The sequence below is a fragment of the Lepidochelys kempii genome, chromosome 3 (assembly GCF_965140265.1).
Source record: "Lepidochelys kempii isolate rLepKem1 chromosome 3, rLepKem1.hap2, whole genome shotgun sequence".
NCBI classification, from domain to species: Eukaryota; Metazoa; Chordata; order Testudines; family Cheloniidae; genus Lepidochelys; species Lepidochelys kempii.
This window is the reverse complement of record NC_133258.1, coordinates 110,358,025-110,568,688: the sequence shown is the minus strand read 5'-3', so window position 1 is coordinate 110,568,688 and position 210,664 is coordinate 110,358,025. Positions and strand designations below refer to the sequence as shown.

The 210,664-nt window shown below is 42.0% G+C and overlaps 1 protein-coding gene and 1 non-coding gene across 13 annotated transcripts; one reads left to right on the top strand and one right to left on the bottom strand.

Moving 5' to 3' along the window:
• Nucleotides 1-18,656: 18,656 nt before the first annotated feature.
• SHPRH (SNF2 histone linker PHD RING helicase) lies at nucleotides 18,657-159,658 on the top strand. 12 transcript variants are annotated; one of them, XM_073337549.1, is made up of 31 exons: nucleotides 18,659-18,909; nucleotides 21,614-21,804; nucleotides 27,611-28,276; nucleotides 28,712-28,841; nucleotides 46,246-46,464; nucleotides 54,925-55,003; nucleotides 55,729-55,879; nucleotides 65,290-65,395; nucleotides 65,976-66,232; nucleotides 67,119-67,799; nucleotides 76,094-76,345; nucleotides 78,077-78,155; nucleotides 78,753-78,916; nucleotides 79,002-79,258; nucleotides 84,784-84,905; nucleotides 89,649-89,737; nucleotides 91,710-91,802; nucleotides 103,721-103,828; nucleotides 104,731-104,873; nucleotides 108,024-108,197; nucleotides 108,542-108,604; nucleotides 110,322-110,547; nucleotides 116,610-116,753; nucleotides 117,795-117,896; nucleotides 123,422-123,493; nucleotides 131,754-131,942; nucleotides 143,230-143,322; nucleotides 144,082-144,168; nucleotides 145,756-145,934; nucleotides 150,893-150,973; nucleotides 151,801-152,706. In XM_073337549.1, the coding sequence occupies exons 3-31, from the start codon at nucleotides 27,641-27,643 to the stop codon at nucleotides 151,889-151,891; spliced, it is 5,067 nt and encodes a 1,688-aa protein (XP_073193650.1). In that variant the 5' UTR covers nucleotides 18,659-18,909; nucleotides 21,614-21,804; nucleotides 27,611-27,640; the 3' UTR covers nucleotides 151,892-152,706. The 12 variants fall into 12 exon arrangements, with proteins under 12 accessions (XP_073193652.1, XP_073193650.1, XP_073193651.1 ...); XM_073337547.1 differs by lacking the exon at nucleotides 151,801-152,706 and adding an exon at nucleotides 158,709-159,658 and having other exon boundaries at nucleotides 18,662-18,909; nucleotides 21,697-21,804; XM_073337541.1 differs by lacking the exon at nucleotides 151,801-152,706 and adding an exon at nucleotides 158,709-159,658 and having other exon boundaries at nucleotides 18,662-18,909.
• Nucleotides 134,514-134,617, bottom strand: LOC140909827 (U6 spliceosomal RNA). Its single transcript, XR_012158365.1, has one exon. It is a non-coding gene; the product is annotated as a U6 spliceosomal RNA (small nuclear RNA).
• Nucleotides 159,659-210,664: the final 51,006 nt, after the last annotated feature.

The window sequence follows — 210,664 nt, the reverse complement described above, 5'->3', positions numbered from 1 at the left end:
GCCTGAGAGCAAGGACTGTAGTAGATAGAAGCTGGTAAATAAGAATATTAATCAAAGTCATATTATTTCCTTTGTTGTTTCCTTTTGCGGTTGGAGTATGTAATGCGCATGAGTGGAGGAAGAATAAAAGAGAGGGTGGAAAGCCGACACGGCAGACCTTCCCGCTTGCTTGCTAAAAGCTTTGTTTGTCTTGCATTTGAACCGCAACATTGTTTCCCCCTCTTTATTTAGCTAGTCTCTCTACAACTGCACCATCCTAGAAAAAAAGATGATTGTTATGGGCTGGTCCTTTAAGGGAGTTGGGCTTAGCACACCTTCTATGACTGATCAGCTGCCTCCCAGATGATGCTGGGAGGCTTGGGATCAAGTGATAGCTTGAAGATCACCTGCCCCCAAATCCACAAAGTGACTTAGGCAATGCAATACTTAACTTTTAGATGACACCTAGTGGAATCCACAAAACCAGGGTTAGACACCTAGCTCTTCCTATACAATGAATGGAGAGAGAGAGGCACATAAGAATGGGATCCACAAAAGCCATCACATTGAGTGGGGAGCTGACTAAGCTAGCAAATAGACCTCTTAAGCCCTCTCAGGGTCATAGGCACCTACTTCTGGGCTGGAGGGAGTTATGAATATAAATAATTAAATATGCATGGGGGCAGGAACCTGGGTCTCCCATTTCTCAGGTGAGAGACCTAACCACTGGGGTATAGAGATATTCTCATGCTCTCTCTCTGGCCCAATGACCAATTATTTCTGCAAAGTAGGACAGATTGAGAGAACTCTATGTCGGACTATCTCACAGCCTAGTGGCTGTTGGGAGTAGGAGTTGGGAGATCCCTGTTAAAATCCCTTCTCCACATCAGACGGAAGGAAGAATTGAACCTGGGTTTCCCTACATGCTGCCTGAGTGTTCTGACCACTCATTTTAAGATTATAAAGGAGGCAGCATTACCTCCTCCTCTGCATTTGCCTGGGCCTTGGTCTATTAGGCATGCTTTAAGAACACCTACTGTATCAGGCCCTGCAGATGAGACAGGCATGAGACAGAGATGCTTAGATTCACCTCGTTTCAAGATCCTGCTGGGGCTTAGGTGGGAGAGAGGCACTTGAGTATCTAGACTGAGATGCTGTACACATACCCAGGAGCAGAAATTTAGGTGCTCAGGGGTCATTTATAACAAAAATGTAGGCACCGAGGCATTTCAGGCACCTCCAGAGTTTGGTGGCAGCTGAACAGGGACTTTGAGGAGCTCCATGGTGCTTACATTTTGGAGTTAGGCATATAAATCTTTTTGTGGATTTGAGTCCTGATCCTATAAAAACCAGCAAGTAGCTCTGTTGAGTTGTCTGTGCTTCAGGGAAAAGAGCACAGTTCCTGTTCAACTCTCTGATAGAAGGCCTATAGAGTGTAATCCTCCAAGAAGCAGGATGGAGAGCTGTAGGGAGTAGGAACGTTCTTGCAGGAGCCTCCTGCTGAAGGAAAAGAACTCCTTTTATATATGATGCTCAGTTAGATGGCCTGCAGATTGTAAACCTGCAGGGACTAGGCAAGGAAGAAGCAGAGAGGCTCACTTTGACACCCAGACAGAAGACCTGTGCTGTGTAATTATTCCGGAAGTAGCAGAAGGCCCAGGGTCATGTGGAAAAGGACATTTCATATATTGAACTTGTGTTATTTTGTAGAAAAAAACTGAAGTCCTGAAGAAAAGAAGACTGGAATCTTGTGGCTGGAGAATGTTCTTTGGGGCATTAGCTGGTGAGTTAGCTCACTGGCTTACAATGACTGCTGGTAGCACTTAAAATTATATGGCGACTTTTCTTTCACCACACTCCTGAAATGTATGGATTTTTCCCACTTTGATCTGAAGTAGTGTTATGTTACCTATTGTAGATGAAAGAATTATAAGATAAACGCTGCAGGAGGCCTTCTATGCTAGCTAAAATATTTTGGAATTCAAATCCAGCAATTTAAGGAGTGGTGAGGAATAAAGTTTCTAAAGGTAATTTCCTCTTTGGGCTATGCATGTCAATGACGATTCCACTGATCTGGAAGAGAGCATAGCTGTATCATGCTTGAATAACTCCCCTGTTCATTATAATACAACTTTTCATTTATACCGTATAGTGCTTTTCATATGCGGAACTCAAAAAAGATTTACAAACAATAATTAAGTAATCTTCACAACCCCTTTGTGAGGCATAGTAAGTAGAGTTACACCTATTTTGCTGAGATGTGGGCTCCGAGTCCCAGAGCTTGGGCTCCAGCCTGAACCTGAACATCTACACTGCACTTTTACATCCCTGTAGCCTGAGCACCAGAAGCCTGAGTCAGCGGACACGGGCCAACTACACATGTTTAATTGCAGTGCAGACCTACCCATAAATGTCAAGTGACTTCACCAACACGACACACTGAATCATGGTAGAACAGGGAATGTAAAGCAGCTGCTCTGAATCTTGCTTCTGTGTCTAACCACTGCCTCTGGCTTCCCCCTCGAGCTGGTCAAGAAACAAGTCAACATTTTCATAGATGTTTATGTGAAAATGTTGTTTTTTAAATGAAAATACAAAGTTTCAGTGGAAAATGTCATTGAAATGTCATGTTTTTACCTTATTTTAGCCATCTCTATGAACCATGCACCTGCTTTCTATCTTGTTGGTTATTGGCATATTCTTTTTCGAGTTCTCTATCGAAATAACTGCCAAATTGCTTAACCTTCCCAGCCCCATGGACATTCTTAGATGTGTTGATGAATTTTAGTTTGCTGAAACTCCTTTCTTAGCAGCCACGGTTACAGGAAGGCAGCAAAAAATACACAGAACTGTTTCTGTGTTAGGGAAACTCGCATCTAAAGACCTTTGTGACTGTAGCTAAGGAGATCAATGGGTGCCTTCATTTACAAGTCATCCTTAAAGATTCACCAGCGAAGAGCTCAATCTCATTCTCAAAACTCTTGAGTTTAAATCCTCAAGGTGGGTGCTTGCTAAGTTTCAAGTGAGCCTTTTTAGGTCTTTGCTGCTGAGACTTTTCAGTTTCTCACCTGTCATAAAAGCAAACCTTTCTTTGACTCCATTGTACCTACACATCCCATTGTCCAATTGTGTTAATAATGTGTCTAAGATGGGGTTGAAAACCTCTCATTCAAAAGCTTTCTCAGGATCTGGTGGCCTTTCGTCCTTTGCTGGTTTGCCTGGCATTACTTTCTTCCTTTGAGATCATTTCTCTTTGAACTTCCTGGATATTGCTAATGTTACAGCCTGTGAAGCAACAGCTTCCTTACATACAGCAAACCCAGAAAACCACAATTCTGATAGAGCATCTCAAAGGCCACTAAATAAACCATGAGCCATTTGAATGTCAAGATCCAGACTCTGCAATTTTTGCTCACAACGCTATTTTTGCTTATGTAGTACACCATATTTCAGCCAAAACAAGAAATGAAAACTGTGAAATGTTCATTTGCAAGCTCTTGGCTTCTGACTTAAGTTCTGGCATAAGATTGTGTGTAGCCTTCATCCCATCTAAAGCATCTAGAATACCGTCACCCTGATTTTATAGTGGATGGATTGCTTCTACCTTTGCTGACCATCTTATTGTGCTTTGGCACTTTAATGTAATTGCGAATATGCTTTTTCAACATATCCCAACTAGTAAAAGGGGGGGGGGGAATCTTTGAACAATTCCAAAAATAGAACAACTTGGGGAATAACCATTGCAGCAGCTTCTCCAACAAGATCCAGTGAGTGGGCAACACATGGGATGAAAGTGTATTGATTTACCTGCTAAATTTGATTTTTGAGTACCTCTGTATGCTGCAGCCACATTAGCACCTTTGTCATAGCTTAGTCCCCTGCAATCAGCCATATATAAACCATCTTCTTTCAGCTTCTCTAAAATAACCTCTGTAATATCCACATGAAACAGGGGAGGATATCAATAAACTCTACAACTCCCTCAACAACCTTTGCTCCATCTTTCAAAATCTCAACATGCCTTAACATGTGAGACATTTGTTTCATTTGGGAGAGGTCTGGAGTGCAGTCAAACACAACAGAGAAGTTTTAGCTTTTCTAACTTTGTGGAAAATAGTCTGCTATACTTTTCTTGTGATCCTACTGATAGCAGCGGAGTGGGGGCTATCCTGTTTATTGCTCTCAGTGTAGCATGTATGATTACCTGCCCTGTGGGTGGGTGGCATATGTGTGCATTCGGTGCAAGGAGCTCCTGGCCCTCGGAGACTGTGTACGGGCTTTGGAGGCCAAGGTGGAGGAACTGGAGGAGCTAAGGGAGGCAGAGAGGTATGTTGATGAGGCTTTCCGGGACACTGTAGATTTGTCCCACCTCCAGTCAGTCAGACAGCCCCTATGCCATTAAGGAGGATGAAAGGCCCAGAGAAGGAGAGCAGTCAATGGGAACAGAGGGAAACCTTCCCATAGTTGGGACCCTCTTTCCAGATGATGCTGGGGTATCCTCTCGCACTGAGGTTACCGCTCTGGGGGAGGGAACTCCAGTTATTAGGAAAAGGCAGGTGTTAGCAATGGGAGATTTGATCATTAGAAACATAGATAGCTGGGTTTGTGATGACCGAGAGAACGTATGGTGACTTGCCTGCCTGGTGCGAAGGTTGTGGATCTCTCGAGGCATCTAGATAGACTTATGTGTAGTGCTGGGGAGGAGCCGGTAGTCATGTTACATGTAGGTACCAATGACATAGGGAAGGGTAGGAGAGACGTCCTGGAGGCCAAATTTAGGCTGCTAGGAAAGGGGCTGAAATCCAGGACCCCTATGGTGGCATTCTCAGAAATGCATCCAGTTCCATACACAGGGCCAGGTAGGCAGGCAGAGCTTCAGAGTCTCAATGCTTGGATTGGACGATGGTGTAAAGAGGAGGGGTTTCGATTTATTAGGAAGTGGGGAAACTTTTGGGATGGGGGAGCCTATACAGGAAGGATGGGCTCCACCTAAACCAAAGTGGATCCTGACTGCTGGCACTTAATATTGAAAAGGTTACAGAGCAATTTTTAAACTAAGAGATGGGGGAAAACCGATTGCTGCAAAGACGCACGTGGATCGGACAGAGACTTCTCTTAGAGGAGAGTCTATTGATAGAGATTCTCTAGGTTTTAGTCAGGAGGAGGGGATGAAAGAGGACAAAGTATGGACCAGATCAGATGAGAAACATTCACATAAAGAATCTGACACATCAGAAAAGGGCAGACAAATAAACAATGACAAGTTTTTAAAGTGCTTGTACACAAATGCTAGAGGTCTAAATAATAAGATGGGTGAACTAGAGTGCCTCATGTTAAAGGAGGATATTGATATAATAGGCATCACAGAAACCTGGTGGAGTGAGGACAATCAATGGGACACAATCATTCCGGGGTACAAGATATATTGGAAGGACAGAACAGGTCATGCGGGGGGCGAGGAAGGTGGAAGAGGAGTGAAAGAAAATGTAGAATCAAATGAAATAAAAATCTTAAATGAATCTGCATGTTTCATAGAATCTCTATGGATAGTAATTTCATGCTCTAATAAGAATATAACAGTAGGGATCTATTATTGACCATCTGACCAGGACAGTGATAGTGAAAATGAAATGCTAAGGGAGATTAGAGAGGCTAACAAAATAAAAAACTCAATAATAGTGGGGGATTTCAATTATCCCCATATTGACTGGGTACATGTCACCTCAGGACGGAATGCAGAGACAAAATTTCTCTTTAAATGACTGCTTCTTGGAGCAACTGGTACAGGAACCCACAAGGGGAGAGGCAACTCTTGATCTAGTCCTGAGTGGAGCGCAGGATCTTGTCCAAGAAGTAACTATAACAGGACCGCTTGGAAATCGTGACCATAATATAATAACATTTAACATTCCTGTGGTGGTAAAAACACCTCAACAGCCCAACACTATGGCATTTAATTTCAGAAAGGGGAACTATGCAAAAATGAGGAGGTTAGTTAAACTGAAATTAAAAGGTACAGTGACTAGAGTGAAATCCCTGCAAGCTGCATGGACACTTTTCAAAGACACCATAATAGAGGCTCAACTTAAATGTATACCCCAAAGTAAAAGAACTAAAAAAGAGCCACCGTGGCTTAACAACCGTGTAAAAGAAGCAGTGAGAGATAAAAAGGCATCTTTTAAAAAGTGTAAGTCAAATCCTAGTGAGGTAAATAGAAAGGAGCATAAACACTGCCAAATTAAGTGTAAAAATGTAATAAGAAAAGCCAAAAAGGAGTTTGAAGAACAGCTAGCCAAAAACTCAAAAGGTTATAACAAAATGTTTTTTTAAGTACATCAGAAGCAGGAAGCCTGTTAAACAACCAGTGGGGCCCCTGGACAATCGAGTTACAAAAGGAGCACTTAAAGACGATAAAGTCATCGCAGAGAAACTAAATGAATTCTTTGGTTCAGTCTTCATGGCTGAGGATGTTAGGGAGATTCCCAGACTTGAGCCATCTTTTGTAGGTGACAAATCTGAGGAATTGTCACAGATTGAAATGTCACTGGAGGAGGTTTTGGAATTAATTGAGAAACTTAACAGTAACAAGTCACCGGGATCAGATGGCATTCACTCAAGAGTTCTGAAGGAACTCAAATGTGAAATTGCGGAACTATTAACTATAGTTTGTAACCTATCTTTTAAATCACCCAATGACTGGAAGATAGCTAATGTAATGCCAATATTTAAGAAGGGCTCTAGAGGTGATCCTGGCAATTACAGACCGGTAAGTCTAACGTCAGTACCGGGCAAATTAGTTGAAACAATAGTAAAGAATAAAATTGTCAGACACACAGAAGAACATAAATTGTTGCGCAAAAGTCTACATGGTTTCTGTAAAGGGAGATCGTGTCTTACTAATCTATTAGAATTCTTTGAGGGGGTCAACAAATATGTGGACAAGGGGGATCCAGTGGACATAGTGTACTTAGATTTCCAGAAAACCTTTGACAAGGTCCCTCACCAAAGGCTCTTATGTAAATTAAGTTGTCATGGGATAAGAGGGAAGATCCTTTCATGGCCTGAGAACTGGTTAAAAGACAGGGAACAAAGGGTAGGAAAAATGGTAAATTTTCAGAATGGAGAGGGGTAACTAGTGGTGTTCCCCAAGGGTCAGTCCTAGGACCAATCCTATTCATAAATGATCGGGAGAAAGGGGTAAACAGTGAGGTGGCAAAGTTTGCAGACGATACTAAACTGCTCAAGATAGTTAAGACCAAAGCAGACTGTGAAGAACTTCAAAAAGATCTCACAAAACTAAGTGATTGGGTGACAAAATGGCAAATGAAATTTAATGTAGATAAATGTAAAGTAATGCACATTGGAAAAAATAACCCCAACTATACATACAATATGATGAGGGCTAATTTAGCTACAACTAATCAGGAGAAAGATCTTGGAGTCATCGTGGATAGTTCTCTAAAGACGTCCATGCAGTGTGCAGCGGCAGTCAAAAAGCAAACGAGATGTTAGGAATCATTAAAAAAGGGATAGAGAATAAGACGGAGAATATCTTATCACCCTTATATAAATCCATGGTATGCCCACATCTTGAATACTGTGTACAGACATGGTCCCCTCATCTCAAAAAAGTATACTGGCATTAGAAAAGGTTCAGAAAAGGGCAACTAAAATATTAGGGGTTTGGAATGGGTCCCATATGAGGAGAGATTAAAGAGGCTAGGACTTTTCAGCTTGGAAAAGAGGAGACTAAGGGGGGATATGATAGAGGCATATAAAATCATGAGTGGTGTGAAGAAAGTGAATAAGGAAAAGTTATTTACTTGTTCCCATAATATAAGAACTAGGGGGCCACCAAGTGAAATTAATGGGAAGCAGGTTTAAAACAAATAAAAGGAAGTTCGTCTTCACTCAGCGCACAGTCAACCTGTGGAACTCCTTGCCTGAGGAGGCTGTGAAGGCTAGGATTATAACAGGGTTTAAAAGAGAACTGTATAAATTCATGGAGGTTAAGTCCATTAATGGTTATTAGCCAGGATGGGTAAGGAATGGTGTCCCTAGCCTCTGTTTGTCAGAGGGTGGAGATGGATGGCAGGAGAGAGATCTTTTGATCATTACCTGTTAGGTTCACTCCCTCTGAGGCACCTGGCACTGGCCACTGTCAGTAGACAGGATACTGGGCTGGATGGACCTTTGGTCTGATCCAGTATGGTCGTTCTTATGAACTGTACATCAACCAAGAATGCTGGCATAACTCCCCATAAAGAGTTTTGACAAAGAACCACAATTTTAATACTTGCCTTCCTTTGTGTTTACTAGGTGAAAAGTCTTGTTTTAAAATTAACCGACTTTTCTACCAAAAAACCTATGAACAGAATCCATCACTTGTGGCCAAGTAGCCAAATCTGCCTTGTCAAAGTCAAAATTCTGCTCCTGCTTTCAATAATTGAACTACTTTCAGCATCCATATTCATAACAGTTGCATTCGCAACCAACGGGCAATTTCAGTTCCAGAATCAGAGACGCTGGCACTCAATAAGTCTGACAAACCCAAATTGACATCCTCACTAGCTAAGGAAGCCTCAGAAGTGCGAGTAACCGAACTGTCCACAGATAGCTCACCAGGAACGTGGTTGAACTTTGAATGTTTAAAGAAACTTTGTAGACCACTCACACTTTTCTGATCTTTTTCATGGTGCTGCTGCATCTTGTGCTTTTGAACAGCACTCATCTGCTTATAGGTAATGGCATGGAAGGAATCATAATTAAACAAGTTGCACGATTAAACAATAATAGAATACCATTTATTTAAATATTTTTGGATGTTTTCTACATTTTCAAATATATTCATTTCAATTACAACACAGAATACAAAGTGTACAGTGCTCACTTTATATTTATTTTTATTACAAGTATTTGCACGGTAAAAAAACAAAATAAATATTATTTTTCAATTCACCTCATACAAGTATTGTGGCTCAATCTCTTTATCATAAAAGTTGAACTTACAAATGTAGAATTATGTACCAAAAAACTGCATTCAAAACCAAAACAACGTAAAATTTTAGAGCCTGCAAGTCCACTCAGTTCTACTTCTTGTTCAGCCAATCGTTCAGACAAACAAGTTTGGTTACAATTTCCAGGAGATAATGCTGCCTGCTTCTTGTTTACAATGTCATCTGAAAGTGAGAACAGGCATTTGCATGGCACTATTGTAGCCGGCATTGCAAGATATTTACGTGCCAGATGTGATAAAGATTCATATGTCACTTCAAGCTTCAACCACCATTCCAGGGGACATGCATCCATGCTGATGATGGGTTCTGCTTGATAATAATACAAAGCAGTGCGGACCGACACATGTTCATTTTAATTACCTGAGTCAGATGCCACCAGCAGAAGGTTGATTTTCTTTTTTGGTGGTTTGGGTTCTGTAGTTTCTGCATCTGAGTGTTGCTCTTTTAAGACTTCTGAAAGCATGCTCCACACCTCATCCCTCCCAGATTTTGTAAGGCACTTCAGATTCTTGGGTTGAGTGCTGTAGCTATCTTTATAAATCTCACATTGGTACATTCTTTGCTTTTTGTCAAATCTGTAGTGAAAGTGTTCTTAAAATGAACAACATGTGCTGGGTCATCATCTCAGAGTGCTATAACATGAACTATATGACAGAATGCGGGAAAACAGAGCAGGGGATATACATTTCTCCCTCAAGGAGTTCGGTCACAAATTTAATTAATTCATTATCTTTTTAACAAGCGTCATCAGCCTGGAAGCATGTCCTCTGGAATGGTGGCTGAAGCATGAAGCGGCATACAAATGTTTAACATATCTGGCATGTAAATACGTTGCAATGCCAGCTACAAAAGTGCCATGCAAATGGCTGTTCTCGCTTTCTGGTGACATTGTAAATAAGAAGAGGGCAGCATTATCTCCTGTCAGTGTAAACAAACTTGTTTGTTTTAGCGACTGGCTGAACAAGAAGTAGGACTGAGTGGACTTGTAGGCACTGAAGTTTTACGTTGTTTTGTTTTTGAGTGAAGTTATGTAACAAAAAAAATCTACATTTGTAAATTGCACTTTCACGACAAAGAGATTGCACTACAGAACTTGTATGAGGTGAACTGAAAAATACTATTTTTTTTGTTTTTCATTTTTACAGTGCAAATATTTATAATCAAAAATAATATACACTTTGGTTTCAATTACAACACAGAATGCAATATATATGAAAATGTAGAAAAACATCCAAATATTTAATTTCAATTGGTATTCTATTGTTTAACAGTGGGATTAATCGCAATATTTTTAATCAGCGATTATTTTTTTTTAGTTAACCGCGTGAGTCAACTGTGATTAATCAATCGCCCTAATCATAATAGACCATAAGAATTCACCCACCAAGATCTTTACAAATGAATTGCTAAGTCTGGAATAACTGCAGTCGTGGGTGAAAGATTTAATGAATATCTGTGTGAAACTGAGAGGTCATCATATCTCTGTGAAACTCAGGGCTATATCAGGTGAGAGGAATGAGACAGAACTCAGGAATAAGGTCAAATGAAGGGGAGCAGCTACAGAGAAGGCTAGGGCCCCATGACACAAGAAAAGACTGATAAATGTCGGGAGGGGGGTAGGGGAGGAAGGCATTACAGGCCCCTGATGGGCCCGGTTCCAGTTCCACTGGAATCATACGAAACTCCCTTCACATAGCCCTGCTACTCTCATTATCTGATATAAAGTTCTCCTAATTTTTCTCCCTGTTTCATTAAATTAAATTGCAATTACCTTTATTCAAACAAACCTAATTTATAGCACTAGGGAAATCACTAGATACCAAAGATAGGGACAATTAATCATTAGGTGCTGAGTAGAGATGTGCATTCTTCCACCACACTCTATCGCAGAGCTTGATTTTCACAGAGTACCAACAAAGATGGTTTTACAGGATTAGCATGCCACAGGGGAAATAGGTTTCAGAGTAACAGCCGTGATAGTCTGTATTCGCAAAAAGAAAAGGAGTACTTGTGGCACCTTAGAGACTAACCAATTTATTTGAGCATAAGCTTTCGTGAGCTACAGCTCACTTCATCGGATGCATACCGTGGAAACTGCAGCAGACTTTATATATACACAGAAAGGAAGATGATGTCTGTCTGTATCTGTACAAGTTTTTTCATGCAGTTGATAGATTTCCACTCCATACGGCTAAATGCAGTGCCTTGCATAATGACAGGTTTCAGAGTAACAGCCGTGTTAGTCTGTATTTGCAAAAAGAAAAGGAGTACTTGTGGCACCTTAGAGACTAACCAATTTATTTGAGCATAAGCTTTCGTGAGCTACAGCTCACTTCATCGGATGCATACCGTGGAAACTGCAGCAGACTTTATATATACACAGAAAGGAAGATGATGTCTGTCTGTATCTGTACAAGTTTTTTCATGCAGTTGATAGATTTCCACTCCATACGGCTAAATGCAGTGCCTTGCATAATGACAGGTTTCAGAGTAACAGCCGTGTTAGAGCTGGCACTCCATGGTGCCTTACGCTCTGTTTTCCATAAGCAGAGGAGAGCACTTCATTTTTAGTAATTTTGTTGATGATATGCCAACCAGAAAAGAAACCAGCTTACTCTCCTATAATTGTATTGGCTCTGAATACTCACAGGAGTAAAGTAGGAAAAATATAGACCCTTAAGATCCACTTCTGTGATGCCTATGAGAAATCAACCAGCTGAAGATGGCTAGGTTGGAAATAATATATAGATTTATTTCCATCCAGCTGGGCTCTACACTGGCTTATATAAACGCATGAATTCAGCACTGTTGCTTTCACCCTCCTTTCCAGCTTCCCTTCTATCATTTGTTGCTCACTCAGCATATCCTGCCGTAAATATGCTCCTGTGGGCAGGGACCATGTCTTCCTCTTTGTTTACCTACCACAGTGAGGCCCTGAACCTAAGTCGAGTCTTTGCGATTGTGCCCAAACTGAATAAGATGATGATGAGTTATTAGATACACAGCTATGGCTGTGATTACATACAGATAATAGATCTGTTGAGTATTAGGCTGCCAGTTTAACACTCACTTTTTGAGTATAATCAAACTATAAATAAAAGTTTAAAAACTCGTAATGTTTTTTTCCAAAGTTGAATTCCAAAGATAAAACTCATGAAAAGTATATGAGTTCTGAAATAGTTTACTATATACTATCTATCATGGTACCAAGCAACTTGTATAATGGACCATGAGAAGTACATTAGTTCTTTTAGGAAAGAAAATAAGTGCACAGTAGATAGGTAAGTATTAAATTATCCTAAGCAGCAAGGCTTTTATTAAGATATGTAAATTTTTTGCAGATAAGCTTTGAACAGGGAGGAGTTAAACACAGGAAAATTTAGGACATGACCTAAACCTTTTACAAGTATTATAATAATAATTAATAGTTTTTTCATATATGAAACTTTATATTTTCAAAACACATCCTCACACCACATCATCATGAGGGAAACTGCCCAGCCCTTTCAGCCCCGGGTGGCTATGATTTCAATTGTCAATAGACAGTGTACATAGAGATGTCATCCTATCCTTTTGAAGTTTTTGCTGTTTAGTAACTGAGAGCTTTCCTTTTATTCACAGTTTCACTCATGTTTACAGTGATTTTTTTACTTTCATTTTTGTATCAGAATGTCATAAGAACAGCCATACTGGATCAGACCAATGGTCTATCTAGCCCAGTATCCCATCTCTGACAGTGCCCAGATGCTTCTGGCAGTTGGAGGTGAAGGAACAACTGGAGTATGGCGTCGCAACCCTGATCATCTTGATTAATAGCCATTGATGAACTATCCTCCATGAAGTTATCTAATTCTTTTTTGAACCCAGTTATACTTTTGGTCTTCATAACATCCCATGGCAACCAGTTCCACAGGCTGACTGCTTTGAGTGAAGAAGTACTTCCTTATGTTTGTTTTCAACCTGCTGCAAGTTAATTTCATTGGGTAACCTCTGGTTCTTGTGTTTTGTGAAGGGGTAAATAACACTTCCCTATCCACTTTCTCCATACCAGTCACGTTTTTATAGACCTCTATCACATCCACACTTAATCATCCCTTCTCTAGGCTGAACGGTCCCAGTCTTATTAATCTCTCCTCATATAGAAGCTATTCCATCCCCCTAATCAATTCTGTTGCACCTTTCTCTGCACCTTTTCAAATTTTAATACATCCTTTTTGAGATGAGGCAAACAGAACTGCCTGCAGTATTTAAGGTGTGAGCATAAAATGAATATATATATAAAGAGAGAGAGAGAGAGAGAGAGAGAGAGAGAGAGAGAGAGAGAGAGAGAGAGAGAGGGAGAGGCATTATGATTCTTTCTGTCTTATCTATCCACTTCTGAATGGTTCCTAACATTCTGTAACCTTTTTTGGCTGACACTGCACATTGAGCAGATGTTTTCAGAGAACTATCCACTATGACTCCAAGATTTTCTTGAATGGTTATAGCATTGCTTTATATAATGCAATGATATAAAGCATTGCATTATATCTATGGGATGGGATTACGTTTTTCGATGTGCATTGCTTTGCACTTAAAATCTCATCTGATGTTTTGTTGCCCAGTCACCCAGTTTAGTGAGATCCCTTTGAAACTCTTTGCAATCAGCTTTTGGATTTAACTATCATGAGTAAATTAGTATCCTCTGAAAACTTTGCCACCTCACTGTTCACTCCCTTTTCCAGATCATTTATTAATATGTTCAATAGCCCTGGTCCCAGTACAGATCCTTGGGAGACCCTGCTATTTACCTCTCTCCACTGTGAAAACTGACCATTTATTCCTACCCTTTGTTTCCTATCTTTTAACCAGTTGCTGATCCATGAGAGACCCTTCCCTATTATCCCATGAGTGCTTACTTGCTTAAGAGCCTTTGGAAAGGTACCTTGTCAAAGGCTCTCTGAAAATCCAAGTATATCGACTGGATCACCCTTGTCCACATGGCTTGTTGACTCCCGCAAAGAATTCTGATGGATTAGTGAGGCATGATTTCCCTTTACTGAAGTCATGTTTACTCTTCCCCAACAGATTGTGTTAATCTATATGTCTGATAATTCTGTTCTTTATTATAGTTTTAACCAATTTTTCTGGTACTGAAGTTAGGTTTACCATCCTGTAAACGGCAGGATCACCTTTGGAACCTTGTTTGAAAATCAGCATTACAATAACTACCCTCCAGTCATTTGCTACATAGGCTGATTTAAGTGATAGGTTACATACTACAGTTCTGCAATTTCATATTTGAGTTCCTTCAGAACACTTGGGTGAATACCATCTGGTGCTGGTGATTTATTATTGTTTAATTTATCAATTTGTTCCAAAGCCTTCTCTACTGACACATCAATCTGGGACAGTTCCTCAGATTTGTCACCTGAAAAGAATGGCTTCACATCCTCTGCAGTCAAGACTAATGCAAAGAAATCATTTACATTCTCCTCAGCTACTTTGTTTTCCTTGAGTGCTCCTTTAGCACCTCAGTTGTCCAGGACCACCACTTACTGTTTGGCAGACTACTTCTGATATACTTTAAAACATTTTCCTGTTAGTTTTTGTGTCCTTAGTTAGTTGCTTTTCAAATTCTTTCTTGGCCTACCTTATTATATTTTTACACGTGACTTGCCCAAGTTTATGCTCCTTTCTATTTTCCTCACTAGGATTTGACTTCCAATTTTTAAAGGATTTTTTTTTTTTTTGCCTCTAACTGCCTCTTTCACTGTGCTTTGTAGCCATGGTGGCATTTTTTGGTCATCTTACTGTTTTTTCTTTATTTGGGGTATTCATTTAGTTTCTATTATGGTGTTTTTAAATTGTCTCCATGAAATTTCTAGGCATTACAGCTTTGTGACTGTTCCTCTTAATTTCCATTTAATTAGAACCTTCACTTTTGTTTAGTTTCCCTCTTTGAAGTTAAATGCTACTGTAGTAAGATTCTTTGGCATTTTTTTCCTTATAAGGATGTTAAATTTAATTACATTATGGTCATTATTACCAAGTGGTTCAGCTATATTCACCTCCTGAATCAGATCCTGTGCTCCACTTAGGACTAGATCAAGAATTTCTTCTCTCCTTGTGGTTTCCAGGACAAGCTGCTCCAAGGAGTCGCTTATGGTGTCTAGAAATTTTATCTCTGCATCTTTTCCTGAGGTGCCATATACTCAGTCAAAATGAGGTGTGACAGAGTGATAGCTGTAGCACTCTGGTCACTAAGGTAATTGTATAACAGAGCAGATCACAGAGTTAATTGGAAGATATTAACTTGGTCTGAAAATTGTTGACACTTGGGGGGGGGGGGGTAATGGTTGGACTAATCAGGTAATAAGCTCCATAAGGGGAAGATATATAATTGGCAGGAATAAGAAGAGGAGAGCTCAGATTGCGAGCTGGGTATGGTACAGAAAGCGGGTGGAAGGATCTTCTTTACACTTACCTGTACTGTGTTCTGTAATGCCTGGAATCTAAAGAAAAATGATACCACTGGGGAAAAGAAATGGACTGTGTGTGTATATTGTTAGAGGCCAGGCAGCCTGGCACACCAGGTAGCTGAGGGAGCACCGTGTGATGAGAGGATAGTTGTAATTCTCCATTATTCCTGCATTTTTTTGTGTTCTCTTATCCCTTGGGCATTTCACAATCCCTGTCACCATCCTGGTTAGGTAATTGGCAGTATATTCTTACTGCTATATCACAAGCACTGTGCTGGTATGAAACTCAGACCATCACAGAAATACAGCTAGAACCCAGAGGGCCTGATTCTCTACTGTTACATTAATTTTATTAGCAAAAACAACAAGGAGTCCTTGTGGCACCTTAGAGACTAACAAATGCATTTGGGCATAAGCTTTCGTTGACTATAACCCACACCGTGCAAGGCACTTAATTTTATTAGTTTACATTAGCTCTGTTGAAGTCAATGGAGTTTCACTGCTATAAACTAGCCAAAAATGGCAGAGAACCAGGCCCAGCAAGTTAATGGCTTCAGTTATTGTTCGGAAACATAGTTTGAACACTAACAAATGTATCAACATAGTGTATGTTCTTCTCACCTCACATTTATATAATCTTGGATTCATTAAAAGGCCATACTGTGTAAAGTTAGTGTCCTTCCTCATGGGTTCAAACTCAGGGCCAGATATTGCTCCCCTTACTCATGTGGACTACTCAGTAGTCCCACTGAAGTCAATGGGATTACTCGTGTTTAAAGGTTTTGTTAGATCAGTGCCTATTGGTCGAGTAAGGTGCTACTCGACATGAGTAAAGGTAGCAGAATCTGGCCCACAATGGTTTCTGTGAAGGGGGGGAAAAGCCCTTTCTTTCTCAATAGCTTCTCTCTATTGTTCCTTGATTCATGTCTGCTTACTTACATTGCAAAACAAATACCCCTACTAATAAGCACCTCAGAAGTTGCCTACAATACCATCAGACCACACACCACTGCTGGCAGTTCTGTCAGATCCAGAAAGTTACCAGGATGACAAATCATTTGCCCTATTCAGTTCTCTGATTGAATATCAGTCTATTTTACAGCAAGATCTGGCTCTTGCTTTTCAGAATTTGCATCTTTTAAAGTGAGCTATTTGCAGTGAACAATTTATTAGATCAATTTAATCCTTTTACCTCTGAAATTATCCTTGAGCATATTTGACACGAATTTATTTTAATGTGATTTTGAAAACATATTTTAGCTCATGGATTGCCTGACATTGTCCACCATTACTACTGCTTTGAGAATTTGCTATTAATAATTTACTATTTCTTAGTCTCAGCTCCCTGACTGGATGATTTCTAGTCCTAGAAGAGCTTTCAAGAACTTGATGCAAACACTTCTGGTGTGAATGTTCATGCAAATACATGTTTTCATGAGTATGCCTGAAAATTTCTCTTTCTATAATGTTCTTGTTAACCAAAAACTTGCACATAGAAATGTTTAGGGAAGCAAATAAAAGAGGTCATAAATAGTAACAAATGTGTGAATTTATTCTAAGGAATGTTCACAGATACTTTTTTGCAGCATTTACTCAACTGTTGTCATCTCTGACTTACTTATGATTTGGGGAATGGGGGGGAAGTGCAGCTATGACTTTTCTGATATCTTTATATTACTTTCTTATCTTGTTGTATGAATCTGCCAATTCTATAACCCTAGGCAGGAAACACAATAAGGATGCTACTCAGGTATGCAACATCCAAATTCTGCAGGCTCAGAACCAACTCATTACTGATCTGGTGAATCAGTCTAATCATAAAAGGAGACAAGTGATTTGCTTTGAACTATTCTTAAAAAAAAAAAATCCTACTGTGGGACAGCCTATGATAAGCTGAAGGATCCTAAAAATGTCACTATCGAGTCTGTCAAATAAAAGTGTAAATGCACTTTAGTTAAGGTGACCAGATAGCAAGTGTGAAAAATCAGGATTTTTTTCCAGTGTAGGGAAGTGGCATATATAAGACAAAGCCCCTAATACCCTGACAGTCCCAACAATATCTGAACATCAGATCAGTTCTAACTTTAGTGCACCCATCCCCATAGTAGTAGGGCACTATTTGACACTTAAGGGATCCATCAATTCCCTCTACGGGTGCCCCAATTTCCCTTCCCTCCTGCAGCTGGAGTGGGACACAGAGGGGGAGTTTGCGGTGTGCCTTGCCCCCTCTCCTCTCTGAGAATGGGGGAGGATTGCACTGCACATGTCAGTCAAGGGGGCACTGTGTGTCACCGCTGAGGTGCGCGCTGTCAGAAATTGTTCCCGGCTGGCAAGGAAGCGCTGTGTGTGTGGAATGCAGCCAGATTTCTCCCTGCTTTTTCCCAGTAGACAAACGTGGTGGGGGGAGTGGTGCTCGCCCCCACCCGCCCATGGTCCTCTGTGCCCCCCTAGGGGGCTGTGACGGGGGAGCGAGAAGCAACACCAAGTGCTCCATATATCCAGGTCACTGTCCTGCTGTGCTGTGAGGTGAGCGTCAGGAGCTGCTGCTTTCCTGCCCTGGCTTTACACAGCCCAGGTGGGGAAAGTGTCCTGGATGCTAGGGGCCCTGGCGCTGGTCCTGGCTCTCGCCTCACAACCCCTAGGGGTGCACGGAGGAAAAGCAGCGGGGGGCGGAGAGCTGCCAGTTGCGCCATGCATCTAGGTCAGTTTCCCCACTTGAGCGCAGGAGGGGGTAGAGGGGCTAGAGGTACAGGGCTCGGAGCAAAGCGGCACAGTGTAGGAGTTAGGAGGGAAAGGGGAGGTGGGGAGCCTGGGGAACTTAGGGACACTGAGGGGCATCCAAGGGGTCCAGGGGCACCAAAATACAAGTTCACCCAAGGAGGGCACCATTTCCCCCAAGGGCAGCCCTGCGTGTCACACGTTTCCCCGGCACTACCCCTGTGAGGACGGGGGAATTTGCTGCGGGCATTTCAAGGCTGTTGCTGCTTCTCATCCCAGGGGCACCCCTGGGCCCGGCTGTCCGGGATCAGCCCGGCCAGCCGCGGCTGCGTCTCTTCCCTGCCCCCGGCCACTCTCCCCCGTCCCCGCTGCGGCTGGGAGGAACCCACAGGAGCCGTCGAGGCCCCGCCCACCTCTCTCCCCAGCTGCTGGGCATGGCCCTTGCGCATGCGCCAGCTCTGGGCCCGCACGCTCCTTTCCGCCGGGGCAGCCTCTGCCGGCTGGGAGGCTCCTTCCCACACCGAACGGGCGCGCCCTGGTGCTGTCGGGAGCGCGCGCGGCTGGAAGGCCGTTGTTGGCTGTGGCCCCTCGTCAGCCGCCGAGCAGCGCTGCGGGGTCTCGTACGCGCGCAACTGCTCGGGAGCTGTATCCCCTTCCTCTCCCCTCCCCCCCCCCCGCCAGAGGCGCCCCGAGGGGCTGGAAGGAGCCGACGCAGGAGCGGACTTATCCCCTAGGTAGGTTCAGGGCGGGAGCGGGGGCCTGCCAGGCTGTGGGTCCCGACCCCGCAGGGCGCCCCCTGTGTCACGGTGCAGCAGCCCCGCCCTGGGGCTCCCCTCTGCTGGGGGGGGGGGGGGGGCTGGGGTACCCCGCGTGTGCTGCCCGCTGCCTGCGCCCGGCTCCCCTTTCGCCCGCCGGCGTGCCCGGTTGTGCTGTGAAAGGGCAAAGTCTCTTCGCCTCCCCCTGCGGCCCCTTCCCACGGGGACGTTCCGGTGGCGAGGCCAGGCCAGGCCCGAAGTGGGGCTGAGCCGGGCGCTCAAATCAACCAGTGTCTCTGGGAAGAGGCGAGCGCTCCTGATACAGCCAAGCGGCGATAATGCCCCCCCCCCCCCCCCTTGCGTACATTGCCACCTCGCTTGGGTGTGCTGCGTTTGTCCGGGTTAGCCTGGCAGCTCTTCGGGACGAGGGCCCCTTGCCTCTGTGGCAATGCAAGAGTACGCGGTGCTTTAGACAAGGGTAAGTATAGCTTTGCACGTAAGTGTCCCTGCCCCAAAGGGCTTGCAGTCTGAGGGGTGAATGGGTACATTGCAATACAGTAGCACCCCATTTACCCGTTGTCTGGCTCTCCGGATTAACCAAACCACCCGGGCGCCAGACAGGAACAGAGTAAGGGAAATTGACGCTGTCCGTCGCGGGTGGCGGGGCTCAGGCCGACAGCCCCGAAATCCCCCCCCCCCATTCTTCTGTTTATCTGAATTTTTGTTTATCTGATGTGGCCCCAATCCCAATTAGATCGGATAAATCGGCTTCCATTGTGTAATATTATACAGGAGAGTGAGGGCTGTGAGCTTCACAGCTGGAATGCTTCAGAGAACAGCTGGGTTTTCAGAAGTTCTTTCAGGGCAAGGAGTGTGCTTTGTTTAGGTTTGCAAATGGATCTGTACATGTACATTACTTTATAAATATTAACTTTGCTCTGTATTCACGTAATGAGTGTGTAATAAGGAAAAATAAAGATGGAAGGCTGGTGAGTGTAGTTATAATGTCAAAAAGAAGAGGAGTACTTGTGGCACCTTAGAGACTAACCAATTTATTTGAGCATAAGCACAAAAGCTTATGCTCAAATAAATTGGTTAGTCTCTAAGGTGCCACAAGTACTCCTCTTCTTTTTGCGAATACAGACTAACACAGCTGTTACTCTGAAACCTGTCGTTATAATGTCAGTAATCTTGGTGCTGCCCAAATTTCATCAGCTTCTGAAATGCAGTGTTTTGGAGGTATCAAAATATCATACATTTCCTTCCACATTAATAGCTTTATTTGGAGTAGTCCACTGAGGAGAGAGTTTATTATTCAAAAGGTACTCTTAACTTCTGCTTTCATATTCGTTTGATGTTTCAAGTAGCTCCCCAGCAGTTACAGGAAAAATCGGGAAAAAAGAGCTGTTAGAATGTATAACATTGGAGCATGCAATAATAATGTAAAAACATAGTGTAGGACAGTGGTTCTCAACCATTTTTCATTTGAAATGGAGGTGCAGCAGACCCCTTTAGAATTCTTAGACATAGTCTGCGGACCCCCAGGTGTCCATGGGCCATAGGTTCAGAACCACTGGTCTAGGAAATCTGAGCTCTCCTAAAGAATGACATAAGGCCAAAAAACAGAACAAAAACCCCACATGCCCAATACAATAAGAAATAATGTGAGATATCACAGTTTTAAAGATCATTGCAAATTCAGAAGGTATTTTAGAAATCCTTTAGTTTGGCAAAGATTACATAAAAAAACCTAAATTCCCGATCTGTCAAACACTTAGCCGCATGCTTTTCTTTGCAGGATTGGGGCCTCATATTGTGGACATGATTGCATCATAGTTAAAGGGACACTTAAAATCATGTATGAAACAAACAGATTTCTTTAACTATGTTTGTAATTATGACCTGTATTCAGCTGGTTCATGCAGGGAGAACTCCATGGATTTGATTGAAGGATACTGGCCTTTGTTGTTCACATTAAGTGCAAGAATTCTAAAACTCCAGTTAGCTTGTCTTTGTTTTTTCTATTCTTAAAGCTCGCACTTTTCTTAGTATCGATACTGAGAAATCAGACAGTTTCACTTTCATATTCTTAGGGGTATAATGTTTGGAATTCAAACAATATAGGTTTTAGTCTAAAAACATTTCATTAGACTCATCTTAATGATGAAAAATCATTTCTGTTGGTTGATGTGTATAGGCTTTATACAATCTTGTTTGTATGAAATGTAAATTGTGGGTTAAATTTAAGTTGGCCGTGTCCATTTACATTGAAGAAGCATATTTAATGTCAAGTTAACAGGACACTAGATTCCAAATATATACATAATATTACATATACTATATTAGCCTAAAAATGTTTGTCAGACTCTTGTTGATTTTACTTTATTTTAATATACGGGCGAGAGTCTTCAGTCAGACAGAAGATGAGGTTGCTGAACAGGAGCCTTGGAAATAGCCTTGATTATTGGGGTTGGTTGAAGGGTGTCAGATTTTCTAAGCCTGCATTTACAATAGTGTGTGTACATTTGCATGTTGTCTTTATTTAATTAGCCACGTGCACATACCTCTTTTTTTATATATACATTGGTCATTTGCTTGCCTAAAGTGCATGTGCAAAAGTGTGCATGCAATTGTGTATCTAATTTGAAATCCAGTCATTGTTTCCTCAACTGTTGGAGCTCAGGTGTTCTTGGATTTATGTTAAAGAGGATGACAACTTCTATTTTTATGAGTACCTAATGCTAACCATTTTGTGGCATATCAAAGCATTACTTGGAAGAGGCTGCTATCACCCACCCTTCAGCTGGGGATGAATGCAACAAGGGCAGCTGCCTATTAGCAAGCATGGGGAAATTGTTGGCTTTATAATGAAAGGTATGTGATGTCTTAGAATGATGATTAAATTTGATCCTGAGACCATGTACAATGGGAGAGTCCAATTCATGTGCCAGTGATTTTAAAAGGATACTACTGATATCTGTTTATATTAGGGCTATCAATTAATCACAGTTAACTCACATGATTTAACTCAAAGAAATTAATTGCAATTAAAAAAATTAATTGTGATCAATTGTGGTTTTAATCACACTGTTAAACAATAGAATACCAATTGAAATGTATTAAATATTTTGGATGTTTTTCTACATTTTCAAATATATTGATTTCTATTGCAGCACAGAATACCAAGTGTACAGTGCTCACTTTATATTATTAATTTTTTATTACAAATATATGCACTTTAAAAATGATAAACAAAAGAAATAGTATTTTTAGTTCACCTCATACAAGTACTGTAGTGCAGTCTCTTTATCATGAAAGTGCAACTTACAAATGTAGATTATTTTTGTTATATAACTGCACTCAAAAACAAAACAATTTAAAACTTCAGAGCCTACAGGTCCACTCAGTTCTACTTCTTATTCATCCAATCGCTAAGGGAAACAAGTTTGTTTATATTTACGGGAGATAATGCTGCCGGCTTTTTATTTACAATTTCACCTGAAAGTGAAAACAGGCACTTTCAGAGCCAGCATTGCAAGGTATTTATGTGCCATGTATGCTAAACATTCATAAGCCCCTTCATGCTTCGGCTGCCATTCCAGAGGAGATGCTTCTATGCTGATGACACTCGTTAAAAAAATAATACGTCAATTAACTTTTGACTGAATGCCTTGAGGGAGAATAGTATGTCTCTTTGTTTTACCCGCATTCTGCCATTATTTCATGTTATAACAGTCTTGGATGATGGCCCAGCACATGTTGTTTGTTTTAAGAACACTTTCACTACAGATCTGACAAAACGCAAAGACTATACCAATGTGAGATTTCTAAGGATAGCTACAGCACTCAACCCAAGGTTTAAGAAACTGAAGTGCCTTCCAAAATCTGAGCGGGACGAGGTGTGGAGCATGCTTTCAGAAGTCTTAAAAAAGCAACACTCCATTGCAGAAACTACAGCACCTGAACCATCAAAAGGGAAAATCAACCTTCTGCTGGTGGCATCTGACTCAGATGGTGAACGTGAACATATGTTGGTCTGTACTGCTTTGGATTGTTATTGAGCAGAACCCATCATCAGGATGGATGCATGTCCTCTAGCATGGTGGTTGAAGATGAAGGGACATATGAATCTTTAGCGCATCTGGCACCTAAATATCTTGCAACGCCGGCTACAACAGTGCCATGCAAACGTCAGTTCTCACTTTCAGGTGACATTGTGAACAAGAAGCAGGCAGCATTATCTACTGCAAATGTACACAAACTTGTTTATCTGAGCGATTGGCCGAACAAGAAGTAGGACTGAGTGCACTTATAGGCTCTAAAGTTTTACTTTGTTTTATTTTTGAATGCAGTTATTTTTTGTACATAATTCTATATTTGTAAGTTCAACTTTCTTGATAAAGAGATTGCAGCACAGTACTTGTATTAGGTGACTTGAAAAATACTGTTTCTTTGGTTTTTTTACAGCACAAATATTTGTAATCAAAAATAAATATAAAGTGAGCACTGTACACTTTGTATTCTGTGTTGTAATAGAAATGAATATATTTGAAAATGTAGAAAACATCAAAACCTATTTAAATAAATGGTATTCTATTATTGTTTAACAGTGCGATTAATTTTTTTAATTGCTTGACATTCCTAGTTTATATTTTTAGAAAATATTTGTGGATCACAGGTCCCAAAGAATTGTTTTGAAGATGTGGGACAGTGTTGAAAGGAATGTGGAGCGTTTGTCGGAACTGCTGGTTTTATAGGAAAAACAAATACAAAACAGAAAACAGTAAAACATTTAAGTGTATGTAAGACTGGAAGGGACCTAGTTAAGTTATCAAGTCAAGTTTCCTGCACTGTTGCAGGATTACATATTCTCTAGACCATTCTTGACAGGAGTTTTTCTAACCTGTTCTTAAAAACCTCCAGTGATGGAGATTTCACAGCCTCCCTTAGTAATTTGTTCCAGTGCTTAATTACCCTTACAGTTAGGAAGTTTTTCCTTCTGTCTAACCTAAATCTCTGTTCCTGCAATTTTAAGTCCATTTCTTCTTGGCCTGTTCGTGGTGGTTAAGGAGAACAATTTATCACCCGTCTCTTTATAACAGCCTTTTACGTACTTGAAGACTGTTATCATGTCCCCGCTCAGTCTTCTTTTCTCCAGACTAAACAAACCCATTTTTTCAGTCTTTCCTCGTAGGTCATGTTTTAATTATTTCATCTAGTTTCCAAAATTCGTCATGATTTCTTTGCAGATATGCTTGCATATCCTTCCCTGGGGACTACACCTTGATGTGGTGAATGCCTGTGACCTACGTTCCCTGTAAGCTGCGCAGCAGCCTATTTAGCGCTGCATAGGCACTCAGGGAAACCACCTGGGGACCTGTTGGGCGAGGGACACCCCAACCTAGCCCGGCCTCCAACCTGCCACGGCTGGGACGGCCCCTTGGCCCCAACTATGCCGTGGCCTGGACCTGCTGTGGGCGGGGTGCCTCAACCCTTAATCTGGGCGGCTCCAGCCCCGAACCCGGACGACCCCAGCCTGGACCTGCTAGGGCCGGGGGGAGGGATGCCTATCCTGCGGCCCCAGCCCCGGAGCTGCCACAGTGGGGAGGGGCGCCTCTGTCCCCCAGCCGAGGTGCTGCTGCGGGGGGAGAGAGCTGGGGGGAGTCCCTCAGCTGGAACCTTCACACCCCTGCATCCCAACCCTCTGCTCCAGTCCTGAGTCCCCTCCCATACTCCGAACCTCTTGGCCCCACCCCCGCCACATGAATTTTGTTATGTGCACCAATATGACATCACCTCCCTATTGGTGCGCATAACAAAAGTCATTCCTCACATGGGTGCGGAAAAATTAAGAGGGAACACTGCCTGTGACCTTGAGAGCTGTGCCATCAGGATTAACTCTTTTGGCAGGGCTACCGAAGTTGGACAGGTCAGAGGATCGGGACCAGACAAAAAGCAGTCCATTGGTCCTCCAGTTTGGGGGTTGAGTGATAGACCAATAATCTATTCTCGTAAAAAAGAAAAAAAAAGTTGTAGGAACAGAACAAGGTAGCCATTGTGGTCAGGGACGGCAGAGCCATGCTTGTGCCTTAGGAAAAGTTTGATGGTATGAGAAGGGTTAAGATGTAGTTGCATATAGTATTCTCATAGAATCATAGAACTGGAAGGGACCTCGAGAGGTCATCTAGTCCAGTCCCCTGCACTCAAGGCAGGACTAAGTATTATCTAGACCGTCCCTGACAGGTGTTTGTCCAACATGATCTTAAAAATCCCCGATGATGGAGATTCCACAACCTCCATAGGCAATTAATTCCAGTGCTTAACCACTCTGACAGGAAGTTTTTCCTAATGTCCAACTAAAACCGCCCTTGCTACAATTTAAGCCCATTGCTTCTTGTCCTATCCACAGAAGTTAAGAAGAAAAAATTTTCTCCTTCCTTCTTGTAACAACCTTTTATGTACTTGAAAACTGTTACCAGTTTTCTCTCTTCCTCCATTGTGAGATGTCCAGTTGAAGAGCAATACCATGTAATTATAACTTGAAAAGAGGTACTGCTTTGTGAAAGATAAATTGTCTCTTTTTGTTACCCTCGAGTGCTTGTTTTTTCACTTGCTCCTTTCATACAACTCAATTATGAAAAAGTTGAATGTCCAGACTCTAAATGGCAGTATGTTTTTGCAGTTCCTTGTGCTGCTGTTGTGGATGTTGAATGATCAGGAGCTGCAATGAGAATCTCTTTAACAGAGGAACATAAAATGTGGGCCATGTGATCAGAGGGAGCAGGTCTACAAATAGCTTACTGCTAGCTTCCGTTAGGGAAAATAGTTTCTGTAGAGTTTGATTATTTAATTAAGACAAAAATTTGGGAAATTGTACATCAGGCCTGTGAGTCTCTGTGTCAAATTCAAGAAAAGAAAGGTCTTCAAGAATTTCTAGAAATTTCCTGTCTTATTCCAGAGCTAACCCCTCCTTAGCCTTGGGACCTGTGACTATATAATGAGTAGTTTAGCATATCTGCTTCTTTGCTATTGTATTTCAGTAACAATTTTGATACAGGAGGTATAGGTCTGTTAATTTGGCCCATCATTCCTGGCAAATGAAATTGAAATTATACAAGGTCATTATTTTGAACCTTTTTCTGAGCTAATCTGAGTCTCTGTAATTCTTTTTTTGAAAATCCAATATTTTGACAACTACCTTTTTGAATATATAGTTATTAACTTCTGAGAACTGATAGCATTTATTGTGACCATTGATCCTTAATGTTCCCCATGTTCCATGTGCTGTATTTACCATATGTGTGTTATTGACCAATAGGATTATGTGTAAAATAACTTCTGTGCTTCAAAGTCTAGATTCAGCAAAGTACATGTATATCTTTTAAGTACCTGGGTAGTTCCTATGACTTCAGTGGAACTACAGGTGTTCTTAAAGCTATGCATATACCTAAATTCTTTGCTGAATCTGGGCCTAGTTGCAACAACAAACTGTTAAGGACTGCTGTGCAAGCTTCTTCAAGAGAAGAGTATTTCCAGGCCTTGAAAAAAATGCGTCAATTGCTTATTAACTGGGGAGGGAGATTGGGGTGTGGTGCTAAAGCTGCTAGCCAGTAGTAGGTATTAAGACTCAGATGGACATCACCAGAGATGTACCTGGACAACAGCCTACTGAGAAGCTCCAATCCATCTTTTATATCCTGTCATCCTCCAGCTAGTATGTGCTGGATACATTTGAAACTCCATTCCACTCTTAATGCTTGAAGATATAAGAAATGTTTTGTCTCTTCTCCTTCTCTGGAACCCACAGGCTGTTGTAAGTGGATTGGCGTCTGCTTTCCAGGGATAATTCTAGCACTTTCCTGTGCTGCTGCTCATACTTTTCTTCAGCAGCAGCAGTGTGAAATTAATATGATCCCTGACGTTTTCACAGCTGTCCATAGGATTCTGAATAATGGCAGTGAAACTGGTCAGTCGTCTTAATTTCAATCTGTTGCTGCTTGGCAAAACTAGAAGCAACAGCAGCAGACTCATTGAACTGTTAGTCTTCAGATTCCAGGTGACAGCACTGCATAGGTTTACAATCAATTTGCATTTGGAAAATTGTCTTTGCAATCACAAAGACTATAAAAAAAATTCCGAGTTCTTCAATTGTACTGAAATTGTTGATATGTAGGCTCTAAGGAAAGTTTCCCGCTTACCACAGGAGAATGGATTTTTCAAGCCTTTTGTGTACTCTTCTTCTTTCACTTTGCAGTTTTCATGGTCTTAATTAATGATTAATTATAACTTCCAAGAAACATTTTGTTCAAGAGGAAAAAGTACTCCTGGTGTTAACTTCATTTGAAAAATAAGTGGTGTTGACTAGAAAGTTTTGGATGATGATTGAACTAGGCAGAAGAAACGAGTGAGTTCCTTTCTCTGATTAAAATAAGCAATTGATCTCTTAAAACCACCACAAGACATCTTTTTACATGGCTTTTTACATGGCATTCTTGGGGCAGGAACAAAGGGATGTTTTATAAAACTGAATAGACACTTTAAGCCATCTGCAGAACCCCTAGTGAGCAGAGTTGCAAGTAATGTGACTTCTGCAAACTCTTCAGCTATAGCACAGTAAAAGATCTATCTGGATATCTAATTAGTGTTATCTACTATTGACTAATATTAATCCATTTTACAGAGATTTGGGTACTGCCAGCAAAACAGCAAGATGAGTAGTCGTCGAAAGTGTGCGCCTCCACTGAGGATGGATGAGGAGAAAAAGAAGCAACTCTGTTGGAATATGCATGAAGACCGAAGGAATGAGGTGATAATATTGGATGATAACATTGATGAAGACCACCCTGTTCCAGGTCCAAGCACCTCTTCTGTATCCTTTGTTATAGATGATGATAGCATTGATGAAGGACTGTCTTACAAAGAAAACGGAGGGTCAAAGTCAGTGGGTTTCTCAACAGATGAAGGAGAAGACTCTTGCTCCATCTTGACCTCTATATCTGTACAGCTAAATATTGTAGTCTCGCCTTACCATTCAGACAATTCCTGGAAAGCTTTACTTGGAGAATTTGTTCTTCAGCTTCTTCTTGAGAAAATTCTTATTGAGAAGATCCATAAAAGGAGTTTTACTTTGATGAGAGCAGATTCTGGTGATCAGCTGCAAATTTGTGTTCATGCAAGAAGTGGAGAAGAGGGAGGTGATGAGGAAAAAGAAAGCCTAGGTGATTATGAAGAGGGCATATTGGTGGAATCATCCCTCAGTAGTGAAACGTTAGAAGACTTGAGGTGGTTGCAAAAGAAGAAGGTAATTGGACTTTATCAAAGACCTAGAGAAGACCAAGCTTTAAAGGTATTTGCTCATGCAGTTTATTTTAAGAGGGATTTTAAAATAAAAATAGCTCATTTTGTGTTTGGTACCATAAAATAGAAAGTTAGGTGAACATTTGACAAGCCCAGGTCCCACCACACACTTTTATAATACAGTGCAAAGTATATTCTTCAGCTGTTACCTGCATACATGTTTTCAATGTTTTGGGAATAATTGCCTTTAATCATTACATATTAAGATCACTTAAAATGAATTTAGAAACCATCTGAGTTCCTAAGTGTTCCATACTAAAATCTTGTATGGGGTTAAGAGATTAACTCTATCCATAGCCACCAGTCTTCAAAATTTTCCAAATGTGGCTTCCTAACTTATAAGCATTGTTCTAGTTTGGTTTTTGTCCTCTAAATCTATTTTAATTCCTTAATCATTTTAATTTCTTGCAAATATGTTTCACAGGTTGGGATTTACCTTCTGGAAGCTGGTTTAAGCAAATCAGAGTTTCTCAGTGATGGAGGTGGGAGAATAAAAAAGGCCAACCAGCTGATTCAGAAACTAATGGAAAAGTACTACAACTTTATAATTCCAGGTAACATAATCTGTCCATCATGCAGTTGAATGTTACTGCAGAACTGTTTTACTATTAAAGTTTTTCTTAAGTTCAATGATATTTTTAAGGAAAAGGCAAGAAGTATACAGCATTTTTGTCTGTCATGACAACTGCCTTTGTCAGGAAATAATAGTCTTCACCACCATAAATATCTTACCCTCCTCATGGACAGTAATTTATCTTCATAACACCCTTCTGAAATAAGGAAGGTGGTATAGCATTTTCATTTTACCAATGGGAAACTGAGGCAAAGAGGTTTTGGTCCCAATCCAATGCATTGCAGTCAATGAAAAGACTCAATAAAATTATGTGGGTGCTAGGTTTGTCTGTGATCACACACAAAGTCTCTAGCAGAACCAGGAACTGATCCAGATATCCTTTCAGAGTAGCAGCCGTGTTAGTCTGTATCCGCAAAAAGAAAAGGAGTACTTGTGGCACCTTAGAGACTAACATTTATTTGAGCATAAGCTTTTGTCCTTTGTTCCCAGTCTAGTGCCTTGACCACACCACTCTTCTCTCCTAACCACCAATGGATTTTGGTTACCGGAGACAAAATAATCTAGAGAAATGTGTGAATAGGGGAATTGTATAGGGGAAAGACAAAGATGTTCTGCGTATGGGATAAAACACTAGTTCTAAATCTGGTATGGAAGGTTACTGGTAGATTTCTATCAGAAAGGTTGCTGCTCTAGACAAAGTAATCACCCTCTTACTTTTATGACTAATGTTCACAACATTTAACTAAAATCCTACAACTCAATAAAAACTGGAATGTGATGACTTGGAAATCAGGTAATTTTCACAGTGTCTTTTTGAATGTGCATTTTTGTGGGTTGGGGCTTATTGTGTATCACGCTACAGCTCTTGAAGTTTAAAGTTTAAGTATTAAAGATTAAACTTCCCATTTTTTCCTTAAAGATCCTGCACAGGTACATCTTTATCTACAATTCAGTTTATTTTTTTAATCACATTTCCATTACCCCCTTGGTATCTAGGTGCTGAATTAAAGCACAAGTTCAGAGCACCAAAAGTTTTCTGTGTCCATTTGCCTGGAATACCAGAATATATTAATTTATATTTTAAGGAACTTGATTTTTTTTTTTATAGATGGTGTTCCAGGGGAGTTTTATTTAAAAAGTTTTTTTTTTTTCCTTTGGCTCTGCTGCAAATGCTATGAGGCCCACAGAAACTAAAGTGAGACACATACCTTCTCCCACCCTGCATTTTATGAGAGGAAGACTTAACTTTGATTTTTTTTTAACAACTTCCCCTGCGGGGTTTCAGTGCATTTTGTCTCATTCATGTATTTTAATTGATTTTGAGATCTTGAGGGGTAGGGATTGTCTGTGTCTTTCATAATGGCAAGACAGAATCTGTGCGTAATAAAATAAACAAAACCCCCAGCTCCAGTTATTTAGCAAAACTCACTGAAATCTACCAACTTAAATACTAAGGCAAAATATGTCATTTATAAACCTTTGTGGTGGTCCTAAACAGAGATTGTAGAATTAACTGGGTCCTTCCTGATAACTTACTTGTAGAGATCTTTATTTTGTCTACTTTAACAGCTATCCTTTATAATAGGCTATTCCTGTGTCTGCTATAATGCAAATACTTCAGACTACTACTTTTTGGTTTAGTAGACTCATAGCCCTAGGCTATCCATAAATTGAGCTAGCCTTGTTCAAGGGATGAAAAATAGTTGGTCTGTGCTATAAAATCCAATGAGAATAAAGAATGTAAATGTAAATGCAATGTGCTGTTCATATATTTATTCTGTTTAAGGGTCAGCGCTCTGGGGTTTGTTCTTTCATCAATACATGGGCACATATGTGACATAACTTTTCAGAAATTAAATGACATCTGGATACATTATGTCCCCAGGCTTCTCAGGAAGAATAAGCCCTTTAGTTTTTGCAGGGCATGGTCTGCTTTCGTAACCAAATACGAACATAAATACATTTCCCATTAATCTAGACAAAAGGGGGAGATAGTCTTTATTATTTTTGAGAAGTGATACCAAATTGTAAATGTACACATTTTAATATTCAACCTTAAGAAAAGTTCCTCTGAAAACTGTCCAGTAAGTGACACTGTTTTAGAAACTGAGAGAAACTCCACTGTGGTGGGTAAAATGGCTAAAATACTGAAAACCACAACCTCCAACGTCTGACAGAAGATTAATTTGAAACATAGGGTCTACAGAGAAATAGAACATTTAGAATCCCAGTCTTTCTGAGAATTAAAGGTATTGAGATGTAATGTGTTACACGTTTATTGAATCACATTTTAAAATGGTATAATGGGTAATATTGAATATTCATTTGTGCTTTTAATTAATAGTGTGGAGGAAAGCTTTAACAAAGCTTTTAAAATGATCTATTTATACAGTAAATACAGCTATTTTTCCCTCACTAAAATGTTTGAAAATATGAGTAGCTGTGTGATTACATTATTGAAGAGCACAAATAAGAAATGTGTGGACAGTATATATCCAATTGTACTAAATATTGTTTTATATAAAAACTTAATCTGTTTTTCATCACGTACTAGTCTCATGTTAATAAAATCCCAGATGGTTTCAACAATTTACATGTAAGTCAAAAGTGCCCTGAGCTGAGTATTTGACAATAAGGGTATGTCCACATTGCCGTAAAAGACCTGCGGCTGACCTGGGTCAGCTAACTCAGGCTTGTGAGGCTTGGGCTGTGGTGCTATAAAATGGTAGTATAGACACTGGGACTCGGACCAATGTCTACGCTGCAATTTTATGGCCCCGCTAGCCCAAGTTAGCTAACATGGGCCAGCCGCGACTGTGCTGTGAGTCTTCTATTGCAGTATAGAATGTATCATAAGAGCTCCATAAATCCTTGTCTCTTTTATTTGTTGAACTTTAGCAACCAATGGGCTAATTTATCATTAGCACTGACAACTTGTAGTTTTGCTAATCCACATGCTAACTTTGCCCACATCTACTACATGTCAAAATTTCACTTTCAGAAAGAACCCTAGTCTGTCTTCTCTCCAGGTCCCCTTATTTCTTTCCATTCACATGATGCTGAAGCCATCTCTGCTGCCTTAGATATATATATTTTTAAAATATCTCTTACTCACAGAATCAATATAGAATTTGTGCTTACCAGATGAGAGCATCAGTACATCACATCTGATAACCTCTCTCCAGTGGTGGCTGATCATGGTATAGAAGAAGGCAAAACTACTGCCTCTAATATTAATTATGTGGCCCCACTGTTTGCACCTGTGCTTTATAAAATACATAGTTGGGCAGCCCCAGGAATTTTATAATATAAGGCCCTGATCCTGTAATAATTTCTGTATGAGAAGACCCTTACACCCATGAGGAGACCAGTTGACTTTGTCATTGTAGTATTGGGGCCTAAATTGTTTGTCTAGAATACAAAGTATCAGAAAAACAAACAAACAAAAAAAAGGGGTGAAGGCAGGAACAAAAATAATACCCCAAACAATTTGTGTACTGTGGCGTTGTAAAAGAGTATGCATAAGAAATCTTTTGACTCCAGTATTGATCACTGTGGGCCAGATCCACAAAGGGACTTTGGTGCTGAAGCATTCAGTGTTGCAGGACCTAACTTTTAGGTGCCTATAAAATCACTAGAATGACACTAATCCACAAGATTGAGTTAGGCAGCTAGGCTCCTATACAGTGAATGAGGGAGACAGATGCTTTAGAATGTGATCCACAAAAGCTAGAATGCTAGGCAGAGGACTGCTTAAGCTAGCCAGTGGGAGATCTTGGGAGAGGTGTGACCTAAGCTCCTCCTCACTTTGAGATAGGCACCTAAGTCTAGGATTGCTATCTGTGCTAGCAATCCACTAATGAGATCCTGTGTCTTGGAGTCAGGCAGTGTAAGCACCTATGTAGTTTCTTGGCAGAATGAATTAGGAACCTGCCCGCCGTTACACAAAATGGCCAGAGGAGGAGGTGCCTACCTTACAACTTTTAGCCCAGTGATTAGAGCACTCACCAAGAATATGGGAGACTCAGGTTCATTTCCCCTTGCTTCTCTGCCAGAGGATTTGAACACGGGTTTCCCACCTCTCGGGAGTGCTCTAATCACACTGCTAAGGGATATTCTGATGTGGGGGAGGGCATCTCTATCATGGTCTCCTGTTGAAGTTGTTTCACTATGGATAAATAATAGAAGAGTGATTGGAGTCTTTCTCCTCACATGTTCTGAACCACTGGACTATAGAGTTATTTTCTGTCTGGCCCAAAGCCTGTTCCACTGTGGGGTGGATAAATACTTAAATGGTCTTTGGGCGAAAATGACACTCTAATCCAGCGGTTCTCAGCCTGCGGGCTGTATGCGGTCCAATTAGCACACAGCTGCGGCCCAGCTCAGGTGTGTGCTAAAGGCTGCGGGCTCCCAACTGCCCTGCCACACGGCAGGCTCCGGGCTTTTGTCTGCCTTGCCTTGCGGCGGGCTCCGGGCAGCCACCTGGCCCCGCCCCCCCCCCCCAACGTCTGGGTGTGGACAGCCGGCTGCCTCCCGGCCCCCAACCAGGCCAGGCTCAGGAGCTAGCTGCCGCCCCACCCTGTACAGTGGGAGTCGGGGTCCCTGCCTCCCGCCCCACACTCAGCTCTCTGCTTCTGGCCCCACTCTGTGGAGCGATCCATGGGCGGAGGGCTCTGAGCATGGGGGCGGTTTCGGTGTGGGGCACTGATTTTAAACCTGCAGCCCAGATAACACACTTTGGGCTGCATATGCGGCCCAGAATGATAAATAGGTTGAGAACTACTGCTCTAATCCAATGCTTAGGGCACCCACCTGGGTTGCAGAAGATTCTGGGTCTGGTCCTCCTGCTCAAATCATTTTTTCTTTATTTATCCACAGTAGAACAGCTTCAACAGGAGAGATTGTGGGAGGCATCCTGCTGCAATAAAAATATCCCATAGCTCATAGGTAAGAGCATTCTCCTGAGAGGTGTGAGACCCTTTATGAGAAGGCAGACCCTGCCTGGAGCACCCTCCTGTGATATGCTGCAGCACAGCAGGTGCGCCTATCTCAGTTTCCCCTCTCAGGTAACCCAGATGACTTCACTTCAGACTCTCTGTTTAAACAATACCCCTCGTGAAGAGCAGTTCATTACCAAATATAGTGCAAATAGTCTTTAACAAAAGTTCTAAAGCCTAGTTCATGTCATCCCCAGTGTATATAGTCCTGAAAACTGTACTCTTTGTCGTGGGAACCCCCACAGCCTCTCTGCTGGGAGATCACTGTCTCCCTGGTATGGTGTCTTCTGCCATGCTTAGGCTCCCTATCCATCCTTTTCCAACTCTCTGCCAGGACAGCCACCCTTATCCTTCTAGCTGGAGTGCAATCCCACTTTTCCCAGTGAGAACCCCCACAGCCTTTCTGTTAGGAGTGTCCTTGTCAGGGGAGCATCCCTCAGTCTCTCTGGCCCTCTCACTGTTCCTCTGGGGTCCAGCTCTCCAGCCTTGGAGATGTCAGTGGGTAAGTTCCTCTGCTGCCGCCCCTGCCTTCAGCCACCTCCGGCCCTTGCTCAAGCTCTCAGCCAGCAGGCATCTGCCTCTACTGCTCTTTCTGCTTTCATCCCTCTCTGGCCCCGAGACTCTGGCTTGGGGACACCAGCTAGCAAACCCCTCTTTCTGCTCTGCTGCCTACAGCGCTCTCCCAAAAATACTATCTCCTAGCCAATTCCTTCCTCTTCACAGGGAGGGCCTGCAGAGTACTTTCTGCTCTTTGCATCTTTCCTCAAAAACCTCCTCCATTTTCCTGACTGATTCTCACTCATTTGGTCTCTCCCTGGCCTTTTATAGCCCCTAGGTGGTTCTCTGCCCTCTTAGATGCTCCCAGTTTGGCCAATTATTCTGACACAGGGATGCTGGAACTGCCTCATTTACAGGGGCTAAGCACCCTGTGACATCTCTATTCAATTCTTTTCAACTTCTCTGGCAGAAAGAGGGGAATTTAACCAAGGTCTCCCATATCCCAGGCGAGTGCTCTGACCACTGGGTTAGAACTTATAGGTGGCACCACCACCATCTCCTCTGGTGGCCAGATTTTGAATGGAAGCCAATCCAATAGGTGGCCTCTGAGCAGGCCTACCTGATCAGTCCCCACATGCAACTTGGGCAGTTGATTACCTATCTTCCCTAGGTTCATGAATCACTTTGGGGCTTAGGCAGGAGATAGGCATCTGCACACCTAGGGTGAGGTGGCAGAGTGCATGTCCAGAGGCAGAAACTTAGGTGCAAAGAGAACTTGTAGGTGCTGAGAGAACTTGTACTCTGAAAACTTAGGTGCTGAGTGAGTTTAGGCACTTGTAGGGTTTGGTGGGAGTTTTGTGAAGTCTAAAACTGGACTTAGGTGGCTAAGTCTGGGGTTTAGGTGCCTACGTACCTTTGTGGAGCAGGGCCTTTATCCTCTAAAATGTGAGATTTGATCACCCTTATTTTAGCATGGAAATGTTGATGGTCTTAAAATGATCTTCCAGACCTTTCTTAATTTCTAGCATAGTATTTTATTCTATGATTATATGTTGCATGAAGGAAGCAAATTTTCCCCATTATCTGTCATTGCTCATCTCTTTCGAAAGTTTATATTTTATTTTGTTAAGAGTTTAAATATGTTTTAATTCCACATTTGAACAACCACCAATATTATGGAAGCCCTCTTTGCTTTCTGTTGGAAACATTTTTGGTTGTCAACTTGCACTCATTCCAAAAATAGGTAATTACTAATTAAGTAAGGGTAATTACTTAATTATTCCTCTCCTTGAAGTTCAGGGAGGATGCTGTGAAGAGAGGCATCATGTTAATGAGAAGATAATGCTTAAATGAAATGCAGAAAAAGAGCTTCTCTTCCCTTTCCTATACCAAGTGAAAATTGTGATTTTTAAAAAAAAAAGACATTTAACTCACCAGAAAGAAAGGACAAATGGCAACTCAGATCTTTTATATTGAGACCTGATTCTATGGTGTTCATGTGTCTTGCTTTCGGTGAACTGGTGAAAAATTTAATCACGATACATGCTATGCAAAGGGAGATGAACTTAATTTAGTTGTGCGTGTTTCATAGAACATAGAATCATGGAACCATAAGGTTAGAAAGGAATGCAAGGGTCATCTAGTCTAACTCCCTGTCAAAATGCAGGATTTGTTATGTCTAAACCATCCAAGACAGATGACTATTCAGTCTGTTTTTGAAAACTTCCAGTGAAGGAGCTTCCACGACTTCCCTAGGCAGTTTGTTCCAATGTCTTACTGTTCTTACAGTTAAGAAGTTTTTCCTGAGATTTAATCTAAATCTGCTATACTGTAGTTTGAACTCATTGCCTCTTGTCCTGCCCCGTCCTCTGTGGCAAGAGAAAACAATTTTTCTCCGTCTTTTTTTTATAACAGCCTTTCAAGTATTTGAAGACCACGATCATCTTCCCCCGTTAATCTCCTCTTTTTCCAAACTGAACATACCCAGTTCTTTCAGCCGTTGCTCATATGGCTTGCATTCATCTTTGTCATTCACCTCTGGATCCTTTCTAGTTTTTCTGCATCCTTCCTATACAGCGGTGAACAAAACTGGACATAATACTCCAGCTGAGGCCTAACTAGCACAGAGTAGAGTGGTATTATAACTTCCTGTGACTTGCATGCTGTGCCTCTGTTAATGCAACCCAAAATTGCATTTGATGTTTTTGCAACAGCATCACATTGTTGACTCACGTTGAGGTTGTGATCCACCAGAACTCCCAGATCCCTCTCAGCAAGGCTGCTGCCAAGCCAGTTATCCCCATTCTGTATTTGTGCCTTTGGTTTTTCTTCCCTAAGCATAGCAAGTTACATTTGTCTTTGTAGAATTTCATTTTGTTGTCTATAGCCCATTTTTCCAATTTCTCAAGATCCCTTTGAATTTTAGCTCTGTTCTCCAAAGCGTTTGCAGCCCTACCTAGTTTTGTGTTCTTTGCAAATTTGATAGGTGTGCTTTCTATTCCTACACACAGGTCATTAATAAAGACGTTAAATAACTCTGACCCAGAACAGATAGCTGTGGGACCCTGCTTGAGACCTCTTTCCAATCTGACATCATTCCATTAATAGTTACTCTTTGTGGTTGGTTAACCAATTATGTATCCACTTAACGGTAGTTCCACCAAGCCTGCATTTCTCCAGCTTACTTGTGATAATGTCACGTGGGACTGTGTCAAATGCCTTGCTAAAGTCCAACATATGTTCACCGCATTCCCCTTATCCACCAATCCAAACTTTGTTGCCCTTTATTGTAAAGCTATTCAGTGTGCTAATCCCTTGCTCATCTTTTTTCTCTTCCTTCCAATAATTTCTTCATATCATTCCTAACAGAGCCTTAACACCTCATGCTTTTAGGATGCCAGCTTTAGTCAGTGTCAAATTGTACCTTGGAAAAAATGTGTTGCAAGGTGTGTTATGTCTCCAGTATTAGCTGCAATTGATAACTTCCTGTGAGATGTACTGTTACTCAAATTAGCAAAGGTTCTAACAACTCTTAATCAGTATCTTTTTTGTTTGTTTGTATCTTTCAATATGGGCGATCATGAGACCATTGATAATTTCTGGATTCATTCTGAATCTCCAGTTGTTACATTGTTGAGTATCTGGTCTATGTTTAGTTAATTTGTTCTATAATAGGAATCAGAGATGGGGAAAATTTACTAGACTGGGCTGCATATATATCAGAGTCCAGACCCTACCAGTGCAGAATCATTTTCTACAGTACAATTTCTAATGTTGTGTGTAGTCTGATTTTGTTTTTTAAATGACTCAAGAAATTGACCTTTATCCTCTTCTCTTTGGAGGCTGTTTTGTGTTGTAAACTTGCTATGAATTTCTTCATTAAGTGAAGGTAAAGAGGACTGTCATTAGAATTATTGTGAAAGCTCACTGAAGGGAAGCCAAGTAGTTTCCCAATAATTTTCGTAAACACAAACCTTCCTTCCTACAAGGGCCATAAAGTATGAATCCTTCACAGTCCAGAGTTTGATTTTTTTCCTCTTTCTCTGAGTGTCTATTAACAAACTTAAGATGAGCATTATGTGTAACATAATGTGATTTGGAAATATTCCTGATAAGTTTAAAATAAATTCAGTATGGTTTTCCATTATTTTTATTAAAAAGGAAATTAGGCATGAACTAGAAAAATTAACTATATGACTTGGAAGGGGAACATTATTCTGATATTTTAGAAGTTTCCTGAAAGGAATTCTTCATGGGGAATATGTTCTTTCTCTTGGTGTCAAACTTGGCATTTGGTCTAATCATTCTCTAATTGGAACACATGGCTATGTAACTCAGAAAGAAATGAAAAGAAAAATCTATTACAACAGTGCCGTTGACTTTTCTAGATTTTTAATAAAGGGAAGAATGATAGGTCACTTGACAATTATGTTAGCTAACTATAAGTGGAGGGGAATCACTGAATTTTGCCCTTCCAGAGGGTTAAATCTTCCTCTGTGCGTGTTCTGTGTGAATAGAGAGACTTTGTGAATTAGGGGACAATGTAAAACTACGTTGTGTGTGGTTAGTAATCCATTAATTTAACTGTATGTGTGAAAGCTGTGCTTTTTAGTCTGACTTGATGAACTTAATCATATTAAGGATTAAATTACTTTGAGACATAAATGGTAAGAAGAAATATTCTACAAATACATTAGAAACAAGAGGAAGACCAAAGACAGGGTAGTCCCATACTCAGTGGGGGAGGGGAGACAGTAACAGAAAATGTGGAAATCGTGGAAGTGCTAAATGACAACAAAAAGATTAGTGAACCTACACTATGCAAAACGTAGTGAATGCCAGTGAAAATGAGCGAGGGCCGGATAGTAATTATCTTTGAAAAGTCATGGAAGATGAGAGCGAATCCAGAGGACTGGAAAATGGCACTATATTTGCCCATCTATACAAAGGGAAATAAGGACAACCTTTGAATTTCAGACCAGTCAGCTTAACTTCGGTACCTGGAAAGATAATGGAGCAAATAATCAAGCAATCGGTTTGCAAACACCTAGAAGATGATAAGGTGGTAAGTCATAGCATGGATTTGTAAAGAACAAATTCTGTCAGACCAATCTAATAGCTTTCTTTGTCAGGGTAACAAGCCTTGTGGAGAAGGGGAAGCGATCGATATGGTATATCTTGACTTTAGTAAGACTTCTGATACTGTCTCACAAGACCTTCTCATAAACAAACTAGGGAAATACAACCTAGATGGAGTTCCTATAAGGTGGGTGCATAACTGGTTGGAAAACCATTCCCAGAGAGTAGTTATCAGAGGTTCACAGTCAACCAGGAAGGGCATATCAAGTGGCGTCCCACAAGGATCAGTTCTGGGTCCGGTTCTGTTCAATGACTTCATCAGTTATTTAGATAATAGAGAGTACACTTCTAAAGTTCGCAGACGATACCACACTGGGAGGGGTTGCATGTGCTTTGGAGGATAGGATTAAAATTCAGAATGATCTGGACAAGCTGGAGAAATGGTCTGAAGTAAATAGGATGAAATTCAATAAGGACAAATGCAAAGTACTCCACTTAAGACGGAATAATCAGTTGCACACATACAAAATGGGAAATAATTGGTTAGGAAGGAGTACTACAGAAAGGGATCAGCGGGTCATAGTGGATCACAAGCTAAATATGAGTCAACCGTGAAACACCGTTGCAAAAAAGCAATCATTCTTGGGGGGGGGGTGTATTATCGGGAGTATTGTAAGCAAGACAAAAGAAGTAATTCTTCTGCTCTACTCTGTGCTGATTAGGCCTCAACTGGAGTATTATGTCCAGTTCTGGGCACCACATTTCAAGAAAGATGTGGACAAATTGGAGAAAGTCAAGAGAAGAGCAGCAAATATGATTAACGGTCTAGAAGACATGACCCATGAGGGAACATTAAAAAAAATTGGGTTTGTTTTAGTCTAGAGAAGAGAAGACTGAGAGGGGACATAAGTTTTCAAGTACATAAATGGTTGGGAGGAGGGAGAAAAATTGTTCTTGTTTACCTTTTGAGGACAGGACAAGAAGCAATGGGCTTAAGTTGCAGCAAGAGTGGTTTAGGTTGGATGTTAGGAAGAACCTTCCCATCAAGGTAGTTGAGCGCTGAAATAAATTGTTTAGGGAGGTTGTGGAATCTCCATGATAAGAGCTTTTTAAGAGCTGGTTACACAAACACCTGACAGGTATAGTCTAGATAATACTTAGTCCTGCCGTTAGTGCAGGGGACAGGACTAGATGACCTCTTGAGGTCCCTTCCAGTCCTATGATTCTGTTTTTCAATGAATGTCCTCTCTAAAGAACAACTAAAGTTTTAAACAATATATTATTCTCAGGCTGAGGACAGAATGGGATATGAGAGTTGTACTTTAGTTTTGTTTTAAATGTTTCAGTATTTAGTTCTCTTTTCAGAAAGTTGAAGCTTGTGTTTGGTAATTTTTTTGTGAAGGGGAGGCAGGATAGGTTTGTAAAGCAAAGGACTGGGAATTGGGAGACCTATTCATAGTTTCAGCACAGCGTTGTTGTATGTTTTGGGGTAAGTCACTTAGACCCATGCACTTTTCTAATACTTAGCTACTTCATGTGATGGTTGTGAAGTTAAACTAATATCTGGAAAATGCATTGAGAGTCTGGAATGGAGGGAGCTCTGTAAATGCAAAGTATTTTATTTATAAGTATTATCTTCTTAATGTGATGCTTCTCTTCATGGCATCATATTCTTCTTGGGTACTGAATTAAGTATGATGGAGAGGGTTGACTGTGTAAAGTTTATAATGCGGTGAGGGAAGGTGAAGATGGAAGGCTATTTATTTCTTTGGGCGATTGTTTACACTAAGGGGAAAATGCTGAGAGATGTTGAACACCTATAACTTATCTACCATTGATTTCAATGGCAAGTGTACGCACTTGGAAGATACCTGGCACCTTTTAGTATTTGGCCATGAGATTAAATGAAATTAACCTTATTCTTATTGTTTTCATTGCTTCCCATAGCAATTTCTATTGCAACTGTGTGTTAATTTCACTCCACAGATGCTTAGCAAAGCTATAGGCATCAGCAGAGGCATTGGAACTTTCTGCCTGCAGACTTGGGAGAAAAGTATTTCATCAGTTATTTATATTTTTATTAAAACAATTCTGTCAAAACTGATTAGATTAGATCCCTCTACTCAACCCAGAAAGTTTCCTACTAGACCAAGATAAATGGGCAGTGTGGACTTTTTAAACCATGGAGATAGAAGGGTGACTGTGAAAAGATTTTTGATATACGGAGAACGATTTTTGGATGTTCTCTAAGAGAACCATTATTCTAGGGGAGGTATGGGCTATATCTTCACTGGACCAAAGCATACATATGTAAGATATAAAAATTACTTGTCTGCTCTTTTTTTTCCTTTTTGGATTAGTGATGGGAAGAAGAGTAACTCTGAATCTACCAACCCCCACTCCCCAACCCCATCCCCCCACCCTCCAAAATCCAGCATATATTATATGGGTAATTACATGGATGGGAAAGGTGAAAGAGGAGGTAATTGCAATTTTAAACATTTTGTAATAAATAGGATAAGACGACTTACTGTGCATATTTTGGGAGACTATGACATAACTGGCATTAGAGGTACAATAAAGACAACACAGAGCAGAACAGAGTTGTAGATTTGCGGGCCAGAAGGGATGATTGTGATCCTCTAGTCTAACCTTCTTTGTAACAGAGACCATAGAACATCCCTAAAATAATTCCTAGACCATATCATTTAGAAAAACATCCAATCCTGATTTAAAAATTGTCAGCGATAGAGAATCTACTATGGCCCTTGGTAAATAATTCCAATGGTTACCAATTTATGCCTTATTTCCAATCTGAATTTGTCTAGTTTCAACTTCCAGCCATTGGATCATGTTATGTCTTTCTCTGATAGACTGAAGAGCCCATTATTAAATATTTGTTCACCATATAGGAACTTACTGACTATAAACAGGTCACCCCCTAACCTTCTCTTTGTTAAGATAAATAGTTTGAGATCCTTGAGTCTATCACTATAAGGCATGTTTATAATCCTTTAATCATTCTTGTGGCTCTTCTCTGAACCCTCTCCAATTTATCAACATCTTTCTTGAATTGTGGTCACCAAAACTGGACACACTGTTCCAGCAGCAGTTGCATCAGTGCCAAATAGAGGGGTAAAATAACCCCTCTACTTCTGCTCAAGATTCCTGCTTATGCATCTCAGGATCACATTAGCTCTTTTGGCCACAGGGTCACATTGGGAGCTCATGTTCAGCTGATTATCACCATAATCCCCAAATCTTCCTCAGAGTCACCGCTTCCCAGTAGAGAGTCCCCCATCATGTTAGTATGGCTTACCTTCTTTGTTTCTATATGTATATATTTACATTTAGCCTTATTAAAATGCATATTGTTTGCTTATGCACAGCTATGACCAAGCAATCCAAATTTCTCAGTATCAGTGACCTGTCCTCTTCAATATTATCACTCCCCCCAATTTTCTTCTAATCTGCTAACTTATCAGTGATTTTTCTTCCAAGTCATTAATTAAAATTTTAAATAGCATAGTGCTGAGAACTGATCCCTGCACGACACCACTAGAAACGCAGCCATTTGATGATGATTCCTCATTTACAATTTCATGCTGAGACCTATCAGTTAGCCAACTTTTAATCCTTTTAATGTGTGCCATGTTAATTTTTTATCGTTCCTAGTTCCTTAATTGAAATGTCTGGCAGCACCAACTCAAATGCCTTACAGGAGTCTAAGTATATTACATCAACTCTATTGCCTTTATCAACCAAACTTGCAATCTCTTTAAAAAAAAGGTAGCTTGATAGGATCCATTTTCCATAAACCCATGTTGATTGGAATTAAATTGTTACTTTCCTTTCATTCTTTATTAATTGAATCTGTATCAGCCACTCCATTATCTTGCCCGGATCAATGTCAAGCTGACAGGCCTATACTTACCTGGCTCATTCTATTTATACTTTTAAAATACTGGCACAAAATTAGCTTTCTTCCAGTCTTCTGGAACTTCCCCAGTGTTTCAAGATTTATCAACATTAATGGTCTTCAGCCAACTTCTTAAAAATTCTTGGGATCAGGTTATCTAGACCTGCTGATTTAAAAATGTCTAACTTCAGTAGCTGTTTTCTAACATCTTCCTGAGATACCAGAAATGGAAAGAATGTTATGATATGATATGACTGTATCATCTGTTTTTCCCGAAATACAGAACAGAAATAGTTATTGAACATTTCTGCCTTTTACAGTATTGTTGATAATTCTACCATTTCTGACTATCAATGGACCGATACCATTGTTAGGATTCTTTTTACTCCGAATATACTTTAAAAACTCCTTATTGTCTTTAAATCTGCTGGGCATAGATTTCTCCTTGTGTCCCTTTGCTTCCCTTAACAGTTTTCTACATTTCATAGCTTCTGATTTATATTCATTACTATAAACTTCATCTTTCTCCATTTATTATATATTCTTTTTTATAGCTGCCATCACTTCCCCTCTAAACCAGATCTGTTTTTTGACCAATACAACTTTCTTCCTCAATTGTGATATTGTGATTTTTTGGGGGGGCATCTAGTAAAGTGTTCTTTAAAACAATCGCAATTATTTTACACATTTTTCTGATTAAATTCTTCCTCTCAGCTATTATGGTTCATAATTGTTTTCAGCTTTGTGAAACTGGACCTCTTAAAGCACCAAGTGTGTATATATCAATGGTCTGGACTTTATTCTATTTGCACGTTATAAATGTTATCAAGTCATGATCACTTGTATCCAAGTTACCATCACCTTTTAGTTCTGTGATCAGTTCCTCTTTATCTGTCAAGACAAGGTCTACTATATATCATTCCCCCATGTTGGAGCAACATTTTTTTTTTTGAGTTAAGAAATTGTCATTTGTATTATTTAGAAATTTCAAGGATGTTTTAGTACTGGCAGCATGAGGCTTCCCAGCACCTGTCACTCAGATTGAAGTCCCCATTATCACAGAGCTTTTTTCCTACACAGCATAGATTGTTATTTATTCAGCCGGGTCATCCTTTTCCCTAGTGTGATTTTGGGGCTTGTAGCAGACACCAAGTAATATCCCATTTTGTGCTTTATCTGTTAGTACTGAAGATAATTTTCTTCCAAGTTATCAGTGACTCAGAAACAAGCAATATCATTTATGACACAGTGTCACTCCTCCTTGCCTTTGCTCACTCAATCCTTCCTAATTAGGTTATAACCCTTGATTTTAACATTCCAGTCATGAGAATCTTCCCATCAGGTTTCGGTAATACCAACTAGATCCAATTTTTGCTCTTAAATGAGCAATTCTAATTCCTCTTGTTTGTTATGTGGGCTCCTAGCATTGGTATATAGGCAACTAAAGAATTTCCTCTCGTCATGACCTTTGGTTCCTTGGTTAATAATATGCAGAAAGAACTAGTAATGGTACTCTTCCTGATTTTACAGAAGCTCTTTAGAGAACCAGATGATGGCAAAATGATGCTTTATTTATTATATGCCTTCTGGACAAATAGGACAGGTATATCAGGAAGCATTTTTTTCCCCAGAAAGGTGAGCCTGTAAATCCTGGAACATTTATCATGGTGAATTTTAATTATTTAGCTTGTTTATATGGCTCAGAAACAGCTGAAATACTGACATCATTAATTAGGCCTAGTTCTTAGTAATAAACTGAGAATAAGTTAATTAGAGGGTTAGGGAGTATCTCCAATCTAGTGATGCAAATTATCTTTACATTTGAATATTTCCCAAGGGCACCCACAGAAGTGCTGGGTTCAGAGTGTCGTCATGGGAATATGTTTCATAACTTTAAAAAATGGAGATTTGAATTTGAAATTTTGTATGCTCACTAAAGTTCACATTGCATGGATATATGAGATTCATGAACTTGTATACTCTTGATTGCTAGCATTTTTGTTTTAAAAGTGCGTTTCACTTAGCAAGGCAAAAAATGTAGAAATTAGTACAAGCAAATTTAAAAGACAATCTAGAAAAACATGGTTATTAGAAGGTTTATATCTCTTAAACAAGTTTATTTTTATTCTGCACCATCCTGGCCTTAATTCTGAAGCAAGAATCTCTGAATTTTGTGGTGCATTTATATCAATTTTTTTTGACATGCTGACATTTCAAAGGCAGCATGAAATATCTAGAAAAATATTTATTAAAAACAATTGAAACAAAAGAACCCCCCTGAGCCCACAATTATAAGATAGAAACTAAGGACTAATCCTTCATTGATATTAATCAGTCTAGTTCAGTTGAAATAATAAAGCCATGCTGATTCCCATCAGTTGAACACGTGGTCCTAAATGTTGCATACATTTCTTTGGGGTTCACTTCAGAGTAATTTTGGATACTTCTCCAGTTTTGTGCTTCAGAAAACAGGGTGTTTTGCTATTAAGATTTTCCATTTATTTGGGGGTTTTTTAGGTTTGCCATTAGAACAATGTATGTAATCACATGAAGGAAAGTGTAGTAACCCTTATGTGTGTGAGGGAAGCGTTCCTCTCACTTTCTCTCTATCATATTTGAGCCAGACAGAGCATTTCTCTTCTCTCTTCCCTTCCCTTGCTCATGAAGTTGAGGCAAAGGATCCATCTAATTTTTTTCCCTCCCTCATGGGGCACCACGGAAAGAACATTTCCAAATCTTCTCCCTCACCCTTTTCTCTCCTTCGGCTTCCATGACACATTCTTTCCTGCCTCAGGCTGGGAGAAGGCAGTACAAATTCTTTTTACATGCCCCTCCCTTGAGGGGGGGCCAAGAAATGGTCAGTTTGTCATGTTTTGCTTCTCCTTTCTTAGTTGGAAATGGAGCAGAAAGGTAGTATTTTCTTCCCCGTGTTGTCTTTTACACTTTGATCTGGGGCTGTGACTTCCATTTTACTGAAGCTCTAAAGAGCATAGCATGCTTAAAAAAACCTTGTTTTGCTGTATGCCCTATTGGGACTTCAATAGAGGAGAAACCCTGGAGTATCCGTACTTCAAATGGATAATATTTGGGCCCAGCACCTGCTAAGGAACCACCTCTTCCTGCTTCTAAGCATTTGGTAAGTTTGCAGTCTGAAAAAATGCCAGTGTTAAGATTCAGGAATTTAATTCCCATCTTTGTCTACTACTGTCACCCCCACCAGGAACAATCAACTAAAATAAAATATACTCAGTTCATACTCTTTATGGAAGCAGTGCTTAACTGTTTTCATATATTAACTAAACATGTAGCAATAAAGCTAGGCTTATTTAATTGAGGTGATGTTAGTTGCTGATAAAGATGGGGTAAGATGATATGTTTCTTCATATATGCAGATGTGTTGGAAGAGGATGAGGAAGAATCTGACAGAGAGCTGGAACGACAGAATATTGAAGAGCTGTATGACTTTGTGAGGCACACACATCAGCAGGAAATCCAGTTTTTGTGGGAGGACGTACAGCACTCTGCATTGATTCCTGTATTGAGGCCCTATCAAAGTGAGGCTGTGAACTGGATGTTGCAACGGGAGAATTTCAGAAACAACCCTACCAATGGCAAGTACATGGCTGTGGACAACAAATGCACATCTTGATTATAACACTACTCAAAACAAATTAACAATACAGTATCAAAAAGGATTGAATATGAACTAGCACAATTTTATGAGAATAGTCTCCTTGATAATTTAGTAATTAGAAGCTTTGCTTTTATTATTTTATTAATAAAAATTGTAGTTGTATTTGAGTCAACTAGTTAAGCGTTATTTTTGTGGGTTTTTTTTTTTAATTGTGAGCTGTTTTCATTCTGGTCTAGAACTTAATATAGACATTGTCAATCTGGATACGTTGCATTTTACAATTGTTTCAAAATATAACATTTCACAAAATAAAGTAGTCTTGTAATTAAAGTATTTAAGTTTGAAAAATAGCTATTATCCATGATCAGTTGTCAGCTTCAGAATATTTTGGGCTATACACTGAATTTCCCTACCATTGTTCATTACTTACTTACTATGTCTTTTGGAGCAGCCTTGGCATTGATTCTGCATTGCTGTGGATGTGTTATGATCAACAAGAAGCCAGAGTTTTAGACTAAGGATTATATATTATTACAGTATATAGTTCTGGTGAGCCAGGGAACAATTGATCAAGCTGGTAGACCCTACCGCTCTGAAGATACTTTTTCAAGTGCTGGTCACTATGCATATTGCCTATATGAGTGTACATGTGCGCCATATGGCCGAGTCCAGAAATTCTAACAAACCATGCCCATTGGCTCTCACGTGTGGAGTAGTTCTATTTGTGCTCCAGACTGAAGACATAAGAAGCAATGCAGGCTGACGCCTTTGCAGTTCCTTCTTACTGCTGCATGGCCTGAGTTGGAACCCCATGTCTGCAGATTTCTCCAACTTTTCTCTTTGATAGCTTGTAAATAAGTATTGTAAATAGTTTTATAGTTTTTATATTAGTATAGGTAGTATAGCTTGTTCTTTCCCCCCATACTGGGGACTCCCTCCTTGCAGTCTGGGACTATGCCCAGAGTCCTGGGGATTCAAGAGCTGCATGTCCTGCCCTCACTACTTCTTCATGAGTGATGATCACCAATGCTGTCTCTGCAGCATTATGCTTTGCACCCAAGCAGTAAAGTGCAGCATCTCACTTGTTTCCACCATGAACACATGAAGCTCATGAACTTTGATTAAGGAAACACCTTATGAAGAAGGCTGAGACATCACTATGATCTGGGTCAAGGAGATGCCTGTGTATATCAGTCCCATCAAATGAGTAGTGCCCCTCCAAGCACAAGCTTAGGAATAGAATCTATGGCTGCTAAGCCAAGGAATCTTCTTTCCAGACTTCCCAGGAGAGTAGGGGGCACTCTCATGGTTGCAAGGATATGTTCATAAATGAAGAGATCCCTCCCTAACCCTACCCAAGACGGGAGAGCCTCACACATGGATGCTGTGGTGCCAGGACCACTAAAAACCCTGAGACTGAAAGGTAGCACGCACAAGAAAAAGAATCTGGTTCCATCAGTGGCTCCGGCTCTGAAACACAAGGACCAACAACTGCCAGCTCCATCCAAAAGTGCTGGACCTGACTCTTCATTGGTCCCGAGGGTGAAACTGGAGGATGAAACTGCTTTTATGACACAAGAACCATCCCCTCTCCAGCCGTCAGGCAGGAATCATAGAATATCAGGGTTGGAAGGGACCTCAGGAGGTCATCTAGTCCAACCCCCTGCTCAAAGCAGGACCAATCCCCAACTAAATCATCCCAGACTGGGCTTTGTCAAGCCTGACCTTAAAAACTTCTAAGGAAGGAGATTCTACCACCTCCCTAGGTAACGCATTCCAGTGTTTCACTAGTCTCCTAGTGAAAAAGTTTTTCCTAATATCCAACCTAAACCTCCCCCACTGCAACTTGAGACCATTACTCCTCGTTCTGTCATCTGCTACCACTGAGAACAGTCTAGATCCATCCTCTTTGGAACCCCCTTTCAGGTAGTTGAAAGCAGCTATCAAATCCCCCCTCATTCTTCTCTTCTGCAGACTAAACATTCCCAGTTCCCTCAGCCTCTCCTCATAAGTCATGTGTTCTAGTCCCCTAATCATTTTTGTTGCCCTCCGCTGGACGTTTTCCAGTTTTTCCACATCCTTCTTGTAGTGTGGGGCCCAAAACTGGACACAGTACTCCAGATGAGGCCTCACCAATGTTGAATAGAGGGGAACGATCACATCCCTCGATCTGCTGGCAATGCCCCTATATATACAGCCCAAAATGCCATTGGCCTTCTTGGCAACAAGGGCACACTGTTGACTCATATCCAGTTTCTCGTCCACTGTAACCCCTAGGTCCTTTTCTGCAGAACTGCTGCCCAGCCATTCGGTCCCTAATCTGTAGCGGTGCATGGGATTCTTCAGTCCTAAGTGCAGGACTCTGCACTTATCCTTGTTGAACCTCATCAGATTTCTTTTGGCCCAATCCTTCAATTTGTCTAGGGCCCTCTGTATCCTATCCCTACCCTCCAGTGTATCTACCTCTCCTCCAAGTTTAGTGTCATCTGCAAATTTTCTGAGGGTGCAATCCACACCATCCTCCAGATCATTAATGAAGATATTGAACAAAACCGGCCCTAGGACTGACCCTTGGGGCACTCCGCTTGATACCGGCTGCTAACTAGACATGGAGCTATTGATCATTACCCGTTGAGTCCGACAATCTAGCCAACTTTCTATCCACCTTCTAGTCCATTCATCCAGCCCATACTTCTTTAACTTGCTGGCAAGAATACTGTGGGAGACCGTGTCAAAAGCTTTGCTAAAGTCAAGGAACAACACGTCCACCACTTTCCCCTCATCCACAGAGCCAGTTATTTTGTCATAGAAGGCAATTAGATTAGTCAAGCATGACTTGCCCTTGGTGAATCCATGTTGACTGTTCCTGATCACTTTCCTCTCCTCTAAGTGCTTCAGAATTGATTCCTTGAGGACGTGCTCCATGATTTTTCCGGGGACTGAGGTGAGGCTGACTGACCTGTAGTTCCCAGGATCCTCCTCCTTCCCTTTTTTAAAGATGGGCATTACATTAGCCTTTTTCCAGTCATCCGGGACTTCCCTGGATCGCCATGAGTTTTCAAAGATAGTGGCCCATGGCTCTGCAATCATATCCGCCAACTCCTTTAGCACTCTCGGATGCAGTGCATCCGGCCCCATGGACTTGTGCGTGTCCAGCATTTCTAAATAGTCCCGAACCACTTCTTTCTCCACAGCGGGCTGGTCACCTTCTCCCCATGCTGTGCTGCACAGTGCAGTAGCCTGGGAGCTGACCTTGTTCGTGGAGACAGAGGCAAAAAAAGCATTGAGTACATTAGCTTTTTCCACATCCTCTGTCACTAGGTTGCTTCCCTCATTCAGTAAGGGGCCCACACTTCCCTTGTCTTCCTTCTTGTTGGTAACGTACCTGAAGAAACCCTTCTTGTTGCTCTTAACATCCCTTGCTAGTTGCAACTCCAGGTGTGATTTGGCCTTCCTGATTTCACTCCTGCATGGCCGAGCAATATTTTTATACTCTTCCCTGGTCATGCATGCATGCATCCTCTAATATTGTTGGCCCCATGAATGGAGAAAGAACAGTTCTCAGATGCAGATGAATCAGACACCCTGGATGGTCTCTTTTCTCCTCAGAGAGAGCTGAGCTTTGATAGGCAGTCAAGGAGTTCTGGATGCCGTCCTCCCAGATATGACTTCCCCAAGCACTGCTGGCACCTGATTTAGTGGGGCCCCCACATCCAGTCGATTTCTCCGTTTGTCCTTATTGTGGCCTGTGGGACTCCTAAGGAAAACACCCCAGATCCGTTCATGTCATACCACACTTCTCCTACTTGTCATCCACCAGATCATCAGAGTATGAGGAGAACGACATTGATCCAGATCTGCAGGTGCTGATGGGAATCTCATCCTCATTTCTGGAAGAAACTGTCACTCCATCCTCACTATCTCTGCCAAGTGACCATGGGCAGTACCAGGAGCTACTTCAGAGGTTAGCCAATGACCTCCAAATATCAGGAGGTCCAGGACTTCCAGTACCGACTATTCTGTAGCCTACAGGTCCAAGCAAGGTGGTGCTCCTGATTAATGAGGCCATCATGGAGCCAGCAAGGGTGGTTTGATGCACCCCAGTCTAATGGGCCCCCATGCCTAAGAGGGCTCAGAGATGCTATTTCGTCTCTGCCAAAGTGGTTGAATTTCTTTTCTCTCACCCATCACCCAACTTCCCAGTGGTACAGACAGCCATGGAGAGAGTAAGATCACAGCATTCCAAGACCACCCTGGCTGACAAGGGCTCAAAGAGGTTGATTTCTTGGAAAGAGAGGTCTTTTCCTCTATGAGCATGCCATTCCATATCAGTATCTACCAGGCTTTGTTAGCAAAATATGATTTTAAAAATTATGCCAGGCTGGCTGACTTTAAGGACAAGTTTCCCCCTGAAGACAGAGCCCAATTTCAGTCCTTCATAGAGGAGGGCAAATGAGCGGCAAAGACATCTAGTCAAGCTGCAATGGCTTAGTCACTGGCGTAGTTATAAGGTGTGTGTCTTGGTTTCACCCTTCGGGGCTTCCAGGGCAGTCCAGAATACCATACAGGATTTGCCTTTCAACAAGTTGAACCGTTCAGTAAGAAAAAGGATGAGTTCCTTCACTCATTGAAAGACTAGAGGTTGACTATACACTTCCTGGGAATTGACCCCCTGGGCCCAAGGAGAAAACACCAGAGGCAGGTGTGTAGGTCAAGGCCATATCCTCCACAGACGTTCTGCTATCAGTAGGTGGACTCCTTCCTACAGCAAGGGGCGATAGAACAAGTCTCACTACAGTATCAAGGGAGAGGATTCTATTCCCCTTATTCCTCAGTCTGCCCCGCCCCCCCCAAAAGAAAAAAAAAGGAAGACTGAGACCCATTCTGGATCTTTGATTTGGGCACTCTGTATCAGGACTTGAAGGAACTAGAGTAATATTAAATGGTCAGACATCGTACCAGCCATTGGAGTCCTGGACTGGTGCTGCGTGACTAGTGTTGAATCCCTAATCAAACAGGCACAACTTCCTTGGGCTGATCACCTTGTATGTATGGATGCTATGTGACTCTACGAAGCCATATTTTATGGACAGTGGAAAACAAGAATGTGTGCTAAGAGGCCAGTGAAAATGATGTAAGGACATTCTCAGAACTCACCTACAAGCTGCCAAAGTTGATCCGAACACACATGGGAAGCTGCTGCTGTTGGTTAATCAGGATGGCAGCAGACCTGTTGGTCTGCAGTTAAAGCCATTGAGAATATCAGCACAGAAAAAGCCAAAGAGAAGCCTCAGTGAAGAAAGCAGGCTGTGCCAAAAACATGTGGTCAGACGTGCAGATGGATCTGTGCATCACTCATCAGTTTACATTCGCACAAGGTGCACTGAAACAAACTAAATTTTACCTATGATGGGAAACTCCAGTACGGCCTGCATCCAACCCCTCATAAATGTCAGAGGATTTAGAAGTCTTGGTTTTCAGACCCCTCTGCTACCACGACCTTTATCCATTCCCACTCATCCACTAAAGGCTACTTCTGATGCTTCAGCCGAGACCAACCCACCGCTTACCTCCCCTTATCTTTTGGGCCATCTCTCACTTTTCACCCACAATTGGGACTCCTAATATGACTCACAGTTGGGTCTTAGAAATTATCCACCAAGGATAGTTCATAGAGTTTCTCTTCCCCACAAACTCCCTTCCCAGTCCCCCTTCAAGGACCACTTTCATGAGGTTATTTTTCAACAAAAGGTGGACTCTCTCCTCCTCCGAGGGGCAATAGACCGAGTGTCACCTTGGTGTGAGAGAGAGAGAGACAGTGCTAGTCCCCTTATCTTTTAGTCCTTAAAAGATGGAGCAGGGAGACCCATTCTGGACATTTATAAGTGAACATCTTCAAAAATCAAAATTTAGGATGGTTACACTAGCATGAATAATCCCCTCCCAGGGGATGTGGTTCGTGGCTTTCCACATGGACACTTACTTTCATGCAGATATTAATCTCTCCCACAAAAAGTTCCTTCAGTTTTTAGTGGGTTGGGAACATTTCCAGTTCAGAGCCCTTCCCCTTAGATATTCTATAGCACCCAGAGTATTCACTAAGGTCTTCTCTGTGGTGGTAGCACAAATGAGATGTTGGCGTTAAACAGTTTTCCCATATCTCAATGACTGACTCCTAATAGGTTGCTCCAGCTATGAGGTTAGATTGTTCCTTCTCAAAGTTGCCAATCTTCTAGCAGTACTGGGTGTCTGTGTGAACAAAGAAAAGTCCTTTTTAACACACCCACACAGATAATAAACTTTATGGGAGCAAGAGCATTTCTCCCCGTGGAAAGATTTCGGTTAATGAGCAATCTGATAGGCACATTTTGACCAGAGTCCTCAGTCTGTAAGTAATCTGTGCTTTCTCTTCTAGGCCACATGACCTTGTGAACTTGTGATATCATTTGCCAGGCTTCCTGTACACTGTCTACAGGCCGGACTCCGGTAAATCTACTAACTGGGCGTGGATTACATCAACACCAGAGTGACTGTTCCCACTATCGCTTCTTTTACCTGCTGGTTGAACCTGGATCGAATAAGAGTAGATGTCCCCTTCATCACTCTTGCCCCCTCTGTCACCATCATAACAGATGGCTCCCTTATGGGTTGGGGTGCTCACCTGAACAACCATGCCATACAAGTTATCTGGATCCACAGGAGGCCAGACTGCACATCAGTCTTCTGGAACTGAGGGCAGTCTGCCTGGCATGCAGGTCTGGTCTTCCACTCATTCATTCTTTCCATGCCCAAGTAACGTCAGGCAATGTCACCACACAGCCTTTTACATAACAGGGCAGAGCAAGATATCTTTCCCTTGGGAACATTCTCCATTTCCCACCTGTCCATGAAGGTTGCTATTACCTGAGCCAGAAGTGTGAATAAGATGGAAGCCGTCATGGCAGACCCACCATGTACTGTTTGCACAAGGGAAAGGTCTTCCTTTGCTTCCATCCAAATTCCTCCCCAAAGTTATTTCTGAGTTCCATGACAACCAAACTATCTACTTACTTGTTTTCTTCCTGAAACCCCATTCCGCTGCTGAAGAGAGAAGACTTTATTCCCTCCATGTCAGATGTGCCTTGGTTTTCTAGCTGCAGAGGACCAAATCGATGAGAAAATCATTAAGGTTATTTATTGCAATAGCAGAAAGGTTGCGAGAACAAGTTTTATCCTCCGAGTATCTAAATGGACTTCTGGACACATCACTGTGAGCTATCAGTTAGTACATATACCTCCACCATGAGAGCACAAGGTGCCTCTTCAGCAGTGGTGCCCAAACTTTTTCTGTTACCCCTCCTCTCCACCCGCCCCCGTTACCAGTTATGGAATCTGTCCGCAGCGTGCTCTCTCTTACTGCACAGTTGGCTCAGCAGAGGAGCTTGGGTTGAAAGCAGAGATGGGAAAAGAATTAGGTATGGAGGAAGAGCTGGGACTAGAAGCGGAGCAGGAATGAGGGCAGAGCTGGGCTGCAGTTGAGCAGGTGGCAGAGTGGATCTGTGGTTGGGGTCTGAACAGAGCAGGGCGCAGAGTGGAGCTATGACTGGGGACGGAGCAGGGGATGGAGTGAAGCTGCGGCTGGAGCTGCGCCTGGGGGCAGAGTGGAGCTGCGGCTGGAGCTGGTTGGGGGTGGAGCAGGGCTGGGTGGCACTCCCTCCATACCCCACATGGGGGCTGGCCTGGGCCCCTCCGCACCCCCAGAAGGAAGCATACTCCACAGTTTGGGGCCACTGCTACCCAGCATCCCTGCCAGAAGTACCATTACTGGACATGTGCAGAGTGGCTACCTAGAGTTCCAGGCACACACTCACAAAACATTACATGCTAGTGTAGTCCTCTGCTGCAGATGCAGTGCTGTGGGAACTTCAGTACTTCAAGCATCTTTGCTGCTCTGTCTCCCTCACCCCACTCCAGTCCCAATACAGGTTCTCAGTCACTTGTGTGGAATGCACGTAGGGACGAGTACTTGAAGAAGAAATGGAGGTTACTTGTCTGTAATTGGAAGCTCTTTGAGATGTGTGGTCCCTATCTGAATTCCATTACCCACTGTCTGTCTCCTCTTGTTTGGATCCTACTAGATTTGCAGTAAGAAGAGGAACTAGAGAGGTATCAGCCTGCATTTCCTCTTACACCCTCAGTCTGGAGCATGAGGAGAACTACTGTGCATTTGTAGGGCAACAAACATTGCTTGTTAGAATTTCTGGACATGGGTTTATGGTGTGTGCACACGCTCACGTGTGCAGTACAGATAGGGACCACACATGTCAAAGAACTTCCAGTTATAGGCAACTAATTCCAGTTTTTGGTTCCTGTTTGCCTTTAAATGTCATAATAATGCTGTGCAGTTCTAAGCACTATGAAAAATCTTGTAATATTCATATGGTTTCCTTCTCTATAGAAAACACACTACACTTTCTATGGCGAGAGGTCATCACTCCAGATGGAGTAAAACTCTACTATAATCCATTTACTGGCTGGTGAGTTGATTTTGTTTTGTAGAGGGAACACTGTTGTTCCTGGCAGCACCTAAACATGCCACTTTGTGAAAATTTTGTTAGAAACCTTCACATGAAGAGCATTGGATAAGTAATAACCGTGTCTTTTCAGTTAGTAAATGTAGAATAAGAGGTATAGGATATTTAATATGAAAGAAGAAAATGTGGGGTGTGGCAGGGAGAAGAAAGTTTATAAATTGTAGGTTAATGTCATCAGTATATTCGCTGTAAGAACTTTTTTTCTTAATTCAAGTGTAATGGATTCATTCTTTTTTAATTAATGACTTGAAGGCTACAACCCTTCAATTTGTGTTCCAAGTTTTTAAAGTTTACAGCAAAGAGACAGTATAAACTTTCATTTTTCTATTGATCTTGGACAAGAAAATAGATTAATACAGTAACTAGTATTGCTTTAACAAATTATGAACTTTGTGAGAAGTAAATTTGTTTGTATACTGTAGTGTATAGTTGCTTTATGCAGTTTTTGTTCATCTTAACCTTTTGAAAATTATGTAAGTTATTGTTTTGTAATCTGTTTAAACATAGCCACCAAAGCAGTTTTCTTTAACACAGGTGCATATTTCTCTCTATATATGTAGCTTGCAGAAATTATTCATTATCTCTGCTACTTCGAACACATACTACTCTTCTGGTCACACTAGTTTGTAACTTGTTAAATTTTGTTTGGGTGTGTCTTTAATCTTTAGCATTATCCGTGAACACCCAGTTGCAGGGCCTCCGTGGCCTGGAGGAATCCTGGCAGATGAGATGGGTCTTGGAAAGACAGTAGAGGTACTGGCTCTTATTCTGACACACACCCGACGAGATGTTAAACAAGATGTGCTGACACTACCCGAGGTGAGAGAACTATGGTAGATTTTGGGAACAAACAAGGTACTTCTAATATGTGAGGCATGTTCCTGGTGTTTAGCTATCATTTTTTGTGTGGCAAAGTCTGTAATGAAAAGCTGTGCAAGTGAAAGAAATAGTCTGTCTGTTAGCACATGGTCCTTGGTGATGTGAATAGGAGAACAGTACAAAATATTATGAGGAGCAATTTGTATTGTTTGTCATTGATGTGAATGAAGAACAAAGTCTCAGTTGTAGGCAAGTTACTTTATTAGCTTGCTTTTTAGAAAAAGGGATGGTAAAAGTGCAGAGATTCCAGGCAAAGTATATTTTAACTGCGGCAAAGGGTCTTATGGCACCTTATAGACTAACAGACATATTGGAGCATAAGCTTTCATGGGTGAATACCCACTTCGTCAGATGCATGTAGTGGAAATTTCCAGAGGCAAGTATAAATATGTAAGCAAGAATCAGGCTAGGGATAAAGTGTTGGAGAACTGTAGGAGAACACTTCAATCTCCCTGGACGCACAATAGCAGATTTAAAGGTAGCCATCCGGCAGCAAAAAAACTTCAGAACCAGACTTCAAATAGAAACTGCTGAGCTTCAGTTCACTTGCAAATTTCACACCATCAGCTCAGGATTAAACAAAGACTGTGACTGACTAGCCAACTACAAAAAGCAGTTTCTCCTCCCTTGGCGTTTACACCTCGGCTGCTAGAAGAGAGCCACATCCTCCCTGATTGAACTAACCTCGTTATCCCTAGCCTGATTCTTGCTTACATATTTATACTTGCCTCTGGAAATTTCCACTACATGCATCTGACGAAGTGGGTATTCACCCACGAAAGCTTATGCTCCAATACGTCATTTAGTCTATAGAGTGCCACAGGACTCTGCCACTTTTACAAATCCAGACTAACATGGCTACGCTTCTGATATATTTTAAATGAGACTTATAACATAGAAAACGGATCAAATTTTGGCCTTGTATGCATGCACGCACATTACGTAGTCTTCACTGGGATATCTTCATTGATCTGTGTACAGAATTTGGCACATCATATGTTGGGAATTTACTCCTCCACGTTCCGTTGTGTATTACATTCTAACTAGATCGTTGGTGGGCAACCTGCGGCCCATGGGCCGCACATGGCCCATCAGGGTAATCTGCTGGTGGGCTGCGAGACAGTTTGTTTACGTTGACCGTCTGCAGGCATGGCTGCCTGCAGCTCCCAGTGGCCGCAATTCGCTGTTCCCGGCTAATGGGAGCTGCGGGAGGCGGCGGCCAGAATGTCCCCGCCTACCTTGCGGCCTGCCAGCAGATTAGCTACCTGCTCCTGTAATAGAACCATAAACTCTGGCTGAGTTACTGAAGTCCTCAAATCACAATTTAAAGACTTCAAGTTACAGAGAATCCACTGTTTACTCTAATTTAAACCAGCAAATGACTCAAGTCCCAACCTCCCTTCCCTCGAAGGTCTCTGTCAATATGGCCTGGGAGGAAGTCCCTCCTGACCCCAAATATTGTGCTCAGTTGGACCCTGAGCATGTGGGCAAGAAATACCAGCCAGATACCTGTGAAAGAATTCTATGTTGTAACTCAAAGCCCTCCTCCTCTATTGGGGATATTTGCTACTGGCAGTCAGATTGCCTACAATGGCATGTGGCCCATCTCATTGAACTGTCCATTCAATACACTTATCAAGCTTAGTCTTAAAAAAGTTAGGTTTTTTGCCCCCATTGGTTCCCTTGGGAAGTTGTTGTTCTAGAACTTCACTCCTCTGATTGTTAGAAATCTTCATCTGATTTCAAGTCGCAGCTTGTTGATGCCGACTTATATCCATTTGTTTTTGTGTCAGCATTGGCTCTTAACTTAAATAACTCCTCTCCCTTCCTGGTATTTTTTATCCTCTGATGTATCTATAGAGAGCAGTCATATCTCCCGTCAGCCTTAATTTGATTAAGCTAAACAGTCTCCTCTCATAAGGTAGATTTTCAACGCCTCCGATCATCCTAGTAGCCCTTCCCTGCACCTGTTCCAGTTTGAATTAATCTTTCTTATATATGGGACATCAGAACTGCACACAGTATTCCAGGTGAGGTGTCACCAGCGCCTTGTATAATGGCAGGAATGCTTCCCTATCGCTACTGGAAATACCTTGCCTGATGCATGCTAGAATTGCATTAGCCTTTTTCACAGCCGCATCATATTGCAGTTCATAGCCATCCTCTGATCACCATGGGAGAGTGCTAAAGGAGTTGGTGGATGTGATTGCAGAGCCATTGGCAATTATCTTTGAAAACTCATGGCAATCCGGGGAAGTCCCGGGCGACTGGAAAAAGGCTAATGTAATGCCCATCTTTAAAAAAGGGAAGGAGGAGGATCCTGGGAACTACAGGTCAGTCAGCCTCACCTCAGTCCCCGGAAAAATCATGGAGCAGGTCCTCAAGGAATCAATTCTGAAGCACTTAGAGGAGAGGAAAGTGATCAGGAACAGTCAGCATGGATTCACCAAGGGCAAGTCATGCTTGACTAATCTAATTGCCTTCTATGACGAGATAACTGGCTCTGTGGATGAGGGGAAAGTGGTGGACGTGTTGTTCCTTGACTTTAGCAAAGCTTTTGACACGGTCTCCCACAGTATTCTTGCCAGCAAGTTAAAGAAGTATGGGCTGGATGAATGGACTAGAAGGTGGATAGAAAGCTGGCTAGATTGTCGGACTCAACGGGTAGTGATCAATGGCTCCATGTCTAGTTAGCAGCCGGTATCAAGCGGAGTGCCCCAAGGGTCAGTCCTGGGGCTGGTTTTGTTCAATATCTTCATAAATGATCTGGAGGATGGTGTGGATTGCACCCTCAGCAAGTTTGCAGATGACACTAAACTTGGAGGAGAGGTAGATACACTGGAGGGTAGGGATAGGATACAGAGGGACCTAGACAAATTGTAGGATTAGGCCAAAAGAAAACTGATGAGGTTCAACAAGGATAAGTGCAGAGTCCTGCACTTAGGACTGAAGAACCCCATGCACCGCTACAGACTAGGGACCGAATGGCTAGGCAGCAGTTCTGCAGAAAAGGACCTAGGGGTGACAGTGGACAAGAAGCTGAATATGAGTCAACAGTGTTCCCTTGTTGCCAAGAAGGCCAGTGGCATTGCCATTGCCAGCAGATCGAGGGACGTGATCGTTCCCCTCTATTCAACATTGGTGAGGCCTCATCTGGAGGACTGTGTCCAGTTTTGGGCCCCACACTACAAGAAGGATGTGGAAAAATTGGAAAGAGTCCAGCGGAGGGCAACAAAAATGATTCGGGGACTAGAACACATGACTTATGAGGAGAGGCTGAGGGAACTGGGAATGTTTAGTCTGCGGAAGAGAAGAATGAGGGGGGATTTGATAGCTGCTTTCAACTACCTGAAAGGGGGTTCCAAAGAGGATGGATCTAGACTGTTCTCAGTGGTAGCAGATGACAGAATGAGGAGTAATGGTCTCAAGTTGCAGTGGGGGAGATTTAGGTTGGATATTAGGAAAAACTTTTTCACTAGGAGACTGGTGAAACACTGGGATGCGTTACCTAGGGAGGTGGTGGAATCTCCTTCCTTAGATATTTTTAAGGCCAGGCTTGACAAAGCCCAGTCTGGGATGATTTAGTTGGGGATTGGTCCTGCTTTGAGCAGGGGGTTGGACTAGATGACCTCCTGAGGTCCCTTCCAACCCTGATATTCTATGATTCTGTGATTCAATACACACAGGTCTTTCTCCTCCTCTGTCACTTCCAACTGATAAATTCCCATCTTCTAGCAAAAATTTTTGTTGTTAGTCTCTGTGTGCATGACTTTGCACTATTAAATTTCATCCCATTTCTATTACTCCAGTTTTCAAGTCCTCCATATATTCTTGTATGATATTCCGGTCCTCCTCCATATTGGCAATACCTCCCAACTTTGTGTCATCCACTTTGTGCCAAGGTCTTGAATGAAAATGTTAAATAAGATTGGTCCCAAGACCGATCCCAGAGGAACTCCACTAGTAACCTCTGTCCAGCCTGACCATTCATGTTGCAGTATGACTCGTTGTAATCTCCAGTTTTAACTAGTTCCTTATCCACCGTTCACATCTCGTATTAATCCCTATCTTCTCCAGTTTACCTAATTATTTATTTCCCATGTAGAACTGCTTCAGATTCCTTACTGAAATCCAGGTAGATCCTTATTGCATTTCCTTTGTCTAAAAAATCAGTTGTCTTCTCAAAAAAAGATCAGGTTGGTCTGGCATAATCCACCTTTCATAAAAACCATGTTATATTTTATCCCAATTACCATTTATCTCTATCCTTAACTACTGTCTCTTTCAAAATTTGTGTACAATTGAGGTCAAATTAATGGGCCTGTAGTTTCCTGGGTCACTATTTTCCCCCTTTCTTAAAAATAGGTATTATATTAGCAATTCTCTGGTCACAGAGTACAACCCCTTCATTAAAAATCCTCCCTATTGGGCTTGTCATTTAGTGTGCCAATTCCTTTAATATTCTTGTATGGAGATATCTGGGCCCTCCAATTTGATCCCCTTAAGCTCTTTGGGTGTGACTTCCATCTCAGACATGGTAATTGCTACTTCCATATCCTCATTTCCATTAGCTATCTTACCACTGATCCAAGCTCCTCATTATCCTTATTAAAAACTGAGGCAAAGTATTTGTTTAGGTGTTGAGCCATGCCTAAATTGTCTTTAATTTCCAGCCCATCCTCAATACTTAGCGGTCTCTCTTCTTTCCTTGTTTTCTTTCTGTATATATGGCTATAGAACCTTTTACTATTGGTTTTAATTTCCTTTGTAAGGTCCAATTCTGCTCGGCTTTTGAGAGTTCTCACTTTCCCCCTACATTTTCTGATCTCCAAGAGGTAGCTTTTTTTTCTGATCCTTCTCATCTTCTATTCTTTGTAAGCATTCCGCTTTCTCTTAATAATCTGTTTGAGCTGCTTGCTCATCCAGTTTGCTCTTCAACCCTTTCCTATGAATTTTTTCCCCTTGCTTGGGATTCAGGCTTCAGGTAGCTTCTGCAACTTTGGCTTAATGTAATTCCAACCCTATTCCGCCGTCAGATCCTGGAGTTCTTCAGTCCAGTTCCCTAACTAATCCCCATTATTTTTTTAAAGTTTGCCCTTTTGAAATCAGTGACCCTATTTGCAGACCTATTTTTGTTTCTCCTTCCATTTAGTTTACCCTGGATTATCTCATGGTCACTCAAACTAAGGCTGTCCTCTATAAGCAGCTCTTCTATGAGGTCCTTGCCACTTACCAATACTAAATCTAAAATGGCATCCCATCTAGTTGGTTTGGTGTCTACTTGGTGAAGAAATCTATCAGCCATCACATCCAGGAATATCTGGGCCCTACTATTATTAGTAGCACTTGTCTTGCAATGTATATCTGGAAATTAGTCTCCCATAATCATACAATTCCCAATAGCATGTATTTCAATAAAAATATTAGTGATCTCTATCCATATGTGTTTCTTCATAGAATCTTGCCATCTAAAAGACTTATTGTAGCAACCAATTTTCTTTCAAACATTAACATTTTGTGTATTATACTTGACAGTGTAGAACCCTACAACTTATCCTAAAATCAACAAGACCGACTACAAGTGTTGCATTGGGTCGTAAAACAATCCAACCTCTCAGGCTCAGGTTAGCTCTTCTCCTCCTGCCCATAGGGTTGGCTCTGTACTGCGCTCTTGCTGGCTGCTGCCACCTAGCTGAGCTGTGCGTAGTGAGTGTCCTGAGGAGTCACACTGCTGCCCACTGAATCAGAAAAAGGAAATTGAATGCATAACATTGAGAGAGATCAGAGGCAACAAAATCTAATAAAATGATGATAATGGGGGATTTCAATTACCCAACTGGTCAAGTGGCACTAACAAGACAAAGTCTGGAGAAACAGCTTCTAGACATTTTAAGTGATTGCTTCTTGGGACAGCTAGTTCTGAAGCACACTAGAAGAGGCTATTCTTGACTTTGTCTTAAGTAACACACACAATTAATTCAGTAACAGTAGCTGATCCACTAAGTAATAGTGACCACAATATATAATTAGGTTAAACAGCTAAAGGGCAGGTGATGCTTTAAAAAGTGATGCGAAATTTTAGAAAGAATTTTCAACAAAATGAATAGTTTAGTCAAAAGGTCCTTAAAATTAAAACTAAAGAAAGTAAAATCCATACAGGTGGCTTGGAGGCTACTTAAAAATTAGTCTCACAAGATGTGTGTACTGCTAAACAAAAAGGGAACCATGAAGGTAAGGAGTAAGCCAAGATTGTAATCTCTTCGGAGCAAGGACTGTCCTTTGTTCTGTATTTGTATGGCACCTAGCACAATGGCGTCATTGTCTAAGATTAGGGCTTTTAAGCACTCAAGTAATACAAATAAATAATTTGAACACTAAATGGAAAGTTACAACAGGTTATTCAACCCAAAGAGAAATCTTTCAAATTTTGGAAATCTGACCTTTATGAGGTGAAGCCAATAAACAGGAGCATAAATTACAGCCAGAATGGATTTCAAAGCTCAAATAATTGAGGGTTTTTTTTAAAATATAAATATACCTTAAGAGATTATTTAAGTATATATCAGAGGCAGGAAGCCTGAAAAACATCAATGGATTCACTGGATCACCAGAATTCAAACGAGCAATTAAGAAAGACAGGGACACTTGAAAAGCTAATTTTTTTAATTGGTCTTCACTGCTGAGAATGTTGGGCAATATTTGTTCTAGATCTGCTCTTTTCTGCTAATAAAGATGGTGTAAAGACAGAAAGTCATATTGCCTCTATTTAAATCCATGGTACACCCACACCTTGAATTCTGTGTGCAGATGTGGTCGCCCCATCTCAAAAAAGATCTATTGGAATTGGAAAAGGTTCAGAAAAGAGCAACAAAAATGATTAGGGGTATGGAACAACTGGCGTATGAAAAGAGATTAATAAGACTGGGACTTTTCAGCTTGGAAAAAGAGATGACTAAGGGGGGATGTGATAGAGATCTATAAAATCATGACTGGTGTGGAGAAAGTAAATATGAGAAGGAGTAAATAACACTTCCTTAACACAAGAACTAGGGGCCACCAAATGAAATAGGCAGCAGGTTTAAAACAAAAGGAAGTATTTCTTCACACACCACACAGTCAACCTGTGGAACTCCTTGCCAGAGGATGTCGTGAAGGCCAAGACTATAACAGGGTTCAAAAAAGAACTAGAAAAATTCAGGGAGGATAGGTCCATCAATGGGTATTAGCCAGGATGGACAGGGATCGTGTACCTTGCCTCTGTTTGTCAGAAGCTGGGAATGGGTGACAGGGGATGGATGACTTGATGATTACCTGTTTTGTTCATTCCCTCTGGGGCACCTGGCATTGGCCACTCTGGGAAGACAGGATACTGAGCTAGATGGACCTTTGGTTTAACCCAGTATGGCCATTCTTATGTGTAGTCTTGGAGATAGTGATATCAGAAAAAGAGGTGCTGAAGCAAACTGAAAAAATTAAAAAATTAAAAAGCAGTGTAGTTGTACCGGTGGTGGTCCCAGTATATTAGCGAGACAAGATGGGTGTAGTAATATCTTTTATTGGACCAACTTCTGTTGGTGAGAGAGGCAAGCCTTCGAGCCACACACGGCTCTTTGTGGCTCTCATCTTTCACATTAAAAAGCAGAAAGTCATGAGGCCTTGATAATACATCCAAGAGTTCCGAAGAACTTAAGTATGAAGTGATGGAGATGCCTACAAAAATATGTAATTTCTAATTATAAACAGCAACTGTTCCTAAGAATTGGAGGGTAGAAAATATTGTAGATATATTTACAAAAGGCTCCAAGGATGATCTGGGGAATTATAGACCAGTAAACTTTAAATGTGTACCTAGACAATTGGTTGAAATAAGATAAAATAATATAGAACTTGAAAGACTATGATATGATACAGTCTAACTAATATGGTTTGTGTATAGGAAAACTGTCTCACTAATCTCTTAGAATTCTTTTAGCTGGTCAATATGGTGGTGCCTAAAGAAGAGCCAGTGGATATAATTTTATTTAGACTTCCTAAAGGCTTTTGACAAAGTTCCACACAAGAGGCTACTAATTAGACATGGGCTGAGAGGCAAGATCCCTAGGAGACAGAAAGCAAAGAGTAGGATTAAATGGTCTATTTTTGTCATGACAAAAGGTTAACAGCGGGGTGCCTTAAGGTTATGTACTTAGTCCTATCCGATTTAATATATTTATTAATTCTATGAAAAGGGGGGTGAGTGCAGATTACACAGAATTTTTTAGGTTAGTTTGCACCAAAGAAGATTTTGAGGAACTTCAAAGGGAGCAAAACAAGCTAGGTGATTGGGCAACATGATGACAAATTAAATCCAGTGTCAATTAAAGTACTCATACACTTTCTCAGTTAACTGTAGCAACTCAAGAAAAGGGCTGAGCATCATTATATATAGCTAAATGAAAACTTCAGCTCAATGTGCAGCGGCAGTCAGAAAAGCTAACAAGATATTAGGATGCGTAAAGGATGGGATGATGAATAATTCAAAGACCATTATTATGTCTTTATGTAAATCAGTGATGTGGCCTGGAATACTGCATGCAGTACTGAAATACCCATTTCAAAAAGGATATTACAGAACTAGTATGGTCAGGGACCTGGAAAAAATTATCATATAAAGAAAGATGAAAAAGAATTGGGAGTGTTACCTAAGAAATGAGATGAATAAAAAGGGACATGATAAAGATATATAAAATCATGAATGGTATACAGAAAGTAGATAAGAATTTTCTGTTGTCTCCTATCACAAGAACAAGGACTCATTCAATGAAATTAAAAGGTTGGGAATTTCAAAGCTGATAAAAGGAAATACTTATTTATTCAATGTATAATTAAACCGTGGAACTCATTGTACAGGAAATTGTGGAGGTTAAGAATTTAACAAGAACTGAGAAGAGAATGGATATTTATATGGATATCAAGAATATCCAGAGTTATAATTAATAATAGCAGTCTCAGAAGAGCTATTAAATTCATGCTTCAGAGTTTGTCAGTTTCAACCTATTAAAGATCAGGATGAAACTAAATGTGGAGGGCAGATTATTCCACATCTGCCTACCATGAAGTTCTTACACCTTCCTTTGAAGCATCTGGCGCTGGTCACTGTCAGAGAGAGGATAATGGATTAGATGGACATTGTGTCCGATCCAGCATGACCATTCCTGTGGTCCTGCGAAAGTATTTAATGAGGAACTGATGTCTTAGAAGTAAAAATGCTTTTTGCTAGTCTGCTAAATGAAAATATTAATTTCATAAAACAGTTCAAAATTATGTCACAGATATGTCATCCTACCGTTATTGAATGTTGTCTTTATTAGGGTAAATTGGTGAACTTCTTCGTTCCACCCCAGCCTACTGAAGGAAACAAAAAGAAAAAAGCAAAGAAAGTGGAGCTTAAGTCAAAGGAGAAAGTACAGTATCCCAGTAAGTATTCATGGAGAGACAAAACCTATATAAAACAGTTTGCTTATTGAGGTTGTATTGGCAACTTACTAGGAGCACAAGGGTTGCACCTGATTTGTATGAAGGGAGCAGTTTACTGATGGCTTCATCTCTGATGCAGAGGGATAGTTTTCCTCAAGAATATAGCACTGCACTCTGGGAACTGTAATTGTCCTTACTAGTAGATCCATTTTAAAGGTAAAACCAGTTGTGAGCTGCACTGTAGAACTCCATGCAGCACAGCTTTACCTAGAGTAGAACCATTGTAACAAGATGGTTTATTGGCAGACCAAAATATTGTACTTGCATATCCCTGTTAATAAAAACAAGACTTCTTTGTTTCCACTCTTATATGTACTCCTTAGACAGTATTCAATATCTTGACTAAAAAGTAATGGTCTGCAAAACTAGCTTGAGCAGGACTGCTTACTCTGTTGTCGAGCTTATTTTTTTTTAACCTTTTAATTCACTTGCAGGCAATGCATTTACAGAGCTACATAAATACGTTTTCTCCCATGTAACTTTTCATTTTATCTGAACCCTAGTTTCATTCTGCATGTAGGCTTACGGGTGATGATATTAGCAGCTGTCAAGGAAATGAATGTGAAGAAGGGAGCTTCCATCATTGCAATATTTAAGTATGTCAGTGCCATATATAGATATGACATACAGAGAAACCGACGTCTTCTCAAAAGAACTTTGGAAAAACTAATTGCAGAACAAGTAGTGGAACAGGTTAAAGGTCATGGTCTGGCTGGATCGTTCAAGTTGGGGAAGAATTACAAAGAACAAAAGAGGCATGAGAGAACCAAAAAACAGGTAAAACAAGAGCTGAAAGTATCAGTTGAGGCAGTCAAGTATCAGAGGGGTAGCCGTGTTAGCCTGGATCTGTAAGGCAGTGGTTCTTAACTCCAGGTTAAGAACCATCATCCCCTGGGGGTGCGAGATGCCCTTTCTGAGGGTGCAAGACATGCCATATTTTTTTAGAAGGTAAATCATCGAAAACACAAATTAAGCACAGGCACAGAAGTACAACTACTTTGTTTCATCAAACCTATGTATTTATTAACATTATACATTTTTTAACCATAACTGTAATATACAAACAAAAAATATATCTGGGTTTAAAGAACTGATCTACTTCAATGATTTTGGTTGGGGGTGCGAGAACATAGTTTGAGAACCAAAGGGTGTAGGCTGCAGTAAAGGTTAAGAACCACTGAATTAAGGCAAATGTTGCATGGAGCTGTTTTATTTTTGCCAGTTACATGCTGCCAGAGTGATGCTATTTAAAGGGCTCCCCATTAATGCTTGCTTGATGGTACTGACTTTTAACCAAAAACCAAAAACCTGAAGCGTTTGCTTTGAAAACAGAAATAAAGAATTATAATATGTAGACTGCAAAAAGAAAAACAAAAATAAAACCCAAAGTAGGTCAAATTTTGGGGTTAAAATCTTTCACTATGTCCTTTGTAAAGTTTTGAAGCTCTTGCTGTAAGGGTTGGCAGATGTTACAGTTTTATGACCAGGAGGTTTATGAAACACTTTGAAAAATCCTAAATTAATATTAAGTACTTGGTCCCCAAAACCCAGCCCAAACCAGAAGATATATGTTATGTTAACAGTTTACTCCCGAGATGGCTATACTTTCCTCATCAAAGAGGGGAAAAAAAATTTTAACTGACAATTTAACTTTATTTTTTAGACAACAAGGAGTCCTGGAAGGATTCAGAAGACATCTTTGCCTAATGCTAAAACTCAAACCAAAGAATCAGCAAGTAGGGTCACATCTTCAGAAAAAGTCAAACCACCCCGGCTGGTGGACATTCCCGCAGAAGAGCATGACTACTGTACAACTAGCAAAAATAACAAAAAGTCTGAGACAGGCCAAAGGACCTGCATAAAAGAAGAAAATCTTCAGCCAAGAGTTATGGACTTGGAGTCTGCTGATTTGCAAGGCGATCTCATGTTCAGTGATTCCACCAGTCCTGTCCTCAGTGAATGTAAAAATATAGATGATGTAGAAGTCCTAAAGGACCAGTCCTCAGACTCCCAAGAATGTGCTGGCAGTGTCATACAGCATGCCAGTTCCATTTTTCCATTCAACACCTCTGACTATCGTTTTGAATGCATTTGTGGTGAGCTTGGCTTGGTTGACTGTAAGGCCCGTGTGCAGTGCCTGAAGTGCCACCTATGGCAGCATGCTGAATGTGTAAACTACAAAGAGGAAAACTTGAAGATTAAGCCCTTTTATTGTCCCCATTGCCTAGTAGCAATGAAACCAGTTTCTACAGGCGCCACTCTGATAATCTCTCCAAGTTCCATCTGCCATCAGTGGGTGGATGAGATCAACAGGCATGTGAGATCATCTTCCCTTCAAGTCCTGGTAAGATGATTTCATCTTATCTTCTCATACCTAGATTCACAGATTGGAAGAGGAAAACAAGCTTTCCTGTTTCATCAATTCCCAGTGGGTTTATAGAGTTTAAGTTCAGAAGGGACCACCAGATCATTTAGTCTGACCTCGTGTACCTCCTGTACAGGCCACCAACACCACCTAGCATCTCTCCACTAAACTCAGTAACTGAAATTAGATCAACGTGTTACACAGCCCACAGAAGACTAGGCCATTATGTGTTACAGGGAGAGAATAGGAGTAACTGAGATGCACCAATGCCCAAAGCCCCTGCAGTGGCAGCGAAATGATTACGTGAGATACACCCAGATAAATCCTGGCAGGTGACCCGCACCCACACACTGCAGAGGAAGGCAAAAAACCCCCAGTGTCACTGCCAATCTGACCTGGGGGAAAATTCCTTCCCAGTGTCCCGTATAGTGATCAGTTATATCTTGTGCGTGTGAGGTAAGAACCAACCAGTTAAGCACGTGAATGAGAGAATGCTCAGTGCCTCCTCATCCCATCCCGTGTCTCATGTCCAGCCATGGCCATCTTTGATGTTTCAAAAGAGGGAGACCAAAAATCACCGCAGAATACATTGGGAGGAGAGGGGAAATCCCTTCCTGACCCCTGCAGATGGCTGGCTGAAACCCTAAAGTGTGAGCTTTTAGGAATATAAGACACAAACCAAATTTGGCAGAAGACTGGCCTTTGTGTCAGAGTTTTGTATTTCACCATCCGTCTGAGAATTCTCCCATATTTGGCCAAGTTATAAACTTCTGAAAAATCTCAATTTGCACATGCTTCGTGGAGGTTAGAGTTTGGCAGCTAAATTCTCCTAAGATTTTGTCTGCACTTAGCAATCTATCCCCTCACAGCTGCCACATACCAACCAGATCATATTTGCCCTGTCACCATAGAGTGACTAAACATGTTCTATCCTGGGGCCACAGAGGCTACGCAGGATTTATCTGCAAATGCTTCTGGTTGGCAGAGACTGTTGTGGCACAAGACACAGGAAATAAGATCAAGGAAACTGGAAACTATACATTGTTACAGTATCTGGTTAAATTCTAGGAGTATGGCATGTACAATCTGAAATCTAACAATGTTAATATTTTAAAGTACTCAAAGTATACATAAAAGTTTTAAGTTTACAATATTTATTGCATTTTCCTGCAGATGTAACATTTTAACACTGTGAAATGCATCCGTTACAAGCCTCAATTTATCTTATGAATTTAGGTTTTTTCCCTTTCATCTACTGTATAGTTCACAGAAAGGATCACATTGAAAATGTTGAGGTAAAAGAGACAGATACACACATTCTGTTATAATAAATAATAAAGATACTTTTATTATAAGACTTCTGGTGGAAGGTCACTAAAGGAGATTTATGGACTTTGTTGGTGCTTTTGCCACCATCTTTCATGTTCATTCCATGTGTTGCATTGATTCTGTTTGGAGATTCCTTGGAAGATAGAAATAATAGTCTACTCAAGTTCACACTTTGTTCCTGTTCCTAAAGGTGTTTGGCTGCATGTTTCTGTCTTTGACTATTCTACCATGATATTCTGCTGTAGGAAAAAAGTGCATGTTTTAACAGTTGCTTCCATAATGTTGCTGCATGTTAAATCCATGTTAAAGTAGCTAAGCTCAAATACAGCTGTCATATGAAGTACAAAAATCCTTTTCTTCTCTGGGGGTGAGGAGGCAATCAGTTGGGACACCCTATTTCCTTTCAATTGTATAATTTAATAATAATCTTGAGTGCAAATGTTCTTTGAGTGCTTGCTCATGTCTATTCCATACTTAGGTGTGCACGCACGGGCATGCACAGTCTCCAGAGAATTTTTTTCCCTTAGTGGTATCTGTCGGGTTGGCTGTAGCACCCTCTTGTGCTGTGTGCTGGTAGAAGGGGCCCAGTTAGCTTCACACCCTCTAGTTCCTTCTTCCTGCCTATGATTGTCACTGGAACAGCTCCTCTTCCTTCGGCAAACTCTTACTCAGTCTTCGTTTAGTCCTTTTCTCTTGTTTCCCTATCCCAGCTCTTCAAGTTCACAGTTTGGACTGTTGTAGATTAGTTGTATATAGTTAATTGGCATTTCTCGCTCTGTTAGTGGAATTTTGTCTGCCCCGAGTGCCTGGGCATTCTTTGACCCCCAGATTTCAAGTCCTGGGCCTCCTGCAGCAAGCCTGTGCTTGTGAGTGACCCACACTTCAGTTGTCTGAAGTGCCTCGGAGAGACTCATATCAGGGACCACTGCCAGATCTGTTGGGACTTCAAGCCCCGTATGAAGAAGGACAGGGAGGCCATCTGGAAGTCCCTCCTGATGGAGGCAGCACTCTGTCCCTCTTCGGAGCTAAGCTGGTCCAACTCAGCACCCAGTGCCTCTGTGTCAGTACAGAGTGCTCCTCCTGCCATGAGAGACTCTCGGCACCATTCACCTTTTGAAGAAAAAACTTGAGAAGCAGCTCGAGAGGGGACGTTCCCTGAAGAGGGTCAAGCATGGGGAGCACAGTGGAGACAGTGTCTAGCCCCTCCTCTGCCCCTGTTCTGAGAGGGGCAGTGTCAACTCTGCCTTGTAGGCAGGCTCCGTTGAGTCAAGTCCCAGACTATCCCATTCCTTTGGAAGGGCAATATGGTACCAGCAGGATTGCAGTACCATGTACCCCGGAAGCGTTGCTTGTGGCCAGAGACCTGGCTTTTGGTGCCACTGTCACCATCAGTACAGGAGTCAGCGGCATCAATACCAGGGAGCAGAAGGGAGCATGTGGCCCCAAGTGCCAGTTCGGTAGCAGCCTCCTCAGGTACCTTCTAGAGGGAAACCATCCCTACTTGCCCCAATGCAGGTCTTTTCTCCCTGGCATCAACGTATACCACCCCTCCATGGTCCCCGGAGGAAGGTTTGTCATTGGTCTCAGAATCATAGAATATCAGGGTTGGAAGGGACCTCAGGAGGTCATCTAGTCCAACCCCCTGCTCAAAAGCAGGACCCATACCCAATTAAATCATCCCAGCCAGGGCTTTGTCAAGCCTGACCTTAAAAACTTCTAAGGAAGGAGATTCCACCACCTCCCTAGGCAACTCATTCCAGTGTTTCACCACCCTCCTAGTGAAAAAGTTTTTCCTAATATCCAACCTAAACCTCCCCCACTGCAACTTGAGACCATTGCTCCTTGTCCTGTCCTCTTCCACCACTGAGAATAGTCTAGAACTATCCTCTCTGGAACTACCTCTCAGGTAGTTGAAAGCAGCTATCAAATACCCCCTCATTCTTCTCTTCTGCAGGCTAAACAATCCCAGTTCCCTCAGCCTCTCCTCATAACTCATGTGTTCCAGACCCCTAATAATTTTTGTTGCCCTTCGCTGGACTCTCTCCAATTTATCCACATCCTTCTTGTAGTGTGGGGCCCAAAACTGGACACAGTACTCCAGATGAGGCCTCACCAATGTCGAATAGAGGGGGACGATCACGTCCCTCGATCTGCTCGCTATGCCCCTACTTATACATCCCAAAATGCCATTGGCCTTCGTGGCAACAAGGGCACACTGCTGACTCATATCCAGCTTCTCGTCCACTGTCACCCCTAGGTCCTTTTCCGCAGAACTGCTGCCTAGCCATTCGGTCCCTAGTCTGTAGCTGTGCATTGGGTTCTTCCGTCCTAAGTGCAGGACCCTGCACTTATCCTTATTGAACCTCATCAGATTTCTTTTGGCCCAATCCTCCAATTTGTCTAGGTCCCTCTGTATCCTATCCCTGCCCTCCAGCGTATCTACCACTCCTCCCAGTTTAGTATCATCCGCAAATTTGCTGAGAGTGCAATCCACACCATCCTCCAGATCATTTATGAAGATATTGAACAAAACCGGCCCCAGGACCGGAGTGGAGAAGTGGAGTCATATTTCCACTCGAGGAACCACAGCCAGTTCTCCACCCAGGCAGCCCAACCAGTCAGTGGACCCAGGTACAGGGGTACTGCCAAGCACTTGGGACTGGCCTATGTAGATGCAATGGCCTTTTTGGAACCTGTGGGGGTTTCTTCCTATGCAAGAGCCCTCTTTCAGATGCTCGAAATCCGTAGTCTCGGAATGAAGTGCCCCTATCCATATGACCGGCACCCGACATGGACTCTGGTGCCAAGCATCAGGACCTAGATTTATGGGACCCAATTGTTGCAGAAGGTGAGGAAGAGGACCTCTCGACTGGTGCAGGACTGTTCTTCCTCCTCACCCGGATGAGGCAGTGTTTGGGGCGTGTTTGTCCTCCTGCACAGTGACTTAGTAGTAGCTCACCAGGAGCTATTGAAAAGAGTGGCCTCGAACCTTGGGCTGGAAGTGGAGGTAGAGTCCTTCCATAGCCTGGTTGATATCTTGTCTGATGCAAGCCCATCGAAGGTGACCCTCCCTCTCAATGAGGCCATTATTGGACCGGTTAAAGCCTTGTGGCAAACTCTGTCCTCCTTGTCTCCCACCACAAAAGAGACCTAAAAGAAGTACTTTGTTCCAACCCCAGGCTGCGGGTACTTGTACTCTGATCCCCCCCCCCCCCCCCGGGGTCCCGAGTGGTTTCAGCGGCCAATGAGAGGGAGAGCAAGAAATGACCTCGAAAGCAAAAGATTCAGAGACTAGACCTTTGTGGTAGAAAGAGGGTCTACAGCTCTGCTTCTCCAACCAGCAGGCGTTGCTGGGGAGTTAACGGTTTTAATGTCGGAGTCGATGATGAAGTTCAAGGATTCTCTTCTCCAGGAGTCCAGACAGGAGTTCTCCACTCTGGTGGAGGAAGGGAAGTCTGTGGGCAGAGCCTCCCTGCAGGCTGCCCTGGATGCGGCAGATTCGGTGGCTAGATCCATGGTTTCTGCAGTGGTCATGAGCAGATGCGTGTGGCTTCAGTTCTCGGGTCTACCAGTGGAGGTCCAACAATCCATTCAGGACCTGAAGGTACTTTGCTCTTCCCTGCGCAAATGGATGCGAAGCTTCACAGCCTGAAGGATTCCAGAGCCACCCTCAAGTCTCTAGATCTATATGCACCAGCGCCTTCCAGGAAACTTCAGGCCTCAACAACTGGTCCACTTCCCAACTCCATCGCTGTGCCAGGACCTGTTTTAGAAGTGAAACAGGTTATAAAAACAGACATCCCACCCACTTTGGCCTTGCTGACAGACTCTCACAGACACTCCAGAGGATCCAAGCAGAACTTTTGATGGGGAGTTCAAGTGCATTATGCCGGTTCCTGTACTGGATCCTGCCCCACTTTGGTTTTTGAACCATTGCTCTTGCTTCAGCCAGGCATGTTCCCATATCACCTTGGACTGCTGGGTAAGGAGTATGGTGGAGGAAGGTTATACTGTCCAGTTTATTTCCATTCCTCCCTCCCACACCCCTTTCACATCCCTCTTCAGGAACCCTTCTCATGAGCAACTTTTGGCCTAGGAGGTGCAAGCCCTCCTCTGGGTTTGGGCTGTGGAGGAGGTACCTCAGAGTTTGAGGGGAAAAGATTTTTACACCTGTTGTTTCCTAATCCTGAAGGCCAAAGGGGGTCTCGGATGCACCCTAGACCTGAGTTTCCTCAAGAGTTCTCTGAAGAAACTGAATTTTTGCATGGTATCCCTGGCCTTCATTATCCCCTCCTTGGATCCAAAGGACTGGTATGCTGCCTTCAACTTAAGACGCCTGTTTTCACACCTCCATTTTTCGGGTTCCAGGCAATGTCATCCCTGATATCGTAGGTCAGTGCACGCCCTGTCATGACAGCCAGTTTTTGCCTCAGATTATTGGATCATATGGCTGCATGCACGTACATAGTACCGCTTGTGAGACTGTGCCTCAGACCCCTTCAAGTATGGCTGGACTCGGCGTACTCGCCAAGCCGTCGTCATTTGGACACAGTGCTTACAGTTCCTGCCCAGGTCCTCGCCTCTCTAGATTGGTGGAGGGACTCCTGGTCGGTAGGCTTGGGCAGTCCCTGACCATCAGTATCCCTAACCTTGGATGCGTCCGAGCTAGGTTGGGGTGCTCACCTTAAGCAACTCAGAACTCAAGGTCTGTGGTCCCAGGAGGAACTTTCCTTACATATAAATGTCAGAGAACTGAGTGGTTCACCTAGCATGCCAAGTGTTTATACTCTAGATTGTAGGCAAGGTTGAGTGAGTCCTTACGGGCAATACAACAGCAATGTTTTACATCAACAAGCAGGAAGGGGCATGCTCTTCTCCTCCCCTCCCCGTGTCAAGAGGCCATTCACTTGTGGGAATTCTGTGTGAAGCACTCGATCCACCTCAAAGCTTCTCACCTTCCGGGAGCCTGGAGCAATCTGGCAGATCACCTCAGCAGATCTTTCTCCTCTCACCACGAGTGGTCCCTTCACCCCGGTATAATCAGGACCATCTTCGAGCAGTGGGGGACTCCCCTCAAAGACCTGTTTAAAACCAAGCAAAACAGAAAGTGTCAGCAGTTTTGCTCTCTACGTGGGTGCAGCCTGGGCTCGCTTACAGATGCCTTCCTACTCCATTGGACAAAGCATCTGTTATGTGTGTTTTTGTCCCCCTTCCCCCCCCACCCCCATTCCTCTCATGCACAAAGTCTTACTCAAGGTCAAGCAGGATAGAGCAAAGGTTATTCTTATAGCCCCAGCATGGCCACACCAGCACTGGTTGGGCATCTTATTAGACCTGTCAGTAGCGATCCCAGTGCCGTTTCCTCCCCTCCAGACCTGATCTCACAAGATCACAGCCGATTGCTCCGCCTGAATGTCAAGGTTCTCCACTTGACTGTGTGGAAGCTCCATGGAAGCGGAGCTGGCCTGTTTGGAGTAAGTCCGCCAGGTATTGCTAGACGGTAGGAAATCATCTACTAGAGTGACTTACCTCGCCAAGTGAAAGCGTTTCTCCTTGTGGTCATCCCAACGAGGCATCTCACCTGGTAGGTCACCTCTCCACTCAGTTTTGGAGTATATGCTTCATCTGAAAGAGCAGGGCTAGTTGGAGTGCACCTAGCAGCCATCTTTGTTTTTTTTCACATAAAATGTCCATTCACTTTAAGGGCTTATAGAGATTATAACCACAAATTAATGAACCCATTCCACAGTGGGACCTAAACCTGATCCTGTTAAGACTCTCAGGCCCTTCCTTTGAGCAGCTGGTATTGTGCCCCTTGTCGTACCTCTCCTGGAAGGTCGCCTTCCTATTAGCGATTACCTCAGCCAGGATGGTCTCGGAGATCAGGGGCCTTACTTCAGACGCCCCGTATATGGTGTTCTTTAAGTACAATTTCTCCCCCACTCCTGTGTTCCTCCCAAAGGTGGTTACGTGCATAATAACCACTCTATATTTCTGCTAGTATTCTTCCTGGAATCGCACAAGAATAGGGAGGAGTAGCGCCTTCACACATTGGATGTTAGGCAGGCCCTCGCCTTCTATACACAAAGGACCAAACTGTTTTGTAAGCCCACGCAGCTCTTCCTGGAAATAGCAGACAGGGTGAAAGGCCTACCAATTTCGGCCCAAAGAATTTCATCCTGGATCACTTCCTCCATTCGCATGTACTGTGACCAGGCAGGTGCTCCACTTCTTGCTATCTTGACAGCTTACTCGATGAGAGCTCAAGCTTCCTCAGTCGTGTTTCTGGCCCAGGTCCCAACCCAGGATATTTGTAGAGTGGCGACTTGGTCATTGGTGCATACCTTTTCATCCCGCTTTGCCATCACACAGCAGGCTAGAGGTGATGCTGCGTTTGGTAGAGCAGTCCGCATATATGTGAACTCCAAGCCCACTTCCTAAGGTTCCACTTGAGAGTCACCTAACATGAAATGGACTTGAGGAAGCACTCGAAGAAAAAATGGGTACTAACCTTTCCGTAGCTTCTGTTCCTCTAAATGTGTTGCTCATGTCCATTCTGCGACCCATTCTCCTGCCCCTCTGTCAGAGTTAGCCAGTAAGAAGGAACTGAGAGGGTGCGGAGCCAGCCAGGCCCCTTATATATGCTTATATCTAGCACCAAAGGGTGCTAGAGTTGACCCAACAGATACCATTGAGGGAAAAAATTCCCTGACAACTGTGCGTGTGGTGCATCCATACCTCATGTGGAATGGACATGTGCAACACATCTTGAAGAACAACAGTTACGAAAAGTTTAGTAGCCATTTTTTATGAACTGACACTGCATTATGCAAAGAACATTTTTAAGTGTGTGTTCTGTAAAACTATAAAGAGCTCTTACACTTTATGAAGTATTTCTTATCTTCAGTCTTTGCTCTCATGTTTGTGTATATAAATGTGTGTAGGTGTATCAAGGTGTGAAGAAACATGGCTTCTTGCAGCCTCACATGTTAGCAGAGCAGGAGGTAGTCATCACCACTTATGATGTCCTTCGCACTGAGCTGAACTACGTGGACATCCCACATAGTAACAGTGAAGATGGGCGCCGTTTCAGGAACCAGAAGCGGTATATGGCTATCCCAAGTCCCTTAGTAGCAGTGGAGTGGTGGAGGATCTGTCTAGATGAAGCACAGATGGTTGAATGCACCACTGCAAAGGTGAGGAAGTCTCCTGGGCATGCCTGTATTGAAAAGATTTGATAAGATTATTGTAACTTAAAGAAAAAAAAATAAGATAAAGCTGCTTCTTGACTCTTAATGTGTATTAAACATAAACTTGTCCTTGTAATCTGTTCTTCAGAAGTACTAATGGCTTGCTTCCTCTTGGAGATATTTACTGTTAAATGATTCCCCATTGAAGTTTTGGCATGCTATGATGTGTATCTAGCTCAAAAAGTATTTAACATAATTCATACCAACAGTTTAAAGAACTAGGTCATCATGCTGTATACAGTGTTTGATAGTTTCAAAGAACGCATTAGCCTGTTCAGTGACCTGGTTTAGAGGTATTAATATGTCCTTTAGGTCTAGAAACTATAAAACAGTCAGCAATGACTTGAGAAGCTCTTTAGGCTCATTCTAGCAGTTTGTAGAGAGAGATTATTTTAGTTAGTGTGTGTCCACCCCGTTGCCCAAGGTAGGGAGATAAAAATGCCAGCAGAAAATCCTACTCACATAACAATTTATGCCCAGTTAACTTACCTCCTTGTTGTAAACACTTCATCCAGTTTGAATTAGATCTGTGATAGATCTCATCAGCTGTCAAGTGATCCATTTGTTTTTAAAATAAAAGCATAATGAATCTATATATACATACCAGAGCCCTTCCGTGTGTGTGCGTGCATGTGTGAGGGGGGAAAAAGCACAAGTGTATCAGTTCTGCTTGCATATCTATCAGTTTTCTGTAGTACAGGGGTTCTCACTCTTCCATAGTGTAAATGTCTTAAGTGTGTATCACTTCCACTTTCCCAAATGATTATTTAACATCCATATGGCAAATACATCAATTGCTTACATGTAAAAGTAATGTCAGGGAAGTATTTAATGTAATTTTAGTTGTCTTTTAATGGTAGTTACAGCTAGAAACAGAGGAGAGCCAGGACCATATTTACAGCAAACTCTGTCTGGAACATGCAAGGATTACAGAGGTAGCAATCTGAGACCTGTTGCTCTGGATCAGTTCCTTTCTTTTACATGTAAGCAGATACTGTAGTTACCACACATGTAGGGAAATCTGTGGGTGGAACCAAAGTTCTTACTTCTCTTACTGTACTAATGACCCTGATGTTTCTCTTCATCAGCCGAGGCACAATATCTTCTTTCCCATCCTTTCTTATTATTTAATGAAAAAACTATCTGTCTCTTACCTGTCAACCAAAAATACTGCTCTCCACAGGCAACTTAGGTGAGTAGCACAGTTGCCAACTTTCAGATGGTAAATAAGCATCCTGACTTTCACAGTAAGCCAAAAATCAAGCTAATCCCATTTCAAAACAAGGCTAAAACAAGTCAATCCCTAAGAACCCCAACATTCTGTGTGACTAGATCCCCCCGGCGTGCAGTCTGGGACTGTGGTGGGCCCACTGTGCACCCTGATTCTCTTCCTCCCCTATTTGCCCCCCCTTGCTCCTGCTTGCCGGGAGCCAATCCAAAAAAAAAAAAGCAACAAGCTACAAGCCAAAAGCTAGCCATCAAGCAACTCACAAGCCAATTAAGCAAAAACAAGCCCAATTTCAGCCTTTTTTTCATGGGTTTGGCATGTCTGGTGAATAGTGTTTTGCAAGGCTGACAAATACAATCATGGTTCTTCAGAGTGAGTGAGCTTTTTCTTGGCTCTTGTGGTCTTTTCGTGTTTTTCTACTTATTGCTATTCCTGTCTTCTCTCATTAGGCTGCAGAAATGGCACTCCGTTTGAGTGGAATCAATCGCTGGTGTGTCAGTGGCACTCCTGTGCAGCGAGGATTAGAAGGTAAGCTTTGTGTAGTAGTGTAGTCTGTTTGGGTTTTTTTCCCCAATGAATTGGGGCTCCAGGAAAGACAACTAAACTTGCCAATTTTGATATTCCTATTCTAGATTCCTGCAGTAGATATTTTGTATTCCTAGAGAAGAATGCTTATAGTTTGTAAGTCTTAATTGATTTCCTTTGTCATAATATTAAGACGCTATTGAAGGAGTGAAACTCTACTGAATTACAGCCACTGCTGGGGTGGTAGGCAATAAGCAATTGGTGCATTGCAGGTTGCAAAATAATGATGGAGAGCAGTATTTTTTTTTTTTTTGGTAACAAGATCCTAGGGAAAACTAACTCTTATGGAAAGTGTCATACAATCTTTAAAGTTATACAGAACAGACAGGACCTTAATATTTAAGGTCTCAGCTGAAAGACCACAGCACATAGTAAATTGCATGGAGCTTCATCTGTTTTCTGTAGAAGAGTGATGAACTGAGTCTGCTTCTGCGGTTTAAGCACTTAGGTATTTCAAACTTGGTGACATTACGTTACTGTGTGCTATTTTAGAATGCCACACCAAAAAAAATTTCTACAGTAATCTTCTTCTTTTGTCAGATCTATATGGCCTAGTGCTTTTTCTTGGAGTTGATCCTTACTGGGTCAAACATTGGTGGGATCAGCTTCTGTATCGACCTTACTGTAGGAAAAATCCTCAGCCTCTCTACAACCTAATTGCCAACATAATGTGGAGATCAGCAAAGAAGGACGTGATTGATCAAGTAAATATGGACTTTAAAAAAATTGCATGTAAATAGCACTTTCAACAAAAACATTTTTATGTATTTATTTTATTTTACTTTGCAGATTCAGATTCCCCCTCAGACAGAAGATGTGCACTGGCTTCACTTTTCTCCTGTGGAGAGACACTTTTATCATCGTCAACATGAAGTGTGCTGCCAAGATGCGCTAGCAAAACTCAGGAAGATTTCTGATTGGACTCTTAAACTTAGCAGCTTGGACAGGAGGACGGTCACTTCTATTCTGTACCCTTTGCTGCGGCTGAGGCAGGCCTGCTGTCATCCACAAGCTGTTCGTGGGGAATTCTTGCCATTGCAGAAAAGGTGAATTTTACCACTGCTTAAATTGAGTGCTGAGGGCTTGATCCTACACTCATTGAAATCCATGGCAAAGCTCCCATTGAACTTAATGGTATGGGATCAGGGGCCAATGTTGTTACAGTAAGTCAAAAATTATACCTGCCAGTTGAGCCACTTCGCAGCTATGCTGCATCAGGCATGATCTTACCTGACGTCAGAAGCTGAGAAGGATGCAGTAAGGTTATTGACACGGTCTCCCACAGTATTCTTGTCAGCAAGTTAAGCAAGAAGTATGGGCTGGATGAATGCACTGTAAGGTGGGTAGAAAGTTGGCTAGATTGTCGGGCTCAACGGGTAGTGATCAATGGCTCCACGTCTAGTTGGCAGCCGGTGTCAAGTGGAGTGCCCCAGGTGTCGGTCCTGGGGCCGGTTTTGTTCAGTATCTTCATAAATGATCTGGAGGATGGTGTGGATTGCACTCTCAGCAAATTTGCGGATGATACTAAACTGGGAGGAGTGGTAGATACGCTGGAGGGCAGGGATAGGATACAGAGGGACCTAGACAAATTGGAGGATTGGGCCAAAAGAAATCTGATGAGGTTCAATAAGGATAAGTGCAGGGTCCTGCACTTAGGACGGAAGAACCCAATGCACAGCTACAGACTAGGGACCGAATGGCTAGGCAGCAGTTCTGCGGAAAAGGACCTAGGGGTGACAGTGGACGAGAAGCTGGATATGAGTCAGCAGTGTGCCCTTGTTGCCACGAAGGCCAATGGCATTTTGGGATGTATAAGTAGGGGCATAGCGAGCAGATCGAGGGACGTGATCGTCCCCCTCTATTCGACATTGGTGAGGCCTCATCTGGAGTACTGTGTCCAGTTTTGGGCCCCACACTACAAGAAGGATGTGGATAAATTGGAGAGAGTCCAGCGAAGGGCAACAAAAATGATTGGGGGTCTGGAACACATGAGTTATGAGGAGAGGCTGAGGAAACTGGGATTGTTTAGTCTGCAGAAGAGAAGAATGAGGGGGGATTTGATAGCTGCTTTCAACTACCTGAGAGGTAGTTCCAGAGAGGATAGTTCTAGACTATTCTCAGTGGTGGAAGAGGACAGGACAAGGAGTAATGGTCTCAAGTTGCAGTGGGGGAGGTTTAGGTTGGATATTAGGAAAAACTTTTTCACTAGGAGGGTGGTGAAACACTGGAATGAGTTGCCTAGGGAGGTGGTGGAATCTCCTTCCTTAGAAGTTTTTAAGGTCAGGCTTGACAAAGCCCTGGCTGGGATGATTTAATTGGGTATGGGTCCTGCTTTTGAGCAGGGGGTTGGACTAGATGACCTCCTGAGGTCCCTTCCAACCCTGATATTCTATGATTCTATTATTCCTACTAATTCCTAGGTGCCTGAGAAAGCGATTTTGATTGTTCTGTATTTGGCACTCTTCCAAGGACTGACCTTTTACTATGATGACGAGAGGCACTATACTGATGGAGTTACCATATTTATGATGGGATACAAAACTGAGATCCTAAATTCAGTGGAATTTATTTTGTCTTCAGTGTTTGCTGACAAACATTGCGCTAGAGCATGAGCACTTGAAAAATTAAACTGACTAGGAAAAAACAAGAGAGCCTATTTAGCCTGCAGGATTCACTGTCTAAAAGAAGAGTTATTCACAAGGTGAATAAGCAGTACAATATAGGTTTTTTTAAAACATTGTTTTAAATAAACTGTTAATAAAGAACTTCTGTGTTTTAAAATAAATTTAGGGCTAGACTTTCAAAATCTGTTTGCATACTTTTGTGTGCACACTTGTAAAGATCTTTCTCTCCCCCCACATGCAACCCATAAGGCAGAGGTGGGCAAACTATGGCCCGCGGGCCACATCCGTCCTGCCCAGCCCTTGAGTTCCCCTGCCGGGGAGGCTAGTGCAGCCCCTCCCTTGCTGTCTCCCCTCCCCCGCAGTTATAGTGCTGAGCGAGCAGCGCTCTGGGCTGCGGGGCTGCATGCTCCTGGAGGGCAGCACGGCAGCGTGTCTGGCTCCAGCCGGGTGGTGCAGCTGCCAGACATTCTACTCTGAGCGGAATGGTAAGGGGGCCAGGGCTGGGGGCCAGTCAGGGGATAGGGAGCAGGGGGCGGCTGGATAGGTGTGGGAGTCCTGGGGGGCCTGTCAGAGGGTGGTTGGATGGGGCGGAGGTTCTGGGGGGGTGTTCAGGGGATGGGAAACGGGGGGGTTGGAAAGGTGTGGGAGTCCCGGGGGGCCTGTCAGACAGTGGGGGTGTGGACAGGAGTTGGGACAGTCAGAGGACAGGGAGCAGGGGGGTTGGATAGAGGGTGGGATCCTGGGGGGGGGGCAGTTAGGGGCCAGGGGTCCTGGGAGGGGGCGGTCGGGGACAAGGAGTGGGGGGATTGGATGGGTTGGGGATTCTGAGGGGGGGCAGCCAAGGGGCGGGAAGTGGAGGTGTTGGATAGGGGGCAGGGCCAGGCTGTTTTGGGGGCCCAGCCTTCCCTACTCAGCCCTCCATACAATTTTGCAACCCCAATGTGGCCCTCAGGCCAAAAAGTTTGACCACCCCTGCCATAAGGCCATCACTGCACCAGCCCTGTCTTTAGCCAAAAACGGTTTAATACTGCTCCTTTTGGAGCAAGTGAGTGCTGCTCTTTTGGCTAGCAACAGTGAGTTGCTAGAGAGAAAGGTATGGGTGCATAATCCTATGCCAGGGACTGAGAGCATTGGCTTTTCTGCATTTTTTTTTTTAAGCTCTTGCTGCCACAGGCAGGAAAGAATCAAGCTTGGCCCTTAATGTGAATGTATTTCTGCTGTTTTCAACCACCTTTTCTTTTGTTCCTCTCTGCTCTCTTCACGCATTTCCTGTGTCTCTTTCCCTCTGTCCTTCGTCCCTCCTCTCTCTCCTGACAGGGCACCTTCAGTGTAGAATTATGTCTGTGCTGTTGTGCAATAGCTATAGAAGCAGACAATCTGTTGTAGGATTTTCCTGCCTGATAGTTTTAAAGCTGTGGAAGCATGGGTGGAACATGAGAAATACCAGTACTCCCCCAATCCATAGCAAGTTACTGTTTGAGTACTGCCGAACATTCCAATGATGTACAAGTGCAGCATGCAAGCCATGCTGCTGAATGCACCAGGAATATCCTAGCACTGCACTGATTTCAGTGAAATGTTGATGAGTACAGCAGCATAGCAATTGCAGTGGAAGACAAGCAATAAAAGATGAACCCCCAGTAAACACACTGTAAGAAAAGACAGTTTGGAGATACCATTTATATATTTTCTTGTGAACAAGTGCTGTCTGTAGCAATGGACCATTCCCAGAACATGCAGAAGATTTGGCTTATGGCTTCCTTTATTTGCATGTGAATAAATAAGAATTCAGTGCCAGGTATTGTGGTGAATAGGAGAATTGGACTGAAACAAGGAAACTGACGCCTGGAGTGTGTTCTATGAGAGTGTTAATTTTCTCATATAGTAAAGGCAGTGAGTAAGGCTGTCTAGCCATTCCTAAACAGGATACTTTTTAGGTTTTCCTAGAATTTCAACTGAATCAGGAACTTCTCTTGAAATTGATTATTAGCCTCAGATTGTTCAAAGTAAATGAATTAAGGGCTTGTCTACACTTAAAATGCTACAGCAGCACAGCTGTAGCACTTCAGTAGAGATGCTACCCATCGGTGTAGGTAATCCACCTCCCCGAGAGGTACTAGCTAGGTTGATGGCAGAATTCTTCTGTTGATCTCGTGCTGTCTACATGGGGACTTAGGTTGGCTTAATTACGCAGCTCAGGGGTGTAGATTTTTCAAACCCTGACCAACATAGTTAAACCAACCTAATTTTCTAGTGTAGGCTAGGCCTTACAAATTATGAAACTATGTGCTATTTTTGTTTTGCTTTTAGAAATTTCTTTCACTCTCCATGCTTATGAAAATGAAAGATTAATGGCGCTGGCTAGAGCTAAGCAGAATGAGAGCAGCAGGTGCTGTGCATATTTTCCAATACAACTGAGAAATGTAGATCAGTATAAATTGCAGTTTTAAATCAATAGCACCTCCATCTCCGATGCTGGAATGGCAGCAGGAGCATTGAAACTTTAGATAGCAGGAGCAAAGGTAAGGGGGAAACCTTAGTACAGGCGTAATCAATTACTTTTTGTCAAGGTCCTAATTTCTTGGTCAAGGTATAGTCAAGGTCCAGACTCCAGAGAAGAAAATCATTTAAAAACCCCCCAATAATTATGATAATAAGTAAATAAAAAGATTTCAGGTCTGTTCAAAAGCATCTGGCGGTCTGAATTTGGCCTGTGGTCCCCATATTGACTACCCCTGCCGTAGTAGGTACTGCAGTGTTGCTGGGAGGGGAAATGGGGCCCAGTCAATGCGGCTTCTCCATACCTTCACGTCCTGGATCCAAACTGTGCAGGGGTGACTCCCGCATCCCTCTAGGACACGAGGAACAATTCCAGGGAGGAGCCAGCCCCGGGAACCAGAATCAGGCACAGAAGCAGCCTTAGCAGGGACTGTTGGATACTAATGTGATGGTGCTGATTTCTACCATTTTTACTCTGGTCAGTCTCTTCTCATGCTGATTGCTTGTCTGTTTCAATCCACTCCTGCCCAAACCCTTCATTTCAGCCTGACCCCAGTGGCCCTTTATGGTCCCTTCATTCTTCCTTCCCTCTTTCTTCTCCTACCCTCTCCCTTTCACCTCTCTCCTTCCCTTTTTCTTTCTATTTAGGTAATCTGCTAAACCCCACTCAGAGAATTAAAAAAAATTAAAGGAAGGAAAGCATAGTGTAACTAATGTGACATTTGTCAACCATCGCTCTGTTTACTCGCTTGTATTATCTCCTTTCCCCTGTACTTTGTCTTATCTATTTAGATTTGCTCATGAACTATTGCTTATTCATTTGTACAACCCTAACACAATGGGATCCCTTTTTCATTTGGCTCTTATGTATATCAGCAATACAAATAATAATACTTAAAGGAGAGAGGCCGGTTACAATGTGGAAAGATCGCTTTACAACAATACATACTCTCAGGCCCTGAGAGTCTGGTGGAGCTGTCATGTTGCTGAAGTAATGCATTGGTCCCGGAGGGAAGGTGCTTTTGAAAATAGATTGTATAGCTCTTTCTCTACAAGAATGGCCTGTACTTCCTTGTCTCTGGAGGAATGATGCTGTGTTGTTGCAGTGTAGAGACTTGGACATAGTGGCTCTGAATGAAGTAATGGGAGAAATTCCTGGCACTGGAGTTCTGACAGGTCTACTTTTCCCAAGTCTCCACAGAGTGGGGGAGTTCATTCCTATACTCTTGACGTGCACTCTTGGTTAGATGAGTGATTGGGGCACAGCCCGTAACTAGATGTGTGCAGATGCTGCAGCTGAAAGAGTGACTGCTAAAACTAAGTCATGTCACTATATTGTCCTTGAGAATATTTATCATGTGGCAAACATATGTTTGCATAATATGACCTTTCATGCAAGTGTAGCGTCTGTTTTCTTTCAAATTTGATCCATTAGATCTTTATTTCAGCACAATGACCATGGAGGAGCTACTAACTTCACTGCAGAAGAAATGTCGCACTGAATGTGAGGAAGCCCATCGACAACTGGTGTGTGCTCTCAATGGTTTAGCTGGTATCCATATCATTAAAGGTAAAAGCATACCGCTCACTATGTTAATTTACTCTGTCTGATGGGCGAGTCATGAGGTTAGCTATCATCATGGCAAAATGACAGGTCCATTGATTTCAGGGAAAAGTGCATTATGTGGTCACAGAAAACTGGAACTGCATATAGGCAGCAGCTGAAATCCTAACAAATTTCTCTGAGCTGACAGGGAAGAAAGAGGTGCAGTATATTGGGAACTGCATCACAACACTTTCCATTTTTTAAATTTTGTAACGTTCTTTCTATGTTCACTTTCTAAAGTCTAATCAAGAGAGGATAAAAGCAACAAATCTAGCTTGATTCTGCTTTCACAGTGGTGTAATTCAAGTGTAAATCCATTGACGTCCATTGAGTTGCACTAGTGTAAAACTGGAGCAGATGAGGTGAATTAGCGCCATTATTTTCTCCCTTTTATTAGGGCTATGACAGTGGCTACTGTGACAGATACAATGGACACTTGGAATATCCAAAGATTCTTGTATCAACTTTGTAAAAGTTATGTGCATCTTTCTGGGGTAGGGATTATATTATGGATTCATGGGGGAACTAAAGGGTTTCCTGGAGGAATTAAAATCACTAGATGGTGACCAATGCAAATCCCATGGCAGTTAACCAGTCTGGAGAAGCCTCACCCCTGTGGAAAATTGCATAAACTGGTTTGATCTGGTTCAAAAATATATGGTTTTGGGTTCCTTGTTTGCCAGTACATTGACAACCTTGAAGCAGGGAGAGAGGTCACTCTCCTGATCCAAGAATGGACATGAGACTGTGAGCCAGAGGGACAGGCCCTGTGATAGTACATGCCAAGGTCTCCATGTGGAAGATGGGTGACAAGCTAAGACTTCATATAAGTTGTTTGTTGTTTGAGATGTTTTCTCTATAATGCTTTTGTTGTGAATAAATAATACTTTGCTTTATGAAGGCTGGCTGGTCACAGGTTAACCCTGTCATTGCCCCAGAAAGAATAGGACTGTTAGTGCTGAACTAAAGTCAGACTTGCTGAGGTGATCGGAATGAATTGCAGGGACGATCGTTGCCTAAATACCCAGCCTAGAGAGGGTGTCACAGGACTCTCTCCTGAGAAGGGTGATGGCTAGAGGCTGGAGATCTAAGAGGGGTGAGAAGAGGTCAGAGATGCAGTTACCTCTGGAACTGTGACAGCTACATCAAAGGTTTTGTGTAGGTAATAGAACTTGAAACACATAGCTAGCAAAGAGTGGCACAATGCTGGAAGTATGTGTGGTGCTTAATTTATCAGAAACATTTTTTGTCCTTTGCACATTCATTCCAGTCACTAAACTTTGCTCCTTTGATCTAATGGTCAGTGAAATCTTTGGCCTCTTCCCTAGAATATTATGACATTATACAGTATTTTAAACATTTTAGTAAAATGTGGTATTGAGGCTTTTTGTCTCTCATAAAGTGAAATTGCATTTCAGTTTCAATATCATATAACATATGGATGCTTTTGCAATATTGTTTTTAAGTTGTAATAGATTTTAATGGCATCAATAGCAAGGATTGATACTGCCATTTGAAGTTGAAGGTACAAAAGATAACCAATTTGGTAGCAATGATGACAATACTTTCCGCCCCCATGTCTGGAGCAATTGCTGTGTACACAGAGAATGTAAGAAATACAAGAAGTCATTATGTTGTTGCCATTGCAAACGCTGTTTAGTTGAAGGAATATTAGCATATAAATGGCAGTGTAGATTCCAGTTGAATCAGTGTGGGGGTTTTGTGAGTTCTAATCAGAAATCTGAAAAATGAAGCAAAGAGAAATAATTATGTGAATCTCTTACCAAGCAGCATAATTTACTTGGATGCTTAGTTCTAAATGTTCACAGCAAAAGTACAGCCTGTTTTTTGTTTGTTTTTTGTTTTTTGCCAAGTGATCTTTGTTAAAACTAATGAGTTGCATGGAATTACACCTGCCCTTTGTTTTAAAAATGAGTACTAATACTATAACTATCTTATGAATAAATCTTAGGAATAAGGATAAGAATAAATTTTGTTCCTTTCCTTCCCAATTGCACCTATTAATCGGATGTGGTCCTGGTGATTACCAGTGAACTCTGAAGTGTATAGTGAAGTGTAATACGTTTTGTAGCACCTAGTAGTTCAGATAAATCAAATCACATCATGTCATTTTTAGTTAAGCTGCATTAATTTCAACGGTCTCTTCAGTTTACCTGTTCAGTTCTTCTTTCAATAAAGCTTTTACTAGACCAGTGGCTCTCAAACTTTCCAGACTACTATATCCCTTCAGGAGTCTGATTTGTCTTGTGTACACCCAAGTTTCATCTAATTTAAAAACTACTTGCTTTCAAAATCAGACATAAAAATACAAAGTGTCACACAGCACTGAAAAATTGCTTACTTTCTCATTTTTACCATGTAATTGTAAAATAAATCAACTTGAATATAAATATTCTACTTACATTTCAGTGTATAAAATATAGAGCAGTATAAACAAGTCATTGTCTGTATGAAATTTTAGTTTATACTGATTTCACTAGTGCTTGTTATGTAGCCTCTTGTAAAACTAAGTAAATATCTAGATGAGTTGATGTACCCCCTGGAAGACCTCTGCGTACCCCCAGGGGTATTCTTACCCCTGGTTGAGGACCACTGTACTAGACAACTTCCCCACCCTGTAACTTGCCACCACTTTTTTTCAAGATATTTGGAACTAGAAAAGGGCTTTCACTATTATCTTACTGTCCACCCTTAAATTTTTATGTCCCATGGACCACCACACTCATTCAAAAGTTTTCCCAGACTATTAATTTGGTTACCTATCTTCTGTGTGTTGTTGGAGGAGAAGAAAGTATATGTAATTGTGGTTTTTATGATTTGCAAATGTAGCTTCAAGTTAATATTGGTTAATTTCTTCCTCAGGGTGCATATGGCCACTTAAACTATAGTTCCACTATTAAAAGTGATTGTGAAAATGGCACAAGAGGGGGTGAATAATGGATTTTTTGGTTTAGTGATAATTCTGAAAACTGAAAATGAAATTTTTTGGCAAATCAAAATAATTTAGTGCTTCGAAATAAAACATTGTGACTGTGGGAATTTTGACAAAAGCAGAGGACTAGATTCACAAAAAGGTCAGTGGGGAGAATGGGGTGAGCTTGTAGTAGGAGGTGGCTTCCTTTAAAATCTTTAGCCCAGTGGTTAGGGAACTCATCTGGGATGCAGGAAACATGAGTTCAACTCCTCCCTCTGCGTTATGTGAAGAAGGGATTTGAACATGGGTCTCCTATATTGTAGGAGAATTCTCTAGCCATTGGGCTATGGGACATTGTGGTATGTGTCTTTCTTAATCTCTCCTGTTGAAGCTGCTCCACTTTTTATAAATAATTATTAGCCATTGGAGCAGAGCCATTGAAACTGAGTCTCCCACTTCCTTGGTGAGTGTCCTAATCACCAGGCTATAGAATCATTCTTTCCCTGCCCCAGTGACTATTCATTGATACTGTATTATTGATACTGGTGATTCATAGTCATGAATTGGCAAATTCTGCATTTAGTTGCACCAGTGCAGTGGGTGTTGTAACAGATGGGTTCGTATTAGGGCTGAATTTGAAGTTTGAAAATATGACTTGTAGAATTCTGCTTGACTCTGAAATCATCATGAGTTTTCAGGTTTGACAATTGCGAAAACCATGTTTAACTTGGAAACTGAAACTGTTTGCTCTGGAAGTCACTGAGAAACAACAAATATGGTACCCCACAATGCCATTCTTAGACTTACTTTTCAGAGTAAAACTCCACTATGTTGAGTAAAACATTCTTCTTCAATTGGTGTTTTAAAATAGGCAATTTACAAAACCAAAAAATCAGTAAGTAAATAGTAGATGGTTCCTCTGAAGGCATCTTACATATGTTATAGATCAGGGGTGGGCAAACTTTTTGGCCCAAGGGCCACATCTGGGTATGGAAATTGTATGGCGGACCATGAATGCTCATGAAATTGGTTGTTGGGGTGAGGGCTCCGTCTGGGGGGTGTGGACTCTGGAGTGGGGCCAAAATGAGGAGTTCAGGGGGAGACTCTGGACTGAGGCAGGGGGTTGGGATGCGGGGTGGGGAAGAGGGGAGGGCTCTGGGATGGAGCTGGGGATGAGGGGTTGGGAGTGTAAGAGGATGGGCTGGGACTGAGGGTTTTGGCTGGTGGGAGGGGGATCAGGGCTGGGGCATGGGGGGGCATGGGCAGGGTCAGGGGTGCAGGCTCCTGGCAGCACTTCAAGTAGCTCCCAGAAACAGCAGCATGTCCCCCCTCCAGCTCCTGTGGAGATGCTCCAGCTCCTGCCAGATGGCTCTGTGCACTGCCCTGTCTGCAGGCACCACCCCACAGCTCCCATTGGCTGTGGTTCCTGGCCAATGGGAGCTGTGGGGACAGCGGTTGGGGCGGGGGTACTGTGCGGAGCCCCTTGGCTGCCCCTACACGTAGGAGCTGGAGGGGGGCATGCTGCTGCTTCTGGGAGCAGCGCGGAGTGGGGCAAGCCCCTGACCCCGCTCCCCGGCTGGAGTGCCAGAGTGAGGCAAGCCCCGGACCCTGCTCCCCAGTGGGAGCTCGAGGACTGGATTAAAACATCTGGAGGACCAGATGCGGCCCCCAGGCCATAGTTTGACCACCTCTGTCATAGATGATGGCCATTTGTGGCCATTTGGAGATAGAAATAATGTTGCATTGGTTCTAAGTGGATTTGAATTCTTCAGATGAATATGCATTGGCAGCAGACCTGTACAGGGAGGTGTTGCGTTCCTCTGAAGAGCACAAAGAAAAGCTCAAAACAGATTCGCTGCAAGTGAGTATGAATTTAAGTTCACAGGCATTTTTAAAATAGACATGTCAACGTGTACTTGACTGTTCTTGTATCACAGTTAAATTTCTTATGCAGCTATTTCTCATAGGGGCTTGCCAAAGGGACACTGTTAACTTGTTCTGTCTTCAAATATAACATACTGTAAACCAGTAGTTTTCAAACTGCGGTTCGGGACCCAGTACCGGGTCACAGAATGTAAGGCACTGGGTCACGGTGGCTCTGGTCAGCACAGCTGACCAGGCTGGCTAAGGCAGGCTAGTTCCTACCTGTTCTGACACCACACTGCACTCTGGAAGCAGCCAGCAGCAGGTCTAGCTCCTAGGTGGCAGGGCCACAGGACTCCGTGCACTGCCCCCACACCGAGCACTGGCTCCCCCCCCCCCCCCCCCCCAAAAAAAATTTGAAAACCACTGCTCTAAACATTGTGTTCTATGACAAGTCCATGGAACTACAGATTTCTTGTTTAAAGCCACCATAGTGCAACAAAAAATTTGTATAAGGCCTTGCCTCTAATTTTTAGTGATGCACCAAAAAACAATGTGAGCTTTGCCTGCTGGTCTACAATAGAATTTAACAAGCTGTAATCTTGGAGTCTTGCATATCACTGCTAACATCAGTGGTACTAGAATACAGACAGAGAAATAGACAAAAGGCAGCTGTGATAGTTCCTGGAGAAGTATAAATGGAACCAAGTCAAATTGTTATATCACAAGAAATTATACCTCTAAGAGCATTATAAGACAAGAAAGAATAAAAAAGTATTGACAGTATCCCTTTAGGAAACTGTATTTATATTATGTGAATAACCAGCAACTGCAGATGATATTTTATATTTAAAGAACATGTTCAACAAGGTAAATTTGGACCAACTTTCTTTTGTCTTACAGCAGAAGCATGTTTATGTATTATGTCATGATAATGACAACTCAGAAGTGAGCTACTTGCCTGTTGGTTCTCTTACCACTTACGGCCACAAAGGGAAATGAAATATTATTTCAAGTCATTGTCCTCCATTGAGGTTCTCTAACACAGAACTTTTCACCAATGTGGAGTTGCTTTGGTCATGTTTATTGCACCCAGTGTAATATTTTTGTTTTGTCAATTCAAGCGCGATCTACCTCTCATTAATCATATCTGTACCAGTATATCAAACTGCCTCTGTTGATGTCTGAGTATCTCTCACTAAATAAATTCCCTGACATTGCAGGAACCTTGGGCAGTGGTGCACCTTTGTCCATCTTGTGCCACACAATAGTTTAGTCTCCTGAAGATTGTAATACTTTGGTCTAATTCTGGTTGCTGGGCTTGTTGTGGGGTAATTGGATGGTATTTAGTGGCCTGTGTTACAAAGGAGGTCAGAGTAAATGATCTGATGGTCTCTTGTGGCCTTAAACTCTGACTTTAATATAACAATAATGATGTTAATGAAACTATACTACTGTAACTTAAGAAAAATGGCAGAAGCTGCTCAGAGTTCATAATTTTTTTTCCCACTTTTCTGAAGTTTGTCTATTTTTGGGACATATAAACAACTTCTTTCCATATTTAGTTTTTAAAAATAATTTATAAAAGAATAAATTTTAAGATAAAAGCCTTGCATCTCACGAGGGCTTTAAGGGGAACAGCTGTGATCCAGTATATAGAGTACAAAGCAGAGAATCAAAGACCTGGGTTCTTTTTTAGACTTTCTCACTGATTTGCTGTGAGATCTTGGGGGAGTCAGGTAACCTAGTTCTCCCATTTTTGCTCTCTGTAAGCGGGGATAATAATACGTACCCACCTTCATAAGGTACTTTACGATTCACAGAGGAAAGCCCTACCTTTAAATGAAATATTTATTATTATTCTCATAAGTAGCCTTGTTCTGGGATTCCACTAATGATTTCATTGTTGCTGTACCAGATAATACAGTATATTGTGTTTCATGATAATTGTTGCTTTTCTCTATGTGAAGAGACTTCATTCTACACACAACCTGATGGAACTACTGACAGCAAAGCATCCAGGGATACCACCAACCTTGCGTGATGGCAGACTTGAGGAAGAGGTGATTGTTCGTTTTGGTGTAAATGTATTTTAAAGAACAATGATTTGCAGATTGTACTTTTTTAAAGACTGTAACCATCTTTTTCTATTATTTTATGTCAAAAGAAGGGGAAAAAATCATCAGGCCAAATACTCCAGGATAAGCCTCCAGCCATGTTACTCATTCAATCAGATGCAGTTGTACTGAGAGAAGGGAAAATGTCCAATTGCTGCTATTCTGAATGTGTGCTGATCTTTGCTACATTATGATTATATGTTTTGAGGAAACTTTAAACATTGATCACTAGAATTATGATCTTACAAGTGTTTACGTATGAATAGTCCCATAGTCAATAAGGCTAGTCGTGTAAAATTAAGTACCTCTCATAAGTGTTTTCAGGACTGGGTCAAATAGTGCAGTTTATAAAGAGAGTGTCAGAGGAGAAGGAATAAGTATTAGCCACCTCATGGACCAAACTATGGAAAGTACCTATATTTGAAGTTTACAAAGCGGTCTGTTGAATGTTGTGTGACAAATGATAGTCAACTTCTCAATTCACAGATATCTAGTGATCTCTGAACATGTTTTCACCAAGGGTTTTACTGGATTCTCCATTACTGATCACTTTTAAATTGTATGTTTTTCTAAAAAAAATGCTCTAGGAATTATTTTGGGGAAGTTCTATGGCCTTTGCTATACAGTAGGTCAAACTTGATCACAATCATAGAAATGTACGACTTGAAGGGATCTCAATAGGTCACCCATTCCCCTTCACTGAGGCAGGACCAAGTATTATCTAGGCCATCCCTGTCAGGTGTTTGTTCAACCTGTAGTTAAAAACCTCCACAGATGGAGATTCCATAACCTCCCTAGGCAATTTGTTCCAGAGCTTAACTACCCTTACAGTTACGAAGTTTTTCCTAATCTCTAACCTAAATCTCCCTTGCTGCAATGTAAGCCTATTACTTCTTCTCCTGTCCTCAGAGAATAAGGAACACAATTTATCACCCTTCTCTTTATAACAACCTTTTACATACTTGAAGACTGTTATCATGTCCCCCCACTCATATTTTCTAGACCTTTAATCGTTTTGTTGCTCTCCTCCGGACTTTCTACCTTTTGTCCACATCTTTCCTGAAGTGTGGTGACCAGAACTGGACACAGTACTCCAACTGAAGTCTCTTTGGTGCTGAGTAGAGTGGAAGAATTACTTCTTGTGTCTTTCTACAACACTCCTACTAATACATCCCAGAATGATGTTTGCTTTAGTTGCAACAGTATTACATTGTTGACTCATATTTAGTTTGTGATTCATTATGACCCCCAGATTCCTTTATGCAGTATTCCTTCCTAGGCAGTCATTTCCCAATTTCTATTTGTACAACTGATTATTCCTTGCTAAGTGTAGTTCTTTACATTTGTCCTTATTGAATTTCATCCTATTTACTTCAGACCATGTTTCAAGTTTGTCAAGATCATTTTGAATTCTAATTCTGTCTCCAAAGCACTTGCAGCCCCTCCCAGATTGGTATCATCCACAGACTTTATAAGTGTACTCTCTATACCATTATCCAAATAATTTATGATAATATTGAATAGAACCAGCTCCAGGACAGATCCCTGCGGGACCTCTCTTGATAGGCTTTTGCAGCGTGACTGTGAACCATTGATAACTACTCTGAGTATGGTTTTCCAGTTGTGCATCCACCTTATTGTAGATTCATCTGGGCTATAGTTCTCTAGTTTGCTTATGAGAAGGTCATGTGACATAGTATCAAAAGCTTTACTAAATTGAAATATATCACATCTACTGCTTCTGCCCTATCAAATGGTCCCTTATGGCCTTAGAGTACGTGAATGTCCCTCTGCTAAATTTCATGTATAATAAACACACCTTGCTGCTTTAACCTTTTCTTCTCTGTCTAGTAGCGTAAGCTGGTGGGTGATTTCATCAGTGAGGGAAAGGAAATAAATTTCCAAGCATCAGGGGTTGTCTATACTGTGCATTAGTCCTCACCAAAGGTGTGTAAGTTCTAGTGCACCCATATGTATTGTGCACTAATTGGCTTATGTGAAATAGGACTCCAGAGAACTTTTAGTGCATGCCAGCAGGGTCCACACTTCAGTTAGTGTGCAACATGCTAGTGTGTATTAGAATCTCCATTCCTTTGGTGTGGACTACTACACTGTATAGACAAGCCCTTAGTCTCTTTAATATCCTTTCTGAAGCCCAGTGTCTTCCATGGTTCTGGATGTCTGGGCTACTCTTCTTTCTCTGCAGCTTTATGGAGGTGGATCGATGTTTGGCTCCACACACTCTGGCCATGCCCCCTCCACTCTCACTTGCCAGCAGATTTCCTGCTGCCTCCATGGCAGCAGACTGGAGCAGTTTCTGTTGCTTCCGTCCTTACTTTGCAATTTGAGCTTTTTCTGTCCAGCTTTTGGGCAGTGAGGAGAAGTTACTCCTCCTCCCTAGGTCAGGTAATCCCTCGGGGGTTTAATCCACCTTGAGCCTCTGCTCCCTGCTTGCTCCTCTTTCCCTTCCAGACATGGCAGAGCAGCCAAGAAAGCACAGGACTAAATCCAAGCAGTGTTCTGTCCATGAAGCACCTTCCCGGGCTCCGTAAATGTTGAGTAGTACCCAGCCAACTGACCCTAACTCTGTTAGGTTCTGGGTCTATAAGTCAGATAGGCAGTTGTGGTCCTCAACTCCAGTCTGGGAAAAATGGACCAAGAACCCCAGTGCAGAGCAGGGAGAGGCTCTAAACATGAGGAGGATCCTGACCACCTGACTCCTGGGATAAATCCCAGGGGACCTAGTGCAGAACAATGAGGGGAGCCTTGTGGGTCCTGAGTGCCCTGGGGAAAGAAGCAGGGTCCTCCCTCCCAAGCCAACCAGGAGGACTCGGACAGTGAGTTCCCCACTCCCACCAATAAGGAGACCCAGCGAGAGAGGATTCGGAGTCAAACCTCTGAAGAGGACTCCAGGAAGGTAAGCAACAAAAAGCCTTACAAAGCTGCAACAGTTTCTGTGTTCCCAAAGCCTGCATAAAAAGATTAAAAATCCAAAAAGGAAAAAAAGAAAGAGGAAAAAATACACAAAATCCAGGAGATGAGTTTTCGGACTCCTCTTCCTCCCCCTCCTCCACTTAGGAAGGTGAGCTGTTCAGATCTGAATCCCAACGGAATGCGGGGAGGGGGAATGTAACAAAAGGGTGTGTTTTGGTTTTTTCATGTTGTCACCCCCCCCCCTCGGCGAAATTTCAAGCAACAACATTGTTTCCATGATTCAAATCCAACCTGAGCAGGCTCCTGAGAGTAAGCCTCAGAACAAATTTCTCTCCACAAAATCATCCCCCGAGGTTGCAATACCCCATTATTCCTTCTTCAAGGAAGTGAGTAGGGATGATGAAACAAACCCGATGCAGGCAAGCACATTAATAGGAGCGATCGTAGGCTCTGTAACATTCAAAAACCAAAGGGGTCTATTACTGAGATACCGAGAGTGGATGCCGCTATAGCGTCCCTCCAGTGATATTTGGTTATTCCCTCAGAGGGGGAGTTGTACCAGAAGAACCACTAATAAACATGGATAGAAAGATGGAGGCCACTCTCAAAAAGGATTTTGAAGCTTCAGACACCCTTTGAGCACCCTGGGCAGCTACCTGCTTTGCAAAAGTATTTCTTTCCTGGCTGGAAATCTCAATGCCCGTAAGGACAGAGATCACCCGACTTTGGTTCCTTTTTAAAGCAGGTGTCCCTGGCAACAGCATTTGGTGCTGGTGCCTCAATGGAGGCACTGAGATTCTCAGACTGAGCCATGACTTCCAGCTCAATAGCCTGGCACCACCTATGGCTGTGTCCGTGGAAGGTGGACACTCACTTTAAACAGGTCCTATGCTTGGCTGAGTTTAGAGGCTCCATCCTTTTTGGAGAAAAGCTGGAGAAGGTGGTGGTTGATGCAGCAAAATCCAGACAGTCTCTCCCTGCCCCACTAAGTGCTCCCAGGAGAGAGTACAGACCAGCTTTCAGATAGAGGCACTCCTTTCGCTCACCATTCTCATGGAGGTACTAGCAAAAGTACAACAGATTCTCCAAGGAAAAACTGTGAAATCGAGGTCCCGGCTGGGAAGTCTAGAGGGACTTTAACCCTCCCTCTCTTCCCCAGATTTACTTCATGAAAAAGATCATATCTGCTTTCGCCCAGAACTGCCGCTAGGGGGAAGAATTTCCCATTTCCTAGAGGAATGGCTTCCACTGACCACAGACAAATGGGTCAGGGAGACAGCCACAGATACTCCCTCGAGCTAGAGGCTCTGTCCTATCTTTTCTTCATCCAGTCATGCAGCTCCAATGACCCTATAAACCACAATCTGATCCAGAACCAAGGATCTCATCTTCTGGTTATAAGAATGATAGTGTGTGTAATTTCAGAAGAAAGGATGTCTAGGCTCTACTCCATGTTTTTCATTGTTTTTCATGAGGGTTATCAGAGCCATTCTAAACGTAAAGCAGTTCAACAAGTGGATGAAGAAAACTAAGTTTCAGATGGAGATCCTGACCTCTACGGAGTCATCCCTATCCCAGGGGGACTTCTTGACTTCAGTAGATCCAGTGGATGCATATCCCCATTAGATGGTGCCACTGCAGACTTCTGAGGTTCGCTTACAGCAGGAAACATTATCAGTACTTGAACACTTCCATTTGGCCTGTCCTTGGCCTCCAGAGTTTTTACAATGATATTGGTAATGATAAACAGCCACACTCAGGTTGTAGAGAAGTCAGCTGTATCCTTTCCTGGATGACATTCTGATTAGAGCTCCATCTTGATCACCAGTGCACAGGGCCATGTCTCAGACATTGTGTCTCTCCCAGGCGCACAGCTTCATTATCAATGCCAAGAAAGATTTCCTGGTTCCATCCATATGGGGGCAAAAATACACATCTCGGTAGCAAAGATCTACCAATCATTAGAAAGGTTTCAGAAAATCCAGGAATTTATCATCTTGTTCCAGAGTCACAGGAGACCTGCCATAGCATTATGCTTCCAACTGCTAGGACTCCTGGTTTTGTGCATAAGGATCATTCCATGCATAAGAAGCCTTCAAGCCTTGATTCTCAGGGTGTAGGACCACTCCCCAGAATATGTGAAAGATCAAGTATAGATTCTGACAGAGGTGTTCAGTCCACAAACAGTGTCCACAAAGGCACATCTCCTTCCATATCCTTTAGTATTCACAACTGATGACAATCTGGAGGGCTGGGGAGTTCACTTGAAGACCTAAACAACCCAGGGTATCTGGAGCCAGTAGGAAAAAGCTGAGAGCAGTCAAGTTAGCTTTGCAAAGGTTCCAGCTCACCGTAAGGGGGAACCATGTCCTGGGTCAGTCAGATAATACAACTACAATTGCATATTTAAACAACAAAGGGGAAACAAGGAGACTGATGCTACACATGGTAGCGCTGGAAATAATGAGGTCAGCAGAACAGTTCCTCCTTTCCTTCAGAGTGTTCTATGTCTGGGATCTGATCCAAAAGGCAGGCTGTTCAACAGGCGTAGGGTCAACAACTCCGAGTGGTGCCTGAATCAAAAGGTTTTTGATCTCCTCATTCAAACATTCAGCCTCCTTTTGACCGACTTAGGGATTATAGTGGACGAGAAGCTGGATATGAGTCAACAGTGTGCCCTTGTTGCCAAGAAGGCCAATGGCATTTTGGGATATATAAGTAGGGGCATTGCTGGCAGATCGAGGGACGTGATCGTTCCCTTCTGCTCAACATTGGTGAGGCCTCATCTGTAGTACTGTCTCCAGTTTTGGGCTTCACTCTACAAGAATGTGGAAAAAGTGGAAAGCGTCCAGCAGAGGGCAACAAAAATGATTAGGGGACTGGAACACATGACTTATGAGGTGAGGCTGAGGGAACTGGGATTATTTGGTCTGCAGAAGAGAAGCGTGAGGAGGGATTTGAAAGGATTTTGCTTTCAACTACCTGATAGGGGATTCCAAAGAGGATGGATCTAGACTGTTCTCAATGGTAGCAGATGACAGAACGAGGAGTAATGGTCTCAAGTTGCAGTGGGGGAGGTTTTAGGTTGGATATTAGGAAAAACTTTTTCACTAGGAGGGTGGTGAAGCACTGGAATGCGTTACCTAGGGAGGTGATGGAATCTCTTTCCTTTGAGGTTTTTAAGGTCAGGCTTGATAAAGCCCTGGCTGGGATGATTTATTTGGGGATTGGTCTTGCTTTGAGTAGGGGGTTGGACTAGATTACCTCCTGAGGTCCCTTCCAATGCTGATATTCTATGATTCTATGACTTGTTTGCAAATCACATGAACACAAAGATGCCAAAATATTTCACAAGGGAGGCAAACCCCAGAACCGGGGACAGATGCCTTGTTGTACAGTTGGCTATTGGGGAAGATGGTCTCAAAAATAAGATGAGAACAGATGGTGGTAATTCCTCATTGGCCAACACCTTGGTTTTCAGACCTGATAGACCTAAAACCAGAACCCCCACTCCAGTTCCCATTGAGACCAGATGTCCTCTTTTTTTTTTTCAACTGATAGTTTCAGTTCACAGCCTGGCTGTTGAGACGGAAGTGTGGTCTCAGTCTGTCCTTCAGAGTCATCAAGACATTGTTTTCGTTTAGGAGGAAATCGATAATAAAAGCATACTTCTCTAACTAGTCCAGATTCTACAACTGGTGCCAAGAGCACAATGCAAATCCCAGAGACCTTGGCATTCCAGACATTTTGGGTTTTCTCCAAAAAGGCACAGACAGTACCATTGCTCTTCAGGTGTCTGCTCTTAGTAACATGCTATTCGTGGGGTCTTTGGGTTCCATGGCAGACAATCCACAGATTCCTTTGAGCTGTCCAGCTAGTCAAACCAGTGGTCAGGCCACTCTTTCTAAAATGGGACCTACCACTAGTATGGAAGGCTGTGACAAGCTATGACTTCAGTGTCAGCTGCTTTTATCCATTAAGGCTTGTTTCTTAGTGGCTGTCTTGCCCACAAGGTAAATTTCAGAGCCTTATTTATACAAGAGCCTGACTTCATGTTCTATGAGGACAAGGTGATGCTCAGAACGCTAGAATCCTTTCTTCCTAAGGTGAATTCCTCTTTCAACACTTCCCAAAAGGTTGTGCTTCCTTCCTATTGTCCAAAATCATAACACCAAACTGAAAAGGTGTTTTACATCTTAAGGTGTCTGAAGAGCATTGAAAATCTACAGAATGCATGAGAAGATTGGGCTCCCTATTCATGTCCTTCCAAATGGACATAGAGCTTCCAAATCCTCTATCACTTTGTGGATTAGACTGTGTATTGTGGAAGCTTACAAATCATCAGAGGTTCCTGCCTCAGAAGGGATCAAGGTGTGCTACATGAGATCCTTAGCAATTTCATGGGTGGAACAAGCAAGTGTGTCCACTTCAGAAACTTGCAAAGTGGCCGCTTGGTCTACATTTAATACCTTCATTAATTGCTGTAAGATGGATCTATCTTCTGCAAAGACCTCCTTTGGCAGGAAGGGGCTGCAGGAGGTAGCCCAGAAATAATATTGACCTTTGACTGAGCTCATGAAAAGAGGGGGGCTTCTTATCTATTGAATTCTGTTTTCACAACACTTTCTCTGTCTGATCACTTCTTGCTACTTCCTGGACATCCAGAATTCGTGGGAGATTCTGGGTTGCAGAATGAAAATTTCTTACCAATAATTTCCTCTCTGTAAGTAGCATCTACCACAATTCTATCCACCCTAGATGGCTCAAGAGCCAAGGGTCAAATATCAAGTGGAATTGTTATGATAGAACAGTTTTTTCCCTTGGTCTAATGTACATAGTTGTTACATTGTCTCTGGAATATTTTGTTAGTGAAATTATGCAGGTTTTACAGTTTGGGAATAACTCATCTGGTGGTAAGCAGGAGAAAAGGGAGTATGGCAAGAGTATGCAGAGCCAAAATGCTGATCTGCCTCTGTGAAGCTATAGTGAGAGGAGAGCAGCCCAGATATCCAGAATTATGGGAGTTGCTACTGGCAGAAAGAAAACTCTAAAAGAAATTTTCCATTTGTTTGTGGAGAATACAACAAGCCACAAACTATCATAAAACAAAAACAAATCAACTGAAAAGCATTGGGCAGTAATTCCAGTAGGCTTTCCCTGCTTTAGCCAGCTGAGAAGGGAGTGGACATAATTTTCCCCTTAGATATCCTTTGGTGCAAATTCCCCTTACTTCTGTACTTTGCCCTGACCAAACATGAGAGGCAGGGACCTGTGAACCTTTTACAGACTGCATCCCCTTTACCTTGTCACAATTACCATGGTTTTTGGAATGTTCAATAAGTGCATGCATATGTAATTTTGTATGCATATCTCTTGTGTGTGTTTCTCTAGTATTGCATTGAATGGGGTGCTTTTTTCCACAGCGAGTTAAAGTAGTGATGGAGATTAAAGTAGTTTCAGCATTATTTTAAACTGGAGGACATGTACCATAAGCTTTCAAAGTGGAATTGTTTTTCTCTTTCTCAAAAGTAACTATGCATAAACAGATTTATATGTGCTTCTTAGCAAAATTCATATTTGAAAAAGGGCATACTCTCAAACTGTGATCATACTGTTACACTAATAAAAAAAGTCTTTGATGGCTAGCCCATATCTTTGTTCACCTGTCACCAATTTAGACTCTGCTTTGTTACTTTCTCAGTAGTGCATATTTAGCTTCCCTTTCCTTGCTTCCCTTCTAGAACTAGAGAAAATGCTTTACCGTTCTCTATTCGTCTTTTTCTCTTGTATCACAGCGCAATCATAGTGCTTTATTACCCTTTTTATAAGATATACATGCCAATAATTTGAGCAAATCTACTCAATTTTCTTTTTGAGGGGATTAAAATATACATATTTTGGGCATAAATTGGTCTTAAACTGTTCTTATGGATGCTGCTAAATTCCATGATGTGCTGTCAAAATTTTAACAGGGTGCCCTCAAAATTTCTGCCTCAATCAGAGATGATATATGGGAGGTCGTTTCTATTCCACTTCACCCAAATTCCATCAGTTCCATATTCTGCTCCTCACCCCACTCTGACTAATTTCTATCCATCCATGTACTTTTGTATAGGCTCCTACATGCCTTCCTTACCTGTCCAGCTGTTCCTCATAGCAACAAAAGTAGTGGTAGGTGGGTTGTCTTGTCATCTCTGATTGTGGAGTGATCAGGCCAGAGGCTCTCTGGTGATGGGCTCAGTAGGTGATTGGGACAGAATCCCTTTTTAATATTTTGTGTGGGAAAGTTTCCCTTACTGCTAGTAGTCTCCTAGCTTAGTGGTTTTCAAACTGTGATCCATTACTGGGTCATGGAATGTAAGGCACTGGGTCGCGGTGGCTCTGGTCAGCACCGCCGACCGAGCTGTTAAAAGTCCTGTTGATGGTGCTGCCTGGCTAAGGCAAATCTAGTCCCTACTTGTTCTGACACCGTGCTGCGCCCCAGAAGTGACCAGCAGTAGGTCCGGTTCCTAGGCGGGGGCACCATGGGGCTCTGCATGCTGCCACCACCATGAGCACCGGCTCCACACTCCAATTGGTTGGTTCCAGGGAATTGGGGCGCAGGCTTATCTCAGGTGGTTCCCAGCCAATGGGAGCTGAGGGGGCAGCGTCTATAGGCGAGAGTTGCGTGGAGTCGCCGGACCTGCTGCTGGTCGCTTCCAGAGTGCAGCACAGTCTGCGGTGTCAGGACAGGCAGGAAGCCTGCCTTAGCACCCCCCGCTGTGCCACTGAGTGGGAACTGCCTGAGGTAAGCCCACACCCTAACCCCATGCCCCAGTCTCCTGCCCCAGCCCTGAGCCCCCCACCAAACCAGGAGCCCATTCCTAAACCCCTCATTCCCAGCCCCACCCCAGAACCTGCACATCCAGCCCAGAGCACTGGACCCCTCCTGCACTCCACAGCCCTCACCCCTGCACTCCAATCCTCTGCTTCAGCCCTGAGCCCCTCTCAGACCCCAAACCCCTCATCCCCAGCTCCATTGGGTCGCAGGCATCAACAATTTTCTTCAACTGGGTCGCCAGAAAAAAGTTTGAAAACCACTGTCCTAGCTGGTGTGGGAGGATCAGGATGGCATCAATCTCCCCTAGCTTGTATGAGGAATGCGGGGAGCCAGAAGAACAGGTTTTCTGTGGCTGGTAAGGGGACTTAGCGGAAAGGGGATAGGTATTGGAGATTTGGGGAATAGGACTTCAGAGGCCTGATCCTCCTTCCATTTATACCAGTGTCCCTCCCTTCATTGACCTCACTCTTGATTACCGTAGTGTGAGAGAGCAGAATCAGGTTCCCTCACATTAAGAACTCTTCATACTAAGGTTGGGGCCAGGCAAGCACTGTCAGGGAGGAAGTTGGACTGTAGCAGCCCAGTTGCTTGTTTCTTTCAACCCCTAGCAACTGGTTTACATCATTTTATCTTTTTTGTTATTGTCACAAGGAAAAGGGCTGGAAACGTAGCTCTCATTTTTAAAGAAAAAAATTTAGATTCTTCTTCTTTGTCCTCTTTCAATAAAGTGCTCTTGCCCACCCCCATGAGCCTCTCTCTAGTTTCACAAAAAGAAAAGGAGTACTAGTGGCACCTTAGAGACTAACCAATTTATTTGAGCATAAGCTTTCGTGAGCTACAGCTCACTTCATCGGATGCTTATGCTCAAATAAATTGGTTAGTCTCTAAGGTGCCACTAGTACTCCTTTTCTTTTTGCAAACACAGACTAACATGGCTGCTACTCTGAAACATCTCTAGTTTCAGTGAGTAAGCTCCATCCATACCAATGATGATGATAATTCCATAATAATAGAAAAGTGAAGTGAAACTTAACCAACACCAAAATGCAGAAAATAAAGACAAAAATCTGACGCACCAAAATTGTGCTGTGAGGTACTACAGATTTTGACTATTTATTTGTGAAAACACATGCCAGTAATTTACTTGGTAACCTGACAGTAACATATTGCCAAACTGGTGCCAATACCACAATGAATTTTTGTTCATAGAAGTGCTTTGTATCAAAAATAAGAAGTTCATCATCTGATTTGCCTAAAAATAGCAGAGACAAAAGGTGGGAGAGGTAATATCTTTACTGGACCAACTTCTGTTTCGAGCTTTCGACCCACACAGAGCTCTTCAAATCTGGGAAGGGTACTCCGAGCATCACTGCTAAATGCAAGGTGGAACAGATTTTGTTTGATCTGAAACTAAACATTTAGATTGATTTGGAGTTTTTTATATGTCTTTAATAAAGTTGATGGAAATTTCAAAATGAAAATGAGTTTTGAATCAAAACATTTTGAAAATGTCAATGAAATGTTTTGATTTTTTTCCAGTTTTTTTAAGTTGTTTTTTTTCTGACCAAGACAATTTCCTGAAATGATGTGGACAACCCAAATATGCATTTTTCTTAACTTTTTTTTGGCCTAAAAATGTCTTTACTCAGTATGTTGCAGTTAGGTGTGATGTTCAGGTAAAGTATAAAATAAATTGCTGTTCTCTGACTCAGCAACAGCTACTGCTGTGTAGGCACAACAGAATGGCTGAAAGGACACAGAGAGAAAGGTTTAATTCAGAATTCCTTGGCTTTTTTGAATTTAGCTAAAGTCATTTTTCATCACAGTAATGTAGTTTTAATGTATTTAATTTATTTATCTTCTATTTGGAGAAGGAAAAATGGTAGTCAACCTCCTTCCTGCCTACAGTTTGTCACAACTGTACTGTTCTCATATTTATAATCTCATGCATTTCAAGCTCTTTTAAAGAATTGAATTTGCAGGGAAGCAAATACAGACCAACCACACTCTTGGACTAATGCAATACAGTAGCTGAGAGCTTTTCTATGTTTAATTATTCCTTGTAAATATAAATGACTGATGCATATTTTAAACTCTTATGTGCATATAGGCTGAACAACTTCGACAACATTATATGAGTAAATCCAATGCAGAAGTTTCAGAAGCTCATCAGGCCTTGCAACCAGCGCTACAAACCATTCGTGAGCTCCAGAGAAAGGCAGGTGCCTCTCTTTGGCTTATGATTTTTGATTTACTAATTACTTTTTAACCTGGGTGTCCTAGATTCAAAATATTATTTAATATTTGTAATGTGGTAGCACCTCGAAGCCCTGATCAGAATGGAACCGCATTGTGCTGATCACAGCACAAACACATAACAAAAAGATGGTTCCTGCCTCCAAAGAGCTCACATTTTTAGTATTTGATGAGCTACAACAAATGGACACAACAAGCAGATAGGAGGAACACAAGGTAATAGTGAGAAAATGATGATAAAGCAACTGCTTTATGCTTTTTCCATTGTATCATGTTACACACATACACACTCGCCTCTTCAAATTTAGGCTAAGAATCAAGCTATAAGAATAATACCATACTGGCCTAGAAGATACTATGTTTCTATATTTAAAAAACTCTGCATCAGGTGAGGCCTCTGTTCCTTCCTAGGGAACTGTTCTTCCAGGGAAGTATATCTCAACAGCATTAATTCACTCTGACAACATACCTGATGAGGAAAGGTGTAAAAGAAAGATATACTGATGAAGGCTTGAGCCGAAATGCAGATTCGGCTATACTATATTACAATAAATAAAGACATAGAGGATTAAATAATAAAAGATGATTTTCTTCTCTTGCATAGATATCCTACGTCTACCTTATGTAAGCAATTTAACGATATTGAAGTAATTGAAATTTACAAGGAAGTACCAGCTAGTTATGCTGGATATATTTGAGGGCAGAGGTGGGCTTTTCCAACTGCATCTTCATCTCTTGGCTACTTCCAGTAGATTTTACCAGTCCAGGCAGAATATGATTCAGAGAGAAAAAAAGGCTCCTACCACAGCATGCAAAGCATTTACTTGTTGTGAGTGTTCATGAATAAATCTCTCTTGCATACAGATACATTCTGGGTCGCTTTGGTGGTTGGACGTGATCCAGACAGCAATACAATATGCCATTGATGAGGAGCTTGTTCAGCGTGTGCAAAATGAGATAACCAGTAACTACAAACAGCAAACTAATAAACTCTCCATGGCAGACAAGTAAGAAAATAACTAACTACAAAATACACTTAATTCCGCTCAAGTCTTCTAATCAGTTTGTGCTAGCAGATGCAATTAAGTGCCAGGCACTTGTGTTCAGAACATCTGCACTGCAATTAAGTTTAAGAACTCACTTCAAAAAGGAGAAACTAAATATATAAAACTTCAAAAGAGAGAGGCCTTCGGTTTTCCCCCAGACAAGTATACATTAAAATGTTCTCGTTTGTGTAATCTACTATGTTTTTTTTTTAATTTTCTGTGTTCATGCAACTGCTGAGCAAAATAATTCAATGTTAATTGCATTGGGATTTAATGTTCTCTAAAACAAACGGACTTGCAATTAATTTTGTTCCTCTAGGGATTCAGTTGCATCGGTTTGGACCCTTATTGGGGTCTATCCATTTCCCGCTTTGCAGCTTCCCATTCTTGAGATACCATTTTCTGGTTAACAAGTTCTGGATGGGTTTCCCACTGGAGACCATCAGTACTACTTCTTCTGTTAGAATTGTCACTAGTTACTTTCTCCCCACCAGCATCATCCTTTTCACAAATACCATAAGTCCCAAGTTCAAGAGTACTCCCAGCTCATGGAGCAATAAATTACAAATTCATATGTTTGTCCTGTAAAGTGGTCTATAGATGAGTGACTAGCATTTACTGTACTTGTAAACAGTCTGGCTTCAGATACAGGAACATGAAGTGTAAGTAGTTGCCTTTAAAAAAAAAAAAATTGAAATGTGAATTCCTTATAGGAAAATTTCTGTTTATTTACTCTACATTGCTATAAACAAATATAGTTCTTCTCACACAAGGGAAAAACGGTACCCTTACTTTGAAGAGTTTAGTCATAAGACTTGATCCTGCAAGATGCTGAGTACTGATACAGCAAAGCACCTAATAACATGTTTGACTTTTAATTCCACTGAAGTATTGTTAAAAAAAAAAAATTTTTTTTACTTTTTATAGCTTTTCTTTTTCTGTACTCAGAGTTGTGTTGAGAAGGAAGACAAATTCCACACATCACTCATGGAAGACCCATCTTATTGTGAGCGATCATTTGAGACCAAGGGTTTCTCTAAATGCTGCTGTTCAACATAGCTGGGTGAAGACTATTACAGATGTGTGTGTGTGGTTGCCATTAGAGCTTGCCAAAAAGGATGATTCCCTTTCCACCAAAAAATGGGTGTTTGAGAAAAAGTTTCATTCTGAAGCAGGACAAAACATCAAAAATGTGAACGTTTTCACAGGGAGTTTCCCAAAACAGAATTTTTCTTGAACCTAAAGATTTTTTCAGCTTCCTGGCTTTGCCTCTGGGAAGGCTTTGAACAATTTCACAGGTGAATTTGACAAGAGCCTTCCAGCCCAACTATCGGGAGACAGAGAGGCCAAGCACTGCTGGCCTCCCCATCCCACGGAGCTGTGGGGGAGCCAGGCAGAGTGCCCGAGTGCACTGCTGTGTTTCAACGAAAGTTTTTGTTGAATCTGTGGTAGACTCATTGAAATATTTCACTTTCCCAGACTAAACTAAATTTCATTGGAAAATTTATGGCAAGCTATACGAGCCACTATGTATATTGAAAGAGGAAATAGTTCTTCACTTAAAATGGGCTAGTCAGAAAAACCTTGACTGTCTTCTTAGTTCTATCACTGACAAGCTGTGACCTTGGGCAAGTAACTTTTCTTTCGGTGCCTCAATTTCCGCATTTGTAAAATGGGGGATGATACTTGGTACTCCTTTGTAAAGTACTTTAAGATTTGCAATAAAAATATTCCAGAAGAGCTCAAATATTTTTATTATTATTTTTAAAAATGCAATGATGGAAGCAGCAAGTGCTATCTAATAGCTGAGTAGTGGAGTTGACTGACCCAAGATACAAAGTGAGATTTCTCTCTTTTGGGACACTAGGCAGCTCAGGTTGTTATATTAACTCAAACTTAAATGCTACCCATGTGTTTCCAAAATACCCTGTTGGTAATTGGTTAGCTCTCCCATATGTGGGTTTTATTTAGTTGCAGAATTCCGAATTAGCCCTAAGTATTGCTTAACTTGATCATTTAAACAGCTACTAATTTTCTAACTTTGCTCAGCTTTACACAGATGAACTTATCCTTCTCTAACTTGGCTCATTGTAGTTTTGGATCAGATTTTCCCTAAGAGAGAGAAGTAATCTATTTAGAAAAATATATATATACACACAGTAGAACTGCAGAGTTATGAACACAAGAGTTACAAACTGACTGGTCAGCTAAACGCTTCATTTGGAACTGGAAGTATGCACTCAGGCAGCAGAGACGCACACAAAAAGGCAAATACTGTGCAGCACAGTATTGTGTTAAATGTAAACTACTAAAAAAAGATTTGACAAGGTAAGGAAACTGTTTCTGTGCTTGTTTCATTTAAATTAAGATGGTTAAAAGCAGCATTTTTCTTCCGCATATTAAAATTTCAAAGCTGTATTAAGTCAATGTTCAATTGTAAACTTTTGACAGAGCAACCATAACATTTGAGTTATGAACATTTCAGAGTTTTGAACAACCCCCATTCCCAAGATGTTTGTAACTCTGAGTTTCTACTGTAAGTACTTTTAAGGATGCCAAGTTGAGCAGTGTTCTGGCATCCAAAGCAGCGTACCCAAAGAACACTTACAGCATGGGCAGCAACAGTTCACTTCCCTTGTATTGCACTGGCAGCAGGCTGTGCACCTGATCAAGAGAGATACCTAGGTGTTTGAATAGATGGTTCATCTTCATGCCTGTTCGGTGTTTTGCCTCTGAGATCTAGAGTAACAAATGTTTGGTGTGCGGTTTTATGTATGTGTCTCCACTGTGAACTGGACTGAGACCACCAAACTCATTACTCCCTGGCCACCAAACACAAATCAGATAGTAAATATTTTCAGGCACTACTGACCTTGACCACATTTGAGACAGTGACCAAGATGGTATGTGCTGTTTCCCCATTTCTAAAATCTGAGCCATTTTATGTCACTGACTTCAATGGGGACTATTCATGATAGTGAGCATTACACTTCAGGACTGGGTCTTAAGAAGTTTCACTGCATACTGCCATTTATTTGTTTCTCCTCTTTGTGAAAATATTGAATTGGGTTTTGACTTGGTGTGCTATTATGTGTTTTTGATGTTGGTCAGGTTCCGTGACTGTAGAGGCCTTCAGTACCTGCTCACAACTCAAATGGAGGAGGTGAAGAAGTTCCAGAAGCTCGTAAGAGAAGCTGTGAAAAATCTAGAAGGTCCTCCCTCTAAGAAGGTTATTGAAGCAGCCACTCTCTGCCATCTGCGGCCCGTTAGACTTCCTTTGAACAAGTATGTCAAAAATGTTGTTTTTGTAGGAGGCGTACTGAGAAGTCCATCTTCTTTTGGAATAAGAGGAAGAAAAATTAAATTGAAATATTAAATCTCCCATTTTAAATGAGATCCATGCAAACAAACCCTTATGTCTGCATGGATCTAGTTTGCAGGATCCGGCCCTACATTAATTAAAAAAAAATGGAGATCTCCTATTTTTTTCACTGAAAATTTAATGAGCTTATTTTTTTTAAATAATAGTTTCATTCATCAGAACAGAGAGAATTCTGGGCATTTCTTAGGAATTAGCTTGGTTGACAATTAAAGTTTTAAATGCTCATTTTCAATCTCTTGTATTCTAGTTGTGTCTTCTGTAAGGCTGATGAGCTGTTCACAGAATATGAGTCAAAGCTGTTCTCCCATACGTAAGTACTTAGTTTTAATTCTTATTTTTGTGATTCAAGGAAAATTTTGTTTTGGAAGTTAAAGTTTAAAATATAAACATCTTAAGTTGCCTAAAACACTTGTTTTAGGAGGAAACTATTTCAGCATATTCTTACAAAGAGAGTCAGTGTCAATGTTTATAGGCAGTGTCACTTTTTTATGCATGTTTCATTTAAAAAGACACACTTTTGTAAAATGAACAAATAAGTGTAGTTTTCTCATTAGGGGTTTATGATTTGAAAGATCACAGAGCTAAACTTTCAAAATGTTCCCAGCTTCTTAATGTGCAGATTTTGTAACTGTATGTTCACCTACACAGTCTGTATGGGCAAATGCTCTTGTGTATGTATGCAAGTCAGAAGTCCTCAGAGAACATGGCTGTTGGTGGCTTTTCATTTCCTCTAAGTAAGAGTACAATCTGATAAATTAGGTGATGATAATCATTATGGTAATGGTTATGAAGTGCCCAGAGAGAGAGAGAGTATGTCAGTGGCAGAGCTGGAATTAGAACTCTGAAGATCCTGGCTGTCATGCCCAAGCTCAGTACACTAGGTCATGTTGCCTCCACATTCAAAAATGTTGTAAATCTCAAATGCCCAGTGGGAGAGGGGGAATACAGAGAGTTTGGGGTTGGTGGAAGGGATTTTCAAAAGCACTAAAATGAGTTAGACGTACAAGTCCCATTGGAAGTCAATGGAATTTGTGCTCCTAACTGATGAAACCCCCATCCCATGATTCAAGACGGCTTTAAAGAAAGGGGGTGGTGTGTTTTTTGTTTTGCCAGAGAGGAATGAGAGATAGAAAGAGAGAGGCCTCTGGGCTCCTTGCCACTTGCTAGGGTCAGGGAATAGTTTTGTTTTTTGAGTTTGTGTGTGAGTTAATAAACTGTGCCCTGACTGAAGGGCCTGAAATAGGCTTTGGCATGGCACTGAGTTTTTCTTGGGCTGGTGAGGGCGCATATTAATGTACACTCATCCATGGTCAGTTTGGTAGGGAAGGGAGTTGGGAGCTGTTGGGTTTCAAAGATTCTCTTTTGGGGTAGTAGACTTTGAGCCAAGGTTCCTCCTCTGCATCTCTTTGCTGTCAGTCCAGGGACAAGTTAAATATACAGAAGTGCTATTTAAAAAAATATTTATTTTTTTTACACTTGATACCTCCAGTGTCCTTAATAACCACTCTAAAAGTATGATGTCTAAGGCTTTGCAAGAGCTAGTATTGAGTGCATAGCTGACAAGGTGCCCTGCATAGTATTCATGCTACCAGTATCTAACATGCTGCTTTCAAGGGACTGTGGGATAACCATAGTTTAAAAGCAGACTCACAAACCAAAGCTGCTGTTTCCCTATTTTAAATTATGAGTATGTTCTAAACCAGAAGCATAAGACTTGATGTTAACCAGAATGTGACTAGAACCACAGGCTGCTTAAATTTGTTTGGCCTGGATGATTATTTTTATTTTGCCTTGTTAATATCTCCTGATTGTCAATGTGGCCATGTTTTGGGGTTCACAAATAGCCAACAACATGGTAGTTAAATACAGCAGTGTATATATATGTATATATGTAAGGTATGTATATAGCTTAAATCTAGCAAATGTGTGTGTATATATAAATGTAAATATAGCAATATATGTATATGTAAGATATGTATATATCTTGAGAAGCTAGTGACAAGTGTTATGCTTTGGTGTATTTAAAGTGTGAAAGGCCAGATGGCTATCTTTGAAGAGATGATAGAAGATGAAGATGGGCTGGTTGATGACCGTTTGCCCACCACAAGTCGAGGACTATGGGCCGCAAGTGAGACAGAGCGCTCCCTAAAAGCCATACTGTCTTTTGCCAAAGCTCACCGAATGGATGTTAGACTAATTGAAGAAGGGAATATATTTCTGGAACTCTTTGAAGCATGGAAGAAGGAGTACAAGGTACAACACATAAGATTCTGAAGAAACATTGCAGTAGTGTATTATATGTAACATGAATATAAGCCAAAATTTTCAATCTAGATGCCTAAAGTTAGGACTTGTCTACTTGTAGTTTTTGCACAGATTTAACATTTACCAAAGCAAGCTAAACTGGTATACACACTTCTATACCAGTATAATTGCATCCACTGCAGACTAAACCAGTTAATCTCATTGTTCTGTATTTAGTAGGGCTCACCAAATCAGATGTCTGGCCCATCCAATGCCTCAATTTACCTTTTGTCTCATATCAGTTAAACCACCACACCTGGTGTTTTCACAGTACTGTTCCCCTTTTGGAGATAATTTATTATTGTAAAATAACAAAACCATACAGCCCTCACCCCTGGGCTCATTTAGTTCTTTTGGTTTATAACAGGCTTCAGCATGCATTTAGCCCTCCCTCTAGACTCAAAAATCCTTTACCACAGCTTCACCTTCTGTGACTCTGGGAGCCCCTTCATGCCCACTGGCAAAGGTTAACTATACTGTAATACATATCAGGCGTGACCTATCATTACCCCCAACACAATTACCATATCATTACCCCCAGCACAATGTTGTCATAATATGTATCTAAAAGGTGTCAGGTAAGGAATCGTATCTAAACTGGTGACATGCTGGTCCTGAAAATCATTGCATGGTCTGTGTACGGGTTGTGTACAAAGACTTTTATTTGTGTGTACTGGAAATATGTTCCTAAAATGTGTTTGGGAGGCAGTGTGTACATCGGATGTGGTTCCCCTGTCTGACTGGCTTGATTACAGACTGAGGACAATGAAGGTATATATACATATAAGGTAAACAAAGTAACAAGCAATCGAGGAAGGAGCTTAGTGAGCTCACCGAGGGGTCAGAATCTGCACCCCAGGAAGCCTTCTTGGCTCTTAAGGCTGAGACAATGGAGTTTGGGTAATATAAGGGGAGCAAAAAGACATTTTAGTGATCCATCACTTAGGCAACATAGGGTACAACACCCTCTGTGCCTGTGAAAGTTTGATCCCCTATGTTGGAGAGCTAGAGATGCTGGTAATAGGATGTAAGTGTAAAAAAAAAAAACCTGTTTAGGGTAGGCAACAATTGTAATTTTCTAAAATTAACTTTTAGTCACTAGAAAGCATGTTTTGTTAACCATACCTGTCTCTCTTTCTCTGGCTTAGCATGACTTAAATCTCTATTTTTCATTAATAAACTTATTCTTGTTTTATTACAAACCCATCTCAGTGCTCTGTGTTAAAATGTAAGTCTTCAGCTAATATGCATGCTATTTTGAGTGTCACAGGGAGGTGGACTGGACACTGCAGAGAGACGCTCTGGGGAATTCGGGAACTGGGATTTACTTATTGTTACCTGCAAGGCAAGTTTTAGACTGGCAAAGTCTCAAGGAATTTGCTGGCAAGACTGACAGGCTGGAGTGTCAGGGAACTGACACACAACTTAACAGCAAAGCTCTCACTTGCTGAGGCAGAGGGGTAACACAGTGACCTAAAGTTCTGGGTCCTGAGCAGAACATCACACCTTCCTTATAATCTTCCCACGAGTTTCACTGCTTTGCAGGGGGGCATGGCTCATCATTCATGTCGCACTTTCCGTCGGTACCTGACCCAGGCCAGGGAAGCTAAGGATCCAACCAAATTTGGTGATGAATCCTGGTCATGTGCCACCTGAGGCACATTGCGTATACTCTAAGATGACTTATTTGCAGCCCCCTTAGCCGGAGCTTCTCTTTCAGCAGATTCCTGCTTCCTGTTGATCTCTCTCCCAGGCCTTCTGCCTTATAGTTCTGGAGAGTTTTCACCCACTTCTTCCCAGCATGATCCCCAAACTCTCACTGACTGAAGCCAGGCTGCCCTTATATTCCCCAGCAGGACAAGTTCCTAGTCACATGTTCCCATCATATGACCCATTGACTCAGAGTTAAAGTAATCCCAAGTGAGACTGAACTCACGACTACTTCAGAGAGCCATCTTACTCTGTGACGCTGCAGAAACTGTACACAAGCTCTCAGGCATCTAAAACAATATTTAAGCACCTGATTTTCAGAGATACTGAGCACCCTGTAAATCCCACTTGTTCTCTGAAGATCAGGCCACTTTTATTAATTTGAAAATTTTGGCCATAGTTCTGTGTCATGCTTCACTATTATATGTGCAGAACTTAGTGCAGTTGGCACAGAGAGAACTAGATTCCTGACATGAGCTGCTCATTTGTTGCATTAGTGTGTTTCTTCTGCTCTGAGAACAAATAGTATCATAGAATCATAGAATATCAGGGTTGGAAGGGACCTCAGGAGGTCATCTAGTCCAACCCCCTGCTCAAAGCAGGACCAATCCCCAAATAAATCATCCCAGACAGGGCTTTGTCAAGCCTGACCTTAAAAACTTCTAAGGAAGGAGATTCCACCACCTCCCTAGGTAGCGCATTCCAGTGCTTCACCACCCTCCTAGTGAAAAAGTTTTTCCTAATATCCAACCTAAACCTCCCCCACTGCAACTTGAGACCATTACTCCTCGTTCTGTCATCTGTTACCACTGAGAACCATGTCTAGATCCATCCTCTTTGGAACCCCCTTTCAGGTAGTTGAAAGCAGCTATCAAATCCCCCCTCATTCTTCTCTTCTGCAGACTAAACAATCCCAGTTCCCTCAGCCTCTCCTCATAAGTCATGTGTTCCAGTCCCTAATCATTTTTGTTGCCCTCCGCTGAATGCTTTCCAATTTTTCCACATCCTTCTTGTAGTGTGGGGCCCAAAACTGGAGACAGTACTCCAGATGAGGCCTCACCAATGTCGAATAGAGGGGAACGATCATGTCCCTCGATCTGCCGGCAGTGCCCCTAATTATACAGCCCAAAATGCCATTGGCCTTCTCGGCAACAATGGCACACTGATATCTTCATGTTCTATTGCTTTGCTTTTTCTATACCGTATTCAGCACGGTATCTTCATGTTCTATTGTTTTGGGAGACAGAAGGAGGGCTAGTATTGCCAATGACAATGTAAATAGTACTTTTGTGACTCCATCTGTCCTGGTCTGGCAACATTGATTCAATTGACTGTGCTACTCAAATCCACTTTGAGCTGGGAGAGCACTGCTACATGTATTGTAGCCCTTGTGACAAAGTTCCTCCTCCGCCTTGGTGGGTCCTGTGCTTATTAGTGGATTTGCTCACCTCAGAGATTCATGGCAGCCCTCAGTTTGGCCACTTTGGCTAGTGGCTCAAACCTGCCATTCACTCAGCTAACCACATCACTGGCCAGTATGGGGAAATGGAAGGAGAACAATCCCCGTAGTCTCTGGTGATCCACCTAGTGAGTCGGGGGACAGGCCAGGGACCTTCCCCTCTGGTAGGACCCACAGTCCAGGACAACTCTGATCCAATAGGGAGTTGCGGAGAAGGGGGAACCCAGGCCCGCCCTCTACTCTGGGTTCCAGCCCCGGGCCCTGTGGATCACAGCTGTCTACAATATTTCTTTTGACAGCTACAAGTCCCTGGCCTACTTCCCCATGGCCTTTATCCTCACTACAGGACCTTCTTCCTGATGTCAGCTAGCGTTTGTACTCCTCAGTTCTCTAGCAGCACGCCCTCTCATTCTCAGCTCCTTGCGCGCCCCTCACTGACTGAAGTGAGGTCCTTTTTAAACCAGGTGCCCTGATTAGCCTGCCTGTCTTAATTGATTCTAGCAGCTTCTTAATTGGCTCCAGGTGTCCTAATTAGCCTGCCTGTCTTAATTGGTTACAGCAAGTTCCTGATTGTTCTGTTACCTTACCCAGGGAAAAGGGACCTGCTTAATCTGGGGCTAATATATTTGCCTTCTATCACTCTCCTGTAGCCATCTGGCCCGACCCTGTCACACCCTCATGTATCTAGAACTAACTTTTTAGACTAATGATCTTAAATAGACCTTCTTTGACCCTACTCTGAAATATAGCTGTTGCATTTAAGCAAAGGACAAATAATGTCAGTTTGCTCTAGGATTCATTGTTTATGTAATATAAATGTAAATGTTTTGTCAGTGCCAGTTCTTTGCAGACAAGGATGAAATGGGAAATGTACGTGTTTCTTTTCTAATCACACAGATTGGCTTGACAGCTTTATTTAAAATTGTGAAGGCTTGCCCAGTGTAGACAAAACACTCAACTTGCTTAAACACTCAGAGAAGAAAGCCAAAGTAACTGCATGCTTTTCTATTAGTGAATAGTAATTGCAGAGCTTTTATGCAACTATTCTGCTAAAACTGTATGCCGAGATGAACATTCCGTACATATACTTGATGACAGCCAGGGGATTCATGAGAGAAGACTTTGCTGGTGGCATTCTCTGTGACTGGAAAGAAAGTGTATTTGTAACATGATCCAAGGAAGCATCTGAATTGTCACTGAATGGGCTTATAAACTGTGCTGGTGTTTTACCTATTTTTAAAACCTGTTTTGATTTTATTTTCCTTCAGGGTTGGTGCTGGGGAGGGCTTAAGGGAGTTATAGCCACCCCCAGATTTTCCTGAGGGCTTCCCCCCTGTAGCCACCCTGTGGCAGCTGCCACTCTCTGGCCACTCAGCTCTGAAGGCAGAGCAGAGAGAGCGGCAACTGCTGGCTGGGGGCCCACCTTCAGCAGCAGCACTGAAATAAGCCTGGGTGGGGAGACAGAGCTGGAATTAGAACTCTGAAGATCCTGGCTGTCACCCCAAGCTCAGTACACTTTCAGGATGCCTGAAAGCAGCCTCCGGCTCATGTCCCCACCCTCTGGGGCACGCTGCCCCGGGCAGGTGGAAAGTCCGGGGTTCCCGCAATGGCCCATGCTCCCTGGGCAGCTCTCACCACTGCCCGGTACCAGCTTCCAGCCTGGCCAGGGAGCGGGACCTCGGGGGTAGAGGAGGAGAAGAGACAGGATCAAGGAGAGGGGCAGGGCTTTATGGCAAGATGGGGCTATGGCCCACCTCAGCCCCTGACTGGGAAGAGGCTGATGCCACCCTTGTTTTCCTTGTTTGTTGAAGTAGTCTCAAAATTTGACTTATTTGTCTAACTTCATGCTAGTTTTACATGCAGAGTAATTCTGCATTTGTAGGTGTTAAGGTGTGGGCTCCAAAATTAATGCTTCGGTGCTTTTTTTTATTTCAAAACAAAGAACAAAACAGTGCCAGCAGGCCAGTATTCAGGAACATCCTTACAGTAGCAAACCAGTGTTCATATATGACATTTGGTCTTGAGAGAAGGTAGGAATCTTAGCAGAAAAAACTGGGGGGGGGGGGTAGTTCCTAGGATCTCAACAGTGTCCTAGAGGGACTCTTGAATAAAATCATTAAAAGTTGAGGAAAGATTCATAGAACAAAAAGATTTAGGAGTAAAAAAATCTAAATTTGTCACAATATAATCAATGAGGGATTTGAGAGAATACCAGGAAGTGTGACAATTTGCAATATGTTGGCTTTCTATAAATATTTAAAATAGGTAACTAATATTTGAAATACTTGCTCTTCCTCAGGTGAATACAACCCAATGTCTGTCTTTTTCTCTTACTCTTTTCTGTTCCTCTGTTATCTAGAATGATCAAACGTTGCATATCAGCATTTTTTAAAAGTTGGTGTTGTCACTCAAGTGAACAAAATATTTCATGCTTCATCTAAGAAGCTATGCCTTACTACTTTATGCTTTGCAAATATTGCTACTAGTTTTCTCATTTTCCCTCATTTTATTCAGAGAGTATGCTTAATCGAGCAGAGGCAGCTGACCTCTACATTTTTGGTTACATAGATTTTTGTAGTTGTATCTCATTGGAGAAATTGTGTGGGGGAGAAAGAGGTGAGAAGTCAATTAAGTTCATTCATAGCCACACATAAAGAATTGGTGGAAGAGAGCAGTTTATGCCTATGTTCCTGTACAGTTTTCTGTTCAGAAAAAATTGTGAAATCCTCTCTCAAAAGATTCAGGTCCGTGTTGAGAGTGTACCACTTACAATAAGAAGCAGCAGTTTACAGGGGACTCAGCCCACAGTTCTGTTACTAATTCATTTTGGTTTTTCTTGTAGTTACTTCATGAATATTGGATGGTACTGAGAGATCATGTATCTGCTATCGATGAACTTGCTATGGCTACAGAACGGCTCCGAGTGCGTCATCCTGATGAGCCAAAGCCTAGCCCCCCTGTTCTTCACATCATAGAACCACATGAGGTAAAATATTTGAGTCAAAGAAGGGGCAGTTGTGTTTTTCAAGAGAAAAATAGTCAAAAAAAGGACTGGTATTTTAAGGTTGTCCTATAAAAGAATAAAAATATGCTAGCCCTCAGGCGTCTTTCTCTGTTCTTCCCTCATCTCCAAAAGCTTCGTTGTTACTATGTGGGTGAGGGTATTCTGCTAGTTTTTCATGTACCTCAGTCTCCTGGCTGCTGTGATAAGTGCATGTGTCTCCCCACTACTCTGCTCCTTCTCTCAGTTTTCTGGCTGCTGTGGGTTGTATGTTTCTGATGCTCTGCTTTTCCTTCAGTGGATTTTTCAGCCCTGTTTTAAAGGGATGTTATCAGGTAGTTGAAATCCAAAATTTAGGTTTTATTTAAAATGTGTACTTAAAATTGAAAGAAAACTACTTCTTAATTGGTCTTCAGCCTTACTACTCCAGTAGTGCAAGCTTGAGCTAATATATAAGAAGTAGAAAATGAAATTGACTAGAAAGCAGAGTGAGTGTGATATCTCTTGTTATTGAACAGACTAAATGAAGGGCAAAGAGATAAAGTAAAACAACATAGATAGTGAACATTTAAATTAAATTTTAAAAATTCTTGTTCAGGTTCAAAAGGCATTTGTAATGCCAGCAATAGACCAGAGGATCATTTATGTTTTAAATAAAATAAATAGTGTGACTATTTCACTTTACAGAGGTTTGGTGATAAAGGTTAATAGTTTGGTGTGTTAAATTTCTGCTGTTTGCAGTGAAAGTGAAGCAAATGACAACTAAATTAATTTGGATTTATCTCCTATCTCACCCTTACTAGATATAGAGGAGGAATGTGCATTCAGTTGCTACCCTGGAGACATTTTTAAATGAAGAAATTAACTGTCTTGTGTCTCAAAAGTTTAAATGCATAGTTTAATTTCCTAAATAATAAATTATCTACTTTACAACTATTTTAATGATCCCTTTAAGCTTTATTTGGAAACTTCTCAGACAACACCCTGTGATATGTACAACACACTTAATGAATGCTGTTTTTGCAGGTAGAACAAAATCGAGTGAAACTTTTGAATGACAAGGCAGTTGCCAAATCACAGCTTCAGAAGAAACTAGGCCAACTCCTGTATCTTACTAATTTGGAGAAGGTAAGGTCATACAGTTCCTTGTTCGATGTTACAATATAGTAGCACCCTCTAGTGTCCTAATGGACAGGAAGTCTGTCAATGTTTTTTCATTATAAAAAAATATTTTTTACAGAAATGTTTGGATACAATTTTTAAAAAGCATTTGCTGAGCATGTGCACTAATTGCTTTTCATGCAGATCTTGAACTAATTATATATATTATATTATTGAACCATATAATTCAAATAAGTGCAAATGTTCATATAAGCATAATTAGGAAGCTTTAATGTAGAAATTGAAGCTGTAATATAGGATGAAGACTCTCTAATGTTTTCATGATCTCCCAAAGAGACACTAAAGTGTCCTGAGACTATGTAATAACAAATATACAGAACTTGCTTTCATCTTAAGTGGTTTCTGTTGTGATACTGGATTCAAATCTGTGTTGGATAAGGACGTAAGAAAGGCCATACTGGGTCAGACCTATGGTTGATCTAGCCCAGTATCCTGTCTTCTGGTGGTGGCCCATGCCAGGGAATAAAAAGGGCAGAGAAATTTCGAGTGATCCATTCCATCATCCAATCTAGCTTCTGAGAGATGGAAGTTTTGGGCTACCCAGAGCATGGGGTTGCATCCCTGATCATCTCGGCTAATAGCTTGTCTATCCTCTGTGAACTTACCTAATTCTTTTTTGAACCCAGTTATGTTTCTGGCCTTCACAACATCCATTGGCAATGAGATCCACAGGTTGACTGTGCATTGTATGAAGATGTACTTCCTTTGGTTTGTTTTAAACTTGCTGCCTGTTCATTTCATCAGGTGACCTCTAGTTCTTGTGTTACGTGCAGGGATAAATAATATCCTGTTCATTTTCTCCATAGCATTGGTGATTTTATAGACTTCTTTCATATCCCCCCTTAGTCCACAGATGCTGGAATTAGGGTTGCTGGGGGTGCTGCTGCATCCCGTGGCTTGCAGTGGTTTCCATTATATACAGGAACCCAGTTTGGTTCAATGGGTCTCAGCACCCCCACTATGCAAATTGTTCCGGCACCCATATCTTAGTCATCTGTTTCTAAATTGAATAGTCCCAGTCTTTTTAATCTCTGCTCATGTAGAAGCTTTTCCATACCCTAATAGTTTTTGTTGCCCTTCTCTGTACCTTTTACCATTCTAATATATCTTTTTTGAGATGGGGCGACCAGAACTGCACATGGCATTGAAGGAGTGGGCATACCAGGGATTTATATAGTCTTTATGATATTTTCTATTTTATTATATCTATCCCTTTCCTAATGGTTCCTAACACTCTGTTAGCTTTTATAACTATCACTGCACATTGAGTGGATGTTTTCAGAGAACTATCCACAATGACTCCAAGATCTTTCTTGAGTGGTAACAGCTAATTTAGACTCCATTTTGTATGTATATTTGGGATTATTTTTTCCAATGTTCATTACTTTACATGGATCAAAACTGAATTTCATCTGTCATCTTGTTGTCCAGTCTTCAGTTTAGTGAGATCACTTTGTAATTCTTTACCGTTAGCTTTGGACCTAACTATCTTGAGTAATTTTTTATCGTCTGCAAATTTTACCACCTTTCTGTTCACCTCCTTTTCCAGACTGTTCATGAATATGTTGAGGAGCACAGGTCCCAGTACAGATCCTTGGGTGACCTCGCTATTCACGTCTTTCCAAAGTAAAAAATGACCATTTATTCCTACCCTTTGTTTCCTATCCTTTAACAAGTTGCTGATCCATGAGCAGACCTTCCCTCTTATCCCCTGACTGATTACTTCGCTTAAGAGACTTTTGTGAGGAACCTTGTCAAATGTTTTCTGAAAGCACAGATACCCTGTATCTACTGGATCACCCTTGTACCCATGCTTGTTGACCCCCTCAAAGAATTTTAATAGATTGGTAAGGCATTTTTTTCCCTTTATAAAAGCTGTGTTGACTCTTCCCCAACATATTGTGCTTATCTGTGTGTCTGATAATTTTATTCTTTACTCTAGTTTCAACCAATTTTTTTGGTACTGAAGTTAGGCTTATTGGCCTGTAACTGTGATTATCACCTCTGGAGCCTTTTTAAAAAATCAGTGATACATGAGCTATCCTCCAGTCATCTGGTACAGAGGTTGATTTAACCAATAGGTCCTTGTCTTGTTGATGGAACCTATTCTATTAATACAGCAGGTACATAAGTCAGTCTACTGGTACTGATTTTCTAGCTACCTCTGCCCATTCTTGCTAGCTATCCCTGTGGTGAATCTCTCTCTTTCCAGATACCTTCTTTCTCTTTCACTTCCCTGGAACCCCTACACACCACAAGGTATTATGGAACATTCAGAAGCCCACAGTGCCCTAGGTTTTACTCTGTCTGTTGACTTGACACTCTTTCTTAAATATTGGGGTAGTCCACAAGCTTTAATTTTTGAAAACAGTCATCTGTCATCTCTAGGCACGTACAAACCTTACCATTTGCTTCTACTTTCTTTTTATGCTTTTACAACTTGATAGCTACAGATGGGCCTAAACTGGAACTTTGATCCTAAACACCCTAGTACTTTTGGAGGAGGTTGGAATCTGGAGCTTAATCACAATCCAAATTATTCCACTTGGCTCAGTCTGTTGCATACAGACACTTAAATTTTGTTCCAAACTGATTTTAAAAAAATTGTCTCATGTCTGAGACTTGCTGTGTGAGATTTAAAAGAAAAAGTGGCAGTTTAGTGTCTGAATGGGTGTGCAGCTACACTATGGACACTTCAGAATTTGAAGTAAGTGGCACTTAATAAAAAATGAAATTTTCACTTCTAAATAAGAGTCCATAAACTGGTGATCTACAGCTATGGTAGTGTATTTAAGCTTTCAGTTCCATCTTCTACATTATTAATCTAACTGCACAGCCAAAATTAGTGCATTTACCTGAGTAGTTATGAATTATTTAAAAGCTTTTTGTGATGCCTAGCCCTCCTTTTTCTACATACCAAATTATTCAGGTATAGATTTGATTATGAATTAACTTTGAAAACGTATGTAGAAAAAATAGAGGGATTTTGTACACTTGACGCACAAACAAAGCCCGTTGCCAATTGTGCCCACATATCTATTCAGGGGACACCATCACAGGGCCTAATAACATCAGCCACACTATCAGAGGCTCGTTCACCTGCACATCCACCAATGTGATCTATGCCATCATGTGCCAGCAATGCCCCTCTGCCATGTACATTGGTCAAACTGGACAGTCTCTACGTAAAAGAATAAATGGACACAAATCAGATGTCAAGAATTATAACATTCATAAACCAGTCGGAGAACACTTCAATCTCTCTGGTCACGCAATCACAGACATGAAGGTCGCTATCTTAAAACAAAAAAACTTCAAATCCAGACTCCAGCGAGAAACTGCTGAATTGGAATTCATTTGCAAATTGGATACTATTAATTTAGGCTTAAATAGAGACTGGGAGTGGCTAAGTCATTATGCAAGGTAGCCTGTTTCCTCTTGTTTTTTCCTACCCCCCCCCCCCCAGATGTTCTGGTTTAACTTGGATTTAAACCTGGAGAATGGTCAGTTTAGATGAGCTATTACCAGCAGGAGAGTGAGTTTGTGTGTGTATGGGGGTGGGGGGGATGTGAGAAAACCTTGATCTATGCAGGAAATAGCCCGACTTGATTATGTAAAGAGTTGTCACTTTGGATGGGCTAGCACCAGCAGGAGAGTGAATTTGTGTGGGGGGGTGGAGGGTGAGAAAACCTGGATTTGTGCTGGAAATGGCCCACCTGTTGATCACTTTAGATAAGCTATTACCAGCAGGACAGTGGGGTGGGAGGAGGTATTGTTTCATGATTTCTGTGTGTATATAAAGTCTGCTGCAGTTTCCACGGTAAACATCTGATGAAGTGAGCTGTAGCTCACGAAAGCTCATGCTCAAATAAATTGGTTAGTCTCTAAGGTGCCACAAGTACTCCTTTTCTTTTTACAAACTTTATAGTTAAACTTTAACTGTTTCAGAGGTTACCAGCCAACTCTCCTTCAGTACTCCTGAAGAGGTTAAAAGTGTGTGTGAGGGTATTATTCATAATTTAATGTAACTAATTTTTTCAGTATCACTATAATTTGGCTTTTAACTACTGCTGATTTTATTTTTGGCTACAGAGTCCATTGTTTGAATGTTGGAGTGGAAAAGCGGAGAAAACAATTTTGGGCTTTCTAAATAGTGCAAATGAAGGTGTAAATAGAGGGGAAAATGTAAATATATAAGGGGAAGAACAGGACAATATACAGCAACTCAGAGTAAAAGATTATCTTTTTTAAAATGTGATTATTTTGCATAGGTAATTTAGTCTGCTTTAAAGGTACATGACTTGGTTTTCAGCAATGATGAGCACCAGCAGTTGTCACTGACATCACTGGGAGCTGCAGATGCATAGCAGTTCTGAAAAATCAGACCTTGTGTCATTGTATGTTTAGTAGGCATAGCATTTTCCCGTTTAGATGGGTGAGTGAAACCTCTTTAGTTTTTTCTCACTATCATCAATCATAATGATAATGAACAGATGAGGAGATTTCATATCTGGACTGGTAAATTTGCATGACAGTTTTATAAAGCTATCTAATTTGTTCATTGGGCTGTATAACTTAGACTGGAATACCCAAGGAATACCCAAATGTGTATCATATATATATATATAGTGAAACCTATTTTAAACCACCAAAACAAATCAGTTACTTAATGGAGGAGGTGTTCTAATAAAGATGGGTCAGAATTGTACCCAATATGCTTAGGGATACTTGTACAATGTCTTTAAGACAGAAGATTGCCTAATGGAGGTTAGCTTTTGTATAAACATAGCTTTTTATCAACTCTACCCTGCCTATTTCTGCCAACTGACCTGAGCAATTTGGACAATGCAAACTAGCACAAACAAAGATAAAAATTCTCGATATCCAAGCAGACTGAAAACATGTTACAATATCAGAAAGGTTCATATTTTAAACTTTCAGAAACGAAACAGCTTTCTGCTGTCACTTCCTTCCTAGTGTGTCAACAGACCATTACATTAAATATGATATTATACAAGAAAACATTATTTTAAAGGAGTTTGAATGTTTAGCCTATTGAGGATATCTTTTGGCTGGTCTAACAGTGCTTTTATAATAGAAATTAAAGCTGGTTTAAAAAATGGAGGTTGTGGGGCAAAATTCCCACAATATTCTGTCTTCAGTGGAACATCGTTTTACTAATTTTTTTTCTAAATTACTCTAGTAGAAATGCAGGTGCAACTTAAAGTACAGTGACATAAACAGCAGTGTTATTTAATGACCCTAAACCAGATTATCTTCCTGTAATTCATGGGCAAAAGAACTTGCTCTATTTCTCTCAGAATTATTAAAGACATTTGGCAACTTTAAAAGCAATTTTAAAATCAGTTCAGAATGAACTGTGATCAGTTGCCAAATTAATTATCTGAAATGCTGAGTAACTCAATTTTGTTTTTCAATTAACTTTTGTTATGCTTTTTTATGCTTTATAGTCTCAGGATAAGACCACCGGAGGAGTTAATCCAGAACCTTGTCCAATTTGTGCCCGCCAACTGGGAAAACAGGTAAAACATCCAGGCATTGATTCACCCTTTTACAGATCTAGACTAAGAATTCTCAGCATTTTTAGAGTAGATTTCAGCTATCTGAGTTTAACTGAACAGTATGTTTAAACTGGGAAATTAATACTTTTCCAACATATCTTCTTGATCAGATGGGCTAATATTTATATGTACTGTACCTTTTTGGTTCCTGTATTAGGTGAGAAGTAGACTAAGCATGTGGTAAAAAAATTTATGTGGGAGAGTCTCTTTTCAAATAGAATCAACTTGTTTTGGAAGTCAAAATTGTGGTGTTAGAGAAGAATAAGAGAGCAGAATTTTGATTCCAATACAATTTTGTGACATTTTAAATTTTTTTTATTTTGCCTTTCATCTCAGTTTTACTTGGCTGAATATCGTATCTCTCAACATTTCTAATATAGCAAAACATTATATATTTAAGAGATACACCAGGACAAATCATACAGCTGAATGGATATTTTTTTTAAAAAATTGTGTGTACAAATCCAGAATTACCAAATTTTGTCCGTATCTGAACTGTAGTAACTTAAATTTAGTTACACTGGTTAATTCACTGGAATTTCAGCACTGAAGCATGCCTTTCACAGAATAATAAAAACCAATAGATGTTGGCATGTGTCCCCTCACTACTGAGGTGCATTGGTAGAGATGTATGGGGAACTTGTCCATTGCTGACTATATTATACATAATTCTCTAGCTGTTTCCTTCAGTCTCTCTTTTTTATCAAATAAAATAAATGTAATAAACACTGCTGTCTGGCAGGTCAGGGATTCTTCTTGGAAGCTCACATGCTAATCATGAAGTAGATTGGCTTCCTTAATATACTGTGTACTTAGTCACATACTGTTCTGTATCTGCTGTTGTTGAGTATATTTTTTTATTTTTTTCTTCTGAGGATCGAAAACTTTAAATAAATGGATACTAGATAAATGGTTTTTTCCTTTGCTCTTTCCTCCCCATTAGTCTTTAGATTAGTGAAGGTTTCCTTTTTTCTACGCCCTTCCCAACTGGGAAGTTCTATCTTCACTGGGTTATGCCCGGATCCCCCGGGTTTAAGAGGTGCCATTCATTTCGTGAGGCCATCCCTGTGAGTGACAGTCACTCACAGTGTACACACGGCTTGGGTAGGGGGTATGTATCACAAAAGTGCACCTGCTGCCTCAAATTGAAAGCTTGGTGCAGAACGGACCGTGATCTCAGACTAAAACTTTTATTAATGGACAGCTCACTGTGACCCGTCTCAGACCCTGCTCCTGATACGTCTTCTCCGAGGTGGTCACCATTGGCATGGTCATCAGCCAACCCCCACTCACCGCACGCCACTAAGAGAAAATCTATGCTCTCCTGTCCAGATGAAAAGAAGTGGGCCCGGAGGTCCTCCACCAGGGAGCCACTTTAAAGAAAGGCATCCCCTGCAAGATCGGTAGCCTTGGCGAGACTTAGCTCCTATGACCACCTGGTCACCTCTTTTACCAACTCTACCGCAAAATCCAAGGACTCTAAATGGGCAGGACCGCAAACAGGAACGCTGTCGCTCAGAACCGAGGAGGACAGTTCAACGATTTGAAAATCTGCAGCGATCGCCTCAACTAAAATGACTTTGAGTGCATTGGCACCAGCCAAGTCCTTGGCACCTAGCAAGCCCTCGGCACTCACTCAATCCTTGGCACCATCTACTGGCCTCTGCAGAGAATTCACTCCACCCTTGGCACTGGCAATGCCCTCAATCTCCACACAACCACCAGTACCGATGATGCTCCTACCAGTACCACAGAAGTTTAAATACCCAAGAGACTTGATTATCTCTGACACCTCAGAGTCGCTGCTCCTACATACCACATTCCCCATGGCTCATACCTCTTCCCCAGAGACACAACACTGCTCTCGTTCACCACCAAGGATTGCACCACCCTTCTCTAGTGAGGAGGAATAGGAGGAGTACTCCATTGCACTTCACCCCTCTTCATCATATCAAGGGCAGTCACACAGAGAATTATCTTTTTGTCCTTGATACCCAGAGACAAGAAGCGAATCAGGTTTCTGCTACAGACTCCCATACGTGCAACCACATATGCCACTTCCCCCACATTAGCTCTATTTGAACGCTTGGGCTGTGAATAGGGCATATGTTCCCAAACTGCCCATGGACCAGGGAGAGGGGCACATACACTCTGTCCTCATCAGTCTCTAGATTGCCTGATTCTCAACCAGAATTACTAGAGGAGCAGGAGGAAGAAACGGAGGAATTAGTTACACCACTAGCCCACTTCTCATCCTCCCCTGATCAGGCCATCATGACACCACCTCCAACATCGGCAGATGACTGTAAACAGTTCGAAGAACTGTTCTGTAGGATTGTGGATTCCCTCCAGATTCCCCTGGAAGAAGTCAGAGAGTAAAAGCACAAGTTGCTTGACATCTTACACACCTCCATATTGGCAAAGATTGCACTCCTGATCAATGAGGGCTTATTGGACCCTGCCAAGGTGAACTGGCAGACCCCAGCATCAATACCATCCACATGCAAGCGAGTGGACATGGAATTTCTTTTCCCACCTTATTCCAAATTCCCTCATTGTAAATGCAGTGCAAGAGAAGGGGTGACAACACCATTCTAGGAAGACCCCTTACAACAGGGACCGGAAGAGGCTAGACCTGCGGTCGCAAAGCATACGCCTCAGCAATGCTCCAATTCTGTGTTGCTAATTATGAGGTCCTTTTAACCAAATAGAATCACATTAACTATTCCGAATTTTAGGAATTCAGCCAACATCTCCCAGAGGACAAAGAAGAGCAGTTCCAGGCACTTGTGAAGAAAGGACAACTTCTGGTCCATACGACATTGCAAGCCTTTCTGGATGCTGTGGATGCGGCAGCCCATTCTGTTGCAACATCGGTGGTGATGTGATGACCCTCATGGCTTCACCACTCAGGGTTCCCCAGAGAGTTGCAGGCCGCTGCGGAAAATCTGCCTTTGAAGGGTCTAAACTCTTCACCTGAGCACACAGATGAGTCCCTACATTCTTTAAAAGACTCTAGAGCAACAATGCATTCACTTGACATATATACACCAGTGCCGTAGAGAAGACGGGGTAGATATCAACCTAAATCTTGACCTCAACATTTCACCCCTTGGTGGCAGTATGACGCACAACCATCTTATATAACCTATGAGTTTGGTGACCGCTTGATCCCCTTCTACCCATCATGATGACAAATCACCTTGGACAGTTGGGTTCTAGAAATAGTCAACAAAGGGTACTCCATCCATTCCTCTCTTTCCCACCCACTCCCCATCCCACTTCAGGGAACCTTCTCAAACACCATCTACTAGTAGAGACCTCCTGTGACTGGGAGCCATAGAGCTGATCCCATTCTAACGCAGAGGGAAAGGTTTTTATTCCCAATGTTTTCTGATCCAAAAAAGAATTCGGCAGGTGGAGACCTATCCTAGACTTGAAGAACCTCAACAAGTTCATCAAACTACAACACTTCAAGATGGTCGCGCTATCAGCACTGGAACAAGGGGACTGGTTCTTGGTCCACAACCTCCAAGACAGGTACTTCCATATCACCATACAACCTTCCCACAGGCAATTCCTCCTGGGGTCTGACTGTTATCAATACAAGGTACTTCCCTTTGGCCTTTCTACAGCACCTAGGGTATTTTCCAAGGGCCTTTTGGTAGTGGCAGCACATTTATGCAAACAAGGAATTGTAATAATCCTATACCTAGATAATTACTGTCTCAAAGCTCCATCCAGAGTCAACACATTTGAAGCCAGAAGAAAAACACTGGACCTTTTCTTGAACCTTGGCCTCCAGGCAGAGGTGAAAGTAAGCCAGTATGGTATGGCATACTGGTAAGAGCGAGTACAGAGCCGACCATACTGGCAGGGCCGCTGATGGGGAGAGCCAAAAGGGGCAGCTCCCCCGGGGCCTGGCAATTTAAAAGGGCCCGGAGCTCCCAGCAGTGGCCAGAGCCCCTGGCCCTTTAAATTGCCGCCAGAGCCCTGGGGCTCCCAGCCACTAGCGCCGCTACTGTTACCATGGGTCTCCGGCAGTGATTTAAATGGTCCGGGGCTCCCAACCACTGCTACTGCTACTGTGCCAGCAGCTGGAGCCCTGGGCCCTTTAAATTGCTGCTGGAGCCATGGGGCTCATGGCTATTACTGCTACCCCAGGGCTCTGGCGTGATTTAAAGAGCCCGGGGCTTCGGCCCTTTAAATCACGGCCGGAGCCCTAGGGTAGTGCTAGTGGCAGCCGGGAGCCCTGGGCCCTTTAAATTGCTGCTAGGGCCCCGGGTGGCGCAGGCCAGGCAGTGCTGAATGGCTGGCTGGGGGAGTTTGGCCCCATCCCCGCCCCTTCTGAGGGCCTAGAACTGCCCTCCCACCTTGCTCAGGACCCTAGCTATCCTTTGTACCATTAAGTCCCTTAAGTTTTCACCCCTGCCTCCAGGTAAACATACAAAAATCAGTACTGATGCCACTACAGCATCTGGAATTTTTTGGGGCCCAGCTGGATGCTATGCAGGCAAGAGCCTTCCTCACAGTTCAGAGATTTTCCGCAATAATCAGTCTCAGCTCCACCATGAGAACCAGGCAACAGGTCTCTGCCAGGACTTGTCTACAGCTGCTTGGTCATATGGCAGCGGCCATGTTCATGGTGAAACGCACAAGATTACGCATCCACTGTCTTCAAGGGGATGACGACAAACAGTGTATGTACCTCACAAAGTCTAAACAAACTCCTATCAATACCAGTCAAGATCAAGGACTCATTAGACTGGTGGAAAGAACCCCGAAATGTCTGCATGGGGGTCCCCTTTCTCCAGCCAACACTGTCCTTGATACTGATAACCGGCACCTCCGTACTCAGTTGCGGAGCACATCTACAGACCCACATGGTGCAGGGCTGGTGGTCCCTCTCAGAATCCTCATTGCACATTAACCTCCTAGAATTACATGCAGTCCACAACACATGCCGACACTTTCTACCATTAATCAGACAAAGGACCATGAGAGTAATGAGGAACAACATAACCTGCATGTTTTATATCAACAGACGGGGGAGCAAGGTCACCATCCCTGTGCTCGGAAGCACTAAAATTGTGGAACTGATGTATTCAATGTGGCATCGACATCTCTGCTGCATACCTACCGGGACACCAGAACATTCGCTGAGCAGAAGATTCTCACAAGACCACAAGTGGGAATAAGATACAAGAACCCTGCAGCACGTATTCAACTGCTGGGGATTCCCGAACATAGATCTCTTCACCACACCCGAAAACGCCAAATGTCCATAATTCTGCTCAAGAGTGGGTCTGGGTCACCGACTACTGGAAGACACCTTCCTGATTATATGGGATGCACCCCTCCCTGCTCTATGCCTTTCCTCTACTGTTCAAAGTACACCACGAGATACAGTTGGAACGAGCCAGAGTCATTCTAGCATGGCTACAACAGATATGGTATCCTTACCTCGTGCGCATGATGGTCTCTCTGCCAATCACCCTGCTGTTGACTCCACACTTCTTCTTGCAGGATGCAGTCCAAATCCTCCATCTGAATCTAGAATTTCTCCATTTGAAGGCATGGCTCCTTCATGGTTTCAGGATCTGGAGATAACTTGTTAGGAAGAGGTAAAGGACATTCTTTTAAATAGCTACATGCTACAACTCACTACATTTACCTGCATAAATGGAAAAGATTCTGGACTTGCTGCAACACCACACATGTCCCAGCAATGAACACTCCTTTCCCACTCATTCTAGACTACATTCTAGAACTTAAAAGATCAGGATTGTCCACAAGCTCTGGTAGCGTACATCTGGCCATCATTACAGCATTCTACCCCAAGATAGAAGGTCATTCCATATTTACCCACCCACTAACAAAAAGACTCCTTAAGTGCCTTCAAAATCTTTACCCTCAAATACAAGACCCCACCCGCTGTTGGGATCCCATTCTTGGTTTGCACTCTGACCAGCCCTCCATTTGAGTCCATGGCAACTTGCTCCTCCATACACCTATCCATGAAAACAGCATTTCTTGTCACTATCACATCCGCCCGACGGGTTGGAAAAATAGGTGCTCTCATGGTGTACTTTCTGTACACAGACTTTTACAAAGAGACAGTTATGCTATGACCGCACCCAAAATTCTTTACCTAATGTACCGTTCTCTCTCCATCTAAACCAACCTATCCACCATCGTTCCTTCCCGAAACCACATGCCATCCAGCATGAAGCCACACTACGCACCTTGGATGTCAGATGAGCATTAGGCTTTTATCTTGACAGGACTAAATCATTCAGGCAATTGCCAGGCTTATTCTTCTCTATTGCTGAAAGATTAAAGGGATCAGCCGTATCCAAACAACATCTATCAAAAAGGAGTGCATACACCTTTTGCTATCAATGACACAAGCTTCGACCACAACTGGGAACTCGGACGCATTCCACTCGCTCACTGTCCACCTTGATAGCCTTTCTAAACATGTCGATTATTGACACTTGTAAGGTGGCCACCTGGGCATACACAGACGCCTTTAGTCAACACTAAAGGGCTCTGGCAGCGGGGCTTGGGGTGTGCTTTGAAGGCCCCGAAAGCCCTGGCCACTGCGGGGAGCCGGTCTGGTCTGGCACGGCATACTGGCTCTTGCCGGTACGCCGGACCGGCTTACTTTCACGTTTGCTGCACAGGGTGATTAACCTCCTCTTCAGAAACAAACAATACAATACAATTTGTACAATAAATATTAATAATCTAGATTCTTTTTCAGAACTAGAAAAGCCAGAATTTGGGAGTGAATTTACTGAAAAATGTTTTATTTTGGCAGCTAGCTTGTGGGATTTGTCATCCTATGACTTTAAGTGCAGGTACAGCATGGGTAATGGTAGCTTTCCCTACACTGGCCTGCCAATATGCTTCAGCCCTGATTTGGAGGGACCACCTCTATAAGAGATAGTAGTTCAGTCCACCTTTGCTGAGACAGCCACCCAAGAAGACAATCTGTGGTATGGACATCTGTCTGCTACGAACTGAGACCATTGACTCATTTCACTTAAACCATGAAAGAGCCTGTGCATAATAGTCTGTCATACTATCAGTCTACTACTAATGGATTTTAACCAGTGACCTTAGATTGAAAGCTTCATGCCCCCTTTTCAATCCTCTGAATTATCCAAGCCCTCAGAAATGTTTCGTCTATATAATGTTTTAAAGCTGCATTTCTATGAGTGTTGTCTTTGGACCACTAGTGGTCCAAAGACGAGCTGGCTGGTCACATGGTGTTGACTCCTCCTTGTTTCCATCTGCTAAAAAACCCTATTTATTACAAAATATTACTCTTCTGTAAGGAACTCTTGTAGTTGCCATAGGGATGTCATATGATATCAATTGATAGGGGAGGTGATCAGCACAATCATAAATGGAAGGGAAGGTGTCCACAACAGAATTCTTCATTATCTTAAAGTCCACACTCTAAAAAAGATTGAGAACTCCAGTTCACAATTTTCTTTCTTTATAAATAAAGGAGTGCCATTACATGGAACTTAGTAATGATATACATAAAATTAAAACATTATTTCATGAATTTTGGAGTAAGGATGCATCCGATGAAGTGAGCTGTCGCTCACGAAAGCTTATGCTCTAATAAATTTGTTAGTCTCTAAGGTGCCACAAGAACTCCTTTTCTTTTTGGAGTAAGGATTGTGACTTTTGCTCTTAACAGGATTTATAAAAACAAAGCTTTTACAAAATTGAAGGCCAATACAAATAATCTACAGATTTACAAACAGTTATTATTTAACAAATATTGTTTCTGTGATGTTTGCAACTGGTTCTAGTGCAAAATCCAAAAATAAAAAATTGGCTAGGCAATTATTTTGAAAAAAAAGTAAAACTGACTTGTCAAATTTTACTTTTTATACTGAGAGATATGCAAATAGTAAACGCATAAATAGTACAGTTGGTTGGAAATTTTCACAGAATTATCCCTTTCTGTTGGAAAACTTCAGAATTCAAAATTTTTCAACCAACTCTAATAAATACAAATATTTTTCTAGAATTCCTTCTGTTTTAATAATCTAAAGTGTTTTTTTCATAAAGGTAAGGAAATGTTTTAAAAATATAATTTAACCAAATTATATATCTGAGTTTTTTTCTGTGTGTATATATAAAGAGAAGAAAGTGGTTTTATATTGTATTGTTGTTCCTCTTATATTTCCCTATCTAGTGGGCAGTGCTGACATGTGGACATTGCTTCTGCAATGAGTGCATAGCTATTATTATAGAGCAGTACAGTGTTGGCACCCGCAGAAGTTCGATTAAATGTGCCATCTGCAGGCAGACAACTTCTCATAAAGAAATATCCTACGTCTTCACTGCAGAGACTGCAAACCAGGAGGACGATATTCCTGTGAAGGTAATTTGCCATATGTAGCATATCTTGGCCAATCTTTTCAGAGATGCACACTTAGTAGGCAACAGAGCATGTGCATGCTTGATTTTGGTATGCAAACCTAAGCTATATGTTCATGAGCTGGGTTTGTCCATAAGCATGTACGTTTTTTTTCCCCATTCCAGCTGGGTGTGACTTACATGCACCTTTTTGATAATATGGTCCTCCCTTCTATTCCCTTCTCAAAAATTTAGACAATTAGAAGCTAACTATCAAGTAAACATTTTTAATTTTTCCTAAACACAAAATCCATGTTAGTTACCTTTTTTAGCTTTAAGTACAGACATGCCGCATATGATGGCATCAAAGATCAGATGTTTTGGAAGGATGTTTTTAAATGTCTGACTGAAGTCTGTTAGAGATGAGTTACAAAACTATAATTTTTTTAAATTGGATAAATATTTGTCTTTCACGTGAAAATAAAATCTGAAGGCCAGAACCTAAATGGAAACAGCCTTTATTGCGCTTTAATGAGGATTTCCATAACATCTCATCTCCTATAAAAACAGACTCATGAACATATAAAGGGCTGTGGACAACCTGCTTGGAAGATGGTTGAATGATTGGCTTTTTGTAGTTACCTTCTGTATCTCTTGTAATTTTTTATTTGTGGGGGAAGGAAGGGCAGGGAATTCTGCAGCCTTTAGTCAGATGAGTTCCACTTTCTTAGGAAAAATTTGTTGCCTCATTATTTTTAACCAATTTGTAACCAAACAGCTAAATCTTGATTTACCAGCGATCTGAATTTTGTTCCTGAATCTGGTTTCCGCACCTCTCATTGGTACAGATTTAGGTTTATGGACTTCATGGATAGCCATGAAAGATTAGCTGCTGTTCAGACTATAGTGGTTTTAAAGGATAAGAAGGTATATTTTTTCCTTTATCTTTTTTAAAACATTGCTGAATGAAGATTAACATATACAACATTAACTGTAGAACACTGAAGGCAGTCAATGCTGTTGAGGAAACTGCTCCCAGTAGTAGGCATTATGACTGCTAGTAAGCATTTGCAGGGTCAGTCTTATTATGTGGTTCAGCTGTTTATTTCATTCTAGAGTGGATTCATGTAAAACTCTCCTTTCAATTCCTTCCTAACATTATTTTGAGGAGTTCCAGCATGTGGCTGCTTTCTTTCTCAGTGGTGAAAAGATGGAGTCTGCAGCTCCATCCGTCCGCCATCTACTTTGCTTGTTGATTAGTCAGTGGGTTTGATTCAAGGTTACTGAGGGTACAAAGCTCACAGCCTCAGATTTTTAAAGCTATTAGGTGTTGCTGTGCTCAAAATTACATCACCTAAGACTTACTTTCAAAAGGGATTTAGGCACTTAGGAGCCAAAACCCTACTAATTATTTATATTGCAGTAGTGCCTAAAAGCCCTAATCATAGATCCGCATCCCGTTGTGATAGGCACAAACACACAACAAAAATACAGTCGCTGCCCTGAAGAGCTTACCATCAAAGTAATTGCTGAGCCGTGTGACCTGTTAAGGCAGTTGAAACTGGCTGGTTCTTTATCCCAAGAGTCCAGGGTTCCTTTCTGTACCACTTTTTCCTTGAGATTGTCCATCTGAGTCCTTGTGCAGCTGCGTTGAAGGCTTTTGGAGAAATCTCCCTATTAAGGTGTGTTCCTGCTTTGCCATTTTTGTCTCTTCCTGATGAGTTTGTTTGGAGAGGGCTTATTTTTTTGGATTTTAAGTAATGTTTTGGGATCCCTAGGCTGCTGGGCCAGAAGTATATTCATTTTTGTTTTACAATGGTAGTTTTTATAAAATTCTCGTTGAAAAAGAAAACAAAACTGATGACTTATGGTGGTTGAAAAAACATGGATGAGGAGCCTGGATTTAAAGTGGTAGAGACTCTGGTCGTTTGGTAATGTTTTCACTGAGGAGATTAAGGGTATTTCTATCCTGGAGCTAGCGGTGTAATTTCCAGCTCAAGTACTCATACATGCAATGGCTTTGATTGAGTTAGCACACTAAAAATATCATGGTAACTGTAGTGGTACAGGCAGCAGGATGAGCTAGCTACCCCCAGTACAATCCTGTCAGAGACCCTGGATACGGATTCGGGCAGCTGCCCCATCACACCACCATGACTACACTGCTATTTCACACTACCTTGATAAAAGCTCGCATGTGATTGTCTACCTGAGCTGGAAATTAACCTTCAGTGTGGCATACCCTAAGCCAAATAGTGAATATAGGGATGGAAGTAATTGGCATGACTTGGCACCAGGGGGAGTAGGTAGATTGTTCTTTGGGAGTGTTCGTTGTTTTGGTTTTCTGTTTGTAGAGTTTTTTTCACAATATTTTTCCATATTTACAGTATTTACCCAGGAGTTTTGGAAGGAGAGGGTAAATGTCATTCCGTCTTGAACAGTGTAAGGGAATATCCTGGGAGGTCTCATTCGTAGATTCATATATTTTAGGCCAAGAAGGGACCATTAAGGTCATCCAGTCTGATGTCCCACATAATGCAGGCCATAGAATTTCACTGAAGGATTCCTTCATCAAGCCCATAACCTTTGGTTCAGCTAAAATATGAAACACTTCATGTATTTGAATGTCATCCTTGCATTGAGCCATGCTAATATCTTTTTTGTATCATTCCAATTTCAGTACATGTGTTGCAAAAGCAAGCAAGATTTTTTTTTTTAAATGCAGTTGTTCCCCCTCTATTCCTTTATTAAAAGAATGGTCATTTTTTTTTGTATTGCATAATGGTCCTGTAGAGTGTCATGATAAATGTTGGTAGCTCACCAATCTGTATGTGAAAATTTGGGATCTGTCCTGTATTTACACTTGTCTGTGATTGTCCTATTTCTCATTACTTTCTCTAGTGAGTGTCTTTCTTCTATTTTGTCAACACAGCATTATCCACACAGTGGTAATGCTGCACTCAATTGCATGTGGCACTCTCTATACAAAAGTCATCAGGGGGATCCTAGCAAGTTTTTCACTCTGTGGAAAGTTCTAGCTATTCTTAGTCTGCCATCTGATCAAGGGATATGCTCACACTAGGGATTTTTTAACACGGGTTAATTGATAGTCAGTTAACCTGTTTATATATGCTAGTCTGGACATTCCACAACAGAATACAGATGTTTGTGGATTACTCTGGTCAGACTAGCATGTACAAACATTAAAGCTAACACAAGTTAAATGGCTATCATTTAACTCCAGTTAAACTCTAATGTAAACAAATGCAAGATGTGTTGCTGGGCAATAGGATAACAAATGGCCAGCGTGGAAGCCAAGAATACATAGTATCTATGGTACATCTCCTGTAAACATTATGGTGGGAAATGCTGACTTATTTTTGGCACTAAGAATCAACTTCATTTGGTATTTATTTTTACTTAAAATGTGAACCCAGGTTTCTTTCATGTGGTGGTGGAGGGCCGGAGGGGTTGTGGTTTACACATGTATTTTTTTTTTCAAGTTGATGATGTACCTTGATTGTTTAGAGCAGAATGATTTAAAAAAAAAAACTGGGGCAGCAAAGGGACTGAGATATTTTGTACTGTATCCATAGTTTCAACTCTCTTGCTGCTCCGTTCACTCCTTTTAGGTGTCACAGATGTGCCACACACTCAAATCAGCAGGAGAATGAGTTTGCAAAAACTAACAAAAAACATAGAGTAAATAGGAGCTGTGGAAAGAGTGGAACCACAGAGATGAGTGAAGCAATGAAGCAGCAAAATATGTTTTTTTTAGGTGTAAAAATTACCAAATTTCAAGGTATTTGGTGGTGGTAATTTTACAAAATCTCTGTGATACTGTTCATTGAAGGTTTTTATCTTCCTTTGTACTGCTGCTGATCAGTCAAGAATCTGGAAAATATGGTCCCTGTCCTGAAGACTATATAAGGCCTTGAAACTGCAGACATTTACACAAGTGAGTTACTCACTGCCTGATTGGTAAAAGGACTCTAATTTTGTACATCATGACAAATTATGTTAACAAAGAGAGGTATGAGGATGGAATGCAGGAGGACCTATGCAGTAATAAAATCACATGGTTACTCAAGCTGGGTATATAAACACTTTGACCTTTCAGTTGAATTAATATATTTTCTTTGGGCAGTTTTCCTGTTGCAAAGATTGAATTTGGTAGATTTGCTTTTAATTCATTTGTCAGTGTTTGATGTTGTGTGTGAAGAGAGAGCTTCCTAATTATAAGGCTCTCTGTAGTGTAAATGTGTGATTTCTGAAAGTGAAATGGTATGAAGCAGTTCTGTAGCACATCTGCATAAACACTGTACAAAAGGGGAAAATGGTCAACTTACCCACTGTTATTTGTGTTAGTTATTTCCACAGTGCCACTAACTGTGGTGCTGTTGACTAAGCAAAATTGGTCTACACTCATGAGACATTCTATGTTTTTAAGTATTTCTTGTACAAGTAATAGTTCTGAATGGCAGAGTGATGATGATCTTTTTCTGCTTGTGAATGGATGGTGGCAAGAATTATCATCTTTTGGACTTGGGGCTGTAGCTTTATTAACCCTCTAACTGAAAATATCTCTTAAAAGCAGCCTGTCCCTGGAAGCAGTGAAAAGAGGAGAAAACTGTCATAAACCACCTCCCTTTTTTGATTCTCTAGTCCAGAGTGTAACATTTCCTTGACCAACCATGTTTGCATCATACCAAAGCCTGATTAAGGCCAAAGTATTGTGCTGATGAGGCAACTGCTAAATGTTGAGGCAACACTTTGCATAATTACCTGGACCTCCAGGCAAATCCAGCCCTTTCTAGGAAGATTCACTGATACACAGTTCGCAGAAAAGGGGCATCACTCCAACTCCCAACCTCTGTAGGGTCATACCAGTTGTGTTCTCCTATTTATTTTATCCCCTTTCCACCAGCTTCCCAGGGGAATGTAACTCATGCATCCAAGACAAGGTACCACCCAAAGCTGCAGTCCTATGATTCATAGGCAAACTAATTGTACCAAGACACCATAAGTGTCCATACAGTCACTTCCAAGTCCAGAGATGCCCGCAGCATCCTACCCTAATCCCTAGGGCAGCCAATAACTTGAGCAACAAGTTACAGATTCTGCAAGCAGCTAATAAAATCCAGAAGACAAAGGAGAGAGAGAAATTGCGGCTTGCAGCAGTGTGGAGACCAGAGCAGAAAGAAGCCTAATTCTACTTGGGGAATCACCCCATCCTCCTGCAACTCCGTCCCAACACTTGTAAGAAATTCTGAGAATTAACCAATCTCAGATCCCCTAACCAAGGATGGGTACCATTGGCTGGCTGTTGCTAGGGAGCTGCCAACAGTATCATCCAGACCCCCAGCCTCCAACCCCTTTTTAGATATACATTTTTTGAACAGTCTAGTCACACTTCTGGAAACAGGATTCTAGATGGCTGCCAGGTACGTATCAACAGCAAAGGTGTTGGCACCAAAAGTTGTTCACTCCTGTACCCAGAACATAGCACTGAAATCATTATAGAAAATAGTAGCAAAGAAGCTGGCACTGAATACGGAAACCCTTGACAGGTTGAGCATTCACATTGCTACTTGTGAGCTGCCCAGTGCTTGCTCCAGGCACTCACTTAGACTGGAATCACTTCCCCACCAATACTACAAGCAGCAAAACTGCACTAAATTTGACCTGTCAGTATAGCACAGCCAACCATGTGCAAATCAGCATTCAGAAAACAGGTACAGACAAAAATAAAACAATATTTGCCCAGCTGAAACAACTACAGCGTGCACTTGTATAGACACATAACCACTTTTAAGCAATAAAATACCTTTAAAAAACACTGCAACACAATATTAATAATTAAGGAAATACATTTTCTGATTGCCAGGCAAACAGAGCCCGTATGCAAACAAGTAAATGGCATAGAGAACAAAATGAAGAATGAGCAAGAAGTAGAACATAGTTGTGTACTCTTCTGTATTGAGAACATTGTAATTTGTATACATAAGATCATGCATTAAAGTACAGTGAAATGGTCTTGAATGAATGGAAGGTAGACAGACTAGGTAGACAGGATTTGCATTACAGTACGCACTTAGTATGAGTCTCCCCTCGTGCCCTAAGGATAAATTAAAGTTAATTTATGTACTTTTTCCTAGATTGTTCTTAGTTTGCATAGCTGAAGGTAAAAATAGTTTGTTAGTATTCAACTTCACAGTTACAAGTCTCACTGTGACAAATTTAAAATATCCATTAGGTCAATAAAGGTGTAACTTATATATTTGTAATACACATGGTAAAATAATATACTTTGTTTTAGATCTAAGAATCTAAGTGTTTTACAAATATTACTATTTAATATATTTCATCCCCGTGATTTACAGATGTGATGAAATCAAGTAGGGCTGAAATAGTTAAAGGAGCACATTTTAATAACCTACAATAGAGGGTAAAAATGTTACATCTGTATTAGGGCTGTTGAATAATTGCAGTTAACTCATGTAATTAACTCAGAAAAATTAATCTAGATTAATCACATTTTTAATGGCATTGTTAAACAATAGAATACCAATTGACATTTATTACATATTTTTGGACGTTTTTCTACATTTTCAAATATATTAATTTCAATTACAACACAATACAAAGTGTACACTGCTCACTTTAGATTATTATTTTTATTACAAACATTTGCACTGTAAAAAACCAAAGAAACAGTATTTTTCAGTTCACCTCATGTAAGTACTGTAGTTCAATCTCTTTATCATGAAAGTGCAACTTACAAATTTTTTTGGTTACATAACTGCACTCAAAAACAAAACAATGTAAAACTTTAGAGCCTACAAGTCCATTCGGTCCTACTTCTTGTTCAGCCAATTGCTAAGACAGTCGGAGAACACTTCAGTGTCTCTGATCACTCGATTACAGACCTAAAAGTCGCAATATTACAACAAAAAACCTTCAAAAACAGACCCCGAGAGACTGCTGAATTCAAATTAATTTGCAAACTAGACACCATTAAATTAGGCTTGAATAAAGACTGGGAGTGGATGTGTCATTACACAAAGTAAAACTATTTCCCCATATTTGTTTTCCCCCCTACTGTTCCTCACATGTTCTTGTCAACTGCTGGAAATGGCCCACCTTGATTATCACTACAAAAGTTTTTTTTTTCTTTTTCCTCCTGCTGGGAATAGCTCACCTTACCTGATCGCTCTCGTTACAGTGTGTATGATAACACCCATTGTTTCATGTTCTCTGTGTATATAAAATCTCCCTATGTATTTTCCACTGCATGCATCCGATGAAGTGAGCTATAGCTCACAAAAGCTTATGCTCAAATAAATTTGTTAGTCTCTAAGGTGCCACAAGTACTCCTTTTCTTCTTAAGACAGACAAGTTTGTTTACATTTACAGGAGATAATGCTGCCCACTTCTTATTTACAATGTCACCTGAAAGTCAGAACAGGTATTTTCATGTGACTTTTGTCACCGGCATTGCAAGGTATTCACGTGCCAGATATGCTAAACATTCATATGCTCCTTCATGCTTCAGCCATCATTCCAGAGGATATGCTTCCGTACTGATGACGCTCATTAAAAAAAATAATACATTAATTAAATGTGTGACTGAACTCCTTCGGGAAGAATTGTAGGTCTCTGCTTCTGTTTTACCTGCATTCTGCCATATATTTCATGTTATAGTAGTCTCAGATGATGACTCAGCATATGTTTATTTTAAGAACACTTTCACTGCAGATTTGACAAAACGCAAAGAAGGTACCAATGTGAGATTTCTAAAGATAGCCATAGCACTCAACTCAAGGTTTAAAAGTCTGAAGTGCCTTCCAAAATGAAGGACGAGGTGTGGAGCATGCTTTCAGAAGTCTTAAATGAGCAACACTCTGATGCAGAAACTACAGAACCCAAACCACCAAAAAAGAAAATCAACCTTCTGCTGGTGGCATCGGACTCAGATGATGAAAACAAACATGTATCGGTCTGCATTGTGTCGAATTGTTATTGAGCAGAACCCATCATCAGCATGGGGACACGTCCTCTGGAATGGTGATTGAAGCACAAAGGGACATATGAATCTTTAGCACATCTATCATGTAAATATCTTGTGATGCTGACTACAACAGTGCCATGAGAACACCTGTTCTCACGTTCAGATGACATTGTGAACAAAAAGTGGACAGCATTATCTCCTGCAAGTGTAAAGAAACTTACCTGAGCGATTGGCTGAACAAGAAATAGGACCGAATGGACTTGTAGGCTCTGAAGTTTTACATTGTTTTATTTTTGAGTGCAGTTATATTTTTGTACATAATTCTACATTTGTAAGTTCAACTTTCATGATAAAGAGATTGCACTACAGTACTTGTATGAGGTGAATTGAAAAATACTATTCCTTTTGTTTTTACAGTGAAAATATTTATAATAAAAAATAAATATAAAGTGAGCACTGTACAGTTTGTATTCTGTGTTGTAATTGAAATCAATATATTTGAAAATGTAGAAAACATCCAAAAATATTGTTAATAAATGGTATTCTATTAACAGTGTGATTAATCACGATTAATGTTTTTAATTGCGTGATTAATCGCAATTACTTTTTTTAATTGCTTAACAGCTCTAATATGTAAATATTTTAAGTGCCCTCCTTCATTTGCTTCTGTGCACATAACCATATTTCGACTTTTGGCAGTGATAAGTGGAGCTGTGGTCATGTAATTGTAGTTCTGTAATTTCAATAAAAATGCCATGAGAAAATACTCGTTTCATTGCAGTCATGGGACTTGGTATTTTGCCATGATCCTGGTTGAGGTGTTGCTAACTGATTTCTATTTGCTAATTCTTTTTAAAGTGCCTGGGTATTATTATAATAGTTTTGAGACACTACAAATTATTATTTTTTATGGAGCAAAAAGCATTAAATATTAGTGCCGCAACTGAGTGGGGGTTGCAACAGAAGCAGGATTCGTGAATATAAAATCTTACTGGGGACCTAAATTTGCCGAGAGGTAGTATAAGAGAGAGGATGTTAAATCTGGATTTTGAAGATCCTTCATAGGTGGTGTTGCTGAAAACTCTTATGGTATGCGGGAGGAGTCATCACTTTTTGGGAGGGAGGGTGATCACAGCCTGAAATATTTTCATAGGGGGTCCCCCCCCCACAAAAAAAAAAAAGATTGAGAAACCCTGTCATAGACATTTGTGGATCACTGATTGTGCAATAGACTCCCATCTATTTTAGTGAAACTTAACTTTGTGATGACTGAAATTAGTTTATATGCCTCCTGTACAGTATACAAGAAGTTGTTGTCTGACATTTCCAATATAAAGAGAAAACGTTGCATTATCTCCAGACTGAAGTCTATGGAAAATATTCTGATTTGCTGACCTTTTTGTTTATTAATAAATAATTCTAGTTCTTGTCAGAAGTTTCCTTATCTTTCTACAGAAAATGTCAGACTGTTAATTCCTTTGTTCTGAAGAAGGGGAAAGATGCACTTAGTTGCAAGTCTTGGCACCTACTTTCTCTCATTAATTGTGATGGTCACATTTTAGATAATATTGTTAAAAATTGTAATTTCTGAATTTAAAAAAAAAGAGAAAAAAGAAATAAATCAGAGATTGTAATTTTGCTGATATCCAGGCTTCATTTTGTCATTTGATACTGAGAATGCTCTCAGCTACATTGAACTCTCTCTATGAGATGTCAAATTGTATTTTACCTATAGAGAGTGATTTATTAATCAGACTTTTATAGTGTTTACTGGGGCCAAAATCTGTTCAGTCTTCCATACCTTCTCATGAGAGGGGACCTGAGCAAGAATGTCCCCTGTATACTTTCCTCTTGGCTCTGGTGATGGAATCTTTTGGAGTGGCCTACAGAGCAAAATTGTATTTAGGACATTGGAATCAAAGGGGGGTGGAATACCACCATAATTCTTCCTCCACTTGACTTCAGTAGACTGCTATTCTCGTGCTCAGATGCTTTGGTGGATGTGGTCTTAATAAAGTATACACATGTAAGTTCTTATGAAGTTCACTCAGAAACCTTATACCAGTGGAGGATCAAACACAGAAGAAATTCACTGTGTTCTGCCCCTAGTTCTTGGTTTTCAGATGGAGTTTCATGTGTTGGGTTTGATGCTTGTAACATGCCTACGTGACAGACATCTCTTCCTATGCCATACTTCTGCAATTATAATCATCAGAGCACCCAAGCTGGAGATCTCTTCTTTAAATGAAGGGAGAACTTGCTGGCAGGGTGCTCTCCATAATAGCCCTGAACTTCAGATTTTTGTCCCCTCCACTTCATCCAAAATAGCCTGAGTCTTTTGACATTACAACATTTGGGAAAGCCTATCTGTTAGCGTTAAATGAGAGCTGGGATTTGTGAGTACTGTTTACCTCAAATTTTTAATTGCTCAGTTAAGTTTTCAGCTGGTCTTCTGTTGTAATTGTTCTTTAAATGTCTGTTAAAAGCAACAAGGAGCTTTGGATAAGATGCTACATAAATCTTGTTACATAAATCAAAATAAATAAAACAAATAATAGCTAGAACCTTATGTTAAATAACCTTTTTAAAGAATTATTTATTTCAGGGGTGACAGCATACTCATTGCTGTACAAGACACAAACAAAAACAGAGTGAGAGTCTCACTCCCACTCTAGCCAGCCAAGTGTCATATAACGCCTAAAAGCCCTGAATTTGGCCAGGGGAGAATTCACCCCATGTAGGAACTAAGCAAGACTGTCATAGGCTATCCTTCAAGGACCCCCTTGCAAGCCCTCCGAGGCATAGTGGATATGCTGGGGGAGGGCGAGTTGTGTCAGGTACTGGATTTCAGCACAAAGTATTGTGGAGGTTATGGGCAGCACTGCCATCCAGAGGGCTGTCCAAATTACAGCGGGGATCGCTGTAACTCCCAGAACAGTACGTTACTGGGAGGGCACAAAGGCAGCTTAAAGCCATTTTAGCCTACCTTCCCCACCCCTCCCATGCTGCAAGTTCTGAATTTCACCTATAGTTTCTGCCCCGAGAAGAGTACGGTCTAAGAGCAAACTATGGTAAGTACTTCCAACGTTCCTGGTATAATTTTGTAAGGCCCATCCAAAAAAATGGGTACCTGGGTAAGAGAGATTTGCTGATCCCTTTTGAGATCTATAAGACAGAGACCGCACGATATTTAAGAGATGCTAATAGAAAGATCAGTATATAATGTGCATGTGTGATTTTGTTTCCTTCAGTTTTGCTGCATCCTATTGTATGCTGGTGTTTTTCTTTCCCCTTTTCAAAGGGAAGTCACTCCACCAAAGTGGAAGCTGTGGTTCGGACTCTGAAGAAAATCCAGTTTAAAGATCCAGGGGCTAAATCTTTGGTTTTCTCAACGGTATTGATCAACCTTATTTTCTACCTTAAAAGTTACTTTGTGTTCTACAAATTCTTAGATTCCAATAACTGTTTCCAAAGTTCAGTTTAGCTACTAAACTATGTAAGTAGTTTTCAATATCCACTTGATTCTTTGAGCATTGTGAAGGATTCTTCATGTCATTGGGACATTGTTGATAGTACTCATGGTTAATAGATGGAAAGTATTGTATCATAATAACAGCTAGCTCTTATATAGCACTTCTCTTCAGTTGATCTCAAAGCACTTTACAAGGGAGATCAGTATCTTATCCCCCATTTTACAGATGTTCAAAGGGCAAACACTGAAAATTCATATGCAGACGTATTATCAGTTCTACATGTATTTTAACTAGATAGAAAAGATACTGTCAAAGTATTTTTCATAAATTTTAAAACTACATTTCATTGTTGCAAATCTCTTCTGCTCAAACTTATCTTTATTTCTTTACACTAATTTTCTCTCCTCTGGATTCTGTTTGCCCACTTTGAATGCTGGACTGTTTGCTACTTTGTATCTTTAATATTAAGACAATTTTTAAAATATATTGTTCTTGGAGAAAAAATAACACCCCCAAAAAATTGTTTAATGTTAATTTAAGGCATATCATAAGAGGTTCCTTTTATAACTGGGTTATTTATTGGTAAGGTTAAGATATTACAGTCATGTCATATTTTCATGTTCTAGTGTTGTCAGTGCTATTTGTAATACTGACTTGCTTTTATATTGTGTTTTTTCTAGTGGCAAGATGTTTTGGACATAATTTCAAAAGCTCTATATGATAACAACATGGTGTTTGCTCAGATTAATGGAATTAGTAAATTTCAGGTACAGAAAGCTGATTTTGCTGCAAGTCATTTTTTGCGGGAGGGATTGGTGGGGGAATAATTAGCAGAAATTCATTTGACCCTTTCGCCTTGCATATCCTTTCAGAAAATGGAATGAGAATAATAGAACTGATCAAGGCAGAGCATTTGATCTCTGAGCTAATGAACTCTAAAATAATAATTAAAAAACACTATCAAAACCACAAAAATAAGGCATATACTATTTGTTTTTAATAAAGTTTATGTGAATGAAGGGGATGAGATAGATTGGCCACGGTGTTGTGGGGGATGCTTGCGCTGCTGCTGCTCATTTGTCCTTTGGATAAAAGATTTCTGTGTTCAGGGCTGTCAGTTACTAAATTCTCTTTAAAAAGACAAACAAAAAACACCTGATTGTGACATTCTTCTCAGGGAGCCCAGAAGTGTAAGCCAGTGTGTTACCCCTCTGCCTCTGCAAAAGAGAGCTTTGCTGGAGCTTAAATAGTATTTCGTATTTCACCTCCTTGCCAAACCAGTCTGTCCGCCTCTCCAGCAAACTCTTTGAGACTCTGCCAATCTAAACCTTGCCTTGCAGGTAACATTCAGTGAACCCAGAGATGTGTCTCTGTAGGGTCCAGTCCCTCTCACTAGATACTCACAGAAATTACTCAATCCACTGTCTCCAAAGAGACCGTGCGCGCACGCACACACACACCCCCACCAGCCTGATAGTCCAGCTGAAGGCATACTTTTTACCTTGGTACACAACACTGAGATGGTTTATAGTACAACTCCGAGTATGTTTATTAAGCACATAGATTTAAGTGGTACTCGGCCAGAGAAAAAGAGACAGGTATGGTTATAAACAAAACAATACGCTTTCTGGTGACTAAAACTAACTTTAGCAAGTTACAATCTTTGCTTAAGCAGATTTCTCACATCAAGCCTCCAGCATCTCCAGCCCTTTGGGCAGGAGGATCCGCTGTTCACAGAATTAGCAGGTGCTGATCCCTTTGTCCCCTAACTGATGGATAACTAAGGGATTTTCTCCACTTCTTATAGTCTAGTAAACCTTTGAAATGTGTTTCTTTTGAAGTGTACACCCCAGACAGAGGTAATTTCCGACTGATGTGCAGATGCCAAGCTGTCTTCATCCTCTTTCTGTTGGTTTACTTATTTTATTTACCTTAGATACAAATATATTTTCACTGTCTCTAGTTTACTAAGGCATATTGACTCCGGCAGACTGGCAAATCTACATTCCTTTCTCTGGGACAAACCTATTTATCTACTCTACTGAGATTACTTAGTCTACCTTCCCCTCCCCCCGACCATGTTTTAGGAACATATTCCCAGTATACATACCTAACTCTTTACACACTAAATGTACATAGATCACTTAGTAATATTAATGACCAGAAAGTCACCAGCTTTCCTAACAGACCTTACTCGATGCACTTTTGTAGTACAATAATATTGAATACAATTAGTCGATTCAATTTCTTATTCTTTACCTTGGGGTGTCTGGATCCTGATTGTCGTACCTACCCTACAGTCCTTATTCAGGAACAACTCCCACTGAAATGCTAACATGGTGTTTATCTTCTAGGAGAACCTCTCGGCATTTAAATATGATCCCAAGATCAATATTTTGTTGCTACCCCTTCATACTGGTTCCAATGGATTAAACATAATCGAGGCAACTCATGTTCTGCTAGTGGAACCCATTTTGAATCCTGCACATGAACTTCAGGCCATTGGCAGAGTGCATCGTATTGGACAAACAAAGTAAGAATTAAAATAAACGTTGCTTAAAATTGCTGTTCTGTTGCCTTGTCAGTCTAAAATAATACTATGCTCGTATGTGGCAAACTCCTTCTGAGAATCTTTAAGCTGAAGTATGATAGGTATCCCCACTTTACAGATGGATAAACTGAGAAACAAAATGGTTATGGATTAAATCTTCAAATAGAACCTAAATACTTAAGTGACTTAAGCTCTTGCGTTCCATTTTCAAAAGTGACTTAAGCACTAAGTCCCATTGAAAGTCATTGGGACTTAAGTGGCTAAGTGTCTTAGGAACCTACGAAAACTTTGCCCTGCGTGACTTACCTAAGACCACATAGTCAGATCCAGGACTAGAATCTATTGTCTTGACTCCATATCTCAAGCTCTAGCCACTATCATTACAAACTCTCTTTGATTTTGTAGTGGCAGCTTAGGTTAATGATATTTTTCTATTTTATCTGAATGGCAGATAATTCAGAAGAGATCAATATCTTACTAGCTTTTTAACTGCTTTGGTCTCAAGAACCACTTGCCTTACATGTGGAAAAAAAGAAGCATAGCAATATTTTTTTCCTTGTAGGCTTCTCTTCTATTCAGTTTTGCTGTTGTGTTTTAACGCAAACTTCTTAAAGATTCTCTTTTTTTCTAATTAGTGATCTTAATCATTTAACTGTATATTTACACTAATAAAAACAAGCCACTCTGCCAGGGTGTGGCCCTTCTGCATGTTTTCCTGGGAAATGGGTGGGTTGGGCTGGAAAACATAAAAGGCACAATTCTCCCCTTTATTTAGATAGCCACAATTGAGCCTAACTCAGTAAAAAGTGGGTGAAGCACATTTAAGATTTGGGAGAGATTACCACTGACTCAGTTGTAAGCTTCATCTTCCCTGGGAGCTGTGAAAGCACGCTCTCAAACAGTGCAGGGCCTGGATTCTACAGGTCCAAAGGAAGTGAACCAAGAGTCAGAGGTAGATGAATGGAAATGAGGCGCAGTCATTCCCAGCAAAATGCTCCCGAGGGTGCTGTTGGATTTCTGAGTGGAAATCAGCTTTGGAAATGCTGCTGTGAGCTACCCTTCCATACCTGCTTACCCCCCCCTTTTGGGGAGGGAGATAAAGTATATGTTTGGGGGTAGGTCTGGCTCCTGAGGAAGCTAGGTGGTCAGGCTAAGTGGTAGGTGTATTTCAGGAGTGGGTCATATCTGGGAATAGAAATTGTATGGCGGGCCATAAATACTCACAAAATTGGGGTTGCGGTGTGGGAGGGGGTGAGGGCTCCAGGGTGGGGCCAGAAATGAGGAGTTCAGGGTGCAGGAGGAGGCTCTGGCTGGGGGTGCAGGCTCTGGGATGGGGCTGGGGATGAGGAGTTTGAGGTGTAGAAGGGTGCTCTGGGCTGGGACCGAGGGGCTTGGAGGGTGGGAGTGGGATCAGGGCTGGGGCAGAGGGTTGGGGTGCAGGGGAGTGGCTCACGGATGCAGGCTCTGGGCGGGGCTTACCTCAAGTGGCTTCCGGAAGCAGCAGCATGTCCCTTTTCCGGCTCTTATGCAGAGGTGCGGCCAGGCAGCTCTGCTGCATGCTGCCCAGTCTGCAGGCACCATTCCTGCAGCTCCTATTGGCTGCAGTTCCCAGCCAATGGGAGCTGTGGGGGCAGCGCTTGAGGCGGGGGCAGCGTGCAGAGCGGAGCACCCTGGCTGCCCATACACGTAGGAGCCGGAGGGAGGCCATGCCACTGCTTTCCGGGAGCCGCGTGGAGAGCCAGAGCAGGGCAAGCCCCAGATTCCACTCCCCAGCTGGAGCTCAAGGGCCGGATTAAAATGGCTGGTGGGCCGTAGTTTCCTCACCCCTGCTCTATTTGGAGCATAGAGGAAGAGTTGGCCCACCACCTGGGTCTCCTGAAATGAGCATTGTGAGGTTTTCACACTCTCTACTCATGGAATACACCATGCAGTTAAAAAACAAAACATCTTATGAACTACTGAAGTTTCCAGTAGACTCTGTCTCCTGCGGAAGGAGACAGTCTAGCCCAAATCTTTATTGGTCATGTGTTTTTTATTAGGTTAAAAGATACCTACTGATGTTAAGCTTTACATTGATGATCATTGCTTATATTCTGTAACCATTAAAACTATAGGAGAGAGGGTTTAGCACTTTCACTTGTGTAAGCAACCTATGACACCTGTACAACAATACAGTCATTCCTTAAAGGGACACTGTCAACTTAGAAAATAAAAATTACTACTTTCATAAAATGCTACTTCCTGTTATTATGAGAAGTATCTCTCTCAGATTTTTCTGCAGTAGCCATTACTAATTGAAACCACTTAAGATTCCTCTAAACTTTTTTGTTTAACTATAACTGGAAAAATGGATGTCTGTTTAGTTTGTGAAACTGACAATACACAAAGCACTATGAAATGCAATTTCCACTATATAGTCAGTTTTCATTGTTTGTGTGGGGATCTCACACAATGTCGGGGAAAGAGAAATAGTTTTAAAAATAGGAAAATTTAACTGTAAAACTACAGACTGGCAGAGGGACAAAAGGGCCAGGTTTAATATCTAATTTTTGAAATTGGCTAGGTTTTAAATTGACACTTTTCTTTTATATTAGTATCTAAATATCTCAAGCATAGATGATCCATGAATCTGCACAACTTTTAGTATTGCTATTTTGGTGTTGCAAGCCATTGAACCACACCCCTTAAAAGCTCACCTACTTAGATTTCAAAAATTACTAGTAAAACCAAAAAAGCCATACACTAAATAGAAACATAGCTGGACCGAATGTGTTCTGGAATAAAGATAATGTATGTTTTTGTTTGGGGCGGAGGGAGTTGCAGGAGTCGTCATGTGTGAGAGTGAATGCATGAGTAAATGGATATTTGGGTGTGGTGCTAAATATTTTGACTCAGCTGTGGGGATGAAGATCAGATGAATAGCAACAGCCTGCACTGTAATTTCACATGGTGCTGGTACTGACATGTCAAGGCATGGCAGAAAATGAGGCAGCACCAGCAGCAACAATATGTTGTGTTGTACACTTTAATAAAACGATAATGAAAATAAAACTGTAAGGAGCCTTGAGTCAAGAAGAGAACAATGTATAAGTTAAATGTGTAGTAAGGGCCAAATTATGTTGTTTCACCAGCATATATCTGGAGTTATTCCAGATTTAGACCCCTACCCTGCATAGGCATGTGCTTATGCTTCCCTTTCACCCACATGAGTAGTTCTATTGGCTTTTTCTAGTACATTTTACTTTAGGGCTTGAAAGAATCCCATTACTTAAATGGACTTTGAATCAGGTTCTGAGTAGTGTTTAGCGCTTTTCATTTTCTAATATAAATTCCTAATCTGAAAAAAAATGTATTGTCAGAAGGATGTACAGCTATTTTCATAGATATTAACTTTTGATTTTTACTCTGCTCTGTTTCACCCACTCAGGACCTTGAAAATTCTTTTTCTTTTCCTTTAGCTTTGTTGTTCTCCATTTGCCAATCAGATTTTTTTACCCTTTTTTATATGGCACATAAGAAACCGAACAAAATATTTGCTTGTCTTCTGCATTAGCGATGTCAGCACAGCTCTGAAAATGATGTTTAATTAGTCATTACCTGGAGCTCACTTTCTTGGACGGGCTCAAAAGCAACATTGTAGGTCCTATACAAACAATGGACTGAGTTCATTACTGGCCCTCATAAAGGGGGCTCTTCAAGACAACATGCGAGGAGCCTGTCACAATCCCTTTACTCAAGGAAGTTCAGGAGATGCTTCCTCCATGTCCCCATTCCATGTGTACATCACCCCAAAGTGGGCCGGGAGAAGGCAGGACTTTTCTCCCATCCACATACCATGCTAGTCTATGGAGCAGGCCCAACATACAAGGAGGAGCAGGCCACATTCCCTGAAGGGGTGTAGCTGCAGGAGTGGTCCCCCTGTGTGCTGAGGAGTTACCTGGGCTGGATTAATGCATAGGTAAACTGGGCATGTCCCTGGGCCAGGGCCCCCACTTTATTTTATTTATTTATTTTTATTTTATTTTATTTTATTTTATATATATATATATATATATATATATATATATATATATATATATATATATATATATATATATATATATATATATATATTTGCTGATGCAGATTTGCATGCGAACTGAAAGAACTTCACATGATGTTGTACCACTTTGTGCCAGATCACAACATCAATCACTTGGGTTGCCAGTTTTGGTCGGATGTATTTCTGGAGATTTCATCACATGACATAATCTTTAATTAAAGATTAATTTTTAATTCCTGGAGACTCCAGGTCAAACCTGGAGGGTTGGCAATCCTACCAATCACTCCTTTTCTTTTTGTGGATACAGACTAACACAGCTGCTACTCTGAATCAAGTGAATGAAGTTCTTTCAGTTCATGTGCATCCCCACATCAGTGGATGAGTGGGCAGAGATATTCCTCCCACACAGCTGAGGCTCGTTTGCCGTTTCCAAGGAGGGCACTGGGTAAAGAAACTACTTCTCCAACAGGGTAGGGGCCCAGAAGTATATGTTTGATTGGGACCAAGTGATGAGTTAATCTGGCCCTGGGAGTTACAGAAGGAGTCATGTCTCTGAGCTCCCTAAGCAGGGTGTGCACATAATGAACCCTTTTTATTGTTACTAGTAAAAGTGAGAGCAGAATTTTATCCAATGTCTATTAGGGTTTTATTTAATTATTTTGATGATCATTGAGGGCCTGATCTTGCAAAGTAGCTATTTGAGTGGTGGGAGGTGCTGAACACCCTTTACTCTCAGTAGAGGTTGCTCAGCACCTTACAGGATTGGGCCTTTAAAATCCAGAGGACACTTTCAACAAGGTTAAAATAATTTGTAGGGAGGTGAAAATTTGGGCCTAAACTTCTTGCCAGTCCTATGACAATATACCAGTGCTCAATTTTATTTTTTTAACACATGCAGGCCCACCATTGTTCACAGGTTCCTGATAAAAGCAACAATAGAAGAGAGAATGCAGATGATGCTGAAAACTGTAGAGAGAAGGTACTTTTTTTTTTTTGGGCGGGGGGGGGAGCTAAAAAGCATTACTGCACTGAAATGAAAGTCATATTCATACATACACCCTGCATTCACTCTGTTTGTTTAAGAGGTGGTTATGCTGTATTCACTATAGTTGTGAGGTTTTGACTAAAGTCCCAAAATGTTTTCAGCAAAGCTTGAAAAAATTGACACTTTAACCTGGATTTGGTATTCAGTAATTTGAAACAGAAACACAATGTAAATAAGTGCAGTTACTGGCCAGACATTTTAATTAAGAGACCAGATGTCTGGAAGGACATGAACCAGTCAGGTATATGTGTGCTGAATAACCATAAATGTGAGACCAGATTCATGTCTGCAGTACTCCAGTTTTACACTAGTGTAATTGCACAAAAATCAGTGAAATTACACTATCATAAAACTGGACTAATGCAATGGTGAACTAGACCTAAGGTGTATGGGGTTTTGCTATTAATAATGTTGTTTAAGCATTGGACAATTATTTGAATTTTTACATGCAAAAAGATTAGAATGGTACAAATGTGTACCAGGTTATGCTTTAAAAGCTGGCATTTGGACAAATCTTGTATTGGCTAGATAACAAACCGATGTGATGTGGATGTTACATTTCTGGTATACACTAGACTCTTCTTTTTTTGGGGGGGGGGAAAAAACCCTTACTAGCCAGGCATTTTAATTATCTCTAATGGTAAGAGACTGATGTAAACCCTGAAGCATGAGATTTAATATTCCTTCCCAAATGTTTGCTGTTAATCATGTTGTTTAACCATTGGACAAATTATTTGAATTTTTACATGCGAAAACATTAGAATGGTACAGATGTGGAAAACTGATACTTACAAAGATAAGGATGATGCCCTACCCCTCATACCCTTACCCCTGCAAACAAATACAAGGTGAGAATTTCTAGTCGTACAGCATAGTGATAGTCAAAAGTTATGAAAAAATAAACCCTTTAACTGCACAGTTCCCTCCATTTAGTTCACAGAACCAAGCTTATGTGACTAGAAGAACTGCAGATCCAATATAGCTGCAGAGGAGCAAAACTACTGTATTATGCTGCTTGCCCAAACAACAAAATCACCAGATGAGTTCAGATTCCAGTCTTTTTATTACTTGTGGTAGTTTGGGAGGATGTACAAAGCAGGGTTTACATCAGTCTCTTACTATTAGAGATCAGGATCTCATGCTAGGGACAGATTATTCCACCTTCTTCTGAAGCATGTGGTTACTGGTCACTGTCAGACAGGGTCCTGGACTAGATGGAATTTGGGTCTGATCCAGTATGGCAATTCTTGTGCTCTTAATCTGAGTTGTAGTGAATAATATGAACAACAAAATACCTGATCAAACTACTTTAATTGCTTTGTCTTTAAAATTGCCTAGTGAGAAGACCTCATGCGATTCATAGAATCATAGAATATCAGGGTTGGAAGGGACCTCAGGAGGTCATCTAGTCCAACCCCCTGCTCAAAGCAGGACCAGTCCCCAACTAAATCTTCTGTAAGATAGTCTCCACATAATGAACAGGATGGTTCATACTGCTTTGGTTGAGCATGGTAATAACCATACCCTTCCTTAAAGAGACAAGATGGGTGAGGTAATATGTTTCATTGGATCAACTTCTGCTGGTGAGAGATGCAAGCTAATGAGCCTCACAGAGCTCCTCTTCTGGTCCTTCTGGAAGGTATTCTGGGACAAGTGTCACAGCTAAATGCAAGGTGACGCAGATTGTTTAGCACAAATTCTAAGGAACCATTCAAGGTGGAGTGGCCCATTAACAACTCTGCAGTCCTAGGACAAAAAGAGGGAGTTAGTGGGTTACAGATTGTTGTAATAAGCCGTAAATCCAGTGTCTCTGTTCCTAGACATGAAAAATCATGGAGTGAGAGTTATGAATTTAAACTCCCAGGCAGGGGCGGCGAGTTGTATGGGCCCCTGGTGGCCGGGCTCCAGCAATAGTCAGGGCCCGGGGGCCCAGCTCCACCAATGTTCGGGGCCGGGTCTCTCCCTCGGCCACACCTGCCACCCCCTGCACCTCCCCCAAGTGTCCCCCAGCCTCCACTTGCTGCCCCTGCGCACCTCCCTGGCCCCCCAGTGTGTCCCTGCAGCTCCACCCTGCCTCTGTTCTCCTGGCTCCCGGCATCAACTGCCGCCACAGGGTCCTAGTGCCCCCCGCCCCACTAGTGCCAGGGCAGGCTGCCCTTACCCTCCCCTTCCGCCTCGGACCCTTCTCTTTTCCAGCGGGACCCTCCTCCAGCACAGCCTTCCCCCTCCCCCCCGTCACCACTCCTGCCCCCCGCTGGGCAAGGAGCAGCCCCATCCCTCACCCCCAGTGAGGCTACAGCAGGAGAGGAGGTGCACATGTGATGGCGGCAGCCCCCCTTTCCCCCCTGCCCAGAGCACCCACCACAAGGGAGGTGAGGGGGCTTATTGGACCTGAGAGGGGCCCTAGGAGCATGTGCAGTGACAGTGGTGTGAAATGAGTATGCTGCCGGGGGCGGAGAGACGGGGAGGGAGGGGGAGGGAGAGGGGGCCCCTCCCCCAGAGCTCACTGCTGCCAGTGGGAAGAGGGCTTGGGGGCAGTCCTCCTCTCTGGCCGCAGCTCCAGGGCACCTGCCTGCACCCCAAACTCATCCCCAGCCCTGCCCCACCTCAGAACCTGCACCCCCAGCCAGAGCCCACCCACTCCCTGCACCCCAACCCTCTGCCCTAGCCCTGAGCCTCTCCAACACCCCAAACCCCTCATCCCCAGCCTCAGACAGAGCCCTCACTCCCCACACACTCCTTCCCTCTGCCCTAGCCTTGAGCCCTTCCCACACCCCAAACCCTCCATCCCCCCGCACCCTAACCCTCTGCCCCAGCCCTGAGCCCCCTCCTGCATCATGAACCCCTCATCTCCAGCCCTCACCCCACACTCCAACCCTCTGCCCTAGCCCTGAGCCCCCCACACCCCAAACTCCTCATCCCCAGCCACACCCCAAGCCCCTCACCCCCTCATGCACACCCACCCCCTGCCCCAGCCTGCACCCAAACTCCCTCCCAGAGCCTTCACCCCCACCCCTTTCCCACACACCCTATCCTACCCCCAAAACTCCCTCCCAGAGCCTGCACCCCAGCCCTGCATACTCCCTCCCAGAGCCTGCACCCCCCACCCCTTGCCCCAGCCCAGAGCCTACACCCAAACTCCGTCCCAGAGCCTGCATCCCTCACCCCCTCCTGCATCCCTGACCCAGCCGGCGGCCTGCACCCAGCACCACCAACATTTCTACAAACCTGCCACCCCTGCTCCCAGGTTAATCTTTTGAAAGTGTTGTGCAGGTTTTCTTTGAGGAGGAGGATTGATGAGTCAGATATAGTGATCACTTTGTGAAAAGCATTCACCAAATGGTTCTCATGGGAGACTTTAATCACCCTGATATCTGCTGGGAGAGCAATACAGTGGTGCACGGACAATACGGGAAGTTTTTGGAAAGGGTAGGGGACAATTTCCTGGTGCAAGTGCTGGAGGAACCAACTAGGGGCAGAGCTCTTCTTGACCTGCTCACAAACAGGGAAGAATTAGTAGGGGAAGCAAAAGTGGATGGGAATCTGGGAGGCAGTGACCATGAGATAGTCAAGTTCAGGATCCTGACACAAGGAGAGCAGCAAAATACGGACCCTGGACTTCAGAAAAGCAGACTTTGATTCCCTCAGGGAACTGATGGGCAGGATCCCCTGGGAGAATAACATGAGGGGGAAAGGAGTCCAGGAGAGCTGGCTGTATTTTAAAGAATCCTTATTGAGGTTACAGGAACAAACCATCCCGATATGTAGAAAGAAAAGTAAATATGGCAGGCGACCAGCTTGGCTTAACAGTGAAATCCTTGCTGATCTTAAACACAAAAAAGAAGCTTACAAGAAGTGGAAGATTGGACAAATGACCAGGGAAGAGTATAAAAATATTGCTCGGGCATGCAGGAGTGAAATCGGGAAGGCCAAATCACACCTGGAGTTGCAGCTAGCAAGAGATGTTACGAGTAACAAGAAGGGTTTCTTCAGGTATGTTAGCAACAAGAAGAAAGTCAAAGAAAGTGTGGGCCCCTTACTGAATGAGGGAGGCAACCTAGTGACAGCAGATGTGGAAAAAGCTAATTTACCCAATGCTTTTTTTGCCTCTGTCTTCACGAACAAGGTCAGCTCCCAGACTACTGCACTGGGCAGCACAGCATGGGGAGGAGGTGACCAGCCCTCTGTGGAGAAAGAAGTGGTTCGGAACTATTTAGAAAAGCTGGACGAGCACAAGTCCATGGGGCCGGATGCGCTGCATCCGAGAGTGCTAAAGCAGTTGGCGGATGTGATTGCAGAGCCATTGGCCATTATCTTTGAAAACTCATGGCGATCGGGGGAGGTCCCGGATGACTGGAAAAAGGCTACTGTTATGCCCATCTTTAAAAACAGGAAGGAGGAGGATCCTGGGAACTACAGGTCAGTCAGCCTCACCTCAGTCCCTGGAAAAATCATGGAGCAAGTCCTCAAGGAATCTATTCTGAAGCACTTAGAGGAGAGGAAAGTGATCAGGAACAGTCAGCATGGATTCACCAAGGGCAAGTCATGCCTAAATAATCTAATTGCCTTCTATGACAAGATAACTGGCTCTGTGGATGAGGTATCAAGTGGAGTGCCCCAAGGGTCAGTCCTCAGGCCAGTTTTCTTCAATATCTTCATTAATAATCTGGAGGACGGTGTGGATTGCACCCTCAGCAAGTTTGCAGATGACACTAAACTGGGAGGAGAGGTAGATATGCTGGGGGGTAGGGATAGGATACAGAGGGCCCTAGACAAATTAGAGGATTGGGCCAAAAGAAATCTGATGAGGTTCAACAAGGACAAGTGCAGAGTCCGGCACTTAGGACAGAAGAATCCCATGCACTGCCACAGACTAGGGACCAAATGGCTAGGCAGCCGTTCTGCAGAAAAGGACCTAGGGGTTACAGTGGACGAGAAGCTGGATATGAGTCAACAGTGTGTCCTTGTTGCCAAGAAGGCCAATGGCATTTTGGGCTGTATAAGTAGGGACATTGCCAGCAGATCGAGGGATGTGATCGTTCCCCTCTATTCGACAGGGCTCATCTGGAGGACTGTGTCCAGTTTTGGGCCCCACACTACAAGAAGGATGTGGAAAAATTGGAAAACATCTAGCGGGGGGCAACAAAAATGATTAGGGGACTGGAATACATGAGTTATGAGAGGCTGAGGGAACTGGGATTGTTTAGTCTGTGGAAGAGAATAATGAGGGGGGATTTGATAGCTGCTTTCAACTACCTGAAAGGGGGTTCCAAAGAGGATGGATCTAGACTGTTCTCAGTGGTAGCAGAAGACAGAACGAGGAGTAATGGTCTCAAGTTGCAGTGGGGGAGGTTTAGGTTGGATGTTGTGAAAAAGTTTTTCACTAGGAGGGTGGTGAAGCACTGGAATGCGCTACCTAGGGAGGTGGTGGAATCTCCTTCCTTAGAAGTTTTTAAGGTCAGGCTTGACAAAGCCCTGGCTGGGATGATTTAGTTGGGGATTGGTCCTGCTTTGAGCAGGGGGTTGGACTAGATGACCTTCTGGGGTCCTTCCAACCCTGATATTCTATGATTCTATGATAGGGTGTTTTTGTTTTTTATCGTTTTCCTGTGTGAGTTAATTTGAGAGTCTAGTGATTGTCTGGTTTCACCCACATGGTTGCTATTGGAGCGTTTAGTGGACTGGATGAGGTATACCCAGGGCCATCCCTACCCACACACAAACTACACAGCTGCGTAGGGCACTAGGAAATTTGGGGCACCAAATTGCCCCAAATTTCATGGTGCTCTATGCAGCTGTGTGCTGTGGCCAGCCCAATCCTCCCCAGGCAGCTGAGCCAGTCCCTCATGGGCTGTGCACAGCAGGGCCCAGGAAAGCTGCTACTGCCCCCGCTCCACCCCTTCCCCCACCCATATCCCGTCCCCTGAGCTATGCATCCTGGGGGACTGCAGCAGGGGTCAGGGTCAGGCACTCAACGGGTGGCGGGAAGTGGAATGACCCGGCCCCAGCCCGCTATGCTATGCCAGCTCCCAGCTGCTCTGCCGGTGAGTGCTACGGGGGTGGTTTCTCCCCTTCCCCCAAGCCTGGGAGCAGAGCGGAGCAGGCTGGGGCCAGATTGCTCCACTTCCCACCACCCCATGAGTGTGGGGGTGGGCCCGACCCCTGCTGCCTTCCTGCACGGGCTGCTCCTGCCTCCCAAAGCCCTTGGGTGCAGCCCCACCCCCTCCTGTGCAGAGGCCTGGGACCCCTCTCCCCCTCGGAGGCCCAGGGCTGGTTCCACCACAGGGGGGGTGCGTAGGGCACCATAATCTCTAGGGACAGCACTGGGTATACCACATGTTGTGATAGGCACGTGTAAGATCCATGGATCTTGAAATGTGTTGATCATTACAGCAGTGGAGATATGTCTGCAGGTTTTGCATCTGTTGTCTGGCAGTTGGTGTGTCCTGATCTGTGGGAAGCTTGCTTCTGATGATGAGCTTGGAGAGGTTGGGGGGTTGTATGAAGGCCAGAAGTGAGGGTTCAGGAAAGATTTCTTTTAGGATTGGGTCCCCATTGAGTATAGGTTGTAGTTGTTTGATACCCCATATGGGTTCCAGTGTAGGGTGGTCTGTGACACCTAGGGGCATGCAGCCGGAGGGAGGTTTATTTCTGTATTGAAGCAGGGTCTCAGGGTATTTGTGTGGCCCGTTCCATGATGGTCTGCTACTCTGGTGGAGTGTCCTTTTTTGGTGAAGGCAGTTCTGAGTATTAAGATATATATCCCAGACCTTCTTCTGGGAGCCTATTCTGTGGTATCTGAGTGCCTGGCTGTAGATAACAGATTTGTTGGTGTGTTTGGGGTGGATACTGGAATTTTGAAAGTAGGCGTGATCTCCTCTTTCTTGTATATGGTTATCTGTAGGGATCCATTGTTGAAACTGATTGTGGAGTTTAATGGATTGGGATTGGTTGTTGAAATTGTGGTGGAAGTCTATGAGGGGAGTTTAAGCCATCTGTCCAGAGGAAGAAACTATCATCAGTGTGTTTGAGGTATATCATTGGTTTTGTGGTGCATTTGTCTTCTTCAAGGTGGCCCATGAAGAGGTTGGCATATAGCTATTCCCATGGTTTGGACAAAGTGTTTGTTGTTGAATGTAAAATTGTTACGGGAGAGGATGAAATGGATAAGTTTGTCCGCGTATTTGGGATGGATATCTGAGGGCTGTCCATTGTTTTGTAAATATTTGACGCAGGCATCATTGTGGTCTGTAACCTACTAACTCCCTCTTTTTGTCCTATCACTGCAGAGCAGTTAATAGGCCACTCTGCCTAAAATGGTCCTTTAAAATATGTACTAACTACTTATGCTGAACAATCTGTTCCACCTTGCGTTTAGATGTGATGTTCAGAGTACTTTTCCCAGACCTGAAGGAGAGCTCTGTGTGGTTCGAAAGCTTCTCTCTCACCAATAGAAGTTGGTCCAGTAAAAGATAATACCTCCCCCATCTTGTGTCTCAAATATCTTGGGACCAACACAGCTACAACTACACTGTATACATACCCTTCCTTGTCATCTTCCTTTGTGATGTTCACTGTAGTATAAATTTTAGACAATCTACAACTGCATGTTCTTTCTTTATTGTGCAGAGTCTGTTCTCTAACTCTCATGTGCAAATTTTCCCTACAGCCACACCAGCTCTTCCATGAAACAGTCAGAAGCCTCAGTGTTGACAGTGGCTGATCTGGCAGACCTTTTCACAGAAGAAACTGAAGAACTTGAGTGAAACAACTTTGATTTGACGCAGTGAAATCAGAAGGGACACGTCTTAGTAATAGCATCTGTATTAAATCAGTTGATTTATTTAAATCAGTTGTCATAAATTCCTGTAGATATCAAACACCCTTCTTCTGTTAGGATTGCTAGAATTAGTAAGGGTTTTAATTGTTTTCATTTGATTCTGTGGCTATGTCCTTATCAGCATGTTTTCTGATAGCACTGGAGAGATATTGCACTTTGCACACGATACAAAACAATGGATTTTATTTCCAAAGGACATTTGAGCTGGACTTTTGAGGGTAAAATCTTGGCCCCAGTTAACAGGAGTTTTGCCACCGTCTTCAATGGCGCCAGGATTTCACTCCGAGTAAAGCTTCACTCCGAGTAAAGCTTCACTTTGGGGGAAGGGAAAGTGGAATCAGAGAAACTGAACAGAGTATTTTGCTTCTCAGTTTTTTACTCTACAAAGCTTTATTGAGAATGAATACCCTCATAGAAAGGGCTCTAGGGTTCTCAGCATTTAACTCTCAAGGATTGCACCTCTTATTGTTAACACTTAAACTCTTTACTAACCAGTTGGGTATTCATAATGCCCTTTTTAGGTATTCGTGTAGATTATGTAACACAACAGAAGTTTCATTGCAAGTTAGATTTCGTGTTCACTTACTGCAGTGTTATCTTGATAAATTATGCCTTTTATATGTATATTGGTCTTGAAATAACAGTAAAAAGCTGAATCAGTTGTACACATTTTAAAAAATTCTTGAAGCCATGACTACTTTACTGCTTTGCTGTAAGAATGTGGGTTCCTTTGTTATAGAATTTAAAAAGAAAATAAGCTACCCATCATTTTATACTCATTTGGTGTCTGTGTGTTTTTCTCTTTCCCCATTCACTTCTTTGCTGAAATGGTGGGCTTCTCTGCACAGTGCGCCAGAAGGGTGTGATTTGTAACGCACGCTAACATGTTGTTGTGCTCTAACTGGCCTGTATAGACCCTTCTGGCATGGTCTAAAAGGTACCTCATCTTGTGGACTACGTTAATGTGAACTAGGTACCTTTTAGAGCACACCTGCAGGATCTGCATGGGGCAGTTCACACATACTCCTTTCCAACACTTTCCTTATGCCCTTCAGAACAACTCGCACCAAGTTAATGCTCCCTGTGTCTGCATTATTTCTTCCAGGATCATTGTTTTGTCTGCAAATGTACAAAAATTTTCCTTAATTGGGCTTTCACTCCATACAGCTGTTTTTTAGAGAAAGTACACTGTTATTTTCTCCAATACAAATGTTGTGATAAACTAGAGGAGAAACTTTTTGGGTGGACTGAACAATATGATAAAGTTTGAGCTCAAAATTTACATTCCCTTAAATTGTGGTAAGGACGTGAACAGAAGAGTCTGAAAAATATGATTAACTAGAATATTCTATTTCTGAATTTTAATCAGAACGCTTGTTGCTTGAAATACAAGAGCTTCTTTAGTTTTATACATGCTGACACACTGCTCTGCAAAGCATCTGTGTCAGTACACTGTGTTTTTCTTCCTTTTTTGGTTGTCTGGGACATGTAAGATGTTTACAAGAATAGCCCTCATTTATGGTACATGACCATGGGAATCCCACACTAGGAAAAAGGAACCCAAAGAAATCACTCCTCACTCACCCCCCCAGCTTGCTTAATCTCTTACAAAGAATGAGTGTGTTTGGTCAATGGCATTAGGGCAGATGAGTCACAATCTATTAAATAGCTACTGTAAAACTAGTTTATTGGAACTAAGGAGTGTAGATGAGTGGAAACTTTTTTTAAAGAAAAGTTTAACCCATTGTTACCCCACTATACATTTTTTGTGACTATAACGTCTCCTCTTTGCCTGTCTCTCTGTTTACTGCAGAAGCAAATTTTGAATTTCAATCTAAGCACTTTATATTTCCAGCTTGTTACATAGCGTCAACAATATCATCATCTGAAGACTTGGAGAGGCAGCTAAGTAATTAAGTATTAATTGAGTATTAAGTAATCATTTAGACTCACAGCTTTGTTCAAGTCCCAGTCTCTGATTTATATTTTGATAAATATAACCTATTTTTGAAATGTATGTTTTAGGGTGGAATTTCCTTTGCATGAATTGCAGAATGGCCTATGTACTTCAGAATTTTCTATATTCATGCTTAGTGCATCTCCTCTAAGTTAGATCTGCTAAGTGAGGGCCCCGACTGGATTCATCAAGTCTGTTACTGTTTTTCTTCCTTATAGGAGGCTCTGGGTCTAAGTATGTGTGGGGAGGGTCTGCTTATGGTATCATGTTCTTGGTTACCTCAACTTGCACATGGAGAGGACCCAGGACATCAGCTTTAAACCTGCATGGAAACAATGGCTTTCACAGAAACTATTTCTGTACCTACTCACACAACAGGACCTTATTGTCCGCTCAGGAGTGGATATTGGAACTCTCACAAAGTGTCCTGATCTCGTCGTCCAACCACCATCTCAGCCCTGTGAAACTGTCTTCCCTTCATTCCACTAGGACAGAGGTGGACAAACTACACGTGGCCTGTGGGACCATCCTGCCTGGCCCCTGAGCTCCTGGCCTGGGAGGCTGTCTCCCCTCCCCTGCAGCCACACTGCCGTGAGGCGCAATACTCTGGGCAGCAGGGCTGCAGAGCCCGGCCTGACCCGGTGCTCTGTGCTGCGTGGCTGCCTGTCCTGGTGCAGCCGCGCTGCTGCTGCTCCAGACAGTGCGGGGACAGGGAGCAGCGGGGGATTAGGGGCAGAGGAGGTTGGGGTGTGGATAGGGGTTGGAGTGGTCAGAGGGTGGGGAACAGGGTTGAATGGGGGCAGCGGTCCCGGGGGGGGGGGCAGTCATGAAGGAGAGGAGGGGTTCGATGGAGCGGTCAGGGGACAGGGACTGGGGGGTTGGATGGGGCAGGGTTGAATGGGGTGGTGGGGGTGGTCAGGGAGAACGGGTGGTTGGATGGGGCAGGGGTCCCTGGGGGGCCATTGGGGTGAGAAGTAGGGGGGTCAGATGGGTCAGGAGTCCCAGGGGAGCCATCGGGGTGAGAAGTGGGGGGGTCAGATAGGGGGCAGGGGCTGGGCCATGCCTGGCTGTTTGGGGAGGCACAGCCTTCCCTAACCGGCCCTCCAGGCAATTTGAGAAACCCGATGCAGCCCTCAGGCCAAAAAGTTTGCCCACCCCTGCACTAAGGGAATGAACCACCAAAGTCTGTCTGCCCACAAAATTTTTAAAGCTTAAGTTTCCAGCATGCCTTAGGAAAACCATCACCCACCTACACAACCAAAGGGCTGATGAGCTACTAGGACAGGACAACTGCTTGTCCCTTGGCCTTCTCTTTACACCAACAGATCACCATAGTTCAACAACTAACTTTGTTAGGTAAAGGCCTATAGGCAGATGATTACAATGCAGATTACAACACAAAGACCTTCTCTGGGACTATGCCGTCTACTAAAAGAAGCAAAGAAAAGCTACTTTAATTAAGACCAGAGTGCTTTACCTGTTGTTCCTGCTGGAATTTGATCCCATCACACTCAAAGCTTTCAGCGTAGCAGCCGTGTTAGTCTGTATCCGCAAAAAGAAAAGGAGGACTTGTGGCACCTTAGAGACTAACCAATTTATTTGAGCATGAGCTTTCGTGAGCTACAGCTTTAAAAGCTCATGCTCAAATAAATGTGTTAGTCTCTAAGGTGCCATAAGTACTCAAAGCTTGAGGTCATGGCAAACAAACCCCAATATGAAACAGATCCTCCACTAACTAAGAATTGTGCTCACTGCTACCAGAAATTATCAGCATTTCCTTCAGAGAAACAAACCTACCAACCTCCTCTGAGAAATGTAATAGTCTGTTCAATCCTCTTTAGCTCTTAACCTCTCTGACCATTTCTAGATAAAATCAAATAAAAGGGTCGGTCCTGGGGCCAGTTTTGTTCAATATCTTCATAAATGATCTGGAGGATGGTGTGGATTGCACTCCCAGCAAATTTGCGGATGATACTAAACTGGAAGGAGTGGTAGATACGCTGGAGGGGAGGGATAGGATATAGAAGGACCTAGACAAATTGGAGGATTGGGCCAAAAGAAATCTGATGAGGTTCAATAAGGATAAGTGCAGGGTCCTGCACTTAGGACGGAAGAACCCAATGCACAGCTACAGACTAGGGACCGAATGGCTAGGCAGCAGTTCTGCGGAAAAGGACCTAGAGGTGACAGTGGACGAGAAGCTGGATATGAGTCAGCAGTGTGCCCTTGTTGCCAAGAAGGCCAATGGCATTTTGGGATGTATAAGTAGGGGCATAGCGAGCAGATTGAGGGACGTGATCGTTCCCCTCTATTCGACATTGGTGAGGCCTCATCTGGAGGACTGTGTCCAGTTTTGGGCCCCACACTTCAAGAAGGATGTGGATAAATTGGAGAGTCCAGCGAAGGGCAACAAAAATGATTAGGGGACTGGAACACATGAGTTATGAGGAGAGGCTGAGGGAGCTGGGATTGTTTAGCCTGCAGAAGAGAAGAATGAGGGGGGATTTGATAGCTGCTTTCAACTACCTGAAAGGGGATTCCAAAGAGGATGGCTCTAGACTGTTCTCAATGGTAGCAGATGACAGAACGAGGAGTAATGGTCTCAAGTTGCAGTGGGGGAGGTTTAGATTGGATATTAGGAAAAACTTTTTCACTAAGAGGGTGGTGAAACACTGGAATGCGTTACCTAGGGAGGTAGTAGAATCTCCTTCCTTAGAGGTTTTTAAGGTCAGGCTTGACAAAGCCCTGGCTGGGATGATTTAACTGGGAATTGGTCCTGCTTTGAGCAGGGGGTTGGACTAGATGACCTTCTGGGGTCCTTCCAACCCTGATATTCTATGATTCTATGATTAAGGAAGGAATGGGGAAGGAACACAATCTAAATTGGGAAAGAACAGGTTAAAGAATATTTAGGTAAGTTAGATGTATTCAAATCAGCAGGGCCTGATGAAATTCATCATAGGATATTTAAAGAACCAGTTTATCATGATAATCCAACCTAATTTTCTTCTTTGAGAGGATTACTGGTGGGAAGCAGTAGATCCAATATATCTTGATTTTTAGTTAGGTTTTTGACACAGTCTCACGTGACATTCTCATAAGCAAACCAGGGAAGTGGGGTTAGATGAAGTTACTGTAAGGTATGTACACAACTGGTTGAAAGACTGTACTCAAAAAGTAATCAGTGAATGGTTCACTGTCAGACTGGGAAGGTGTATCTAGTGGGGCCAGCGGGGGTTGGTCCTGGGTCTGGTACTATTCAGTATTTTCATTAATGACTTGGATAATGGAGTGGAGAGTATGTCTATAAAATTTGCGGATGACATTAACCTGGGACGATGTAAGCACTTTGGAGGACAGGATTCAAGTTCAAAACGACCTTGACAATTTGGGAGAATTGGTCTGAAATCAACAAGATTAAATTCAATAAAGATAAGCACAAATTACTTCTCTTGGGAAGGAAAAATCAGATGCATAACTACAAAATGGGGAATGACTGGCCAGGTCGTACTGATGAAAAGGATCTGGGCATTATAGTAGATCATAAATTGAACATGAGTCCACAATGTGATGCGGTTGTGAAAAAGGATAATATTCTGGGGTACAGTACCAGGAGTGTTGTATCTAAGATATGGAAGGTAATTTGTCCTGCTCTATTTGGCACTGGTGAGGCCTCAGATGTAGTACTGTGTCCAATTCTAGGTGCCACGCTTCAGGAAAGGTGTGGACAAATTCAAGTCCAGAGGAGAGCATCAACAATGATAAAACGTTTGTAAATTTTTCCTCACAGGTCAGGTTTTCTAAATACTGGGCAGGTTTAGTCTTGAGGAAAGACAACTGAAGGGGAAATTATATAACACTCTGTTCAAATATGTTAAGGGCTGTTCTGAAGAGGACTGTGGTCAGTTGTTTTCTGTATCCACTGAAGATAGGTCAAGAAATAATGGGCTTAATCTGTAGCAAGAGAGGTTTAGCTTACATATTAGGAAAAACTTTCTTAATAGAAGAGTACTTAAACTCTAGAATAGGCTTCCAAGGGAGGTTGTAAAATCCCCCTTGTTGGAGATTTTTAATGGCAGTTGGACAAACATCTGTAGGGGTAGTCTAGGTTTATTTGGCCTTGCCTCAGCACAGGAGGCTGCACTTAAGGCCCTCTTGAGGTCTCTTCCAGCCCCACATTTCTATGTTTAAGTTGAGACCACTGCCACTATATCAGATGCTTCAAAAAAGCAGAGGAATGGATTTGGCCCCATCAAGCCGCTTAAATGAAGTTCCCGTTTCTAAAAAGAAATAACAAACATTTCCATTAAAATTACATTTTCCTTATTTACTTGGGACATTGTTATAGTTTATTTTATTTAGGTATCCAAATGCTAGACACTTAACAATACCAAGATACATACATTCCCTCCCCCACCACTTAACCCTGACCCATTCCTGTATAGGTCACCTCACACAAGCACACACATGTTCAACACACACAGCTGTGAATAACTCTCATTGACATGGCCCTTTCCTACATGTTGCATAATATTATCTTAATAATTACAATTATTGATACTGTGCCATTGCTGTATAAGGTCTTTGGGCACACATAAGACAAGTTTGTAACCAAAAGAAACAAGCTGCAGCTAAGGAAACAGGGAAAGGATGCAACATAAAAGCAACTAGACTGACATCTTTCTTGCTCCTTCTTTAGTTGAGGGGGTTTGTTTGTTTGTACCGCCTGTTAAATTGTGCTGGGAGCTAAATTCGTATTTTCAGCCCAGACATGAGTACAGTGGACAAATAGTGACATATAGATCTAACTAATCTGATGTGTGAGACAAAGGGGACTGTACTTAAATCCAGCAGTAGCTTGGATTTGATGGAGACAACGCTGAACTGGAGCCATGGTTCCTGGGAACGGCTTTTTCTTTATCACCTTGGTAACCTAGCTAACGTGAATGCAAAGTCTTTGCTCAGAGAGAGCTTTCAGACTCATGTAGATTAACGGGGGGGGGGGAGAGGAGGGGCAATTCCTGGTGACAAAAAGAGGAAGTTTGCCTAGAGGAAAGGCAAATGGGTTTAATTCTTCCTCTTCCCACTTACATCAGGCCTACACTGTTACTTTACCAGCTGCTGTGCGTGTAGGGAGTGGATCATTATTCCAGCCATAGTATCTTCTAGCTGATTCCAACACCAATGAAAGAAAGCTTAAGAATGATGGATGCGGGTGCACAGCAAGTAGCTTTGCTCTGCAATGGTTTCCTAACATCAGGTCGAATCCTGCACTCTTTAGACAATGGGGATTTAATCTGAGTAAAGAGTGTAGGATTTGTCCTTGACATTTCGGATACCAGCCTCCCACCTCTGTGCACTTAGGGGCTCTTTCGTATGGATGACCTGCTCCAAAATCAAAAGGGGGATGATTAGCTGCCTTTGTGGCACTGTTCTCCATACTCTAGGGGGAGCATGTTGTAGATCTGGTTCACATCAGGAGAGAGAAAGGAAAATGGGTCAGCTGGGGCAATGCATGTTGTCCCTTCTCAGTCTCTTGGTGAGTCCCAGTAAAACTTAAACATAGCTTGGAACTATATTGTCATTTCCACAGAGCCCTTCCAACTCCTTGGGTCTGGAAGCAGCTGTAACAAGGAGGCAACCCTGGCACTGCAGCTGGTAACAAGCCAGGAGAGCCCCATTCAGCCAGTGAAGAGGCATGGGGCCTCCCTTAGGTCCCTGGTCATCCGTCAGGTTCAGGGCTGGTCCTGTGACCTACCCTGCTGGAGGGCAGAACCCACTCTTGATAGAACAGTGGAAGAGAACCATTGAATCCTTGTAGCAATTTCCTCCCCCCAGGTCCTCTCCCATGGTAAGAATGATCCAGCCCTCAGCTATGAACAATGAATAATGTGTTTTTCATAGGTAACACATTCATTGGCAACAGGGATCATAAAAAGCTGAATATGAACGTTTATCAAGCCATATTTTACTTGCATTTATAATCAAGACTATAGTTATTTTCTTAGTGGAAACAAACAGAATTACTGGAAACGTAAAGGGCTTTGCAGCTGTTGAGGAAAATAACCCCATTTGTATAGGTTTGCCATAGTGACGGGTACTTTAACAATGCATGTGATAACTACTCTGGCACTTGTTGGCCAAACCCATACTGCAGATTTGTGAGTGTAATAGCAAAACACCATGCAGTACAAATGTATAGCACCCCACAATAAAATTATAGACTTTGTCCTTAAAACAGATGCATTAGCCTTACAAGTCATTCTCTGCAGTGACTGTACAGCCATCTTGATGGGATGAGGCTGCAAATCTCACAACTGTCCCCCACAAAATGAAATCTTGCACCTTGCAAACTTGCATGTCAGCACAAGGCTTAAAAAGCAAAGAACCACTGCAATTCCACTGTATGGGAGCATACAGGCTGCAGAGCGGGAGTCTGGCTCCCTTTGGTAGCTCACAACAGGACTGTATCATAAATATTTCAACTCCAGTAACTGGTGGCCATGTGACCATTATTCTTTCATATACGTTCTTAGTAAAGACTCTTGAAACTGTGATTTTCTATGTAGCATTCAAAAAAAAAAAACATTAAAACAAATTTCCTTCATCAAAAAATTGCCTCTCTTCAAAGGATCATTATATTTTCGGGGGAGGGGGAGATAGCACAAAATGCTTTGGGCTCCTTTGTTACATGTTTCCAACAAGGATAGGTGCCTCTAAATCATTCACAGCTCCCATGAGCAGCCTGCAAAGCAAAATGCAAGGGTATAAAACGCCAAAGGAATCAGCGACGTGAGCGATGTCTACAGGAGGCTAGACTCCTGCCTAACAAAGAATGAACTCTGCTGCTGCTATAGTAAAAGACAAAAATGTGGGGGGGGGGGGGGAGTTTTCTGTCTTGGAGGAATTCAGTCCTAAACTAGGTAGAAATTGATTTGTGAGTAATCTTGGTTTCCACTGACTATCTCTGTGTACATTAGGAATCCCATTGTTGGGCACAGGACCCCATTCAGCCGTTCGCTGGGAGGTGGTCATTTCTGTGAAGAGGTTTACAACAAAAAACAAAACTAGAAACTTACCCACAATGTGAAAGTCTTGAGGAAAGTCACCCCCCATTGAGCTAGTTATTCCAGCCAAGTAAAGGGACTGAAAGGGCAAGAGATACTTAGGGGGTTCCTGACTTTGAGCTGTTTGAAGGATCTCTAGTTCTGAGTGTAGTGTTTAAGATGCTCTTTGCTGCTTTCCTGACCGTTTCTCTGCTGACTTCTTTAACTCCAGCAAAGGACGCTGGCATCGGGGAGGGTGAGTTTTTGAAAAAGAAAAATGTTACCATTAATTCACACACAACAAAAGCATTTCCATGGGGAATTCCGAACAAGCGTGGGCCAAGTTCTGCGCTTGCACTGGAGTAACTACACTGGCTTCAAACCAATGTGAGATCAGACTCAAGCTCTGTGTGCACAGGACATGGCATGCTTTCCAAATCGTACTCACTAGGCATCAGATTGGTATATGTGGGTGTAGATGCGATTGAGTTTAACTGAGATAATATTTAGAAACCTTTGTTTTTCCTGGCTTGCACCTGAATTACTTTCATATACGACTTTATTGTTTTGTTAAAAATGTTAGGGCATCGAAAGCCTTGGATAGGCATCTTTTTAGTATTTTAAATCTAAATAAATAAATGTATTAGAATGTAATGGTTAGTTGTACCAGCATTAAATATGTCCCCATTATGTGATCGGTTGGTAAGTGTAAGCACTGTGCATTTACAATTAAGCTTTAAATTAATCCTGACATGGAGCTTTGTTTGAATTGCAGTTACTACTATTCTGTTGCTGTGTATGTTTTAATTAGTTTTGGGCATCAATGTTGAGCTAGCATGTGCATTCTTCTATGTATAAATCAACTTGTATTTTATAAAATAACATGAGTCAGATACTCACAAATTGTTGGAGTTCTTATATTGTAATTTAATGATACTCCCTCTCCATTCTGAGATGCTAACTGAATTGCTTTGTTAAGAGAAAACTGGAACTAATCATTTTATACACTAGCAGGCTACAGTGAAGAGATTTGTAAAGAAATTAAATTTAAAGAAAGGAATATATGCCAAAAAAATCTGTTTTTTCCCTGTCATACTCCAAATCTGATGTAAGGTTTCGCCCCCTCCCAAGTGCTCCTCCCCGAACAGTAACACAATTTCTCCACTGGGATTCAATATTTTTACTTTGTGAAATATCAGAGCTTCTGGATTTTGTTTCTAATCCAGACTAGAACATTTCAGTCTCGTGGTTATGCCTCTAGCACTTGATCCAGTGACTTCAACAGGTGTTTGATTAGGCGCCATGTGGGTGGGTGTTCTGTCATGGAGGAATTCAGTCCTAAACTAGATTAACGAAAAATTAAAAGCAAATTGCTGAGTGAAAAGGTGTAAAGAAAACACTGAATGCTGCCACATAGAAAATCTGAGGCTGGTATCTCTTCTAGTCAGATTACTCATTCTGGGTTTTTATATCACATGCTGCTGCATCACCTCTAATTTTATTGTGCAATATATTTTTCCTCTCTGATAACTTATCGGTACCTTAACACAGCAGGAAACATATTGTGCCTTTGGTCCCTGAAGAACTACACGTCTCTGTCAGCAGCCTTTTATTTTGAAATCATGTTTTGGTGTTAAATATGTTGATTGTCTCTTAAAATTTCTCTTAATCTCTCTTTTTTTAAATACAAAATTGTTCTGAATTACCTGGGAACTGAAATAACAGCATATATTACAATATTTATGAAAACATTTTTCCTTTTCTTTTAAACTGTTGTGAAATGTTCATTACTTTTTGCTAAGCCATTGGGGAAATCACTGGGGAACATTCCGGTAAGCTAGTCGTTAAGCAATGCTGTGTTCCTAATCCTTTTCTTTACACCGCATGTTGCTGAGGTGTCTGACAGATGTAACCTGTGCTACACATTGTTAAGCAGTTTCAGTGAATGGGATTGCTCTGAGTAAACTGCATGTAGACATCTCCTGGTTTTCAGACTGAAATGTCTGTATTAGAAAACATGTTAAAAGGGACCTATAAAAAGGGCAAGGGGATATAATGATACTGTAGCCTCTTGCTTCTTTCTAATGTATAAAGAAGGTCTGAAGGGATTTTTTTCCCCCTGCTTGTTTTTTTAACTTAGAAATTCCAGTCTTATTTACCCTGCAAGGTTTCATGGGCGCCTGCAGAGCTGGTAGGTTTATGACATCTCAGTCCAAGTGAGTGACACCTGATTACTTGAAAGAGTGTTTTGATTTTTATTCCAATTTGTTTACTATTAATATATCACTACTCATTGTAGTCAGTTGGAATTGGGCCAGCTGAAACTGAAGCCAAGTCCAGCTCTGTTTTGGAACTAAGTCAGATGGCCAGATTTGCTCTCTTCCCATCCTTCGTTCTGAGGCCTCCTGTTCTATGGAACTGAGATAGTGGGATTATTCTGCTGGCTTGCCTGCTAAACTGTAGTGTACTTCTGCTTTTGTGGCTATAAATCACCTCTCATCCATCCCAGGTATAAAGAATCAGCATTTTCTAGATTACATTTGGAGAAGTCAACTCCTTGAGTCTCTTGCCGAGTAGCAGCTCAGGCATGACTGTTTCAGGAAACCATATAGCTATGAAAAACCAAAAATCGACAAAGTTACTCCACCAGTTACACTTAGCGTTAACTAGAAGCAGGGGTGCTAGTTTCACAGCAGAAAAAATAGTTGGTAAAATGTTTGAAAAAACAAACTTTCTGAAAGAGAAAGTGGAAGTGAAGATATTGTAAATAAGGAATGTGTATAATTATTATTATTTCTTATTTGTATCACAGTCACACCTAGAAACCCCAAAAGAGATCAGCCCCTCCCCCCCACCCCCCACTGTGCTGGGAGCTCTACAAACAGAGCCTGATCCAAAGCCAACTGAAGTTAATGGGAGACTTTTCATTGAATTCAGTGTGCTTTGGTCAGTCCCACAGTGAGACAGAAGAGCTTACAGACAGGACAAAGAATGGAAAGGGACACAGAGAAGCGACTTGCCAAAGGTCACTCAAAGGCAGAGCCAAGAATAGTACCCAGACCTTCTGATGTCCAGTCCAGCACCCCATCCATTGGAATGATGTCTCCTACATGCATTTGTTGTAGGCAGCAGCAAACCAACCTAGATCTGTAGAATCTGTCATGTGAGGATGTTAGCACAGTCAGTCCAGGGGCCCATTCATTACTTGCTGTTGCTCACAGTGCTTGCTAGCACCCCTTATTCCTGTCAGAAATCAACTTTTTGATGGCTGGTTTGGTGACCAACGGGCACCAGGCAGACTCTGGCTTTTTCCAAACAAACCCAGGGAACATGACAACAATGGGTTGATTCTAACCGTGCATACTCCAGTGCGCAGTAAAAAGTCACTCCGGTGAAGTCAATGGGCCAGATTCACCACCCACTGGTTTTAAAATAATATTGACTTCAGTGGAATTACTCAACTGTATATCGATGAAAGTGGTAGCAGCCCCAGGAGAGTTATGTCTATGTACAACTGAGGCAAGGAAAGCAGAATAGGACTAAAATTATTGTTGTTTTCTTGCAATATTCACTTTTTCTTAGGACTTGGTGAAAATTTGGTGTAATATGGACAGGATATTTGGTAGATGCTGCTCTTTTTACTAGATCCTAGTGGGAAGTAACCAATAAGACAAGCCAATCTGGACTCTTTTTAACCTGAGGAGGAGTGTATTAGTCAAGGGATGGAACAATAGTCAGAGCTTGTGGGTCCAACTCCCCACAGCTCACTGTGACTGTCAGTAAATCTCACAAGCTGTCTTTTTCTCAGTTTACTCATTTTAAAATGGTTATAAGACATCTTGAGCTAAAGAAGCTAGTAAATTACTAATGAAATTCCCTCTAAAAGTGGAGAAAACACTGGCTCAAGCAACAACTTGGAGGACCGTAGTTCTTTAGAAATGGGAGCAATGCTGTTAACACATTTGACTAGATCTTTCTGATGGGTTGATACTCTCCGATATACTCATTATACAAACACGGAGGAGAAGGAGAAGATTTTATATCAAAGGATAATGAACATAACCAAAAATGCTGAACTATACAAAGTATAATTGTTACTTGCATATTGACTTCTGAGAGAAACAGATGATAAACTGTTCAACCTGTTAATGAAGATGATTGAACCTGAGGAAAAAAGCTCCAACGACCTATGTAAACTATGGGTTCTACAGGTCTTCTTCCAAGAAGATCTGACAGGAAGTTGACAAAGATGACGCACCCAACAGAATGCTGCTGGCAGGAGGGATAAGCATGCTTTAAACAGGATTAAAAAGCTTAATCAATAAATTGTAACTACAGTGTCGGGCCTGTTTGCTGCACTTGTGCACAGGAATAGCCTAGTCATGGCTTTCATTCCATTTAGTTTTCATTTGTTGAGTCTCACTTTGTCAAATAAACCTGCTTTTAATTTAAAATAACCTGAGCTTGGAATGCAGGGTGTTAATAGGGCAAGTGCTGCGAGATGTTCACAGGGGAAACAACCTGACATCTGACCCAATGGGAGGCAGAAGCTGGATAGAAGCGACAGCTTGAGCACGAGGTCAAAAGCAAGGGCACAGAGGGGACTATTCCTAAAAAGATTTCTCTAAGGAAGCTGATGGCTTAGGAAAAGTTTAAAGGCTTTGGGACATCTTTTGCCATCGTCACTCCAGTGTAAATCTGGTGTTTTGGAGTTTCTCTGTACTTACACCTCGTGTAACTGAGGGCAGACATGGCTGCTTACACCTGCTGAGATCAAATTCTGCTCACCTTCTCCATGTAAGTATCCTTATTGACTTCAGAAAGTTCTGCATGAGTGAGAACTTCAGGATTTTGTTCCAATAATACTTAACGCTGAGGGCTTGCCTACACGGGGCTTTAAAACTGTATCAAATCCAGTTAACCTGGATTGAAAATGCTTGCTTTACACACAATGCAACCTATCACTGCATACTGACTCCACATTGGTGGGGAATCTGGAGTCTTCTTGCAAAGTGAACTGTGTTTGCTTTGAATTGGTTTAGCTTTTTGTTTCTGTGCACACAATTGCTATGTACCACTTTTTGCACAATTTCCCTTCCGCCCTCCAAGGATGATGGGCTCAACCCATCAGAGGATAAGCAGGAGGATGCCGGAGAAGAGCTGTCTCCCCCCTGGCTCCCGCCCCAAGATCTTTTTGTGACTCAGGACCCTGATGACAGCTGCTGGAAAGCCAGCCCCTGGTCTGACCTGCTACCATGGACCAATCCTGCCCTGAATAGGCTGAGCCCAAGTCCCAGCCAGAAAGCCAGGCCGGGACTGAAGAGTCCAATCCTATGGAGGAAACTTCAGCATGTAAGTACCTATCTTTGAAATGTATTATTATTGTTGGCAGATGTGAGCTACCAGTCCCCGCCACCTCCCCAACCCTCCTTTGTGCTGCTTCAAAATGGCACCCGCCAGCATGGTGCGGTCTGTCCTGCTCCCTTTCCCCTCCTTCCCCCACCCCCGGCAGATTTGAATACCGAAAACATTCATTTGTGCAGAATTCAGCAGTTTATTGAGACCGTGCTTACAGGAAGAGAAATGTGCTTAGTTTGCACAGTTTACATGAGGTATAAGGCTAAATTTTTGTCATAGATATTTTCAGTAAAAGTCAGGGACAGGTCATAAGCAATAAACAAAAGTTCATGGCCTGTGGCCTGTCCCTGACTTTCACTAAAAATATCCCTGACAAAAGGGGTAGGTGGCTCCAGCACCCACTGCTGCTGGGGCTCCTGGGTTCCCCGTTGCTGTGGTGCATGGGACCTCCAGGGTCCCCCTGCCGTGGTGCTGAGCAGCTGCAGGGTCCCCCTGCCACGGGGCAGGGGCTGGGAGCTGTGCGGGCGGGGCTGGCTGAGAGCTCCAGCCCCGGGGCAGAAAATGTCACGGAGATCAATGGAAGTCATGGATTCCGTGACTTCCATGACATAACTGTAGCCTTAGGTATGAGTGCACGTTGCATGCCTGCTCAAGGCACAAACACTACTGCTGCCCACTGAAGTACAAATGCCCCGTAACACGCCGTCTGGCTGACAGTGATTGCATGACTCTATTTTCCCCTGCAGTTTCTCCATGTCTGCAGGGGAGATCTAGCAGAATGTCAGTCTGAGAAATAGCTCTGTTTTGTTTTGCACATTATAGGGAATAGCCCCATACGCATGCTCCTCAGTATAGCTTGCAAGCCCCTTCCACTCCCGCAGCACTTTTGGGGGGTGAATAACTTCACAGCATATCTCACTAGTCTCCCTTTTGCCTTTTTGAATAAGACCATTCTCTGCCTCCTGATCATCTGCCTCTGTGAAATGTCATCAAGAATCAGGATGGCCTAAAGGGGCTATAGAAGGTATTACTATTCAGCTTGCCCCCCTGCCCCTCCTCCTCCCCACCCCACATAGTCCCCTCTTTACACCTCCAACACCATAGCACAAATAAAACTGCCAAAACAAATCTGGAACGTAGCTCCAATCAAGCCACCCCTACCAGCATGAAAGCAGACACAGACTGAAATGCAAATGCACCCAGCACCTTTCGTACATGCTGACCACTTACCATTGCGGAGGTGCCCCCAAGAATGGGAAGAGTCTCCAGGAGAGATATCCAATGAATAAAAGCTAGCATGACTTCTCTGGGATATGAACAATAAGCAACTGGGTTTTTTCCCTACAGCCCCAGCACCTGCAACAGACTGTCAAGGAAGGGCCTCTATCTAATGCTGACAGGCCTTCCAACCTGAGGGAGAGAAAAAAGAGGACTTGAGAGGAGATGTTTGCTGAACTCATGGCAGAGTCAAAGAGGAAAACAAGGCTGGCTGAGAGGTGGAGGCTGTACATGAGAAAAAAAATGCAGCTGCCCCATGTGAAGGAGAGCATGGGAAAAACAGAGATGCTGAGGCAGTTCATGGATGCTATCCCGAGTCAGAATGCCCTCTGGAAAACATGATTCAGCTAGGCCAGTGGGCCCTGCAGTCCCATAATTTAGGTTCCAGCCATCTCCTTCAGCCCTTGAACAATGGTGGCTACTGAGACCAGCAGCAACTCCTAACATCTGCATTCCAGCCGCAGTGTTCCTAGACGGAGCATTCATTCATCTCCCATATTCAACCTCTGGCCACCGAGAACATTTGCACCTGGGAGTCCAGCACTTTTGAGCCCTGTGATCTGTCTGAGAATTTTGAACTGTGGCGCTCAAGCCCAGAACCCATGTGGATAAGAGGAATGGGAGGCAAGGACTATACTTGCCTTTAACTCCCTTTCTCACTCTCCCTTCTCATCCCCCATTTGGTTATACTTGGAATATTGTGACTGTTGCACTTTGAATTGTGTTCGCACAGTGGGAGTAATTAAAAGGTTTGTATATAGTTGGTTACTTAAGAAGACTGGTTTGTTAAATGTATTTCCAAACACAAATAAATTATTTTTCCATTTCCTTTATTAAAATGTCATTGTTTTTTATTGTTGTTTCATAATAAAACTGTTCACAGTACATCCCTTGAGTCGTCATTGCATTTAACACAGACAATCCTTTAAATAAAGCTGAAATGTTTTACAAAAGCACATAGGGAAAGATAAACTTCAATCATCTACCCGCAGTACCCCAGTGCTTGCAATGTGTGCATCCCAACAAACACCTCTTCCAATCCATGGTCTAACATGTTTGGGCATCAGACTCAAAATACGAACGGTGGGCATTCCTGACTGCATTCACACAGATGTTCGTGTTCTCTGTGGGACGCCTTGCTGGGTGCTTGAACCTCCAAGAAAGTCTCTGCACCTCAGCCTCCCACCCATCAGTAAAGCTTTCCCCCTCCTCTCACAAGTATTATGAAAAGCACAACATACAATTATAATGGTTGCAAAGTTTTTGTTGCCGCTTCCAAACTATTCCAAAAACTGCACCATCTGCCTTTCAAACGGCTCAATACACACTCTGCTACCATTCTGCAGCTATTCAGCCAAAAGTTAAAATGTTTCTTCCTTCTGTCCAAGTGGCCTGTGTGTGGCTTCATTAGCCAGGGAATCATAAGCCGGGTCTCCCAGAATAACCTGATCAACCACAGTGCTCCTGGGGGGGTGAACAGTCTTTCTCCGTAACTCTAAATAGAACTGAGTTCTGAAAGATCATCACATTATGAACCCTCCTTGACCTCGCTGCATTTATATCTGTCAACCTCCCACAGTGGTCAATCAGTCCTTGGAGCACCATGGACAACTACCCCTTTCTATAGGTAAATTCAGCTTCCTCATGGGGCAGCAGGGATGGGGGTGGCAAATGATAGGCACATGGGTTATATCAATTGCCTCAGTACAGTTTGGTCCCGCCATGCATGCAAAGCCACCAATAGTCTCTTGAGCATTACTCAGCTTCATGACCTGGTTAGATAGCATCTAATCAATGGCATAGCAGCCTGCTTCAGACTGGCCCTGTCAAATATAAAGGGAAGGGTAAACACCTTTGAAATCCCTCCTGGCCAGAGGAAAAATCCTTTCACCTGTAAAGGGTTAAGAAGCTACGATAACCTCGCTGGCACCTGACCAAAATGACCAATGAGGAGACAATATACTTTAAAAAGCTGGAGGGAGGGACAAAGTCTGTCTGTGTGATGCTTTTGCCGGGGACAGAACAGGAATGGAGTCTTAGAATTTAGTAAGTAATCTAGCTAGATATGTGTTAGATTATGATTTCTTTAAATGGCTGAGAAATTAAGCTGTGCTGAATAGAATGGATATTCCTGTCTGTGTGTCTTTTTGTAACTTAAGGTTTTGCCTAGAGAGATTCTCTATGTTTTGAATCTAATTACCCTGTTAGGTATTTACCATCCTGATTTTACAGAGGTGATTCTTTTTTATTGTTACTTCTTTTTCACTGTTTCTTCTATTAAAATTCTTCTTGTAAGACCTGAATGCTTTTTTCATTGTTCTTAAGATCCAAGGGTTTGTGTCTGTGGTCACCCATGCAAATTGGTGAGAATTTTTACCAAACCTTCCCCAGGAAGTGGGGTGCAAGGGTTGAGAGGATTTTGGGGGGAAAGACGTTTCCAAACAACGCTTTCCTAATAAAATAAACCCAGATAAATGTTTGGTGGTGGCAGTGGAAGTCCAAGGGCAAAGGGTAAAATAGTTTGTACCTTGGGGAAGTTTTAACCTAAGCTGGTAAAAGTAAACTTAGGAGGTTTTCATGCAGGTCCCCACATCTGTACCCTAGAGTTCAGAGTGGGGAAGGAACCTTGACAGGCCCCAACAGTTTATCTTCTCAGGCTGAATTGGTTGGTTAGAGCTTGGTAATATTCTGTGGTGGCCAGCTTCCAGATGGCAATGGTGACCTGTTTCTCCCTGGGTATGGGGTCCTACATGTTGTAGGTTGTTGCTGAAACTCCAAAGTCAGTTCTGCAAAAATTTCAATACAGGTACCCCCTCCATCCTGAAGTTCTCTCACCACTGCAGGTCATCCCAGTTCTGCAGAATAATCCTCTCCCACTAATCCACACTGGTTTCCCAGGCCCAGTAATGGTGCTGAATGCTGTGTAGGTGATCCAGAAATCTTGTTCCAACAGCTCCATATCATCCTGTCCTTCCTCCTCATCCTGCTGTTGCCACCACCACAGAGTGTCCTCCTGCTGCCGTAGGAGCTACTGCTCTAAAAGAACATTGTCCTGCTCCTTTATCATCTGGTCAGTGGTGTGAGGGGTAAGGTCCAATGCAGAATTCATCTGGCTCTGAGGGTTGTAGTAGAGTCCAAACAGCCTGTGCGTACTTGCACTTATCACCACTGTGGTGTGAAGAATTGCTGGATCCATGCTGGAGGACAGCAATTGAAAATAGTACGAGGTTGCCTGGAAAGGAAGCATGTGGTGGAAACTTTTTTTTTTTTAATTGAACCTACCTGGCTTCTCACAATTGACAACAAAAACTATCCCAGGATGCATGCACTCAGCAGTGAAGCAAAGGCCCATGGAATATCCCCTGAAAATGCTATGCCCTTGGTTTGCAGCAAACCACGCCTCTGTTTTCATACAATAGGAAATTAAAACAAAAGAGGCTGCAAAGAAGCAGTGAATGCTCAGAAATTACGGATTACTAGCCATGAACAGGCTCTAGTGAAGAGTCCTGGAAGTTTGGACTGAAACTCCAGCCAAGTAGAGGCTGGGAGTAGTCTGCTGAAGCAGGAAAGGCCCTGGGCAGGAAGGCCTTGGAGGAGGAAGAGAAACCTTGGTTTATTTTTGGATAGTCTGGAAATTTTTATTTTGAATGTCTGTCAATTTAATAAAGAAGGAACAGGAATGGATAAAAGTGTTGAACAGTCCAAGAGCAGAGATTTAGGCAGGCTGTTTGTAGCATGGCCGTAGGACATGAGGGGGCGAACTGAAGGTGCCGAGCCCCGTTACAGGCATTTTGAGACTTAGCTCAGAGTACTTTCAGGTCCTCAGAAGCTGCTACAAAAGTGCGCAATATTAGAACATGCACAAGTTTCTTTTACAAGAGGATTGCTGGGGGCTCAGGACATCCCTTCTCCCAGTGATCCCCTGTGAAAACATATCACAGCCAGGGAGAGACACACACACAGTCTTCTTTGATCCTTACATGAAGAGGGAGTCAAGTTTTGAGAAATTCTGTTTTCACATTTATTTTATTAATTCCCCTTAACTTTAGCTGAGATTTCAGTGGGTGTTGGGCACCTAACGCCCATGGGCTCCTTTGAAAATCCCAGCCTTCCATTTTGCTAAACCATGGACATATATGGCGTGATACTTAGGCTCCTGCAAGCAGTCTGAGGCCTCAGTCCAAAATGAAGACTAACTGAGATGCTGAGAAATGGAGATGGTTTATTGGAAAAGGGGGAGGAAAGGAGAACTGCTTCTCAGATCTCCTTATCCTCTCCCCACGCCTGCTTCAGCTTGTAAGAAATAGGAGCTATTCTAAATTAGATATGCTCTCTGGTAGCAACTATATACAGAAATTAGACCCCTCATAAATATCAGCTGCCTGTGGAAACTACCCACAGCAAATGAGCCTTTCCAGAATGTAAATTAAAAACCAATAACCACTGTGACATTTTGAAAGACAATTAGCACAAAAGGTTGCTCATGAGCAGCTTCAACTGAAGCAAGAACTGCTCATAAAATTCGAAAGACTTGCTGTCTGCAATATGGAAAAAATATTTGTAGCTTATTGTGCCAGCCTTAACTGGCAGACAGAATTAAATGTTTGTACTGAGGTGTAATAAACTAGCTGCAGCTGACATGAATTGGTAGTTTGTACAAGAGGAGTAACTCAACTCCAAGCATGCTAAATGAGAGCTGAAAGTATCTGTATAGCACCTCTACAAGCTTTGCAAATAATCCTCCCTGCATCCTTTCAAACACACAGGTAAGAAAGGCTGGGACAGACAATTGCAAGGGCCACATCCTAAATACAATGTTTCCCTCATCTTATCTAGTGCAAATGAGAATGTGTGTTTATCGACATGACTACTAACTGGGTATCCAGCAGCAGGCTTGAGTCTATTTGTATGTCTGATTCACAAGTACCCAAAACTTCAGTGAAGGACAATGATAGCGAGAATTTTTTTTTTTTTAATTGCTTGCTCCAGCCCTAGCAAAGTTATCTCGGTCTTACCTGAAGCCACTTGTGGCAGCTAGTCCTCATCCAAGCCACAATCTCCAGTAGCATTAGGTCAACTGTTCCACATCACCAGCACGACTGACCATAATGAGGCTATACAGCTGGGGATCATCTGCATGCTATAAACACCATAACCAGTATTTCCTTACTAACCTACCTAGTGGCTTCATACATACGCTGAAGGAGGAGTGAAAGAGTAGATTCCTTCTCTAGCAGAGGAGTTTTCACCCTGAGGGTCATGACTCTCCCTGTCCTTCCCATATTGCTAAATGGAAAGGGAATGGGGGAGTGTCCTGGCATGGCAAATGTTGGGAATTATGGCTATAATGCTCCACATGAGAGAGCTACTGAGATGGATGAATAATTGCCCATAATCATCCTCTGCATACTTCCACAGGAGGAGTTAAATCTCTTCAAGGCATCCACTCCCACTAAGGACTGCATCTTTGTAAACAACACCGTGTGATCAGCCGTATCAAAGGCAACTGGCAAATCTAACTAGGGCATTGTTGGTTCATACCTTCAGCTGGTGGCACTGACTTACACCAACTCCAGTTAGGTTCATTGTCTCCATCCACAGCCAGGAGCAGCCAATCAATCATCAACAAGTGCAAATACAGCAGTTTTTGTCCCATACCTAAGTATAAATACAGATTGAGCAGGAGAAAGGAATATGAAGACATCAAATATTTCTATACTTGCTCTGCAACCACCACCTCAATAATCTTTCCTAAAGATGGAGAACTAATGCCAGTCTATAGTCAACAAGATTGTCAGTTGACAGTGTCCACCAAACTGAGTCACTATCTCCCCTGCTGGCCTTAGCCAGCCAGGTGGGACAAGCATCTAGTTCACAGATACTGGCCTGAAGTCCTCCACCCACCTCCACCCATCCCCAAAATCCTAGCAAGTAACACTGGTAGAAACTGACTGAGTGTGTGTTCCCTAACTCTTCTGACCCCATGGACACAGCAAGCTCCATTCAGATTTTTACTCACAAAGTAACTTAAATATTCTTCATTGCGAGAAAAAAGTGAATTCTGTAACCACACAGAGGCCTCCTGGAATAATCAAGCTCTCTATCACTTGCTGGTTATGACTTCAAATATGCACTGAAAGCGGCAAAGAAACCTTTCACTGATTCCCACGCAGCCAGGGTGTAAGACTTCATAATCTTTTTATGTCACAATCAGGTAAACTCAGATCAGGACTTCTCCCACTAGCACTTTAGCAGTCTTCCCTCTTGCATCACCTGGACCACAGTGAGCTGTGAGAGGGAAGAGTGTTTAAGACCCACGGTATCAATAATCATGGATAAACTTATTCATAATAGCCATCCTGCCAGCAGTGCCAAGAAGCCATTAGGTAAGAATATACTTCCTCAGAGCCTTCTGAAACCGTTCTGGTTCTGGCTGTCTCCTTGGGCAGTCCATCAAAATATGTCTCACTTGGATGGGCTAAGAATGCCCAACCTCAAACCTTATCAGTCCACGATAAGCTTGTCATCATTACCTCTCCAATCTGCATTCCAAACATTAGATCCAGAGTGTGGCCAACTATATGGGTGAAGACATCAATCACCTGTGAGAACTCTGGCCATGGTAGCCAGGAACTCCACCCAGAAGAATCATTGTCACCAAGGAGTATCAGTTTTAGTACTAGTATCACCGCAGTGATGAACTGGAGAAACTCAGAAAGGGCTTTCACGGTGCAACGGATTATTTACAACATAAATTCCATCCTGAGATTTGTTCATAAGCACTCAGCTCCAAATTTGGAGTCAGTAGCAAAACCCAAAGCCACTCTTCCTCCTCATTACTCTCTTGGGTCTGAGACAAGTACCTATTCAGAACCAGCTGGAACAACATTAGCTCTGCAGACTCATCTTAAACAGGTCTGTTATACATAAATCAAGGTTCTTATCCCTGGTCAAATCACAGATGATGGTAACTTTTATTGATCGTTGCTCTTGCATTAAACAGCATGAACAAACACCCAGGCTCAGTATAAGCCAATGCCTAGTTCCTGGGCAAACTCCCATTTAAGTCAACAGGAATTTTTCATGAGTAAGAACTTCAGGATTTGGTCCATTATTATTATTTTAATGTATTATTTAATATATTAAGAAGTAAGTGTGTGTGTGTGAGAGTGAGAGAGGAAAAGGAGGACTTTTGTCCCTGAAAATTACTCCAGGATGAAAGGTTTCAGAGTAACAGCCGTGTTAGTCTGTATTCGCAAAAAGAAAAGGAGTACTTGTGGCACCTTAGAGACTAACCAATTTATTTGAGCATGAGCTTTCGTGAGCTACAGCTCACTTCATCGGATGCATACTGTGGAAAGTGTAGAAGATCTTTTATACACGCAAAGCATGAAAAAATACCTCCCCCCACCCCACTCTCCTGCTGGCAATAGCTTATTGCCGTCAGGAACACTATCCCCGATAATGTCACGGCTAACCTGGTGGCTGAACTTTGTGACTTTGTCCTTACCCATAACTATTTCACATTTGGGGACAATGTATACCTTCAGATCAGCGGCACTGCTATGGGTACCCACATGGCCCCACAGTATGCCAACATTTTTATGGCTGATTTAGAACAACGCTTCCTCAGCTCTCGTCCCCTAAAGCCCCTACTCTACTTGCGCTATATTGATGACATCTTCATCATCTGGACCCATGGAAAAGAAGCCCTTGAGGAATTCCACCATGATTTCAACAATTTCCATCCCACCATCAACCTCAGCCTGGTCCAGTCCACACAAGAAATCCACTTCCTGGACACTACAGTGCTAATAAACAATGGTCACATAAACACCACCCTATACCGGAAACCTACTGACCGCTATTCCTACCTGCATGCCTCCAGCTTTCACCCTGACCACACCACACGATCCATCGTCTACAGCCAAGCTCTGCGATACAACCGCATTTGCTCCAACCCCTCAGACAGAGACAAACACCTACAAGATCTCTGTCAAGCTTTCTTACAACTACAATACCCACCTGCAGAAGTAAAGAAACAGATTGATAGAGCCAGAAGAGTTCCCAGAAGTTACCTACTACAGGACAGGCCTAACAAAGAAAATAACAGAACGCCACTAGCCGTCACCTTCAGCCCCCAACTAAAACCCCTCCAACACATTATTAAGGATCTACAACCTATCCTAAAGGATGACCCAACACTCTCACAAATCTTGGGAGACAGGCCAGTCCTTGCCTACAGACAGCCCCGCAACCTGAAGCAAATACTCACCAACAACCACATACCATACAACAGAACCACTAACCCAGGAACTTACCCTTGCAACAAAGCCCGTTGCCAATTGTGCCCACATATCTATTCAGGGGACACCATCACAGGGCCTAATAACATCAGCCACACTATCAGAGGCTCGTATACCTGCACATCCACCAATGTGATATATGCCATCATGTGCCAGCAATGCCCCTCTGCCATGTACATCGGTCAAACTGGACAGTCTCTACGTAAAAGAATAAATGGACACAAATCAGATGTCAAGAATTATAACATTCATAAACCAGTTGGAGAACACTTCAATCTCTCTGGTCACGCAATCACAGACATGAAGGTCGCTATCTTAAAACAAAAAAACTTCAAATCCAGACTCCAGCGAGAAACTGCTGAATTGGAATTTATTTGCAAATTGGATACTATTAATTTAGGCTTAAATAGAGACGGGGAGTGGCTAAGTCATTATGCAAGGTAGCCTATTTCCTCTTGTTTTTTCCTCCCCCCTCCCCCCAGATGTTCTGGTTTAACTTGGATTTAAACTTGGAGAGTGGTCAGTTTGGATGAGCTATTACCAGCAGGAGAGTGAGTTTGTGTGTGTATGGGGGTGTGGGGGATGTGAGAAAACCTGGATTTGTGCTGGAAATGGCCCACCTTAATTATGCACATTGTAGGGAGAATGGTCACTTTGGATGAGCTATTACCAGCAGGATAGTGAGTTTGTGTGTGTGGTTTTTGGGAGGGGGGTGAGGGGGTGAGAGAACCTGGATTTGTGCAGGAAATGGCCCAACTTTATTATCATGCACATTGTGTAAAGAGTTGTCACTTTGGATGGGCTATCACCAGCAGGAGAGTGAATTTGTGTGGGGGGCTGGAGGGTGAGAAAACCTGGATTTGTGCTGGAAATGGCCCACCTGATGATCACTTTAGATAAGCTATTACCAGCTGGACAGTGGGGTGGGAGGAGGTATTTTTTCATATTCTCTGTGTATATATAATGTCTGCTACAGTTTCCACGGCATGCATCCGATGAAGTGAGCTGTAGCTCACGAAAGCTCATGCTCAAATAAATTGGTTAGTCTCTAAGGTGCCACAAGTACTCCTTTTCTTTCTCCTTACAATGTGTATGATAATCAAGTTGGGCCATTTCCAGCAGAAATCCAGGTTTTCTCACCCCCCCCCAACACACACACAAACCCACTCTCCTGCTGGTAATAGCTTATCTAAAGTGACTACTCTCCTTACAATGTGTATGATAATCAAGGTGGGCCATTTCCAGCACAAATCCAGGGTTTAACAAGAACGTCGGGGGGGGGGGGTTAGGAAAAAACAAGGGAAAATAGGTTACCTTGCATAATGACTTAGCCACTCCCAGTCCTTGCCTACAGACAGCCCCCCAACCTGAAGCAAATACTCACCAGCAACCACATACCACACAACAGAACCACTAACCCAGGAACCTATCCTTGCAACAAAGCCCGTTGCCAACTTTGCCCACATATCTATTCAGGGGACACCATCACAGGGCCTAATAACATCAGCCACACTATCAAAGGCTCGTTCACCTGCACATCCACCAATGTGATATATGCCATCATGTGCCAGCAATGCCCCTCTGCCATGTACATTGGTCAAACTGGACAGTCTCTACGTAAAAGAATAAATGGACACACATCAGATGTCAAGAATTATAACATTCATAAACCAGTCGGAGAACACTTCAATCTCTCTGGTCACGCGATTACAGACATGAAAGTTGCAATTCTTCAACAAAAAAACTTCAAATCCAGACTCCAGCAAGAAACTGTTGAATTGGAATTCATTTGCAAATTGGATTCAATTAACTTAGGCTTGAATAGAGACTGGGAGTGGCTAAGTCATTATGCAAGGTAACCTATTTCCCCTTGTTTTTTCCTAACTCCCCCCCACTCCCCAGACGTTCTTGTTAAACCCTGGATTTGTGCTGGAAATGGCCCACCTTGATTATCATACACATTGTAAGGAGAGTGGTCACTTTAGATAAGCTATTACCAGCAGGAGAGTGGGTTTGTGTGTGTGTTGGGGGTGGGTGGCGGTGAGAAAACCTGGATTTCTGCTGGAAATGGCCCAACTTGATTATCATACACATTGTAAGGAGAGTGATCACTTTAGATAAGCTATTGCCAGCAGGAGAGTGGGGTGGGGGGAGGTATTTTTTCATGCTTTGTGTGTATAAAAGATCTTCTACACTTTCCACAGTATGCATCCGATGAAGTGAGCTGTAGCTCACGAAAGCTTATGCTCAAACAAATTGGTTAGTCTCTAAGGTGCCACAAGTACTCCTTTTCTTTTTCCAGGATGAAAATTTCTCAAGCCCACAGAAAGTTTAGTGTATAATTTTTTAAAAATTGGTTCTGTTAAAGAAATAGCAAAAATAACAGAAATGTTGTCATGCCGTAGGTCTTTTGCTATCATGTATAAAAGATTTGTTGTTTCCCTTTTAGTACCAGAAAGAAAGGAGTTGTGTTGTTTTATTATTTCAGTGATCCTTAAGAACTCTGACATGACCTTTGAGGCTTATTGGTCCAGTGAGCTGTGAATGAGGGAATTGCTAAATTAGGTCTTAACATGATAGAGACATAATGATTTACAACAACCAGAAACTCTGGATTAAAGGTTCCAAAGTAAGCTTTGACTCACTGGGATATTACTATCTGTTGTATTAATAATTTACATTCTAAAGATTCTCCAGTATAATACAAAGACTGGCATGAGTGCACAACAAAATGTGTACTATGTAAGTGTCTCTACAAATGAGAGATGATTTTTCCAAAAGGAAATGTATATTACACTAACACTAAAAGCAAAATGTTCCTATCTAATTAAAACTATGGCTCTCTAAAGCATATTCTATACTGATTCTGTACATAGAACAATACAGAATATACAAAGGAAATCTGCTTGGATAAGAGAATCATAGTGTGGCTCAAAGAGGAGAATTTTGTATATAAGAATGGCCCTACTGGGTCAGACCAAAGGTCCGTCTAGCCCAGTATCCTGTCTTCCGACAGTGGCCAGTTTTAAAAATAAAACTAATAGAAGTTCAACTTGTCTATGCCTTGTACCATATGGCATGCAAAACCACACACATAATGCTGTGTTTCCTGACGTCCCTGGGCATAACTGTGTAAACTGATAACTGAGTTGCAACCCTAGTCTTGTTCCTAGAGCTGGTCAGGAATTTCCTGTCAAAATCATTTTCAATGGAAAATTTACTTTCTGCAAAATCAAAATTTTCCAAGGGAAAATTTCAATTTTGCTGAAATCTCCATTGGGAATTTCTCCATTGGGAAAATGGAAATAAAATTTCATTTAGGGAAAGTTCAGTGTGTTAAATTTAAATCAAAACATTTTGTTTCCAGTCAGTTTGACATTAAATTGTATTTGCCTAAGTTGACACCGTGCCTCATGGGAGTTGTAGTTCAGGTGCTTCGTGCCCCCATTCTCTCCTGTGGGCCGGGTTATTTGGCCAGACTACATCTCCCATTATGTACCCACAGTCTCTTGTATGACTAAACTGTGTGGTGCATCATGGAAGTCACAGGTCTATAGTGCATCATGGGAGTTCTAGTCCAGCCCATCGAAAAGAATGAGGGTATGAAGCACTACCATGGCACGTGAGGTAAAGGCGGTTTAATCTCATACTCACTCAGAACAAAATGTTTGGATGAAGGAATGTCAATATTTTTTTGACATTTCTGAACAGAAATTTTTCAGAACTTTCTGATCTTCAAAAAATGTTAATATTTTAATTTTTTTGGGGTCAGGATTTGAATGTCAAAATATCAGAATTTCCTATGGGATGGGATGGGGTTCTGATTTTTGCTCAGCTCTGCTTGTTCCCTGATTTTTTATTATAGCATTTTTTTTCTTTGTATGTATTGTCATTGAAGACATTTCAACCATGGAATCTATTACTCAGCTTTAAGCAGTAGGCTTTTTGTTAAATACATACTGGATGCAGAGTCAACTTGGGTCAGGCTACATAGCTTTATTTCACTCATTTAAAATGACTTCAAGCTTCATGTTCCGTCCACCATACTGCATTAAGCAATTCACTGTGGAGAGATAGATGGTACCTGTCCATGATATCTACACATGTCTGAAGAATAGCACTTTGGGAAATAGTTACTCTCCAAGACTAGAAAGCAAACATAACAGCCACGTATCTAAATCATAAGATCTTTCATAAGGATTAAACCTGGCCAATAAGCAATTCATATGCAATTAGTGGTGTAAATGAACACAAAATCTTAAAACAAAACTCAGATGAAATTGCCAGGTTTCGTTTGACTGTGCATTGAAACTATAAATTGGCCTAGGCTCAGTTGCTCAGGGTTAAAAGCCTTTCAGTGAACCTGCTCTGAGACCATAACTACCCAGGATATTAATACGGACCCCAACACCATAGTATCTGAGTGCCTCACAATCTTTAAATACTTAGCCTTAAAATGCCCCTGTGAGGTAGGGAAGTGCTATTGTCCCCATTTTACAGATGGGGAACTGAGCCGCAGACAGACTGACTTGCCAAGGATCACACAGAAAGTCTGTGGTGGGCCAGGGAAATCACTCAGACCTCATGCCAGCACCCTAACAAATGGCTCCTCCTTTCTCTCTAGGATCCTTTTCTAGTTATTTAGCTATCACCAACACAAGCCACTACTAGTGTGGACAAGGAACATAGCCATTTACGCTGATGTAGCTGACCCCTGCTAGACACAGCGGTTATCTCAATAGGTACAAATTGTGGCTTTCTTTATCCATAATAAGGGTTTGCACAGTTGCAGCCGTACCAGTTGCTGGCCACTGATGGTTAAATTAAAGGTATTCCCAAAAGTAGAGAAGGCCTGAGTGTAGTAACAAAACCACAACCCAGATGAGGCTTCAGTGTCAACATACTCCACAGTTTTGGAAGGAAAAGCCCACTTCAACAAATGCCAACTGGACAAATAAACTGGAGTCTTGTTCACTTGCAGAGCTCAGCAAGGCAGCTAGGAGTGTTCAGTTACAGGAAAAGGAAGAAATAACATTCCTTACAGAGACAAAGACATTTCATATTGTACTTTAAATGCAGGTGGGGACAGCAGTAAAATGGAGATGTAGCTATTAGAAAGTAACTGATATTGAAAAGAATTCCTTGAAGAATTAATTTTTGCCAATCAGAATACTAAATGCATACAACTTGGTACTCAGATCTGTGCAAAATGTACTTGTTTCATGCCCATTGCTGTGGTATAAAAAAACCAAGGTAGATAATTTGTTTGATCGAATGTGATGGTGAAAGTCCTCACCCTTTAATATGCAGCAACTTTAATGTTTATACAGAAATCAATGAAACCATCATCTGTACCAAAGACCTGATTGAGGTGGAGATTCCAAGTAAATTCTTTCTATCAAAGAACCCTCCAATCCTAGTAAGTACTCTAATATGTTAAACAGCTCAGATGCTTTAAAAATAAATAAATAAATAAAAATACTGTGTTCACATATGTCAACTTTTTTTCTGGTATGCAATATGGTTTCCCCTGATCTCAGTGACTATTATTCATACCTGTAGTTCACATCATCATGATATTGTGCAAGCTCCTGAATTTGGGTAGACAACAAATGATGGTCCAAATTCTATCATCCTGGCAACTGTTGAGGTCAACACGATCCACCCATGCACCATATGTGACCCTATAAACTATATAATCTAGCAGTGACCAAGAGGAAACAATGCGTGTTTTTCTCCTTTATTCCTCCTAGTACTTTTCCTCCTTGACTCAATCAGATATTAAGTTGTAAAGTCTCATGGTCCTGGCAGACACTATGGTCCAGGCAGACACCTGCATGGAAAGGACAGTGCAGATTAGACCAAAATTTGTGAAAATGCATTCAAGTATTAAGCCCCTTTAAATAAGTTTTATTTGACTTTGTTAAGGGGCCTTAATAAAGCATAATGAGCCAGATCCTCAGCAGGTATGGACAGTACATCTCCAGTGAAGACAAAAGTGGAAGGTTTGTCTGTATGGCTCTTTCTAGAAAGAGCAATTGTTTATCTTTTCAAATTGCGATTCCTGAAATGTCAGGAGGGATTGGCAGGAGTTTCTGAATGTTCCCTCTATCAAGAGAGCATATTTCTCCCTCTTGGTTTCAACAGTTTGCAATCCAGGGATCTTATTGCTGATTCACTGTTGACTTTTGGTGGGGGCATGCCCTACAATCAAATTTCACAAACACTCAGAAACAAGAGAGCTTGAAATGAAAACTTGGCTCTACTGTGTGTCTACCAATATTTTTAACAGAGTGAAGTTCTGCTTTGCATGCAGCTTATGCACAGGGATATGTCATGTAGCTGTTCCCTTGAGCTTTTACATAACTATCCAGTACTTAACATTATGTTCTGTATCGCAAGAGAGACATTTCCTTAAGATTCAGGTTACCCTTTTAAAGAGTCTCTTCCATCATTATTCAGGCAGAATGCTTGCATGTTTCAGCAACACTGGAAGAGAAATTTGATGGCAGTTAAGATATTTTCAGTTTGCTGCATAATTTGCTGAGTCATTACGAGAACTATGTTCACATTTGTTGCTTTTTATTACTTGTTGATGGATTGGTCTACCTAGTGACTGGAGTGGGGCAGGCAGAGAGGTGTGAAAAGATTATATATATGGTAATGTCTTGCCGTATTCTTTGCCACCATTTTCCTGGAACTGCTATGAGAACTGAGAGACTTACTCGCCTGCCTTTAGCTGACAACACATAAATTGGCATGAAAAGTCAGGCATGCTGGCAGCACAAGCCATAACAAAAAAGAAGCAAAGTTTACATTGGAGTCATCTAAATCAAACTCACAGGGTTTTGTTATGCCTGCCCTGGGCAGGGGTGGAAGATTAGAGGGGAGAAAACACAAGAAACTGATCCTCCCCAGCTCTCTAGTACGACATTGTGAGAAACAGCTACAATGCTTCTGCCTGACTTCCTGCAGTGCTGTATGCCCCAGAGAGATTGTGGTCATGGCCCTGGGTCGTTAGAGCAACGCTGGATCAGGGCCCTGGGCCAGCAGAGCATTACTCAGGGAACACTTGCCCCGTCTGTAGAACGGATATAACAACTGCTGCTGCTGCTCAGCTCTCTGTCCCCCAGCACCCTGAAAGCATTCCACAGTCACCCTGTAACATGCTGAAAGTCTTGTGCTCCACTGGTCCTCAGAGCCATAATTTGGCCCATAGTATTTTAGACCCTGATTTTGATCTCACCTACGTTGGTGTGAGAGCAGAATCAGGCTCTTTTTTTAAAGAGTCTAGTCATCCGGTTGGCGGGGGTGTTTTTGTTTTTTTTACTCTGTGTAGTTAAGATTAATAGTCTCCTCTTTGTTTTACTATCTGATGGTGAAACATTATGTCTTAAGACCCAGGATGTTGTATAGATTAGGTAGTGATTAAATAAACTGGTGCTAAAAGTGTGATAAATTGTACAAAAAATGATCATTTCATTCCAGATCTCTGATTTACACCTCAATGACCCAGAATGCCATGGTACTGAGACAGGAAGCTTCTATGTATTCAGCATTAAAACCAATTTCGCAGACTGTGGGACTAGAATGGTAATATGCACAAGAGGCTGTTGTTGTGAAGTAGCTGTATTACCTCCTTTGAATACCATGTTTGTTTCTGTGTGCTACAGCTGTGGTAGATTGCAACTGCAGAATAACTCAAATGTTTAACTCTGAATCAAACAATTCGGTACTTTCTCTGCATGTTCTATTGCTGCTACTCAGTCTTAGTTTCTTGTTATTCTCTCAGACATTCAGCAAGACTGATGCTGCCATAAAGAGTTCCTAGAACATTGTAGCACTAACACCAATCATACATGTAGTCTGAATTATTATTAGTAGTAATGTGGGCTCACTAGTAAAAATATTACTAACGCTTAATGTGTTAATGGCTGACAGGGAAGTTATACTTAACTGTCACTGATCAAAAAGCTCATATTGCCAGAGGTGCATCTGAGCAGGTCTTATTACAGGCAATTGCAAAGATTTGCTGTACGTATGCAGTTTAGGTTGGAAAGCCCCAGCAATAATAAAATGCCAAATTCTGCCATGAATAAAATCCCATGCAACCCCTTAGACATCAACAGAATTGTATTAGGAAAATGCAAGGAAGAATTTGATGGAGAAGTAGCAACTTTCTCCAATTACATTTATTGGACTAATAAGTAAAATTATTAATCTCACATGAATTACAATTAACAGACCATTGTAAAAGTAATAGGTATCAATTAAATTTCTGAGTTTCAAATCAAAGATGCTTCTTTACAAAAAGTTCCTCAAATACCTTTGTCTCTAATTCCCAATGTATTGTGGGTCTGATAATTTCTAGCACCTAACCACATCCAAAAAAAACAACAACCCACACTCTGGTCAGATTAAAACTGCTTCACTGAAGGTGCATTGTTCTGTGTTTTTAAAATGTAGATCCCAATCATGCTCTCCTTTACTCCAGTTACACCATCTTAATCCAGTGACTGCAGCGAAGTTACCCCCAATATATACTGGTGTGAGAGCAGAATCAAGCCCATAATATTTTTCTAATGTCCCCATCAGATGATCCATTACCCTGATATTGTATGAATGTGTAAACCTAGACATTTCCCTTTCTAACCAGTCTCCTCTTGCACAGTATTACATCTCTGTGGAAATAACTGGGATGCCAGTTATTTCCACGGAGATGAGATTATTGAGTGATTCAGAAGGATGATACGGCTGATTACACGGGTTTATGTGTTTTTTCCTTTATAATCAGCAACCGTAAGAAAGAAAATACAACTAAAACACAAGACAGAGTTTAGGTAAAATATTATGTGCCATATTTTATTCTCATATGTGGGGGATGCACTTCCCACTGACTTCCGTGGGAGTTGTAGATACTTGGCCCTAAATTTGTAAAAATTTTACAGTACTCTATGTGACACCCAGTTTTTAAAAAGTTCTTTATCTGGGAAGCGAGGACACTGGACTAGATGAATCACTGGATGTGATCCAGTTCTTTTACATTTATTAAGACTAGAAGGGGCAAATTCTGCCCTTGGTTACATGAATGCCACTCCCACTCAAGTCCAGAGAAGTTACACATAAGTAGCGTTGGTGCAATATTAACTAAAACAACAGTTGGAACATCCAAACGTGAAGGATGAGCAAAGCAATAAGGTAGCACAAGATTTTTGTATTTTGTATTATTGCTTTCCTTGAATTTGACATCACCTTTCAGATTCTCAGTATTTGATTATTAAATGAACACACAAACAAGAACAGTTCTACAGCTATTGTGGGGGAAAACAGATACAATCCCCTGTCAAGTATGGAATGGTTTAGTTAAAAGCAGGTTCCCTTAAAAGCTGACATCTTTGGAGAGAATAGAACATATTGCCCTCTAATGCTGTGCAAAGCAAAAACCAACATCTGGCCAAAAACTTTTATAATGTTAGTGAGTTTGTTTTGTTACAAAAATCAAACATATGTACCACAAAAGGCATACTCATTGCCACAGCTCTATTCACATGGTTGGCTCACCTCCACACTCATTAATTTGCCTCCGGGAGCACATGCACTCCCTTGCTTACAATCGTGGTTTGCCTCCAGGCATTACAAGGTCTTCACACACACCTAGCGCTCCACCTCCATGAACATTCTTTATCATATGTCTATACACAGCTTGCCATGACTCCATCTCCGCATGTCTTTTACGAGTCTATTACTGGGTCTCCTTGTATGATGACAGTCATATCTCCCAGTCCTGCATATCCATTACCACACACCTATTACCATATCTGAATGCAGAGGCAGGACCATACCTTTAGATTGTAAGGTCTTCTGGGCAGGAGCTGTCAAGTGGTGTATGTTTGTACTGTGCCATAGACTTAATTAACTAATAAATAATAATTAGTTTTAATGGAGTTCCAGAATGTACAGTGATACATGCATCCCTAAGTGTCCAGCGTATTAAGCAAACTAGGCTCTTTATACAGAAATAGCAACAACTCTCTATATTTTGTATTACCTTTCAGGATTCTGATGGTGCACACATTGTTTTCATCAACACTATACAAAGCAACTTCTCTGATATAATTACAAGGACCTTTATCAATATCACATTTGCTTGCCGATACCCTGTTAATTACATGGTGCAACAGCCTAACGGAGAGAATAAAATCAGTGTTGACATCAGGTAACTCCTTTTGTTTTCTAGCTTATACTATTAAAATTGCCCTGCATAAAGCACCATTGAGAACAAAGGCAAATTAAGCCAGAAGGTATACGCACTCCTCATTTGTCTAGTATTACATAGCTCATTTCATCCAGAAGAACCAGGCTGCATAATATACAGTAATATTGGCTGGGGCACATTTATTGAGAGGAAGGACGCTCTTTTGGCTAGGACATTGGACTGGGATTTGGAGATTTCCTTCCAGTCCCTGGCTCTGTAATGGACTTTGATTTAAGGCAAATCACTTAATCTCTCTGTGCCGCAGCTGCTCATTTGTTAAACTAAAATATGGGGCTAATAATACTTCCTTTGTCTTGTCTGTTTTACACAGAAAGCTCTTCAGAGCAGGCGTTGTCTTTCTTTATGTCCATACAATGGAGCCTCTGGGTACTAAAGTAATACAAATTGTTACTAAATTACTAAATCACTGACTAATACGAATTACTAAATCACCAACTGAGGAGCTCTTGAATCACTGCCTCAGTATGTACTGGCATTATGGTGCACAACTGATTGCTGCTGGTCACCCATCTACTCCCAGCCCAGAACTCAGAGAAGAAATGAATTCTGGGGCCACAAGGCACAATGTCAGCCAAGATAGGGGAAGTACCAGCAACAGATGGGAGGCATGACTGGGTCAGCTGGCATGCATGAACACACTCTCAGCTGTCAGAGTAACCCCAGAGTGTAAGTGGATCTGGGCCTAGATTAATCAATTCACCCCTAAATATCAGAAATGGAATCTGGCCAGGACACTGGGGTTAACAGCCCTATTCTTGTGAAAAATGACCGTGACAGGACCCCAATTCAGCAAAGCACTTAAACATATAGCAAATTTTTAACTTGTGCTCAAGTCCCATTGACTTCAGTCAGACTTGAGCTTGTAATGAGTGCTTTGCTGCATTAGAGTTGAGCCTCTAACTTTGGGCCTCAGTTTTGTGTGTCTTCTGAAAGACAGAAGCATCAGCAGCACAGGGCCCCAGCACCACCCTGGGTAAAATAATGCTTTTTTAACTAATATTCTCTTTCAGCCTGTTTTTTGTTATTTTAAAATAATTGATTCTGTTTCCTGAAACAAGAGGACCTCTGAAGGCAAAAGGGAAAAATCCAGAAACACTAGCGTGAAAAAAATAGAGGAATCCCTGTAAGAGACACTAAGAATTATTTCTAGCTCAGACACACTTTCACAACTCATACTGGCTTGGCCTTCCTGGCTCATACTATGATAGCCATGGTTTGAGTCTTAGCTAGAGTACTGTGGAGTCTGCACAAATGGGCCCAGATCCCCAAATCTGACTAACCTGTTTTCAGGTCATAGAGTGACCAGATAGAAAGTGTGAAAAATCAGGACAGGGGTGGGGGGTAATAGGTGCCTATATAAGAAAAAGCCCCAAATATCAGGACTGTCCCTATAAAATTGTGACATCTGGTCACCCTATCAGGGCAAGACCATTGAAGTGGGGATGCAAAGGTAGCTTTATGCTAACCTCTATGCTAACCTCGTCCTGGAGACAACCATGGGGTGGGCCAGATTCTGTCATAAACTGAAGAAGATCAGAGGCTGCTCGAACTTACGCCTGGCTATCAATGGCCCCAAAGAATCATTTTGGCAGTCAGAGATAATTAGGGCTTACACCCCCTTGCACTAAGCAGAAAGATAGTGGCATAGGAACCAGTAGAGCAGCTCAGCCCATCTGAGGATTCCCCTGGCTAGGGAAAGTCCTCAGTGAGTCAGATCCATTGGCTTTATAGCTGTTTTGCATCACTGGAGAGTAGAGCTGTATGGCAGAATGCAAATTCCATTTTGTGAAGGATTCTGTGCCTTCATTCTAAATTAGGAAGGAAATCCGTAGACTCTTGAAAATTCTCAGTGAAAGAAAAGTCTGAAAAAAACCCATTTCATCTTGTTTGGATTTTGTCATTATTTTTATTTGCCATTATAATAGAATACAAAATGAAATGAAAAGTCATTTCCAAATAGAAATGTTTCATTCTGAAAATGTCAAAATGGGATGATGCAACATTGTCAAATGCATTCTCTGACGGAAAATGGTTCTGTCAAAGATTTTCCAACCAGCACTACTGTCATGATGTTAAGCAGCCAAAGGGTGTGGGACAGGGTCTGCCCCATGGTGAGTCAAGCCATTGAGTGTAGTAATCTAACTGGTTATGCCTGATCAACAGGCACCTTGCTGCTTCTCTGTAGTGCAGACTTTAATAAACACTTCAACCATGGCAGTTAAAATGTTTTAGCTTTACTTTTGCATACACTCATGATAACGTGTGTGCCATTTTAATTGATTGATTGATCTGAACTGTTGTTTACAGAACCATTACACTGAACACAGAAGATGGGAATTTTTCTGTCTCAATGATGCTGTACAAGGACCCAAATTTTGAGGATATGTGGACTACTGTTCCCTTTCTAACCCTAGAGGATAACATCTTTGTCAAAGTCAATATGGTACCTAATACACTTGATTCCTTGATTAAACCCTTGCAGGTGAAGGCACAGTGCCGAGAAAGTGAAGGCAAGCATCTGTACAACCATTGGTTTTCACAGTGAGTATAACAGAGACCTTCTGATAGTTAACCAAACAAGGGAGAGAAGGAACAGAAAAGGAAACATTTCAGTCATTAGGCATTTTTATGATAATTTATTTTGATCCTTTAAAACAGATAATAAAATAAAGGGGTAGCAAGGAAAAAATTTTCTGCCTGGAATAGATTCGGATGGTGTGGTTGGACAGAGGCCTATGGAATAAGGGAGCAAGGCTGTCCACTGGGGCCAGGGAACTGGTCTCTTTAGCAGCACTAGGAACCAATGGTCAGAGGGGATGGGGGTGAGAGTCAAAGAGCTCCTCCACTCAGCCTAGCTCTTCAGCTCTGTTCTCCAGCCCGTTCAACAACCTCTGAGCCCCTTGCCATATCCACCCCCATTCATACCCTTCACCATGTATGCTCCCTGCCTACAGCTACATCCCTCCATTTATGTATAATGCCCCCATAATCTATCCCCACCCTTTTGTGGCTGTAAAGCCTACGGAAGCCCAGTCTGACCAAGGGTCTATCAGACCTTCATCAATAGTGAATTATGGGCAGTTCACCAGACAAATAATCTACCAGAAGAAAGGACTGGAGCTGGTAGCACTGTTCAGCTGCAAAGCTCCCCCTCATCTTGTCCCCTCCCACCATGTCCCAGCCCTTATTACAGGGAGGAGATCCTGGAGATGCGGATGCTTGCAGCTCAGGATGTTTCAAGAAGGAGCTACAAGTTTAACTCTGGAGATAGCTCCTTCTGGAGAACTTAATTTGGGAGAGGAGTTCTCATTCTGGTGGACCTGAGAAGGCCTGTTGAAGTGGAGATCCTGTGGGGATGGATTAAGACAAACCAGTGTGTCCTTCTATGTCCCCCATTTTTCTTCTACTCCCCTTCCCCCCCCCCCCCCCCACACACACATAATTTCCTTGACTGCCCCCATAGTTCAGTGAAGTTTGAAAGTCGATGCGGAAATGCTTCAAGTGGATGCAAAGGGGTCTCAACAACACAACCTCTGTTGGAGAGTTTGAACCATGACATAGTGTAACCAATTTGATCTAACTAGGGTGACCAGATGTCCCGATAAAATTGGGACTGTCCCTATATTTAGTTGTTTGTCCTGCATCCCGACCCATGTACCGTCAGGACACCATTTGTCCCAATATTTTGCTTCGGTGGCACTCCAACTTTTTGTGTGTGTGTGGCTTCAGCGGCACTCTGGCTTTCCAGCCCCAAGGGGGCCGGGGGGAGGGTGAGCCTGTGGCTGCCCCCCCATGTGTCCTGATATTTTGTTCTTGTCATCTGAAGAAGGTCTAACTATTGGTTTCATCCTTCATGTATTTTGAGCTTGTCACAAGCACCTAGTAGGTGGTGAGAATATTATATGTTGAAGATAATGAATCTGATAAGAATGCAGATTTCTTTTTCTGTCCTCTGGCAGGTTCCAGGTCATTTAATAATCCAGCTTGAAAACTGCTGGTCTACACCAACAAAGAATCCTTCTCATGCTGTTCAATATTCCTTTATAGAAGATAGGTTTGTATCCCAGCATACATAGTAGATGCATCATTCTAAAAGTACATTAGCTGGGCCCTTTGTATAATGTGATTATGCAGCCATGTAAATTGTTACATCATTTTAAATTCCCATGCAATTATATTCCAGAATCTAAGATTTCATTTAAAAACAAAACACAATATTACCAGTCTGGGTGGTTCCCAAAATGTCACACTATACCATACAGTTGGGAAGGAAAAATTTTTCAAGTGTGAGCTAAATGTAAACCAATCATGTGAGATCTGCTTGAGTCTGCACACAGCTTGTAATGTAAGTAGCATAAATTTCTGTTATTCATCTCTGTGGGGTGGTGACAGTGAAGACTGAGAACAGTTTAAATACATTAGCTTTTTCCACTGATGATAATTTTAGCAGAAATACCAAGTTAATGTGCTTATTTTCCATTGTTGGATGGAATGGTAATGTCACGGGGCGGCGACTCACCCCTGCAGCACCTCCTGCTGGTGTCTCAGGGAATTAGCTCGTCCAGCCTCCGGAGCGCCCTCTGCAGGCTGGTGTCCTGCTTTCCGCTGGCCCCCATGTCCCTCCTGGATCCCAGTGCCCTTTTACCTTTCTGGGTCTCCCCCCCCGGGGAACCCCCACCCTCTAACCCCACCTTGCCTCAGCCTATGGGCTACTGCCAGTCACCATCTAGCCCCCTTTCACTGGGGCCGACTGCAGTCTGTACAAGCCAGTCATCATAGGCAAGGGAGGTTTTGACCTGCTGCCTTTCCTGCAACCCTGTAGGCCTTGGAGTAGGCCGTGCAGCCCGCGGAGTTGCAGGCCTGGAGCACCGCAGCTCCTCAAGCCTTTCCCCAACCCTGCTTCACTCCAGGCACCCTTAGGTCCTTCTCCCTCCTCAGCTAGAGGAGGACTCTCTGCTCTTGGCCCACTGTCCTGTTATAAGGGCCATCTGCACACAGCTGAGCCTGCTTCCCCCAATCAGCCTGGGAACTGCTTGCTTCCAGCCACAGCCCTCTCCTGCGCTGTTTTAAGCCCTGCAATTATTTGATATTTGAAATTAAAATTGTGTCATTTAGTTTTGACTGGACATGTAGATCACATGCTATTATTTCTGTTCCTAGATTGGATGAGAGCAACTCTTAGTAACAAGGTTCTGGTGTGAATACTCAAATTTCTAAGTTCATAGTTTGCATTTGAGGAATCTCAGTGTTGCCAACTTTTGCAATTTTATTGTTAGACTTGCTCTATTTGGTATTTTTCTTAAAACTGCAGTTCCTGAAGTGAAGGGACAATGTGAAAATCTCAGCTATCATTTAAAAAAAGAGAAATTTTCTAGCCCTCATGGTTGCGGAAAAAATCTTGAAAACATGACTCAAGTGTACCCTAATGTCTCAGAAACCAGAAGGCAAATAAAAAGAATCCCACATTAGTGCTAGTTGAATAATGCCCATCAAAACTCTTTTTCAATGGAAAACTGGGTTTTCAAATAAACAAAATATTTATTAAAAGTTTCTCCTATCCTTAGGTAATTTCAATGTTTCATTGAAAAACTTTAACACCTGAAAAACCAAAATATTTTGGCCAAAACTCAAAATATTTCAATTCAATGGCACTGCTGTGCATCATTAAGGTTGTAGTTTAGGTGCCTTACTCTCCTACCCTTTGGGGTTGATACATTCACATTGTGAAGGTGTTTATATTGAAGCCAACTACCTGCAACAATTTTTATTAGGCTTGAGGAATTTTTTCAATTAAAATTTTTTAAATGCAATTAAATGTTTCAATTAATTTTGAATTAAAAAAAATCATTTAGATATTTTCTTTTTCCTCTTACTTTTAGTGTTTCCCTATTTTATGCACTTGAAAAGGGGGATGACAGTAAAACTTAGAAGAATGGGTGTTTTACTCACATTTCCTTGCTTTTTTCCCCACTGGAAAAATGGGGGGGGGTGAGAATAGGGAAGAATAGTTTTAGAGATGAAAGAAGGGGGGGGTTGAAAACAAACAGATCTGAAGCTTTTTCTAAATGAATTTTTTTGTTTTGAAATTTTTGTAACAATAAAAATTCAAAAAAGTGTAACAAAACAAATTATTCTGCAATTTTTTTTTATTTTGGTTGCAAAGACATTTTCTGACCAGCTCTAACCTTGAGTAATGTGAGGGACGCACAAACAAGATCAGTCATCAGACTGAGACTCTGCTGTTTGGCTAAATCTCCTCTAGTGTCTGATATAACACAGGTGAATGCCAAAGATTTATGACCCTTGGATCTAATTATTTTATATCTTTTATCCTACATAGCTGCTCCCAAGTTGTCAAAGATGAAACACTGTCAGTAATAATGAATGGCGAAGGTGCAGAAGCAATGTTTAGGATCCAGATGTTCAAGTTTGTTGGCATCTCTTACAATGACATTTTCCTACACTGCACAGTTCAGATTTGTCACAGTAGAGCAACTGTTTGCAAGCCAGTAAGTTTTGTATATATCCATGTGTGCATGAGGATTGGGGTGGGGTTATTAATTAATTATTATTATTATTATTGTTGGGCCAAACTGGAGAAACTATGTGGTCTAGTAGACTGAGTACAGGTCTGGAAATCAGGAGCTCCTAAATTCTAATCTCTATCATTTACTTGATGTGTGGCCTTGAGCAAGACACATAGCCCTCTGCCTCCACTTCCCCTGCAAAATTAGAATAGTAATCCTTAGCGCAAGTTGGTCGAATGACTAAACAGAAACAAAACCCAGGAGCACTCAACGTGGTTTTTATTTAAGGATAATGTTTATAAACAGAAATCAAATCAAGTTAACCAAATAAAAAAGAGTAACAGAAAACTCTCTCCACCAGAGTTTCAGCCAAGTTCTCCAACTCTGGTTGTGGACTTGATTCCCACTGGCATCCCCCCCTCCAGCCCCCATCTCCCAAGTAGCCCATTTTTAAGTCCTTCCCCCCTGTGACAAGGGAGGGGGAGCTGAGTTTATCTCCTTGCTCCCTAAGGACAACATCGTGTCTCTGAACGCCATCACACTTGCCTAACTCTCAGCATTATCATGAGAAATTAATATTTGTATAGCAATTTTCAAATGTGAAGTGCTATATTAATTACTGTTGTCCTGTGGTCCTTATTCAGACCTTCCAGAGGCAAAATTCCCATTGACATCAAAGAGTGTTTTGCCTGAGCAAGGTCACATAGTTTGGACTGATTTATAATATTATTTTTAGAGCACCATCAATGTAACCAATGTTGTACAAACATATATTGAAGATGAGGGCTCTGCTGCTGGAAGCTTACAGCTTAATTCAGATATGTCAGTATGGTAGCAAAACATATAGCAGAGTTTGCATCCGTTTCATCTGATAATATAATGTGGTAAGAAAAAGCATGAAATATTAGTTGATCCTAGAGGAGCTATAACTAAGTGACATTTACCAGCGTTCAGCTGACAATTTATGGGCTGGTGACATAGAAGACAAGTTTTCTAAAGGGAGCAATACAAAATTCCATCTCAGAACCACACTGTTCTTAAAACTGTCCATGCAGTTGAATTTTATATTATTAGCAAGGAGATTGATTATATCTTTGTTCACAATACAGAACAGGAGAGAAACCTTTTTGATATCATAAAGGAAGATACAGTACAGCTTGCTCAGTACTTGTCTGACATTATGGCACAGAATGCAATATCAGTGTGAATGATTTTTGATGGTAGATGTTTAGGCATTAACAGCAGCTTCATAAGGATAACAAGGCTTTGTACGTTGGTTTATTTCCTCAAGAATTACATCTGAAAAGCTACCAGGATGACATATTAAGCAAAGAAAGAAATCAAGGAAGAAGTCAGGTTTCAGAGTAACAGCCGTGTTAGTCTATATTCACAAAAAGAAAAGGAGTACTTGTGGCATCTTAGAGACTAACCAATTTATTTGAGCATGAGCTTTCGTGAGCTACAGCTCACTTCATCGGATGCATACTGTGGAAACTGCAGAAGACATTATATACACAGAGACCATGAAACAATACCTCCTCCCACCCCACTCTCCTGCTGGTGATCGCTTTAGATAAGCTATTACCAGCAGGAGAGTAGGGTGGGAGGAGGTATTGTTTCATGGTCTCTGTGTATATAATGTCTTCTGCAGTTTCCACAGTATGCATCCGATGAAGTGAGCTGTAGCTCACAAAAGCTTATGCTCAAATAAATTGGTTAGTCTCTAAGGTGCCACAAGTACTCCTTTTCTTTTTAAGGAAGAAGTCAGTGTGACATTTTGGAAATTGACTCAAATAAAACCAGATGCTTTGTCTGAAAGTCACACAAGACAGTAGTTCAGCATAAGTAAAATCTGCCATAGACAATTTAGGGTTTGCGTCTGTTTCCTGATACATGTGTCATTTGTTGCTACGCACCTTGTTATGTAGGCTGGTTTTTATAAGATGCCCAGAAAACAGTGTACACTTCCCCTTAAAAAAAAAATCCAACCTCTTTTGACCTGTAATCTGTTTTCACGTATACTGGTGTAAATCGGAGTAAATCTATTGCAGTCAATAGACGTACCCACACGTAAAGCTGATGTAAGTGAGAAGAGAATCAGGCCTTAAATATCTGGGACCAAATTCAGACCCAGTATAACAAAGTGCAATTCCATAGGGAAATAGCATAGTTCAACCTCCATTGCAGTTGAATCCCTTTACGCCAAGCCTGAATTTGGCCTCTGGTGTTGGGTAGATTTTTGCAGTCCTTTACTGCTAACCAGTTTTTTCAGCAAAAAGAAAAGGAGGACTTGTGGCACCTTAGAGACTAACACATTTATTTGATCCGATGAAGTGAGCTGTAGCTCATGAAAGCTTATGCTCAAATAAATGTGTTAGTCTCTAAGGTGCCACAAGTCCTCCTTTTCTTTTTGCAGATACAGACTAACACGGCTGCTATTCTGAAACCAGTTTTTCCAGGTTTTGGAACAGGATGAAATTGTGCATGCTGGTAGTCTAATATATGGATTGGGATTTTTTAAAGCCTGACCCAGAAGAATATGCCTATGTGGGCTGGGAACCCAAAAGTTGGGAGGATGTGGATCCCAGTTCCTCAGCAGAAAAGTCAGCCTGCAATAGAAGCCTTTAAGTAAAGGCTTTGTGGCTGCACATTGTAGATGTACCCAGGAGGAAGCGGACTTCTGTCAATGAGCCAGCCCTCTTTCTATAGATCTGCACAACTCTCATGACTCAGGACATTCACAAATCTCTCGCAGCACAATGAGGGGATAACTACAGCCCTAGTAACTTCCCTGCACAGCTGTGAGTGGAGGGATTGATGGGCTCAGAGCCCAACCAATGAACAGAGTTTTATTTTTGTCTCTGCAGCTGACCTGGATGTCCAGTCCCCAGTGTGTTGCAAGGGAGTGAAAGGGTAGAATTTCTGCCTCCTGATCTTTGATTTGTTATGGATGCAGAAGGTTTCTTGAATCCTGATCCTTGTTTTTAAAATTCTTGTCTCCCACACTGTACAGCTATTCAGATATATAAACCTTTTAAGCCTCCTCCCCGTCCAGATTACTGAGTGCTGGAAAGAACCCAGTCTCCCACAAGAATGTGAGATTCCCTGTCATCCCCAAGAACTAGAATGCCAATACAGTACTTGGGCTGGGAGAAGCCTCTAATTTTGTCCTCAGAAAGGCAAAAGTACAGGATGACTGATTTGACCTGTGACTGCAGGAAAGGGGACATTTCTTCCTCAGACTAGAGATTATCTTCCATGATTGCAGAGACTAAAGGTTCTGTACAGTTTCCATGGGACAGCAGCCATGTAGGATCATTTTGGATGGATCAAGCTCATTGTTTATTTTGGGGTATAAAATGAGAAAGGTCAAATTTATTAATATCTGAAAATTGTCCCCTCTGGATGTGCAGGACCTTCCAAAATAATATTTTTAAATATGTGCATCATTGTGCTATTGCTACCCCAGCCACGTCTCCTTCCCAGCAGTATTACTCACTTCTGGAGGTGTCAGTGTTTTGTACTGAGAGCCCAGTGTCTTTTATTAAGCTGGCAGACGTGCCCCTGAGTTTTCCACTTGTGATTTATCCACTTGAGCTTTCTGCAGTGCCAACCCATTCTTACTGCAACAGCAACTATCCTTTGCATCTGCAATGCACCAAAAGTTAAACCACAGTTGTGCTTTCTTGCCATGTATATAAAATTGCCCTCTATGGGATTAGGCTCTGCTAAAGAATAGCATTTCTTTGCACTGAGCTAATATGGACCTTTTTCTTTAGCCATACCTGTTAATATTTGAGAGAAAGAAATAAGAACACAAGTCTGCAAAGTGAGTAGGTGCTAAGTGGGTTCAGGGGCTTGTCACAACCCCCCAAACTTTTAACTATTACCCCAATGCTTAGTGTTCTGCAGTCTAGAAACTACCTTTCAATTTACTTCTGTATCCAGTACTTTATTAGAGGACCTGGTACCAGACCTGAAATGTAAGTACAGCTAGAAATTATGCATTAAGGTATCAGACAAGAACCCTGTAGTTTGTGATCAAATGTCCAGGTTTGAATCCTATTACTTCCTCTCTCTGTTGTTGTTACTGAATATATCTATTTGCAATGATTTGTTCATAGAAACACACACATATATACACATATTAATAGATCATTGCAAATTTATTCTTAGATGATAGCTTGTCTTGAACACATAGATTTGAGAGAGTCTTGTTTTTCTAAATGATTTTGGTGCTTGTAAAAGATTGGCAGCTGAGGAAAATGCACTCCAATTTATCCACAGAATAAGTACAGAATGATCAGCAGCTAGCAAACTTTCCCATGCTTCCCTAACACTAAATTGGGGGTGAGAGGGCAGTTCTATCTCCAAGTCTATTCAGTCCTTTGTCTTTTTGCTGAGAAAGGCATAAAAGGTCCCAGTTAGTACCATTGTGCAGGTGAGGGTTTCTTTTCTTGTAATATGGACTCTTGTCCACTAAAATTGAACCTACCAAATTCATTTCTAACAGGTCACTGAACAGCCACCAGATGGTAACAATTTAGCTTTGCTCACAGGTAACCCCACTGAGTTTAATGACACTATGGTTCAGCAAAGAGAAGCACATGTACGTGTCTGCAAGATCAGGTCACTACTGACCTGACCCGAATTTGAGCCAGTGACCTACATGATAAGGGTTTGTGTTCCACTATGACTCTCCTGAATAGCAGCTACTCCTGCTTTGGACTTCAGGACAAGCTCTGTCTTAAGTATTGAGTATATGATGTGTGTGTGTATGGTTATCACTGCCCTCTCTTGGAGCAAGATGACTCTGCTCATCTCAAACATTATTCTATTCACAGCATTGCTCTATTCTGTTGCTCCTTCATCTAATCAGAGGCCTGTGTTTATCAGGCAAACAGTTTTAAGTGTGAATTACTTGACCTCCCTTTGTGGAGCATGTATGCATATAGGCATGGACACTTACTGTTTGCAATCTCTTTTTTATCAGAATTGTACTAATTATGGTAGAATAACCAGGAATAAAAGAGAAACTACACCATATCCTACTCACACAGTCTCTTATGGTCCCATCAAGCGAAAGCTGGAAGATGATGGAGAAGCTAACATAAGTAAGTGATTTATAAAGCCATGTTTCAATGTTTAAATTGAATGTATAAAGCCATGTTTCAAATGTTTTATGTAGCCTGATGTGATCCATTTTGGTATATTTTAAATGTTAAAAATGTCAAATATTCCATTAACAGGAAAAAAAATTTAAACACACAAAATCCAAGAAATTCAAACTCATGCATACCACAGACAACTTAGCTTCCTTGCCCAATGCATATTAATTTTTATTATGTGCCAGTTCCTGGATGGTTCTGAAAACCTTAAACTCCCAGAGAAGTCAATGGCCCTATGAGCTGTGATGGAAACCATAAATATGAGTTTTCTTATTTATGTGATTAAGTCAATCTATGTTGCTTTAACTTACTTCCATGACTTCAGTGGACCTCCCATGACTTATTTGGCTTATTTGTCTGCTACAGCAGCGAGGCTGAGCAGCTGTCAGCCCCCACTCAGAAGCAGAGGCCAGAGTAGTGGCCTGGGACCGAAGCAGTGGCCGACAGTCAGCCCCTGCCCCAGGAGCAGTGCTGGGGCTGCTGAAGCAGCAGCCGCCACCGTCACACCAGAAGCCTGGGGCTGGAGCACGAGCAACAGGGCCAGGTTAACTGCCAGGGCTGGCGGTCAGCCCCCACCACAGGAGACGTGGCTGCAGTCAGCCCACTGTGGGGATCTGACTGTTCTGTAGCCTCAGGGCATGTCCACACAGCAGAATTCTGAGTCTACAAAATTTGTGGCAGCAAGTCTCAGAGTCCTGGTCTGCAGGCTTGGGTTTGTGGGGTTTGCACTATGGTGTTAAAGATAGCCATGTAGATGTTACAGCTCGGACCGGAGCTCAGGCTCTGAAACTCACCCTCCTTCCTGGGCTTCACAGCCTGAGTAGAATGTCTATATGGCTATTTTTAGTGCTGTAGCATGAGCCCAACCTGGGCTCTGACACTCAGTACCATGGTTTTGGGTGGGTTTTTTTTTTTTTTTCCTGTGTAGATATACCTTTAGAAGCTAATCTTTGGCCTGAGCTGGGGAGGTCCCCTGGAAATAGCCATGTCCAATTCAGTCATCCACCCAGCTTCTCAGAGTGGTGGAGTCTGAGGGCCTGATTCTTCTGTCACTGACCCTGTTGTAAATCAGGAGTAACTCCATAGAAGTCACTATAGTTACCATAGTTACACCATTGTAGAATTGTGTAACTGAAAGGAGAATCCAGCCCTAACACTCTGCCCAGCCCAGTTGCCACACATGGGACTATATCAGAGAATTCTTTAACCATTCTGATCATCTCTCCAACCTCTCAGCAAAGGAATCAATTCTTTCCCAGTTGACAGACAGAAGGGGAAAAATTCAGAAAGGGCCAAGTGAAGACTTGGCCAATAGCTGAAAGGTCTGAAACAATAGTACAAAGGACCCCCTGGGATCAAGATAATCACCTCCCCACTATAACAGGTTTCAGAGTAACAGCCATGTTAGTCTGTATTCGCAAAAAGAAAAGGAGTACTTGTGGCACCTTAGAGACTAACCAATTTATTTGAGCATAAGCTTTCGTGAGCTACAGCTCACTTCATCGGATGCATATGCCACAAGTACTCCTTTTCTTCTCCCCACTATAGCAATCAGTAAAGGGAGGAGAAGGAGGACATCCATCTCTTGCTGGGCAGACTTTTTGCTGTTTTATTTAAAAACAAGACCAGAAACCTGATCCTTTCCTCACCTCCACTAAACACACCCTATGCCACCCTTGCTGCCTCCATATGCCACCTGCAAACAGAAGAGATAGTGAAGGTTTATGATATGCAATGTAGAAGATGGAGAGATCATTTACATGAATTCACACTTCACCCCCAACAAGCTGCTTGAACCTGAGTTTCAGGTGTGATTTCCTTCTTCCTGCCATTGCACATCAAACTAACTTTCCCCAAGATAAGTGAGTCTGGTGCCCCTCACTTTTGCCGCCTTCTGCAGCTTATGCATTCGATAGAACTATGTAAATTTGGTTCCGAATTGGATTCTAATTAATTCTTATACCTTTAAGCAGTGATGAGCTGCCAGAAGCTCAAGAACCGGTTCCTTCACTCGCTCCGGGTCTTCGGTGGCACGTCCTTCAGTCCCTCCGGGTCTTCGGCGGCACTGAAGGATCCGCCGCCGAAGACCCGGAGCGAGTGAAGGACCTGCTGCCGAAGTGCCGCCGAAGGCTCGGAGTGCCGACGGGTCAGTAAAAATTCACATGGGAGCCTCCTCAGCCAAGAGCTCAGGTGAGACGGACAGGACGGTCCCATGGGCCACATCCTATCCATCCCACCTGAGCTTCCCCACCCCTTTAACAACCGGTTCTAAACCGGCTTCAAAATCTAACAACCGGTTCGCGCGAACCGGCTCCAGCTCACCACTGCCTTTAAGACTGGAAAAACACCTTCTGTCCCAAGTAACAATACTGTCAGATGGATTTGATGACAGGCAATTCCTTTGTAAATCCTCTCTGTTTTTTCCCCCCAGATAAAGGAAAACTTCCAGCAGTTGAAACCTTGATCCTTGGAGGATTGCTTATGGCATTTTTAGTTATAACTGGAGTCTTTGGAACACTTTTGCTTCAGTCAAGAAGAGCATATCCTCCTATGCAAGCTCAGCTGACTATGTCACATTTTCATAACTCAGAAGTAGCATCATGATTAGCTGATTCCTCTATCTTACAATATTTGATCTGAGTCACAGCAAGGGTCATGAGGCCTAATAGGGTGCCAATCTCAAATTAATGTTTATTTTATACATGTGATTTTTATTTTTGATTCAACTGAAGGCCACAGATTAATGAGGCTACACTTTTCTGTTCATTTTCATAATAAACAGTACAGTTTATTATGCAATTGGTAAAGTAATGCATGCTGAGAACCTATAATTATGTTTTCTGGAGAATTTTAATTTACCATAGACTTGTCATTTTCCCCTACCTAAAAAACCCAGATATTTTTCACCTCCTCCTACTCCACCCCAAAAGGCCACCCCAATTGTTATGGCATAATCACCAATTGGCTATTGTCTCAAAGATAAACAGACTGTTTCTGACTGAAGTTGATGCTGAGTCACTAGTAGAAGTCATGGAACAGACACTTAAACTACTACTATGTAGTTTCAGAGACTATGATGGTATCAAAAGTATCATTTGCAGGATCACTAAAGTCATCAATGTTCTACTCTTCTAATTCAATAGACAAGTTTCATTCATTGGCACGTTTTATTTTGAAGTACATGAAGAAACTAAATTTCTGCATTCTTTGAGATGAGCATTAATCCTTTGTATCTTGCTATTTGACACTTTTTGACAGATTTAAGGGATCTGGTTACATCATGATCAAAATTAGTAGTCTAGACTTAATCCCATCCCTGTAACAGTGTTAAAACACTAGACAGGCCATGATTTGTTATAGAAACCCAGTTGGCACTTTGCTGTTTTACAAGTTTTAACTATTATAACTGGGAATGGGAATAATTGTGTTGAAAGCAGGAACCCTGACTCAGTCATAATGATAATGTAGAAGGTGGTTAGAATACCCTTTCTTCCTACAAGCAAACAGGTCTTTCATAATTAAAGGCAGAATGCATTGAAGCAACAGTAAGAAAAATCTAACCGGTCATGAGAACTTCTCAAACCACTTTTCTTATAATGTCAGTATGCCAAATGCTGTGAGGCTTAGTATTAGTATTATTGCTATCCTATGGTATGAACCCCAATTTTTACTGTTTGATGTTTTTAATAGGAGCAGATGAGCTTTGCTGGAAAGGATTGTGAAGTGCCACCATGTGCGCCTTTGTTTGAAAAGTTGGCCCTCGATGTGTATTTTAAACTTAGTATGAGGTCTCTGTTTATATATATTTCCCTCTGAGATCTGTGCATACAAACAGTGGAAGATGCATGTGCAGATCTACAGGCAGAATTTGATACCAAAACTTTTGATTTTTACACCTTGCTAAATGGAAATGCTTACATACTTGTAAATCTGTTGCAAATGTGTGTTGAAAGCATTTGTACCTATTTTCATATTTACAGCACTCACCAAAACTTTAAATATTTTTGGTGTACACACCAATTCCCATGCACAAATTCTTGCAAAAGAAAAACTATTCTAAACTTGGGTATTTATATCTACTTGCAACTTGAGACAGAGCTTACGTATTTTAAAATTTATGGGAACAATTGGCATGTAAGAAGACTGGTTCTTGGCAAATAATTTGAACCTAGTTGTAGATTTGGAAACTTCTAACATTTTACTCACAAATAACTATTAATTTGCAGGAGTTTCTCAGAGCCTGCACACACAACCGAACAGCTTGACACTTGATCATAGTTTTTATTTCAGACTTGTGGAAAGAACTGGATGGCATTTGGCCTGAGACTCAATTAGATTTTGCATAATTCACACCACAACTTCCCACTGACTTTTAATAGGAGTTCCACATGCAAAACAATACTGGCTCAAGCATAGATTCTCCGTTTCCCTTTATAAGTAACCAGAATGAAGTTTCATTCATTTTGGACCTGAGCCAGCAGAAAACTGCCTCCACAGTTGCTTACTCGCAGAACCCTCACAGGCCTCTGGACCCTGACGCAGTGGAATCCACTGCATTCTGTGCTCACAGAGTACCACCTCTTCTTTAGTAACCACAGAATGCCAACTGAGTGATTCCACCCAGCCTGATCACCCTTAAATGGCAGCTATGCTCATGGAAATTATGTTGGTTGGTGGAGTAAAGCGCGAGAGCTCACTGAGTATGAACAAGTCCACTAATGTATTAATGCAAGGGTGGATTCTCCCCTCTGGGACTGAACATCTACGGGTGAGATCAGCCAAGGGCATGAACAAAAAGTCCATGTACTTGAAAATTATTCTACTTATTCAAAAAAGTAGTTAGAACAAGGAGACCCGCTATCACAATAGAAGTCCTGTCATAGCACGCTGGAAATTGGAAGCATAAGTTCTGTATATCAGCGGTTTTCAACCTGTGGTCTGCGGACCGCTTGGGGTCTGCAGACTTTGTCTAAGGGGTTTGCAAAAGGTTGTTGTTACCATATAACAGTGGTTTTCAACCTGGGGTCTGCACACTATGTCTAGGATTTCAAAAGTGGGCTGCACCTCCATTTGAAATTTTTAGGGGTCTGCAAATGAAAAAAGGTTGAAAACCACTGCTGTACACAAATGCACACAGTACAAAAGAATTAACAATGTTTAGCCAGGTTGATCTCAAACTAGACATGGAATTCAGTTCACATTCCCAGTTGGAGATAGTAGGACTACAAAAACTCCCATAGGGTGCACTAGCCCAAATACAGATACAGGGCCAATAAGTGAAAGCTGGACTTCTTCAACTCCTTGGGAATCTCTTTAGTTGTCTGCTGCATAATTTAAAGGATTTTTTTTTTTTTTTTTGCTTTTGTATATAGCAAGGACTGGCTCCATGCCTGTCTTCTTGAGCTTACTACATGGGATACTTGTGTCCTGATCCTGTAATCAGATCTATGCAGGAACAAAGATCTCACCACAGGAATCTGAATGCAGGATCAAGGTTTTTTGTAAATGTTGGCAAACTTGCAAATATTCATTATAGGCAAAGCTGGCAGTGCTTCCTATTATGAGACCGTTTTCAGTTTATATATACTACTGAATGAGTAGTATATATAAACCTCTTCTGTGTGTTATTCTTAGAACAAGAAAAAGTAAGAAGTCCTTATGTTCTAAATAAAAATGCATGGGTCCAAGTCTGTATTTCTTACAGTGCACTTATTAGCTATGGGATAAATCCTCAGAGATACCGAGCAGCCACAACTCTCATTCACTTCACTGCAGGTGCTCAGAATTTCGCTGGCTTTGACCCTTCAATAAGAGTTGGCCTGCGTGCTGACCATTTGAAGAAGGGTTTTGAAAAACACAGGCGGAAGCG

Bases quoted from the DNA above. Each gene is read 5' to 3' on its own strand.
- SHPRH (XM_073337542.1), top strand. From the start codon at position 27,641: ATGAGTAGTCGTCGAAAGTGTGCGCCTCCACTGAGGATGGATGAGGAG. The intron at 76,346-78,076 runs GTGAGGAAGTCT...TTCTCTCATTAG, and splicing joins TTGAATGCACCACTGCAAAG to GCTGCAGAAATGGCACTCCG. The intron at 144,169-145,755 runs GTACAGAAAGCT...TTTATCTTCTAG, and splicing joins ATGGAATTAGTAAATTTCAG to GAGAACCTCTCGGCATTTAA.